Source organism: Salvelinus fontinalis, chromosome 15, assembly GCF_029448725.1.
Source record: "Salvelinus fontinalis isolate EN_2023a chromosome 15, ASM2944872v1, whole genome shotgun sequence".
Classification (NCBI taxonomy): domain Eukaryota; kingdom Metazoa; phylum Chordata; class Actinopteri; order Salmoniformes; family Salmonidae; genus Salvelinus; species Salvelinus fontinalis.
The window spans coordinates 30,489,502-30,740,592 of NC_074679.1; the positions used below are offsets into that span (position 1 = coordinate 30,489,502).

The window sequence follows — 251,091 nt, forward strand, 5'->3', positions numbered from 1 at the left end:
TTCTAAGGATAATTTAGTTGCTAACGGCTGCCTTCAACTTGAGTTACTCAATGAGAGGGGGCAGCACTGAGTTGGCCTGCAACTTCACTTCCTGGAGTAGCTCAAACTGCGCATGTGACGCCATCTGAACCGACTTGATTTGGCTTCAATATGCTGTTGAGGCTTAAAAAACAACAACAACAACAAAAACAGGAATGTATGGTGTCCCATTATTGATGGCTTTGTCCATTCATATATACAGTCATTGGCAGAAACACCAGTCCCTCCTACTTCTTCCCTGGAAGTGCTCGAAGATTATATATCAAACATCTTGTTTATTTTACTTTTATATGACCAGGTTAGTCATTGAGAACACACCATCTATCACGATAATGACCTGGGTGGTCAAGAGGTGAACGATTGAAAGAAGTGAGTAAACTTCCACTGTAGCATAACCCCACCTATTACACCACTCTGGGCGAGAACGTTGCCATTCCCAGGAGAAATTAACATCAGCAGAGATAGTGTATCTGTATACTTAATCTCTGTGCTGCTCACTGCCTCTCCCTCTACCATAATGTCTGGAGTTTTCCAGCACACACAGATACGCAAACTCGCACGCATGGACATACACACGCACACAACGCCTATGAACTGTTCTGACAAGTCATGGCGACTCACAGGGGCAGGAGAGAGGGTCACATGCCATGATGCAAATGGTATGATTGACTCGATGCAAAGCTGTGCCTCAGTTAACCTTCACTTCTTAATCAAACCACAATCCTTAGAGGCTCTTTAATGTAGCCTATCCTCTTCATCTTCAGCATAGTTCACTCTTCAAAGTTAAACAAGAAATCCTGTTGTTGGCTTTTACTGTAAGCCTCCAGTCTAAAGATCCACAAGCACATCCTCTGATGTTATAATCATCCTATTCAATCTACTGGGTCTGATAGAAAACAAGGGTTCATAAATTCTGTTTGACCTTTGACCTTCCTACCTGGGTTGTGTTGCTGACTAATCAGACATAGTCAGCTGATCTGTACAGTATGACAGATGTAGGCAGCTTGATTAACAGCTCAGACCACAGAGAGTACATTACTTTATTTGACTATTTCAGGAACAGACACTGACATATCATTTCCCACAGCATTGCATCATTTGCTAATGCACTTAATAGGCATACCTAATCTGCCATGGTAGGGGAAAACCCACCATATACTTACAGTGCCTTCAGAAAGTATTCACACCCCTTGACTTCTCCCACATTTTGTTGTTACAGCCTGAATTTCAAAAGATTTTTTACCATTATTTAACTAGGCAAGTCAGTTAAGAACAAATGCTTATTTTCAATGACGGCCTAGGAACAGTAGGTTAACTGCCTTGTTCAGAATGATAGCTTTTTACCTAGTCAGCTCAGGGATTTGATCATGCAACCTATCAGTTACTAGACCAGCACTCTAACCACTAGGCTGCCTGCCTAGTGGAGTTCTTTGTCACTGGCCTAAACACAATACCCCATAATTATAAAATGGAATTACGTTTTCAGATATTTTTACAAATTAATTAAAAATTAAAAGCTGAAGTGTCTTCAGTCAATAAGTAAAACTTTGCTTATCAAGTCACATAATAAGTTGCATGGACTCTGTGACTGTGCAATAATAGTGTTTAACATGACTTTTTAATGACTACCTCAACTCTGTCCCCATACATACAATTAACTGTAAGGTTTCTCAGTCAAGCAGTGAATTTTTAACACAGATTCCAATGCCTTGCAAAGAAGGGCACCTACTGTTAGATGGATAAAAAAAGCAGACATTGAATATCTCTTTGAGCATGGTGAAGTTATTAATTACATTTTTGGAAGGTGCAGCAATACACCCAGTCTCTACAATGATAGAGGATGGATCAACAACATTATAGATACTCCACAATGCTAACCTAATTGATAGGACACCTGTACAGAATAAAAATATTCCAAAATATGCATCATGTTTGCAACAAGCCACTAAAGATATACTGCAAATAAAATTCTACCTGGAACCAAAAAGGGTTATCCTATGGGGACACCTGAAAACCCCTTTTGGAACCCTTTTTTCTAAGAGTGTAGGGACGGGGGATTTTTCAGGATTAAATAGAAACCTGGTTCAGTCTGCTTTGAATTCCCCTTTTAGCAGGACAATAACCTAAAACACAAAGTCAAATCTACACTGGAATTGCATACCAAGAAGACAGTGGATGTTCCTGAGTGGCCGAGTTACAGTTTTGACTTAAATCTGCTTGAGAATCTATGTCAAGACTTGACAATGGTTGTCCAGCAATAATCAACAACCAACTTGAAAGAGCTTGAAGAATTTTGAAAACAATAATGGGAAAATATTGTGCAATCCAGATGTGCAAAGCTCTTAGAGACTTACCAAGAAAGACTTACAGCTGTAATTGCTGCCAATGGTGATTCTAACATGTACTGACTCAGTGGTGTGAATACTTATATAAAATAGATATTTCACGTTTTCACTTCGTCGTTATGGGGTTCTGTATGAAAATGGTGAGAGAAAAAAAATATTTAATACATTTTGAATTCAGGCTGTAACACAACAAAATGTGGAATAAGTCAAGGGGTGTGAATACTTTCTGAAGGCATTGTGTATCATGATATAGGCTGCATTGCCCTATGTATTGTTCAGGACAACTGCTTGTTGACATAACGTGTGTTGTTAAGATCTCTTGTTATAGACTACACTACGCTGCATGAGTGATAGGCCTATGTTAAGCTGTAGGCGTTTTGCCTTTTGTGTCCAAGACAGACACTTTTTCTGGTTTGTATTTTTGACATTTTGTCCTTTCTCCATTTTTTGTGATCTAAACCCCTTGTAAAAAGGTGCACCGTTATCACCGGGCTGCATTGTACATTAAAAATGTATTGCACCATATTTTCTTTCTCTGGTAGAGTCTGTGTTCTCAGACCTTCCTAACTAGACTGCTGGATCCCGTTATATTTTAACACCCTCCTCATCACAACAAACACCCGTTCTCAAACCTTCCTAACCAAGAAATGTCCAGGACTAACTCAGTGCAGATCTGAGGCAGTGCATGGCATGGTGGAGCAGGGCAGGGTTTGGGGGTTATGAGGTTTGGGGGGTTAATGTGGTAGGGAAGCCCAGCAGCTAACAGCAGCTCAATTTAGCCTGAGCACTGTGTATTTTTTGAGGCATGGTCTTGTCATTATCAAGCAGGTTTCCATTGCCTATATGTTGGGGTTGCCTCTCCAGAGGGAAGCTTTCATGGTTAAGTAACAGTCCCTCCCTCCCGCTCAGTCGGCATGTTGAGGCAGGCCTCACTCTGGATAAGAAATTAAAGCCAATGGTTTTTACTGTTTTTATAAGGTGAGTGGTTGTTTTTCATCTAGAGAGGATTACATGTTGTCACCAAACTGGCAACATAAGTCTTTCAGTAGCTCTTTGAAAATATCCTGCTGGTACAGTATTTATTCAGTTTACTTTGAGCTTCAACCACATCATACATCCCAATAACAGCTAATATTGGCTTCTTTTTTAAACTTTATAAAATGTTTGTTATTGTTGTTTCTCTGTAATATTACTAGCCACCTAGCAATTTTATGAATGTGACTTTAGCTAGCCAAGAGAAGTTCCCAATCTCCTAACCTCATAACTAGCTACTAAGAAGCCATTTCAGGATATCAAGTTAGAGTAGCTAGCTTGTCTAACCTTCTTAGCTGGCATACCTCCTAGCAAAGTTGGTAGACTTTAGAAAAACAAGCAATAACTAAATGTACTAAATAAGACTCAAATTCCTTTCAATCATTTCCCCAGATTTTAGCAGAGTGCAGAGGATCATATTTCGTTTCTTAAAAAAAGAACCAGCAGTCAGACACAGAAAGCTCATGAGGTATGCTTAGATATGCAGAGAAATATATATATATACATATGTTTTTACATATAATTAAGCATAATGCAGGAAAAAGCTGTTTCAGGTGTTTGAAAAATGCTAAATTCTCCAACTTACAATTTGGGGAGCCCCACAGCTATCCTCACATACTTTGTGCACCCTCAGATTTTTGGGGTGCATGATGCCCATGCCTGCACCCCTCGCCTCCTCCCCCTGGCGTGAGTGAGTGTGGCCGTGTGTGTGTTACCGTGAATCTCATCGGGGCCATAGAGACATAGTGGAGATTTACCATCTGAGACAAGGGAGTGGGTGGAAGAGAGGGCAGACGGGTACCAGGTCTCTGTGTGCTGTTACTGGCCATCCATGTCACCCCCCCCCCCCCCCCCCCCCCCGCACACACACACACACAAGCTCCTCTCCAAACAGTTGCAGGCCGGGACACACATCTCAAACACACAGGCCAAAAACAGGAAAGGACAGGATCCTTCTCTGTTACGTTCAAATATAGACTACATTCACCACAATATACAGTGCATTCGTAAAGTATTCAGACCCCTTGACTTTTTCCACATTTTGTTACGTTACAGACTTATTCTAAAATGTATTAAATAGCTTTTTTCCTCATCAATCTACACGCAATACCCCATAATGAAAAAGCAAAAACAGGTTTTTAGACATTTTTGCAAATGTATTCAAAAAAAAAGAAGAAACTCCAAGCTTAGCCTAATACAGTGACAACTAAAAGATACCAAAGACGATTTAGTCCAATCAACGTAAGCTAAATATGATGTGGATGTACATGGTACTGATTTCTGTGTGTGTGTGTGTATGTGTGTCTGCAAGTAGAAAAAACATGTTGACTCACCCTACTCGTAGAGAAATGCCAATGCCATCCTCCTCTTTTATGTTGCCTAAACGGTCTATTACTCTCACTGTTCACTGTTATAATCACTGGCCAGTACGGAACATTAAGTAGAACCACAATTCCAAATCCCTATCTTCATCCATGGCTAATTTAAGAAAGGGACAATTTTAGCTCGCCGGAAGACAAAAACATAACAAATGCAATAGTTAAAAAATGTTTTTGTAAACAACGTTTGGCTTTTGGGGTGATGTGATTGGTGTGAAGCCAGATCCAAGCTGGCTTCCCTTGACACTTTTGTCTGGTGCGCCAGGACAACTCTCAGTTGAGCTGACTCAGACTGGCTATTCCCTTGTATTCAGTGTCACTGGAGGCAACAATATCATATTATTTTTGACCAGACAGCATTAGATAGATGGGCTTCACATACAGAGACAAAGGGGCACTGTTTCCCTCGCTTGGATGCTTTCTTTGGTGAGATACATTCAGCCTCTTGCGAATTGAAGGAAAATGATGAAGCACAGAGACAAAATTATCATGACATGTTTTTTTATTCTTTGTCTCTTTTTTGTACATTTTTTGGGAAACCTGGCTTCCCTTGGCATCCATGAATACATGCCACTGATGTTGTGTAAAGAATGTGGTATGATGTGTAGAGGCTATAGTAGAGTATGTTTATGAATGATGGATCACTACATGGTAGAGAGACGTATTCACAGGGACTTGTTCATACATGTTGAGTATTCATCTGTCTTTTGAAGCAGGACCTCTCTAGTCACATCAGACAAGAAGGTTAGGGTTAGGGTGAAGGTCAAAGGAAAACTGACTCATGTTAAAAGGACCCCTCCCTCCCTTCTTCTTCCTCAGTGGCTGTGTGACAGATCCCATCTGCATGGTATCCAGACAGTGACTAATGACATCCTCTTCCACCCATCACTCACGACAGGACCATGCTTCATCTCTGGCCTACGATCGGCTGATTCAGTATATGTGAGGCAAGATTCTTGCATTGTGATTGGCATATTCAGAGTAGTGATTAAGTTGATTGACTGGAATACCGGATGTTCATATTAAAAAGATTTGTGTGAAAAGCTTTAGGGGATCTGTTTGAGAAGACTGTTAAATTAATGGGGAGTAGATTCATATTGGTACGGTTTGGGGGATACTAATTTGTCTAATGCAACACAAAAATGTAGATCTATTAAGAATTAATTAGATAAATGAGGTTCAGAGAGATATGTCAAATCATGGGGGAAATAAGCTCAATAAAGTCATTATTAGTTTTCTTGGTTTAGCTTTGTCTGTGTGTGTGACAGATTGAAGTCCAGGTGATTCTGCTGCACACTTTCCCACAAAGTACCTGTTTTCCTCTGAAAATTCAATTTGCCGCTTCCTCAGTAGACCATGATGTTCTCAAATGTTCCTTCTGTTCCGTTTGTGACAAAGCTGGGCCGTTTCCGTGGTTCCCATGGCAAGACTGAGGCCCAGGGTTTAATGCAGGCTCAGCGAAACACACAGAGAGAGATAAAGAGGACGAGAAACTAATGATGAGGGAGAGGAGACGGAGGATTCAATTAGACTTAGAGGCGGCTTTCCTCTAGAGGCAGGAGTGAATCATGCTGCCAGACCGCTGGCCTCCGTCGGTCAGCTCAGTCTCACACAGCAAGGATCTATTTGTTTGGGGATTATATGGTTATAAACCAGTTGACCTTAATTCATCAAATCACACTTGGTCAAGTCAACTCTGACACAAAAGTAAACTTCTCCAGCAGGACCATGACTCCAAACTGCCCATCGTGCATGGACCACTTTGAGCATAGAACTTGCAACATACAGTAGGCCCATGTTATATTGAGCAGAACTGTAATCATCTAACTGTTTACGTAAAAATAACAATAAAAACAGATGGGAAAAAACATTTGCATTATCATAATTATGATTATGATTATTCAAAGTGTAAATAGTGTGACTGAGACAGATGACTCTCTAATCTCTACCACTCAATTACCCTCTTACTCCTAAATGGGGATTTTATACACTCCAACCACTTCTATTATCCCCTCTTAGTATTAGCACATAGAGAGACATATAGAGAGAGAGAGAGAGAAAGAACAGGAGAGAGAGAGAGAGAGAGAGAGAACAGGAGGTCTGTTTTAATGTGTGCCATTAAACCAAATGAGTCCTGTGACCAGAAAACAAACAGGATGCTCTAGAGTGATGCCAACATAACAGGAAATTACCATTATCATGATTATCAGCATCATGTTTATCTGACCTCTCTATCTCTCACTTATTGCCTCATTATGAGATTGCACATTTCTTTGTCATATTGCCATTGGGGAATTCATTTGAACAGGCCTATTTTAGATTGAGGGCAAAAATATATTAAGGGTCCGGACTCCCGAGTGGCGCAGTGGTCTAAGGCATTGCAGTGCTGTGCCACTAAAGATTCTGGGTTTGAGTCCAGGCTCTGCAGCAGCTGACCGGGAGACCCATGGGACGGTGCACAATTGACCCAGCGTCGTCTGGGTTAGGGGAGGGTTTGGCTCTCGACCTTTGCCTCTCCTGAGTCCATATGGGAGTTGTAGCGATGAGACGAGACTGTAACTGTCAATTGGATACCACGAAATTCAGGTGAATAAAAAAAATAAAAAAAATGATATGAATATATTAAGGGATAAAGATCTTTGCCCGGAAATTGGATAATTCAGTTTTGAATTGAAATGTCATCAAGGATAACTAACTCATTAAGGAAAGTCAACGATCTCAAGAGTCTCCATTGTACCCCAGGAACAGCTGCAGGTGCACACACACACAGTTGCTATGGATACCTTATGTGGACGTGTGTTATAGATCCGTTCTCAAAGCTTATCCGTTGGAGGGATACCCCCCCCCTATTCCCTCTGTGTGAAAGATGGATCTACTTTTCCATTTTGCTCTTGTTGACAAACTAGGTTCTTTACCCACCGACACTTACGGAGTAGCAGCATTGTCCCTTAAAAAATACAAACATTTAGATGGTTAAATATAGATGATGTATGGGCAGGCTGGAATACATTGTGCTGTCAGTTTGTTCGGTCTTAATGACTTAATTAACCTTTCTCAAAAGGCCAATTAGAACACTTCTGGGACCCACCTCAGCCACCCCCTCCACTCCTTTCCTCTCCACTCTCCTCGTTTTCAAGGGTGGTCTATGCAGTTTAATTGCTGGTAATCACTCACAGTCTGTTTCTACATGACTAATAGGCCCATTACTGGTGGAGAGCAGGCGCACGGTACCAGAGCAGACGCAGTCATGGTTTCCAATGTTTGCTCTATGGGTATGTCTGAGCCGAGGAGGGAACACGGGTGGCAAAAGGGAGGGAGCTGTCTGGCACCCCCTTTTCATGTCTAGCATCTTTCCATTTCACTAACAGATTGTAATTGCTGTCCTACTCAAAGAAGTGTTAGTCGCTACCCAGAAATGTGTGTTTGTGCGCATGTGTGTGATAACAAGCTGCCTCTCCTCAGTCTCAGAGTGGGCTAGGCTTAGGAGCATGGCTGTCTAAACACTCCCCCATGCATCACATCACTGACTACACAAACAGGTTGCATAACATCCACTCTAGGGAATAACCCGCTCCCCACCTTTCTCCCCACGCTGACCCAAGTGCATGGCAGCAAGCAGGCTGACAACAGGCTCTGCTACAGGGGTTAAGTTATCTGCCCAGCTACCTGCTAGGGGAGAAACCTCTGCTTAGAGGCTAACCCCAGATCAGCTATCACTGTCAGTACTGTTCACAGCTAAGGTGGGGTGGGAGGGGAAGCGGGAGAGAGGATACAGCCCTTAAAACAGAGGAGAAAGAGAGGGAAAAAGAGAGAAGCGCACTCATATTTATGTCTGCTGCAGTGCACAGAGGGATAGAGACAGAGAGCAGGCGGGGAGGGAATGGAGAGCTCAATGAGGCCAAGCTTCACCAATATTTTACATTTGTTACATCCCATTTGTGGCGATGCTGTCAGTAGAGGGCTGCAGTCTTCTCCAAACCATGACTGTAGTCTAAAGAGGAGGTGGCAGAGTTTGTTCCCCAGTACAGTGTCCCAAATAAACACAGCAAATAAAACTCTTAATTTTCTGAATAATTTATTCCGCCTTTAAAAAGCAGCCAAGTATCAACGAGAACCCTAGATAATGAGGATGGGCTGGAAGGAGGTGGAACAGAGCAGATGGGAGGACTTCAACATGATAACCGTGTGTGATGCAAACTTACAACTCACTAATGATCTGGGGGCATGAAATGTTACCTGCAGCGATGTTGTCTGTCTGTCTGTCTGTCTGTCTGTCTGTCTGTGTGTCTGTGTGTGTGTGTGTGTGTGTGTGTGTGTGTGTGTGTGTGTGTGTGTGTGTGTGTGTGTGTGTGTGTGTGAGAGACATTAGGACATTTGACAGAGTGTGGACTTGGACCAGAACAATACAGAATGCTGATACAGTCCAATTCTTCCATCTCAACCCCCAACACAGCACCTCTCCCCATCCTCTCTCAACCCAAACACAGACAACAACATGACAGAGACCCAGCCTCTGGGTGCAAAATTCTAATTCCAGATAAAAGCCCAGAGAGATATCTTTTATGTTGAATTCAAATTAGATTTTTGGCTAATTAATAAGCCATCTTATTGAGGGCCAAACCCTAGGCAAGAGAGGAGGTAAGAGGAGAAGAAAGGAGAAGAAGAGTGGCCCAGAGGAGGAAAGAGGAGGGTTAACAGGGGGGGGGGTAGATAGGGTGGCTCTGTAGATAACAACAGTCTGGTCATTACTGAAGGTCTGTCAGATATTTCCCTCTGTGGATCTGCTCATTAATTTTCAAATGACCTTCATGGGAGGAGTCACTGTGGGGCTGAGTGAAGAGGAGGATGGGAGGAGTCACTGTGGGGCTGAGTGAAGAGGAGGATGGGAGGAGTCACTGTGGGGCTGAGTGAAGGGAGGATGGGAGGAGTCACTGTGGTGCTGAGTGAAGAGGAGGATGGGAGGAGTCACTGTGGGGCTGAGTGAAGGGAGGATGGGAGGAGTCACTGTGGGGATGAGTGAAGAGGAGGATGGGAGGAGTCACTGTGGGGCTGAGTGAAGAGGAGGATGGGAGGAGTCACTGTGGGGCTGAGTGAAGAGGAGGATGGGAGGAGTCACTGTGGGGCTGAGTGAAGGGGAGGATGGGAGGAGTCACTGTGGGGCAGAGTGAAGAGGAGGATGGGAGGAGTCACTGTGGGGCTGAGTGAAAAGGAGGATGGGAGGAGTCACTGTGGGGCTGAGTGAAGAGGAGGATAGGAGGAGTCACTGTGGGGCTGAGTGAAGAGGAGGATAGGAGGAGTCACTGTGGGGCTGGGCAAAGTGATGGGGAGGATGGGCACAGTCACTCTGGGGCTGAGTGATGGGGAGGATGGGAGGAGTCACTGTGGGGCTGGGCTGAGTGAAGTGGAGGATTTGCTGTTAGGCTGGACTGCGTGAAGAGGAGGATAGGAGGATTTACTGTGGGGCTGAGTGAAAAAGAGGATGGGAGGATTCACTGTGGGTCTGGGCTGAGTGAAAGGGAGGATGGGAGGAGTCACTGTGGGGCTGAGTGAAGAGGAGGATGGGAGGAGTCACTGTGGGGCTGAGTGAAGAGGAGGATGGGAGGAGTCATTATGGGGCTGAGTGAAGAGGAGGACGGGAGGAGTCACTGTGGGGCTGAGTGAAGAGGAGGATGGGAGGAGTCACTGTGGGGTTGAGTGAAGAGGATGATGGGAGGAGTCATTGTGGGGCTGAGTGAAGAGGAGGATGGGAGGAGTCACTGTGGGGCTGAGTGAAGAGGAGGATGGGAGGAGTCACTGTGGGGCTGAGTGATGGGGAGGATGGGATGAGTCACTGTGGGGCTGGGCTGAGTGATGGGGAGGATGGGAGGATTCACTGTGGGTCTGGGCTGAGTGAAATGGAGGATTTACTGTGAGGCTGAGTGAAGAAGAGGATGGGAGGATTCACTGTGGGTCTGGGCTGAGTGAAGGGGAGGATGGGAGGAGTCACTGTGAGGCTGGACTGAGTGAAGAGGAGGATGGGAGGAGTCACTGTGGGGTTGAGTGAAGAGGATGGGAGGAGTCATTATGGGGCTGAGTGAAGAGGAGGATGGGAGGAGTCACTGTGGGGCTGAGTGAAGAGGAGGATGGGAGGAGTCACTGTGGGGTTGAGTGAAGAGGATGATGGGAGGAGTCATTGTGGGGCTGAGTGAAGAGGAGGATGGGAGGAGTCACTGTGGGGCTGAGTGAAGAGGAGGATGGGAGGAGTCACTGTGGGGCTGAGTGAAGAGGAGGATGGGAGGAGTCACTGTGGGGTTGAGTGAAGAGGATGATGGGAGGAGTCATTGTGGGGTTGAGTGAAGAGGAGGATAGGAGGAGTCACTGTGGGATTGAGATGAGTGAAGATTAGGATAGGAGGAGTCACTGTGGGACTGAGTGAAGGGGAGGATGGGAGGAGCAACTGTGGGGCTCGGCTGATTGAAGAGGAGGATGGGAGGAGTCACTGTGGGATTGAGATGAGTGAAGATTAGGATAGGAGGAGTCACTGTGGGACTGAGTGAAGGGGAGGATGGGAGGAGCAACTGTGAGGCTGGGCTGAGTGAAGGGCAGGATGGGAGGAGTCACTGTGGAGCTGGACTGAGTGAAGGGGAGGATGGGAGGAGTCACTGTGGGACTGAGTGAAGGAGAGGATGGGAGGAGCCACTGCGGGGCTGGGCAAGGTGAAGGGGAGGATGGGAGGAGTCACTGTGGGACTGAGTGAAGGAGAGGATGGGAGGAGCCACTGCGGGGCTGGGCAAGGTGAAGGGGAGGATGGGAGAGAAAGAGAAATAAAGAGGTGCAATCTCAGGATGTGCTGATGAGTGTTTTTGTGAACAGTTTTGACCGATGAGGGCGTTGTATGGAGATGAAATGTCCTCCCTGTCAACGTTGATGGGAGACAGCTGTTTCATAGCGCTGCAGCTCTCTAGACAGAAGAGAAGTGGCTGACAGCTGAGTAAACAAAGTTACACAAAACAAAAATAAAACCCTCTCTTGTACTGTAGGTATCCAAGGTTAAAAGGAATTTAGCATTTCATGAAGCCTCTCAGTGTGTTCCGTGGCCATGTTCAAAACACAAATAGTCTCTGGCGAAGCACAAAAGAGAATAGATTGAAGATTCAATTTTCTTTAACCAATTGATGGGATTCCAAAACGCCTACATAGTAAAGCAGATGAGTTGGTCATTCAGTGTCTTTTTTCCCAATTGTAAAGCCCTGTCTTGGGGTCTTTAGGATGGGGGGGGGTTGGAATTGGTATGGGGGCTGTCGGAAGAAGGGAGAAATGTTATGATTGGGGCGTGGGTGTGGGCAAGGAAGGGCGAAAAGTCCTCTAATCTTCTGACTTAAACTGAGTGGGATGTTCCACTGTCAAAATTATATTTGACCATTTTAAATAAATAAACTGTGATAAACACACACTAGTCCAAACACTCACTCACTTAGTCATCTGATTAGAGATGATTGTCTCAACCAACATCATAATAACATTCTTACATGCATATTTACAATGCTCAACACATACTACTTTAACATGTCTGATCATCCAACCCTTGGCCCACCAGTTCTACGCTGTGTCCTTAAACGTAGGATTCTTATGGGTGGGCTGTACACAGACTGTCTGTCAGTGGCGGCTCCTCAGAGGAGGAAGCGAAGGACCATCCTCCTCAGTGAATTTCATAAAAATAAAAATTGTTATAATTTTTAGATAAAACTAAACTTAATATATTCATGTCACCAAATAATTGATTAAAACACACTGTTTTGTAATAAAGGTCTACAGTAGCCTCAAGCACTTCGTAGGGTAGCACCATGGTGTAGCCGGAGGACAGCTAGTTTCCGTTCTCCTCTGGGTACATTGACTTCAATACAAATTGCTATCCGGAATATCTGCATTGACCCTTTTTGCACTAACTTTTTGGACTCATCACATATGCTGCTACTACTGTTTATTAACTGTCACTTTATTCCTAGTTATATGTACATATCTACCTAAATTACCTCATAGCCCTGCACATCGACTCAGTACTGGTACCTCTTGTATAGAACAGGGTGGCAGGTAGCCTAGTGGTTAGAGTGTTGGACTAGTAACCGGAAAGTTGCCAGATCGAATCCCGAGCTGACAAGGTAAAAATCTGTAATTTTGCCCCTGAACAAGGCAGTTAACCCACTGTTCCTAGGCTGTCATTGAAAATAAGAATTTGTTCTTAACTGACTTGCCTGGTTAAATAACCAAGTTATCATTACTCATTGTGTATCTATTTTTACTTTTGTTATTACATGTTCCATTATTTCTCTATTTTCTTTCTCTCTACATTGTTGGGAAGGGCCCGTCAGTAAGCACTTCACTGTAAGTCTACACCTGTTGTTTACAAAACATGTGACGAATACAATTTTCTTTTATTTGGTTTGATTTAGGTTAAAAGTTGGGGGGGGAAAGATGAAATGCCCTTACATTGATAACTTTTTGCAAATCCAATTAATTGTCCATGTTGATTCAACTTCATTACATAGATCTTTTGGGTTGAAATGAGGTGGAAACAGCGTTGATTCAACCAGTTTTTGCCCGTGGGTAGCTACTATGACAGCGTTGATTCAACCAGTTTTTGCTCGTGGGTAGCTACTATGACAGCGTTGATTCAACCAGTTTTTGCCCGTGGGTAGCTACTATGACAGCGACAGTGGCTTGCAAAAATATTCACCCCTTTGACATTTTTCCTATTTTGTTGCCTTACAACCTGGAATTAAAATAGATTTTTGGGGGGTTTGTATCATTTGATTTACACAACATGCCTACCACTTCGAAAATGCAACATATTTTTTCTTGTGAAACAAACAAGAAATAAGTTAAAAAAAACTGAAAACTTGAGCGTACATAACTATTCACCCCCCAAAGTCAATACTTTGTAGAGCCACCTTTTGCAGCAATTACAGCTGCAAGTCTCTTGGGGTATGTCTCTATCAGCTTGGCACATTTAGCCACTGGGATTTTTGCGCTTTGTTCAAGTCAAAACTGCTCCAGCTCCTTCAAGTTGGATGGGTTCCGCAGGTGTACAGCAATCTTTAAGTCATACCGCAGATTCTCAATTGGATTGAGGTCTGGGCTTTGACAAGGCCATTCAAGACATTTAAATGTTTCCCCTTAAACCACTCGAGTGTTGCTTTTGCAGTATGCTTAGGGTCATTGTCCTGCTGGAAGGTGAACCTCTGTCCCAGTCTCATATCTCTTGAAGACTGAAAAAGGTTTCCCTCAAGAATTTCCCTGTATTTCGCGCCATCCATCATTCCTTCAATTCTGACCAGTTTCCCAGTCCCCCACAGCATGATGCTGCCACCACCATGCTTCAATGTGGGGATGATGTTCTCAGGGTGATGAGAGGAGTTGGGTTTGCGCCAGACATAGCGGTTTCCTTGATGGACAAAAAGCTCCATTTTAGTCTCATCTGACCAGAGTACCTTTTTCCATATGTTTGTGGAGTCTCCCATATGCCTTTTGGCGAACACCAAATATGTTTTCTTAGTTTTTTTCTTTAAGCAATGGCTTTTTTCTGGCCACTCTTCCGTAAAGTCCAGCTCTGTGGAGTGTACAGGTTCAAGTGGTCCTATGGACAGATACTCCAATCTCCGCTGTGGAGCTTTGCAGCTCCTTCAGGGTTATCTTTGGTCTCTTTGTTGCCTCTTTGATTAATGCCCTCCTTGCCTGGTCCATATGTTTTGGTGGGAGGCCTTCTCTTGGCAGGTTTGTTGTGGTGTCATATTCTTTTCATTTTTTAATAATGGATTTAATTGTGCTACATGAGATGTTTGAAGTTTTGTATGTTTTTTTAACCCAACCCTGATCTGTACTTTTCCACAAATTTGTCCCTGACATGTTTGGAGAGCTCCTTGGTCTTCATGGTGTCGCTTGCTTGGTGGTGCCCCTTGCTTAGTGGTGTCCCTTGCTTAGTGGTGTTGCAGACTCTGGACTTTTCAGAATAGGTGTATATATACTGAGATCATGTCAGATCATGTGACACTTAGATTGCACACAGGTGGACTTTATTTAACTAATTATGTGACTTCTGAAGGTAATTGGTTGCACCATATCTTATTTAGGGCTTCATAGCAAAGGGGGTGAATACATATGCACGCACCACTTTTCTGTTTTTTATTTATTTTTTGGAACAAGTAATTTTTTTCATTTCACTTCACCAATTTGGACTATTTTGTGTATGTCCATTACATGAAAGCCAAATAAAAATCAATATAAATTACAGGTTGTATTGCAACAAAATACAAAAAACACCAAGGGGGATGAATACTTTTGCAAGGCACTGTACGGGACAGAAACAGGATGTGTTATGAATGAGAAATCAATTTAACACAAAAGCTGCGTCCCAGGTGGCTGTGACCTCTGATGACCTTTAGGCCCCCTGTATTCATCATGGTTCTCCAGGAAACTTCCTCACTTCCTGTCACTGGGCTGAGGAGGAAACCAGCAGGAAGGAGAAAACATCAACACAGCGTTGGCACAACATCAGATAGTCCCAATGTGCCATCCCCTGGGGGAGCCAGACAATGCAGACATCTGTGCAGAAGCTCTACCTGGTGTGTCTCCAGAGACATGTCAGTGTGTAGAATAGATCATCAACACTTCCTCTCACAGAGACACTGAGCACACAGGAAGCCACTCAATGTGTTTTTCAGCGTGGTTGTTGTTGTTTGTGTGAGTCATGACATCCACAGGAAGTATTGGACACAACTTCCTGTGGTCACCCAGCATGAGGGCGCATCCAATTTAGGAGAAAGGGAAAAATGCGGAAAGGGAAAGAGGCAAGGGGGAGAAGAAGAAAGGAGATAGGAAAGGGAGCATCCACCATCCTTAATTATTCACACATTCTAGGTGTGAACTTTTCAGATCGTTGTGCACTGTCTGCAGACATGCTGCAGCTGCATTGTTCACACATAGAGACTGGGTTCTTACAACCTCAGGGCACTACTGCACACAGGGAATGGGGAAAACTGAGAAGTTGTCCCCTTCAGGGGTATCAGAGTTAGCGTGCCAAGAAAAATGAACATGTCAAAAACATCATCCTGAAGCTCTGTCTGCAGCACAATGCAGGTGTTTGCTACATTGCAACATGAGTCCACCATAACAGACAGGAAAAAGACAAGATGGCTATAGAATCCCATCAAGGTATTCATGAAGACTGCACACAAGGGAGTGTCTAAATCGGCTCGGTTTGGCAAAATTCAGCAGTAACCTTTACTGAATATATTTGTCTTATGTGAACCAGGAGGGGAGTTGATGCGTTTTGTTTTGCCGTATTGGGGGATATTCAAAAGCTTTCTCTGCACACATTTACATCCAAATAAGCCTGAAATTAATATTTCATAGCAACAACTGGGGGATGGAGAGCTTTAGAGTTAAGCAATCTGATTTGGGTGGTTAAATTATATTTTTGCCAGTGATCTTTCCAAACATACAATTTTCTCACTCTCCTGCTGTGGGATATCCATTTCCTAAACACCTGCATAAAATAAAAACCTCACGTAACACTCCACTGAATTCACCTATTGTCACTCATTATAGAGGTAATGGGCATTAGAGGTGGGTGGTTTTAACATGTCCTCTTGTGTTCATGGGAAAGCATGTAAGCCTACGCATGCAGCCCCAGGCTGGTATGGCATGCCAACACTGCTAGTGCTACTGGAGGGTGAGAGGAGGAAGGGGTGACTGTGATACAGTGCTTTTGAGAGTGCCATTTAGCAGCTGACAACACTGACAGCCTGCCCACATGCTACAGTTAATACCGAGCCATTATTTCCCCACACATCCACACAGGATGACGCATTGATCCGCCTGTTGAGAAGGTAACAAGCTTCATTTAGCAGCGCTGTAACTGGCAATTTGGCCACCAGAGAATCCCTCCACATGCTATCAACATGGAAACTAATGGCAAGCTAGGTGGCGGAGTGGCATTGCTCTCACCTCAGCCTGGCTGTGTGTATCCACAGTCAACCTGCTCCTGTCTGCTCTGATATCAGCTCAAACTACAGAGCTGGACCACTGTAGAAATCATGGCTAATTAGCACCAAGGCAAATCCCCCACAGAAACAGCTCAAATCAATTAGGCCATACTGTGGAAGGGGAGCTCAATTTACGCCGCTTTTCTCACGATCCTTGGGAGCTCTGGGAAGCCAGGCTGATCGTTGTGGAGAGCAGCCCCACTCCCAGAGGTCTCCCTGAGGCTGGATCCCTTCGCACACACACAGCCCCCTCTCTCCACTCCACCCCTCACATCCTTCTCTCCACTCCCCCGCCTCACATACCTCTCTCCAGACTGTACTAGACATAGACTGGCCATCACATCACTGCTACAGAGACACCCTCCATCATTCTCCCTGCCTGTACCAACCATTCATCCACCCAAACATACTGAAGAGAATACCCCCTATCCTACCTGCCTACCTACATTATACAGATACATGCGACAGGGCAGGAACCAATGCTCCTATCAGTGATACATTTTCTGTTCAATTTGAATAAACACTGATATAGTGAAATAAAAACACCTTATAAACATATTTCTTGACGGAACTCTCGATTTTGAACACATATAAACACAGAAGTGAATCACGCAGCTGGCCAAATTACGCCAGATTTTACATCTGGGTTAACAGAGATTTAGTGCACAGAAACGACGCCACATAGTGTATAGACCTTCACATACAAAAGCTCTCACCTGAAGAGAATTGAGGGTAACACTGATCAAAACATTGGTTCATACCCTGTCACATTAACATAATTGAAGAGAATACATCCAACCTGCTCACTAACTGTATAATACATCTAGATCACGACCAGTAAGATACTTACAGTAGAAGCAATGTTATGAAAATACCTTCCAGCTGAATTTCATCTACAATCCACATTAAAGAAACACATTTCCAGCCGTTGTGCTTTCAAACATTTGGTTATTCCCCTCCAGTCCAGGTGACCCAGAACTCCCTGCCAACAGACAGATAGATGTGGGAGAGCTGAGTGGGCGTGGGGTCTTGTCTGTGGGTCCTGTCTGTAGGGAGAGCAGAGAGAAGCCTGGCCCAAACAGCCTCTGGCACATGCTATATACAGAAACATGATGAACCCCTTCCCCTATACCCACCCACCTGCAAATAGAACAAAACAACAATCTCTTTCCAAGACAGTAAAGCAGAGATATCACATTTGGCGAGGAGCTAAGGACATTCTTTCATGTGCTTACATACTTCTTTTTATTTGCTTTCTTCTACCCGCTCTAGCGCTTGAACGGTTTAAAGGGAGACCTGCAGACTTCCTGTCATTGCGCTGACGCTGGTTAGCACTGGCTCAGTAAACTACCTCTAACTTCCTTCATACTTGCACGCAGAGACATAAAAATGGTATCCACGAGTTCATCTGACTCTGGGAAAGTAGAAAAATTGAACATCACAGTATTCCTTTAAGCTATGCCAAAAAAAACAACTTAAGCATTTAGCTTGAAAAAATATTTTTGACACGATTTATACTTTTTGTACTAAAGCCATGTTTGCATAAACCCTAATGCATTTCGACGGCCGTAGACTTTAATGGTGAAAAATCGAAACAATTCTAGACGCTACTCGTCTTGAAGTGTTTAAGTTATCAATACCAAACCAACGTTGAAATGTGGCGACTGACCCAACTTAGATTAGTATTCAGATGTTATACTATTTATATTTTTTGAAGTATAAGCATTTTACATTTGAAAAAATTCACATGAGTTTGAATGAGTACCATAGGTATACAGAGCTACAAGATCAAGTTTAAAATTAAGCTACAAGATCAAGTTGAAAACGTTCAAGCTATCCTAACTTCAAATTCTTTAAAACCTTTATAAACTATAACAATTTTAATATGCATAAATTAGCATAAAAAGTCATGGATTTAATGCCAACCATAAGAACACAGTGGAAGACATTTCAAATGCTACTGCTCTTTAACCATTTCAGCTACAAACAAAAGCACAACTTTAACATTTGCATGAAATAACCCAGCAACAGTAATAGTAACTGTTCAAGCTCAAGACACCACTTTCACATGTTCAGGTTATCAATCAATCAATCTTTCCATCTACCTACTTTTTCAACTATAACCTGTCACTCCCATTACTACTGTAGTCACCACCACTACTATAAATAAATACTTTAAGACAAGCTTGCAAGCACAAACATTTTATTTAGGAAATGTAGTTTTCTACTATGAAATAGATAACAGTTGTTTGTGGTGTTGGGTTGACTGTTCCGGAACATGTGAGGCTGACAGAGACCTGACCGAGCCGACAGATTCTGAAATCAGACGTTTCATCTCAGAGGAATAACGTGATGTGCAGACCCCCTCCCTCCTGGTCCCAGCAGCTGTGCACACATAATACCATTTACTCAGCCAAATCCAGCCTGTTCTAATTAATTACTGCCTCTTGCAATGAAGAGAAAAAAAGAGTACCTGAGTATTTACAAGAGGATACCGTTAGAGCAGCTGTTTGTGCCATGCCCCTCCAATGGTAAAGCTGCTATAGCCTGGATCAACAGAGGAGAACTAAAGCTGCAGCTGGGGCTGGGACTACTCCTCAGACTCCCTCTTTGGAGTCTCGTAGATCGATGCATTGCTCTGTTTTTGTTTATGGAGCTATTTTACAAAATCTCCTGCTGAACCTAACACCATTAATAGCCTTAAGACATATGAGTTACCATACCCAGTCTCAGGGATGGCTAACTCTGGAAATTCCTTCGGTCTCTTCAGAGTTAGGTAAATCAGCTTTTAGTTTTGTCATGCAATAAAATGCAAATTAATTACTTAAAAATCATACAATGTGATTTTCTGGCCCACTCCTCCATACAGACCTTCTCCAGATCCTTCAGGTTTCAGGGCTGTCGCTGGGCAATACGGACTTTCAGCTCCCTCCAAAGATTTTCTATTGGGTTCAGGTCTGGAGACTGGCTAGGCCACTCCAGGACCTTGAGATGCTTCTTACGGAGCCACTCCTTAGTTGCCCTGGCTGTGTGTTTCGGGTCGTTGTCATGCTGGAAGACCCAGCCACGACCCATCTTCAATGCTCTTACTGAGGGAAGGAGGTTGTTGGCCAAGATGTCACGATACATGGCCCCATCCATCCTCCCCTCAATACGGTGCAGTCGTCCTGTCCCCTTTGCAGAAAAGCATCCCCAAAGAATGATGTTTCCACCTCCATGCTTCACGGTTGGGGTGGTGTTCTACTCATCCTTCTTCTTCCTCCAAACACGGCGAGTGGAGTTTAGACCAAAAAGCTCTATTTTTGTCTCATCAGACCACATGACCTTCTCCCATTCCTCCTCTGGATCATCCAGATGGTCATTGGCAAACTTCAGACGGGCCTGGACATGCGCTGGCTTGAGCAGGGGTACCTTGCGTGCGCTGCAGGATTTTAATCCATGACGGCGTAGTGTGTTACTAATGGTTTTCTTTGAGACTGTGGTCCCAGCTCTCTTCAGGTCATTGATCAGGTCCTGCCGTGTAGTTCTGGGCTGATCCCTCACCTTCCTCATGATCATTGATGCCCCACGAGGTGAGATATTGCATGGAGCCCCAGACCGAGGGTGATTGACCGTCATCTTGAACTTCTTCCATTTTCTAATAATTGCGCCAACAGTTGTTGCCTTCTCACCAAGCTGCTTGCCTATTGTCCTGTAGCCCATCCCAGCCTTGTGCAGGTCTACAATTTTATCCCTGATGTCCTTACACAGCTCTCTGGTCTTGACCATTGTGGAGAGGTTGGAGTCTGTTTGATTGAGTGTGTGGACAGGTGTCTTTTATACAGGTAACTAGTTCAAACAGGTGCAGTTAATACAGGTAATGAGTGGAGAACAGGAGTGCTTCTTAAAGAAAAACTAACAAGTCTGTGAGAGCCGGAATTCTTACTGGTTGGTAGGTGATCAAATACTTATGTCATACAATAAAATGCAAATGAATTACTTAAAAATCATACAATGTGATTTTCTGGATTTTTGTTTTAGATTCCGTCTCTCACAGTTGAAGTGTACCTATGATAAAAATTACAGACCTCTACATGCTTTGTAAGTAGGAAAACCTGCAAAATCGGCAGTGTATCAAATACTTGTTCTCCCCACTGTACGTGAGCATGCTGTTCATTGATTACAGCTCAGCATTGAACACCATAGTGACCTCCAAGCTCATCACAAAGCTAAGTTCCCTACCTCTGCAACTGGATCCTGGCCTTCGTGACAGCCGCCCTAGGAGGTGAGGGTAGGCAACAACACATCTGCCATATTGACCCTCAACACGGGGACCCCTCAGGGGTGCATGCTTAGTCCCCTCCTGTACTCCCTGTTCACCCACAACTGTGTGGCCGTGCACAACTCCAATACCATCATTAAGTTTACCGATGAAACAACGGTGGTAGGCCTGATGAGACGATGAGACAGCCTACAGGGAGGAGGTAAGAGACCTGGCAGTGTGGTGCAAGGACAACAACCTCTTCCACAACGTAAGCAAGACAAAGGAGCTGATTGTGGACTACAGGAAACTGAGGGCTGAGCACGCCCCCATCCAAGTTCCTCGGTGTCCACATCACTTAGAAATGCTGCTAAATAGTCCGGGTAGCTATTGGTTAACTGTTTAACCATCCGCATTCACCCTTTTTGCACTAACTATTTTGGCTCATCACATACGCTGCTGTTACTGTTTATTATATATCCTGTTGCCTAGTCATTGTATCCCTAGCTATATGTACATATCTACCTCAATTACCTCGTACTCTTGCACATCGACTCGGTACTGGTACCCTGTGTATATAGCTACGTTATCGTTACTCATTGTGTATTTATTCTTCATATTATAATTGTTCTATTTCTTTTCTCATTATTTCTCTCTGCATTGTTGGGAAGGGCCAGTTAGTGAGAATTTCCCTGTTAGTTTATACCAGTTGTTTAAGAAACATGTGACAAATACAATTTGATTTGACAACACATTGGGAATTCAACAAACTTCTGTGGGTGAATAAAGGTTGAAATTTCATTGATCAACAATAATACCAAATATTACCCACATTTCCACATTAAAATGACGTGGTGTGCCCAGTGGGTTTGCACCCTACTTGTGGAATAATATCCAAAAATGTGATGAATTTGGTGCCTCTAGGGCATTTCAGGTGGCTGATTGTGGACCTTATGAAGAATGAGTTTGTTTTCTATGACTGTGTTTGTATCTCTGTTTGTCTTTTCATATTGTATTGCTGTGTATATTTTGTAATTACAGGGCTCATCTGCAAAAGAGACCTTGATCTCAGCATGACTCCCTTTTTTAAAATAAAGGTTAAATAAAAAATTCTGTCAAATTTTGGGGTGGCAGGAAGCCTAGTGGTTAGAGCGTTGAGCCAGAAAGGTTGCTAGATCGAATCCCCGAGCTGACAATGTAAAAATCTGTTATTCTAACCCACTGTTCCTAGGCCGTCATTGTAAATAAGAATTTGTTCTTAACTAACTAGCCTAGATAAATAAAGGTAAAAAAATAATATATATATACAGTGGAGAGAACAAGTATTTGATACACTGCCGATTTTGCAGGTTTTCCTACTTACAAAGCATGTAGAGGTCTGTAATTTTTTATCATAGGTACACTTCAACTGTGAGAGATGGAATCTAAAACAAAAATCCAGAAAATCACATTGTATGATTTTAAAGTAATTAATTTGCATTTTATTGCATGACAAGTAGGAAAACCTGCAAAATCGTCAGTGAATCAAATACTTGTTCTCCCCACTGTATATACAGTGCTGTGAAAAAGTATTTGCCCTTTCCTGATTTCTTATTTTTTTGCACATTTGTCACACTTAAATGTTTCAGATCATCAAAGAAATGTAAATATTACACAAAGATAACCCAAGTAAACACAGAATGCAGTTTTTAAGTGATGATTTTATTTCTTGAGGGGAAAAAGCTATCCAAACCTTCATGGCCCTATGTGAAAAAGTAATTGCCCCCTAAACCTAATAACTGGTTGTGCCACCCTCAGCAGCAACAACTGCAATCAAGCGTTGGCAATAACTGGCAATGAGTCTTTCACATCGCTGTGGAGGAATTATGGCCCACTCTTCTTTGCAGAATTGTTTTAATTTAGCCACATTGGAGGGTTTTCGAGCATGAACCACCTTTTTAAGGTCACGCCACAGCTTCTCAATCGGATTCAAGTCCGGACTTTGACTAGGCCACTCCAAAACTTTCATTTAGTTTTTTTTTAAGCCATTCAGAGGTGGACTTGCTGGTGTGTTGTCGATCATTGTCCTGCTGCAGAACCCAAGTGCGCTTCAGCTTGAGGTCACGAACTGATGGCCGGAAAATACTCCTTCAGGATTTTTTGGTAGAGAGCAGAATTCATGGTTCCATCAATCACAGCAAGTCGTCCAGGTCCTGAAGCAGCAAAGCAGCCCCAGAACATCACACTACCACCACCATATTTGACTGTTGGTATGAGGTTCTTTTTCTGAAATGCTGCTCTTACTTTAACGCCAGATGTAACGGTACGCACACCTTCCAAAAAGTTCAATCTTCGTCTCATCAGTCCACAGAATATTTTCCCAAAAGTTTTGGGGATCATCAAGATGTTTTTTGCCACAAGTGAGACTAGCCTTTATGTTCTTTTTGGTCAGCAGTGGTTTTCGCCTTGGAACTCTGACATGGATGCCATTTTTGCCCAGCCTCTTTCTTAGGGTTGAGTCATGAACACTGACCTTAACTTAGGCAAGTGAGGCCTGCAGTTCTTTAGATGTTGTTGTGGGTTCTTTTGTGACCTCTTGGATGAGTCGTCGCAGCGCTCTTGGGGTAATTTTGGTAGGCCGGCCACTCCTGGGAAGGTTCACCACTGTTCCAAATTTTCTCAATTTGTGGATAATGTCTCTCACCGTGGTTCTCTGGAGTCCCAAAGCTTTAGAAATGGCTTTGTAACCCTTTCCAGACTGATAGATGTCAATTACTTTGTTTCTCATCTGTTCCTGAATTTCTTTGGATCGCGGCATGATGTCTTGCTTTTTGAGATCTTTTGGCCTACTTCACTTTGTCAGACAGGTTCTATTTAAGTGATTTCTTGATTCAACAGGTCTGGCAGTAATCAGGCCTGGGTGTAGCTAGTGAAATTGAACTCACCTTTCCAAAAAATGTGATTAACCACAGTAAATTCATGATTTAACAAGGGGGGGCAATTACTTTGTCACATAGGGCCAAGAAGGTCCGGCTAGATTTTTTCCCTTAATAAATTAAATTATCACTTAAAAACTGCATTTTGTGTTTACTTGGGTTTCTTTGTGTAATATTAAAATGTGTTTGATTATCTGAAACATTTAAGTGTGACAAATGTGCAAAAAAATAAGAAATCAGGAAGGGGGCAAAAACTTTTTCACAGCCCTGTGTATATATATATCATATATATACACTCACATGCCAGCGCATGTCTAGACAAAACAAAATAATCAAAGATCCAAACAAGTATGCAGGCAGATCGACAGACAGACAAGCAGACAATCATATGGAGACTGATATAAACAGACAACTGCTAGGCAATATACAGCCCTGGCAGATAGTGTGTTGGACAGGCTCTGTGTGTCTCTTGCAGTTCCCATTATTCTCTCCTGTCTCAGTCTTTCCCCTTTTTTCTATCTATCCCTCTGCTTTCTGTCTTCCTCTTTCTCTCTCTGCAATGTTATGTATGCCAGTTCTCATCCAGATCTGAGCTTGGACAGATGGTCACGAGCAAATGTGTTTACTTCCACTCTGTTCCCAACAAAACGAGCAGATGCCTGCATGACTGTCTCCACATTAACGGTGCTAATAATGAAACAGAGCTGAGCTGATGGGGGAACAGCAAAACGTGGATGGGACTGAAGTTAGGACAGTCAACCCTCACCAAGTACCTCACTGCAGAAACGGAATGTACTAGACTAGGACTGCAGTATCTGACAGTTTCTCATTCCCACAGGCATACACACACACCATACACACCCCTGCTATAAGCATACATCAACATACCCACACATTGATGATTAAAAATGTCAAACCCATTTGATTGGCACCTACAGTAGCAATTGATTTATGGTATGAAATGCAATTAGCTGTACACTGTGTATACAGTACGCAAACAAATAGAGTGTGGGATATAATCCCCAATTAGTCTAATTTAAATATTACCATAATTCTGCCAGTGTGTGGGACCAATGTGGGCTACCTGCTAATTAGCTGTTAAAAATAGAAATCATGATTTATTATGGCTGATATGGATTATTGTTGTGTTGAGCTAAGTGTGGGTTTATATCATGAGCACGTCCTTGAGGAAAAGCCCATCCAACAAGAAATTGAAAAGTCTTACTGTAGCCAATCAAATAAACAATATCCACCAAGGAGAGCACATAGACTCCAATAGTGGGATGATTGGTTTATCTTTATCAGATCTCTGCTACAGTATTTCCAGGCTGTCAATATTGAGATATTGAGAATCTGGATGACTGACTAAATCTATATAGTCAACTTCACAACCATCAAGTAAACTGGATGATTGGGAATATGAGTAGAACGGAGTAGCATAGTTAAATAAAGGTAAAATATATATTTTATTTAAAAATGATATTAATCCTTCAGAAGCTGCACATCTTGATTTGGCCTATATTCAGACAGATATTCGGTCTCCCTAAGAGACACTCCATGGTTCTCTCATTCCCTTGACTTCTTTAAATTGCAAAGCAGATACCAAACAGAATATAAATTAGCAGCCATAAAAATCTGAATATTTATGACATTAGGGAGAACATGGAGGATTTAGAAGATTGTCTTACACGCTACATTCCTCAGAAGGAGGCTTCTATTGTTCTATTGGCTGCTGTGGTTAGTTTCTCTTGTTGTGAGTGTATAGATGATTGTGTGAGTAGGCAATAGCTGTGCAGGGAATGGGAATGCACTTAGAGTGACTTACACTGGTGTGTTATTTCACTGAAAGGAGCCATGATCAACTAAAGGAACATAAAGTGCTTACGGCAGGTCAGTAGGTGGGAGATATAAAAACACCAGTGAAATGTTATTGTTCTCCATGGCCAATCAGCATGCTCCCTGGGTAGATATCATTATCATGTCAACTGGAGCATCTCATCTTCTCTGATTGCCACTCAGTTTATTTTTTTTTGGGGGGGGGGGGGGGGGGGGGGGGGGGGGTTATGTGGAAGGCTAATCGTTACTCTCTCTGACTCCTCTCTCCCCACATGAAAAAATCCTAGTTTACTATAGAATACAACAGTACTTACTCTAGAATTATGTTAGAGACTGTAGTATACTGTAGAATACTATACTACACAATGTAGCATACTGTATACCTAGATTATGTGTAGTACTTACTATATAATGTTGTAGTATACTGTAGAATACTTTAGTAAATACTACAGTATAGTACTTACCACAAAAACACTACAGTAATTAATATAGTATATAGTAGAGTAGTTAATTTGCCTGTCCATTCCCCTCCCCCATATCTCAATTTGTGCCATCTATAACTGAGAAACGTGCATGCTAAATATAGAGAATATATTGTGTTCCCTACAGATAAAAAAAAAAAAAAAGAGAAGCTCTGAGCTGTCCACTCAGACCTCAGTCTTACCTACCTACCGATGGAAAATTTGCTCTTAGAGTATTTTTTCCAGTGGGTTACCTCAAGGAGAAAGGCCCCACTTCTATGTCCAAGATAATAAAACAAAACACTGTAATAAATACTACAGTAATATCTGCATAAACACTACAGTATATACTACAGTCCACAAAAACACCAAGTCATTACTATAGTATATACTACAGTTTATACTGGCCAGCAGCATACCACCCTGCATCCCACTGCTGGCTTGCTTCTGAAGCTATGCAGGGTTGGTCCTGGTTCAGAAAAGGGAGGCACCGTTTCCTCTGGTCTAAAAAAATATCCCAATGCCCAGGGCAGTGATTGGGAACATTGCCCTGTGTAGGATGCCGTCTTTTGGATGAGACGTTAAACGAGTGTCCTGACTCTATGCGGTCACTAAAGATCCCATGGCACTTATCATAAGAGTAGGGATGTTAACCCCGGTGTCCTGGCTAAATTACCAATTATCCCCATCTGATTGGGGATGATTACAATTGGCTCATTCCTCTCCCATGTAACTATTCCCCAGGTCGTTGCTGTAAATGAGAATGTGTTCTCAGTCAACTTACCTGGTAAAATAAAGGTTAAATATAAATAAAAACTATAGTAAATTGTAAATACTACAGTACACAACACTCATGTCCGCTAAACTACAGTATTCACTTTAGTCCACAAAAACACTACTGTGAATACTACAGTGAAGTCCGCAAAAACACTACAGTGAATACTATAGTACTTTTAGTGTGGATCTGTACTGGCTGTTACAGCATGAGCCCATCCCAGTGCCTGCCTGTCTGTAGAATAACACTTATTATACCCACACAGGCAATTAGAGTAAAGACCACAGGCACAAACATCCTCCTACTATGAGGACCTACTGCTCTCCTCCTTAGTTACTCCTCCTCCCTCCTGTCAGTCTCAGGGACATGCCGTGACAAGGCAGAGGCTTATGGAACAGAATAATGTAGCAAAACAATCAATCAAATGTATTTATAAAGCCCTTCTTACATCAGCTGATGTCACAAAGTGCTGTACAGAAACCCAGCCTAAAACCCCAAACAGCAGGCAATGCAGATGTAGAAGCACGGTGTCTAGGAAAAACTCCCTCGAAAAAAACTACCTGAGGGCTACACTAAACACACTACTATAAGATACATAACATACAATAAACACACAGATACATAACATACAGTAAACCCACAATGAGAAAGATTTAGAACAGAGAAGATGAAATGCTGTGTGTGTCCCCCACAGAGAGCCTGCTGAAAGAGAGATGGCGCTCCAGAGTTGGAGCCTTGGACTCCACACGGTTCTCACAGTCATGCCTCAGCTTGGCTCATTGGAGCAGGTTAGCAGTGTGCTCGGCACGGCTCTGCTCTTTTGCTCCGTTAGTCAGTCAGTGTGGCTGTCAGAGATCCTGTAGCAGCCAGCCTGTTCATTATCTCTACTTCAGCCCCCATGCTGGAACAGCCAGAGGCTGTAGAGCGGAGCTCGCCAATCCTGTTCCTGGAGAGCTACCCTCCTGTAGGTTTTCGCTCCAGCCCCAGCTGTAACTATCCTAATTCAGCTTATCAACCAGGAAATTATTAGAATCAAGGGTGCTAGATTAAGGTCAGAGTGAAAACCTACAGAAAGGTAACTCTCCAGATACTAAGTTGGAGAGCCCAGTTGTAGAGCCATCACCATGCAACTCCAGGATGGAGCACAGTGGTGGGTGACCCAGAGAGATGACCGGGGACTGGTGGGAGAGGTGGATAGATGGTGGATGGAGATGAGGCTGGTCAGACACAGGGACAGGATACTGGGAAGGCTTGGGGGTACACTGGCCAGAGTGACCAACCAAGGCAGAGCAGAGCTGGCAGAGAAAAAAGACCACATCTGGTTGGCTGCTGTCCACTTTCTCACTCGGTGCCTGTAGGCACCACGCCAGAGGACAGATCCCAGTACTTCAGGTACATAACAGGTGGCTCAGATGACAAGAAATTATCTAGGGAACTGAGATCATCAGTGGATGTCAAAGTAACTGAACAACATGGAGATATGAAGTGACATGTTATCCTTGTAGCCATCCAGACTGGAAAAACTAAATGCCGCACCAAAGACAGGGAAAAGAAGCTTGTAAGGATCCATTCATAGACAAAGTCAGTGAATGCTTTTTGTATTAGAATGTTCTGTGTGTGCAGTCATACAAACGTGAGATTGTTGTGGTTCACCGCCTGGTCTGGGATAAATGATTTATCTGCTGTGGGTGTCTGGGGGACGGGCGGCGTGTGTCCAAAGGAGTCTGGATGCAGCTGTGATGAAGAGGATGAGGAGGAGAACCTGTTGTATGGGACCTGGGAGAGAACGGGGCTCTCAGCTCATCTCCCAGGCCTCAGGGCCTGCCTGTCTGGGTGGCTCTCAGCCCAGATCCGCCAAACAGTGTGTGTGTATGTGTGTGTGTATTAGAGCTTGTGGACACACAGCTGCATGAGGCTGGAGGTTTCCAGGCTTGGTTCCCAAGGGCACCCTGATGAAGCCTCGCCTGCTTGGAGGGAGGAGGGGAGACGGAAGGAGAGGAGAGGGGGAAGGAGTCTGGCAGCTGTACGGAGGTCGGCCTATCTCTAGCCCTCACACTGCAGTCTCATGAGCCAAACCCTTCTGAATGATCCACAGTCAACACCTGCCCATGTACCAGTGTCTGGGACTCTCTAAGATAACACTGCACACAGTATATAATTGGGGATGCTACAAGATAGCCTTTAGCTCATAGACAAGAGGTAACACGACATCTGGAGATGGTTGTATAGACACCCTCCGACCCTTCTACCCCCTACGAGCGCCAGATAGATGAAGCCCTTATAGAAAGAACAGAGCCCACATGGTCTGTTTAATCAGAATCATCCCTGTCCCCCTCTGTTCCAACCCTCTAATCAAGAGCCATGTGTTCAACCTGTGCTCCAGTCAATTCCCTCGCCCCTTCTTTGTCTACCCCTCTTTCAATCTGTCTCAGCCTCTTTCTCTCTCCTCCTATCCCTCTACTCTCACAGGTGGGTTTGTGCAGGGCTCTAACCCTGTAATTAAACAGTGTCTTCCACCTGCGCTACATAATTAAATCTGGCTGGAGAGCCTTATAAAGCTACTAGGCTAGCTGGAACACAACACAACACTGGAGCTCTGGATGTTGATAAGGCTCAGGGCACCAGGCTCTGACCCCACACTGAGACCCATTTGTGTGGGTGCACTCAGGGGGATGTGGGGAGGGCAGAGGAAGCATTAGTGGGCTCACAGATCAGATGAGGGGGCGGTAGGTTGGTACAGACAGGTACACATTCACATACGCACGTACACACAAAGCTGGGGGTCTGGTAGATCTAATTTCTCTCAATAGCTGCAGTAAATGTGAGTGTGGGGGTATCTGACGGACGAGTTTGGTGTGTGTGTGTGTGTGTGTTAGCAAGGGGCTGCCATTGGAGTAGTCGCCACAGATGAGGTTCAGTAATCCCTTGATGAATTCAATTAGAGATAGGACCATACATCAAAACTGAGCCCACAGCTGAAGGCAAACTCATCTGTAGCCGCAGAGAAACTATTTAGCCCTCCTCCTCCACATGCTGTTTACAGAGACGAGCATGAGGCCAAAAGTTGGAGGATTTATGTTTGTGAATTAGAGGACTACAGAAGCTCTCGCTGTTGCTTGGACTCTATGCTATCCTTCCCAGAGCCAAGCTCGGACGAGTGCCTAGCAGTATTTCTCTCTACACTATTATCACAGAAGTGAATCAAGACCTGTTATACATAAATAAAACATAACTTCGGATGTTAAACTCATTATTGTATAATGTAAGGCTACTCTTAACACTTCCATGTCCTTCACAGATCACTCTCATCCAATATGTCACAGTCATACCTGTATGAAGATGACAGCATCAGTCTATGAAAATCTCCATCATCTCCGACGACAATGCCTATAATGGCTATTCAGAGGAACAGAATACACCCACATTCCACACCGGACAGAATAGCCTACAGCAGGGAAGTTGGTGGAGAATGAGATTACAAAGAGAGGGTGAAGGAATCCCTTTAAGCTAAGGTCCTAGGAAATAATTGGGGTGAGGGAGCCAGGAGGGGGAATCAAAAGTGCTGATGCAGGAAAAGGCAGAATGTAGTGGAGGGAGTTTAAGGCAGGTGGGATTATTAGGGAAATGATTCTGGCAAAGCAGCAGCAGAGTCCGAGCAGCCAGGGCCGGGCCCAGCAAGGTGCCTTTGAGCTGGCTGCCCTGAGGTGGAGTTAGCGCCGCTGCTAAACTGCAGCTGTCAGAGAGGGGAGGAGAGGGGGTCATGCTGCGGCTGCTGCTGCCTTCATGTGTGTTCATCTGCCTGGGGTATGAGTGGGGAGAGCTGGAAACAGAGAGGGGGAGGAATGGGCCTTCTCTCTTCACCTCTCTTGAATCTACCTCACAGGACTGCCAGAGGCCCTCTCCAAAAGTCTCATCGGCATTCGAAAAATTGCATTTTAGTAAACTAGCATAAAAACATGCTGAAAAATGAATCTACAGGGCCTCTACGCCTCTGGTAGCACTGTGAAATAGCAGTAAGGTCGCAGTACACCACAAAACTGCATAACCAACAAGTGTTTCCTTCAACAGACAGTAAAAGGTGACTGGAGTTTCCAAACTGAAATGATAATACATGTAGAAATTCTCTACCTGTAAATACCATTGTCAAAGTTTTGTGTAAAAGGTGAAGATTTAGATGACAAAAAGAGGGGAGTGACATTAACCCCAATAAAGACTTTACAGGGTGGCCATTTTAAAGAGCATTATAAAACCATAAAAATAGCACACTAGATGACATGATAAAATTCAACTGCAAGCAGCGGAGAAATAGCCTACACTACAGGCTTTGAAGGAGTAGAATTTGATCTCTTTACACAATGGTGCTGCATATCCCCATCTGAGTGAGAGGTTGGGTTCCCCTGGTAATGAAGCGAGAAGAGGATGATGTGACTGAGGTGAGGTGTGGTAATGTTCCAACATGGCTGCCCAGATACAGACCCTCTCAGTGTCCGGTTCCCCCTGTGCGGGGGAGAGGCGACACAGACCTCTCCATAGTTAAATCCACACACACACTTTCGCCAAGTGATATCTGATAGCCTTGATAACCTATACCACCATAAAAGCACATAGAAAAAAGTATATAAAAGACACAAGTGGGTCATTCCAGCTTAATGCTTCTCCACATTACCTTTTCTAAACCTTGCTTTATCCAATTGGAGATGCTCAGTTGTTGGCTTTTAGCCAGCAGCTAGGTTACTCTAATACTTACCTCAGTTTATGTGATTGTTTTCCTATAATAAAAGTCTTGAATGACTAAACCAAACTGTGACTAAAGGCTGTTCTGACACATGTCAACCCAAGATCAAAGATAATACTGGCCAAGATGTCAGAAAGAAAAAGAGAACAAGAACATAGTAAATCTCCTACCAACAGGAAACCTGAGGCAACACTTTCACAGACACGTACAGTAGCAGCAAAAAGGAGAGAGGGCTGGGACAATTAGCAATTTCCTCACCTCCTTAAATACAGTTGTGCATCAACAACATATTGAACTAATCACCAGTAGTCCTCCCAATCAACATTTAAAAATATATAACCATAAAAGCTAATTTACAAAATAAACCCAGAACACCCGGAATGCATAACATTGCTTTGTTCATCAACAATAATTCAGATTTGCCAGTTCTACGTACAAATGATTAACACTTCCTGATCCCTTCAAAACATTTCGCAGAATATTTCTCCATAAAAAATGTCATGAGAAATCATACCACATAATGCAAGAAATAACAGCGTTGAAAAAGAAATAAAAATACTACCAGTTCAACTGAAAAACATACGCATATGGTTTTGCATATTCAAGGCAACATTAATGCAATATTTTGTTTTCGAGAAGTAAACTCCCATACAGATTTTTATTATTTGTCCTTGAGTAGCTGTGATTGTAATACTGATTGGACTAATACCCGTTCTCATATTAGCTGGGAGAGACAATTGTTCCCAACACATCTCACCATTAGGTAATGTACTTTCATGTGAAGAATACAGAGACAGAATTGGCCATGATAGAGGGGGGGGGCACAAGTCGCTCTGGATAAGAGCGTCTGCTAAATGACTTAAATGTAAATGTAATACTTGAGTAACATGCGAAATGTAGGATAGAAGAGACATTTTGGTTAGTCTCTTTGTTAGATCCTGCAAAATACTAACCACAACCTCTTTTTTAGTTAAAGGAGATATCCTGAGGAGAAATTGGGACCCTCATCATCACCTCCAACCTCCCCACCATCCTGAGAGCATACAAGTCATGTGTTGACCCCACCATCCTGAGAGCATACAAGTCATGTGTTGACCCCACCATCCTGAGAGCATACAAGTCGTGTGTTGACCCCACCATCCTGAGAGCATACAAGTCATGTGTTGACCCCACCATCCTGAGAGCATACAAGTCATGTGTTGACCCCACCATCCTGAGAGCATACAAGTCATGTGTTGACCCCACCATCCTGAGAGCATACAAGTCATGTGTTGACCCCACCATCCTGAGAGCATACAAGTCATGTGTTGACCCCACCATCCTGAGAGCATACAAGTCGTGTGTTGACCCCACCATCCTGAGAGCATACAAGTCATGTGTTGACCCCACCATCCTGAGAGCATACAAGTCATGTGTTGACCCCACCATCCTGAGAGCATACAAGTCATGTGTTGACCCCACCATCCTGAGAGCATACAAGTCATGTGTTGACCCCACCATCCTGAGAGCATACAAGTCATGTGTTGACCCCACCATCCTGAGAGCATACAAGTCGTGTGTTGCCCCCACCATCCTGAGAGCATACAAGTCATGTGTTGCCCCCACCATCCTGAGAGCATACAAGTCATGTGTTGACCCCACCATCTCCAGCAGTAAGTCTGTGGACAGGGGTTGGAGGCTGATACAGTAGCACAACAGTCCAGGGAAACAGGCCAGACGCAGTAGTGCTAGAATCCATCATCGTCATCACATCCATACTCTGGAGTAAAAGAAGATAAAATGATTGCTCAACTGCTCTCAAAATACATGGTTGTCAAACATTTGTAGACAGCCTGGTAGCCAGACAACATGGGATGACAACTAATGCTAGAGGAGCCTGGCTACCAGGCCAGTTTGAAGTTTCTTACTGACCGTTGCCTCCCAACAGCTGCATGGCGCTGACGCAGGGCTCTTCCTTATCCTCCTCTTCCTCATCTCCCACATCATCATAGACCACAGGCCCACTCTCTACCAGCACAGAGTGGGGCGCCGCCTAAGAGTCAGTTCCGACTTGGTAACCTGATTCTGCACACTATCTGCAACCTGGGCCTCAATACAGAGGTTATGGCTAGCCTGATCCCCCATCCCAGCCCTACTGCAGGTGGCTATGGGTGAGGCAGGTGGGGGAATCCACAGTGTGATGAAGAGACATTTAGGCTCACCCTGCAGCAGCATGTCTGAGCTCCTGCTGAGCTTTTTCTACCCTGCTGAGCCCAGCCTCCCAGTGATGAAAATGTATTTATATAATAGGAGCTGGAAGACTCGTTAATTATGAAAATGAGGGAAAAATAAATAAATACATAAATGATTCTGAAGACTAATTAATGGGTGGCTGGCCACTGTATGGGAGGAAAGGTCTGTGACTGTTGGGGAGGAGCTTTGGGAGAGGCAGGAAGTGTTGAAATCTCCTTGGGAGATAACGAGAAGACAAACTGATGAAACTATTTTGGCTCCATACAGGTTTTAAAGGTGAGAGAACTGGGTGGCCTTGGTGGAATCAGGTCAGTCATAACAGTGGAGTCAGTGGTTCTCTACCATAGCTTACACTGGGGGAAGGGCTGGATTGGTCTCTCAGCTTTAAAAGCCTGGAACAGTGAAATGAGGCTAGTCTCTATTCTATTGCCAAGAGAGGTTTCTCACAGGAGCCTGCCAGCATCTCTGAGCTTGACGTTTAAACAGGCATTTATTGCCAAGACTGTCAGGCGAAAGCAGTGCCGGGTAACTCAACGCGCAGTTTACTCCTAGGACATTTGTTTAGGTAATACAAAGAGAGAAACAGAAAAACTGCCAGGCAACAGCAAAGCACACATCTCCTTTCTCTCTCTCCCGTGCTCCTTGCAGGCATGAAAGACAACATTACATAACATGAATTCCAAGCAAACCCGGCTCCAACCAATCAGAGAAGCCATTTGATACCAGTTCCCAGGGGGTGGTGAGGGGTTGCTTAGTAACAAGCCTTGTTGACCCGGCCGCTCGTGGCAATGTTTCTTCCTGGTTGCTGTAGCCTGCACTGGGAGATTCCATTAATGGCTGCCAAAACCACATGAGAGAAAGATAGAAAGGGAACAGAGCGGGACACAGCAGCAGAGGGATGAAGGGTGGGTGAGAGAGAGGCTCCCTCCTGTATGTTCCAGCCCACACCGCCTGAGTGCATGTGAACAACCCAGCAGGACACGGCCATATTCCTCTCCCATTAGTGAGACTGCTGCTGAAGAATCACTCTCCCCCATCTGGTTCATGGGAGACTAGAGGCTTGGTTATGTCAGTGATGTTGTCCACAGCAATCAGTCAGAAAACCATGGGTAGTGACAGAAAGGTATAGTCTGTTTTGTGTGTTGTGAGTGTAGGGTGTAAGAGACAGAGGCAGGTGTATCATCTTACCTGGTCCAGAGCCAGCTTCTTATGGGGCTGTGCTGATATGAAGGGCCGTAACCTGAGACAAGAATACCTTTGTGAAGACTAGACCAAGTGACATAACTGCAATGAATGGCAGAGATGATAGAACAAGACACAAATGATGGAGATACATATCATAATGTACAAAGACAGAGACAGACAGAGGTGCTAACAGCAGCAGTAAGATCTCCAGTGGATGAAATTAGCATCTCTCCTGGAGGCTCCCCCCTCCCCCCTGCCTGCCCACCCTGACGAGAGGCTCCCCCCTCCCCCCTGCCTGCCCACCCTGACAAGAGAGGCTCCCCTGGGGGCTTACTGTAAGTGCCTTACTCACACTGATAAGAGTGGAGAGAGAGCGCTTTTAATTAATCTGCTTTACAAGGAGGAGGGAGGAGGAGAAAGGGTGTGTGTTCACTGTTTAGCAAGCAGGGCCTCTTCACTCCCTTTGTCAGAGCTCATTAGAAAAGTATCCAGCAGCACCAGCCTATCCTGGGTTTAGTGAGGTGGGTCCACAGAACTTGAACTAGGCAGGACTAGGCTAGAGGGGTTCCCAAATGTGTCCCTCTCACTTTAGTCTCCGATCACAAACATGATCTTGGAGGCACCAGCAATTATACACATACAGTAATCTATCCACTGTTGTGAGACGAAAAATGCTAATGGGATTTTAATGATATTAGTTGGATGAGGAAGCTACGGTATTAATAAATAATGATGATGATAATAATCAGGTCTTCAAACTACATTTTCCAGGCTGGGCATCAAGTCTCCCCTCAATCAAACCATGCATAAACATTAACCACATACACAAAACTGTGGTGCCCACTTCCTCTTTCCCAGTACACACACACACTCTCCCAGTCTCTCATTTGGCAGGCCTGGGTGAGAGCGGCCTATTCACCCTGCGGTGCATTCTGGGACAGACAGAGCAGAGCTTGGCAGCATGAGACTGATGCGGCCAAAAGGAGCGATTGTTCCCTCTCTCCCCCTTTAGTCTATCCTGCACCACATGGCACTGACACCATTCATTCTCTAGTATCGCATCTCACACAAAAACACTTCTCAAACACACGCTTGAGTAAGTACACACACTCACAGTGTACAAGCGTCCAATGTTTATGATGGCTTAGGCCAGGGGAACAGCCTTGTTTGTTACAAAACATGGATGACATTTGAGGATGAGGACATTTTAGGGCTCTGTGGAGGGGCAGAGATGTTAATGCTGCTGTCCCTGGGGAATTCTGACCTCTAAAGAGGATTTTGTCATCTGTGGCCTGAGATTTGCCCTGCATTCCTATGGGCTCCTAGCAGCCTCTGGGTCTGGGCTAGACAGACATTCAGTCACATATCAGAGTGTTGGGGTGGTGTGGGGCGGCCGGGCAACATGTCGTCTGTCAGGGATCAGGCTGGGGGTGTCAGCTGGAAGAGTGACAGCGTCTGTCTGACACCATGCCCACCAGGGGAGGATCACAGAGCAGGCTCACCACACAGACAGACAGGGAAGATCAGACGACTACTACTGTACTACCATCATACTATTACTACCCTGCCTGGGAGTACCACAGGCTCAGTATCATCACACAGACAGAGTGGGAGGATCACACACTACTACCACCCTGACAAGGAGGATCACACACTACTACCACCCTGACAAGGAGGATCACACACTACAACCACCCTGACAAGGAGGATCACACACTACAACCACCCTGACAAGGAGGATCACACACTACAACCACCCTGACAAGGAGGATCACACACTACAACCACCCTGACAAGGAGGATCACACACTACAACCACCCTGACAAGGAGGATCACACACTACAACCACCCTGACAGGGAGGATCATACACTACTACCACCCTGACAAGGAGGATCACACACTACAACCACCCTGACAAGGAGGATCACACACTACAACCACCCTGACAAGGAGGATCATACAGTGCGGTCAAAAAGGCAGGCAGTCAGAGACCCTTTGGTATTTTCCGACAAACAGTCCAAGTACTTATTATTGCGACACCACTTCAGCAAGAACAGTAGACGTGTTCCAAAAGCCAACTTCTCCCTCACAGAAGAAAACATGTCTGACACTTCTCTCTAATAAGGTCAGGTGTGGTGTAGCTGTGACAGGAGTGACAGAGATGCCAGCCCAGTCCCCCTCCATCCTCCTTCCCCCTGCCTGTTCCCTCTCCCACCATGAGCCCATTCCTTGGTATGGTACAGGCATGAACACAGCTCAACCTGGAGAGCGACACAGTAACACAGCTCAACCTGGAGAGCGACACAGTAACACAGCTCAACCTGGAGAGCGACACAGTAACACAGCTCAACCTGGAGAGCGACACAGTAACACAGCACAACCTAGAGAGCGACACAGTAACACAGCTCAACCTGGAGAGCGACACAGTAACACAGCTCAACCTGGAGAGCGACACAGTAACACAGCTCAACTTGGAGAGCGACACAGTAACACAGCTCAACCTGGAGAGCGACACAGTAACACAGCACAACCTGGAGAGCGACACAGTAACACAGCTCAACCTGGAGAGCGACACAGTAACACAGCTCAACCTGGAGAGCGACACAGTAACACAGCTCAACCTGGAGAGCGACACAGTAACACAGCTCAACTTGGAGAGCGACACAGTAACACAGCTCAACCTGGAGAGCGACACAGTAACACAGCTCATCCTGGAGAGCGACACAGTAACACAGCTCAACCTGGAGAGCGACACAGTAACACAGCTCAACCTGGAGAGCGACACAGTAACACAGCACAACCTGGAGAGCGACACAGTAACACAGCTCAACCTGGAGAGCGACACAGTAACACAGCTCAACCTGGAGAGCGACACAGTAACACAGCTCAACCTGGAGAGCGACACAGTAACACAGCTCAACCTGGAGAGCGACACAGTAACACAGCTCAACTTGGAGAGCGACATAGTAACACAGCTCAACCTGGAGAGTGACACAGTAACACAGCTCAACCTGGAGAGCGACACAGTAACACAGCTCAACCTGGAGAGCGACACAGTAACACAGCTCAACTTGGAGAGCGACATAGTAACACAGCTCAACCTGGAGAGCGACACAGTAACACAGCTCAACCTAGAGAGCGACACAGTAACACAGCTCAACCTGGAGAGTGACACAGTAACACAGCTCAACCTGGAGAGCGACACAGTAACACAGCTCAACCTGGAGAGTGACACAGTAACACAGCTCAACCTGGAGAGTGACACAGTAACACAGCTCAACCTGGAGAGCGACACAGTAACACAGCTCAACCTGGAGAGTGACACAGTAACACAGTTTAACCTGGAGAGCGACACAGTAACACAGCTCAACTTGGAGAGCGACACAGTAACACAGCTCAACCTGGAGAGTGACACAGTAACACAGCTCAACCTGGAGAGTGACACAGTAACACAGCTCAACCTGGAGAGTGACACAGTAACACAGCTCAACCTGGAGAGTGACACAGTAACACAGCTCAACCTGGAGAGTGACACAGTAACACAGCTCAACCTGGAGAGTGACACAGTAACACAGCTCAACCTGGAGAGTGACACAGTAACACAGCTCAACCTGGAGAGTGACACAGTAACACAGCTCAACCTGGAGAGTGACACAGTAACACAGCTCAACTTGGAGAGTGACACAGTAACACAGCTCAACCTGGAGAGTGACACAGTAACACAGCTCAACCTGGAGAGTGACACAGTAACAGCTCAACCTGGAGAGTGACACAGTAACACAGCTCAACCTGGAGAGTGACACAGTAACACAGCTCAACTTGGAGAGTGACACAGTAACACAGCTCAACCTGGAGAGTGACACAGTAACACAGCTCAACCTGGAGAGTGACACAGTAACACAGCTCAACCTGGAGAGTGACACAGTAACACAGCTCAACTTGGAGAGTGACACAGTAACACAGCTCAACTTGGAGAGTGACACAGTAACACAGCTCAACCTGGAGAGTGACACAGTAACACAGCTCAACCTGGAGAGCGACACAGTAACACAGCTCAACTTGGAGAGTGACACAGTAACACAGCTCAACCTGGAGAGCGACACAGTAACACAGCTCAACTTGGAGAGTGACACAGTAACACAGCTCAACTTGGAGAGTGACACAGTAACACAGCTCAACCTGGAGAGTGACACAGTAACACAGCTCAACCTGGAGAGCGACACAGTAACACAGCTCAACCTGGAGAGCGACACAGTAACACAGCTCAACCTGGAGAGCGACACAGTAACACAGCTCAACCTGGAGAGCGACACAGTAACACAGCTCAACTTGGAGAGCGACACAGTAACACAGCTCAACTGGAGAGCGACACAGTAACACAGCTCAACCTGGAGAGCGACACAGTAACACAGCTCAACCTGGAGAGTGACACAGTAACACAGCTCAACCTGGAGAGCGACACAGTAACACAGCTCAACCTGGAGAGCGACACAGTAACACAGCTCAACTTGGAGAGCGACACAGTAACACAGCTCAACCTGGAGAGTGACACAGTAACACAGCTCAACCTGGAGAGCGACACAGTAACACAGCTCAACCTGGAGAGCGACACAGTAACACAGCTCAACCTGGAGAGCGACACAGTAACACAGCTCAACCTGGAGAGCGACACAGTAACACAGCTCAACCTGGAGAGCGACACAGTAACACAGCTCAACCTGGAGAGCGACACAGTAACACAGCTCAACCTGGAGAGCGACACAGTAACACAGCTCAACCTGGAGAGCGACACAGTAACACAGCTCAACCTGGAGAGCGACACAGTAACACAGCTCAACCTGGAGAGCGACACAGTAACACAGCTCAACCTGGAGAGCGACACAGTAACAGCTCCCTAATGGAACAGTAATAACACAACCACACTGTCAGATGTCACAGAGCCAAAACGATACATTGCTTGAGAAAGCCCTGAAGACATCAAAAGTAGTTATTGCTTCTAAACTTCCCAGAAAAAGCTCAAATCTAAGGCTACAGATATTCCATTAAAACGTACATCCAAACTACTGGGGACTACTCGTTAGTCCCTAGTGTGTCAATATCGCCATAGTAATAGTCTGTAGTTTTATATCCAAAGTAATGCTGCTTGATACTGATTAAGCATTGATCACTTTTAAATCATCACTAACTCTGATTCAGAGGAGTTGGGTTAAATGTGGAAGAAACATTTTGATTGAATGTATTCAAGTTGTGCAACTGACTGGGTATCCCCCTTTCCCTTCCCCCAAATATCCTTGTGCTATCCACTCCTAGCGCCTCCTTGTACCTGCAAGGGACACATCTTGCCTTAAAGTTCAGAGGTAGATCTGCTGTTCAAAGTTGAGCCTGCAGCCCACTTTCCCCTGGACATTGTTAGCAGCAGCGGGGAGCGCCTCTTTTGACAGAGGAGTCATGTGACATGTATGAATCGCCTCTCCCAGTACAACGGGACAAATGAAGCACTCCATTGTAGTGACGACCCCTCCGCATGCTGACTGCCTCCACCTCTCTAAAAAGGTCAGACAGGAGACACTCCATCACTCTTCTCTTTCTCCGACTGCCATTCCCTCTTTCCCTCTCCGTCTGCCACTCCTCTCAGACTCTCCCTCTCTGTTAGACTATTACTCTATGCTGGGCTTACCGACATGTTTCTAATCAGCTTACTGCCAATGAGACTAAGCCTGAGCTGAAAAGGCGATTGACGGAGAGTGTTTAGCCAGTGGCTAGTGACTGCTTAGAGCTGGGGGATGGCAACTATGAAATTAGAAGAAAATCATTCAAGCTAAGAACGAGGAGTGAGACAGACAGTATGACGGTGAAAAGGAGGTGGAAGTCTTGAGGATAATATTACATCAAATCAGTAATATAACAAAAGAAACGGAGACGATTAAAGAGAATGAGAAACAAAGAGAAGGCAATTGACCCTTCGCTAAACCTCACCCCCTTGATTATTGTTATTTATATTTATTATTATTATCATCTGACAACATTTTCCTGAGAAGCCCAATTCCCCATTCAACCACTAGCAAAATCCCCTCACAATGGTCCAAACTGTGTTTCTAATACACAATGAAATTAAACACAAACTACCCCTTGCTAATCAGGAAACCCTTAGTTATGTTGTGGTGTGCTGTCATTACAATTGCTTCACAGGAACCTCGTAAAATTAGCGTATCCTGATGTCGACAGCAGATGGGAGTTGTATTCAGAACATTGCTAACTTAGCTAGCTAACATACATTTTGAGAAAACATGTTCTATTAATTGTTTAGCTACATTTGGTGGTCAATGAGGCGGAGCTAGCTAACCAGCTGTGCAAGCAAACATGCCACTAGGGGTCTTTTCACTGTCCAACAAATCCAGAACAAATTCAGGAAAGCGTACAGTATTATGTAACTCTGTTCCATCTCATATTGCTCAAGTGAACAGCAAACCTGGTTTAAAAGAACAGATCAAGCAACACCTCACGGCACAACGCCTCTCCCCTATTTGACCTCATATGTATTCTACATACAAACTATTTTTTTAACAAAAAAGTAGTTTTGTCCTTGAGCTGTTGTCTATTAATGTTCTGTATTACATCATGTTTTATGTTTTGTGTGGACCCCAGGAAGAGTAGCTGCTGCTTTTGCAACAGCTAATGGGGATCCTAATAAAATATAACAAAAAAATAAACATTTCAGGAAAACAAATTGCTCCATCAGGCTCTGCATTTCAAGAATCACAGAAGCATGTCCTCCTGATACACTGTTAAATTATTTAGCTATTTATTTATTTATTTTAAAGAAAACTATATTTTTATAGCCCTCACTGGCTCTCAATCAATGTAAACGTGAGCTTGTCTGAGGTGTCGGATTCAACAACAGTTATCCATTGGAACGCTGTGATTTTTTGGCCAACATTTTGAAGCAGGGCTTAGACAAGGGTCAATTAACTCTTCATATAAAAGCATAAATCAGAGATTTTCACAAAAGCAAGTCTGTCACTAGGTGATGAGCACTTCACACTGGAACAGGGTGAGAAAGCAGCAGTAGTGAGAAAAGGAGTTGGCTGGTGCTAACAGTCGGTCCTTGTCCTTTGGGATCTCCAGACAGACCACTCTGGTTCAGACACTTCCACTGTTTAGTAGGTCCCTGTGCTTACAGTACTGACAGATTGATCGTCTGAGTGTTGTAATTCCTTGATGGCTGCCTTTGTCACCAAGGCAGGTGCTATACATAAGTGGTGACTATAAAACAATGTACAGTGAGAAAGGCACCGTGTACTGTAAGTGCAGTCGTCAGTCCCTTTCTTATTTACTCAAGAGAGACTATTTGACTGGTTCAGGGCAGGCTGCGGAGCCATGAACTATGACTGCAATATCAACTCTGTCTCAACAGTTCCCGTGGTGCTTCCTGGGCGGTGGATGGATATACACTGGGATGGAGTCCAAACGGCTCACTTTGGAGCTCGTCTGAAAAATTCCACTCTTCATTGTACCATTAGTTACAGTGGGAAATCGTAAGAAGAACAAAGGCTTGGCCGTTAATGGCAGTTTCAAAACCAGGGGGAGAGGAGGCTGCTGCTAATGGAGCAGGATATCCACAGAGAAGGAAATGTCGTTTCCCAGCAGTCTAGGCCAATGTATGCCACCTCAAGTGGGGTGGATTGCCTTCGAGTCTGTAGCATTGTAACAAATGGAGCCTCAACCAGGCAGTGGTACCCAGAGAGTTCTCTGTTGGTTCTTGTGAGAAGCAAACAGAGGCATCCTATGGAAATGCTTAGTGGTCAGTCAGTCAGGGGGTGCAGTGCAGTGGGGGAGGTCAGAGAGAGGCTGGAAACCAGAAGGAGACTATACTCTCCCGTGTGGCTCAGTTGGTAGAGCATGGCGTGGGTTCGATTCCAACGGGGGACAAATTTGGAAAAAGTATGAAAAATGTATGCACTCACTACTGTAAGTCCTCACTCCCACCTATCTGAGATATCTACTGCAGCCCTCATCCTCCACATACAACACCCCAAAGCACACATCTCTGGGTTGCTCGACTTTTCAGTTCGCTGCAGCTAGCGACTGGAATGAGCTGCAACAAACACTCAAACTGGACAGTTTTATCTCAATCTCTTCATTCAAAGACTCAATCATGGACACACTTACTGATAGTTGTGGCTGTTTTGTGTGATGTATTGTCATCTCTACCTTCTTGCCCTTTGTGCTGTTGTCTGTGCCCAATAATGTTTGTACTACGTTTTGTTCTGCTACCATGTTGTTCTGATGCCATGTTGTGTTGCTACCATGTTGTTGTCATGTTGTGTTGCTACCATGTTGTTGTCATGTTGTGCTGCTACCATGTTGTTCTGATGCCATGTTGTGTTGCTTCCATGTTGTTGTCATGTTGTGTTGCCACCTTGCTATGTTGTTGTCTTAGGTCTCTATGTAGGAGTCCTTTTATGTAGGCGGCCTTTTGACTTGTAAATAAGAATTTGTTCTTAACTGACTTGCCTAGTTAAATAAAATGTTAAATAAAAAATAAGTCATTCTGGATAAGAGTGTCTGCTAAAATGTAAAACAGCTGCTATCTTACAAAAAATATATATATTTTGAATGGACTGGAAATAAAAAGTGTGAAGCGTAGTGGTCCATGTGGGGGTGATGGGATGTCTACTCTGCTGATGACACCGGCTCAGAGCCTGAATAGGAATGCAGAGAAAGTGATTTCTACACAGGCAGCAGGGAGAAAATCGATAGTCAGAAACTCACCACAGCCCACTCCCTTAGTGGAAGCTCTGATCCAGAATCTGGTCTAAAACTTTAGGGTCAGATTTACACTTCTGAAACAGACTGAACCCCCCCCCCCCACACAAAATATGCAGTCAAGAATTCTCCCCCAAAAAGTGTGGAATGGGCAAAGGGCTTTAAAAGTGAGAAGAAAGAAAATCAGCTTTGAATGGAAAAAAGGAACAGATGGAGGAGGGAAGAAAAAAAGCACTTGAGGGCAATTATCTGGGCTATTTATGGAAGAGTGCTTTTCCATCCTCCAGTAGGAATGGAGGGAACAGGGAGGCCCTGTTTGGCAGCTGGCTGGAAAGGCATGGAGTGGTATGGCAGGAGAGAGGGAGAGGGATGGAGGGACTGGCAGGTGGGAGCGAGGGTCCTGTAAAGTACAAGCCTGTGACCGGGTGAAGGGCTGGGGGAAAGGGAGAGCTCAGAGGCCTTCCCTGGAGGCCAGGCTGGCCGTGACTGAGGGGAGACACTGTACAAAGCAGGCCTGAGACAGGACCAGGGGCTGGTTCCTACAGTGGAGAGCCCTTAAGTGAAGTGGAGTGTGGGGAGCAGAGCCGTGGTTGGAGGAAGGGGAGTAGGAGCACAACGCCTCAGTGTAGCAGTCAGTAAGGCCCGGAAGCAGGCAGCACAATGGAATTACTGTCAGCCACCGCTCTCCTCCACTTCCCTAGGTCTCCCTGACACCATGTCTCCCCTTTTAAATAACCACACAAACAACCTTTTTAGAGTTCCAGTAACAGTCAGCTCCTCAACCAACCAGTGAAAGATCTCTTTCTACTGTCAACAGTCAGTCATGTTCTCATTTAAATTGTCAAAATTGACAAAAAGGTACAATGTGCGCAAAGATACCAAATTATCAACATATTATACATGGATTTGTTGAATCCTTGTTTCTGATTGGCTTGAAGGGCATTCTAGAGTGTGCATTATTTCCCTAACGCACGGTATATTTGCGAGGTAGAATTCATTCTTACATGTTCGAGCTGCTTTTGAAAGCAAAAGTCGAATTGAAAACATTATTGGCATTGTTGAATTTGATTTGATGTCAAGTTAGGACTGATGGTTTGGTTAGCTAAACTACCAAGTCTGTGTATGGCAACTAATGTAGCTATCTAATAAACTTGCTAGCTTACTTCAGTGGATGTTGAACACATTGCTACCGGCAAATTAACCCATTTCTAGTGTCAATATGTGTTAAATTAGAACCATGGTATAAAATTATAATCCACTTGGGGCTCGATGCGTTGTCTGGAAAATAACGCAACTCCATGGAAGGTCAGTTCCACTCCACTAGCGAGTCATGGAACACACCTAGCACATGGTGTGATCACCGTCCTGTGGTTTAAAAAAAACTTGTTGAGCAAGCAACACTAAAGTGCAAAGCTCAGCTTTTTCTCAGCAAGTGGATGTGAGTCTTAAAAGCTACCTGCTAGTAAAAGCACAGTCACATTCAGCAAAAACAAGTGAAAGTGTACAATGAATGATTCAAAAACCATGTACATGAAATATTTATTGAGGTGACATTAATGCATTTTAAAAATGTAACAAGCGGACAGCTAGAGGGAAAGGGCCATTCTTAAAGAAAGGTGGAAAAGATTTGTCAATGACAGCCTCTTCAATAACGGAAAGTATTCTTAACTGGATATGTCTTCAACATGTAGGCCTACAGTCAATGTAAACTTTTCTAGGCCACTGACTGGAGCCACTAGTAGTGGACTGGTGCTGTTAAAAAAACATTACCCTCCACTCCAGCCCTCGCTGGGTTATTTCTAAAGCCGGTGAGATCAGAGTATACACAGGTTTGAGGGTTGGGCTGGTTGGAGGGAGGGACTGCAACCAGATGACTCCAGTAATACTGACCACACCAGGAAGGCGGAGGAGCCTCACCTGGTTCCACCACTAAAAGGTCTAGGCTGTGATGGGTCTAAGACTCGTACACCTGCAAGACGGTTTCACCAAAATTAGATTTAGTGTAAGAGGTTTAAAAGCGGGATAGTTGGGAAACCAATTTCAGTAATACCAAGCAAACAGAAAACGTCAAATGACTTTTCTCAAAGCTGAAGAAACAGATTAATTACAGCAGAAAGTCTCAGTGGATCATAGCGTACTGAATGTGTGCGTGTTGAGAAAGAGGGAGAGGAAAAGAGAGAGAGAGCAAATGAGAGCTCAAGCAAATCCTGGGAAAGAGAGAAGGTAATTCTCAGGGAAGTAGAGTCCCACGGGAGTGAGTGGCAGGCTGAGAGTCCACAGCCTTCCAGGGGAAAAAGGGAAATGGAATCATCTGTCTGCCTGTCGCTGGTGATCATTCTAGGCTAGGGGAAAAGTGCAGCCTCATCATTATTAAGAACAGCAGCAACATTGCTTCAACAGGCCGGGAAGTGGGCATGTTGCCCCCAGTGACAGACCGGAGCCTTGGAGAAGGACAAAGTCCTGTTGCATCATTCTGAACACTGTAATCCTGATAGCCTCATACTCACATTTCTAGTCATCTGCCCTTTATTCTACACTGCTGCCGTAATTCAGTCTTGAAGCTTATTCAGCCGATACTGAATATATTGAATAATATATGACAGTGAACAGCAGCGGGATTATTAAATATACTGAGTCGCACTGTGGTTCTGCTCCACCTACCTCTTTCCCAATGTGCTGAGTGGTGTGCCCAGGCTCAGAGGAACGTTGGTAGGTTTGCAGTATTGTCCAGTCAGCCTCTGGGCTCCAGGGGTGGCTCCTTTTGGGGACTCTGCTATCTGGCGGGCTGGACTGGTGCTGGGCTTAACGTTCAGCTTCTTTAGGATGTCGTAGTTGATCTTAGAGGAATTTTTCTTCTGTTCCAGCATCTTCTCTATAGCCTCATCGGCCGTGCTGGCATGGATCAGAACCTTCTTCTTGGAGGCCGAACTCTTGGGCTGCAGGGCACACAATGGGGTTTCAAATCACCCAGTACCTTGTCAATTGCAATTACTTAGGACACATTGGTTATTCAGCTCATTGTACAGTTTTAACTGTACTTTGCACAATGAAGGGATGCTCTAGCTATGCTAGAGTATATGGGACGGGGCTGATTGTGACATTGGACTGCATGGCATACGGTTGTTGGATCAGTGCTTTCAAAGCATCCACACCTCATTAGCTATATGTTGCGCTGCAGTTAATCTAGCTAGTTAAAACCAGAGAGCAGATGTTGGACCTAACAAAGGGCCTGGGCCTTGCCAAACCCTGACGAGAAATTAGAGAGAAACCCATTGGAGTGGAAAATATGCACACACACATTGACACACGAGAGCTTAGTGTCTGTCTGCTCGGCAGCGAGAGTGCTCAGAGGGCTTTAGCAAACCCAGGCCATCCCAAGCTCATTGCTTCTTTAGACTGGCAGGATGTTGTTGATTTACCTTCTCCTTGTAAATCCCCAGCTCCTTCTCTTTCGCTATCCTCTCTTCCTTTCCTGAAAGTATAAATGGGGATTGGGGATTAAATTGGGAATGTAATTATCAGTAAGGAGAGTCAAGACAAAACAGTATATTACAATATGTACATAGTGTGGTGTGGCTGAACCTTTCAAGTCGTCTTCGTTCTGTTTCATCCAAAGCTCAGTCTTGATTTTCACCTCTTTGTCATTCAGGAGATACTGCAGTGAAGGGAAGTACATAAATTACCTTAGTAATGCATTTCCCCTTTTTATTCGTTGGCAATCCTGTCATTTCAGAATGAGTAGATGTTTCAATAGAAGGTGCCCTCTAAATGTCAAAATGCAGTACATACCAGCTCAATCTCATCAATACCACTTAGGTCGAGCTCTCTATTTTCAGTGTCACCATCTGAAAAATAAATTAGACATCATCATCATTATTATTGTTGTAGGTTCTCAGGTACGTCAACTCACTCTGGGAGAAAGAGAGAAATTCCCCAACAGATAACACTTTACAAACACTCATCAATTGTGTTTCAAAGAAAATTGTACCTGGATTTTAATCAGTAAATAATAAGCACAGCAACTTCTGATAACAATAACTGATAGGCTTAACTCTGCTTTAAGTTGATCTGCCTGTACAGAGTTTCTTTTCAATTACGATGTGCTTTCAAGATTGCAGTAGGCTTTATTTTGTTGCTGAAACAACAATTTGCATTTTGATGCGAGACAATGGATGCCTGAGCTGCATTTCCATTTTTACCCTCCTTCCTCTGATGATTACTCAGGTTGTCAGAGAAGAAACAGCCACCTTCATGCCGAGACAAGACAGGAGATCGTTCAAATCCCAGCGCACTCAACACTTCAACGATGGAAGGGGGGGAAAAAAACTAGTTCCACAAAGGAAAAGTTTTGATTACCTTTGATAATGGAGACAAAAAGGATGGAGGGTTTGACTTCGGAAAGAATGAAAAAATAAATACAACAGCTTTCACACAGACTCTTCTCCTTGATTAGCCATTTTCCAATAAAGTAGGACTCCGTCACCTGCCTAAAGACATCAGACACAGTCCCAGTCAAAGGAAGAGGAGAATCGCATCTTAAGAGGCAATATGTTGCAGGTTTATGGGAGTCGTTTAACTTCTGTCAGCTCCCAGTCTTTTGACGTGTTCAGAGAGCCCTCCTTCCCCGGGTTCACACTTCAAAGCCGTGCCAAAAGCATCCACAGGCAGCCTTCCCAGTTAATTAAGGAGAGACAGGTGCACAGGACATACACACACACAACCTACCTTCAAGGTTGGGTATAGTGAATTGCAATAATACTACAGAAGCAATCCAGCCAGTCGAGTTCAGTTGAGTAGCAGCTAGCCTCTCAAAAGAGCTAGACAGATAGGTCCCAAACTGTCTAGGGATGTGCATCTTTCCCGTTCAAGACGATTCGATATGTATCCAGATACAGCGCATTCAGACCCCTTGACTTTATCCACATTTTGTTACGTTACAGCCTTATCCTAAAATGGATTAAAATCGTTTTTTCCCCATAAATCTACACACAATAGGCCCATATTGACAAAGCCAAAAAAAGGTTTAGACATTGTTGCTAATTTATAAAAAATAAACTGAAATACATTTACATAAGTATTCAGACCCTTTACTCAGTACTTTGTTGAAGAACCTTTGGCAGTGATTACAGCCTTGAGTCTTCTTGGGTATGAAGCTACAAGCTTGGCACAACTGTATATGGGAAGTTTCTCCCATTCTCTGCAGATCCTCTCAAGCTGTCAGGTTGGATGGGGAGCATCGCTGCACAGCTATTTTTAGGTCTCTCCAGAGATGTTCGATTGGGTTCAAGTCCAGGCTCTGGCTAGGCCACTCAAGGACATTCAGAGACTTGTCCTGAAACCACTCCTGCGTTGTCTTGGCTGTGTGCTTAGGGTCGTTGTTCTGGTGGAAGGTGAACCTTTGCCCCAGTCTGAGGTCCAAAGTGCTCTGTAGCAGGTTTTCATAAAGGATCTGTGTACTTTGCGCTGTTCATCTTTCCCTCGATCCTGACTAGTCTCCCAGTCCCTGCCGCTGAAAAACATCCCTACAACATGATGCTGCCACTACCATGCTTCACCGTAGGGATGGTGCCAGGTTTCTTCCAGACGTGACGCTTGGCATTCAGGTCAATCTTGGTTTCATCAGACCAGATAATCTTTTTTCTTTCTCATGGTCTGAGACTTTAGGTGCCTTTTGGCAAACTCCAAGCGCGATGGAATGTGCCTTTTACTGTGGAGTGGCTTCTGTCTGGCAACTCTACCATAAAAGCCTGATTGGTGGAGTGCGGCAGACATGGTTGTCCTTCTGGAAGGTTCTCCCATCTCCACAGAGGAACGCTGTCAGTGACCATCAGGTTCTTTGTCACCTCCCTGACCAAGGCCCTTTTCCTCCGATTGCTCAGTTTGGACGGGCGGCCAGCTCTAGGAAGGGTCTTGGTAGTTCCAAACTTCTTCAATTTAAGAATGATGGAGGCCACTGTGTTCTTGGGGACCTTCAATGCTGCAGAAATGTTTTGGTACCCTTCCCCAGATCTGTGCCTCAACACAATCCTGTCTTGGAGCGCTACGGACAATTCCTTTGACCTAATGGCTTGGTTTTTGCTCTGACATGCACTGTCAACTGTGGGACCTTATATAGACAGGTGTGTGCTTTTCCAAATCATGTCCAATCAATTGAATTTACCACAGGTGTACTCCAATCAAGTTGTAGAAACATCAAGGATTATCTATGGAAACAGGATGCACCTGAGCTCATTGCAAAAGGTCTGAATACTTATGTAAATGTCTTTTTAATTTGTAATACATTTGCAAAAAAAAAATCTAAAAACCTGTTTTCACTTTGTCATTATGGAGTATTGCGTGTAGATTGATTAGGAAAATATGTTATATTTAAATCAATGAGAAAAAGTCTAATATACCAAATGTGAAAAAAAGTAAAAGGGGTATACAGGAACAATATGTTTTAGTTTAAAACGATTCGGTTTGATTAGAGAAACGAATCAATGAAATTCAGTGTACTAACATTTGTTGCATAAACACATTAATTTTCCATTTTAAATTAAAATATGCTGCTGGTGGAGCTGTCTGAGCTGTGTGTGCTGTATGTAGGGATCTCATAAGGAGTCATAAGGGAAACTGGGCATCCCCCCCCCCCAAAATAAATATTTGCAATTTTTGCATATTAAATAGTATTAGAGCTAGTAATGTATCAATATTTATCTTTAAAAAATTGCTATGATTTCACCCCCGTCTCATAATCGAATGATTTAAAGCTCAGACACACCGGTAGGATTGTCAAACATTTGCCTGCCGACAGTACTTTGCCAGAGCCCCACCTGTTTTTTGTTGTCTGTTTTGCATGTTATTTTGACATTACGTGTCACATATCAGTTTGCAAATAATGTTGAAAAAAAAAGAGTTAATAAAGCCACATAGAAGCATGGTCTCATTTTTGCTTTCTTGAGTAAGGCAGCTCCAAAATACAGGCGTTTCAGGCTAGCTCAGTACTTTGTGGTGGTGGTGGGACAGCCAGTGGAAAATATGGAGCGTAGGGGTTGGTAATGTTCTCTAGTTGCGCCGTGATTGGTTCAGTGTTCTGTCACTCATGGCGACACTACGTCACAGCAAAATCTACAGGAAGCGCTTGAAAATTCAAGCCCATTGGGTGCTGCCATAGGGTTACATTAAAAGTGCACTTCCAAGAAGGCTCAAGGTCATTGGCCACAGATAAAATAACTTCAAATCACAAAGCTACCGTATCTTTGATTGGACTGACCATGTCAACATCATACTTTCAAAATCTTAGCTAGCAAGCCAAACAAGCAGTCATCATGTATCAAGTCGACAATCTACTGGCAAATCCTTTTCAACCCTTGTCATATGAAGAGAAATTATAGATAAAACGTATTGGTGCTCATCGGCCATAAACATTACACAAGTTGGAAATCGCAAATTCAACAATGAGTGGTTTGGAGGGAATCAGTGGCTAACTGCAAGCGTTGAGAAGTAATCACTAGCCTGCTATTTAGTGGAGTGGGTATGTGGTCCATGTCTGGGTTTAAGGGTCTCTTTTCCAAGCTTAAAAGGATAAACATTCACATACAATATCATGCAGAAGAAAAAAGTTGAATAAATTGGCCATGCTGTCAATCCAGCATGACTTCTGCCACATTCAAAACAACTGGGAAATCTCAGACTTCAGTGACTTCAAGACAACTGGAAATTCAGTGGGGGGAAACGATCTCCGACTGGGAAAATACGTTTTGAACGGTCATCAAACTCACCATTCCAAGTCGGGAACTCTGGCCTCTTACAAGAGCTCTGACCTGAAGATTACTGATGTCATGATTCAACCTTGTTTTTCACCCCAAATTCCCAGTTGTGTTGAAAGCACCATAAATCCAGAGAATGCCAGACTTTGATGATCAAATTTGCCCACAAGCACCGCCGCACCACCTTCCTGTTCAAGTGAGGACAACACAAGGTGAGTCCGAAAATGTATTGTATGCTGCTGCATAATGATGTAATACGCCAGGGAGATATGTATACTGTAGCTAAGAAAGTAATACTAAGTGTATGTTGTGTAGTAAGCTGTTAGCGGTCCATGTACCTCACCGTAATAAATTTGGTCCCTTTTCCACTCCTATTTTCGCCTACTGTTCTGACTTGGTGGTGCACATGTAGCCTGTAGCCTGTTTTAGAGATATGTAATCATTTAATATTGTAAGAGCTTTCATTAACGTATCGTTTTGTGTTGTGTAATGGCCTTGCATCTTTAAAAAATTGGGGAGTGTACATGCTAGAATCGTACTTAGCAGCTCTGGACAGTGTCGGCAGTCAAGCTCTTTTGTGTTCATACAGAAAAATGTGGAAGTCGTCAGCCACTCAGCCTTGTTAAAATACTCCAAAACAGAAAGTGGCAGTAGCATTGTTTGGCAAAGCATATCCGTGCATATTACTTAGGGTCTAGATTCCAAGGTATTTGCACTAAATGTTGCTATTTTGTAGAAAGCCCTTGATGATACTAGCCAGAATGCCAAAGCTAGATAACTAATGTAAACTCACCCCATTCCGTACAAATGTGCACATCCGCGACATTCAAACGAGGCTACAAAGAAAACTAATGGGACTGTAGTGACTGTGTTGACTTCAAAATCTGGGGTGTGAACTACGTTTCTATTTAAGCATTGATCGACATGGTAATGGCTCTATAGTATTGGAGAAAAGTTGAGAAAACTGACCCTCCGTTACATCGTGACGTGTCATGCCGTAACGTACAGCACGCATAAAGCAACTATTTCTGTCTTACAATCTCTCTCCACCAGGTGTAGCACTTCTCTCGTTTAAAAACAAGAAATGGACAGTGACGGGGTAAGCGGGGGATACCTAGGCATTTTTTGCTTCGACACTGCAAGCATCATGACTTTCAAAGCCGCTGTTGACTTCTGAAGATCACTTTAGCACCGCCCTAAATACCCAATTCAAATTCGACACAAACCTTCAAATAGGTATGTAATGACACATTATATAAACTCTTTAGTGTTTTATTTACATTTTAGAGGCGGTAAGGTGATAAGTTGGACAGATAGAGTGAAAAAAAGTAGTTCTCACACATCTCCTCTCTTTCTCACTATCATGCATTTGTTTCGCTTCCCCTACTGCCATTTTTAAAAAGACCCGAAGGAGCTCATTGCCTTCTTGAATTATGCAGAAACGGGCCGCGTGAAGGTCTCGGCATGAATTCTGTTGGAAAGGGGAGAAATTGTGCTTTACAATGGTATTGAAATTACTGTTGATCTGGAAGTATTACGTTTTTGGGGGCGCTAAAATAAGGTAAATTGTACGGACCAAGGCGATGTACAAAAGTGAGTGAGTTTTCGTTACCTAGAAAGATGACTTAGAAACAATTGAATTCACTCTCCATAATACCATACTGCCAGCCCATAGCCAAATGTTTAGCTAGCTAGCTAACGTTAGCATATTCGCTAGCTAGCACAACAGTTACACTGCACTAACTTGTCAGCTGTTTCATGGAAACTTGCTAATCCATTGTAATTTAATTATAATGTCAATACTAGCTACAGTGGTTTGTTAGCTTGGAGGAAGTATATTGTGTCATATGCATTGCGTCTGTGCACTTTGCTAGCTACCATCCCATAGCCTACATTGCATATGAAGTGTGACTGGCTCAGTTGTGAATGTACGTAGAAAATTGCCAATTTATAAAACATTTATTGGCTGCCCCACGTGGGGGTTCGTGATCTCTGTCTCAAAGTCAAGTTGTTGGCCATTGACAAGAATTGCGATTCTAGAAGTAGAAAATCGGTAGGTTTGTCGCTACCGGGTCGGCATGCAGCAGGTACCGCTTTTGCTGTAGCAAGAGAAGGAACGGCCTCCCACTGTGATAAGTACCTATCAGCAGTGAGATTTTCAGTGTGTTTCATGATTTAGAGTGTTTGGAAGTTGAGGACGACTTCTCCCGCGTCGACCATGCAGTCAGTGCGGGTAGCAAAAGTGATTGCTGTCCTCTTTATGAAATGATCAACTTTATACTGTATATCTAAAAATGACTATATATATACAGATTTTTTTCAAGCAAAACTATTGCAGATGGTGAACCTGAAAAATGGAAATAAAATATAATGTAAACCGTGATCAGTACTTAGGCTATAGTCAGATGAGTTGTTTCTCCATTGTTAGCTTAGGCTACTTTTTTTCCGGTAAAACATTATTCAGGGTCCTCCCGAGTGGCACACAGCAGAGGCGTCACTACAGATCCAGGTTCGATCCCGGGCTGTGTCGGAGCTGAACGTGACCAGGAGACCCATGAGGCAGCGCACAATTGGACAAGCGTCGTCTGGGTTAGAGGAGGGTTTGGCTGGGATGTCCTTGTCCCATCGTGCTCTAGCGACTCTTTGTGGCGGCCAGGCAAATACACGCTGACTTCGGTCGCCAGCTGTATGGTATTTCCTCCAACGCAGCTGGCTTCCGGGTTAAGTGAGCAGTATGTCAAGAAGCAGTGCGGCTTGGCGGGGTCGTGTTTCAGAGGACGCATGGCTCTTTACCTTCGCCTCTCCTGAGTCCGTACAGGAGTTGCAGCGATGGGACAAGACTAACTACCAATTGGATATTACAAAATTGGAGAAAAAGGGATAAAATATATATTTTACCACTGTTTTAATTCAACAGTGCATTTGATTAAAATAACGTAGCTAATTACATTGGTTGTCACTCAACAAATAAAGCCTGATATTGCTTAAGCCATTTCTACAAACATTTGAATGCTGAAGGTGACACACATCTGTGCCAGATTAGGAATAAGCCTACCGCTCGTTGGTCAGCATGCGAAACTGAGGTTGTCAGGCATGCAAAATGACTTATAGATTAATGAGTGTCAACACAATTACATGCTTACTTTGACACTGGAGGACGCAGTTGTTACAAAAGAGCTATTTTCAGAAGGTAGAAAGAAAGTAATTTGAGCAACAACAAAAAAGAAAAAGTGAACCGGTGATTCATAACGTTTGAATCAATATTCTGACCAATGAATCGGTTTGGGGTCCCGCAGACCATATCTTATACATTTGAACAGGGACCGATGTATTTCGGTGAATCGTTCCATCTCTACAATTTACACATTCTACTCTCCTTTGATAAAACCCTACTAAAAATGATATCATAGTGGGAGATTGTTTTGAGAAAAAAAACGGTTTCTACAGTCTCGCTCTGCCCCTCCCCAGCACCTAGGCCTGGGCTGGCTGACGGGAGCCTGAAGAGTTTTGGCAGAACCTCAAGTACCCCCAGATCCCAGTACAAGGCACAGTACACCCTGCATATCGATGCCATGAGCCCCAGGATTTCTTGGGCCTTTCCTTTTCCAGGGAACATTTATTTTCCAGCAGATTCCCCTCCCCCTGGAGCACTCTGGAATGCACTCTCAATCCGCCACAGAGGGGAGAGGGAGGCAAGGAGGAGGAAGTGGAGGAATAGACCACTGTCAGATCATCAATTGTGTGGGCAAGTTAAAAACACCCCATTCTGTCCAGATCCTCAGATTTGGGTAACCTGACTCGTGCTCACCCCCACCCCAATCCCCTGCACGGCTCGGTCTCAGGCGGCCTAACTGATGGCTCACCCCATCCCCATTCCCCGCACTGCTCGGTCTCAGGCGGCCTGCCTGTGATGTGGTCAGAGATTAGACGCTACACCGCAAAGCTTCACTGATATAAATAAAGAAAAGAAACATGCCCTCAGGAACAAACCCTAGCAGGTGGAGAGAGCCTTTTGAAGATGGAGAGAAAGAGAAAGAAGAAGAGCATCGCTGAAGTTCATTGATCTCCTTGAGCCCATATTTCATTTCAGTCTTCAGAGGAGCGAAAAAAAAGTGTGGTTCAGCAAATGACAGGGACCATCGGTGCTTGTGTCTGCCGTTCCTTCTCACCTGCATCCTCCTCTCCTCTCCGCTCTCTTCCCAGAAAACAAAAGACTCTCCAGAGTTTGTGTGATCCTCAGGATGAATCAGCTAGTGACATGGTGCTGCTCACGGTGGATCACCATTACCCAGACTTCAAGACTACCTTGATGTTCCCAACAACACTGCTCCAAGCATATCAAACACAGCCTTTCCCTTAACCTGAGAACATGACAAGCCTCATCATTCTCAAAAGTTTCCATTCAGAACCAGCAATCGTATCAAATAGACTACATGGCAGCTCTGCCCTGAAGACAACCAAACAAGGAGAGCAGAGGAAATAAAATAAAAAAAGTGTAATACTCTCCATGACTGACAGGGGCAGGCCAGGCTGAGGCGAGGAGAAGAGCACCCATTAAAATGTGACCTCCCTAACCTTGACAGAGCCCAGACAGACCCTACTCCCACACAGCCACCTGCTCCTCATGCCTGGGCCCCTGCACTGAGCCAGAGAGGGAAGGAGTGCAAGAGAGATCGAGACGGAGGGAGATCGAAAGGGAGCTAGTGAGAGATATAGTGCTGCTGGGGGCAGGGCATTGTGCTGGTTCATCATATTGAGCGCATCTCTAGTACTCAACCTTGGGAGACAGGGATCCACCAGGCATTACAGCCCACTTCATTATCCTTCCCAACCCTTTAACATATCTGAATTCTGTGTGGTTATCTTTTTCTGATAAGAATCAATTTTATGAAAAGACAGTTTCAAAGGCTTCCTTGCAGACAGTCCATGCGTAGCCATTGTGATTTAAAGGATACTTATTTTTTTTATCCGGATATTTTCTATCTGCAGGCTGCAATGTATTTATTTGTTGGCTTTATGTCAGATATTTTCACATAATGGCAATAGAAGTCAATTTTAGATCTGTACCATTTTCATTTAGATATCATTTTGATTAACCACATGACATTGACTTCGAGATGAAGACTTTATTCTACATTAAACTGTTCCACAAAAATGTGCTTATGAAAATCATAACTAGCACACAGATCAATAGAAATGATACAATAACTTGGCACTCCAAATGGAAAAGGTTGCCAACCACTGGTGTAGCCGGTTACAGGCAAATTCAGGAGCTTATTAACGGCAAACAGCTGGAAGAGGAGGGTCAGGGGGACGGTCGGGTACAGGTTTTTTCCCCTTCTGGTTAGGCTATACTGATATCTGGCTACCTCTTTAGTAACATGTGCATCTTCATTTTTAATTGCAGTGCTTAAAGCATCAGACAAGCTCAGTATAGTAGTTTTATTCAGTATAGTAGTCTTTATATATGGAAAAACACACGTTTAAAAATGTTGACCAATTGACTGGTTGAAAGAACAGTCGACTCTCGGTCAACTAAGATTTGTTTTTGTTGGGGACAGTTCTACTTCTGACCCTATACTGCATCAAGGTCATTCTGTGGTGAATGTCCTGGAAACCACCAATCTGGTTTCTTGTGTGTGTGGCATGTGTGATATAACAGCCTGAGGCATATGCTTTCCTGCTACTGCATGGTAAACGGCTGCCGTCATCTCCACTCAGGTTGGGAGCTGCAGACACACCGTTTCCCTTCCCTCCCCAGGCCAGGGAGACAGAGTCCTGACTGGACATGATCCATCAGATGACATGTCAGAGACTATGATGCAGCATCTCACTAAGCCTAGGAAACACTACTGCAGCTCTTCAGAAAACACACATATTTCAGCCTGTTCACATTCAGAAAAGGGCTTTGTGAGACTTGCTGAAAAAGTGTAGTAGGTCTGTAGAGACAGAGGCTTAAAATAAATACTAGAATCTTTTTATTTCTTCCACATTTTAGCATCTCTCTGTGTTGTCATCAGTCATCACCCCACCACACCATTCTCAGAGTGGCTGGCCATCCAGCCATCTGTCAAGCTGGCCCCACTTCTACTGTACCGCCCCCAAGCATTGTAAACACCCCACATCTCGCCTTCTCACTGTGGAATTGAGGCATCCATAGCTGTCAGAGACAGAGTGTAATGACTAAGCGGAGGATGGGTGTGTGTATGTGTGGGTGGAGGTTAGCTCCATCTGACCTCTCTATGATTGCCTTTTTGTTAAATGGGAAGGAGGATAGAAAAGCTGTGCTGTTTACAATGGACTAAATTTTTTTTAAGGCTAGCTCTGGTAGGTCGGTCACATGGGTGGTGCTGCTGATGCGGTAAACATTTGATTCTATTCCACCTTTAATAGCTTCTAAATATATATTTTAACAGCCTAAATGAAGAAATGGCGTTCCCGTCACTGCTCAGTTAGATCTGCTGTAAGACATTCTCACACACAGGTTGTTATAAATTGGTAGGTTTAGCTATAAGTGTCCAGAGTAGTAGTTGTAGTCTTAGAATTGGAGAGGCAGGATTTCTGCTTGGGTGAGTCTATTTACAAATGGCTTTAAGCACTGGCAGCAATGCACAACTTCAGTCCTTGGGTGACTAATGATTATCAACACCTGACAGATGTGGGGAAAACGAGGCGTGAGTTTGTTTTCTGGGCAATCAACTACTGAAATGAAAGTGCTGAGATTAGAATTACAAAACTACCGGTAATTTACCAAAGTTACCAGAATGTTCAGAGAATAGAGGTGAAACATTAAAGAGAAAAAGGAAAGGAAGGCAGGCTAACGTTTTATATCTGTGTCCATATTGTCCATGAGTTTGCAGTGGATAGGTCATATGGTTCAAGAGGAAATAGCCTAATTAATGAAAAAAGCATCCAAATCAACAACAGTATTTGTCATAAACGTACTTTTCCAACTACTTAATCTTTTCACAACTGCCACTAGTTGTGCCAAAACACAGACATGGGACACTTTTAATAAGAGTTAGAAGAAAAAAAATCATGCTGAAACCCTCATATTAAAACACCAATGGTATTCACTAAGTTGATGATACTAAATATATAAAGGCCACACAGAGGGCCAGAGATAATTACAGACACCTGTGTTAATCTGAAGTACCCAAAATGTAATGTGATAAAATAAAAAAAACGTTCAAGTTACAAAAGTTCTGATAGTTAACTGGTAAAACATACAAAGTCACCAGTAATACTGTATACCCTTCCCTTTGCAACCCTAGATAAGATTCACCTACATTCAGAAGCCAACACTTTTAAAACGGCCCTTGCGGAGCGCTGACATTCCCAGCCCATAAAAGCAGAGCCGTTTAAAAAGTGCCAGAGGTTGACTTTGCTCAGTGAGGCAGTTAAGGTCAGCCAAAAGTCATTGATTGGATTAAGTGCCTGGATGAAAGCACTTCAATCAATGCCTGCTCTAAATGGTACAGGACAGTGCTCCCTTAAGACAAAACTGTGTAGACCAGGGTCGCCGGCAAACGTGTGGCGAGCAGGCATTTGCCACAACACTTTTCAGTCAAAATTATATATTTTTTAATGATTCAACCTTTTTTTTTAACTAGGCAAGTCAGTGAAGAACAAATTCTTATTTACAATGACGGCCTAGGAACAGTGGGTTAACTGCCTTGTCCAGGGGCAGAACAACAGATTTTTACCATGTCAGCTTGCGGATTAGATCTAGCAACTTTTTAAACTCAGCAAAAATGAAACTTCCTCTCACTGTCAACTGCATTTATTTTCAGCAAACTTAACATGTAAATATTTGTATGAACATACGATTCAATAACTGAGACAAACTGAACACGTTCCACAGACATGTGACTAAAAGAAATGGAATAATGTGTCCCTGAACAAAAAGGGGGGGGGGTCAAAATCAAAAGTAAGTATCAGTATCTGGTGTGGCCACCAGCTGCATTAAGTACTGCAGTGCATCTCCTTCTCATGGACTGCACCAGATTTGCCAGTTCTTGCTGTGAGATGTTACCCCACTCTTCCAACAAGGCACCTGCAAGTTCCTCTGCCCTGACCCTCCAATCCAACAGTTCCCAGACGTGCCCAATGGGATTGAGATCCGGGCTCTTTGCTGGCCATGGCAGAACACTGACATTCCGGTCTTGCAGGAAATCACGCACACAACGAGCAGTATGGCTGGTGGCATTGTCATGCTGGAGGGTCATGTCAGGATGAGCCTGCAGGAAGGGTACCACATGAGGGAAGAGGATGTCTTCCCTGTAATGCACAGCGTTGAGATGGCCTGCAATGACAACAAGCTCAGTCCGATGATGCTGTGACACACCGCCCCAGACCATGACGGACCCTCCACCTCCAAATCGATCCCGCTCCAGAGTACAGGCCTCGGTGTAACACTCATTCATTCAACGATAAACGTGAATACGACCATCACCCCTGGTGAGACAAAACCGCGACTCGTCAGTGAAGAGCACTTTTTGCCAGTCCTGTCTGGTCCAGCGACGCTAGGTTTGTGCACATAGGCGACGTTGTTGCCGTTGTCTGGTGAGGACCTGCCTTACAAACAGGCCTACAAGCCCTCAGACCAGGCTCTCTCAGCCTATTGCGGACAGTCTGAGCACTGATGGAGGGATTGTGCGTTCCTGGTGTAACTCGTGCAGTTGCCATCTTGTACCTGTCCCACAGGTGTGATGTTCGAATGTACCAATCCTGTGCAGGTGTTGTTACACGTGGTCTGCCACTGGGAATATATGCAAATTAATATTACTACCATTTAAATGTAGATTTTTTTGCATTGGATATACAGTTGAAGTCAGAAGTTTACATACACTTAGGTTGGAGTCATTAAACTTGTTTTTCAACCAATCCACAAATTTCTTGTTAAACTATAGTTTGGCAAGTCCGTTAGGACATCTACTTTGTGCATGACAAGTCCTTTTTCCAACAATTGTTTACAGACAGATTGTTTCACTTATAATTCACTGTATTACAATTCCAGCGGGTCAGAAGTTTACATTCACTAAGTTGACTGTGCCTTTAAACAGCTTGGAAAATTCCAGAAACTGATGTCATGGCTTTAGAAGCTTCTGATAGACTAATTGACATCATTTGAGTCAAATTGGAGGTGTACCTGTGGATGTATTTCAAGGCCTACCTTCAAACTCAGTGCCTCTTTGCTTGACATCATGGGTAAATCAAAAGAAATCAGCCAAGATCTCAGAAAAAAAATTGTAGACCTCCACAAGTCTGGTTCATCCTTGGGAGCAATTTCCAAATGCCTGAAGGTACCACATTCATCTGTACAAACAATAGTACGCAAGTATAAACACCATGGGACCACACAGCCATCATACTGCTCAGGAAGGAGACACGTTCTGTCTCCTAGAGATGAACGTACTTTGGTGCAAATAAATCCCAGAACAGCAGCAAAGGACCTTATGAAGATGCTGGAGGAAACAGGTACAAAAGTATCTATATCCACAGTAAAACGAGTCCTATATCGACATAACCCGAAAGGCCGCTCAGCAAGGACAAAGCCACTGCTCCAAAACCGCCATAAAAAAGCCAGACTATGGTTTGCAACTGCACATGGGGACAACGATGGTACTTTTTGGAGAAATGTCCTCTGGTCTGATGAAACAAAAATAGAACTGTTTGGCCATAATGACCATCGTTATGTTTGGAGGAAAAAGGAGGAGGCTTGCAAGCCGAAGAACACCATCCCAACCGTGAAGCACGGGGGTGGCAGCAAATGGGTCTTCTAAATGGACAATGACCCCAAGCATGCTTCCAAAGTTGTTGCAAAATGGCTTAAGGACAACAAAGTCAAGGTATTGGAGTGGCCATCACAAAGCCCTAACCTCAATCCTATAGAAAATGTGTGGGCAGAACATAAAAAGTGTGTGCAAGCTAGGAGGCCTACAAACCGGACTGTTATACCAGCTCTGTCAGGAGGAACGGGCCAAAATTCACCCAACTTATTGTGGAAAGCTTGTGGAAGGCTACCCAAAATGTTTGACCCAATTTAAAGACAATGCTACCAAATACTAATTGAGTGTATGTAAACTTCTGACCCAATGGGAATGTGATGAAAGAAATAAAAGCTGAAATAAATCACTCTACTTTTACTCTGACATTTCAAATTCTTAAAATAAAGTGGTGATACTAACTGACCTAAGACAAGGAATTTTTACTAGGATTAAATGTCTGGAATTGTGAAAAACTGAGTTTAAATGTATTTGGCTAAGGTGTATGTACACTTCAACTGTATTTACCACATCATATGAGGACAGAAAGATAAATCTTTTACTTTATCATAAGTAGACAATTGCAAATGATTAAATCCTTCCAATAGAAATAAAACAATTTAGTTATGAATTGAACTTGAAATGAGTTGACTCTTCACATGGGGTGATTTCACTGAACAACAAAAGGGAATATTGAATCCCCAATGAGCCATCACATCTCCCAAAAACGTTTTCAACATACATCTGTAAAATGATAGTCTAGAATCTAAAGCTTTGGTTGTCTTCCTCTCAGGCTTCCATGTCTTCTCCCTGGACCTCCTCAATGTCCACCTCTTGAACATCAGACTGAGGTGGCCCAAGGTCATTGATGACTGCCTTCAGCTCATCTGCAATGTAGAGACCGGTGTGTCTGTTGTCCCTTGTCTGTGCTCTTGTAGAATATTGGTTGAGGAGTGGAGATAGTTAATTATTCCTTGCCCACGAACATTTGACCACCCATCAAAGATGATTGCAATACAGTCTGCTTTCTCTATGATTTGCTTGACCTTCACTTGAACTCTGTTGAACTCTGCATCCAGCAAATGAGTAGATAAAGCATGTCTGATTGGAGGGGTGTATGCTGGGCAAAGAACATTCAGAAATCTTTTCCAATACACATTGCCTGTGAGCAGAGGTGAACCAGTTGTATACACAGCTCGTGCAAGACAATCAGCCTTTCTGACTACGCTCCTCCGTTGAGTCTAAAAAATGTCTGATTCCAGGAGGACCATGAGCTGTTGCGATCGATGAAGTGTCCGATTCATAATTTTCACTTCAAATAGAAGTAGAGGATTTTTTCAGTCTGCTGAACTGTAGCCTACCTACAGTATGTGTACTGTCCCATCTGGCCAGTGGAAATTAAGCGGTAATGTTATGCATTTCTAACCTAAGCCAATTTATTTGTGTTGAGAAAATGTGAACGTGATCAAATTTGGTTAATATTCAAACTTAGGTTTGCTAGGCTACCTAGGTTTTTTCAATCCAATAGGCTAGACTTAACTTTTTAATTACAGATGCATAGGCCAACATGATGCAGCCCTGCATAAAGCCAGCTCAGCCATGATAAATATAATTTCAAGTCACAGTTGGGTCATTCCACCAAATTGGGTGCTTTTTGATTAACATTTTGTTTCACCCAATTTTAACATGGTCATAAAAAGCTAAAATGTTCATCTTAATAAAACATGTTGATTTCCCATCTCAAGATGGGGTTGACGTGTTATGCCCAACCCACTCAGTTTTCCAAAACAAAACACCAGAAAATGGCAAAAGAAGAAAGAAAAAAAGTAGAACAAGCTCACCTGCCTTTTACACTAGGGTTTGACTACAAGATGTTCAATGTTTCTTTTGAAAAAATAAAATTAAAATAAGGAATAGTTTCACCATATTAAAACGAGAGTTCAGTTCATGTAACAGCGTTGACCTTAAAATGATATTTGTTCTCCATCAAATAAATAAATTGCCAGAAATGACTGTGATGGTGTAAACTTGGAGAAATGTTGGGGTTACGCAGGTTAAAATCTTCCTAGAGGGTGCAGAGGGACATGTCGAAACAGTCTTTATTCATTAAAAGAAAAAATGATTTACTGCACTTTCCATGTGGTCTATATTAAAAGTGCACTTCATTTAATATATCGGCTTTTCAATAGTTGTGCACAATCTCTACTTACAATATCAAAGGGACGCAACAGGCACTCATTTGTGGAACAACCTAGTTGTCTCTGTAACGGAAACCCCTCCGTTAGTCTAGTTTTAAATAGAATTCATATGAAGAAGTACAAGGCTGCTGCAGTTTGACAGGGGTTTCATCCTCCCTTGGGCCAGGATTTAACTATGTGACCTGGTTAGAAACACTCTGATCCCATCATCATAGCCCATATTAAAACCATTTTACAACTAATTCAGAGTTCGTACAGACATGGGCAAGTTGGCATTTAAATTATCATTACATTCTAAAATGTCAGAATAATGTGGACATTTCATGAGTAAATAGATTGGATTCATGATTGGTGATTTTCCTACCTGTAGATGTGGCCGACGCAAGCACACAAAGCATATACAGTGCATTCGGAAAGTATTCAGACCGCTTCACTTTTTCCACATTTTGTTATGTTACAGCCTAATTCTAAAATGGATAAAATTATTTTTCCCCCCTCAAACTACACACAATACCCTATAATGACAAAGCGAAAACAGGTTTTAAAATAACAGAAATATCTTATTTACAAACGTATAAAAAAAAAGATTTTAATTTTGTCAAGGCTTTGTACAGAAAGCCAAGTTGAAACCAACATTCAATGTTGTCGTCCTCATAATAGCTGCACTTGGTTTTCACGCAAAAAACGCAACAGAGTAGCCTAACACCTGTCAACTGAAACAGCGGGAAACAAATGAAAGCGGCAACATCTCTCACAAAAACTGATCACAAATTAAAATCACAGATAATTATAATTGGAGCAGAAGAACTCGGATACAATAATTGCAATAAGTTTTCAACCACCAAATTGAGGAAATTATTTTCAGGGGCTCCAAATAAGTACTTCAAGCACTTCTAGCACCTTGAACGAACCCTGTGATTAATCACTGTCATACCCTACACAGGGATTGACATTTAGGTCTGAAAAGCACTTGACCATCAGGCAAGTCAGCAGTATTTTTTGGCTCCCCAAAATGATGGTTACTTGCCCAAAAATGTGATAAGTTGTTTACATGCAGAAATGCCATAACTTAGTCACTTAATTACACAACAGGGAGGAATTACGCTTTGGTTCTATTTTCAATATTGAATCACAGCTCAAGCCCGAGCGCAATAGGATAGTGGCTTGCAATCTGCTCGTCCTGAGCAAACTTAGGCTTTCGGTGTAGTAGGTAAAAGACATACAGCTTTAGCGACACCCCAGGGTAGGACTTTATTAAGACTCGCACACATAGCACCAAATGTCACATCTGACCACCAACATTTTTCACATGGTTCTACATGCAAATTACATTCAGAGGTGCTAAGTAATCTCGGCCACCAAACGCTATTGGTGCGTCTGAGCACTTAGGTCACTGGAACTCTTTGCAGTTTTATTGTTTTCAGGTCAATTTTTTTTTAAATCACCTGCCTAATGGGGTAACCACAGAGCAGGGTCAACTTGCCCAGCTGTCAAATTGTCCGCCTTTCACTTTAAAAATGGGAATAATGGTAAACAGAAAATAAAATCACCAGGGGAAACTTTAGAGCGGGCTCAAGTTGCCCGACTGCTCAGTTCAGTTTGCCCAGGCAATAGGGCAACCCTCAATGTCTCTTCTACAACTAGGTTCCAGAATTTTAACTGGTTACCATCAGGATAAAAAAAAATCTCCCCACCACTCTGAGAACTGTGGTGCTACCTCTGATATAGACATCAGGCTGCCGAGTCACAAATCTATGCCAAGACTGGCTACTCTCCTGACTCAAGTGTAAATGAGTCTAGAGACTAAGGAATCTAGACTAGAGGAACACTAAAAATTGTACAAATCTTTCTAGCCATGCCTCTGGTTTCCACCTTTCAATACAGGCTTGATGGATGGATGACAGATTGAGTGGACTAAAACAATCTTTAGTGTCTTAAACGCACGAACAGGCTCTCATAGGACCCCCTCCCCCCCTTTCCTCTTAAGTAGTGCCCAAACCAACAGTGCACGAAAACATAACAGAACACACACACACATACACAGGGGATGAAAGACACCACACTAATGACAAGGTACTACTCTGTCCACTTAATGCTTTAAAGATTGAGCTGGGGAGCCCTTGAACCTCTGCCCCTCCCAATCGCACCACAATTAGCCAGGCCTGGGAGACCTCTGGCAGCCTGCATCAACAATCTTCAGCGATACAGCTCCAAATGAAAACAAAAAAGAGGCACACACACACACACTAACACTGGTTTCCTTTAATCATCCTCTCTCACTACGAAATCAGCCACATGTTAAAAGAGCAGCATATTAAAAGCATATAAAAACGTGTCAAAATGTAGTCTAGTACTGATTTTTCCCATTCCGGACATGGAGGATGAGATCCACATAAATGTACAACGACAATATCAGTCAATGAAACCTTTTGATCTGTTCTTTTTAAAGAATATGTTTCAAGACGATTTTGATCACGGAATAGTGCGTCTTTTAAAACCAACCCCATCTTAAAATCCATTCTTCTGACAATAGAAGGTCAAGATGACATTTCTGTCTTAGTGGCCGCACACTAACCCAGCCCCTCCTTCGACTAACACTTCACCTTTCACCTTCTCTCTACACTCCCCAGATGCCCACTCCCATGAAAATCAATCCCATTCACCACATCAGAGAGAGTCAACATACTCTTCATCTCTCACACCGATGAAAACCCCCACATCTTGACATTTCTAGAAATGGAAGACAGGGTGACATGAGTGACAGTGGAATATCAAAATGAGAAAGTAGCAGTAAAGAATATCTCCTACGCAACAAACAGCATACATTAAAAAAAAAGCATCTACAGTAAAGGTATCCGCATGCTTCCCAGCCGAAACAGTTCGGAAGAGTTTGTGCATATATTATGATGCGAGCACAGTTGTTCGGTTCACCTAGCCGACTTCGGCTAGCCGCCAGCCGAACTGAAGCATGTGGACGCCTTAAGCGACAGGTTTGCTCACCGTTTTCCTTCTCCTCTTCGGTGCACTTGCTGATGGACTCTGGGAGGCCCAGGCTGGCTGCGGTGGGCAAAGGCCCTAAGAGGGAGACCAGCGATGGGCCTCTGCGTGGAGGTCTTTCCTCGGGCCTCTCTCCATACCCTTCCTCCTCCTCTCCAGGGAGAACCTGGTCACACAGGTCCTTGTTGAGGTGCTGGGACACAGCTTTCAGCTCCTCTTCCTCCGTCTCCTGCCAGCCAGGAAGAGATATTTCATCATCATCATCATCATCCTCTTTTTCCAGGGGATCTAGGAGAGGGGGAGAAAAAGAACAAGACATGTACTTCCGTTTCGTCATGAAACAGACAGCAAAATTATCTGACATGATGCAGAAAATGATTTCCTCAATAATCCTATGGTACCATTAAGCTGTCAAAGTATCATCAGGATGACAGCCCTCTTAGTGTTGATAAAAGCCCAGTGTGTGTGTTATAATTTGGACTCTCAGCCCAGGCAGAGGAGCAACAGGCCTGCCAGTCAGACAGCCAGCAGCCTCCCCTGCTAAAGGCCATGCAGTGGACAGAAATGCAACACAACCAGCTAGAGGGGTGCAGATGGTTAGAGAGTTTAGCCCATTACAGTTAGACAGCAAAGGTGCGTCATAACATTCTCATTTGCACTTTGAGTGAACATCATCAAATTTGGTCACCAAAAAAAAACATTTGTGTATTTAGAGAAGTTTCAGGCTCTAGCGACAATAGACTGGCAGAATACGGAGATATTCCCTCCTCCACAGGGGGTTCTAGCTGGAGGACTGGCATGGCTGGCGAGAGCAGCAGGACCCATCCGTGCCGTACCGGTTTTTGCATAGGACCCATACATCCCCTCTCAACTTGGGCCGGCTCTGCTCCAGCTCCATCACAATCTCATCCTGGTACTCATGGATGTCGCCTGTTGAGATAAAACCCAAACAACTCTGCTGACTCCACTCTAACTTTATACTCTTTGGAACTTTATGAAGAGTTTAGTTAAAACTTGACTAGACACTGATCATTACGGTACCTTGAACATCGCCAATCTTCTTCTCTAATTCTTCCTCAAGCTAGAAGAAAAAAAGACAAAAAAAGAGCAACATGTAAATGAAAAAAAGACAACCGTACCACATTGGGACAAAACAAAGGTTAAAACACGGGACAAGATAAATAAACAAGGCCGGTACAGTTGTATCCTCTCGGCAGTTCCTCCTCACCAGCTTCATTCTTTTATTCCTCTGGCCAGCGATGAAAGAGGGCGGGTCACATTCCCGGTCGAGATCCACTTTGATGAACTCCTCAATGGTCAGCTGACTGGTGGGCGCGTCCTCAAACTCATTCAACCTGAACCATGAGAAAGAATAGTGTTAGTGTACTCCTCATAGAGATTAGTGAGAACGCGCAAGGCTAATCAGATTTCCTTTGAAGGATGCTGTAATGTGCTTCTCAAGCAGCTCTCACCTCTTTCTTAGTGTGGCCTCACACACCTTCACTACACTGATGGTACGGTGGAATTCGTGCATGCAAGCAGCGACCAACAGGGCTGAGAATACAAACAAACTCACAGGTGAAACACACTATCCATCCCACACACCTTGCCAACACTTATATTTACAAATGTACTCACCAAATGTTGTGTAATATTCATGTAATAACGTCATAATACCCTATTAATGATCATCTAAGTCATTAGATAAATCATCAATTCAGTTGTACAATAACCCATGCTACTGTGCATGGAGTCAGTTACAAAACGCAATGTCAGTTTAAAGACGGTGGTACGGTTCCGTTTTTACACAAGCAGTTTGAATCATCTGACGTTCTAGTAGCCGGCTTTTAGCAATCCCACAGTCTCGCTCACACATTCACTTCCTATTGAGTAAGAAGCTCATCTAAACTTTTCCATCCTTCATGTAAGCGAATCCTCTCAATGATTAATGATGAGCAATTAATTATTCAGATATTGCAGCTGCAGAGGAGAGAAAGGGAGAAAAGTGAAAATAGGAGCGTAAATGTCCACATGCCCAGGGAAGTTGGCTCTTCAGTTTCAAGATGTCTTGCCCAGCAATACATCTGAGCAGGGTTCTGTTCAGGTCCAGTAAGTAGGGAACAGACTGCAGTACACTGTCGCTGATTGGAGCCTGTGGTTACTTATGAGCGTTACCTGTGATTAGTGGTAACCTACGAACAAAGATCACCTGTGATTGTAGCCAAATCTGACCTAGGATTACAGTTCCTTGTAGTTTGGATTACCAGTGGACATGGTTCCCCTGTGGTTTCTGTTATTTATGATGAGGGTTAGCCTACCTGTGATTGTGGTGCTAACGTGTGGTGGGATTTAACTGTTGCTCATGGTTACCTGCGCCACACAGTCCTAATGGCCTCCGTCCAGTGTGCATCCAGTTCCTCTTCATCCTCTGCAGCAGTCGCAGTGCTGTCGTGGACACCTCATGGTTCTTCTCCCCAAACTCCAGCATGTGAGCAAAGCGAGGGATGTACAGGCAGGCGTCTAGAATGAGAATGATACACTCTTCAAGATCCAACCAAGACAAGCAATAGTAATATGCTAATATATGCATTGCAGATGTCTCAATGATATACGGGGTTTACAACTGTGTGTAGACTACATTGATCAGAAAGTGGTATGTCTTTAATGAAAATATAAGAAGTATTGGATATCTTCATACCATTCCCAGTGGATCACATTGTGACCAATAAGGACAAATAGTTACACTTAGTTATGTTGGATCAAATGATCTCTTAGTGTACAGTTGGGATAGAGAAAGCACGGTGTCAAAATTGCAGCTGGGGATCCGAAGTGCCCTGTGAGAGAAAGACTGCCAGAGTTCGAGTGGGGCAGAAAGTTTCCTATGCTCAGGCAGTGAAGAGAGTAGAGGATAGCCCAAAGGTGAGTGATTTGACTGGGAGATAAATAGCAGATAAATACTTGGTGTGAGTGATTTTAGTACAGAAGATACATTTACATTTTACATTTTAGTCATTTAGCAGACGCTCTTATCCAGAGCGACTTACAGTAGAGTGCATACATTTTATTACATTTTTACATACTGAGACAAGGATATCCCTACCAGCCAAACCCTCCCTAACCCGGGCGACGCTATGCCAATTGTGCGTCGCCCCACGGACCTCCCGGTTGCGGCCGGCTGCGACAGAGCCTGGGTGCGAACCCAGCCCAGCCTGGGCGCGAACCCAGAGACTTTGGTGGCGCAGCTAGCACTGCGATGCAGTGCCCTAGACCACTGCGCCACCCGGGAGGCCCAGGAAGTTGAGAGAAGTGGTTCCATCCTCCCAGGCAGATGGACGGGATCATTTAGGGCCAAAGTACTGGGATGGTGTGGTGGGTGTTTGTGGATAGTGTTTAGGTATAGGGTTAGATGACTGTGCAATTTTCCCCATTCCCCTTTTGTTTGTGACTAAAATGTGCAGTCCACACCCCGACCTGCAAAAGGCAGCAATATGCAACACAGCGTCTAGTCTGATAAAAATGTACATCAAGACGACAAATTATCCCTTTGGCAGCAGCAGAGCCCTCTGACTGGTAATAGGATATGGCCAGACCCCAACCCCTGTCCCTAACCAACCTCTTCTAATCTAACATGGCTGCTGGGCTGGCTCTATTCAAGTTAACGAAGTAAACTTCATGGACCATCCCCTCTATGATCTAACGCGCCCACATTCACCGAAAGGTAAACACCAGTGCGGTCTCGTGCTCTCAGATTTTGCGCGTGCCATGCATCCAATAAAAAATAAAATAAAATTGGTGCGGCTGATGTTAACTCAGCAATACAAAAAAGGAAATAAAGGTTAAAGCTCAACAAATTTTGCGACATCCCAAACTTTGCCTAATTTCTGACGAGTGGAGCTATTACACAACTAAACCAATAGGATATGACATGGACAGTTTAAAGCCAAATTACAGTGATTACGCATAAACTATAATAAGTTATTTAAAATAAATGTAGGCTATTATTACATCAGAAACAATGACCGGGTTATTTTCACTGTAACAGTTTATATCAGTCGGACGCTGCAGTGAATTTTAGAGTGGGAGCTGGTGAGTTACTTTATTTTTTTAGCTGGTGAGTGGCTTGGGGGAGGCTCTTCTGGGCTTCTGACGCTGACGGTATGCGTAAATCTGATTTGTTGGCAGCGAGCTGGGCGTCCGAGAGGATTACACCAAAAATAAAAAAAATAGACAGCAACTAAAACTCTCGACCCGACAAATGACCATTCACATCGTATCCAGACTGCAGCTAAGGAGTAACCCACGCATTGTCCTAGTTGATAAGTAAGTAGCTTTTGGAGAAAAACATCTGCCAGTATTTGCTCAGGAAAACAGCGGACTCTAAGCGAGCAACGATTATATGGATTTACCATCTGCTCGAAAAGCGAAAACATAATACGTTTTGGGGAGACAATTCAGCGGCAACAAGAGGATGAAATGAGAAAGAGAAAAAAAGTGTTCAGCTTGAAGTTGGAATACAACCCAATTGGACGGATATTGTTTATGTTGCTCTTACAATTGATTCGGGGTTAGTAGACTTCATAATCGCTGAATTTATGCAGCATAGTTCTATAAATGACACGATTTGTGTATCAATTGTCAACACAGAATAATAGCTACTACAGTATATCAAAGAGTTCGTGGTTTATTTATAGGAAAGGGATCAACGCTTTGTGTGCCGATGCCAACAGCAGATTGCAGGTTGCTCCATCATGGTCGGATCATGAAGTGTTTGACTTTTTTACTCTTACTTCCAGAAACACTGAAAAAGTCTAAAAAGACTGGGAAACACACAAGCAGGTTACCAGTATGCTATGAGATTCTAACCCTGTCCCTGAAGAAGAAGATGGCTGCAGAACTGTACCCTGCGACCACCAATCTAACCAACAACGTTACTACGGTGACCGCCAGTGACAAGAAAAGCGATGTGCAGGTCACCCAGTCAACAACCACTGCAACAACACCGACCACCCAGCAAAACATAAACAACAACAACGTCGATCCTCCCAGCTGGCAGTCCTCTCACCCCACGCTACGGGAGAGGTAGTCAACTATTTACTTATAATTCATTATTTCTATTTAGTAAAAGTTTGACTTGGTTTACATTAGCTTATTATGTCGTTTATGTCCATAATTAGAATGACATCGCATTGTGCATGCTATAATATATGTATGACTGGCAAAAAAAAACAAGCCCTATATGGAATAGCCCAAGTTGTCATTATACCTAATTGATAATCTTCTCCCTTCTAGGAATGCCTTGATGTTCAACAATGAACTCATGGCCGATATACATTTCATTGTTGGTCCCCCTGGTGAATCTCAGAAAGTACCAGTGCACAAGGTAAGCTCCATCTCCAGTTGGAAAAATAAGTTTACTTTTCAGAACCGTCACAAATATGATGAGTGACTAATGTGTCCGTTTGTCTTTCCCTCCAGTATGTGTTGGCAGTGGGTAGCTCCGTCTTCTGTGCCATGTTTTACGGGGATCTTGCAGAAGAGGAGTCCGAAATCCATATCCCAGACGTGGAACCTGCTGCTTTTCTAATTCTGCTGAAGTAAGCCACTCGCTCCTCATACATGACAAGCACAATGTCACTTCAAAATAAATGATTACTCAGCCAAAGCAAGACGGGTTAAGTGCCAAAATGCTAGAGCACCAAAGGGCATGGGCAGTAGTGTAGAGCACTAATTCCAGGTCTCTTTGCTCTTTGTTCATCTTGAAGAAAAAAATATTCAAAGCCGAAGAGAACATAATGGCTCTTTTTGTTGTAGATTCTATAACAATGTCATCTGAAACCAATGCAATGAGACATTGCTTCTTTTTTATCCCCTTGAGAAAATAGGGCAAGCTGTGCCAAGTCCTCTACCTCTTTTCTTCAAAAGAATATCTATCATGAATTCTCCACATGCTGGACTGCCTTCTTTACTAAACTAGAATCTCATTCTCCTCCTCCATTTTGTTCCCTTCAGTTACATGTACAGTGATGCGATAGACCTGGAGGCGGACACCGTGCTGGCTACCCTGTACGCTGCCAAGAAGTATATTGTACCAGCCCTGGCCAAGGCCTGCGTCACCTTCCTGGAGACCAGCCTGGAGGCCAAGAACTCCTGTGTGCTGCTGTCCCAGAGCCGTCTGTTTGAGGAGCCTGAGCTGACACAGCGCTGCTGGGAGGTGATTGACGCCCAGGCCGAGCTGGCCCTGGGCGCAGAGGGCTTCTGTGAGATCGACTTGCAGACCCTGAAGATCATCCTGCAGAGAGAGACCCTCAACACCAAGGAGGTGGTGGTCTTTGATGCCGTGATGAGCTGGGCCACAGCTGAGTGTAAGAGGCAAGGACTGAGGGCAACCACCCACAACAAGAGATCTGTCCTGGGCAAGGCACTCTACCTGGTGCGCATCCCCACCATGACCCTGGAGGAGTTTGCTGATGGGGCAGCCCAGTCAGACATCTTGACACTGGAGGAGACACATGACATTTTCCTGTGGTACACAGCGGCCACCAAGCCCAAACTGGACTTCCCACTGGCACAGAGGCAGGGCCTGGCGCCCCAGAAGTGCCACCGCTTCCAGTCGTCAGCCTACCGGAGCAACCAGTGGCGCTACAGGGGCCGCTGTGACAGCATCCAGTTTGCAGTGGACAAGCGGATCTTTATCGCTGGACTGGGTCTGTACGGGTCAAGTGGAGGAAAGGCCGAGTACAGTGTCAAGATTGAACTGAAGCGGCAAGGGGTGACCCTAGCACAGAACCTGACCAAGTTTGTGTCGGACGGATCAAGCAGTACATTTTCTGTGTGGTTTGAACACCCAGTTCAAGTGGAGCAGGATGCCTTTTATACGGTGAGTGTCGTGCTGGACGGGAATGAGCTGAGCTATTTTGGCCAGGAGGGCATGACGGAGGTGCAGTGTGGAAAAGTGACTTTTCAGTTCCAGTGCTCCTCGGACAGTACCAACGGGACTGGGGTGCAGGGGGGACAGATCCCTGAGCTGGTGTTCTATGCATAAACTGGATTGGTCATAAAAGGAGAGGTAGAGAACATATAGACTATACTGTACATCCATATGTTCCAGCCTTATAAATAATGTAGCATTAAGACACTAGTGTCAGACTAAACAAAATACTATTTTTAAGTCAAGGAACGTTTTATCTTATTTATAAAAAAAATTAAAATGTTATTTGTATTATTTTAATTAACGCTGCAAAAAGCAGTCCCTTGTAAAAAGTCATATTGCACTTGTGGACAGTCTCTGCAATGTTGTTTTGTACATAGAACACAGTTAAATGGTTTGCAGCTTGATGCTGATCAACCATGATGTTCCTGTTTGAGAGCTTACGAACCTGCAGAAAATCATAAAAATGTTGTGAGATAAGCCACAGATGTTGCTGCTCATTATTATACAACTCACCTGCATGTGTGAAATCTGTTGTTTTGGTGGGATTATTACTCAAGGGATTATTCAGTGTCTCGGTACACTGAGGAGTTCTTCAACCAAGCTGGTAAAAGTGATGTGGTCAAGACGCCATCATGACACCTTTGCTTCCAAATATTTGTTGTAGCGAAGTGACCAATTTTAGCTCAGACGTTTAATGAAGGGTAAATACTGTAGGTGTCCTTCTCAGCAAAAAAAGACAACACTTCAACCAACAGCATTTGTCCGAAAACACTCATTCAACTGTATAGTTCTTTGTTTACAATAAGAACACAGGGAGTATGGGAGGCAGATGATAGGTACCTATGGCGGGGGCGTTGATGCAGAGCTCTCTGGCCAGCACCAGAAAGGTTCTACCCAGGACATAAACATTTACCTGTGGGTGAAAGACAGGGAAAGGATTAAGACCAGAAATACATGAAGGTAGTGCAACTGTCACTGAAACCCACCCTGTCATGTCCAGAATGTCCTCGTAAGGATACATGATCCAGAGTTACATAACATGAGTAGCGTGTGATCAAATCTGGTATAGTAAGTGTAACTTAATGCTTAGCTGGCATACTATCTAGAAAGCCCAGTGATTTTCCAGACCAGGGGATGACTAAAGGTCTAGTTTCTAGCCCAGCTCCGTCTCATTCCTCCAGGCTAACGCTCCAGCCATTAGGGCACAGGTGTCAAACTCATTCCACGGGGGGCCGAGTGTCTGCGGGTTTTCGCTCCTCCCTTATACTTGATTGATGAATTAACATCACTAATTAGTTAGGAACTCCCCACACCTGGTTGTCTAGGGCTTTATTGAAAAGATAAACCAAAAACCTGCAGACACTAGGCCCTCCGTGGAATGAGTTTGACACCCCTGCATTAGGGGGTTTGGGTCTACCAGACACAGACAAGCTTTCACTCTTGGGTCTATAGCAGCCACAGTCTGATCTATTTTAGGAGACGGGTCCTGATTAAACATTTGTACACACAACAAATACATTGTTAGCCAAGCACCATAGCAACCAACAGTGGAGGTGGCACATGTCAATCCAGACAGAGCCTGGAGCAGCCTCCACCTGGACCCTGTCCATGTTAGTGTCCCCAGGGATTAGAGAGCACACGCCTCAGATGATGGGGAGGTAGATCCACCATGCATTCCCATTGGAGGGGGGGGGGGGGGTGACTACTGCACTGGCCTGGGTGAGGCTCCACAAATGGGGGATTAGTGGAATATCTACACATAGCACACTGACCCTAGACTGGACAGGCACCCCCATTCCACTCCTACCCTTCAAATACCAGAGGGGGAGGTGGGGCAGCTCTTCAAGGACAGCTGGGAGCATAAAAATAAAACTGACCAGCAGTGTCTCTGAGAAATGTCCCTCCACCCTAACTTTATATGCATAAAAATTGACCTATATTTATACAGTCCCTGGCTTTAATTACAAAGCACAACATACTGCACGGGCCAACATCCAATATGGGCATGGGATCATGTATAATTTTACAACAAAAATGAGGAAACAACTTTGATGTATGCGACTGTTTAATCATATTCAGAAACGCTTTCATTTCTATAAATTATGGATAAATGTCAATGTCAAAGCGCAAAAACTCGATCACAGGGTTGAAAAAAAATATAGAAAATTAGTGTAGGCCTACTCATTGGATACTCACCTGCAGGAGGTCGCTGAGGTGTAGCAGCATGTCTGAATGGGGTGGCTTATAAGTCAATAAAACCACAAGATAGTAAAAAGTGTCACCTCAGGCCAGCAGCATTTGTAAATACATTTAGCGACAGCTTCTGGGGGAATCAACCACCCCGTGACCTCTGAACTCCCCCCAGCACTCACCCCCATTAGCTTCTAGAGACACCCGTCTCCTGCGACCAACACACCCCCTGCATCAGTTTCCGTGGCGACAGGTGCACCCATCCAACGGCAGCCAAAGTAGGTTTGCGACAACCCTTTTTAAAAAGCCTCACAATGGGGTTATGGTCACCACTGAAATGGAAAAAAATAATCCCACACAGTCTGGAGATGAGATTACGGACGACTCCCTCAATCGGTCATCATAATAACAAATTCCTCAGAGATAATAACAGTCGCTTAAAGCAATGCCATTTCAGTAGTATGGGGAATGAGGGAGGGAGCTTACTTCCGAGCCCTGCCTGTGAAACGTGACGGTTTCATTATGATGTGAAAACTTGGCTGTCATTCATCAAGATCATGGATGTGACCATAGCCTAAACCTTTAACAACAGCACCTGTGGGAACGATCCCACTAAATGTATTAATTGATGGTCCCCTGAGCCTCCATCACAAATATCAAGACGTCCCTCCGCTGAGCTACATGCCATTTCAGCTGTTAGACACACTGAACAAGGTTTGCCTCGTGTCCTCACTCAACTTATCATGTCAGTCCTCTGTGACAGTACTACAGACTGTTCCCCAGCTGTGGAAAAGGAAGTAAAGTAGAGCTATTTTTACTTTATCAAACACTCCATCTCCAACAAACACTGAAACACACACAGGTAAACAATGTAAATGGGAAAGGCTTTGCTCTGCTCCCTCTTGTTCTATCAGATAAAAACGATGTGTCCTGCCCTTCCTGTGAAACCACTGGCTGGTACATAACCACATCATACTCAGAGGCAATGACAGGGAACAATAAACCAAAAAATGACAGCAAAATTATGGGATTTGAAAAGTTGATCTGCTTAACATTAGGACAGTACAGAAACGGTATTTAGTAGGGATGCACCGATATTACATTTTTGGCCAATACCGATATCCAATATTTTCCTTGCCAAAAAACCCGATACTGATAACCGATATTTTAAATTTCAGCGGCCTTTTAAGCATTCTAATACAGTTAAAATGTTCACAGCGGTCTAAGGCACTGCATCTCAGTACAAGAGGCGTCACTACAGTCCCTGGTTCGAATACAGGCTGTATCACATCTGGCCGGGATTGGGAGTCCCATAGAGCGGCGCACAATTGGCAAAGCGTCGTCCGGGTTTGGCCAAGGTAGGCCGTCATTGTAAATAAGAATTTGTTCTTAACTGACTTGCCTAGTTAAATAAAAAGGTTACACACACAAAAAAGTTTTTTTGTTGGCATTTACGTATGTCCCCATTACCAGTGAAACAATCAAAACCTATTTCTTTCACTTACTTGCTGTTTCGTTGTTTCATTCTCAACCAGGATTTCATCATACATGTCAAGCAGTGAAGCTTCAGCTCTGTCTGTCCGTGGCCTCTCTTCTTCGGTGCGCACTGTCACTGTGTCCATTTCCATCTTGTCCAGCTGTGTGTGTAACATTTCACGTAAAACCTGTTTCTTGTCTGCATCGAAGTAGCGACCATTGTACCTAGCATCGAGCATGGTGGCAACACAGTATAGAGGCTCAGAGAGAATGCCACCGAATCGCTTGTTCAGTCTCGAGTACTTTTGTAAGTTTTAACCCTACGGTCTGTGTCGGCAGTTTTGTTGAGCAGGCCTTTCAATGCCATGACAGAGAGTATCACGTCTGCTGACGCAGTTGATTAGCTTATTTCTTGAGTCAGTTGTTTGAATGGCCCTAGGAGTGGGTTCATGTTTCAAACATGTTCTCAAATGCCATTGAAATGGCAGCAGCGGTATGAGGACCAGCACATTCTTGAACATGCAATACGGCTTTCCTCTGTACAAAATCCTCGTCGACCCACTGTGCTGTCAGACTCAGCATGCTCATGGGGCTGACATCGCTGGTCCAAATGTCAGTCGTGAAGCTAATAGCAGTGACGCTCATGGATGTGAGTTTCAACAATACTGTGTAACTCCGGTAGGGCAACATCTGAAAAATAGTGTGTACCGGGGCTCGACCAGTCGGCGAAAGCCAACATCATCCACGACAGAGAATGGTTGATTGTCAAGGGCAATGAATTCCATTATCTTGGCGTTAATGGATTTTGCCTTTGAGTTGTCTCGCTGAAATTTTCTTACTCTTATATATGACTGCTTGACTTGAACTTATTAAGTTGTTGGAAGTGTGCCCTTAGTATTTTTCTGCTTTTGTTCTCTGTTGCTCTATTTTTCGTGGCATCATTACGTCATCTACACACTTTATATAGGTAATACCTATTAGGTATGCACGTCAGCTTTGACATCGGTTTTGCACATCGCCGTTAAACTAGACATCGGGCCGATGTTGGCATTTTTAGCTAATATTGGCCGAGTCTGATATGCTCACCGATATATTGTGCATCCCTAGTATTGAGCACAACACAACCAGTGCATTAACACAATTCATGCCCAAAACTACTACAACTGCTGGAGATTGATGCTACAGCTAACGTTACAAATATAAAAAGTGTTTGTTGTAGTATAAACATTTTGCATTCCCCTTTCACCTCACTCATCTCCTTCCTTCCTGTTACTCCCCCCTCTGCAGTGTGAAAGGATACGAGGTGTCCCCTCTGTCCTGCAGACAAGGTAGAGGCATGCAGCCACCACGTGGGCCACCCGTCAGCCCCTTGTCAGGTGTTTACACACGGCCATCTTGTAGAAGTTAAAGGCCGTGTCCAGGCAGTGCTGGTTCAGCTGCAGCTGGTGGCCCAGTGTGTTGATCTGACGTCTCCCTGGAGACACACAAACACAGGCATGTCATTACACAGCCCACACATGCATGTCGTATTCGTACACACCTACACTCGGACGCACCCTCAGGTGCACAATAAACAGAGTAGACAGACAAATATACACACAACTGACAGGGCATGTAATTACTGTAACAGAGGTTCAGGTGTTTCCAGATCCATGTGTCCTCTGTTCGCCTGATGAATTTTGCATGCAAACACTCAGACATTATACACAAGCAGATGTCCCAGTCAATACACACAAGTACTTGAGAGATGTGTGTGGGAAACTACTGCTGCTGTTGAGGTAATGCAAAATCTTACTGCACTACAATATTCCCCCTGCTTTGCTGAACAAATGTCTTGAGATTACAGGGCATCCGCACACCACCAGCATTACTCATACCACTCCCTCCACATTCCCCTCATGTCATCAAGTTGTCTGAAAAACTAAAGACCCTGATTTCTATACAGGCCTTGTCTAAACTTCTTCCGAACCACAACCAGCATTACCATCTGGTACATTTACTGTGACAGCTGGATAAAATCTAACCACCCTGTCAGGGAGAAGTTGGAAAGCTCCCACACTGGAGATATATTGAGGCCATATGGGTCAACCGCAGGACATATGGGATGTTCTCCAGTAATAGGAAAAGCAACCTGTTAGTCATTGTGAAGCGACGTGATGAGTTGCGGCGGGGGGCGGGGAGCCGTGCCGGTGGGGAGGGATGATTCCAGTCATTAATCAGAGTGTTGGTGGGTGAGAAAGAACAGAGACACTGGATGTTTAAGGAGGAGAGTGTTCCATCACAGCACCACTCTTGTTCTCTCACAGACAATCCACACAGCATGACATACCTTTCACACAGCTGTATCCACGTCTCGCTCTCTCTCATCATCAGCACTTAACAGCATTGATCATCAGTATTGATCAACAGCAGGAGGCGCCTCAGATGACTACAGGTGACTGGGAGATAACTGAGTACAATACTTTTACTCAGCCAAAAAAATGTAACTTCCAAATAGACATGACTAAACAAACAGGACAGGAAATCATCAAACCAGGGAGCACAGACTGATTGAATGTACCTTACCAGACAAAGGAAATTACATCATCATCCCTTTCCTGAGGCATTCCAACATGCAATGGATGTTTGCCTTTGCCAACCAAGATTTACTGTAGACACGCCCTGTTTACCTCCTATTGGACATAAAGGAAATGGGTTGTCCCTACCAAGTTTGTTGGTGAAGGCAAAACCACTTTATAAGTACTTTTGAAATAAAGTGCTGATAAGGAAACCACTTAAATAGGGGCAGAGGCCCATGTAAAGCAGATGGTATCAGTTTAGTGTGTCTAGCATGAGGCAAAATGCTTTTCTTCCCAAGACATTGAAAGACAGCATTAAAACAAAGGTTCATCTCCTAGCACCTACATTTACTTGTTATTAGGCCTGTTTTAAGTGCAATTAGTCCTCATGATGCATGCACACCCATGCTTTAGGAATAAAAGTGCTGACCCTTACTGTTGACTCACCATTCTGCAGGGACTGGGCCCGGGACTCCCTTCCAACACCTGTATAGAACCCTTCTCAAAAATGTGGGTTCCTTCCAGAGGCTATAGATACAGGAGAATGAGAGACATGACACCCCAAGAGTGCAATCTTAACATTTACAAAACAACAGGCATTCATCAACATCCGCTATAGTTTAAATTACAAAAATGGTAATATACATTTTAATACAGCATTATTATATTATTGGACACAAAATAAATCAATTTGAGTGTGGTCAACAAACTTTTTTAAGTGTGACAACACCGCATGACAACAAATTGGTCAAAGACAGTGATCTCATCTCAAACTAAAGTTAATACAACACTGCACTCTAGTGGGGATTCAGGAGAACTTCAAACAGATGTGCCAGGAAAATCCAACCCCACCAGAAAGCCAGTCTACAGCTGACTGTCCCCTCTGAACAATCAGCTGGGAAGCTAGCCAGGGGCTGTGGGCAAGGCCACATCACTGGGTTAGGTTTGGGACTGCAGATTACAGGGTCTGGGAGAGGGTGGGGAATGTCATGCACCCTGCTAAAATGTCATTTTGCAATCCAATTGACTAACTTCATTATGTCATGAGAAACTGCATGAAAAATGGGATATGAGTTTCTTATAACCAACCTCTCAGAATATTATGATTCATTTTATTATGGCATGTCATTATTTAATGTCTTGACAGTCCAGTTGCACCCACCGTCTCCAGCTACGAACTGTCACACAGCCGAGGAGCCTCCCCCTCCTGTCTCCATGAACTGGACCTCAGACACAATGACGTTGTCCTCCAGGACAGAGCCACAGCCCATGCACACGGCATCACCTCTGGCCTGGTCCACATCGATGTCCGTGCCCTCACAGTTCTTACACACTCTGGAACTCATGGTGAGATCTGGTCACACAGCACAGTCTAGAGAAAAGAGAAGAGACAAGTCACATTTTGGTGTATGAGAAATGCTGTAGACATATGAAATGTTGCATTTATTGGATACATAAAAATGTGTTGTACTCTTCCAGCCAAAAGGTCGTGGTCAAGCAGGCATAAACTACTACCACAACAGTGTCCTACACTTAAACTGCATGAGATGATGTCTATGAATGAGTTTGGAAGTAATAACAATTGACTATTACAATAAAAAGATGCCGGAGAAGTGAACACTTTCTTACATCCTCTGTAACCTGACCCTGGATCAGGGCTTGGGGGATAATTCCACCACTACAACCCTGCTACGTGGCAAAGCCTGGTGTGGTAATCTAGCTAGCTACTTGTACATTTAGACATTTCTGTAGGATGCACTGGTAGTGGTGCAACATCAATGATCTTGGCATTGCCGTCAATGATTGTTCAGCATGTTTAATGTGGCAGCTAGCTGTCAGCTAGCTCTTCCTCTGCAGTGAGGGTTGGAACCTGTCTGGCAGCAAGGTTGCTAGACTCTATTAACTAAGTTAACTTGCCTGTGTAAGCTAATGGGTAACCACGGTTTCCATAGTGTGGTGATGAATTGTTGAGAAAATACTGGATAATGAATACGCACCAGCCAAATCCAACAGCAATACAGAGGCGATACTGACCGCGATGTGACCTAGTAGGAGGTGGCTAGCAAGTTTCCCGAGCAGAATTCCAGAATTCCTGAGCGTCAGCTTCTTATGAGTATTCCCAAGCCTTCTATATATATTTAAATGTTTTGTAGTGTCTTGACAAATGTATCTCATCTCGGTTCTAAACCGCACATTATTTACTGTCATGCCATAACTAGCCAGTGAAATACCATGCAAGCAGGGGCGAAAATCTGATATCAACTTTGGAGGGGACAATTACATTAAATTTTCTCAAGAGCAATTCCTGAGGGGGACACCAAAAGTAGTGCTGTAACACATAGCCTACGTTGTAATATGTTAAATGTATATTGAGGAACCATAATCACTACTACTGGATAATTAATAGGTACAGTAGTTAACTGAAGGGTTGTCCCAACTTGTTCAAATGTTTAAATCATTATAATACTACTAATAATAATAGTTATAGCAGTGTTCCTTATAAGTCCAGTATGTATGCAGGTATTTGTACTTACAACCAGCAATACCAAGAAAGGCCAGTAGGTGGCAATGGTACTGTACACTGTATGGGTGCAGTTTTCGTAAATACAATGAACATGGTGTGATCTCGTCTAAAATAATCTCCATAGAGAACCATCACAAAGTTGGTCTCCGTTCTAAAAGCAAAATAACTACTTCAATGAATAACCCAAATAAATCAACCAAAATATCCTTCAGTCAGTGTCTCAACTCTTCAAACAGCAGCTATGGACAAGTATGTCACACAAAGTATGCAATTTTAAATAAAATAACATTAAATAAATAATTAGTAAGTGTACTGTCATGTACTGAAAACTACTAAACAAAAGAACAAATATCATACTATACACCAGGGGTTGTCAAACAGGGGTCCATGGTGTAATTGCAAGGGGTCCGTGAAATAAAAAAGTGTAATGAACGTATTCAGTACCACAAGGTTTCCAGTAACTTTACATATAATATAGAGGGGGTGGAGATCCCTGAGGACCGCTCAAAACCTTGCCTGCCTTGCCTCAAAATATACAGGGGTTCCAGTACCCAAAAAATGGTTGAGAACCACTGCTATACACACTACTGAACAAAAGAACCAAACATATGTTTGTGGGTTTCAATGGATCCAACAAATTGCTGGCAGACATTTTCCCTCTTGAGACTGTCCAGCCTGTCTCTATGTACATTACAGACAACTATGCCGTTCAGTCTCTCTTGGCCCATGCTAGCCAGTAGCCAAGTCTTTAACCTGCAGAGTGCACTGAAACTCCTCTCAGCCTCACATGAAGACACTGGCACCACAAACAAAATTCTGATCAGCACCTCAACTTGGTCAAACAACCCCCGCACCTCCACTGGAAGCCTCCTGAGGACCTCTGCTGCCTCTCCACTGCTGCTACAGGGGTATTTGTTGTGAAAAAGAGGGATCTGCACTGAAAGAGAATCTATGTTCACCTCAGGGTACTGATCTAGAGACTCATCCAACTCCCCTGTGAGAAGCACACTTTCCAACTTTTGCAGGACGTGTAGTCAAAACGGTCGCCAAACTGAACCTCCACACCATCCAACACTTAAAAAAATTCTGCCCTATACTGATCCACTGCTTTGCCAGCAAATCGTCTTGAATGCGTCTCAATGGATTCAATAGAGTCAATCAATGTTGTTGCTTTCTCATACAGTCAAAGGTAGCTTTCGTCATTTCTCTTGCCCCTAAGAGATGACCGCACACACTCGACTGCAGCCTGCATACCAGAGACAGTCTGAGTTTTCTTCTGCAGTGAAATGTTTAGACATTCAAGCTCTCCAAGAACAGCAGAGGCAAGTGTGAGGCCCAACACAGTCTTGCCTTTGCTGAAGTGCTCAAATATGCCACTGGCAGTTGAAGCTGTCTTAAATGCAGTTTTTGCCATCTCCTCTAGGCTGCTGAGTACCCGCTCATACTGCCCTTGCACAGCTCTAATAGCAGTATTCCACACAGTCCACCTTGTTGGACATAGGGGTTTCAGGGTGGTCAAATTTGTATCTTTGGACGTGGCAATTGATTCAAAAATGCTCTTAAACTTTCCTGACTGGCCATAGAGGACACCTAACTGATGGACCCAAGAAAGGGAGTCCCGGATCAGTGGGGAGGCTGAGCAGCCAGCCTGTGTAATCAGATTTACACAGTGTGCTCCACAATGTACATAGAGGGCTAATGGCTGCTGCCTCCTCATAATTGCCTGTGCACCTGTGTATTTTCCTGCCATGTTTGAGGCACCATCGTAACTCTGCCCACGTAAGCCAGACATGGGCAAATTGAGCCTCAACAACACATGTTGCCACTTTCGCAATGCCCTCGCCTGTTGTCTCCGACACCCTGTATAGCCCAATAAACTCCTCGTGAGGGACAATGCCATGGTCAACATAACGCAGACAGACACTCTCCTGTTCAGAACCAGAGACATCTTGAGTACCATCAACAATTACTGAAAATTGTACAATCGGAAGAGACCTAATCTCAGCTGCAATGCCTCGAATGACTGTATTGGCCATGATGTTCAGAATTTCATTCCGTGCTTTGGGGCCTTTGTACATTGTGGTACGCTCTGTCAAACACTTCCGTAAAATGGGATCATCCTCTTCTGCCCTAAGTTTCAAAAGCTGGTATAAATTCCCACTGTCATCCGTGTGGCCTCTAAAGGCTTGTCCCTGTCTTACTACATGCCGCACCGAACTAACAATTTTCATCAAGCAATGCCTTGCATCCTCCTGCTGTTTACCCCACGCGCTGGACATAACTGGACACTGATTGGATTTAGCTGGTGTGCTGTTACAGTTACAAAGTGGCGGTGGGTTTGGCAATTTTGATGTGCTGTGAATTTTTCAATGGCTTTTCTCCAGGTCCTAAATCCTGCACTAATGAAGGCAGCATCTGCTCTTTGGCCAAAAGATGGCTGGCTTGAAAACCCTTGGCTACAGTGAAAACACAACACTCCTTTTATTGATGGATTATAATGTAGCCAGGGGAAATCGCAAAACCATCTCTCTTGAAACGTCAACACTCTGTTGGCAAGAGTTTGCGGTTCTATAAATTGTGGGTGTGGCTGATATGGTTTTGTGCCATCACTGAGGTAACTGGACAATGCTGTGCCACTGTCCCCTATACTGGTCCTGCTGGCAACAAGGGTGACACCTGGTCCTGCCGTGGCTGTGACACTGTCCTCTGAAGTCTCTCTCCCTAGCTCTTTCCCCACCCTCACTGACTCAGTCTGTCTCCTAGAAAATAAATAAGGTGTTTGCAGTACTCGTAACTACCGGTACCCAAAACTACACAATCACAACAGCAATACCATTGCCTTAAACAAATCTTAGTTCAGTCACCAGTTTAAGTTGAGAGTGGGGGTATCCATGGCCTTTTCCAATTATGTCCCTATTTTACAAAATAAAAAAATTGAGAACTTTTCATAATGTAGCCAAATAAAGACTCAACAAACTTACCTGAGACTCCCTGTCTCTGCCAGTCTGTCCCTGTATATCTGTCCCCAACTCTGCTGTCTGTGTGCCATCTGTTGCCTGCTCTGCCTAATGACATCATTGTGAAACATTTCCATTAGCATTTCACTTCTTTCTTATGAACATTTTATCAAATAGTCTTTGAGATATTAGGCTACTAGGGTTCTTACTTTGCGTTTTGGTGTACTGAAAAATACTCTGATATCCGTCTTTATTATGCCATTTTTCTACCTGGCTGGCTGGCTGGCTGGTTACACACACACTCAGTGTGTAGGTTATTTACAGTAGATGGGCTTCTATCATCTTATCTTCTATCATTCTATATGTGCTTTGATCTAAAAGGTAGCTAGCAAATGTGAAACGGATTGCAGTGACAAGAGTTGACAGCTGTAGGAGTTCTCCATTTACACAACATATGCTGCAACCTTTCGTAATTTTAATATAGTTTGTTTCATATTGGCTGGCTTCCAACAATAGCTGAATTTGCAAAGCTAGCGAGCACCAATTCCGTTTCTGTGGTGTTTGCTATAATCTTTGCTACCTGGTTAAATAAAGGTGAAATAATTTTTTTATAAAAAAGTTCACTAGCGACAATTTAGCTTTTGCAACGAGACCATTATATATAGTTGGTATGGTAGAAGAGAGTGTAGTTCTGTTCTGTTCAGTTTGGACTTCAGTTTATCGCTAACCTTATCTCAGGGACTTTGAAGCACTCCAGCTGCATGCTGATCTTGGAATAAACTGACGATAGCAAAGATTCCATCTTTGACGACGCCACATAAATGGAATAGGTACTAGCTAGCTTGATAGTTAATGTTTGCTTTAGTTTGCGTGCTAGCTCTGCAAATTCAGCTAGTGTGTGAACCCTGCCAACATAAAAAAAAACATTGCTATGGCCGATTGACTTGATAAACCTAACGTCAGCTACGTGCATTGAGTGCCTTTTATACAGTAGATACGAACCCTTTTTTACCTTGCCAGCTAAGGAACTGGCAGTGGATCAAACCATTGTGAGGAAAAGGGCGGGGGTCGCAATCTTTTGAAACTTACAAATGCGCTATTAAGTGTCTATAATCAGCATAAGTGCTTTCGTTGCGTATTAATAATATTATTGAAATTACATAGATATGTTTACAGTGCTATATTGTGGGGGATAAATCATATTGTTCCCAGGATGGGGGGGATCGTGTCACCCCCGTCCCACCTGGGATTTCCGCCTATGCATGCAAGTATTGATCAATCCACATCGCTAACATGTGCGTTTTCATACTTGAGAAATGGATTGGTCCAAGCTAACTTTTGAGGGTGATATGCCCCAGCGTTGATAATTCTCTATCCCTTTATTAGAGAAATGTCATGAGATAATTTAGTTCCTACCTTATACGTGATATTCAATTATATTTGTTGACCCAGTATATATTTTGAAAAAACACTCATTATGCTCAAATGTAAAATCTATATCAGACTTTGCTACTACAAACGCCCCGTTTAGCTACACATGATAGTGACCCGTGTCCAAGGTACAAACTACGTCACTGAATACAACATTCTGACATTTTAAAGAGACAGAACCCTACATCATTGTCTTGTAACAGGCAGGGCCATAATTAGGTCTGCCAGAGTTAAGCAGTAAACTTTTGGTAATTTTAGAGCACTCATTTTTTATCGTGATTAATCGCATTGCCTGAACGCGTTAAAAAAACACTGAAAATATCTAAAATAGATCATCTATACACTTGAAGCTGCAATGTGTAACTTTTTGGGTAACAGACCAAATTCAACATAGACATTTGAGTTATAGAGCTGCCATTCTCATTGAAAGCAAATCTAAGAAGCGGTAGGTCTGTTCTATGTACACTATTTCTATGCTTCCAGTTCTTGTAAGTATCTTGAAGAGAGGGAAAAATTGAAGTGTAGGGTCATTGAGGTTGGTAGGGATTTTGAGAATGGGGAAGGGTCTATTAGAAGGGCTCTTTTTTATTTTCTCAGAAGTACTGAGTTAGGTAGGAGGATTTAGAAATATGGAGCTAATGATGTCAGCAGTGATTGACCACACACACTCCAGCACAGTAGGTGGCAGCATGCACCTTTAACGTTAGTTTGCGGAATACCATTATATCATAGGAGGAGGAATTGGTACCAATCGTTTTTCCACAGGGGATTTTAGAAACACTTTTATGTAGGCTTACACTGGCATGACGTTTTTGATAACCGGGTAAATCGCTAGGACAAGGTAACGTATCAATATATTCCCCTACAAAATGGAATGCTAATTAGCTACGTTTTGTATTTATATTTAACTAGGCAAGTCAGTTAAGAACAAATTCTTATGTACAATGGCGGCCTACACCAGCCAAACCCGGATGACACTAGGCCAATTGTGCGCCGCCCTATAGGACTCGGTTGTGGCTATCATGAACAAGTACAAATGCCACGATAATTGTAATGTGATATTGTACCCCCTAGCTCGATTGCCCAATATATATCATCTATATATACTTGTGTTCCCTTATGTACTTTCTGTTTTGTGTTAATAAAATCAAATAAAAAAATGCCACGATGGTCTGGACGAGATTGCCGAATCGAAGCAAAGGTAAGAATCTCTGGATGAACTAATGTTACCTAAATTTAGTAATGAATAAATTGGCAGAATTCTGTGAACTGTCCTGTGCAAGTTTTAAATTGACACAATACCTGTTAGCAAAGGCGTCAGCTAGAAATGACGTGCGGAAGCTTGCAGGGATTTTTAGTCTTGCATGTCTACTTTGATGCTAATTAGCACTTTCGAATCTGAGTAAATAGAACTGAATATATTGATAAGTCACCTTGTCCGAGAGAAATTTACATGGTTATCAAAACGTCACGCCAGGGTAAGCCTACATGAAACGCAGCCCATATTTAAAGTATCTAAAATCCCTTATGGGAAAAGTGAATGGTGGAAAAACGATTTGATCCATTTCCCTGTTTGACCGCTAGGTTTTATGGATATTATGACACCACTGTGGGGCTCTGTCAAAGCAAGTTAACATTAAGGTTTAAGAAAGTGTGCTTTAACAATTTACTAGATTTTGCTTACCACTACATTGGACAAAAATCAAGACGTCAATATTCTTGGAACGCTTTTTGTATAAAATAATCTAAAACTATATCTAAATTTGAGCAAATGATTAAATCACAGCAAAACCTGCGATTAAAAAATATTTTTTTTAAATGGACAGCCCAAATCTAAATACATGGCTCTGGTGACATGTTGCTTTTCAGTGTCATAATAATCTCATTCTAAACAGAATATTTGTCACATTCTAAACAGAATATATTTGTCCAAAAGGTTGTTTACATGTCTAATGTATTCCTCTGACCTTATAACCTGAAATGTAGGACTATCAGGGCTAGATGAGTACACTTGCTGTCCCATGTGTACTGTTCCACCTTACCCATGGGCCAATCAAATTGGTGTTTCAAAATTAATTACTGACCTTTTATTTAATAATGCACTTTACATTGGCATGGGTTCTGTGATTTGTAAATACAAATGTTATGAGAAGATACCATTACAAACACTTTCATTTATTGAGTTAACAATAAAAAGAGGACATTGACACATACAATTAGAAACGGTAATAGAATTACTATTAGGTCAGTGATTGTAAAAAGGGAGACCATAAAGTGCAGTGGTACTTCATAACTGCTGAATGTATCAATTTGACAATGCCATTTAGTGCAAAATTTCAACTTGAATGAACACAATGTAGATAAAGAATTGAGTCTAACCATCTCAAATACTGCTGCATGATGCAGCAACAGATTCAATGTCCAGCATCAGGGAATTCAAATAGGCATGTAGATCACTTCAGAACCATAGGGCAAGGATGTATAAAAGATTACACGATTTCAAATAATAAATGCATCCTAGATAACATCCTTGTCAACTAAGCAAGGACTACCAAAGGTCCTTTAAGTGAATTACCATATTAATGCCATTTCATTACACACAATGCCTCAAGCACATCCAGGAAAAAACATTTCAACATGCCTTTTACCAAATTAATACAATTGATTAAGGAGTGTAGCCTACATGTGAGCAGTACTCAGGACAAAAATTTGACATTTTATTCAAAAAGGTAAAACCATAGAATATCAGTAACTTTCTAGATTTGGTCAAAAATGAAACCTCTTAAGTATTTTGTTTGGTATTTGAAGCATTATAAGTTGGATATAAGCAAACAAAACTGAAGAGAAAGTGTTGCTTCACACTTCAGTTTACCCTTATATTAAAGGGCTAGTTTGTTGGGGTTGTGCAATTCATTTATAAGCAAGGCAAGCCAACATGAGAACAAAATGTTTAAGTCATCTTGTAAGAAAAAAATTAAAGTATACAAGTGCTACAAAAACTATAAATACTTTAGCAGTAAAAAGTACATACACAGCATGTTGTGTTAAAATAGGAATATTTAACAAAATAGTTAATACAAAAATCCAATGGATGGGATTACATTTAAAGCATTTCATAAACTGTGTATACATACAGTATACATACATGTACACTACCAGTCAAGTTTTAGAACACCTACTCATTCAAAGGTTTTTCTTTATTTTGACTATATTCTACATTGTAGAATAATAGTTAAGACATCAACTATGAAATAACACATATGGAATAATACAATAACCCAAAAAGTGTTAAATAAATAAAAACATTTTATATTTGAAATTCTTCAGATAGCCACCCTTTGCCTTGATGACAGCTTTGCAAACTCTTGGCATTCTCTCAACCAGCTTCATGAGGTAGTCACCTGGAATGCATTTAAATTAACAAGTGTGCCTTGTTAAAAGTTAATTTGTGGAATTTCTTTCCTTAATGCATTTGAGCCAATCAGTTGTGTTTTGACAAGGTGGTGGGCCATACAGAAGATAGCCCTATTTGGTTAAAGACCAAGTTCATATTATGGCAAGAACAGCTGAAATAAGCATAGAGAAATAACAGTCCATCATTACTTTAAGACATGTCAGTCAATCCGCAAAAATTCAAGAACTTTGAAAGTTTCTTCAAGTGCAGTCACAAAAACCATCAAGCGCTATGATGAAACTGGCTTGCATGAGGACCGCCACAGGAATGGAAGACCCAATGTTACCTCTGCTGCAGAGGATAAGTTCATTAGTTACCAGCTTCAGAAATTGCAGCCCAAATAAATGCTTCAGAGTTCAAGTAACAGACACATCTCAACATCAACTCTTCAGAGGAGACTGTGAAACAGGCCTTCATGGTCAAATTGCTGCCAAGAAACCACTACCAATAAGAAGAAGAGACTTGCTTGAGCCAAGAAACGAGCAATGGACATTAGACCAGTGGAAATGTGTATTTTGGTCTGGAGTCCAAATTGGAGATTTGTGGTTCAAACCATCATGTCTTTGAGATGCGATGTGGGTAAACGGATGATCTCCGCATGTGTATTTCCCACTGTAAAACATGGAGGTGGTGTTATGGTGTGGGGGTGCTTTGCTGGTGACACCGTCTGATTTATTTAGAGTTCAAGGTACACTTAACCAGCATGGCTACCACAGCATTCTGCAGCGATACGCCATCCCATCTGGTTTGGGCTTAGTGGGACTATCATTTGTTTTTCAACAGGACAATGACCCAACACACCTCCAGGCTGTGTAAGGGATATTTTATCAAGGAAAGTGATTGAGTGCTGCATCAGATGACCTGGCCTCCACAATTCCCCGATCTCAACCAAATTGAGATGGTTTGGGATGAATCGAACTGCAGAGAAGGAAAAGCAGCCAACAAGTGCTCAGCATATGTAGGAACTCCTTCAAGACTGTTGGAAAAGCATTCCAGGTGAAGCTGGTTAAGAGAATGCCAAGAGTGTGCAAAGCCGTCAAGGCAAAGGGGTGGCTATTTGAAGAATCTCATAAAATACATGTTGATTTGTTTAACACTTTTTTGGTTACTACATGATTCCATAGGTGTTACTTCATAGTTTGTCTTCACTATTATTCTACAATGTAGAAAATAGTCAAATAAAGATTAACACTTGAATGAGTAGGTGTTCTAAAACTTTTGACCGGTAGTGTACATTTCACTAGAATCAGTGAATAATCTGTCTGCACTGAAAGCAGAGCATAGACAGAATATATAAAGAAATTTCACTTGAACTATGTGTCACAGACCCTCCATAATGCTTTTAAGGTAATTTGTCACATTAATGGTGGTGAAGGGAAAGGGTTATGCCAAGTGTCTTATGTCTATTATAGCATTACATAGATAGCAGTATTAGGATGGGTTATTGGCCAAATAGTTCAAGTGACGTGTGGCTAAAATGCGCTGTCGGCATTTAGAGAATGAGAGACTTAAGGGTAGGAAGGAAAACACTTGGTCTTTGCCATCTCACTCTCTAGTCATCTTTGCAATGAAAGGGAAAAGGGGGATACCTAGTCAGTTGTACAACTGAATACATTCAACTGAAATGTGTCTTCCGCATTTAACCCAGTCACTGGTCCCGAGCTTCATACAGCAGTTTGGCACCCTGTTAGGGAACAGATGTAGTACAGGCAGAGCTATACAAAATAACTATACAGCCATATACACACACACAGTACGCAATGGCGGGTCTGAAGCTTGGATATCACAACATACATTTTAAGTCAAATATAACATTCCTATTAAAACACAAGCCAGACTGTTATTGTGGTGTACCTTGTGCATGGCAGCAAGCCAGGAAGAGGCGGTTTTCTTGTCCTCTGCTGCCTCCATGCGTAGCTGCTTGGGGTCCTGAGAGCCCATTGGTTTGTAGTGGAGCAACATGCCACTGGCCCTGCAGTTTCCACCTGGATACAAAACACAAAGTTAGGCAAGGTTCAGTAACACACTCACTATACTTGTATAGACTCAAGGCTTTAGCTCAGATTGAAACCAAAACAGCTACCGGATGTTCAAACTAATGAACTTTGCGAGAAACGTACATAATAACAAACAAAATGATAAAGAAACCTAGCAATAGACTTAAAATGAGAACTTACAGCAAGTGTACAAAACATTAGATACACCTGCTCTTTCCATGACAGACTGATCAGGTGAAAGCTATGATCCCTTATTGATGTCGCTTGTTAAAATCTACATTCCAATCAATTTATGAAGGGGAGGAAACGGCTTAAAAAGTCGTGCTTTATTAACCTTCGAGACATGGATTGTGTATGTGTGCCATTCAGAGGGTGAATGGGCAAGATAAAATATTTAAGTGCCTATGAACGGGGAATGGTATTAGGTGCCAGGCACACTGGTTTGAGTCTCAAGAGCTGCAACGCTGCTGGGTTTTTCGCGCTAAACAGTTTCCCGTGTGTATCAAGACTGGTCCAGCCAACTTAACACGTGGGAGGCATTGGAATGCTTTCAACACCTTGTAGAGTCCATCATCTGATGATTTGAGATTGATGAGGGCAAAAGGCAGTGCAACTCAATATTATAAAGGTGTTCCTAATGCTTTGTACACTCAATGTACATTTGCTATGGTGTGCCCTAATGAACATGACCCTGGTCACAGGCAGAGGGGCAATGGGATTCACTCTGGGTGTATAATCACACACATAATACCCCCCCCCCATGGAAGCATGCATACGACAAGGATTTTAAGGATGTTGCCTTTGTTCTACCACTGATATCAAATGCATGTACAATGATGGCAAAGGCATCCTTATCAAAAGCAGGGCCACAAACGCTGCAGGCAGATGAAGATAAGATGGGGATGAATAAGGGAGAGTGGGGGGCAAGGGAATACAACAGCGCTAACCTTCAGAGATATACTGACTGTCCAGCAGACTGGTGTAAGTGTGTATGTCATTCTCTAAGGCCAAAAGCAGAAGGGCCAGGCCGCCCAGAGGCAGGGTGAGAGAGGGAGAGAGTGTTAATAATATACCAGAGAGGAAACAGTCAGGTACCAACACCAACTTACTGTACTTACCATGCTGTTGGATCAGTTATGGGGTTTCAAATCAATACAATGAAGAGACAAAGTAATCAGAATTTTACTGTGGATTTATGATTACACTTCTGGTCATAAAGAGGAGAGAGCTGGTTCCTCCACCCACAGGAAGCCATAATGTCACTTGATCAATAAGCTTTCAACAAGCTGCACTGTATCACTGCTGTACTCTCGTACTGAGGGAGATAAAGCCAGGCTGTTAACCACAGGACATCTGATCCAGAGCCTTACCTTCGGGGGTGGACTCCTCTGTCAACACCTGCATACTGGAGATCCGAGACAGCTCCACCTCAAAATGGCTCTCCCCATCTAAGAAGAGATACCTGAGGAGAGGGAGAAATAAAAGAGCAAGAAAGGAGTTGAGACAAAGTGATGTACTGAAAGTCTTTCAGGTGAACAATTTGTATTTTTCTAGTGGTTCTATCAAAGCATGTACTTTCAGCATTAACCTAAATAACACCATTCTAGATACGTTTCCTGTGTGCCTGTGTGAAATATAAAACACTCACGATACCTGTGGTTGTTGGAGAGACGACACATCATGGTCTCAGACTTCTCGGAGGTGCCCAAAGTGACAATAAATGTACCACCTGAGTTTGACAAAGTAGTAATGTTACCAATGAGTCAAATTAAACAAGCATGCCAATCAAAAATCCCTAAGAATCCATCAAACTGTAGATACCTCCCAGTCCACTGGTGTTGTTATTCTAAGAATACAGCATTGATTGACCATGCTAACATGACCCCATTAGTCCAACATGCTACAAGCCTTTGTCTCCAGTTCCCCCTCCCCACAGTATGTCCCTGCCACTGCAACCAGCCCTTGCCCTGGATCTCATCATGCTGCTAATGGGTTTTTCATTACAGGCCTGGCTGAGTGATGCAGTGTGGAGGAGTCTATTTAGAACCACACTGGCTAGCCCTGCTCACTACAGTCCCTATACACACAGCTGTTAACATAGACAGGTCTGTGTGTTTGGGTGTCCTCCCGACACGATTGATTCTTCCCTTTAAACTCACCTCCCATAAGCACTTTAAGCTGTTTGTCATAGAACTCCATTTCCTTCTGGGAGACCCGGCTGCACTCTCCACACTGCCGGACCGGGTCAACGAAGCACATCCGGGGAAGAGTCACCTTCTTACTGCAGCACTTATCACAAAAACACCGGCCACACCGCCGGCAGTGGTGCTGAACACCAACAGAACAGGAGAAGGAATGCAGAGGGCGTGATGAGGGTAAAGGAATGCACAGTCCCATACATTCCAGAGATCTTAACTGTGCAAAAGCATTTAAGGGCTACAAAAACAGTTTGGGTCCACAGTCAGGTAAAGCCTAGGCCTATAACTTGTAATTTATCTGATATATTATGGGATCATAGTAAAGTAAGTCAAACCTTTCTTGTAAGGAAGTCAAATTTTTTGGTGCACTGCATACAGCTTGGGCACTGTAAGAGGAACAGGACATTAGCCAACAGTTAGTTGGTTCACTCAAGTTCAAACATGGACACAACAACCTCTATCACAGTTTAAATGGATTACCAAAATACCTCTCCCTTTCAATAACACAATCATCACAAACCTCATAGTAGCATAATCCCAGACTGTAAAGTAACACTGACTGTTTTAAAGTAACTGTCCAATGAAAATATCACTTTAAAAAAAAGTGAATATTCTGTTAACTCATACCCAAATAATGTTGTTGACTCATCCTATACTCATATGTGGCCAAATCAGAAATTGGAGAGAGAAACCCCAACTCAAACACGTATCTCAAACAGATGTTTTTAAAAACGCTTGCCATTTCCTCAGGACGAGCTGGCCAATCATCAGTCTACTTGCATGAATATTTTTCATGACATGTGTATGCCCACACTATTCCAACTCAGAAAAGCTGCTTTTTAACATTAGGGCTGGGAATTGCCAGGGACCTCCCGAAGTATCGCGATACTTAGGTGCCGATACGATATGTATTGCGATTCGATATAGAGATGCACAATACATCGGTGAGCATATCGGAATTGGACGATATGAGCTAAAAATGCCAACATCGGCCCGATGTCTAGTTTAACGCCGATGTGAAAAACCGATGTCAAAGCTGACGTGCATACCTAATAGGTATTACCTATATAAAGTGTGTAGATGACGTAATGATGCCACGAAAAATAGAGCAACAGAGAACAAAAGCAGAAAAATACTAAGGTCACACTTCCAACAACTTAACAAGTTCAAGTCAAGCAGTCATATATAAGAGTAAGAAAATTTCAGCGAGACAACTCAAAGGCAAAATCCATTAACGCCAAGATAATGGAATTCATTGCCCTTGACAATCAACCGATCTGTCGTTGATGATGTTGGCTTTCGCCGACTGGTCGAGCACCGGTACACACTACCAAGTAGGCACTATTTTTCAGATGTTGCCCTACCGGAGTTACACAGTATTGTTATAATGCACATCTATGAGCTACTTGTTATGGGTGTCACTGGTATTAGCTTCACGACTGACATTTGGAGCAGCGATGTCAGCCCCATGAGCATGCTGAGTCTGACAGCACAGTGGGTCGACGAGGATTTAGTTCTGAGGAAAGCCGTATTGCATGTTCAAGAATGTGCTGGTTCTCATACCGCTGCTGCCATTTCAATGGCATTTGAGAACATGTTTGAAACATGAACACACTCCTAGCACCATTTGAACAACTGACTCGAGAAATAAGCTCAACTGTGTCTGCAGCAGACGTGATACCCTCTGTCATGGCATTGAAAGGCCTGCTCAACAAAACTGCCGACAAACTGTGGGGTTAAAACTTACAAAAGTACTCGAGGCTATGAACAAGCAATTCGGTGCCATTCTCGCCAAGCCTCTTTACAGTGTTGCCACCATGCTCGATGCTAGGTACAATGACCGCTACTTCGATGCAGACAAGAAACAGGTTTTACGTGAAATGTTACATACACAGCTGGACAAGATGGAAACGGACCGAAGAAAAACGCACAGAAGAAGAGGCAACGGACAGAGCTGAAGCTTCACTGCTTGACATGTATGATGAAATCCTGGTTGAGACTGAACAACTTAACAATGAAACAGCACAGCAAGTAAGTGAAAGAAATAGGTTTTGATGATGATTTACTGGTAATGGGGACATGTGGAAATGCCAACAAAATAACTTTTGTGTGTAACCTTCATTTAACTAGGTAAGTCAGTTAAGAACAAATTCTTATTTACAATGACGGCCTACCCCAGCCAAGCACAGACAACGCTGGGCCAATTGTGCGCCGCTCTATGGGATTCCCAATCAAAGCTGGATGTGATACAGCCTGGATTCAAACCAGGGACTGTAGTGACACCTCTTGTACTGAGAAGCAGTGCCTTAGACTGCTGTGTGTGTTAACTATTTAACTGTACTAGAATGTTTAAAAAGGCTGCTGAAATTGTAAATATCGGTATCGTTTTTTTTGTCAAGGAAAATACCAGAATCGGCCAAAAATGTCATATTGGTACATCCCTAATTTGATACGGATTTTATTGCAATGCAATGTTCCTAACATATTGCTCACCATATTTCATGAGAAAACAAGTTTTGATGTCATGGAAATAAGTGCTGAAAACTAATTGTCTCCCTATTTAAAAAGATGGAGAACATGCTATGAAGGAAGAATACTGGAGTTTTGGTGCAGGTACAGCTAACTAACACAAAAATAATTGTTATTGACAATACATCAAATCATTTTGACTAAAACAATCCCGATTTGTAACTGTTTTGATTCCCCCCCCCCCCCCCATTACTATTCAACATAGTTAATTACCATTATCGGGAAGGGAGAAAATTAACTATAATTCAATTTATCGATCATATTTCATAGAAATGTGGAAACACTCGATAGTTACTTTAATACCACCACATCTTAAAGCTGTGACCATTCAAACACACATAGGTGGAGAGGCAGTGAGGTGTGAAGCTGCTGGGAAGGATTACTGTATTCCATCACACAGCCATGTCCCATGCCCATCCCCCACATTCATTCACTCACACCCTCCATTGTTCCCTTTCTTTGACATTCTCTTGCAGTCCAGGGCAGCATCACTGACAACAAAACAGTGCTTTCAAATGTAGACCCAAGATCATGGACCACTGGCATGTGTACATCTCGCAGAGAAGGCGAGAAATAAGGTTTTAAGCTAACTTGCCGTCATATGAACAGCAATTACTTGCCGAGGCAGGTGGCAGCTTTTGTTCTGTATTTTGGTAGACCCTGTTGGAGTTGCAAAATACTGTAGCTAGCTAACGTTAGCTACTGTAACGTTAGTGATGGCTCCATGTTGCACACTTTAGAACGTTAACAACTGTGGCTAGCTACCGGTAGCGCTTGGCATTTACAGTTAACAAACTGCAGAGCACTGTTAAAACGAAACCCTGCTATTTCTACAATTATCTTCTTCAAATTAGATTTTAACCTAACCCTAACCACACTGCTAACGTTATCCTTACCCCCTAAAAAAAAAAATATATATATATATATTTTTTTTTACAATAGACAATTGTGACTGTGGTAACTAGCTAGTGACAACCCTACCAGATAGAACAATGAGTCTGGTCTACTAACTTTGGTTAGTTAGTTATACAAATATTTGACCCTATTGCACTGACAGTGGCCAGCAGCAGCAAGTATGCAACGCCCAGTTCAGGGGGCCAAGTCCGTTTGTCTAAGCGGCGTTGCCCTCTTGTTATTTCAGCCCCAATAGTCACTTACCTCTTTGTCCGGGACCCACTGAGGTTCATCTAACGAAAAAGGGCTGTTAAACGCTCCATTCTCCGGGACCATTCGAAGTCCACTTGGGCTTCGAACCAATTTCTTGCCATCAGGCACTGAAGACATTTTTCCACAACCAGCAATTATAAAAATAAAAAAAATCCGCCCATACCCCAAAGACACGCCTATTTAATTGATTGACATATCCGTTATCCAATATAAATACTTGGAGTAAAATTACTGATGTCATGTGATGAACTGTATTGCGTTTTATATCAAAATGTGGGTTGGACTTCGCTGTCCGTGAGACGAGAAAAACATGCTCTCGTGTTTGTCAATAAAGCACTTCTGAATAAGCTACCTTCTTATTTATCATCACTCAGAAATATTAGAATTAAAATTCATAAAACCAGGTCTCAAGCATGGATTACACTTGAGGCCCATGCGATTTCCACAGAGTTGGGTATGGCTACCTTTTCCTGTTACGCTCCTTGCCTATGGAATAGCCTGCAGACTAAACTTAAACTTGACTCTTGTCCCCCTTGCCCATTTTAAATATTTATTGGAGGATTTTTATTTTTGTATTGCTTGTAACTGTTTCGGGTAATGCTATTGTGCTGTTAGGGAAATCACCTATGTGTAAATGTAATCTGTTGCTGTATTTTTTTGTGTTATCTGTGATCGTTTTGTTTGTCTTGTTTAGTTTCTTAATCATTGTACCTAAACTGTATGTGTAAACATGTATACGCAGGGCCCAGCTGTAAAAGAGACCTTGGTCTCAGTCTGTGTTCCTTTTTGAAATAAAGGTATAACAAAAAAAACTGGAGCAAACGCAAAGTTATGTTGTTTTGGTTTTATGACGCCACCCATTGGCTGTGCCAGTCAAAAAAGTCATGTTTTTGCTCATGAAACAATTTCTTTGCAATATAAAATCCTACATGCTTTTTTGATTATAAGAAATACATACAACCAATAAATAAAAAGCAATTTACGGTTTCTATGCCGGTAGTTTTCCATGTGGGCCAATCAGTGAATTCTGAAAACTATGCAAGGATTGTTCCATGGGGTGTGGTTTTTGGGCATTCTTTTAGAATCCGTTTCTTTTCTTCCATTTGTTATAGTGTTCTAACGATTAATATGTTATTGTTCTTAGCTCCATCCGTTGACAACAGACATGTGAAACGATTCTGGGGATAAGCATGGGCATGGGTGGCGAGTTGATATGTAAAACTTGACTATTCAGATTTACATTTGGCCATATAGTCTGTTAAAAATAAAATAAATATAAAAACTTTGGGAGCCATGCCATTCTAAAGATATTTATTCTATCAGTAAGATTCATGGGAAGATTGTTCCATTTAATTAGATCTGCTTTCATGTTGTTGATTAATGGGATAAAGATATCTTTATATATACAGTGGGGAGAACAAGTATTTGATACACTGCCGATTTTGCAGGTTTTCCTACTTACAAAGCATGTAGAGGTCTGTAATTTTTTATCATAGGTACACTTCAAATGTGAGACACGGAATCTAAAACAAAAATCCAGAAAATCACATTGTATGATTTTTAAGTAATTAATTTGCATTTTATTGCAAACAGTTTTGCGGACAGTCTGAGCACTGATGGAGGGATTGTGCGTTCCTGGTGTAACTCGGGCAGTTGTTGCCATCCTGTACCTGTCCCGCAGGTGTGATGTTCGGATGTACCGATCCTGTGCAGGTGTTGTTACTTGTGGTCTGTCACTGCGAGGAAGATCACCTGTCCGCCCTGTCTCCCTGTAGCGCTGTCTTAGGCGTCTCACAGTACGCACATTGCAATTTATTGCCCTGGCCACATCTGCAGTCCTCATGCCTCCTTGCAGCATGCCCAAGGCACATTCACGCAGATGAGCAGGGACTCTGGGCATCTTTCTTTTGGTGTTTTTCAGAGTCAGTAGAAAGGCCTCTTTAGTGTCCTAAGTTTTCATAACTGTGACCTTAATTGCCTACCGTCTGTAAGCTATTAGTGTCTTAATGACCGTTCCACAGGTGCATGTTCATTAATTGCTTATGGTTCATTGAACACGCATGGGAAACAATGTTTAAAGCCTTTACAATGAAGATCTGTGAAGTTATTTGGATTTTTACAAATTATCTTTGAAAGACAGGGTCCTGAAAAAGGGACATTTCTTTTTTTGCTGAGTTTACATTGGATACTGCCACTTAAATACTGTTGTCAGTGTGTAATACCTTGTTAATTAAATGTAAGTATAGTGGCTGGTGGGGCTCTACTTGGGGAGACCGAAGTGAGATGAGTGGAGGCACCACACATACTTCAGGGAAGTGTCTGATGCACTCCCAGCCACCTCAAACCCTCCACCTGCATTCTAATATTGTATATTTTTTCAATTTGTTCAAGACTCATTCAAGATTTTAGATTGCCTAAAACATGATCACTTTTGAAGTGTTTGTATGATGATTACAGATAGGGTATTTAATAGGGTATTTAATAGTCGTTGGATTTAATGAACATCCAGTAGGGGGCGCTGAGAGAACGATAATTCTCCTGTGTGTATCTCCTCTCTCCACTGCCATGCTCTGCTCTGTGATCATGCTCATTTATCAGACCAAAGAATGATAGAGAGACTAATAAAAACATTTGTATAGTTTTATTCAAACAATTTATACCATATAATATATTTTTTCAGAACAAACACTTCACCACAGTTCAGGCTAAATGGATCCAGCCAGCACAGCAGTCATCCTAAGGGAAAGGGGCTGGAAGTTTGGGTAGTTACCAATTGTGTTCCTATTGCCAGTCTAGCCCAGGACATCCCCAAATATACACACACTCAAGCCCAACCCCAAACAAAAAAAAGTTAACTTGGACAGTCTGGTGCATTGACTGTGTCACAAATAATAGGGTGATGTCATCATTAAGATTTCCCAGCAGTGTTTCACTAGTTCAGGGCATGTTGTCCTTCTCCATAAGATTCTGTGCACCACCTCAAGTGACTCAGAAGCTGTGTTTACACTGCCAGCCTAATTCTGCTATTTGTTTTATTTACTGGTCTTTTGACCAATCGGATCAGCGCTGAAAAAGATCTCATGTGATTGGCCAAAATGCCAATTTGTGGAAAAAAGGTCAGAATCGGGCTGCCTGTGTAAACGCAGCCATTGTACCACTGCTCATAGGATTACTTGCAAATTACTCACTACTCCATGGTTCACTCTGCTCATGACAACTTGCTTGTTTATCATAAAAATATGTCCTGTTCCTTGGATAGTGTAACCGGTCTTGTCAATTTAACCCTAATTAGTAATGTTTCACCCCTCTTTAAGTCATCCTGGTGAGGGACTGGGGAAGTTCCTGGGCCTATGATGTCTGAAGTCAAATGTAACAGTCACCTTCCTTACATAAGAGAACGCTATCACACATCCCCATCAACAGACCACATTAACAGTCCACCCAACAAGCAACCCAAACCCATGTCAGTAGGATCATGTCTGTGGACCTAAAAAAGGCACACTTCGGAAACGAGCAAACGTTAACTTGAAAGTTTTGAGAACAAAGTAAAACAATGTAAATGTGGGGGTGACAGCAAGTCCTATAATGGATAAATAAAAACATTTGTTGAATTTTTTGGTTGGATATTTAATCTAATGAAGTCCAAGTACTTCAGCTTAATTTCACTCTTTATACATAGTCTTACTCTTGATTCATCATTCAACATACTGAAACAGATTGGTACAAATTAGTAAACAATGTCTTTACTCCAGATTGTAACAGTATTTGTATGCTATTACTGGAAAATGCATTTGATTGTAACAGGTTCTTGTGTTAAATATCTAGTGCAGTCAGTGTATATCAAAACTAGCTTCGCTAGCCATCTTCTGTTCTGTGACAATCCTGAGAAATCGACCAGATCTACTTAATGTGCCAACAGAACGATCCTGCCTCATAAATTCACATACATTTTGAGCAGTCTCTTGACATTGCAGTAACATCATGAAACTAGAAGCAGAGCTATCAGTTTCAAGACCTCTGATACAAAGAAATAAGATTCCCCAGATCAGCATAGGAAATAAAATAAACCATCATTTACACAACCCAAATGTAAAACATAAAACTTAATACAACAAGCTCATCTAGCACTTCAATAAGAACACACAGGACATAAATTTGGATGAAAGGGGGTGAGACAGCAGAGTTAAGTACTCTATTGGGACCTCCTGAACTGCTCACATATTCCATTCAAGTGATAACCAAATGATTTAAGTTACGATTTAGATCTGTGGAGGTAAGGTAGGACAAAGCAACCACACACACAGAAAATACAAAAATGAACATTCTCTCATTTGAGCACTTAACTATAAAATATAGGTGCATACATACATCCACACACACACACATTTACACTTGACTTAGCGTTATACATTTGTCATTCATTATAACTAATCTCATATTGCTCGATATATATTGATAGAAAAAAAGAGAAAATATTTCAATAAAAACACCTAAGCAAACCAGTGATGAGATCAAAGTGCAATGAGATTGTGAAACCTACGTACTGTAGCCAGCTGTATACCTACAACGGGGAGGGGGTTGTTCAGGAGACTGACCCCATGACCTCTGTCACCTCTCCACTGGAACATTCTGAGTTCTGACCTTCAATGCGCCAGGTCAGTGTGGCTGGCACTCAGGTCACGACTCTTTCTCAGATGATTATTTCGCTCCTAGAGTAGGCAGCAGAGAGGGCATAGGGTTCAGAATAGGTTGAAGAACTAAAGAGAAACAGTTAATGTACACGGTCCACATCACAGACAAAACATCCTTCACATTTCCATGGCGAAAAGGTCTGTTTTGCTTGAATATGGAATACAGACATGAAGGGTTCATGATTGATTACTGTTGAAGTATTTGGGGGAATGTAGTATACAATATAAATGAGATGCCAATATGCTGAAATCTGGTGCACTACTGTATTCTGCAGTCACACTCTTATCGTATGGTAGGTTGGCAGAACCAATATCCCATCATGTAGAATGGTACCATAGTCCAGTGATGCATATTCTCAAATAAATCCAGTCATATTTATCGTGGTGAACAATTGATAGCAGTCAGTTTATAAAAGGATTAACATTGGAGTCAATTAATGTAGAACGTTGCAAGTAGAATTTTGAATGGTTGCTGTTGATCATCTGATTACAGACTACTATACCTGGTTCACCTTAAGTCTAATTTCCTCATTAAAGCCACATAAATCAACTTTCAAAAGGTATCATTTCCTACATCTACCGTGCACATCATTTATTACTGTGAGTTGTGACTAAGGGGTTATAGATTAGTGTACACACAATGAGAAACATGTTAGTCATTACATTAGTGACCAGTTTTTGAGATGACTGCACAGGTGGACAGGGGCAAGGGCCAGCTTGACCACAGATCACAACCAAGAGGACCATTGGGGAATTGTTGTTTCATAAAGTCTCAGAGTAGTGTGTAATAAAGAGGGAGGAAAATTAACACAGGGGATGGTGAGGGAGAAGAGACCCGGGGAAAAAATGGGGAAAGATTGAGTGATGTGAAAGATGGAGTGAGAGAGACAGGCTCCTTACTTGGTAGAGGTCTCCGGTAGCCTTGTCCACCACGTTTAGAACACCCAGTGAGCTGGCTCGCTTCATGCTGCACCCAGAACAGTGGCATGCAAGGAGATGTCAGTGAGAGCCGGGTTGAGGGGTCAAGAGTCAGGGGTGAGGAGAGGGACATGTGGCCCATGGAGATGGTATGTGGGTTAATAACAAAAATGAGACTCACTCACGGGTTAGTTTCCCCAGACAATGCCCCGACACAAATACATAAAGCCATCTCTATGAGCTAAATCATAACATATTTGTTAAAGGACACACTTAACAAAAGTTGAAGAGAGTGTGACAACAAATTGATTAAAGGGAGTAAGTAGTATTCTGTGCCAAGTTCATTGAATTCTGTTGATACAGCGCTCTACTGTCTCCTGGATTAGAGAGGTCATCATAATGGGGTTAAATCGTCATTGATAAAGAGTTAGGAACGTTAAAATGGTCTGTGACAGAAAGAGCAGAAGAGAGGAAAATGATGAGGCATGCAGTAGCCATTCACTTGGAAAAGTTTATTATTCATAAATAAAAACACAGCATAGATAGATGTATTAGAATATTAAAATAAAACAAAATGCCCATGCAGACAAAAATAAATTCACAAAAAAAAAGCACCTTCTTTTGAAAATGTGGTGAAAAAAGGAAAACAAATAAAATATGGTTTTCATATGCAGGCATTTCAAAGCAGGCAATTAGTAGTAGTTTGGTCATCTAGAGCTCTTAACCATTCTCTATTTAGTCCTGTCTCTAGGCCAGATTGTCCCTCACAGCTGATTGAGAGTACTCTGTGTACACATGGCCGCGGGAGGTTGTTTTGCGTTGTGCGTATGTGAGTATTTTTCTCCGCTCATACAGGAGTAATAATGGCCTAGTTCACTATTTTTGTGGAAAAAACATTATTATTTTTTAAAGCAGATGTTAATTTTTATACAAGTTATAAGGACATAAAATAGAGAAGCTCACTGCTGACTGAGGCACTAGGGGTCGGAGTCCTCTGTAGTTTCAGAATCAGTCCGACTTGCTCTACCTATCAGCTCAAAGCACTTGTAGGCAATGTAGTCTGGAATAGTACCCTGTTTCTAGAGCGTGACATTGAGCCAGTAAAAGTCTGTACCAGTCACAGTATGTGGCATTCATAGTGTATGCAAGTGAAATTGCACAAGAAACAGGCTCTTGAATGTGTTAGTTAGTGCAACCCCCAGTGGATCATTAGCTGTGCCAAACAGGACTCAGAGTTACACCAGAGTTAACCCACAGCAGAGTAGAGATCCCTCCAGGAGCAGGGTGGCTTAGTCTTTTCTGGGGCTCCCGAGTGGCGCAGCAATCTAAGGCACTGCATCTCAGTGCTAGAGCAATCACTACAGACCCTGGTACGATTCCAGGCTGTATCACAACCGCCGGGATTGGGAGTCCCATAGGGTGGCGCACAATTGGCCCAGCATCGTCCGGGTTAGGGTTTAGCTGGGGTAGGCCATCATTGTAAATAAGAATTTGTTCTTAACTGACTTGCCTAGTTAAATAAAGGTTAAATACAAAAAGATACAAAAAATACTTTTTTTGAAAAATAATATTTATTTAACCTTTATTTAACTAACTGTGCATGAAGGGGTCAAAGGTGAGGAGAATAGTTACCCAGAGTTTTTGGGGTCCCACTCCCGTGAGCTGCCACCCTTCAGCTTGCGGACCAGTTTCTCACTGCTGCGGCGAATAGAGGCACGGAGTTTACTGAAGGAGCCGCTCCGCTTCAGAGAGCCAGAACCGTCCTGATGAGAGAGGTCAGAGGGTTACTTTCACACTCACGTCTTACATTCACACAGGTAGATACAAACATGCATGCAGAGTTGCACCCCCCCCCCCCCCCCCCCCCCCCCCCCCCACACACACACACGCACGCATACTCAGTACAGATATGCATGCACGCACAATCAAAATACAGAGAAATGGTTCAGGAACTTCTTCTGTCTGCATATGTGATGGACTGTGCATGTGCTTGTTTTTGCATGTGCATCCGATTAGACTCTCTGTTGAGACAAAACATGTCGGCCTCATCCGTGTGCTATTCAGAAATGATGCTATAAAGAAATTAGAGAAGCCCTCCAAAAACATTGTATAAGGTTATGCTCACAATAGTTCTCTTGGGTCAACAGAGCAGAGCAATGTAAATTCCTTCTAAAGCTTTTCCTGCTTTATTCATCTACAACAAGGTAGCAATATCCATCCTGATCAGATCTTGGAGTAACAGCTTTTCATGCTCTGTGGTTATTCACATAGCTCTGACCCCTAACCTCTGACCTATCCACTAGGACACCACCATAGAGAAGAGAAGGAAAAGAAGGAGGGGTCACTTTACCATGGTCCCGGAGTTGATCTCTACCATCAAGATTTAGACACACACACACACACACACAGCAGAGAGAAAGAGAGAGCACACAAAGAGGCTACAGGCAAAGATGTGGGTGAGCAAAGAGTTACGTTTTATTAGTATTTAAGAGATACATACTATAAGAAGCACAGACAGGACAGAGTAGATTAGTAGGAGCCATGAAGAGAAGTGTCCAGATTCCACTCTGCAGAGTGAGGTATGTCCCACCCCTCTGTCCTATACCACCCTCTACACTCCCCATCCCCTCCCACCATCTGGCTCTGTATAGACAGGAGTACACAGGAGCTGCATTGTCTTGACACCCCCTCCTGATCAGGACATGACACACTGTTAAGTTTGACATCAATAGGACCATGTGGAGCACAGGATCAAACACTACTAAAGAAACTGGACAGCAGCCTAGAGCCACCACGGTACTCTGAGGGAGCATACAGTATGATGATCATGCCACCAACTCATAGAATTCACAGTATGTTAGTTAAATCACTACGAGCAAAAGCAGACCGGTATGCATCATTACTTCTAGTAAATGCTGGAAACGCAACACCACACACACCCTACTGAGAGATAGAACAGATAGAGTGAGGAGACAGAGTATTTAAGTACAGCAAAGAGCAAGATAAGGTAATGGCAGGAGGCAGGAGTGGCTTGGTTTGGTTCTGAGACATAGAGCCCAGCCCCCCTGTCCCCTGGTCCCATTGACAGTGGATAGGAGGATAGAACTAGCGACAGCTTGGCCCAGTAGAGTCACCAGACAGACAGCCCAGAGGAGGAGAGAAGAGCCTGAAGAGAAGACACAACTGCAAAGCTGGAGGGGTGGCAGGCGAGCTGGCGTCCGTCATGCAGAAGACAAGTACTTAGAACCACAACAAGGCATCTGGGATTATGCCTGCCGGTCAGACAGGGTGCAGAGAGAGAGGAAGAAAGAAAGAGAGACAAATTAAAGGAATACCAAGAGAGGCAGAAGAGGGTATTGAAAAACAGAGATGAAGATGAGGTAGAGTAAAGTGAGAAAATGAGGAAGAGAAGGAAAGCAGAGCAAGTCAGACAGACAGACAGCAGTCAGCTAGTGTTTCCCCTACAGAGACAGTATTTCTCCAGGTAGGGCTGTGGCGGTGCTTTACAACTGCAGAAGGCATCAGCACTCAAAACTAGCAACAGCTAAAGAGATTTATAGGGCAAAGGAAACTAAGCAACCACACAAATCCAAGGGACCAATGGTAAAAATAGTAGCCTAAAAACTAATTGAGGAGTGAATTTGATCAGTCCTTATGGCACTTGAATCCCTTATCAAGTGCATGCAACTGAAGCAAAGGCAGCATGGATTTGGAATTGCTCATATGACCGCAGAGCCTAAATGGTCAGTTAAAGTATCTCTCAATACACTGAGGTCCTAGCCAGTATGAGCTAAACAGTATCCTGGTCATGATGGTACATTTGGTACTTGTGTCATTTGGAAAGTGAATGAATAGAACTATAGTTAATGAATATAACAGGCTCAATTCAGCCGATCTAAAAAACTGTGAAGTTAATCCACAAAACAACCAAAAATGTGACTATAACCCCAAACTAAACTAAAACAATTGCCTGTGTGTTCTAACCCAGTTAGGTTTCTATAATAAACATTAGTTAATTACATGTACAAAGCCATCAGCTATTTTCCATTGCCAAGTTCAGAGGACATGAGGCTCATCCATGGGAAAATCAAATCAAAGCTCCGTAAAAAAACAAAAAGACGACAAACAAATGGAAAATTGGACTAAAGTGGGTGACAGAACACCAAACAAAGCAGAAGTGAAGGGGGTATTCTTGGAGAGATACTGTGTCTGGGGAACAGTCTGTTTTCTAGCACACTTAAATCATAGTTACACACACAGTAGTACAGGTTTTACTCAGAGAGGAAACAACAAGTTAGCCCACCACAGCACTGCATGCACAGACAAAGGGATACAGACAGTAAATAGACACTCAGAATCAGCTAGAATAATGGGACAGGTTGTACAGGTTGAATGCTGTCCCACCACTCTGGCTGGTAATAACCTGCCACTGGATGCAGAGAAAAAGACAGCAGGGGTACTGTATCACAATCATCATACATGTTTAAGTCTGTCCATCCATCCTTACCAGTATGTACTGTGTGTGTCTGACAGAGGTTTCAGCTCTACAGGTCACACAAACACAAACACACACACACACACACACACACACACACACACACACACACACACACACACACACACACCTAAGCAGCGACCAATGGGCAGGAGAGGCACATACAGTAAACACAAACACACATGATGAAAGTGTCAGAGGGACATTGAAGATGTACAGTACAGAGCCCACATGCATCAGTAGTGATGAGAACATGAATGAGTCACCATGGCGACAGAGGTGTTGTTTAACACACAGGTTAGTGTCTGACAGACAGTCCGATAGGTGAGCAGTACAGTAGAGAACACAGGTTACGAATGTGCCTGAGCCCAGTCTCCCCGGAGCCTTGAGCTGAGGGCAGACCAGGCAGGCAGGGGACTCCAAGGAGGAGATGCTGATTGGTTGTCTTGGGCACTACGGCTACTGTTGCTATGGGAGCAGGGCAGTTCTGAATAGCAGACTACAGCAGAGAGTGTGGTGTGCTTTGCAAACATGTGCTGTGACCAAGAGGACTTTACTGCAGTAATCGGATAGAGCCCGTGGGAATAGCATACCTTTCCAGGCTAATGCATGGAAAGGACGAGTTCGTTGTGTGCAATATACTGTTTGCTGAAAACAAAATAGAACCATACAAAACATATGGCTTCTATACTAGACACAGTAACTTGCTGGCACAATGGTTTGAGAAGTAACTTTATGTAAGCAGCTGGAGTGTTCACTCAGTTGAGGACTATAAGCATGAGTGTAGACTATAAGCATTAGTATAGAACAGAGGAGGTGATTATAACTACAAACTAGCCAGACAGTCAATCAGCATTATAACTTTAGCTATCACACAAATAGTATGGAGTCATATAGAATCTAGGACATTTACCACCAAGGTTACCACTGGCAACTCAGTCCTCATCAAATAATTGACAAGTTGTAGAGGATATGCACTTTAAGAGTAGGTAAGAAATAACTTTAAATGTTCAGTAATATATCCTCCTTGACAGAAGCCACTGTTCACTGCTCATTAGTAGCTTAAATAAATCATCAATTGTAATGTATAATCTTAACATTGATCATTTCTAGAGACGTTTTCAAAGCAAATAGAGAAATCAGATGAGATATTAATCACAAAGCCAATCATATCAAATATTTTCCATCCCAATTGGGCTTTTCTCTAGGAGGATCTAAGGGGTGTGTCTGTACCCCTCCCTACTCCCTGTGTGTGGCCTGGGCTGTGTACTGTACTTACCCCGTTCCACTCCACGCTCATACTCACTTCCTCGCCCCCGTCCGGGCCACTCTCGTACTTGACTGTGGCGTCGGAGGTCAGGCTCTCGCGGCTCCACTGCTTCTCCCGCGCCTCTGGCTCACTCAGAACATCCGCCACACGCTGTTTGTGCACCGTGTCCAGACCCTGGCCATGTGGACAGGAAACACACACACACACACACATTATGAACCAAATAAACACGTACAAACACAGAAAAAAAACATTCTCAGTGATCAACATCGCATCATGTGTTGGATTTTGTTATGGATTGGTTTACAACAGATGAAAACCAAGACCTGCTAATATTTCAGTTTAGACAGCTGGACCAACGATACTCCTCCAGTCTGTTCACATCCGGTTTCACATTACCCTGGGCTATTATTACCCTGGGCTATTAAATCTATTATTCAGGCAGGTAAGTGGCAGAAGAGGACAGTGGTCACACCTGTTTTCTTGAACGCATAGCGGCCTCTTCTAGGGTCTCTGCCGCCTCAAATTTACCCTGCCGCCTGTAGAGGGCGCCCAGGTTCTTCAGGGTGGTGGTCACTGTGGGGCTGGGGGCAGACATTATAAACACATCATGAACTAATGTAATCACATACAGGTCCATAGGCATTCCACTATAGTTTCCATACTTAATACTGACCTGTCTACTTTACAGGCTTTGTACCAGCCTCCATACTCTCCGAACGGGGAGCCGTCCTGCTGCTTTCCCTAGAGATGAACCACCACATCCATCAGTTGTCAGGATTTAAGGACTTCAAACGCTAATGACAGAAATCTACCACCATAGTAAAATGGTTGGTCATTAATTAACAGCCGAAATATTCCAGCTAATACTTGACAAATGACACTGAACCGTGAAAGGAGATTTGGATTATATCAGATATGAAAAGATGAAATTAGCCGATTTGAGAGATCGGTAATGCGGCCCCAAAATACATGAGTGTTTAGAGTGTTTAGTGGTGGTAAATTGAGAGATTACGGTCGGTCACGATTTCTTCTTCAGCCGTCTAAATCGATAAACCTTTCACACCGTGACGGAAACACTTTCCCCTGTCAGTTGTGAAAGTTAATCCACAGCATCAGCAGTGACTAATACCATGGCCCTTAGTGAAAGTGGACTCTCCATCATCCACACACACACACACACACACACACACACACACACACACACACACACACACACACACACACACACACACACACACACACACACACACACACACACACACACACACACCCACACACACACACACACACACACACACACACACACACACACACACACACACAGTCTCTCACCTTGCTCTGTTCCTCTCTCTCCTCCGCATGCATCCAAATGGGTTTGTTCTCATCTGCAGTCAGAGACAAACAACAACCAACCATCAGACACACACAGGTCAAAAAAAATATTGACTGACATTCAGGCAGACAGCAGGGTATGGTCTGGCTCAAACCATTAGAGCATTCTTCTGAAAGGTCATTGTTGTTTTCAGAAGCTTTTCAACTAAAATGATGACAGCAGCGCGAAAACATTCACCTTTACATCAAACGACAGACGATACTTGATTACTGTGTGTGTCTTACCGTCTACAGAGCCAAACTCCCTCTCATGTGCACGGGTAAGGATCTCTTTGTACAGAGTTTCAGCCTGCTTGAACTTCTCCTGCTTCAGGTAACAGGACGCCTGTGAGAGGAAGAGAGACCGAATGTAAGAATATGACCTTCAAAACGTAAGAAACTCTTCTTCTCATAACTCATTCTAAAATGTGCAGTCATCACTCAAAGTCAGTGATCTTTTAACCCTTATGTGACCCTCTCACCAGGTTGTTCTTGGTCTTGGCAACGTTGGGGTCATCAGGGCCCAGTTTGGTCTGGTAGATCTCCAGGGCCCGCTGGTAGTAGTACTCCACCTCCTCGTACTTGCCCTGGTTCTGACACAGCAGGGCCAGGTTGTTCAGCTGCTTGGCCACATCCGGGTGGTCCTTACCCAGAACCTGGGCAGGAGAAGATGGGGGGAGGCCATGTTAATATAACACAACAGTGAGTAATAAAGCAATAATGGTTCACGCTAATCAAACCATCTCAAAGTGAAAGGATGAAAAGGGAATATTTATAACAACAGAAAAGAGACCCCATCACCATTACTTTGGACAGAATAATAGTCTCAGTTCTGTCCTTTATGTGATCTGGCTGGACCATTAGATAGGCGGGTGAAGTCAGAGCAGAGCTGGAGGAGATGTGTCATTAAGGGGTTGGGTGAGGAAGGAGGACAGAGATGAGGGCTAACTCTGTCTCTCTGACTGACTCACTGAGAGAAAGACACACAGAGACTGGGAGTTAGGAGTGAGAGGCTCACTGCTCATTAGCAGGGAAATGATGATCTTCCTTCCCTCTATACAGTGAGTGACAGAGGCCTGGGTTGGAGAGGCTTGCTGGTTAAATCAAATCAAATGTTATTTGTCACATGCGCCGAATACAACAGGTGTAGACCTTACAGTGAAATGCTTACTTACAAGTCCTTAATCAACAATGCAGATTTAAGAAAATACAAACAAAAAAAAGCAAGACATAAGAATAACAAATAATTAAAGAGCAGCAGTAAATAACAATAGCGGGGCTATATACAGGGGGTACCGGTACAGAGTCAAAGTGTGGGGGCACCGGTGTCGAGGTAATATGTACATGTAGGTACATGCTCGGTCTCCTTTTCCTGTAGTCCTCAATCAACCCCTTTGTCTTGCTCACATTCAGGGAGAGGTTGTTGTCCTGGCACCACACAGCCAGGTCTCTGACCTCCTCCCTATAGGCCATCTCATCATTGTCTGTGATCAGGCCTACCACTGTGGTGTCATCAGGAAATGTAATGATGGTGTTGGGAGTCGTGCAGTCATGAGTGAACAGGGAGTACAGGAGGGGACTGAGCAAGCACCCCTGCACACACCCCCGTGTTGAGAATCAACGTGGCGGATGTGTTGTTACCTACCCTCACCACCTAGGGGCGGCTCATCAGGAAGTCCAGGATCCAGTTGCAGAGGGAGGTGTTTAGTCCCAGGGTCCTTAGCTTAGTAATGAGCTTTGAGGGCACTATGGTGTTGAACGCTGAGCTGTAGTCAATAAATAGCATTCTCACGTAGGTGTTCCTTTTGTCCAGGTGTGAAAGGGCAGTGTGGAGTACAATAGAGATGGCATCATCTGTGGATCTGTTGGTGCGGTATGCAAATTGGAGTGGGTCTAGTGTTTCTGGGATAATGGTTTTGATGTGAGCCATGACCAGCATTTCAAAGCATTTCATGGCTACAGACGTGAGTGCTATGGGTCGGTAGTCATTACGAGGTAGTCTCTCTGAATTAGACCTGAGATGATAAACCAAAAATGATTGATACCGACCATAATGAACAATTACCTCAGGCATTTTGCTGATATCGTTCATTACGATAAGTAGACTATACTAGAGAAGTTTTAAAAGAAAAACGTTTACTAATACGGGTGATTCTTAATGGGACAATTGATGGCTACAACCAAACTAGTAGCAGTAGTTTAAAGGATCATTTAAAAAAAACTGTGGTGCACATTAATGTTATACATTTTTCGTTCTGTTTATCGTTACCGCATCAATTCAGGCACTTTATTGCAATTTTTGTCCATGTCGTCCAGCTCTACTCTGATTGACGGTTTCTCTCTGAATTATCAATAGCAACCTGTGCTCCTGGATGTGTACGAGTCTCACTGCTCTCCTGTGAAGCTTCTACGTGGATTTGAAGGGTTTACTGTTAACATCATTAGAAGTATAGGATTTCAAAAAGGAAACAACTGCTAGGTCTGGGTGATATATTGAAACAGTTTTATTGAGGAGTGCTTCTTTTGAACTCCAGACCAGGCTAGTGCATGTTACTGGGGAACTTTTCAGAGAGACCCTCCCTCCTCCTCCCCCTTCTAATCTTCATCCCTAGGGATAAACCAAGGACTGAGGCTGCTCACACAGTGGGAAAAGCGCTTGCTATTAAAAGAGAGAACTGCAGGAAAATTCCTCCTGCATCAGCAAAGCCTTCTTCCTTCCTCTGTTGCCGAAAGCTGGGTGGCAAATCTCTAAGCTCAAGAGAGAGCTTTATCATCAGTTTAAGAAGTGGAAAATATAAATAAAATGTCTCCGCTGTCCTTAAGCTCTTGCACAGACGACATCACAGAGGGAGTAGACATGTCATTGTTAGCACAGAGGGAGAATGAGAGGAAAAGGCACAAAGGGAGAGAGCGAGAGAGTGAAACAGAAAGGGAGATAGATAAATAGAGAGACTGCACTTTGCATCTCCAGGACTGCTGAGCTTCTCCTTTATAAGCATCCCATTTTGTGCAGCCAAAAATAATGAACCCTCCCAGGACTTAACTCTCTCCAAAGTCACAGTTCCTCTTTGAACAACACAAAGCTATAGGGAGGCTTGGGAGGAGGGAGTGAATGCAGGGGAGAACATATAGACAGAAAATAAGTTTAAAAAGTTGTGTTTAACTAAGGGGAAAACTTTCGAAAGAACAGCAAAGTTCTTTGAAACTTGAGCAAGATATATTTGGAGAGGAGCAGGAATCAGGATCGTTCTGCAGTGTTAGCACTCCATTCCCACAATGCCTTGCAGTGACCAGCACCCTCTGACCCACCTTCTCCCGGATCTCCAGAGCCCGCTTGCAAAGTGGCTCCGCCTCTTTGTACTTCCCCCGTTTCCCGTAGAGTACGGCCAGGTTGTTGAGTGTAGCAGCCACCTGACACACACACACACAGAAATAGCAAGAAAACACTCTTAGGACAGCCTTAAACCATCTGTGCATGTATAATTGAGTGTCCACAAGGCTCAACCACGGCAGCAGAGTGCAACTGATCTGGTGAATTTAACCAATTAGAGGCGTAACCAACGGATGAGAGGAAGACAAAGAGGGGAAACATGAAGTGATTACTGCTATGTAATTATATCCCAATCAGCTGGATGATTCTCCACCATGTGAATATCACTCAGACAACCAGACCACTGAGACCCCAGAGGGACCCACAGTGACCTTTGATTTAGATTAGGGTGGTCTGGGGCCCACATGTGACAGACACGAGGGGGTGATAGAGAGCCTAACCTCTGCTACTCTGAGTCTGCACTGAGGGAACTGGAGGTCCAGGGAGAGTCAGAGACACAAGCCTGTTGAGGTCGACACAGTTAGTGGACCTTCCTGGCTGGCTGGTTACAGAAATACTGCTGAGACACAGAGATTGATGAGAAACCACACTCACCGCTGGATGGTCCCTGCCCAGAGTTTTCTCCCTGATCGCCAGAGCGTCATTCAGCAGGTTGGCTGCCTCTTTGTATTTGTTCTGGTCCCTGGTAGAGGAGAGAGAAAAAGAGAGAGGACTCATGGGGCATGTTACCATGGTTTCTTTGACAACGAGGTCTATTACCACAGGGCAGTGTTGCAGTACTTGAGTCCAGGACTCTGACTTCACTCGGACTAAAGTCGTGATTTTCATATTGTTGGAAAGCTACCGTTAGCACTACCAAGGGACTCAAGTATAAATGATTCGGACACCACGGACTCGACCTCGAGGTTTAGTGACTTGACTACATCACTGCCACGGGGTCTCAAGTACAAGTTTGACAACATTGGGGATCATAACCAAGTCTCTCCCCACATAAATAACAATTTTGTCCAACACAACCCTTTGTTATGGACGAATGTTTTGTCTTGGATAGACCCATATTAAGTATTGTCAGGTTTAAAAACATGCAATGCAATCAATGATTCTTCCCATTTCCCAGAACTAGCAGCTGACAATTCTTACTATACAAGCTGACATCTTGTCCAATCAGGATCAAACATACAGTGGTGAATCCAGGTGAAAGCTATGATCCCTTATTGATGTCACCTGTTAAATCCACTTCAATCAGTGTAGATGAAGGGGAGGAGACAGGTTAAAGAAGGACTTTTGAGCATTGAGACAATTGAGACATGGATTGTATGTGTGCCATTCAGATGGTGAATGGGCAAGACAAAAGATTGAAGTACCTTTGAACGGGGTATGGGAGTAGGTGCCAGGCGCACCGGTTTGAGTGTGTCAAGAACTGCAACACTGCTGGGTTTTTCACATTCAACAGTTTCCCATGTGTATCAAGAATGGTCCACCACCCAATGGACATCCAGCCAACTTGACACAACTATGGGAAATATTGGAGTCAACAAGGGCCAGCATCCCTGTGGAACGCTTTCGACATCTTGTAGAGTCCATGCCCCGATGAATTGAGGCTGTTCTGAGGGCAAAAGGGGGTGCAACTCAATATTAGGAAGGTGTTCCTAATGTTTTGTACACTCAGTGTATATTGACTATAACTGATCCACAGCCAATACCAACCACCACGACCCACCTCCCCACCCCAGAGCCCCTTCCCCAGGCTGACCTGTAGACCAGGGCCAGGATGTTGAGCATGGTGGCCACGTCAGGGTGGTCGTGTCCGGAGGTTTTCTCCAGGTCCTCCAGGGCTTGTTTGCAGAGGGGCACGGCCACCTCATAACGGCCCTGGGAGGCGTACTGGATCACCAGGTTGTGAAGGGTCCTGAGGCGAGCCGGGATCTCATAGCCACCCTGCTGGGCGGCGGCTGCTGCTGCACTACCGTGGGGCTGCTGGACTGGAGACACACAGAGGAGGAGGAGGAGGAGGAGGAGGAGGAGGAGGAGGAGGAGGAGGAGGAGGGGGGCGGGCGAGGGGTTAACATAACATAAACTATATTCACATGGACTACACATGCACGCGCACACACAAAATTACTGCTGGAGTGGAGAAACTGAGACACTGTACAGGCACATATGAAGTATGTTGGGTCGGGAAACCATCCAAATGTCTCATATCACTGCATGAGAGATTGTGTGAAAATATGTACGGTTGAGGTGTGTGTGTGCGTGTGTTATAAGCGAGAGGTCTGGAAACCACCTGATTGGGTTTCTCATTAGACGCCCACAGCTCTGTACTGACTCTGAAGGAGGGCCAATGGGCTGAAGAAGCAGTGGTCCTCTGCAGTAATAACCCTCCCCACCACACCCAAAGTACCAAAAATGTCTCTCCTGATCCCAGGTGTTCCATAGAGCTAAGACTGTTTGCGAGTTCGCGACAAGAATGACAAATTCTATCGACATGCATGGAAAAGCTAGGGCTGGCACAATTACTGTGTAATCGATGGTTACGGAAAAAGACCGTCATGAAAATAAAATAACCGTCAAAATAAATATATACACACAGGGTCATTCAGAAAGTATTCACACCCCTTGACTTCTTCCACATTTTGTTGTGTTAAAATTGATTAAATTAAGATTGTGTGTGTCTCTGGCCTACACACAATACCTCACAATTTTTAGAGATGTTTACAAATGGATTAAAAATGAAAAACTGAAATGTCTTGAGTCAATAAGTATTCAGCCCCTTTGTTATGGCAAGACTAAATAAGTTCAGGAGTTAAACATTTGATAACAAGTCACATAATAAGTTGCATGGACTGTGTGCAATAGTAGTGCTTAAGATGATTTTTGAATGACTACCTCATCTCTGCACCCCACACATACAATTACAGTATTTGTAAGGTCCCTCAGTTGAGCAGTGAATTTCCCATGCCTCGCAAAAATGGGCACCTATTGGTAGATGGTAAAAAAACAGACATTGAATACCCCTTTGAGCATGGTGCAGTTAATAATTACACTTTAGATGGTGTATCAATACACCCAGTCACTACAAAGAAACAGTCCTTCCTAACTCAGTTGCGTGACAGGAAGGAAACCGCTCAGGAATTTCACCATGAGGCCAAATGGTGAGTTTAAAACAGTTACAGAGTTTAATGGCTGTGATAGGAGAAAACTTAGGATGGATCAACAACATTGTAGTTACTCCACATTACTGAACTAATTGACAGATTGAAATGAAGGAAGTCGGTACAGAATCAAAATATTCCAAAACATGCATCCTGTTTGCAACAAGGCAGTAAAGTAATACTGCAAAAACTGTGGCAAATCAATTCACTTTTTGTCCTGAATACAGAGTGTTATGTTTGGGGCAAATCCAATAAAACACATTACTGAGTAATACTCTCCATAGTTTCAAGCAAAGTGGTTACTACATCATATTATGGGTATGCTTGTAATCGTTAAGGACTTGGGAGTTTTTCAGGATAAAAAAGAAACGGAATGGAGCTAAGCACAGGCAAATTCTGCCTGGTCCGATGAATCCCGGTTCCTGTTGTGTCATGCTGATGGCAGAGTCAGGATTTGGCGTAAGCAACAAAAGTCCATGGCCACATCCTGCCTGGTGTCAATGGTACAGCGGTGGTCTAATGGTGTGGGGAATATTGTCCTGGCACACGTTAAGTCCCTTGATACCAATTGAGTGGCCCAGCCAGAGCCCGGACTTGAACCCGATCGAACATCTCTGGAGAGACTTGAAAATAGCTGTGCAGCAAATGTACAACCTGACAGAGCTTGAGAGGATCTGCAGAGAAGAATGGGAGAAACTCCGCAAATACAGGTGTGCCAAGGTCGTAGCATCATACCCAAGAAGACTGGAGACTGTAATCGCTGCCAAAGGTGCTTCAACAAAGTATTGAGTAAAGGGTCTAAATACCTAAATCTAATACGTTTTTTTAAATTTGATAAATTAGCAAACATTAAAAAAAATAAGTTTTTGCTTTGTCATTATGGGGTATTGTGTGTAGACTGATGAGGGGAAAAAAACAATTGAATACATTTTAGAATAAGGCTGTAACCTAAAAAGTGGAAAAAGTCAAAGGGTCTGAATACTTTCCGAAGGCACTATATATTTATATTATTTTTGTGAGGAACGAGCAGCTAACTGAAGACGGGACTGCCGGGCATTCGTGCGGTTGAGCCTGTTCTGGTTGTCACTAGTTACCCTAGCCACAAAGTCATGATTATGGCTAAACCCCAACTATTTCTACAAAGGAACTTCTTAAAATCTTAATTTAACCTTAACCACAATGCTAACCTTATGCCTAACCTTAAATTAAGACCAAAAAGCAAGATTTTTTACAATATACACAAAAGTTTGAGAACACCTACTCATTCAAAGGATTTTCTTTATTTTACTTTTTTCTACATTGTAGAATAATAGTGAAGACATCAATACTATGAAATAACACATATGGAATCATGTAGTAACCAAAAAGTGTTAAACAAATCAAAATATATTTTAAATTTGAGATTCTTCAAATAGCCACCCTTTGCCTTAATGACAGCTTTGCACACTCTTGGCATTGTCTCAACCAGCTTCACCTGGAATGCTTTTCCAACAGTCTTGAAGGAGTTCCCACATATGCTGAGCACTTGTTGGCTGGCAGTCGGTGTTCCAATTCATCCCAGAGGTGTTCGATGGGGTTGAGGTCAGGGCTCTGTTCAGGCCAGACAAGTTATTCCACACCAATCTCTGCAAACCATTTCTGTATGAACCTCGCTTTGTGCACGGGGCATTGTCATACTGAAACATGAAAGAAAGGGCCTTCCCCAAATTGTTGCCACAAAGTTGGAAGCACAGAACCGTCTAGAATGTCATTGTATGCTGTAGCATTAAGATTTCCCTTCACTGGAACTAAGGGGCCCAGCCCAAACCATGAAAAACAGCCCCAGAACATTATTCCTCCTCCACCAAACTTTACAGTTGGCACTATGCATTTGGGTAGGTAGCGTTGTCCTGGCATCCGCCAAACCCAGATTAGACTGCCAGATGGTGAAGCGTGATTCATCACTCCAGAGAACATGTTTCCACTGTTCCAGAGTCCAATGGCGGCGAGCTTTACACCACTCCTGCCAACGCTTGGCATTGAACATGGTGATCTTAGGCTTGTGTTCGGTTGCTCAGCCATGGAAACCCATTTCATGAAGCTCCCAATGAACAGTTATTGTGCTGACGTTGCTTCCATAGGTAGATTGGAACTCAGTAGGGAGGGTTGCAACCGATGACAGACAATTGTTATGCGCTACAAACTTCAAATTAAGACCCTTTTTTTATTTTTTTATTTTTTTATTTTTTTTACAATGGTCAGCGGCCCCGTTCTGTGAGCTTGTGTGGCCTACCACTGAACCGTTGTTGCTCCTATACGGTTCCACTTCACAGTAACAGCACTTACAGTTGACCGGGGCAGCTCTAACAGGGCAGAAATTTGACAAACTGACTTGACGGTAAAGGTGGCATCCTATGACGGTGCCATATTGAAAGTCACTGAGCTCTTCAGTAAGGCTATTCTACTGCCAATGTTTGTCTATGGCGATTGCATGGCTTTGTGCTCGATTTTATACACCTGTCAGCAATAAGTGTGGCTGAAATAGCCAAATCCACTAATTTGAAGGGGTGTCCAGATACTTTTGTAAACCTAGTGTAGCTGGGGACAAGCAATTAAACAATCTCCACCACTGCAGTGAGAGGGACCTAAGACATAAGAGTATTTCAGGGAGGTACCAGTCAGGACAGGAGAGGAGTCTAATCCACTTCACACTACACAGACAGACACAGAGCCCTGTCTCAGTCAGCTCTGCTTCATGTGGCGGCAGGATTAATGTGAGCGCACTCAGGAGCATTTGAAGCTTGCCTCCCCCACATTCTGGAGAGCTTCCTGGCACTACCCACTCTTTCCTTTGATCCTCTTTCATTCCCTCTCGCTCTTTAGATTGTGCTCATTAAGTAGGCAGAAACTTGGAATAAAATAAAGTATTAACAGCCCAATACAAACACAACAAAGGACTAGAGAGATCCTGCTCCTCTCCCTCCCTCCTCTCCCTCCCTCCCTCCCTCCCTCCATCTTATTAGCTCTCTATGTGGTTGGGCAATTACTGGAGACGTACCCGTTAAATCCCTGCAATATGTTACTAATGCAGATTACTGATGTTTTTTCCCCATTTGCTGGAAGTGGTTCTGTGTAGGATCATTATACGATATTGTACGTAGGACCCCTTTGTTTAATTTTGTCAATAAATGCCCAGCTTAGTGGGGAGTGAGTGTTGTCCCTCTGCCTCAGATCCTCTCCTGTACATGCTGGTTGCTGGAGTGAACCCAACCTGGTGACTGTGTGATCTGGCTCCCTGGGTCCATTTCCATTAGGCCTGCCTCCACACTCAACCACCTCTGACTAATAGCACTTTAAAGCTCACAGTGATAAGGACTTTCAGGCCAACAGGAGGAGAAATGGACTAGTTAATGTATTGGAGGGAGTGGGGAGGGAATGTGGGAAGTAGGAACAAGGAGAGGAAACGTGAAGTGAGGAACAGAGAGAGACATGGGTACAAGAAGAAGACTCACTGCCTGGAGGTTGGTCATCCTGGTCGTCTGGGAACAGATCATCCAGATTCTCTTTACTGGAGTCAGAGTCCTTCTCCTCCTAACAGAGGAAAACAGGGAGGACAGACGATTGTTAGTGTCATTCAGTGTAAACCAGGCAAATGAAAAGCGGTGGTGTGCGTCAGTCTGGGTGTGTGTGTGTGTGTGTGTGGGTTATCTCACCGATGGCAACAGGTCCTTATCGTACTTCTTCAGCTGGTTCATGAACTCCAGGTGTTTCTTCTCCTCCTCCAGCTGAGCCACGCTCTGCTCGCTCTTCTGCAGCTTCTGCTGGGTGCCCGCCAGCTCGTCCCTCAGCCACTGGTTCTCCTGGCACAGCCGGCGCACCTGTGCCCGCAGCTTCTGCTTCTCCGACTCCACCGAGCTCAGGTGGCCCGACAGCGCCATCATCACCTGGGCCAAACACAGCGAGGGGGTTAGGGGTGAGGCAACTGGGCAAGAGGTCCAAAGGGTGAGGAAGAACACTGAAAAGACTAGTAGTAAATAATTCATGGATAATCCTTGGTTGTAGTCTGATTTACTGACACAGGTCATTTAGGTGGTAGGTGCCTGTGGGTTCTCCATCTAGCTGTCTAATTTGAAAGTACATTAGATTAGATCCCAGAGGGCTCTAGCTCTCCCCCAGCCTGAGGTATGTAGCCTAGACCTGTACAGTGTACTAACCTGTGCCTCGCTCAGGCCCAGCTCCAGCATCTCCAGGGACTTGCGGATCATGAGGGACTTCTCCTCCACCAGGACTCCCTGGTCATCCTGCTTCAGGCAGTGCAGCGTGCCCAGAAGGCCCTCCAGGATGGAGTTGTGCTCCTGCTTTAGAGCCTCCAGGCCCTGGATCACCTGCTTGGTCCTGGAGATGATCTCATCCTGGGACAGCTTCTCCCCAGGGTCCTCCTCCTCCTCCTTCACACACACCATGGCAGACATGTTCTCACGCATCCTGTACCAATCACACAGAGGAGGAATGGATTTAGTTAAAATTGTTTACGTAGAAGTATGAATGCATATGCATATCAGTTTACTCCTGGCTGGATCCCAATGTGTTAGAGACTAATAAACTTCTGCTTGATCTTAACTTCCGTCCTCACAGTTGTGCGGCATATTACATTTTATCATCAGACAGCCTTTCCAGCATCGAGCCTACTCTTATCTATTGAGCGTTTCTTAATCAATAGTGTACGTGTACGTGTGTCGGCGTGGTAAAATCACTAGGTTTGTTGCACAAAGTGTGCTTATCAACCAATGACACACATGCAGGCAGGGCTTTTGAGAAAAGAAAGAGGAGTGCCTGTGCGATGTATTGGAAGACCTTCTGCTCTGACTGCTGCCTGTCTGTCAGTGTAAACAGAGCCCAGCTGAGGTGTTGACAATGTAGATATGCCTGGACAGATCAAGCGCTTGGGTCTAGAAGGTTCTATCTGCATTTTTGTCAATATGTAGTTATTGACATAACCTTGTTCTGTTCAATGATCTCTACCTATACTGAACAAAAATATAAAACTCAACATGCAACAATTTCAAAGATTTTACTGAGTGACAGTTCATAGAAGGCAATCAGTCAGACATAAATTCATTAGGCCCTAATCTATGGATTTCACATGACTGGGTAGGGGTGCAGCCATGGGTGGGTGGGCCTGGGAGGACATTAGCCTACCCACTTGGCAGCCAGGCCAAACCACTGGGGAGCCAGGCCCAGCCAACCAGAATGAGTTTTAACCCACAAAAATGGCTTTATTACAGACAGAAATACTCCTCAGCAACCACTCCCCACCCCTCAGACGATCCCAAAGGTGAAGAAGCTGGATGTGGAGGCCCTGGGCTGGTGTGGCTACATGTGGTCTGCGGTTGTGATGCAGGTTGGACTTACTGCCAAATTCTTGAAAAGCAACGATAGATAAATCAACATTCAATTCTCTGGCAACAGCTCTGGTGGACATTCCTGCAGTCAGCATGCTAATCGCACGCAGCGCTCTCTCAAAACTTGAGACATCTGTAGCATTGTGTTGTGTGATAAAACTGCACATTTTAAAGTCTCCTTTTGTCCCCAGCACAAGGTGCACCTGTGTAATGATCATGCTGTTTAAATCATCTTCTTGATATACCACATCTGTCAGCTGGATTACCTCGGCAAAGGAGAAATGCACAAAATTTGAGAGAAATAAGCTTTTGGTGCATCTTGAAAATTACTTTCAGATCTTTTATTTCAGAGCACGAAACCAACACTTTACATGTTGCGTTTATATTTTTGTTTAGTGTATTTTCATCATGAGCAAAAGCTATTGCTTTCCTACTGAAAGTTGCAAAGGTTTTTGACCATTTTATTCTTCATGTCTTACTCATTGTTAGGTTAGAATTGTGGTCCAATTCATATTTCGTACTATATGTATTTAAGATTATATGAATTCTGTAAATTAAAATGGCCAATTTGGGTGCAATTAATTAGCTTAATTTCTCAGATATCGAATTATATTTCAACAAAAAAGTTTCAGGAACGCTGATCTTATCCGTTTCTTACTACATAAACGATTTCACAACAATCTGAGATTGTGCGTGTCAAAATCCTCGTGTTTTTTCAGGTGGAATGACTCATGTTAGTCATGGTCCTCCTCACCACCAAAGGGATCGACCTGGTGTCCTCTTCATTTTAACCAATCACTAGGGTACTAAAATTAATAAGAAACACTATGGCACGTGTATATAAGGCGCTAATCACTGATATAAACTGCCAACAACCATGGTAAATTAAAACAACATACACCCCTGGAGTCGTAAAACACACATGAAACTGACAAACACCATATCTCTGTATCAAACTTCAAAGTAGAAATCACTGCGCAGTCTGGATTTTTCATGCTGCGGGCGGAAGCGGGCAGTCAGACACACAACTTTGGGATGAAAAACGTTTAATTTGGAAACGGTCGTCTTTCTGCGTTAGCCTTCCTATTGTATTAAACACACCACTGTCACTTTATTCACACACTCAGCATTCGCCGCTTCAAGTTTAATAGCCTACCTCTTCTACAGTATGTGGTCTCAATGAAACTGGGAGCATAGAAATAGCGCACATAGAACACATCTAGCGCTTCTTAGACTTGCTTTCAATGACAACGACAGATTTATAACTCATATTGCTATAGGTATTTGGTTAGATCGCTCAAAATGTTACATATTGCAGCTTTACATTTTACACTATAGTTTACTATAGTGTCTGTAAATAAATATTGATAATGGAAAGCAGCGGAGGGTGCTCAACCAACATAAATCGAGGTGCAATCAAAAATATATGATTGAAAAGGCGCAACACACACATACCATGTTGAGCGAGCGTTGCCCTTTTCAATAAATGTTGATTACCCATTTACTTCTCTCTCCCTGAAAATCATCGAACTCCTAAAAAAGTAGGCTATATCCTATCTCTCCTCTCCTAGTTGGGTGTGCGAGATCAGGTGCGCAAGTGTTCTCAATTAAATAGAGTAGGCCAATGCACGGGGCAGTTATCTTTCCAAGGAAATTAACTTCCTAAATTAGAGCCTAATTGATATGGGATTTCTGGGACAGATACTGGTTTTAGGGATCAGGCAAAAGTAATGATTACCGATATAACATTTCGCTACACTTGCAATAACATCTGCTAAATATGTGTATGTGACCAATACAATTTAATTTAAATCTGCCAATATATTGTTTTTTAATAGGTGGAATGAAAAATCCCTGCATTTTTTTTTTTACAAATTGTGCTCCAAAGGATTAACAGAATATAAAAATGCACACTACTGGTCAAAAGTTTTGGAACACCTACTCATTCAAGGGTTTTTTCTTTATTTTTAGTATTTTCTACATTGTACAATAATAGTGAAGACATCAAAACTATTAAATAACACATATGGAATCATGTAGTAACAAAAAATAAAGTGTTCAACAAATCAAAATATATTTTATATTTGAGATTCTTCAGATAGCCACCCTTTGCACACTCTTGGCATTCTCTCAACCAGCTTCATAAGGTAGTCACCTGGAATGCATTTCAATTAACAGGTGTGCCTAGTTAAAAAGTTCATTTGTGGAATTTCTCTCCTTCTTAATGCGTTTGAACCAATCAGTTGTGTTGTGACAAGGAAGGGGGTTTACACAGAAGATAGCCCTATTTGGTAAAAGACCAAGTTCATATTATAGCAAGACAAGCTCAAATAAGCAAAGAGAAACGACAGTCCACTATTACTTTAAAGACATGAAGTTCAGTCAATACGGAACATTTCAAGAACTTTGAAAGTTTCTTCAAGTGCAGTCGCAAAAGCCATCAAGCGCTATGAGGAAACTGGCTCTCATGCGGACCGGCTTCATGGTCGAATTGCTGCAAATAAACCACTACTAAAAGGACACCAATAAGAAGAAGAGACTTGCTTGGGCCAAGAAACATGAGCAATGGACATTAGACCAGTGGAAATTTGTCCTTTGGTCTGGAGTCCAAATTGGAGATTTTTGGTTCCAACCGCTGTGTCTTTGTGAGACGCGGTGTGGGTGAAAGGATGATCTCTGCATGTGTGGTTTCCCACCGTAAAGCATGGAGGAATAGGTGTTATGGTGTGGGGGTGCTTTGCTGGTAACACTGTCTGTGATTTATTTAGAATTCAAGGCACACTTAACCAGCATGGCTACCACAGCATTCTGCAGCGATACGCCATCCCATCTGGTTTGGGCTTAATGGGACTATCCTTTGTTTTTCAACAGGACAATGACCCAACACACCTCCAGGCTGTGTAAGGGCTATTTTACCAAGAAGGGGAGTGATGGAATGCTGCATCAGAAGACCTGGCCTCCATAATCCCCCGATCTCAACCAAATTGAGATGGTTTGGGATGAGTCGGACCGCAGACTGAAGGAAAAGCAGCCAACAAGTGCTCAGCATATGTGGGAACTCCTTCAAGGTTGTCGGAAAAGCATTCCTCGTGAAGCTGGTTGAGTGAAAGCCAAGGGTGTGCAAAGCTGTCATCAAGGCAAAGGGTGGCTATTTGAAGAATCTCAAATATATTTTGATTTGTTTAACACTTTAGTTACTACATGATTCCAAATGTGTTATTTCATAGTTTTGATGTCTTCACTATTATTCTACAAAGTAGAAAATTGTAAAAATAAAGAAAAATCATTGAATGAGTAGGTGTTCTACAACGTTTGACCGGTACTGTACATTAAGAACATTTTATTTGTGGTTTACAGGATATCCATCAAAAAGCAACTACACCACATGACCAACAGTATGTGGACACCTACTTGTCAAACATCTCATTCCAAAATCATGGGCATTAATATGGAGTTGGTTCCCCCTTTGCTGCTATAACAGCCTCCACTCTTCTGGGAAGGCGTTCCACTAGATGTTGGAACATTGCTGCATTCCACTTGCTTCCATTCAGCCACAAGAGCATTAATGAGGTTGGGCACTGATATTGGGCGATTAGTCCTGTCTGGCAGTCGGTGTTCCAAATAATCCCAAAAGTGTTTGATGGTGTGGGGGTCACGGCTCTGTGCAGGCCAGTCAAGTTCTTCCACACCAATCTCGACAAACCATATCTGTATGGACCTCACTTTGTGCACGGGGGCATTGTCATGCTGAAACAGGGAAGGGCCTTCCCCAAACTGTTGCCACAAAGTTAGAAGCACAGAATCAACTAGAATGTCATTGTATGCTGAAGCGTTAAGATTTCCCTTCACTGGAACATAGGGGCCTAGCCCGAACCATGAAAAACAGCCCCAGACCATTATTCTTCCTTCACCTAACTTTACAGTTGGCTTCATGCATTCGGGCAGGTAGCGTTCTGCTGACATCCTCCAAACCCAGATACATCTAGATGGTGAAGCACTCCTGAGAACGCGTTTCCACTGCTCCAGAGTCCAATGGCGGCGAGCTTTACACCACTCCAGCCAACGCTTGGCATTGCGCATGATGATCTTAGGCTTGTGTGCGGCTGCTTGGCCATGGAAACCCTTTTCATGAAGCTCCAGATAGACAATTATTGTGATGACGTTGCTTCCAGTGGCAGTGTGGAACTCGGTGAGGGTTGCAACTGAGGACAGAGCATTTTTACGCGCTACATGCTGCAGCACTCGGCGGTCCCGTTCTGTGAGCTTGTGTGGCCTATCACTTTGCGGCTGAGCCGTTGTTGCTCCTAGTGTCACGTTCCTGACCTGTTTTCTCTTGTTTTTGTATGTGTTTAGTTGGTCAGGGCGTGAGTTGGGGTGGGCATTCTATGTATTGTGTTTCTATGTTGGGTTTAATGTGTTGCCTGATATGGTTCTCAATTAGAGGCAGGTGTTTGACGTTTCCTCTGATTGAGAACCATATTAAGGTAGGCTGTTCTCACTGTTTGTTGGTGGGTGATTTGTCTTCCGTGTCTGTGTATGTTGAACCACACGGGACTGTTTCGTTTTGTCGTTCGTGTATGTAGTCTGTTCCTGTTTGTGCGTTCTTCGTCATTTGTAAGTTCTCAAGTCCAGGTCTGTCTACATCGTTTATTTGTTTTGTAGTTTGTTCAAGTGTTCTTCGTGTTTCGTCTTCAGTTAATAAATCATTATGTATTCATCACCCGCTGCGCCTTGGTCCGCTCATTCACCACAAGACGACCGTTACACCTAGACATTTCCACTTCACAATAACAGCATTTACAGTTGACCGGGGCAGCTCTAGCAGGGCAGAAATGTGATGACCTGACTTGTTGGAAAGGTGGCATCCTATGATGGTCCCATGTTGAATGTCACTGAGCTCTTCAATAAGGCCATTCTACAGTCAATGTTTGTCTATAGAGATCGCATGGCTGTGCATAAGATTTTATACACCAGTCAGCAATGGGTGTGGCTGAAATAGCCGAATCCACTAATTTGATGGGGTGTCAACATACTTTTATATATATATAGTGTACAGTGGCAAGAAAAAGTATGTGAACCCTTTGGAAATACCTGGAGTTCTGCATAAATTGGTCATACAATTTGATCTGATCTGATCTTATCTCCAATTGCCAAAATTATTATTGCCTAATTAGCATACTCCTGTCTATACATAAATAAATTAAATAATTCACAATAGGCTACTAAAGCATGATTTGGCCACAGCGGATCATTAGCTTCCTCTAAGGTGTGGATTGTTTTTAATTGCATCGCCTACAGTCGGATGGAAAGGCAGCATGCACAATTTGGGAAGCGTGCATGGCAAATACCAAATAGATGACTGTAGAGTAGCGACTTTCAGTGAAAAGTAGGCATATCACATTATTTAAAAATTCAACCACTGGAAAATATAGTTTGGAAAGCAAATGGCTATTGCTGTAAAGAGAAGTCAATGAAAATGCTAATCTGTATTTTAGTTATCAAAATTCTTAACTTAATTGAGCTTAAAACAGTAGGCCTATAGCCTAACTTATTGGCACCAACAGAGAGCATCGGCCATATCCCGGTGAGTGCGCACTGCGCATATTCACTCTTTAGGCTATCATTGATGGGTCAGTGCCACTTAAAAGTTTGTTTTTGGATAATAATTTCCTCCTCCAGTTTAGATGGACGTCATATTATATTTGTGTCTCCCCTTCTCGTAGTCCTATTATGGTTAACATCGTTTTTATTGATCTGTTTGTCAGTGTCAGCGGAGCAGGCTACTCTGTAATTTGTGTCATATTAAAAAAGATTATGACTGGAGACATGAGCAGAAAGTGTAGTAGAATTGCATTAAATGTGTTTCTCCCATGCAAAAAAAACGTATCTTATATAGCCTATAGCTCAACCATGCATTGAACAGTATTTTTTGCGAAACAGTGATTGAATTATATTATTAGTCTAAGTTATGACTATACAATCTACTCATCACATTACGAATATTATCTTATATGAGTCTACAAATGCAATGATGCATGGAATTCTTTATTATTAAGGTGAACTTATGGTGAAAATGTGCTTCGCCAAACTTGAGACGGACGCGCCGCCTATGCATACTATCCGTTACTCGTCTTGTTGGCTGAGGAAAAGTTATACTAACATCTTCAAAGTGCGCGGTAAGGACACAGGTCATTACATTCTCGATGTACATGTTCTGTTAAGATTACAGGCAAATCCTTGCAGCACTGGTTTTAGTCACACATTTGAATTTAGCTAGCTAGGTAACGTTAACTACTTATGTCATCATTAATGCAAGCACATGGCCTGAATGATCGAGCTGTGACAACTTTCTTGCTTTTTGCAGATTGCATATTTTAGAAAACTAAATAATCCCACTACCTAACATAATAGACTCAGACAGTAAGTGTTATTTCTGTATCACTTTGGCGCCAGTCCACTGTCAGCACATAAGTAGCACATACTGCTTGCTTGCTAACTAACATTAAGTAAGTGAGAATGTCATGAGGTCAGAGATGCTTGCTTGGTGAAGTGTACTTTTGATTATTTACTTATTTGAATAGGCTGGCTGTGGAAAGATAGTCACAGTCAAACCACCATGACCACTTTCTCTCACGTAATAATGATGTTCAATGAACAGCTCGTAGAGCGCACTCTTCAGGCAACCATTGAACATTTTAAAAAATGGCTGCAAATGAGCAGACGGATTTGTTTATTTTATGTATATAATACCGATACAAATATTTATGTGAAAGTCTAATAGCGACCGATAATATCGGTCAACCGATTTATAGGCTAGGCTCTATCCTAAATATGATTAGGCTATAGTTTACTACATTGCCTAGAAATAAATATTGATCACCCATATTTGTCTCCATGTAACGGTTGTCGTTGGTGGAAGGAGAAGAGGACCAAAGTGCAGCCTGGTAGGTATTCATAATAATTTAATAAAGAATGAATACTGACCAAAAAACCGACTAACGAAAAGTTCTGTAAGGTGCAAACAAAAACACTAAACAGAAAATAACTACCCACAACCCATAGTGGGAAAACAGGCTACCTAAGTATGATTCTCAATCAGAGACAACGATCGACACCTGCCTCTGATTGAGAACCATACTAGGGCAAACACATAGAAATATAACGACTAGAACAAAACATAGAAAAACAACATAGAATGCCCACCCCAACTCACGCCCTGACCAAACTAAAATAAAGACATAAAAAAGGAACTAAGGTCAGAACGTGACACTCCATCTGAAAATCGGCCAGCTCCTAAGAAGTAGGTTATATGCAAAATGTGTCTCATTTTGCTCTGCTCTCTTCAAACTATGTCTAGCCTATTGGCAGATATAAACTCAGTAATACTGATAGCTTAATATAAATGGGCCATGATAATCCCTAGTAATTTAATCTGGTTATTGTTGCGCATTTTGACATTGCCTATAGGGTGCAAAATTGCTTGGACCATGGCTGGCAGGTGAGCTGCGTCACATAGCCTACACCTAGACTGTGGTTGGGTTTGGGACCAGTTCTTGAAGGAGCAGGAGGGAGTGGGCTGGTGCGGTATGAAATGCTGCTGGTGCGGGCGGGAGCTGGATTAAGAAATCAGTCCCATGCAGATCTCTATTTACATGCTCTAGTTTTTGTTACTTTCTTCTTATGAAACCCAGAACAAAAAGCACCGTAGGGAAGGAGAGGGAAGTATTTTGATGTTATCGTTTGAAATGTAAATATCTGGCTTGAAGCGTAGCCCGGGGAGACTCAGTGCTCTCAAAGGGATGTTAAACTCGTTCAAGCACTTCCCTGGAGTCAGGTTTGTGCTGTTATGGAGATTCAGAGAGGCGGTGGGATCCTCAACCAATTCCCTGCCCAAAACTGCAGAACAAGCTGTTGAATGGATTTAAGGAATGAATGCATACAGTAGGCTATGTTTAGAATGCAAATAGACCACAGGTGACCAACAGAAATGTTCTTCACACTAATTGGGTATCAAAGCTGCTGCTGTATGAGCATAAGTGAGAGAGCTGCCCGGAAGGCACCTCCAGACCTCTCTGCATGAAATCACCGACAGTTACCATCACCATCATCTCAGAGTTTCTCAGTCTTGAGGTTATAAATGTAAAAAGATTTTTTGCTTTAGGATGTCAACATTTTCCTTGCAGCAAGTTAGGTGACAGTTAAGATTATGCACACACACCCTTACTCATTACCCAATAGGCACAGAAAGAAAAAAAATCAGCAGAAAAGAGGAACTAACCAGTGCTTGTACAGACATTCCTGCATGAAGATGTAGATATTGTGTAAGACTACTCAGAGGGTTAGTCAGCGATGTGAAAGCTGATAATCATCAACTATGACTCAGGAGCGAGGTTGCTGGGAGAAACTTCCCCACCCAACCAGACACCACACAGAGACAGAGAGTCACATCTCACGCACAACACAGCATCCACATTTTAACGTTATAGACAGCAGCTTCCTCTGGGTCTGCATCATTTGTGTGTGTACGCCCACCAGCCAGAAACATATTCACCTCAAACCAGAAATAACCACAGAGTGAAGTCTGAACCACCAACAAGAGGAAAGGGAGCAGAGACCTGACTGTTGGCATGCCTCCCCTACTGAAGAGCAGCCTAGTATAATTAAAATTCACTACCACATTTCAGTAGGGCCCGACTTTCAAACCCCCAGCTGTCAGCCCAAATACACTGGTCTCAGTATCCCTGGCCAACACAGCGTCTGCATCCTCCTTTCTGATTAACTTCACCAAGGAGTGGAGCCGAGACCAGGCTTTGTTGATTCTAGCTCCGACTACATCGATTCACCTAAGGTCAATAGTTTTAAAATAAATAATAACAATAATAATATACAAGGACACGCCCACCTTGTACCTATGCTTGTCCTCTGTAGTTGTGTGAAACTTCCTTTACAATGAAGTGGAGTTTAGTACGATACCCCCTCATCAACATAGGCACGCTTTCAGAGGGCACAAGAGTCCTCCTAGCGACAGAACATTGGGATGGCAGGTAGCCTAGTTTAAAAGGTTGCTAGATTGAATCCCCGAGCTGACCAAGTAAAAATCTGTCGTTCTGCAGCCTGAATAAGGCAGTTAACCCACTGTTCCTAGGCCGTCATTGTAAATAAGAACTTGTTCTTAACTGACTTGCATGGTTAAATAAATTGTGAATTTCAATGAAAACCATCAACACTAGGCTAGGCAGGCAGTCATCGAAATAAAAGTAGCTCTGGGTGAGAACACAAACATGTATGGATATTTGGCCAACTGAACTGGTGTTTTCAGTAAGGTCCCCTTCTCAGTTTTCTAGTTAACAATTATATAAATGGATGAACCTGTAGAACCAGTTCAGTGTCCTTAAACTTACCTAGCCACAGTTCAGCCTAGTGCGTGGTTATTACTGGTTAATAACGTTATAGCAGCTAACGTTAGCTAGCTAGCATAACAAGCTTCCTCAATCCTAGCAACCTAATGTAATGAGAAGTCAATAACAAGTGTAAACAAGAAAACATGTGTCAAGTGAATTACAAAAACTGACTTTTGTGAATTGAACAGAACGAGATTGCGTCTAAAACGATCTCGGCATCAGTCGGTAGCTAGCTATCGTTAATTAGCTGCCAGTGACAGACACACAGTCCCAGGTAGTCAAATCTTACCGTTCTGTTGGACATCCGTTGCCCAACACAGTACAAGTGAGGAGTTAGTCCGACTTCAATGCAGTTTCTGATTGAAAACACTGAAATGTTGTATATATTCTGAAAGAACAAGTTAATTGTTTTGTTAGATGAACTTTGCGAGAACAGAAACTAAGCTCACTCTGTCTTGTCTCTTGCGCTGTTCTTCCTGACTGACCGCAGATGCATTTTAAACCAATGCGGTAGCTGTCACGGCTTTATTGCTTATCGCTGCATCATCGGTGACTAGCTAGCTACATGTACGGGAAGTGATATCTGAACCAAAAAAGTATTACATGATCTTTCATGTTAAATAGACAACGTTTCATTTAACTAGGTCTTACATCTCTAGAAACACATTTATTGGCTACTGAACTGCTGGGCGAAAATGGCGTTACCATAGTTTCTAAACTCAGAGGAGAAACATCGCGAGACTTTGGGAACGCTTGTGAAACAGACCAAACAGCCCAGGCCGGGGTTGAGAAGTCAATACGAGAAGTGAAAAAATCTTCCTCAATTGTTAATTTTCTAAAAATATAAAAGTCACCACCTAAATTCGAGCCAATGTATTACGTAGTTAAACATTATATTACTCCAACTTCGTGAAAGTGATCAACTGACACGTTCTCATTTTCGTCAAAAACAGCTTTATATTGAAGGAGTGCCTTTGATTTAACGGCCAACACATGCGCAGTTCGACGCTAGACGACAGACCCGGTGACGTGTCTCTACGCATGAGCTTAGCTAGCCAACGTCGCCTACAAACGTGTCTCTACGCATGAGCTTAGCTAGCCTACAAGCGTGATCGGGGATTTCTTTTGGAGAAGCAGTTTTAGCCTATCTTCACACTGTACTGTCTTTGGCGTCACAGTCCTCGCGCCTCAACTCCCCTTCCTTGATCATGATGTCATCCAGTTCAGATTAAAGGGGAAGTGACACTGACAGTCCGACACTGATATTTATTGTGATAGCAAGCGCAGAGATTTTAGAGGGTTTCTATACCGTCTCTGGCTAGTATCATCGATTGTATCACGTTTAGTCCAGGTTTATTTAGAGTAATACAGTATTGTGATCAATTTGAATGAATGATTGTATGCACAAAAGTGCTGTCATTCAATCAATCAAAACCACAATATAAAATTGGGTGGCAGGAAGCATAGTGGTTGCTAGTTTGAATCCCTGAGCTGACTAGGTGAAAAATCTGAGGATATGCCCTTGTGCATGGCACTTAACCCTAATTGTGCCACTGTCACCATCAATAATGGCTGAGCCCTGGGTGTAATGCCACTCTCTGAGGGTGTCTCAGGGGGAGAGGGATATGCAAAAAATAAAAACTTTTACATTTCACACCACACACTAGTACAAGTTACACAATTTCACATATGTGAAACAGGACAAATATAAGCACCCCCCTATTTATTAGATTTCTAACACTCTTCTTTTCATTCCCGATCCTAGAACAAGTGACTGGGTTAGTAAAAGTATTATCATGACAGGTGGGGGGAGTGTTGTGGGAGTTCCTCACTCAACTGTTGCACCAAATCAAATAAAAGACAAACACTAAAGTGAGAGAATAGAAGATAACGTATTTAATGGAGTATCATGTGGTAGGGCCGCCTTTCTTCCAGCCTCTTCTCTCAGCAAGCGTTCTCCAGATGCTGTGGAAAGCCACTCTGCCCATAAGCAATGTGATTGTGAAGTTACGTCTGTACCAATCCCTGTCAATGAGATGAAGGGAGGGAAAAGAGACAACAATACCATAATAAATAGGAGAGAACTCATTATATTCACACTGGCTTGCTTATGCACATACTAGTTTTACATGTACAGCAATACCTAGTTAATGCCTGGTTAAATAAAGGGTCAATAAATAAAACAATGTTGACCCTGAGTATGAGTTATATCACATTAATTAATAATGATATTTCCAGACCTGCTATTGATGACCTGCTATCTCACCCCTCATTAAACAGTAGGAAGATACAGGGCATCATTTTGCACCTGTTTGATAAACTGTAAGCAATAGTTCCCAAACTTACTTATTGTAATTGGCATGTCTTATGCAGTTTTCATCCAGGAAATGTTTGTAAAAGACTGCCATTTCTTCACTGTTTAAAGCCATTTTCCTTCCTGAGAAAATATAAGGAACAACAAACATTAAGACACATTCCATCCACCCCCGTCATCCACCAGTTTGATATCCTTCATAATTTCAAATCACAATATCAGCTAACCTTTCTCATCTCTCTCAGTCAAGCCTTTCTCCTTCAGATGTGAGAGGACGAAGGCATCCTTCTCCTAAATGAGAAAACAGAAATAGCCTATGAACCCAAACAAAGTAAATACATGTTGTTGTTTTTTTAAATGACACACTACTACAGTACTGGAAGTACTATATATATATTTACCTCAATATTTGAGATCAGTGCAGTGCTGCCCTCTGGTGGACAAAATGTGTTGTCTAAATTTAAGCAATAAGACCTATGAACAGCCCTTAGCTGTGCTATATTGGCCATATACCACAAACCCCCGAGGTGCCTTATTGCTATTATAAACTGGTTACCAATGTAATTACAACAGTACAAAGTCATTTTTGCCATACCCATTGTATACGGTCTGATATACAACAGCCTTCAGCCAATCAGCATTGAGGGCTTGAACCACCCAGTTTATAATCTATTATAGCTAACTCAATACACATTTACTGATGGGTTTTTGCTTAGCTTGGCAGTTACAACTTTGATTACATTTAATTTTGGGTCCAATGAGGCTTATGCTAGCCAGAGACTACTGAAATTAAGTAAAATCAACAAGAAAATCACAGAAAAAGTGTATCAACAACAGCTGAGCTAAGTAGTAAATAATTTGTGATTGCATTACTGCTTTAGGTGTCTCTGAGATGAGTCAACAGATAATTAAGGATACTGTTGAGTAAATTGATAATTAAGGAAGCAAACCTTGTTGAAAGTGATATTCTGATTGGTCCAGAATGCATGGTTCCAATCCTCCGTCTCTTGCCTCAAGGTTCTAAGCTGCTTCTCCAATTCAGTCTCATTCTCAGGGATGTGGTATATGATTGGTCGCAGGTTTGACAGCCTGTGAGGGGGACCAACCCAGTCATGCTTAGATTCAGCAGCTGGGAAGAACTGGGATCTCTGTTTAAAAGATAAATAAAACATCCTAATCATGTTACTTCTATAAACAGACTGTACTCAGCAAAGGAGATGACACAGAGGATGTATTTTAACCATATCAATTCAATATTTAAAGCCAGGCAATGTTCTTATTGAGAGGGTTTGGTTATTAGGTGACAGTATAGCCTGGTAGCGCCTTGCATCATTTGAGCTTTGTTTTATGACATCATTATACAGTGCCAGTAAAAGGCTTGGATACACCTACACTGTAGAATAACAGTGAAGACAAAACTATGAAATAACACAAATGGAATCATGTAGTAACCAAAAAAGTGTTAAACAAATCAAAATACATTTTAGATTCTTCAAAGTACCAAGCCTTTATCGCAGTGCTAGCTGTGCCACTAGAGATTCTGGGTTGAAGTCCAGGCTCTGTCGCAGCCGGCCACGACCGGGAGACCAATGGGGCGGTGCACAATTGACCCAGCGTCATCCGGGTTAGGGGAGGGTTTGGCCGGCAGGGATGTGTGCGATGGGACAACGACTAGCGACTCCTGTGGCGGGCCGGGCGCAGTGCACGCTGAAACGGTCGCCAGGTGCACAGTGTTTCCTCCGACACATTGGTGCGGCTGGCTTCCGGGTTAAGTGGGTATTGTGTCAAGAAGCAGTGCGGCTTGGTTGGGTTGTGTTTCGGAGGACGCACGGCTCTCGACCGTCGCCTCTCCCGAGTCCGTACGGTAGTTGCGGCGATGAGACAAGGCTAACTACCAATTGGATACCACGAAATTGAGAAGAAAACGGTGTAAAAAAATGTTTTCAAAAAGGAGCCCCCTCCCTTTGCCTTGATGACAACTTTGCACACCCTTGGCTTTCACTCAACCAGCTTCACGAGGAATGCTTTTCCGACAACCTTGAAGGAGTTCCCACATATGCTGAGCACTTGTTGGCTGCTTTTCCTTCACTCTGCGGTTCAACTCATCCCAAACCATCTCAATTGGGTTGAGGTCGGGTGATTGTGGAGGCCAGGTCATCTGATGGAGCACTCCATCACTCTCCTTCTTGGTCAAATAGCCCTTACACAGCCTGGAGGTGTGTTGGGTCATTGTCCTGTTGAAAAACACATGATAGTCCCACTAAACCAGATGGGATGGCGTATTGCTGCAGAATGCTGTGGTAGCCATGCTGGTTAAGTGTGCCTTGAATTCTAAATAAATCAGTGTCACCAGCTAAGCACACACACACCATAATACCTCCTCCTCCATGCTTCACGGTGGGAAACGCACATGCGTAGATCATCCTTTCACCTACTCTGCGTCTCGTAAAGACGACACGGCGGTTGGAACCAAAAATCTCAAATTTGGACTCATCAGAACAAAGGACATATTTCCACCGGCCTAATGTCCATTGCTCGTGTTTCTTGGACCAAGCAAGTCTCTTCTTATTATTGATGTCCTTTAGTAGTGGTTTCTTTGCAGCAATTTGACCATGAAGGCCTGGTTCACAGTCTCCTCTGAACAGTTGATCTTGAGATGTGTCTGTTACTTGAACACTGTGAAGCATTTATTTGGGCTGCAATTGCTGAGGCTGGTAACTAATGAACTTATCCTCTGCAGCAGAAGTAACTCTAGGTCTTTCATTCCTGTGGCAGTCCTCATGAGTGCTTGATGATTTTTGCGACTGCACTTGAAGAAACTGTAAAAATTCTTGACATTTTCCAGATTGAAAGACCTTCATGTCTGATGAATTGTAGTTTCTCTTTGCTTATTTGATCTGTTCTTGCCATAATATGAACTTGGTCTTTTACCAAATAGGGCTATCTTCTGTATACCACCCCTTGTTACAACACAACTGATTGGCTGAAACGCATTAAGGAAAAAAATTCCACAAATGAACTTGTAACAAGGCACACCTTTCAATTGAAATGCATTCCAGCTGACTACCTCATGAAGCTGGTTGAGGGAATGCCAAGAGTGTGCAAAGCTTTCATCAAGGCAAAGGATGGCTACTTTGAAGAATCTGAAATAAAATATTTTGATTTGTTTAACACTTTTTTGGTTACTACATTATTCCATATGTGTTAGTTCATAGTTTTGATAATTTCACTATTATTCTACAATGTAGAAAATAGTAAAAAAATTATTATAATAATGAGAACCCTTGAATGAGTAGGTGTGTTCAAACTTTTGACTGGTACTGTATATAGCAGAGTGACATCCTGCATACAGAAATTAACAATTCAATTCTACCAACCCTTATTGGCCTTACCAATTTGCACCCTCTCTTTTAGGCATGTTCACGTGCTTCTCCATGTTCACATAAAGAAAATTAGAATTAAAAACAGGTTCAGCCCCTGGTTCGACCGTGATCTGGCAGTTACTCCTCTTCAAGAATTCCATTTGGATAAAGGCTCGGCACACGCTAGGGCTGGGCGATATACCGGTATTGATGCAGGGACCGGTTTGGGTTTTTACTTTACCTTCTATACTGGTATTTGAATGTTTGGTTTGTTAAATGTGATACGCCATGTGTAATGTCAATTTGTATAGTTTACTTCGCTACTTAAGTCATCTCTCTTCGCTCTCTCTCTCTGTGCTACTTTCCACATAGTTAGCCACGCATTTGTTATTCCTCAACGAGACACTTGCGTGCAGTCTGCATGGTCAATGCAGCACATGCAACAATGTTGATGACAATGCTGTTTTCACTTTGCTTCTTAATATTAATCAACTATCGTTCTATAATGACACCATTCGTTTATGTTTCTTACATCAGCAAACAGCTAGTTTGTATTTTCTTAGCTAGTTGCCCTAAATCTTGTGAGACACTAATTGCTAGCCGCTAATACTAATAGCTAGCTAATACATGTACTGAGTTAAAGCAAACGTAGCTAGCTAATACAACCTGATAATACCAGTGATGGTGTAGACCTAAACCAGCATGTTTGTGCAACAGTATCTCCTAATTCAAAGAGGAATATGTTAGCTATATGAAGTAGCTATAAGAAAACATGCAAGGTAGCCAAAGCTTATAGGGTCCCCTAGGAAACACGTACCAACAATTTATTTTGTTTCCCTGTCACAATAACTCCTCCCTGGTATTTTAATTCGTTGACATCTCAAACACTGTATTCAAATTTCCCACCATTTTATTCTAACTATAGAATTACAACAGTAGTTATATTTCCATGATTCCAACAGTTTTGCTCTAATTTGCAACATTTGGTTAAAAATAAGTCCTAGATTATTTGCCCATATCGTGCAGCCCTATGTGGCAGTGTGGAAATTCTCAATTGAGCAGTGGTGTAAAGTACTTAAGTAAAAATACTTTCAAGTACTACTTAAGTCGATTTTTGATATCTATACATTACTATTTTTTATTTTTGACAACTTTTACTTCACTACATTCCGAAAGAAAATACTGTACTTTTTACTCCATACATTTTCCCTGACACCTAAAAGTTTGTTACATTTTGAATGCTTAGCAGGACAGGAAAATGGTCCAATTCACGCTCATGTCAAGAGAACATCCCTGGTCATCTACTGCCTCTGATCTGGAGGACTCACTAAACACCAATGTTTGGTTAGTAAATTATGTCTGAGTGTTGGAGTGTGCCCCTGGATATCTGTTAATAAATTTGAAACAAAAAAGAAAATGGTGCCACCTGGTTAAGGAATTTGAAATAATTTTTACTTTTGCTTTTGATACTTAAGTACATTTTATCAATTACATGTCATACTTATGTATATTTAAAACCAAATACTTTTAGACTTACTCAAGTAATATTTTACTGGTTGACTTTCACTTTTACTCAAGTATGAGTACATTTTTAATTTTCTATTAACGTATCTTTACTTTTACTCAAGTATGACAATTGGGTATGCAATTAAGTGCAGGAAATGCAGAAATGATAAGTGCTGAAATTATTTTGGGTTGAAGTTGAACAGTATAAAACAATCAGAAAGGAGAAAGACTCATTGAAATCACTTAGAATGTATGTGTTGCCATCCTAGGATCACTCACTAATCATAAAGCATATGTAAAACTTGTATTATTCAAAAACTAAAAATACCATCATACCGTCAAAAAAAAAAAATTATACCTTGGTATAATATTTATTTATCATCCATTTATATGCAGATGATACAGTCTTATACTCAGCTGGCCCCTCCCCGGATTTTGTGTTAAACGCTCTACAACAAAGCTTTCTTAGTATCCAACAAGCATTCTCTGCCCTTAACCTTGTTCTTAACATCTACAAAACAAAGGTCATGTGGTTTGGTAAGATTAACGCCCTTCTCCCCACTGGTGTGATTAGTACCTCTGAGGGTTTAGAGCTTGAGGTAGTCACCTCATACAAATACTTGGGAGTATGGCTAGACTCTCAACACATATCAAAGCTGCAGGCTAAATTAAATCTAGACCTGGTTTCCTCTATCGTAATCGCTCCTCTTTCGCCCAAGCTGCCAAACTAACCCTGATTCAGATGACCATCCTACCCATGCTAGATGACGGAGACGTAATTTATAGATCGGCCGGAAAGGGTGCTCTCAAGCGGCTAGATGTTCTTTACCATCGGCCATCAGATTTGCCACCAATGTTCCTTATACGACACATCACTGCACTATATACTCCTGTGTAAACTGGTCATCTCTGTATACTCGTCACAAGACCCACTGGTTATTGCTTATTTATAAAACCTTCTTAGACCTCACTCCCCCCTATCTGAGATATCTACTGCCTCCCTCATCCTCCACCCGTTCTGCCAGTCATATTCTGTGAAATGTCCCCAAAGCACACACATCCCTGGGTGTCTCCTCTTTTCAGTTCGCTGCTGCTAGCGACTAGAACGAGCTGCAAAAGAACTCTCAAACTGGACACTTTTATCTCCATCTCTTCATTCGAAGACTCAGTCTTACTGACAGTTGTGCTGTGTTGTCATGAGTTGCTGCCATGCGGTTGTCGTCTTAGGTCTCTCTTTATGTACTGTTGTGGTGTCTCTCGTCGTGATGTTTTGTCCTATATTTTTAATCCCAGCCCCCGTCCCATCAGGAGGCCTTTTGCTAGGCAGTCATTGTAAATTATTTGATCTTAACTGACTTGCCTGGTTAAATAAAATAAATACAAATTCTCAACCAACATAAGCAAACAATGCTTCTGGAGGTAGGTCTCTGAAACTCAGACCAGAGACGTGCAATAAAGAAGCACATTAAATCAACTCATTGATGAAAAACTAGCTAGTGAGTGGCCCACGCACCTTCACTGAGTTCCCTTGCTTGGTTGGTTCACTCGAACTGCACCGACGACTGTCGTTCACTGATATGCGCCGTATATGCAATGGACCTAAAAGATTACAAGGCCATAGTGACCTCCGCAGAAAATATCCTATCGTTTTGCCACTCATTTCAGGGCCTCTTCTACAATGTATTTTACAGCATCGTCGACCTTCTGGACGTAAGTAACATGAAAATAGCCACTGTTTACTTCGTCTGTGACCAATTTGCAACGCTACCACGTGACAGAGGACGTTCCATGTACTTCCTGTATTTAAATTAGGTTGGACGACCAAGGTATATCACAACGTCTTGCTGTTTACTAAGTCATATTATTTAACATAACCATTTGTCTGCGGAAGCGCGAGTGTAATTTATTAGCATTGTCCACATGTGTATTTAATGTAACGCCCAACACGGCTTTCATATATCTCTTTGGCCAGCCTGTCATTCATTGTATTTCCACGGTATCGACTAGATGGGATACAGTTTGTCAGAATTGTCCAGAATGTACTTTTCGTAGCAGGTTATGAGAATTAACGTAGCAGTTTAGGGGAATTAGGTTAAGGTTAGGAAAAGGATTTGGGTTAACTAAAATGCATTTTTTTTCAACTTTATATATCAGTTTGACATAAACCGTATACCATCTAGCCGTGATCTCATTTGTCCTGAAAAAAAAGCTAGTAGTAGCCAGCTAGCTAGTAGCTAAATCTCAGATTGTGGTTGTGCTTGGTAATGTTTAGCATTATATCGATCTTTTCCCTATTATGGCTGTACGTTGGTTATGCAGGTAAGCATGAGGACATGTAGCTTATCATATATTCCTGACAGATTATAATAGTAGCTATCTCTATTATTTCAAATTAATTAATTTAGCTAACACCGTTCAGATATCTACAACGTAGATAGCTAGCCTACATGCTAGCCTACATTTAGCTTGTACCTAAAAGACAACAAACAAATTACGCCACAGTAATGTTTTCATTCATATGTGTGGATTTATTGCACTTTGACTGACATTATGTTCTCAGAGAGCAAAATTGCTGTCAAGGGACAGGTGAGGTGACTGGGAGTCCAATGTTGACCAGCGGTGCACTTGTTCCAAAGAGGACCATTGTCCTCTCCAACATTTGGAGCCCCGTTAAAATTCTACAAAAAGTAGCTAGCTACAGCTTTCCTTCCCCCTTCCATCACTGATTAGAACTTCAAAATAACTGGACAGGTAAAAGTAATCTGGTGGAGCCGGTGCGTTCACATGTCCAATCATGTGTCATCAGTCAGTGATTACTGAGGAAGGAAAAGTGCACTTTAAAGGGATTCTAATGGGGCCTTTGGACTTTTGAAGGTAGAGTTAGCAGTATGACATCATACAAAGCGGGCGACTTTCTGCTCAGAATTACATGAACATGTCCAATACGAAAACAGATTTGGCAATGTTGTGCACTACTGAACACAACCCATGAGTGGGAAAAAGACTCCCAAGGTCATGGAGGTCTAATAGGCCTGTAGATGATGCTCATTTGAGATGGGAGCTAGAAGGTAACATTCTAGGAACATACAGAGAAGGAACTGTCAGATGAGTCAAAATACCCCTGGAACAAGCCACACTGGGAGCCACATTTGAAATACAATACATTGTATACATGGAGCAGGGTGGGAAAAATGCATAAAAAACAATTTAAATGTATTTTTGGAAGAACTGTGGTCACCATTCATGTAATACATTAAATATATAGTCTGCATAAGACTGAATTGGGGAGTTTTTTCACAGGTAGGCCTACATTATTTTCCCATTTCAATCTTTTAGCAACCATATTCTTGGAGTGACTGTTATGGGCAGAGCAGACCATCCCATATGCATTTAAATATTTTGATATGCAACGTGGAATTAAATTTAATAGCACCAGTGCTTCAATAGTGAAACAGCTCTCACATTGGTGCCATTTGCAAGCGATGTTGTTAGGCTACATGGTATTGTTGTTTCTTCAGAGTGCACTGGCAATAACAATTTCATTTCACAGAGACAACACGGGTTCTTCAACTTTAGCACTAGCCAATATCCACACATTTTTGAATGATCTGAATGAAGATGATGGTGAAGGGGGTGATTGAATTTACAATATACAATTGGGGTTGGCCTCTAGGCAATTTGTTCCTGAGCTTGTAGCTACTCGGCGGGCCAGAACATATAGCCTACTATCTGCCCAATTCATATCCCCACTACACATTTAACATGTGGTTAGTGGGATAATCAATTAAATGACAATGTGATCATTTCAATCTGATTACAGTGGTTAATTCACCAATGTCTCTATTAATAGGCCTTTACCTACTCTATTAAAATATATTAATCTTAAATGTATTTCTCCAATGCCAAACCAGTGTGTCTTGTTTGCAACGAAACTGTTGCTGGTTGCAAAGAATTTAATCTGAGATGTCATTATGAATCTAAGCATGGTACTTTCAGAAGTTGATTTTCCACCCCAGACATGAGGCCAAAGTCTGATGCAGAAAGCAGATAGGCCTATTTAAGGAGTACATGGTGACAGTATTGGAGGAAATAGCTATAGTGACAAATATATGGATAACATAATTGCGTCTGTCAAACAGGTGTGGTGGAAAATTCTAACCAAGTTAGAGATACTTTATTTCTTCAAACAATCAATCTTTATAATAAGAATTGCAATAATGAAGCTGGTCAGTTATGCACTCTGAGGTGTACGTCCAAGAGTTCGATGACACGAGTGAAGCCTTATATAGATAAACTATCTTATGCAAGCATATACAAAACACGTTATCTTGGTACGTGTGTGGAGAATAAGACGAAACTAGGGTAAACGGTACAGATGTGAATTGGTTGTCTCGTTCTGTGGCAACAGCTAGGTATTCTAGTCTAGTGAGTCAAAACAACAGGAAATCACTCTAGACAGTTTCTCTGAAGTAGATCAACGGTTCCCCATTTTGAAATGCAAGAAGCTATACAGCCTTAAAAAGATCATTCATTATACAAGCATCAAAGAGGTTTGACTAAAATTCCCCTTCCACAGGTAAGCCTACCTCTTATTTTTAAAATAGTGGTCCAACAAAGCCCTCTTGTTAGTACATTTGCCTACTCAACTTTCAGCACCGGGTGCTGCCCATATTGATTTAAGAAACCATGATGCACATGGCTGCATCTCAACAAATATTTTTTCTAATTCATCAAATTGTATTCTATTCTCTGGTTTTTACCATGGACCTATTCCCCTAATATTATAATTAAGCTTTCACGTGTGTTTTACACTTTTTATCAAGCTGTTGGTGCTTGCTTCTATTTATGCCAAATCAGTTGACCTCTGTAGGTTGAACTTCTTGTTTCCTAACATTATTCCTTTACAATTTTTTGTAGCGAATAGAGAAGACCCTATACCCATCATATCCTACATATGTTAATCAAATCAGTGGTTGAGTGGCTTGTCTGTCCTGGAGATCATGTTGCGGGCTTTGCGCTGTGTAGTGTGTATTTTCAATCAGTTTAGATGTCGTGAAAAAATGAAATAGTAAGCCTATAGGCTACTGTAGTGACATGTAATATAGCCTATTCACTTTATTTTTATGCAAACCTCCAGAACATACATTGCGAAACTTGAAAGAACTCGTGGTTCTCACGGTCAAGCGAAATAATACAATGTATCACTTGTATTCTCTGAAGAGGAAAGAATAATATGATTTGACTTATTTTATATATATATATATATATATATATATATATAACCACACATGTTGATCCAATACATTTAAAAATCATTCAAGATAACACAACAAAATTATTAAAAGTATTTCCATTGTGGTCCTCTTAATACAATACAATGTAGCCTAACAACATCGCTTGCAAATGGCACAGATGTGAGTTTCTTTTTACTATAGAAGCACTGGGCCTCTTAGATTTGAATTCCAAGTTGCATACCAAAGTATTTAGGCTCATATGACGGTCTGCTCTGCCATTCCTCTCTTTCACACCAGGGCTGCCAACAATATAGGGTTGCTATAAGACGTAAATGGGAAAATAATGGACCTGTGAAAAAAACTATAAAATAGCTCCACTACCATAAGATGTATTAAAGCTGCAATATGTAACTTTTTGGGGGACTGACCAAATTCACATAGAAATGTGAGTTTTAGATGTGTCATTCTCATTGAAAGCATGTATAGGGAGTGTTAGATCTGTTATGTGTCCCCTATTTCTATGCTTCCCATTCTTAAGTTTAGTTTTTGCTTCTTTTACTTTTGTACACCAACTTTAAAAAGCTTTAAATACAATATTTTGGGTTATTGAAAATATATTTCACAGCGGTTTAGACGGTACAATGATTCTCTACACTATACATTGCTTGTTTTGTCACAAACTGAAATTAGGCTAACTATTAGAATTTTTGCAACCAGGAAATGGCAGAGAAATTTCTGCATATTGCACCTTTAATTGAATAGTGACCACAGCCCTTCCGAAAATATACTGAACAAAAATATAAACGCAACAATTTCAAAAATAAATAAATTAGGCCCTAATCTATGGATTTCACATGACTGGGAATACAGATGTGCATCTGTTGGTCACAGATATCTTTAAACAAAAAAAAGCAGGGGTGTGGATCAGAAAACCAGTCAGTATCTGGTGTAACCATCATTTGCCTCATGCAGAGCGACACATCTCCTTCGCATAGAGTTGATCAGGCTGTTGATTGTGGCCTGTGGAATGTTGGCCCACTCCTCTTCAATGGCTGTTCAAAGTTGCTGGATATTGGTGGGAACTGGAACACTCTGTCGTACACATCGATCCAGAGCATCCCAAACATGCTCAATGGGTGACATGTCTGGTGAGTTACTGTATGCAGGCCATGGAAGAACTGGGACATTTTCAGCTTCCAGGAATTGTGTACAGATCCTTGCGACATGGGGCCGTGCATTATAATGCTGAAACACGGGCCTCAGGATCTCGTCACGATATCTCTGTGCATTCAAATTGCCATCAATTAAAATGCAATTCTGTTCATTGTCTGTAGCTTATGCCTGTCCATATCATAACCCCACTGTCACCATGGAGCACTCTGTTCACAACAATGACATCAGGAAACCGCTCGCCCTCACACGACGGCATACACATGGTCTGCGGTTGTGAGTCTGGTTGGACGTACTGACACATTCTCTAAAATGAAGTTGGAGGCGGCTTATGGTAGAGAAATTAACATTCAATTATCTGGCAACAGCTCTGGTGGACAGTCAACATGCCATTTGCACGCTCCCTCAACTTGAGACATCTGTGGCATTGTGTTGTGTGACAACTGCACAATTAGGTGGCCTTTTATTGTCCTCTGCACAAGGTGCACCTGTCCAATGATTATGTTGTTTAATCAGCTTCTTGATATGCCAAACCTGTCACGTAGATGGATCATCTTGGCAAAGGAGAAATGCTTATTAACAGGGATGTAAACAAATTTGCGCACAAAATTTGAGAGAAATACGCTTTAAGTGCGCATGGAAAATTTTGAGGATCTTTTATTTCAGCTCATGAAACATGGGACCAACACTTTACATGTTGCATTTATATTTTTATTCAGTGTACATTTAAATTGTTTTTTAATGCAATTTTGTCCCACCCTGCTCCATTTCAAATTTGGCTCCCAGTGTGTCTTTACTTCCGGGCTATTTTGATGCAACTTGCAATTCCTTCTCTGTATGCTCCTAGGTCACAGTTAGCTATGCAATGGTAAAACAATGGATGGATTAACGCTGATTGTTGTGCATTTACCCTCCACTAAACCACTGGTCATAGTGTTTACAAATATGGCCATAAGCCAAAGTTTTATTCAGGGTCAGACTATCTCATATTCAGTAGGCAGCAAACAGAGAAGATACCTGGGACCTATTCAGGTTCAAATGTTGCAGATACAGGCTAAATATGAACTGACACAATTACCTGTCATATTCTGCATTACACACCATATGTAGGGGGCCCAAGACCGACCATCGGTCATTCAGTGGTCAACCATCCTCCACAGTCCCCATGATGTGTTCTACACTGTTGCCAGTAGGTGGTTATGAATCATGGTCAAATTTTCCGATTCTATGTCTTGGCCGACCAGCGCTCAATTCTTGTAGTCTGTTCTAGGCTATACACTTCTGTCTGAATGTCCTGCAATATTATATTCTCCTGAGTTTAAGCCCCTGGGTCGTAACTAATCCATTTTGTGTACAGGCAGTCTTACCTCTTAAATCCGGTATGGATATGGAAGTTGCCATAATATTTGCAAAAATGTAATCTATGTCATTGTGGTATTCCATCAGCACCTTAGTTGGTCTCACGTTTTTGATGATGCCAAGTGCTTGATATCCCATGTAAATACAATACATTTCAAATAGTTTTTAATAGGAATTATAACATCAAACTCCTGCGCAACTCTATATACGATCATTTTGTACAGTCCACTGAAGACTAGTTTATGACGCGCGTGAACAAACCCTCTGAATTGGTGCGTGGGAGGGGCAACACCGCAGTGCATAGTGCTGTTGGACTGTACCGAGGAGAATCAGCCATTGAAAACAAATTATCGTTACATACCTACATAAAGAGAAAGGATACGTATTTGGATGACACAACATCGATTATGATCATTGTTGGCTAGCTGATGGAAACGGACATCTTTAGAAATGTGCGCGAATGTCTTTGGCGCTTTGAAAAGGTGAGACATTTCATGCGCAGCTGGGAAGGTGGTGAGACATTGCTGGCGTCTGTTACATTGAAACCGCAACCTAGGAACTGACAGTTTTGAAAATACGTTTTGTCTGAGAGATAGGCCAGAGGCAGCACTGCATGCCTATGTGGCGGTATGCGAGTTGGTGCATGCATTCTTTGCGGTGACACACACTGTTGTTGTGTTCACTGTTATATCTATCTCCATTCGGTCGGTAAGTAAAATATTAGATCGGTTGCTTACGATTACATAATGCTTTAAGCCCTCTGTAGTAGGCATGTAGTAACGTTACTGTAGATAGGCATACATGCAATGCAAAGTATTTGCTCACTGATTTGCTGCGTTTGAAGAGGGACTGTTCTAGAACTCGTATTGGAGAATGGGTCTCTCAGACAATAAGCCTCACGGAGCATCACCTTACACCGGAGTTCCCCAACTGGTGATTTTATTTGTCCCCCCCAAGTTTTCTGAGCCAAATTCTTTTCATTTTGTTTCATTGTTGGACATAAAATAGTAAAAACACCAGCAAATCAGCTCAAAGTGATTTACATTTAGGAAAGTTTTCCCACGCATAATAGAGAAATGGATGTGATCGTATACAAACGTAAGCAAGGTTTGAAACGATTGTTTTAGTCAAATGTTATATCTGTTTGGGCTTCTTGCGGTCAATTTGCAGTCTACAAATTATTTGTAATTATGTTCCGGCCCCCTGACCATCCGCTCCCCCAAAAATAGTCCCGCAGCTGAATTTAGTTGATGATCCCTGCCTTACACAGCTCAATTGTAGACTACAGGTATCAATGTAGTGACCTGGGTCTAAGATATGTAAAGATATTAGCCATGTTGGCAGCCCACAGAAGACATCAAGTTTGATCTGTTTGCTCTTATCGGGTTCTGTGTCGGGCAATTTTTGACTTGTAAACTGTTGGCCTTACAGGTAGCCTAAACCGTGCCTAATTGTGGCCAGAAAAGGGGCATTTGCCGGTGGCATCCTGGTTTGGAGACCTTTCCGGAGATTCAGAATGTGGTCATAACAATGTATGTCCCTTCCTGATAGGCTACCACTCTCTGACATACAGAGTGAGGTTACATATCTGGGAGGTTTGACTAACCTTTCGGGTTTTATTTATTACTCATCCTAAAATGACAGCAAAATGAAATGTATGCTGTTTTATTCAATGTACCTCATGTAGATAGGATTTTGTTTGCGAAGATCTAGTTGTCGATTTGTGTGGTCGTCACCATGCGTTTAGGTAGGAGTACAATAGCAGCACAGTATTATTTGAGATGGTCTTTCATACTACTGTGTCTGGTTATATTAATTCAAAAGACAACAAGTAGCCTAGTGTCTGTCTAACAAGTAGCCTAGTGTCTGTCTGTCTCCTGAGGCCTGTTCTGGAAAAATTTAATAATTTTCTCTTTCATTTCTCGTTTAACCCTCAGAAATACCTCTTGTCCTTCCTGTGTCAATCCATCTCAATTCAGCAAGCCATGACACCCGCCATCTCACATTATTCTCAAATCGTTTCTGTAGTTACAAACAGATAAGATTCCTACAACATTATTTTGTTGAAATGTCATTTGATCTCTGATATAAAATAAGCTATAATTGCACCCAAATTGACCATTTTAATTTATAGGATTCATATACTATTCAGTAAATATAGTACGTAACATCTTATTTTGACAACTTTTTTTTCTAACAATGTGTAAGAAAAAATAAATGTTCAAAAGCTGATCCCCCACACCCCACTCCAATCCTATCACAACAGCGAGTATACTGTATCAGTTCTCTATGTTTAGTAGTATGGAGCTGCGGCTCTGAATATTGTTTCTTCATCCTACATAATGTATTCTCAGTGAATTCGATAATGGTTTTCTTCCCTTGTTCAGGGAAATTTGTCATTGAAGTTAAGTTTGTCCCATCCTACATCCTGATATTGCCAGGTTTGACCACTAGATGGCGTTGCTCCTGCTAATAGGTGAAAAGGGTTGGAAGATTCCCCCCTCAATGTTAAAGGGATAGTTCACCCAAATTACAAAATAACATTGGTTTCCTTACCCTGTAAGCAGTCTATTCATAGGGTGCACCTCCGTCACTCAGTCGCGTTATGAACGTTCTCAAAACGCCCTCTATCGGTGGCGCTACAGTGGTGCCCTAAAGTGGTGATCAGCACAGTTATTCTGGATGGAGGCTAACGGTTTAATCTAAATTACACTATAGTGCCTGGAAATACAATGGCATTGCAAAAGTAGTCATATTTAGTAGGAAACAACTTTATCAGCATTATCGCGTCATTAAATTTACTTTAGACAGATGGTAATGTTGTCATTAGCTATTAAAGTTTGTCAAACATAGCTAACAATGCTAACTTTAGCCAGCTAAAATCCAGTGGCCTCCCCTCAATCTTAGCTAGCTAATGTTCTACTGCATCTAAAGTCAATATGTTGTCCTCAAAATGATGACAAAAGGTTTTCCTACTAATTATTTGCCTTTTGAATTTCATTGTATTTCCAAGCCACAGTAATGCACTTTTGATTAAATCTTCATCAGCACTCATTGACGATGCATTGCGTAGAATGCTCAGTCGGGTATCAGTCCAAAACGAACGTTCAAAGCAATATTTTGTCAAAACATCCAACCAACAAATTGATAAGGTATGACATCAACCCATGCTTTGGTTTTGTTGGCCACGGTTTCAAATGCTAACTTTTAAGCATTTGTAGCACAAATCCAATTCAAGTCAATGGTACCTATATTAGCATTTTCACGCGTCATGTTTGCCACAAATGCAAAAAAGTTAGCATTTGAAACTGGCCAGGTAAACAAAATAATGGGTTGCTGTCATACATTGTCCATAGATATGCTTACATGGTAAGGAAACCAATATGTAATTTGGGTGAACTATCCCTTATACATTTAGGGGTCCTTAAAAAAAATCACTTAAAAGCTGGAACAGCACCATTTAGTGGTCAGAACCTGGTGTTATCAGGATGTGGGATGGGACATGAACCTAACAATGTCAATGACTAATTGAATAGGGAAAAACAAACAAAAACATATTCACTGAGAATACATTACATAGGATGAAGAAACAATACTCCCAAGCTGCAGCTCCATACTACTTGTCAAACATAGAGAACTGATACTGTATAGGCCTTGTTGGGTTGGGATTGGTGTGGGGGGTCCGTGGGAGGCTTTTGACAATTTCTTTGGATTCCTCATGTCTTACTCATTGTTAAAAAAAAAAAAGTTTGGTCCAAATCAAATGTTAGTTCCTATATTTATTGAATATTACAAATCCTATCAATTAAAATGGCCAATTTGAATGCTAATCTTATCCATTACTAGCAACAAAATAGGTTTCAGAACAGTCGTGTGGCATGTAGGAGAATACTATAAGCCCTAGGTCTATATTGTCTCAACTGACTGTTTCCAATGGCTCTCCTTAGACAATACTACATATAGGCTATAGTCAAAACCTATGTCACACCGACATTATTTGAGACTTTTCATTTGGGTTTATTATCTGAGTGGTATTGCAATGTAACCAATAGACTTTTTGTCCTCGGGACTGTTAAATGGACCCTAGTAATCCCATAATGACTGCCAAATCGGCACTCTCTCTCACCATAATCCCCTTTTGGAAAAATCCCTCATATGGTGAACAACAGTGACACACTGTCTCTTTAAGAATGAGAAAAATGACCTGTCTATTGTGACATTACAGACACATCACTGTGGAATAGCAGCAGAGGAACCGCCTGCAAATACAATATTTTGAGAGCCTCTCAATCTGCAGTGTCTGGATGCCGATGGTGCAGAAGTTAGGCTACTGGTGTGTTCTTCTGAGCCAGCTTGATCTTACCTGAGCCAGCTTGATCTTATTCATTGAGTTTTCCCTCTGGAGTTTTTGTAAGTAGTGTTGACTATTTTATACAATTAAGGAAACAGTCATCTTTGAGTGAGAGGAATTAGTTCTGTTGGGTGTCATTTTCAGTCCGCTCAGACGTTCTTTGAAGAATGTAACTCAATTATGGTTATTTCGGACCTGGGGTGTAAAACGGCATTGTTGTCGCTGCAGTAATCAGACTTAGTTCAGTGGTGTTCATTAGACAGCCTTGGACATAAGCTGAAATAGTAGCCAGCACTGTGTCTAGAGCTGTAGCCTACTTTCAGTAAGGAGTTTAATGATTGTCATGCTAGTGTTATCATTAAATGTTTTAATTAATTTATTGCCTGTTTTTAGGACATGCATGCATAATTCTTGTTGGTTAAACTGTCACAATAACAAATTGGTATTGTACTTTGATCAAGTGCATCAAGTTAATTTAAACCTACAGTAACTATTTGTTCTTTGAGGTAATAACAGTGTACAAAAGCGTCTTGTTCACGCTTGATTTATTTTGGGTGGAGCTTGGAAAACCGCAGGCAGCTTAGGTCAACATTACATAATGGAAACAAGAACACCTGGCCTAACATACTGAATTGGACAAGCCTCATACTGATAAGCTTATTTTTTTCTTCCCATTTTCCTATTTTAAAGTTGAACAACTGATTGAAAAAATATTACATTTTAGAGAGTGTAGATTTTTCCTATGAATGTGTTTAAGTTATGAACTTTTGTTTTTGCATTTGTGCTGTGCCTGTTTTGCAGCTTGTTTGGAAAGCCCTTTGATGGTGGAAAGAGGATGGACCATGGCAGCCAGCAGCAGCAGCACCCAGCCATGATACGGCTCTATGAGGTCCAGCGGGAGGTCCAGTCTCTGGGCCCTCAGGTGTGCACTTTCAGCGGGTTGAAGAACGAGCGGGAGTATCGGCGGCTGGAGCGCGAGCTGACCCGGCTGCTCCTGGAGGTGGACCAGGTGGACACGGAGGGCAGGGCAGACCTACAGGGGGCACGCAAGAGAGCAGCCCAGGAGGTGGAGGGGCTGCTGCGCTACCTTGAGGAGAACGCCACCCACCCGTCTCGCCTGGCCATCGAGGAGCTGAGCCGGGAGGCCCAGAGGCTGGTGGAGCAGGGGGTGGTGGAACCGCAGCGGGCCGGGGGCACAGCAGAGATCAGTGATGAGCTGGTGGATGCCGTGCAGGAGCTGATACTGAGGCTCACCCAGGTGAAGACAGGAGGGAGGGTGCCCCTTCGCAAGGCTCGCTATCGGGCCCTGACACGACTGTGTGCCGTGCAGGACGTGATCGAGGGCCGCACGCGCCAGCAGACCCTCCCCCTGTCAGAAGACACGCACGTGGCCGTGCAGAGGATCAACCAGGTGATGGTGCAGGTGAGTGGGGCGCGCAGCCAGCTGGTGGCACTGCTGATGGGGCTGAGTGGGAGGGATAGCTGTGCCCACCTGTCCCGCGTGCTCACTGAGCTTCTGGTGGAGCTGGATGCCCTGGACGTGTCGGGGAATGCAGCGGTCCGGAACTACCGCAAACAGGTGGTGGAGGAGATCAACGGCCTGCTCAAACACCTGGACCTGGAGGGAGAGGGAGACGACACGCGCAGGTACACAGCTTTACTACCATTACAAATAATAGTACAGAAAGGAAATACAGTATGCATGTGTGTATACATGCTTTCAGGTACATATTGGCTCAGAAATGTGATGTTGTATACATCTTTCTTTTTTCAGGTATGACTTGGCGCAGAATGACTCAATCCGTCAGATTGAGGCGGTGCGGGGTCGGGTGGGCCAGCTGCGCGGGGAGGTTCTGCGACACTGTGGGGTGGGCGACCTCTTCAGGCCCAAGCCTGAGCTCCAGAGTCTCCTCACACATCTGGACCAGGTGGATACGGCCCGTAACCCCTGTATCCGTGAGGCCCGCCGACGCGCTGTGCTGGAGGTCCAGGCTGTCATCACCTTCCTGGACCTCCGTGAGGCCCTGATCTGCCGCCAGCCCGGCTCCAACGAGCCCCCACAACACAGGGCTGTGTGGATGGTCCTGGGCAGCCTGTCAGACCTCCAGGCCCAGGTACTCTGCTTCAACGGCAAGCGGGCCGACAAGAGCTACATATTGCTTGAGGAGCTTCTAACTAAACAGCTGCTGGCCCTGGATGCAGTTGACCCACAGGGTGATGAGATGACCAAAGTGGCCCGCAAGCAGGCAGTCAAGTTTGCCCAGAACATCCTCAGCTATCTGGACATGAAGACAGACGAGTGGGAATACTGATCCACTGGAAAAGACTATACATAGCTGAAGTATGGGTACGCCAACCTATTAAATTGTATATATACACTGGTGTATCATCACTCTAAGAGTTGGGGTCTGTACATTTTGACTAAATCCCAGAATGCACTGCAGCAGCGCTTTTGGTCTCTTTGTTGTCATTGTCGCTGGCCTGTGGGTAAAAAAAAACAACCCAACAACATTTTTGTGAAATAGAATTTGGAGAAAAGTGTTATGACGTGCTTTTGAAAGTTTATTGAGCATCTTTTTGAAATCTACTGTATGTATATGAGTTTTGATCAGTGTTGTTGTGTGGTTGTAAAGCCTGCGGCCAAAAGCACTGAAGCCTGTTATGGTGGTGGTCAGAGTAGTTAAGATCCAGTCACGTCGTCTGTTTTTCAAAAGCAGGAGTGGGACTAGAGTAATTACATCTCAATGGTATCCATGTTTTGCTTGACTACTTTGGAGGTCAGTTGTAAATTAACTCAGCCAAACGATGTCTGTGATGTCTCAAAATACTTCTTTACCGAGATGAACAGAGAGTGTACATCAGCACTGTGAGACAAGATCTTCACCTGTTCATTTTGCTTATCCTCTGCTCTCTTTCTTCCTTTATTATTCAACACTTCTGAGGCAAACTCCCCTAACCATGGCTGGACACACCAGTCTCTGGCAACTGTTCAGATGACAAATGAAAAGGAGAGCTTCTTCATGGCTTTCCCCACTGTCCTACAATAATGAGGATGGGCATGGAACTCGGTGAAGTTAAACGGCCTGTGAGATCCTTTGTCAACTTAGAGGGTTAGTTAAAGGCCTAGTTCTAAAGAATGAATATTTGTAGACACGATAAATGACTGTTTGTCTGTAATTTGTAGCTAAATGTTGATTGTGACTTGTGTGTTTGTGAGGCTATATCCTGTCTGCATTGAATTTAGTGAAGGGGAAAAACAGAGTGGAGGTGGGTTTGTTTTTGTCTGTGACTTTTCTATTGTCAGAGGAGTGTGTATGGGAGCCCTGGTGAGGGTCACTGATTTTACCTTACTATTATTATAGCTGTTTACAGTGAACACAGTGTGCAGGGCAGTCTAAAACCGCTTCAGCAGAGGTAGGAAGCTATTAGTAAAAAAAATCTGTCTTTCCTTTCACAACCCCCCCCCCCCCCCCCCTCCCGGTGTTTTTATCCCAAACAAAGCAACCCCCACCATACTCCACACACAAGCTAGGGAGGGACTGGCTGCTACCTTTTACAAAATAATCCTGAATGCACAAAGAAAAGAAAAATCACTAAATGGGTGACTGAGGAGCACCTAGGCTATTGTCACCGTGAGAAATTTGCACTTTTTACAAATTTTCAGCATTATACCTCAGCTGTTTGTAAATGGACCCCTGCATGCCTGGTAGATAGCCCTAAGTACTAACAGAGCATAAACAGTCTTCAGTTAACTCCCACAGAACTCCCAGACTCTCAACATGACAGGGGTTATTCAACCCTTCCCCTGCTGCTGTTGAAAAACATATGGCACAAAAACAGTGAAATCCAGCTACACGGTCATGGGATGTCTGACTCATAAGTGAGATAATGATTCGATTAGACAGTGTTCAGTGTGGCCTTCATGTAATGGGTTTTTGTTCACACAGCAAACCTAATGCTGTCTCAAACCAACCAACCCTGCCAGATCAGAGGCTAACACTAGCTACTGTTATAATTCTCCTCTTGATCTGCTCACGTACCAGTAGGTGTGATTATCAACGCACAGTTGCACACAACCTTGCAAAAATAGAACATACCTCTTATCTGAAAGCAATGCAAGGTGTTCTATCTGAACTATGTATGCTATGCATCAGTTGCATCCAGTGTTTGAAAATGCATTGAACATTTTAGGGGTAGAATGTATCATTTTGTCAGTGAAGAATGTTATAAGTTTGTTTTATTTTTCCAAGTACCAAAGCTGATTTATTTCAAGGACACTTTTTATGTTCCTTACTCTGTGGTGGACCTTTTGGTTTGCTTACTTTGCAAATGGCAGGAATGTGTCTGTGGGGTACAGTATTAAATGTTTTAATTTGACGATCTGTTTCTCCAGTCGCCTTTGACTAAGTGGATTGTGACAGGCTTTGCTGTGTTTCTCATACAAGATGCACGTGTACAAACGCACACTGAGGTTTAAATGATGTGTGAATGCTTCAATAATAGGTTTGTTTGACTTTTTATTCCCACTCCAAAATAAAAAGGTGTGTCCCGGATCTAGTTGTGTAAAGACTTTTTTATTCCTGGTTTTGCCATTCCCATGACAACACTCATGAGTAGACAGATTACAAAACTCCATGTATAAAAACAACTACAATTTGTTAACCTTCAAAATATAAATAATATATTTAGAAGAGTTTCCATTGGGAGTAGTATATCTAGCTAGATTTGTACTGCCAATGTACTTTTTATCTGCTTTTATTCTGCTACAGATTTGAAAGGCCACCCAAATGAAGCCCAATGTATCACCCATTTATGTATGCACATACACTACTGTTCCAAAGTTTGGGGTCACTTAGAAATGTGACCCCAATTTTTTTTTATTTTTTTTATATAACATCAAATTGATCCGAAATACAGTGTAGACATTGTTAATGTTGTAAATGACTATTGTAGCTGGAAACGGCTGATGGAATATCTACATAGGCGTACAGAGGCCCATTATCAGAAACCATCACTCCTGTGTTCCAATGGCACATTGTGTTAGCTAATCCAAGTTTATCATTTTAAAAGTCTAATTGATCATTAGAAAACCATTTTGCAATTATATTAGCACAACTGAAAACTGTTGTCCTGATTAAAGAAGCAATAAAACTGGCCTTCTTTAGACTAGTTGAGTATCTGGAACATCAGCATTTGTGGGTTTGATTACAGGCTCAAAATGGCCAGAAACAAAGGAACTGTCTTTTGAAACTCGTCAGTCTATTCTTGTTCTGAGAAATGAAGGCTATTCCATGCAAGAAATTGCCAAGAAACTGAAGATCTCATACAAGGCTGTGTACTACTCCCTTCACAAAACAGCGCAAACGGTCTCTAACCAGAATAGAAAGAGGAGTGGGAGGCCCCGGTGCACAACTGAGCAAGAGGACAAGTACATTAGAGTGTCTAGTTTGAGAAACGGACGCCTCACAAGTCCTCAACTGGCAGCTTCATTAAATAGTACCCGCAAAACACCAGTCTCAGCGTCAACAGTGAAGAGGTGATTCCGGGATGCTGTTCTTCTAGGGAGAGTTCCTCGGTCCAGTGTCTGTGTTCTTTTGCCCATCTTAATCTTTTATTTTTATTGGCCAATCTGAGATATGGCTTTTTCTTTGCAACTCTGCCTAGAAGGCCAGCATCCCGGAGTTGCCTCTTCACTGTTGAACTTTTAACTGTTGAACCCCAAACTTTTGAAAGGTAGTGTATATGGTCACATTCCATCAGGTTAAGTGGTATGAGTTTTGGGGCACTAAAGTGCCTGTTGCCCAGCCTTGACCTCTACCTGAAACCAAAGTATCCAATCAACCATAGTCCGAGATTCCTCCCAATGCCCACACTTCATAAAGACGTCAGTGACCTTGGCCTCAACACACACACATACACAGAGGCTGACTGATGGATTTCAGAAAAGCCCCCAGCGGTCTACATTAAAAGTCCATCATATAAAGGCTTTTCAGACCATTAGCTCAGAAGCAGAACTGTGGGAGCGACAGGGCGACTGGCCGCACGGAACATGTCCAAACGTAAACCCCATGTGTGGGGTCATGACCTTTCACACGACAGGGTGTCTCAGCACGGGCTCACTTCCGCTCCATCACCTGCAACTCTGTACAGTATCACTATAGCATTACTACAGTATCAGTTGAGAGTGCCTGCCAACTTAAACACTGGGTAATTTCATAGGTACTGTGCCAAGTTATTTTTTGTCTCTGTTTTCTTTCTCCCATAGGGCACAACTGTTCCTACTTATGGCCACTAGAGAGAGCCAGATAACAGGCCACGCACACACCCAGTGACCCTGTCAACGTCCAGAGAGAGGGTGTGTGTGCTGTTAATCAGGGCGAGGCCCACTCACACATATGGACTGCACCTTGCAGCGTGTTTAAACTTGGGGTCGCTATGAAAACTGCATTAGTGTGTCGCACTAACGTGAAAACATGCCAAGCATTTCAGTTCCTCACAACATGGTTCAGTGCTGCTACACGGTAACGCTATGTGCAACAACCTGTCAATGATGAGGCTACTGACTCCACGGTCCAGGTCACACGGTCCAGGCCAGCTAGCTGCTTAGTCAAATCAATCCCCCTGCCTGCCTCCCTCCACCCATCCCCCCCACCCCCAGATCAGTGCTTCTGTAGTGGTGGGTTCTTTGTATGCAAGTTATGTAATGTTCTTCCCTTCTGCATCTGCACCATTACTCTGGCTAAAATAGAAACCCTACTGGATGACATAACCATCCACACATAAACACATTGTCCTCCCCCCTTCATCACTGTTTATGTTTCAGCTCTTCTTCTCCCCATCTTTTTCTATTCAAGTTTCAAGTGTTAATGTCACATACACAAGTACAGTGAAATGCCTTTCTTGCAAACTCAAAACCCAACAATGCAATAATCAATAACAATGTAATACTAGAAAAAAACTAGAAATATGAAGAAAACAATAACTAAGTAAGTAAGCATACTATATACAGGGTCAGTTCCAATACCATATTTACAATGTGCAGGGATACTGCAGTGATGGAGGTACTGTAGATATATATAGGGGTAAGGTGACTAGGCAACAGGGTATAAGATAAACAGTAGCAGCAGCTTGTATGTGAGTGGGTGTGCGTAGAGTCAGTATAAATGTATGCGTATATTATGTGTGAGTGAGCTGGTCATGGAGTGAGTGTGTTTGTGAGTGTGTAGGGCCCTGTGAGTGCTCATAGAGACAGTGCCAAAATAAAAGGTTAACTCAGATACTCCGTGTAGCTATTTTGTGAGCTATTTATCAGATATTTTTGCTTGGGGATAGAAGCTTTTCTGGAGTCTGTTGGTGCCAGACTTGCACCGGTACCGGGAATGCTTGCTTTGCAGAAGCAGAAAGAATAGTCTGTGGCTTGGGTGGTGGGGGTCTTTAACGATTTTCCTTCCTACCACACCGCCTGATATAGATCTTGGAGAGCTTGGCCCCACTTGAATGAATAGTGTAGTGTGTGGGTGCTCTTGTTTGCTATGTGTGTTTATGAACAGTTTGGAGCATTCTATACTGTATTTTGTCATGTCATGTCATGTAATGTGTCGCTAGAGTAGTTACATACATGAAATGTATTATAATTCTATATAGAAAGACAGGGTAACGTGAGGTCCCATGATCGTCCAGTGGATTCTCTTCATTGGCCCTGGTCCGAGCCCCATCTGTCTGTAAGTAGGTTATGATGAATTGAGTTTGCGCCGAACCTCGGCAAATAAACACGTAACTCAAGGACGACAGCTGTGGAATTAATCCCCCCCCCCACATCGTCCCTGTGAGAAATTCTGTGGGTTTCCAGAAATGATTACACCGCCAGCGGTGAGGTCACAGAGAACAGACTGGAGGAGAGTGGGGGAGCTGGAGGGAGACAGTTGGAGGAGAGTCAGCCAGTCAGAGGGAAGATATTGTGCTCTAATGTACATAACTTATCCAGCTGCAGGGCAGCCAGAAACTATCTAGAGCAACAAGGACTGCTGACGTCTGTTATATCCTGGTTCAATTCACTGATAGGGAAAATCTCAGGACAGAGCTGGGAGGCCCATAAATGATGGAGTAGAGTAGCAGTTGGCTGGTTGCCACAGCAACGTGAATGACTCACTCCTCCACGGAAACTGCCCCTTGTTTGCACTGTGGATGGTGTTTTGTTTTTCCACTCCCACAAATGTACTGCTGCCCATCCCTCACCCCAACCTCAGGAACTCAGAGTACACACATGCAGACATACAAAGATCCTAAGAGGCATCTCCACATATTTACTGTTGTCATTAAATCACCCTCAAAACAGAGCAAAGCATTATTCCACTGGACAAGAGAGCTCAGCTCTACAACAACATAACTGTCTTCTGAGTGGACTCTTCAGTGGCTCTACACAGCCTGTCTTGTTTCTACTGCATATTTTGCTGTGTTTACACTATCTGGTGAGCATCAATCTATGTTTGAAACCTTTGTAAACAGATCCCTTCTGCGGCAAGCTCAAAACCAAGTCCTACATTCTCAGTTCCCTTAAAAGCCATGCTTAAGGCTGAGAACACATATACAAGACATGCCACATCTATTTACACTGTATCTGGTGGGTAGTGTCTAATCTTAGAGGTTGGCACATCTTCATTCATGCTCCAGGGGGCACTCGATCATTGTGGCATCCCTACCACGGCCAGGCCAGGGCAAACATTTCACCTTGGACAGTGGGCTTTGGAATGGAGAAAGCAACACAGTGTCTTGATGTGTTAGCTACTGTATTTCAGGGGCCATTGTTCCCCCAACCTGAAGTGTTCTCATTCGTCTCAAAGGATCTGTCCAGGTTTCAGATTCTCCTTCTCTCTGCAGTGTTCACCTGCCCTTCAGCACGTTCTGTTGGACACTGGCACAGCCTACTGTCTGTCTAGGAATTCCTTAGAGGAATGTGACACACCTTGGTCTCTGTTCAAATGGAGAAATACTAAAATGGAGTAGAAAATATAACCCCACACCCCAACTCTCACCACTACCCGTGCTAAACAAATAGTGGTTATATTCTTAGCAGGGGGTTAGCTGTCTCAGTGTGGAATTTGTCGGACAAACCTACCAAGTTGGAACTTAGAGTATCCAGCGACTATGCTGTTCTCAGAATAAAGGAAACAGAGACAAACAATGACTCAGTGGCTGCATTCATGTCTACATAGCTGTCTGTCTCTGATGAGATGTGGAAGGCTGGATGGACCACACTGGCTACTTCACTAACTGGAGGAAGCAGTATTTAGAACAGTTACGTGCAGTTTGACAGGTGCCCTTCAGACTTCACCAGTGGTAGACTTCCTCATAAACGCAGTGGCAAGGGAGGAACTGCCTGGAACAAATAGCATATTAAAACAGCAGGCAAAAGTCCACCAACCACTGCCTTACCATATACACAGATCTTGTGACAGCCTGGAGTTGTGGGTATGGGGACAAGACAATAAACATATACATTTTTCTGCTCCAAGGTCAAGAAAATGGGGACAAGACAATAAACATATACATTTTTCTGCTCCAAGGTCCCTGGGCAAAAAAAGCTACTTTTGTACCCAGTAAACAAGTAAACAACATTCATCAGGGGGGCTGCCACAGCCACTGGGTGGCTGTAGGAAGTATAGAACAGTACAAATGTCCTTACACAAGCATCATAATAGATTAAGATTTTGGGAAGATTTGGTTTTAGGTACAATTTCATCTCATGGATACGTCTGCTCTATTCTAATACTACGGCTAGCGTACACACCAACTCTCAACATTCAAAATACTTCCCCCTCTCCAGAGGGAACCGTCAAGGGTGCCCTATGTCCCCGCTCCTTTTTGCACTTGCGATAGAACCGCTTTCCTTGGCCTTAAAATTATCATTATCATTCACTGGAATCCACTGAGCTGGTGAAGAACACAAAGTGTCACTGTATGCAGATGATCTTATAACGAGTGCGCTGAGAGTCGGGAAGCAAGTACAGGGAGTGAGTGCTTCAATAAATAAATAAACAAAACAATAAAAACAAAATACAAACAATGCACCGACATGAAACAGTCAATAACACCTGAGGAAAGAACCAAGGGGAGTGACAGATATAGGGAAGATAATCAAGGAGGTGATGTAGTCCAGGTGAGTGTCATGAGGTGCTGGTGTGCTTGACGATGGTGATAGGTGTGCTGGATAATCAGCAGCCTGATGACCTAGAGGCCGGAGGGGGAGTATACGTGACAGTACCCCCTCCCTGACGCGAAGCTCCAGCCGCAGGACGCCGACTAAGGGGGCGACCCGGGGATCAGGAGCGGACCGGTCACCCCTGCTGAAGCGCGGGAACCTGTCACGCCGGCTGAGGCACGGGAACCTATCGAGCCGGCTGGGGCGCGGAACCTGACAGACCGGCTGAGGCAGGGGAGCCAGGCGATCTGGCTCAGGCATGAGAGCCTGACGAGCGAGTGGAAGCAGGGGAGCCTGGCAATCCGGCGGAGGCATGAGAGCCTGATGAGCCGGCGGAGGCAGGGGAGCCTGACGATCTGGCTGAGGCATGAGAGCCTGTAGCGGCTCCTGGACCCGACGTCATTTACACTGACACAAAAAACAAAAAACACTAACTGATGCTTCCCTTAGGTGAGGTGTTATTCTGTAACGAGTGCGCTGAGAGTCGGGAAGCAAGTACAGGGAGTGAGTGTTTTAATAAATAAACAAAACAATAAACATGAAACACAAACAACGCACCGACATAAAACAGAGTCAATAACACCTGAGGAAAGAACCAAGGGGAGTGACAGATATAGGGAAGATAATCAAGGAGGTGATGGAGTCCAGGTGAGTGTCATGAGGTGCTGGTGCGCTTGACGATGGTGACAGGTGTGCGGGATAATCAGCAGCCTGATGACACTAGAGGCCGGAGAGGGAGTACACGTGACAGATCTAATATTATATATCACTAACCCTGTGAACTCTGTCAATAACATACTGCATATTTTAAATACATTTGGATCATTCACGGGTTACAAATTGAACATTCAGAAAAGTTAACGTTTTCCGATCAACCCCGCTGCCAAGCAAATTCCCCCCGGAGCCCTGCATTTCCATCTGTCTCCCTCTGGTTTGTCCTATTTAGGTGTGAATATAACACATTCTCAGGCTACCCTCCATAAAACTAATTTTGCAAGTCTAGTCATACGAGATGAAGCAGACTTACAATGCTGGGATAGTTTGCCTCTCTCCTTAGCTGACAGAATCCAATCTGTTAAAATCGAAATTTTACCTAGGTTTCTATACCTTTTTCCAATGTCTTACGATCTTTATGCTGAAATCATTTTTTACCAAGTTGGATAGGCTCATCAGTCATTTTATCTGGGCAGGCAAATCACCTAGGTTACGTAGAGCAATAGTTCAAAGAAGGAGACAAGATAGAGGATTGGCACTTCCAAATGTACTGCTTTACTAATGTGCAGCCAATATTCAGAAGACTATGGTCTGGTGTAATGCTCCAAGTACCAACTGGTGCTCAATAGAAGCACACTCCTGCCAATCATACTCCCTTTCTGCTCTTACTTATGCCCCACTGTCCTTGAGTCCTTCAAAGTATACTGGAAACCCCATTGTGCTCTCTGCTTTGAAGATCTGGAGACAATTTCGTCAACATGTTAGACTTTCTGCCCTTTCTCTTCTAAGCCCTATCTGTAACAATCACCTATTTTTACCCTCCAAACTCCACCAGGCTTTTGTTTTGTGGCGAGAGAGAGGTTTGGTATGTTTCAAAGATGTATTTTGAGATGGGAAGTTTGACCGTTTTATTGATCTCGTAGCTAAATGTAATCTGGCTCATTCTAATCTTTTCTGCTATTTTCTTTGTTCGCTCTCATTTTCCCACCTTTCCTCAACTACCTCCCAAGACGTTGCTAGAAGAGATTTAACCTGATTTCTAGATTATTTTACATTATACTTTCCTCTGAACCCTCTCCAATAAACAAAATTAAGACAGACTGGGGTCGTGAACTTGACCTTACAGATGACTGGTGGGAGAAGGCCCTTCTTAGGATTAACTCCACACCCTCATGTGCTCGATTAAGTTTAATTCAGTTCAAGGACTTGCACAGAATTCCCTACACCAAAGAAAACGTAGTAAATTCCTCCCAGACACAAATGACACGTGATAGATGTTCAATCACTCCAGCTGTCCGAGTATTGGTCATCCTTTTTTAATACTCTCTCTAACATTCTCAATATTGACCTGCAGCCTTGTCCTTTGCTAGCTATATTTGGAGTTCCATCTTTGTTTCCTAGTCTCACTAAAAGTAAAACAGATGTTGTAGCGTTTGCTTCCCTCATAGCTTGCCGGCAGATCTTGCTTAATTGAAAATCCTCCAAACCTCCCACTGTATCAGCCTGATTGAAAGATCTAATGTCTTTGGCCAACAGGCAAAATGAGAGAGTGTGGGAGGGAAGGGATAGTATGTTGTGATATTTTTGTATGTATGTATGTATGTATGTATGTATGTATGTATGTATGTATGAAAAAAGTTTCAAATTCTGTTGGTTGCTAACACCTAACATACATATATATATATGCATATATATGTATATTTATACATTATTATTTCCAATTGTATGTTTTAATAGATTACATTTTTGTGTATATGCTGCTTTTGTTTTTAAGGGGGAGGTATTTAATTAAGTATAAGGGGATAAAAGGATGTGTCTGTTCAATTTGTAATTTGTATTTCTTTATATGTCCAATAAAAATATATATGAAAAATATATTTACAAAAAGAATCATCATAGACCATACACATGTAATGAGTCTCATAGCCGCAGACCTAAAAAGGTGAGCCCATCACATGTAATGAGGGCAAACTGAAATGCCCTTTTATAAGGGCCAGTGGCGAGCACAGTGGTGTTGTCACAAGGTTGGTCACATTCACACAAGTCATTTAAGACCTAGTGATTAGGCTGATAGCATGTGTGACACAAGGTTCATGTTTGATATAAACTTTATGGCTTTTCCTCCTGAAAAGTACAATGTTCAACCATAATTCCTATTACATTGCAGCAAAGTTGCCAGACATAATGACTTTATAACAATGCATCTTCCCTTTTTATGTGTAATAGTGAAACCTGTCTTGTAAAACACTGACCTAGGAACCAAAGGAAAAATACACTGGTAATGTCTTATCTGTACAAACTGCATGACTGGGTAGCCTGTACGTCCAGGCAGCCAGTGTACATATAACAACAGATATGGTTGTCCAACACAGGGCACCATAATCTTTATAGGTCTACTCAATGAATTGTCTTGCTATTTTTATCAGCACTCATTGAGATTATGAATGCCCACAAGTCCTCGGTAGAAGAGCTCCTCTGTGTGACCTGTTTATACTTCAAATCTATCACGTTAGTTCCAAAATGGTTGTGGTAGACAAATGTTTCATATGACCCATGGCGAAAATAAGTCATACAGCGTTCTATTTTAGTGGTAGGGAACAGGCAGTGTGTGGGCATTTTGTGGAGTGTTCTTGGACAACCTAAGTAAAATGGTGGGCCTTGGTCAGCTGTTTTCAGTTATTACAGTAATGTAGGGATAGTTTAAATAAAAAGGAAAAGTTTGGTGCTATTCAGATCCACAGTAAACGTGTCCTCTATATTGCACTGGGCACAGTTGGGCAACGTTCCAGTTGTGGAGAATAAATGTGAAATTTTCAGAGTAGATAACAGTCTCAGCACCCTCCTGCTCAGCTACCAGACTAGCCATGACGTCTGTGCCAGAGAGAACAAAACATCGACGTTGACCCCGAAAGAAGTGACTACTGATAAAACATACAGACATCTCTGTCTCCATTCATTACTAAACACATGGCAATTTCCCCTCTCAAATCTGTGTGTGCATGTGGTGCTTCAAAAGTGAAGGGTAGGGAGTGGCAAGGGGGTGCTCCTGATGCCTCAGAGAACTGGTAGCCTTCACTGTCACTAGAACACAGGGATCACCTGGGACAGGAGTCATGGATCACACCCCGACCTCACCCCTCTTCCCTCCTGCTGCAGAGCCAGGATCTTAAGACAGCTCGCCCAGCAGGTGCCCATCCCTGGTCACTGAGCCAATGTAATGCAGCCCTGCGTATTAACCCAGCACATTAACCCTGTGCAACCCTGCTTGGAAATGTGCCCTAGAGGCCTCAGAACCATCAGCTGGAAGACTGCCTTTAATTTAAGCTCTTAGAGGACTATCAGCATTCAGCTGCATGATCAAAGTATAATAATAAAGTAATTTGGGTAAAGTATCTTGTATCTTGCCATGGCGTCTCTCTCGCTTTCTTTATCTCAGCAGGTCACCAGCTGACTAAGCTATGCTGACAACAGCAGCATCCGACCCTGATGCCCTGTTGTGTGTAGCAGTGCTTGACATGCATGGAGGAGCTGAGATGTTTAATGGGCGTGTGATGATTTTACTGAACTGATGCTGTGTTAGGGAATCGGTACAGGAAACTTGTAGTAGCTGCAAAAATCTATTTGCTATTACAGCTCTTATGTAGGCAGCCAGAACTCAACATGGTGACATTGTGTCAATAAAGATGGAACTTGGGTCTGGGAAAGCAGTAGTGCACTTTGTTTACACTTACTGGTAAGATTAAAACTAAGATAATAGGGATGGAAAGAGAAATAGCAACGAGGTGGGCTGAAAGGTATAAAAGGAGAGGGTATGAAAGCATGATGTTTTACAACAGAGATACAGGAATAGTTTCTACTGTACCTGTTTGGCTCTCATCCTTGGTTTAGAATAATCTCATCACAGCCTGTGTGAAGTGTGCCCTAGCCTTTGGGCAGGGGTAAACAGTCATGGGCTTTTCATCACAAAACCAATCAATTTGGAAATCAATCTCTTTCCAAAACCAAAATGACCTCACATACAAAATATGGATGTACAGAGGACAAATGTTTGCCTGTTGGGAGAACCAATCAGCAGAAAGAATAATGCAGCACTGTAGAATAAACAGACTTGTCTAATCCAGTGACCAGGAGTATTGACCTCAACCTGACAGACCACACACTAATCACCTCTGATTGGTAGTGCGGTTCAACGTAAGCATGCAGTTCAAAATATGTGTTTGTGTGGGAGGGAGATTTACAATTTAAATCATATTTTACATTTAGAAATAATGTTGCTCATGATCTATGGATTTGACAGGCACCCACTGTAAGTAAGTAGTAGTAAGAGTAGGACACTTACTAATTGCCTTGTGAGATGAGACAGTGACCAAGCAGTTCCTACTTTTTTATTTTGTTTGGAACGTCTATGACCAATGACCCTGATGTCTGTGGACCATTATCTATGGGAAAAGGCTGCTCCACAATCATGTTCCATTTCCCCTCTGGCAGTACCTACAAAAATAGACCCTAAAGCAACCCCCTATCTCTCCCGCACCAAAGGGCTCAGAACTCAATAATTATGTTGTCATTGTGTGCAGAATTGTAATGCAAAACATTCAACTTTTTCTGTAGAGGTGTCCACCGTCTTAATTTGCTTAACTAATTTTCAGATATGTTTATCAGACTCAGTATTATGACCATAGAACTATGCTGAACAAAAATATTACCATAACATGCAACAATTTCAAAGATTTTACCTAGTTACAGTTCATAAATAAATTCATTAGGCCCTAATCTATGGATTTCACATGACTGGGCAGGGGCCCACCCACATGGGAGCCAGGCCCAGACAATCAGAATGAGTTTTTCCCCACAAAAGGGCTTTATTAAAGACAGAAATACTCCCCCCCCCCCACCCCCCACCCCCACATCTCTCCTTTAACAGTCCCGCAGGTGAAGAAGCCCGGATGTGGAGGTCCTGCGGTCGTGAGGCCGGTTGGATGTACTGCCAAATTCTCTAAAACGACGTTGGAGGCAGCTTATGGTAGCGAAATGAACATTCAATTCTCATGCAACAGCTCTGTTGGACATTCCTGCAGTCAGCATACCAATTGCACGCTCCCTCAAAACTTGAGACATCTGTGGCATTGTGTTGTGTGACAAAACTGCACATTTTAGAGTTGCCTTTTGTCCCCAACACAAGGTGCACCTGTGTAATGATCATGCTGTTTAATCAGCTTCTTGATATGCCACACCTGCATATGGAACATTTCTGGGATATTTTATTTCAGCTCATGAAAGCTGGGACCAACACTTAACATGTTGCGTTCATATTTTGGTCCAGTATAATTTGCAGCTCAGTTTACAGGGGATAGCTAGCTATGTGTGACACATAGAAACATGACTGGTCTCTACTGACATTGCTTGAGTTGAAGAAGCAAACCCTGTGACAGAGGTAGGGGCACTTAGTGTCGCTGATATGGGATGGCTGTCCTAACCCAGAGCAGGTTCCGTAAGAGGGTTAATAGCCACAATACCGACAAGAAGACACAGCTTTACCCTGAGTCGATTTTCCTCTATAATCTCATCAATGCTACATAATTGTATTTTGTTTTTTAAAGCACCAGACCATGGGGTTTAAACTCCCAGTGCGCAGAGGGGACAGAGGAGAAACAAGAGATACAGAGATGTGGCGCAAGAGAGAGATGGGATCTGTTTACAGTCAACAGTCATCAGTTCAAAGTGGTTGGATCAATTGTAGTCTTTGTCCGGACAGCTGGATGGACTCAGAAAAACATTTGGGATGTCCTTGAAGATCAGAGCATAAATATAAATCATAGATCCTATCACATACACATTCCAACACTAGCTCAACATCAAAGAAAAGAACAGTGGCCAAAACACTATTTTCTGTGCTTGGACCCCACAAACACTCATCCCTGGTCTTCACAGTGGGTCAACACTCTTTTTAACCATTAGTGGACGCTGGACGCACCCTCTCTTCCATCCGAGGTCCGACCTAGGTTCCATCCTAATGACTGCTTTCGCAAGCCTGTCTGTCAGTGCTCTGTGATTTGTGCCTGTGCCATATCTCAGCTCAGGAGGGCAGATGACAAGCTGATTAGGAGTGGAATTTCCAGGGGCTCAGAGTTGCTATTCCCAGCCTGCATCCTCTAGATTAGACCCTTTCTAGCTGGGGACAAGCTGATGACACCCGGGCTACAGGTGAGACCGTTATATCTCATAACAACAGGGTCAGCTTCAACACAATCTGACCACACAGGGCTGTTTATAACCCACATAAACCCACATAAATGCCAGGATCATTAACTCCCCACCCCATATATACACAAATACACTTTCTAAACATGGTTGGGGGCTTTATTCTAAACATGGTAGGGTATTTAAAGACCATAAAACTTCCAAGTAAAAAAAAAGTGTTGATAGGGGACAGAATGCAGTCGGACGATCAAATAATCGGCATATACAGTGCATTCGGAAAGTATTCGGACCCCTTGACTTTTTCCATATTTTGTTATATTACAGCCTTATTCTAAAATGTATTAAATTGTTTTGTTTTTCCTCATCAAATCTACACACAATACCCCATAATAGAAAATCTTAAAAATGTATTACAAATGAAAAAACAGAACAATTACATTTACATCAGTATTCAGACCCTTTATTCAGTAAAGACAATACTGTGCAGCCGTATTCATCGACCTGGCCAAGGCTTTCGACTCTGTCAATCACTACATTCTTATCGGCAGACTCAAAAGCCTTGGTTTCTCAAATGACCAGGCGAGGCAATCATTAGAGAAGCCAAGGCTGTCGAGTCTGCCGATGAGGATGTGGTGATTGACAGAGTCAAAAGCCTTGGCCAGGTCACTGAATATGGCTGCACAGTACTGTTTCCTATCGATAGCGGTTAAGATATCGTTTATGACCTTGAGCGTGGCTGAGGTGCACCCATGACCAGCTCTGAAGCCAGATTGCATAGCGGAGAAGGTATGGTGGGATTCGAGATGGTCGGTAATCTGTTTGTTGACTTGGCTTTCGAAGACCTTAGAAAGGCAGGGTAGGATAGATATAGGTCTGTAGCTGTTTGGGTCAAGAGTGTCCCCCCCTTTGAAGAGGGGGATAACCGCAGCTGCTTTCCAATCTTTGGGAATCTCAGACGACACGAAAGAGAGGTTGAAAAGGCTGGTAATAGGGGTGGCAACCATTTCAGCAGATAGTTTTAGAAAGAAAGGGTCCAGATTATCTAGCCCGGCTGATTTGTAAGGGTCCAGATTTTGCAGCTCTTTCAGAACATCAGCTGACTGTATTTGGGAGAAAGAGAAATGGGGAAGGCGTGGGCGAGTAGCAGAGGGGAGGCCAGTGCTGTTGACCGGGGTAGGGGTAGCCAGGTGGAAAGCATGGCCAGCCGTAGAAAAATGCTTGTTGAAATTCTCAATTATAGTGGATTTGTCAGTGGTGACAGTGTTTCCTATCTTCAGTGCAGTTGGAAGCTGGGTGGAGGTGTTCTTATTCTCCATGGACTTTACAGTGTCCCAGAACTTTTTTGAGTTTGTGTTGCAGGAAACAAATTTCTGCTTGAAAAAGCTAGCCTTGGCTTTTCTAACTGCCTGTTTATACTGGTTTCTAGCTTCCCTGAAAAGTTGCATATCACGGGGGCTGTTCGATGCTAATGCAGAACGCCATAGGATGTTTTTCTGTTGGTTAAGGGCAGTCAGGTCAGGAGAGAACCAAGGGCTATATCTGTTCCTGGTTCTAAATTTCTTGAATGGGGCATGCTTATTCAAGATGGTGAGGAAGGCATTTAAAAAAAATATCCAGGCATCCTCTACTGACGGGATGAGATCAATATCCTTCCAGGATACCTCGGCCAGGTCGATTAGAAAGGCCTGCTCGCTGAAGTGTTTCAGGGAGCGTTTGACAGTGATGAGTGGAGGTCGTTTGATCGCTGACCCATTACGGATACAGGCAATGAGGCAGTGATCGCTGAGATCTTGGTTGAAAACAGCAGAGGTGTATTTGGAGGGCAAATTGGTTAGGATGATGTCTATGAGGGTACCCGTGTTTACGGAATTGGGGTGATACCTGGTAGGTTCATTGATAATTTGTGTGAGATTGAGGGCATCAAGCTTGGATTGTAGGATGGCTGGGGTGTTAAGCATGTTCCAATTTAGGTCGCCTAGCAGCACAAGCTCTGAAGATAGATGGGGGATAATCAGTTCACATATGGTGTCCAGAGCACAGCTGGGGGCAGAGGGTGGTCTATAGCAGGCGGCAACGGTGAGAGACTTGTTTTTAGAGAGGTGGATTTTTAAAAGTAGAAGTTCAAATTGTTTCGGAACAGACCTGGATAGTAGAACAGAACTCTGCAGGCAATCCTTGCAGTAGATTGCAACACCGCCCCCTTTGGCCGTTCTATCTTGTCTGAAAATCTTGTAGTTAGGGATGAAAATGTCAGAATATTTGGTGGTCTTCCTAAGCCAGGATTCAGACACGGCTAAAACATCTGGGTTGGCAGAGTGTGCTAAAGCAGTGAACTCAATAAAGGCTACAAATATTATGGTTAAACTCAAATATACTAATTGATAAAAAAAATATATATAACATAAGGTAGGAAAAAAAACTATAATCTTCAAAAATTATATCATAAATACGACTGGAAATATCTGCTCTATCCAAAACTACAACCAATTAATTGGAGCATTACCGGAAAAATGGAAGAGGCAAGTGGAAGGGGGAGAAAGTAAGGCACTTGTCTGTCAGCCCTGCATTAAAGACCTAAATTGGTTCAAGAGAATTGTGATAAATAAAAAAGTATACCAGTTTCATTTAAGGACCAAAACATATACAGCTGTGCCATACAGCTTGCAGAATAGTTGTGAAGAGATTTGATGTACCGATTCCATGGCACATGGTTTATGAACTGATACACACTGACACTGGATTCAAAACCGTCCCAGCTCTGCAGATGTTGCTGCAAAGAGACAGAATCATTCGATCATCTGTTTTGGTACTGTCCATATGTAGGTTGTTTTTAGTTACAGGTTCTGGAATGGCTGAAGAATTGAAACATTTACCTAGAGCTAACTCTGCAAATAGCACTGCTGGGTGATTTGAAAAGTACTAGTCAGTCAATCGATCCATCTGTAGAAACTATGAGAACAGAAAGGTTCAGAAGTTGTGAAACATCACAGCACAGTTGAAACATATGGCAAATACAAATCAAAACTGGATGGTCTTCAGAGATAGATGGGAGGGGTTGAGGGTAGCTGAAGGATGGGACTAAAAACAAAAGATAACTAATGTAAAATATACTGTGTCTGTAAAATGTATATAGTATGTATAAGCTGGAAATAGAAACCTAAGTGTTGTTGTCCATTAGTTTACTCCAATTAGGATAGGGGTGATAGGATTAGGGGAAAATAATAAATAAAAAGTGCTCAACCCTAGGTTCTCCCATTGATATATATATTTTTAATTAGCAGACCTGTACACAAACTCATTGGTCATGTGTGATGAGTACAGACAATGTTGAAAATCATTGGGCAGAGGTTGTGTTCCTTTGTGTAATGGTCTGTTTCTTCTACAGTAAAATGTTTACAGTCCCTCACACAGAGGAAGAGGGGGCAGTAGAGCACATCTGCGCCTCCTCCTCCCAGCATGAACGGCTGCCATTCTTCTGCCTTTTTTGGTCTGGAGCCACAGCTCTGTCCAGCAATGAAGATAATAGAACACCTTAAGTTAAAGGAAACATATCACAGTACAAGCAAGGCAGTAGGAAGGATAGTAAGGTGTTTATTTTGCAGAGGGTGATGCTGTAACGAGGCTGAGACAAAACACCATCTCCCAAACACAAAACAAATATAAAAATATGTTTAGAAACAAACTGAAGAGAGAAACTGGGTAGTAATGGGAGATTATAACCATCAATTGGAAATAAGGTAGTATTATTTCAATCCTGAATGATGCAAGAAGATATCGGTGGCATGATAAGAGTGATTGTACATGATAGACTAAGAGCAAATCTCTCAGACAGCTCTCCACAGCCCTGTGTAGAGACCCTCAGCAATCAGCTGCCTATTAATAAAATCCTATTTAGCTTTCTCTTCCCTCCCTCTGTGACAATGTTTGAGTATGTGTGGGTACGTGTGTATGCACGCATTCATCAAAGTCCACGGAAGACTAAAACAGCAGCACTTTCTCAATCACGTCTCTCCCGAAGAGGATGTCGACTGAAATGTAGAGTTTTAGCTGAGCAGGGGAGAGGAAGGGAAATACAGTAAATCAGTCTGTGAGCAGAGGTTAGGACCCAAGTCACCAGCACTGCATTTAGATCTTGGAGTTCCCCTGACATAGCCTCCTAGACCAACAGTATCTACAACCTCCAGCAGTCAGTCCTCTACACCCGGGGTTTGGTGGCAAAGGTGAGGTAGCCTGTGTGCCCTGCCATCTCCCTGGGGGGGCATAGTTGTCTTAGAGAACAGAGGTGTTGCTAGAGACTGGGGTGTCGGTGGGGATCTCCAGGGGCCGGTCAGTACCAAAGTCTGGTAGGGGGAGCATGATGGTGCGCACGTCATGCACCTTCAGCAGAACCACCTGAGTGCTGATTGCCTCGAAACCATCATCAGCCAGCGCCTCACACGTACGTCTTCTGCACCTGCTCAATACATGGGGAGGAGCACACATGTCCCCCTGCAGAGGGAGAGAGAAAATGAGACAGGGGGATTACAGGATGGAGACAAATGGTAAAAAAGGGTAAAAAAACAAAAACAAGATGGAGTCAATTATTCTGTCTGAATCTCACACACTTTGCTTCTAGGCGATTTCTATGTAAACGTCCTAGGTTTGGTATATTCATCCCTAATGGAGAATCCTCTAGCTATGTTTAAGAGATTCAGAAAACAGGTTTAGAGAGCAGAAACACTCGGCTCCTGACTTGGATTCCAATGTTGGAATCAAAAACGTATATTTACAAAGTGATTTATATATATATATATATATTCTTTTTTACATCCATCCACAACAATGTAATCTCAGTTAAGTCTTGCATAATTGGTCAGCTGTTCGATTAAGTTCTGGGTCCACATTTATTAAGAGAAGACAAAGATGCTAGAACGAGGAGCTCCACCCTCGCTCTTTGCAAGTTATGGGCCAGCCTATGGGCCGAATGTCCCCTCCCAAAATTCTAAAGACGTGATACACCTACGAAAAACAGGGCCTTGTCCAAATAACCAGTGACGAAATACCCAAGCACCGGAACTATTGCTGCTTGTTATCCATCGGTGCCCATAGTATAACTTCTTATGGCTGCAGGGGAAATATTGAGTAGCTTGGATGAAAGGTGCACAGAGTAAACGGCCTGCTCCTATGTCATAGTTGCTAATATATGCATATTATTATTAGTATTGAAAACACTCTGAAGTTTCTAAAACTGTTTGAATTATGTCTGTGAGTATAACATAACTCATATGGCAGGCAAAAACCTGAGAAGTTCCACTTCCTGTTTGGATATTTTCTGGGGGTGCCAGATTTTCAACCAAGCTCTCATTGAAAATACAGAGAGATATGGATGGGTTTTCACTTCCTACGGCTTCCATTAGATGTCAACAGTCAATAGAACTTTGTCTGATGACTCTAATGTGAAGGGGGGGGGGGGGGGGGGGGGGCGAAGGAGACAGGAATGAGTAATCACTTCCATGAGGTGCCCACGCATTGAACTGGCGCGTTCATGTGAGAGGGAGCTCAGTTCCATCGGTCAATTGAAGTCAATGTAATTCTCCGGTTGGAACGTTATTCAAGATGTATGTTAACAACATTCTAAATATTGATTCAGTACATCGTTTGACATGTTTCTACTGACTGTAACAGAACTTTTGGACATTTTGTGACGTTATAGTGGACGCGCTTTGAGACTTTGGTTAGGGCGTTTGGTAAACAATTTGAAAGTAGCTAATTGGACATAAATAACGGACATTATCGAACAAATCAAGCATTTATTGTGGACCTGGGATTCCTAGGACTGCATTCTGATGAAGTTCATCAAAGGTAAGGAAACATTTATCATGTATTTTCTGGTTTCTGTTGAGTCCAACATGGCGGCTAATTTGGCTATTGTTCTGAGCTTCGTCTCAGATTATTGCATGGTTCATTTTTCCGTAAAGTTTTTTGAATTTTTTGAATTTTTTTTTAAATCTGACACAGCGGTTGCATTAAGGAGAGGTATATCTATAATTCCATGTGTATAACTTGTATTATCATCTACATTTATGATGAGTATTTATGTTGAAACGATGTGGCTATGCAAAATCACTTGATGTTTTTGGAACTAGTGAATGTAACGTGCCAATGTAAACTCAGAGTTTTTGTTATAAATATGAACTTCATCAAACAAAACATGTATGTATTGTGTAACATGAAGTCCTATGAGTGTCATCGGATGAAGATAATCAAAGGTTAGTGATTCATTTTCTCTCTATTTCTGGTTTTCGTGAAAGCTATCTTCGCTGGAAAAATGGCTGTGCTTATTGTGGTTTTGTGGTGACCTAACATAATCGTTTGTAGTGCTTTCGCTGAAAAGCATATTTGAAATCGGACACTTTGGTGGGATTAACAACAAGATTACCTTTAAAATGATAAGACACATGAATGTCTGAGGAATTTTGAGATTTCTGTTGTTTGAATTTCACGCCCTGCACTATCACTGGCTGTTGTCATATCAATCCCGGTAGCGAAATTGCAGCCATAAGAAGTTAAACCCAACATTTCTCCAAGTCTCTCCATCATTGTAAAGCCCTAGTTATTTTGTTGCTTTGAGAGTCATTTCTGAAGATTTTTTATTTCATGTGATTAGTGACTTATTTACATCTTTCCCTCAGCTCTGTTACGTCAACTGAACTCATTTTAATATGGTGAAACTTGTTTTTCCCCCCAGAAGAAACATTGAACATCTAATAGTCAAATAGAGTAAAAGCAGGTGAAAACGGTTCTACTCTTTTTGTCCATTTTCGAGTGTTTTGTGGTAGAAAACTGAGCAGGTCGAGTATAACACAGTTTGGCCTGGAAGGCAGAGTAGGTTCAGTGGAGGGGGTATCGAGAATACAGCCAAGGAGTAACAACCCTGTTACTTTGTCACTTAAAACAGACGCCTCACAAGTCCTCAACTGGCAGCTTCATTAAATAGTACCCGCAAAACACCAGTCTCAGCGTCAACAGTGAAGAGGCGATTCCGGGATGCTGTTCCTTTGTTTCTAGCCCTTTTGAGCCTGTAATCAAACCCACAAATGCTGATGCTCCAGATACTCAACTAGTCTAAAGGCCAGTTTTATTGCTTCTTGAGATCAGCACAACCGTTTTCAGCTGTGCTAACATAATTGCAAAGGGTTTTCTAATGATCAAATTAGCCTTTTAAAATGATAAATTTGTAGTAGCTAACACAATGTGCCACTGGAACATAGGCATGATGGTTGCTGATAATGGGCCTCTGAACGCCTATGTAGATATTCCATTTTTTAAAAACAGCCGTTTCCAGCTACAATAGTCATTTACAACGTTAACAATGTCTACACTGTATTTCTGATCAATTTTATGTTAATTTAAAATGTACAATATCTTTTGGGCTTTTCTTTCAAAAACAAGGTCATTTCTAAGTAACCCCAAACTTTTGAACGGTAGTGTGTGTATGATTCTCATTGAAAGCAGGTCTAAGACGTGGTAGATCTGTTGTATGTGGATTATATCTATGCTTCCCGTGCTTTTTTTTTCCAAACAGCTGAAAATACAAACATTTTGATTATGGAAAATATTTCACAGCAGTTTAGACGGTACAATGATTCTCTACACTATACTTGCTTGTTGTCACATACTCAAATCAAGTGAACTATTAGAATTTTAGCAACCAGGAAATGGCGGCGCGATTTCTGAAAAGTGCATCTTTAATAGGCACTTAATATTTATTTTTAATTTAACCTCGAGATGGGAAAGCATGTTTATGGAATTGAACATGTGCTCTTATGAAATAATGTTAAAATTAGGTGAAATAAAGTAATATTTTTAAGGCACCAAATTGATGGAACGACCCATTTGTTTACATAGTCTGCGCACACAAGAGTTTAACAAGATATTGACCCAATCATAAACATTTCATTGTTCTTGTGTGTTATGTTGAACACAAAAGCAAGTCAATCATTTTAAAATGCTATACATATAACATCAGTGTTTAGTAACAGAAGAACACATGGCAATTTTTCACTGGTTGCTCAAGAAGCATTGTAATTGCTATGATGATGACCCTTATTGACCAGTGGTTGATTGAGAGAAGCAGAAGAGGTGGAGCTAGTGGTGATCAGGCAGTCAACAACACTGATCCAGGGAGTGTGTGAAAGCTATTGTTCAAGATATTTGACAACTAACTAGTCAAAATATATCTGCGGCCAGGCAGCCGTGAAACTGACAAAGGCAGAGAGGTCAGTAACAAACACGGTTGGCCCAAATATCTCATCTTCAAGTAGGGACATTGTGTGTGTTGTGTGGCCAGGTCTAAATCAGGTTAAGAGGGTTGTGTAGGGACAGATGGAGTAAAAGGGGTTGGAGCAGAACAAGTGCAGTGAGAGAGAGGGACAGGTCTGCCACTCATGAGCAATGGTCTACAAGGCTATGCTAGGTAAAGTGCCGCCTTATCTCAGTTCACTGGTCACGATGGCTACACCCACCCGTAGCACGCGCTCCAGCAGGTGTATCTCACTGATCATCCCTAAAGCCAAAACCTCATTTGGACGCCTTTCCTTCCAGTTCTCTGCTGCCTGCGACTGGAACGAATTGCAAAAATCTCTGAAGTTGGAGACTTTTATCTCCCTCAACAACTTTAAAAATCTGCTATCCGAGCAGCTAACCGATCGCTGCAGCTGTACATAGTCCATCTGTAAACTACCCACCCAATTTACCTACCTCACCCCCATACTGCTTTTATTTATTTACTTTTCTGCTCTTTTGCACACCAGTATCTCTTCTTGCACATGATCATCTGATGATTTATCACTCGTGTTAATCTGCTAAATTGTAATTATTCGATTTATTGCCTACCTCATGCCTTTTGCACACATTGAATATAGATTATATTTTTCCTACCATGTTATTGACTTGTTTATTGTTTACTCCATGTGTAACTCTGTGTTGTTGTCTGTTCACACTGCTATGCTTTATCTTGGCCAGGTCGCAGTTGCAAATGAGAACTTGTTCTCAACTAGCCTACCTGGTTAAATAAAGGTGAAATAAATAAAATAAAAAAAGTAAAAAAATATATATTTTGGGGGGGGGGAGAATCTGTACTTTACAACTTATTTTTGACTACTTTTACTTCAAGACATTCCTTAACAAAATATTGTACTTTTTACTCTACATTTTCATTGACCCCGAAAAGCACTCGTTACAATTTGAATGCTTAGCAGGACAGGTAAAAAAAAAGTCAAATTCACACACCTGGTCATCCCCCTCCTGCCTCTGATCTGGCAGACTCACTAAACCGACATGCTTTGTTTGTAAAGGATGTCTCATTGTGAACCTATCTTTCAGTAAATGTAAAAAACACTACCACCTGGTTTGCTTAATAAGGAATTTGACATGATTTATACTTAAGTACATTTTAGCAACTCTATTTACTTTTGATATTAAGTATATTTTAAACCAAATACTTTTATTCAAGTAGAATTTTACTGGGTGACTTTTACTTGAGTAATTTTCTGTTAAGGTATCTTTACTTTTACTCAAGTATGACAAGTAGGTACTTTTTCCACCACTGCTCATGAGTTTAGTTTACTAGGATCACAGCAGATCCACTTAGCCCAGGATCACCTCCTCCTCTGGCCAAAACCTGGACGTGCAACACTCAGGCTCCAGGGAGAAGAATGTGTGTGTGTGTGTGTTTGTGTTTCTATGGTGACAAGGAATCAGTGACAGGACCAGTGTTGAACTTCACAGAACTGAAAGAGCCGAGGCAGAACGTGTGTACGAATACATGAGTAGAATCAAACGCACAAGACTATGCATGCGTTTCCACTGAGATAATGCATCCAGAGAAAGCCTACACACATCATTAACTAACATCCAAGAATGTGCGCAAACTGCAAAGGATTTCCCTCTAAATACAAGCCCCACGGCAGGGGATGAGAGCAGCTTTCCAAGATATCTTCATTAACCTGGAGAGACTGAGTAAAGCATGCAGCCTAAATCACACACCTATTACAGAACCCCAGGTCTCACTGTGAGAAGACTTGATTGTAGATTTAACAGTGTAGGAACAGTGAAGTGGCTTTTTAGCCTTACAAGTCCAACAAGCAACACAAGCAGACATTTACTAGTACCAAACACACACACAAAAGTAGAAGAAAAGTAAGATTTTAGACAAGCACTCACAAAAAAACAATCTTTCTAATCTTGGAAATGTGGGATCTTAGATAGCGGATGTTCCATTGACAAATAAGAGCAGCATTTCCCCTGCTAGACAGCTCTAAAGACTCCCCCATTGGCCCCACGTCTCCTGGAAGGAGCGGGGGGTTTGGTCTGTGCCAGGATACAGGGTCTTCGGAGCACAGCTTCTCTAAATAAAAGGGGCAGGTCTCTGGCCAATTTTTTTAAAGAATTAGTGGGGGAAAAAATAAGAAATTCTCCACATTCTGCCCCTTACCCTGGTTCTCAGATAGCATGACCAAATTTAAAGCAGGGAAAGGAAAACACACGTTTATTATTAGTGGTTATACATGCTCTGTGCAGGAGCATGTGAAGGTCACAGGGGCAGTATAATTGACTGGTCAACTGCTGGATACCCTCGGCTGAAGCACAGAGACACAGCTCCATAGTGTTCAGTCCTCTAGAGGGAATGAGATGGGGAAAGGGGGATACTTAGTCAGTTATACAACTGAATGCATTCAACTGAAATGTGTCTTCCGCATTTAACCCAACCCTTTAATCGATATCAATGGCACCCGGGGAACATCGGCAGAACGACATTTTTACCTTGTCAGCTCGGGGATTCGATCTAGCAACCTTTCGGTTACAGGCCCAACGCTCCTACCTGTCAGGCTACTGGCGGGACTCAAGTCTCTAAGACTGGAACAGAGGGAAATAAATTGTGCCATGCCTAAAGGAGACTCATGCAACCTCTCCCTACAGCACATAACCCTGTATGGTCATGGGACTGATTCTATATCCAGATATCTGGCTGTGTGCGCGCGTGTGTGTGTGTGTGTAACGGGGAGTCGGATAGCTAAAGAGGAATATGCAGAAGTGAAACCATAAAAGGGAGGAGTGAAACATCGACTGCAGGAGAAAATGTAGGAAAGGGTGCTGGAGTCTTTGCATTGTTGCTAGTCCATGTGACACATTCCATTTCTTATGGAGGCTTCCATTTAATAAGATTATCAGTTTATGGGCCTCGGGATTATAAAAATCAACTCAATCTTTTACAAAGCAGTTTAAAAAAACAGTGATCCAAAGTAAGTAGCTCTACTAGGCTAGGGTTATGTGAATAATAGCCCTGATATATTCTACCCATGTCCCACCTTCAGCCCACGAACACACACGCTCACACAGAGACTGACCACCCAACTAAGCCACCAACTTGTCCAGGCTTGCCCCCACTGCACCATGGGCCCTGGTCTCCACAGAGAACACTGCATGCTCTTTAATCAGGTCACTTTATTCTGCATCCGTGTGACAAGGAAGAAACAAACAGGGAGGAACACATGCAAGCCAAGGACACATTTAATAAGCGCTCTGCTGACCCAGATCAATACGGAAGAGTGCACTGCCAGGAACAAAGGCTTGCTGGGATTTCAGAGTGGACAGCCCAAAGTCATGTTATTGGGACCAAGTTTTGGCTTTCTCCACACACACCCTCGTGTCTTACCCTGCCTCTTCATGGCAATCTTGGCATGTTGGACAGCCTCCCATGGTGAGGGGATGTCACCCTCCATGCAGATGTCCTGGTTACGGACGGTAGCCTACGCGGTGCTCCCTGAACTCCTCCGCCACCGTCGCAGCATGCTGCTGGTGGAACTCGTGTGCAGGTGGCCCGTGGGCGCAGGATGGCGTGGGACAGAGACCTGCTGCCCGTACCTACAACCACAAAACAAACAGGGAATGGGTTAAGAGAGGGTATGCGACTAGTGGCAGTGTCATAGATGGCTGACGTTTTCACAACGGGAAATACGTCAAAAACAGATCAATACCATTTTCATGTCATATTACATCAACGTGTCTGATATACAGTACATGTTAGAGAGTTTGTGTAGTTGTGCAAACATCAAAATAGTAATCAAATATTGGACTGTACATCATACTATATGACCACAATACTTTCTGTTGTCTGATTGCGTCTGAAGCGATCTTGTGACATGTGGTTAGTGCAGGGGGACATGGTGATGGGCTACAGTGACCCTTTCTCCTCCCCCTCCTCACATTGCATCACTGCTGCTTTTGTTCTCATTGCAACAATGGGTGCAATGTTTACCCCACAGCGGCACATTGACTTGCTGAACGCCACGTCGTTTGACCGACCGGATGACTGACGTCAGAGCGAGGGGCACAGACAAGTGCCTGGTAACTACTTACTGCATGTAATCTGATGCTGTGTGTGGGTAGTATTACTGCATGGTAAGCCATTTCCCAGGCTTTGTAGTTTACTCCCCAATTTCATTCACAACTCTGCTCCAACCCTGCCCTGCTCCAGTGTGTGTGATGTTCTACTATGACAATCCTTAAGCACTAATGGGGATAGCTTCAAATCTCAAGCATCTAAAACATCCAGTCACCTTCCTTGGTAAAATCAAGCAGGAACATTCCCTCAGGGTACACGTGAAGGCCTAAGCATGGAGTGCACTGAGGACACATTACTTACATATTCAAATGTAAAAAAAATAAAAAAAATAAAGTATCATATATCACACACATACTACCGGTCAAAAGTTTTAGGACACCTAATCATTCAAGAGTTACTTTCTTTTTATATCTCAGGACAAATTAGTTAGCTAGCCAAATTGCCATGAATGTTTAATGCTTTTCGACAGCGCTCCCAGTCTAGTCAGCATGTAATCCTGGCAGCAGGATGGAGCCTGGTCAGCGGGCAGCAAAGAGGGAAGAAATTAAAAATGAGAAGCAGCAGAACATAACAGGAGACCTTGTGCTTGCGCTAGCCTGCTGAACTTCAGTGCAATCTAGCCGCAAGGTGACTCCTCTAGTGACTGAATTCTCCCTACAACACACTCAGAACAGCCAACTGATAATCACCTATCACTGCCTATTTACATTGCTCATTCACAAAGTCACTCAAGACAAAATAAGTCACCCCTGATATTAGTAAGTGCTTATCAGCAGATAGGCTCATTGCAACACTGCAGGACATGTTGCAGCTCCCCATTATGCCAGGGAGGGCGAGTGGGGGCTGACCAAACAGTTTGTTCATCGATACGCTATCTTGAGTCGGCACACACGTTTACCGATGTTCCATCAATAACCCGCCCGACTGGGAAGGAACAGAACAGCAGTTAAGCATGATGAAGCACTGCAGCAAGAGCAGCCGTCTGCCTCCAGATACTCCTAGCCAGGCACGTACACACGGCCAAGGCTGCAGCAGCCATCCATTAACCACCCACACACAATCACTTTACTTCTGAAATTAATTCAACCGGTGGACACTCCTTACTGGGGGAGATTTCTAGATGGTACTACTGTGGTGTTCCATCTCACGTCTAGTTCAGATCATTCTCATAACTGACCGCTTTACTGAATTTGTCAAGAGAGAAAGTTGGAAGTAGAATTTGACACCTGTGGGCACTAAGTCTAAGAAATGGGATGTAAAACTCCACACGGTGTGTCCCAGTGAAAACAGAGATCAACGGCTTTCTTCAAAGGTAGATAATCATTACAACTTGACATGTGTCATCAAAAGCCAAGTGTGATGTTGTCCCCTCCACTTAGCTCGAGAGCTTTCACTAACTGGCCCCTCTGTTACAAGAATCATTAGTATCACATTTAGCCTTTTGGTGTTGAGTGCGTGGTTTCCCACTAGTCTATGACACATTCCTCCTCCAGGTCTTCTCTCTGTGACCCTCTCCTACAGGGACATGAAACATGCAATCCATACTGTATGCGTATGTCATATGCTAAGCAGTTATTCTATGAAAACGGCGACGTTTGGGAAAGTTTCAAATGATTCATGCCCTCAGATAAAGTAGCTTACACAAAGTTGGAAATCAGCGGGTTTTGTCCCTCTCACCGGATTCACAGACAGAGCCAGGCTTGAGCTCCAGTATCATGGTAATGTTGGCAATGTCTGTTGTGTAGAGTATCTTGGTGCAGTGGGGCAGGTTGAGGGTCCACAGCTCAGGGGTGGGGTGCAGCACAGTACATAGACCAGGTGACCATTGTGCCAAAGCGCTGGCCTATCAGGTCCTTGGAGTGGCAAATGACTCCATAGCGTGTCTGTATTTGGGAACCCTGCTGCACCCTGACTGGCATCACTGAGTCATAACCCAAGATGGCAACATCACCCTCCTGGATAAACTCTGAATATTCTACGAAACTCATGTCTTCTATCACAGGGGTCTACAAGGGGGAACCAAGGTAAAGAGGTCCAGATGTTATCACCACAAAGACCATCAAAAAGAAACTAGTGAACATTTCCCCCATGATAAACATTACACTTTTCACAAATGCATAAAAAGACAAGTTTGCGGAATGTATTGGGCGACATAGCTGTGTTGAGATAAAAATCAGTTCTGCCTCCTGTAGTTAGGTGGTCTGGACATCAAAATCCCGCCAATGGATTTGTTTATTTTCATACTCATTAGAATACTTGCACGTGCGAGTTGTATATTTTGTTTTAAAAACAAGTATCATTTAAATCTAAACGGCCGCTGTTTAATTTCGAATTAGAACAGTGGAGAAACTTTACTTCAGTTATTTGACTGCCTCCACCTAAAAACAGCCACAACCATGGAGAAAATGTAAGTGAAAAACAGTATGTAACAAATGTAATATTGCTTTTCCAAGTACACGATTCGGCAACTTCACTGTGCAAAACTTCTCAATGTTATGGGGGGAGCAATCTGACGCCATTCATTAGTTAGCTAGCTAGATAGCATTAGCTAAAGTTAGGCAACGAACGTGTTAGCAAACTTTGACCCGCCATAAACGTAGCTACTTGGAACTAACTCTAGTAACATTACTGTATAAAAGCGAAGTAAATATCATATTCGAAGTGATTTATATGTCGAAAGGTTAATGATTCAGCCTTGTTAGCTAACTTACTTGCTGTTCACATGCTCTTGCAGATCTCACATATGGATTTGTTAGATACCACTGAGACTGACCAGACGAGACTCAGGTTCATTCGTAGTAATCCACTGAATCGTGCAATGAATGAGGCAGTTCAGATGGTATATAAATCTGCGAAAAGGCGCAAACGCGGTGCATTTTAAATGCTCTTCAACAGCTGAGCTGTGCAGGCTAAAGTTGATGACGTATAGTATTTCATAAAAAGGCAGAACAAGCAATTAAGTGAATCATAATTTACTTTCAGCATTTTTCACATGACAGTCCTATATTTGTTAATGAATCCCTAGGAACAGTTTGAGCAAATAACAGTTAGTTAGGTCTATTTACATGGGCCAAAGAAGGTCAGTTCATAGCTTTTGGGACAACATCTGTGTATTGAGTGGACTGGCACCACTCAGGGAGTCCAACCAATACACTGACTCTCGATGTTGTGTCCCAAAGCTAGTCCGTTCATATAATTTTACATTGGGTAAAAACAGAATCATTGAGGCCACTAGGGGAAAAAAGTCAATTTTAGCAGGGGCAGCGCCAGGGCCAGATTAAGAAAGCATTAAATGGATATATTACATTTACATAAGTATTCAGACCCTTTACTCAGTACTTTGTTGAAGCACCTTTGGCAGCGATTACAGCATCGAGTCTTCATGGGTATGAGGCTACAAGCTTGGCACACCTGTATTTGGGGAGTTTCTCCCATTCTTCTCTGCAGATCCTCAAGCTCTGTCAGGTTGGATGGGGAGCGTCGCTGCACAGCTATTTTCAGGTCTCTCTAGAGATGTTCAATCAGGTTCAAGTCCGGGCTCTGACTGGGCCACTCAAGGACATTCAGAGACTTGTCCCGAAGCCACTCCTGCGTTGTCTTGGCAGTGTGCTTAGGGTCGTTGTCCTGTTGGAAGGTGAACCTTCGCCCCAGTCTGAGGTCCTGAGCCCTCTGGAGCAGGTTTTCATCAAGGATCTCTGTACTTTGCTCCGTTCATCTTTTCCTCAAACCTGACTAGTCTCCCAGTCCCTGCATCTGAAAAACATCCCCACAGCATGATGCTGCTACCATCATGCTTCACCATAGGGATGGTGCCAGGTTTCCTCCAGACGTGACGCTTGGCATTCAGGCCAAAGAGTTCAATCTTGGTTTCATCAGACCAGAGAATCTTGTTTCTCATGGTCTGAGAGTCTTTAGGTACCTTTTGGAAAACTCCAAGCAGGCTGTCATGTGCCTTTTACTGTGGAGTGGCTTCTGTCTGGCCACTCTACCATAAAAGCCTGATTGGTGGAGTGCTGCAGAGATGGTTGTCCTTCTGGAAGATTCTCGAAGGTCAGAGTGACCATCAGGTTCTTGATCACCTCCCTGACCAAGGCCTTTCTCCCCTGATTGCTCAGTTTGGCCGGGCAACTAGCACAAGAAAGTGTCTTGGTGGTTCCAAACTTCTTCCATTTAAGAATGATGGAGGCCACTGTGTTCTTGGGGACCTTCAATGCTGCAGAAATGTTTTGGTACCCTTACCTAGATCTGTGCCTCAACACAATCCGGTCTTGGCCCTCTACAGACAATTCCTTCAACCTCCTCATGGCTTGGTTTTTGCTCTGACATGTACTGTCAACTGTGGGACATTATATAGACAGGTGTGTGCCTTGCCAAATCATGTCAAATCAATTGAATTTACCACAGGTGGACTCCAATCAAGTTGTAGAAACATCTCAAGGATGATCAATGGAAACAGGATGCACCTGAGCTCAATTTCAAGTCTCATAACAAAGGGTCTGAATACTTATGTAAATAAGGTATCTGTTTTTTTGTTTCAATACATTTAAAAAAAATCTAAAAGCTTGTTTTCGCTGTGTCATTATGGGGTATTGTGTGTAGATTGCTGAGTATTGAAACATTTAAAATCTATTTTAGATTAAGACTGTAACGTAACAAAATGTGGGAAAAGTCAAGGGTTCTAAATACTTTCCGAATGCACTGTATATTATTATGCAGTAAAAAATATATTTTTTAAATAATCAGTTACCCAATCAAGGCAGGGCCAGTTACCCAATCATGGCAGGCCTCCTCCCCCTCATCTGAAGATTAGCAGAGCGGCAGCAGCAGGCTATCTAAACATTGTGAGCGGGCTCCTGAATCTTCCTGTGGTTGGCGGTTGCTATAAAAATATATATATATATTACATATAATATATACTGAATATATATACACATATATATATATATATACACATATATACACATATATGTACACACATATATACACACACATATATATATATTACATATAATATATATATATTACATGTAATATATACTGTATATATAATATATATATACACATATATATACACACACACATATTATATATTACATATAATATATACTGTATATATAATAGATATACATATATATACACATATATATATTTATATTACATATAATATATATATATTACATATAATATTATATTACATATAATATATATACATACACATATATACACATATATATGTACACACACACATATATATATTACATATAATATATACTGTATATATCAAATATATATACACATACATATATACACATATATATATATATATACATACACATATATATATATTACATATAATATATACTGTATATATAATATATATATATACACACACACATATATATATATGTGTATATATAATATATATATATATATATATATATGTGTATATATAATATATATATATATATATATATATATGTGTGTATATATATATATTATATATACAGTATATATTATATGTAATATATATATATATGTGTATGTATATATATATATGTGTATATACAGTATATATTATATGTAATGGGTGGGGATTCATATGGGTTGTAACCTCAATGGCACTGCCCATGCTGTCACAGACACTATAATGGCATAGATATAAAGATAAGCCCTCTATTTTTTTAAATCACATTTTTAACATTGTTATATTATATGTATAACCGTTAAAGGTCCAATGCAGCCATTTTTATCTCAATATTAAATCATTTCTGGATAACAATTAAGTATTTTACTGTGATTGTTTTCAACTAAAATGGTCTAAAAGAAGAAGAAAAAATTGCTTCTTAGCAAAGAGCAATTTCTCAAGCAAGAATTTCACTAGGACTGTCTGGGAGTGGTCTAAGTGGGGAGGGGCTAGCTATTGGCAGAGAGGTTTGGAACTCTCTTTCTTATTGGCCTGGTGATGTCATCTCACCAAAAACAGGCTGAAATTTCAGGTGGTCTTTTCAAACAGCTCTTACACTAAAAGGGCATTATCATCATTTTCACACTTTCACATTATCCCAACCTCATAGTATGGAAATATATATTTAAACAGGAAATCACACTTTTGACTGCACTGGGCCTTTAAACCTCTTAGATGTAAAGTCCCCTGTTTTGGGGACCTGCGTGGTCCTGGTACCGGTTCCGACTGACATTTTCCGCTTATAAATCATTATGTGGACACCATAGATTGAGCAGTAGCCCTGATTCCCATGGACACATGTCTCTTCTGCCTGTATGAAGCAAGATGTGAAATCTGACACCACTTGAAGCTGGGATGTCCCTCCTACAATTTAATTCACTCTTCCGACTGTCCATCAACTCCTGGCTGAACCCTAGGTCACAGCCACTAACAATGCATATGTCTGGAATCCTTACACCGTAAAGAGATGTTCACAGCGATGGGGGCAGACGTTTTGATCAAAAGAGACCTTCAGAAGATATGCACATTTTCTCTAACAGTAAATAGACAAATGTATTTTACAGTTATAAGGAAGGTTAAATCTTATAGTTAGTCATTTTAGAAATTGATTATACTATATTTAGACAAAATATAATTCATTTAAATTATTATTCATACAGTTTTGTTGAATAGTAAATACATCATATAAAATATTTCATATTTTTATCATATTTGTACTTTGTACCTGAGTTTGTGTCCTCAAAAGTGACTACACCTCAGCAATGTATATATATATTTTTTTTAACCTTTCTTGGAGTATGCAAATTACTTTTTGGGATTAAGTAGATTACATTTTCGATTACATGTAGTTACATATAGAAGGTTTCAACAGAAAAGTGTGAAGGCGAAGGTAAGGGAACATCTAAAAACTGCAATCCGGTATAGTACCAGTAGGTATTAGATGGAGCTTCCTGGCCCCACCCACCTGTGGGTAAAACAATCTGTGGTTACTTGGCTCACAGCAAAACTTTCAAATGCAGTTTTCTTTTTGTTTGCTTGTTTTAATCAATTACAAACTACATTCAAGAAAAGTACATGTCTAAATATGACTTTTCAACATTGCTTGCTCCCTAGAATTCTCACTACTTAGAAAAACGTTATATTGTAGGGCTTCTCTCATGCCCTTTTCTTGACAATGCTAGCAGCCATGTGAGTAAGTGCTAGCTAGTTACCAACCTGACTATAAAGCTACAAGTAGTGAGGAGTTACAAACGGACTAAACTAAACAAGTTAAATGTCTTACCTGTGATTCAACGTTTTCAACATGCATAGCTAGCTATGTGTAGCCTACTTGGACACCTGATCCCAACATTTCCCAGTCCTCCACACAGAATAGCCTGTACATTGAATAACACAGCAGCATTTCGGAATGTTTTGTTATTTATGTATAACTGTAAATAGACTAAGAAATTGCCTATTTTAAATTGGGGGTCAATTGGAAAGAACGTTTGTTTTGTTGGCGCAGTCGAGGGGAATTCCTTATTTTTACTTCAACGTCAACTCGGAGTATAGCCTAGTGTTCGACCAATAGAATGAATGGAATACAAACACTGACCAATGAGAGCCGAGTTAGCCTACTATAAAGCACCATCTCCAAGACCATTTTCTTCTACTAGAGAACCAAATAACGTTGGTGATTGCGTGTCACGGTCTGAAAAATAGGGATCTTTGTGTCTTCCCATAGTAGTAGTAGTGACCAGCCTCGGCAGCAGGTAGGACCCCTATTTCTACTCACTCGAGGATGATCAGAATGGCATCAGTCGTTTTAACCCCAAATTAGCACATTAGTGACTCATTAGGAAATACTTTTAAACATTTTTAGCAGAGGCTAGATTTAAAAGGATATCCATTCATATATTTTACATATTTCGGGGAAATATCGATAATAGACAACGCAAAAAAGTTATATGTAGCCGTGATCGAGCAGGAGACCTCGTTATGTTGATTATCTTGCTCTAGTCTAGTGTGCCGCACCTGTTACTATCTCACATAGCCTACCCTACTTTATTGTTCTGCGCGACTTGGATTTAACAAGCAAAATACCACTCTAGACTAGAACTCTATGAAATAGTTACTTGGATTGGAATGACACTGCTGCGCAATCTTTAGCATTTGACTTGCATTCCATTACTCCGCCTCTAGAGTAAAGGGATCTTTTTTATTTTATCAACTTTCTGTCGACATTTTCCTCTAGCCTATATAATCGTCTGACTGTCGTTCAGTGCATTCGCTTACTGCACAATGCGCATATTGATCCATGCAGTCACATAATAAAAACCAAGTATTTGACAGTTATGTTGTACTATTTTCAAGCTCACATTCACCAGTTTTTCCTCCACTCCGTGTTGCGTCCAGGGATCAGCCATGCCTTTCGGAAACACCCACAACGTGCTAAAGCTGAAGTACGCTTCTAGTGAGGAGTACCCAGATCTCAGCCAGCACAATAATCATATGGCCAAGATCTTGACTCCTGCCATCTACGAGCGTCTAAGGAGCAAACAAACGCCCAGTGGATTTACATTGGATGATGTCATTCAAACCGGGATTGATAACCCAGGTAAAGACCCATGCAGCGTTCAACCATTAAGCCATGTGTTCTGCCTCTTAAAAGTGCGTTTAGTGAGGGCGCCCAGTACAGAGATGTTCAGAAGGTTTTGAGGTAGAGGTCAAGTCCCTTTTGGCAATGGCTTTCTGCCTGCTGTGGGTTAGGTCTATAAACCCTGTAAATGATTTGAAGTAAATTATTTCCTACATACATTTTTGTGAACAATTTCATACATTTAAACTTAGTTGCCAAACACTGTCATAATTATATAATTTACAGCATATTATTTAAATGACATGATTTCACATACTATGATACACGCTAGTTCACTTTTGCTTGTTTTAACAAGCTTTACTTAAGCTTAACGTTTGCTTGTTCCTATCGTTTATCTATCAACATAGCAATATCATACACAATGTCCGCTCAATCAAAAGGACAAAGTGCAAATATGAGTACTATCCTCCCATTGAAATATATATGTCCTTGTCTGCATATTTTTTTGCGGAACGCAGACGTTCTAGGACACTTGTCAGCCCTCTGTATCAAACTACTTTCTGTTACAATGCCGCCTGTTCCATGTTATCTGACAGAATGCACAACAAACTTATCCCAGGACTGACTTGCATTGTTCACGAGTCGCTCATCTAGAGGTCAAGTCTCGAGTCAATTGATCATGAGTCTAAGTCAAGTCGCAAGTCATTTTCTTTGCAACTCTAGTCTGACTCAGACTCGAGTTTCCATCTCTGATCCAGTATCACATTTAGGGAGTCGCTCATACCCTTTTGTTCTGCACAGTGACCTTGTTGATGGATTATATAACTCTATACGAGTCTGTAATCAATAGGGAGAAGGATGCATGTATTCCATTGGCCTGCATCCATACCAAATGCCCAAAGCACAATGGTTCAATGATTAGTTTCAGATAGCCTTTCAAATTCTGCTGGGAATAATGCTTGTTGGTCTAGCATACCATAAGAACATATCAATACGGAAACCATCATAGATTGTCACTGCAATAAGTGACAATCTGGTGACTCCATATGAACTGAAATGGTATAGCCCAACCCTCTTTGAGGGGAGCTGAGGCGCTGAGTAGATAGTCCAAATGCATTTAAGCATAGCAGGTGGCTTACCCTGTAGAATGTGTTTGTTATTGTTCAGCAATGATAAAATGGCTAAACTGACCATCAAGAGGCTGTCACCTGAGGAGGAGTTCCCTGACCTAAGCCAGCACAACAACCACATGGCCAAGGTCTTAACCCAGGACATGTACACCAAACTCCGAGACCGTGCCACCCCCAACGGCTTCACCATAGATGGTGTCATTCAGACGGGGATTGATAATCCTGGTAAAACGAACCCATCCTGAGTCTGTCGACTCCACCTTTGGAGTCTGATGAAATGCTAACTATTATTTGAGGTTAATGTTTGTCATGCTCTACAATTTGTCTCCTAATTGACTCTCCTATTTGTTTGTTTTTACGCCAGGCCATCCCTTCATCATGACTGTGGGATGTGTGGCTGGAGATGAGGAGACATACGAGGTCTTCAAGGAGCTGCTGGATCCCATCATTGAGGACAGACATGGAGGATACAAGCCTACAGACAAGCACAAGACTGACCTCAACCCAGACAACCTGAAGGTACTGCCCTCTAAATGGGTACCTGGTTGACTGTGGTCTAAGGCAAATGTTCAACTGTGTACCCTGCAGGAAAGTAGACCAGTGTTGTCAAGTTACAGGTAACTCTAGGGTAATTTTGTTTTTATTTTTTTATTTACAGGGTGGAGATGACCTGGACCCCAACTATGTCATTAGCTCCCGTGTCCGAACAGGCAGGAGCATCCGTGGGTTCTGCCTGCCCCCACACTGCAGCCGTGGAGAGCGAAGGGGTGTTGAGAAAATGTCAGTCGAAGGTACTTAACCCACCCTAAAAAATGTATCAAGATGGACTGAACATATTTTCTAAATGTTTTTACCCAATAAATTGCAAAGATGGGAAGTGTAGAAATGTCTTGAGGGGTTGGGATGGTGTGTTTAATGCATGGTAGAATTGTAGACAGATGAACTAGAATGGTGTTTGAACTGTGGGGTGGAGCGGTGCAGAGATTTGCAATCCAGTACTGCAGTAGGGTCTGGGGCTCTGAGTGGATGCCAGCCTAGAATGATGCCAGTTCCCTCTTGCAACATTACTGTGTGGAGGGTCCCCTCTAGTGGTGAACTGTGAATTTATTTGTCTGTTACTGACAAAGGACCAAGGGTATTCATAGACCAGGAGTATTTATTTAAAAAAAACATATTTGTACACTTATCTATTTTTCCCCGGAGGTAGTGTAGGGGATCTGTGAATAAAAAAATACATTTAAATATTTTTAAGTGGGAAAATGTTTTCAATGTTTTTATGAATTTTACTAGCAACAAGACTAGACATTTTGAATTACATAACTACAATGGAAAAGAGGTGAATAATCATCTTTCTAATGCCAACTTTATTTCTCAACTCCTAATATTGTGCAAATTGCATTCAATGGAGTATCTGACATAGGCTTTGACTGGTAATCACAGGTGCTTTTTTTTCATGGCAAGTGATACTGGCTGCTGGTAAGCTTTCTTGACTTGGACATACATTTTTGCACATGGCAAACCTTTGTTTAAACAGTTGCTAATAGTGACTGTTTGATGTAGAGCTGGCACAATTATTGTATAGTCTTAATATATACATTTTAGGAGAAGGGGGGGGGGGGGGTCAACTTTATATTGAAGTGTGGATATATAGTTTAACTAATTCATTTCCAAAAGTTCTAATTTGTCAAACATTTTGTTTTTGAGAAAGGAGTGTCACCAAAGCTGTGTTGTATGAATTGGGTAGGCCTATGTTGTATTTGAAAGGGGGATACCTAGGCAGTTGTACAACTGAATTGTGTCTTCTGCATTTAGGTATGGCTAAATGATGCATACAAGCTCAAAACACTTCAACAATTATTACAATATCTAAGGTCATTTGCACGACAATTAATCGTTACCCAAAATGTCAGAGTTGTCACAGCCCTAGTTGGAGTGATGTTAGTAATGCTAATGTTAGTTGACACTACTTCCAATTATAATGTGGGGATGTCACAATAATGAAACACTATCTACCAAACCTATTCATTTTAAAATGTTGATTATACTTGTCCTTTCCATTATTATTCACCGGATGACAAGGTGTGGGGGGGAACACATTTTGCTAACATTATCTGGGTCCCTGGGCAAGGAAATGTTGAAGACCCCTGCTTTAGACTGGAGATCACTGTCTGGACATATTTATATACATTGAATTGATCCTTTCTTGAGGTAATTTCTGGTTGTAACACAACCACATTGAAAGCCATGTAATGAAGACTGCACATTCAGTCATCCAGTAAGCTCGTACAGAGCCAATGTATCTGACATCTGATTTTGTTCCTCTGCAGCTCTGGACTCCCTGTCCGGTGACCTGAAGGGGAAGTACTATGCCCTGAAGAACATGACAGATGCTGAGCAGCAGCAGCTAATTGATGACCACTTCCTGTTTGACAAGCCTGTGTCTCCTCTGCTGCTGGCCTCTGGCATGGCCCGGGACTGGCCTGATGGCAGGGGTATCTGGTGAGAGGACAGGGTTTTTCATTCCCGCACTTCTAGGTTTCCTCAAAGGTATTAGAATTTGGTTTTGTTCTAACTCACCAGTCATTCTTACTTTCTCACTTCTCAACCTTACTTTATTCAAGTAAATGACTGCGGGAAGGGATAGGAAATTCTCAGATACCCTCTAACTAGATGTACTTTAATCTCTGCTAAGTCAGAGGGTAAATGTTCATAATAGTTTATACGCTGGTGGTGGCATAAGCCATTGTCATTGACCTTGTAAGAGGACCATATAACATCTATTTATTCTAATCTGTCAAGGCACAATGATACCAAGACCTTTCTGGTCTGGGTCAATGAGGAGGACCACCTGCGTGTCATCTCCATGCAGAAGGGTGGCAACATGAAGGAAGTGTTCAACCGTTTCTGCACTGGCCTCACAAAGGTGAGAGAATATCTGAAGAATACATTCAAAGAATTTAAATAAGGATAATTTGCTGTTGCCTTATTAAAAATGCTCAGTGTAAAAACATGTGGGCAATGATCAATCGATAGTGTTTGTATTCCTTTCCTTGTTAAAATTTGACACAATCTCTTTTCCTCAGATTGAAACCCTGTTCAAAGATAAGGGCACTTCATTCATGTGGAATGAGCACTTGGGCTACGTTCTCACCTGCCCATCCAACCTGGGCACAGGGCTACGTGCTGGAGTCCACGTCAAGATCCCCAACATGAGCAAGCATGCCAAATTTGAGGAAGTGCTCAAGAGGCTAAGGCTCCAGAAACGTGGAACCGGTAAAACATTTATCCGTCACAGAACCAGATATCTACTTTTGTTTGCTCGCTATTGCTCAGGGTAACTTACAAGCACATTAATGCGGTAGAATGACTAACACTGGCAATAGTTCTAGCATTAAAGCTGGAATTTCTCTGAAAGGAGTATTGTAGCTGTTAAGTCCATCTTCTGACGTTGTCTATATTCCAGGTGGGGTGGACACCGCAGCTGTGGGTGGCACCTTCGACATCTCCAACGCAGACCGCCTGGGCTTCTCTGAGGTGGAGCTGGTGCAAATGGTTGTGGACGGTGTCAAGCTGCTGGTTGAAATGGAGAAGAAGCTGGAGAAGGGCCAGTCTATTGATGACCTCATGCCTGCCCAGAAGTGAAACTCTTGATTGTCTCCCCCTTGTCATATGAATGAATGTGACGTTATCCTGGAATGCACTCTGTAATAAACAGCACTTACTCACTCATACAAGACACTCACATTGAAAGAGGACATCTGAAAATAAAAACTGTTTCTTCCATGTTTGATTCTAATTCTTTCCCCATTTGTGATGTTGCACATCCTCATTTAGAACTAAAATATACGGAGTCAAGTTGACATTTTTATTGACACTGGTGTTCTTACCTAATGAGCATTTACATAAATTCCACCTAAATTCAAACAATATATAAAACAAACTGAGTATAACAATGTGTTGCTGTCTTGAAAGTAAGATACAATATTTACACTGAAAACAAGGTTAACTTTAATGAAATAAATAAAGACAGCTTTGTCCATTTTCACAGCATGACCAACTATATTCAATTTGTTATGATGGTCTAACATGACCAGATTATATACTGTAGCTATTAGTAATTCAGTGATTATTGTATAGGAATGCTTTTGGCATTTTATCATTCAATACATACTGTATTTTGTGGAGAAAAAAAATGGAAACTGCTACTTTAATGATTGTACAGCTTAAATACTTTCTAGACATAGTTCTGCCCTTTTTGTTCATAGCTTTAACTCGTCGGCGACTTTGGATGCAATGTTTTTAAAAGTGATGGATGAGCCTGATATCCTCTTGAATCTCACGCCATTGAGGGAGAGGCGGGGCAGCTTGCACACCTCCATCTCCCATTGGACAAGGTTCTCAGCATGTCCATCACCATGGACACAGAGCAGCAGGAAACACTCTTGCTGTTCAAAATCGCAGTTGTTGGCGTTGAGCACCTTGCGTATCTCTTCCATGATGTCGCAAGGCTCCATGGAGCTGGTGGTCCTCATACTCCAAGTGAATCTAAGGGAGCGGGGTTTACTGTCTTTATTTTCCCCTTTCTGATCCCCAGGTACATTGCGACTGATAAGAGGGAGATAAAGAGAAGTTTAATTAACTAAAGCTCTGCGTTTAGTCATTTTCATATGTTTATGGCTCGGTATCATGAATAGACAAAATAATGTAAGGTATTGATCAAAGGGGCAATTAGCAAAGCATACAGTAAACAGATGGTCATGCAGCACACTAGGAGGAGCACAACATTGAACTAAAATAACCACACCATCACATACAGAGACCACTTCCATGGGGAAAAGGTGAGGGAGAAGGACCCTATGGATAGACAGATGGGACTACTGGTTGACTGACAGAATGGAGAACAGAGCTGGGAGTGAAGTGATATCAAGCCTGTCGTCACAGGAATATCAGGTTGCGAGAGCAACATACACCTCACCTTGAGCCCTCAAATCTCCCGTTTCTCTCAAACTCGGTTGAGACTCTGACAGTTGTAGAGGGAGCAGAGCAAGATTGGGAAAAAGAGAAAAAACACAAATGTGGACTTCCAAAGAGAGTATTTTGTCATTTCAAGGATGACAGAACACTGTACTGTGAATATATATTGAGAGATATATAACATACAGTGAGCTCCAAAAGTATTGGGACAGTGACATTGTTTTGGCTCTGTACTCCAGCACTTTGGATTTGAACTGACACAATGACTACTTTAATTTGAAGGTATTTTCATCCATATCAGGTGACCTGTTTAGAAATTACAGCACGTTTTGTACATAGTCCTCCCCACCCCATTATAGGGGACTAAAAGTATTGGAACAAATTCACTTATATGTATATTAAAGTAGTAAATAGTTAAGTAATTGTTCCCAAATTCATAACACACAAAGCTTGACTATAAATTTGTTGGATGCATTTGCTGTTTGTTTTGGTTGTGTTTCAGATGATTTTGTACCCAATAGAAATGAATTGTAAATAATGTATTGTGTGTCATTTTGGAGTCACTTTTATTGTAAATAAGAATATATGTTTTTAAACACTTCTACATTCATGTGGATGCTACCATGAATACAGATAATCCTGCATGAATAATGAGTTAGAAAGTTATAGACTCAAAAAATAATCATACTCCCAAGCATTTTTTGGGGGGGGGGTGATATTTGTGCGTCTAACTTTCGACTCTCATTATTATTCACAATTAATTTAGGATTATCCGTAATCATGGTAGCATCCACATTAATGTAGAAGTGTTTAGAAACAAGAAAGCCACCACCAAATAACTAGAACCTCAATATGGAAGTGTTGACATGAAACCTGTGCAGAATCAATGGAAAAAGAGACTTTGAACTAGTCACACTGATCAGTCTCGCTGGTGTTCAAACTAACAAAAAGTGCTTCAACAGACCACATAGAGCAAGGGGATACAGGAATGGAAATGTGTTGAGTGACGTATGACAGCTTGGATACGTTTGTTGACATGAAGAAATTCACCCAAACAAGACAAAAACAAAACCATACAATGGAACACACACCCACATGTCTAATACACACATTGTGTATTAGGGTCAGTGCATGCAGACTGGGGCTGTTGTGGGAGCTCTCATGCAGTCTATTCTCGAGGTTGACAGACAGCAGGACAGGGGTCCTCTAGACATCCTCTAACATGTCCCATGTTTCTTCCCTCTATGTGACACTGGTTATGTTAAGAGGAGAGGGGGTTGGCTTGAAAGACAATTAGGCAAGCAGTTACAGGGCCATTGTAGGACTGCATACCATGTCCACAGACCCTAATGAGTTTTGTGCTGCAGACATGCAGACTAGCTTTGAAATGAGTCTACAGGAGGGTAGAGAAAGTTTAATTCCTGGAGGGTTTAGTTAGTGGGCAAGATAGAAGCCTCTAGCCAGGGGGATGAGGGACAAGAGAAGTACTGAGACTGGATCTGGGGCTGGGAGTGTCACATACACATTCTAGAGAGAAGGGAATGTGACCATGTAACCATGTTGTATACGAGTTTGTATGTCAGAGTTGTGTGTGGAGAGAACAGAGTTGAGCCTAACTCTTATGGGGACATAAGGGTTGAAATGATCCCTTACTTTAGGTCTCCATCTGCGACTTCCTATAACTTTCTAAATCTTACGCTCTTGAAAGCGTGTATTTTTTTACGGATACATGAAAAGAGAGTAAGAAAAAATGACATGATCACAGGCCGATAATGCCAGGATGAAAAGGAGGAAGAGGAAGGTGGAGAAGAGGAGAGATGAGTGGACAGAAGACTTACTAAGAGTCTTTGCTCCCTGGGAAGAAGGGATGGCAGGCCCTGATTTGGCCGTCTGCCGTTTGGCCGGGTCAATACTGACCCTGAGGGGAGGAAGAGCAGTGAAAGGTCCAAGGTTAAAGGGCACAGAAAGGTCAGGGAGACATTGGCACACAGCAATACAAAAGTGAGGAGGAGAAGTGTGAAGGGAGGGCAAAGCGCATTGCCTACTACTGAGACAAGAGACTCCCTGCTAAGACTTCCTTCCTTATACTTCAACCAATCGTTTCTAAGATGCTGTTACTCTGTGCAGAAATCAGAATCACTCGACAGAGAAATGAAATGAGTGACAAGGACATGGTGAAGGAAGAAGGATGGAAGGGTTGCAAATGTGATGGAACTTCCTGAGATGTAGAACTCCTGGTCGCCACTAGATCTCAGTGTGCCACTAAAGGCCTTTTCACTGCATTGTTCTTAGCCCCGGGCTATCTTAGCCCCAGACTAAGACTGGCCCTGGGCTATCTTATCCTGTGATCACACAAGCATTTGTTCACTCAGGGCTATTGGGCTAAGCTTCAACCCTGGGCTAAGGATTCACACTTGTATTCCAAAGCCCTGGGCTAAAGGGGTCTACACAGAATATGCTAACGAAGCCGACGGAGCGTAGCGCAGTGTTGAAATGTTGTTTGGCATCACAAAAGGGTTCGTAGTTGTGTGCTCGGATATTCGATGTACTCCTGTGCCACATGAAAATTGTAACACGCTGTATCATTCCTTCCGTAGCCGTGGGTGCAGTGCTGTGTGAAGTGCTTGACTTCGAATGAAATAGGTGCCGGTACTCATTTTGGGTACCAGTACGGTTTATATTTAGGTGCAGGAGCTCCACAATACTTTTGAGCTAATATTTTATAAGAGGAACAGGAGCTCAAGCAGTAGAACATTTTAGGTGCCGGTACTCAGCTCCAGTGAGCTCCTGCACAAGTCAAGCACTGGTTGTGTAGGTAATGAAGCTTGCTTGGTTCCTTGATCTATAGCCTTTAGGTCCCTCAAACTAAATTCGACCTCGAAGCCAGTTCCATTGCATTTTTTCATTGTTCCCCTCTAACCAGGGACTGATTTAGACCTGTTACACCAGATGTGTGCAATTAATTATCAGGTAGAACAGAAAACCAGCAAGCTCCGCACCTCGTAGGGTAGGAGTTGAGTACTCTTGCTATAGGCTATGCATCAAAGTAGCCTATATTACATTGATAAGATAATAATAATAATAATAATAATAATAATAATAATAATAATAATAATAATAATCTCAGTGACTGTAAAAAAAAAAACATTGTAGCCTTTTTAGAATCCCCCCCAAAATAAATGTTGTTTAGATGTAATAACTAGGGACTCCAGACTACTGGTAAAAAAACAGGGGTGTAAAGTACTTAAGTAAAAATACTTTCAAATACTACTTAAGTAGTATTTTGGGGTATGTGTACTTTAATATTTATATGTTTGACTACTTTTACTTCACTACATTCCTAAAGAAAATGTACTTTTTACTCCATATATTTTCCCTGACACCCAAAAGTACTTACATTTTGAATGCTTAGCAGGACAGGAAATGTGTCCAACTCACACATGCTTCGTTTGTAAATTATATCTGAGTGTTGGAGTGTGCCCCTGGCTATCCGTAAATTAAAAAAAACAAGAAAATGGTGCTGTCTGGTTTGCTTAATATAAGGAATTTGATATGATTTAGACTTTTATTTTTGATACTTAAGTATATTTTAGCAATTACATTTACTTTTGATAGTTAAGTATATTTAAAACCAAATAGTTTTAGACTTTTACTCAAGTAGTATTTTACTGGGTGACTTTCACTTGAGTCATTTTTTATTAAGGTATCTTAACTTTTACTCAAGTATTACAATTGGGTACTTTTTCCAACACTTGGAAAAACAGCTGTGAGATATATGCTTTTTCTCCACAACCAAAACATGACATTCTATTTGAGCTGATATGGGAGTGAAGACATTCAAGCAGCATATCAAACTGAGATAATGTTCTAGGTCACATGGGCAACTATAAGAATATTTAACTATAAATCTGATTATAAGGGAAGCTAAAAAAAACTAGCTTGCTTGCTATGTTTTTAGCTGCCAGCTTGCTACTACTAGCAAGGGAAGGAGACTCTTCCTTGTTTTCACTAAATAAAAAAATGAAAAAGATAATACATTGTTATCGCCCCCTTGTGAATATGAGTGGGACCGGCGAGGATATTGTGTTACCAAAAGGTGTCCGCTACTCCAAAATCCCACTCAACTCACACTCAACTCACAAGGTAGATCAACTGAGTGGAGCTTGTGGTAACCTTAACAGACAAACACAACATGCGAACAACAATCTCTCTGCTAAGTAAGACATTTATTAACACATGTCTTCTTGCTTCCAGCCTAGCATTTGATTTCCAACAGTGGTGGTTTGTAAACCTTGCTGTCTGCCTGTCTGACCTCAAAAACAATGTTTCAATCATACAGATCCTATTAAATTACTAGAGGGGCTATATCATAAACCCTCAAAGTTCCATAATGACACAAAAATGGCAGCCATCTTGGTCAGGGAGAAATCCCAAACCACTTTAATTTACTTGAGCAGGAAAATAAAAGTAAGGCATGTGATGCGTCAGAAATGAATGTAATGGAATAATTATAGTCAATTGAAAATATTGTCATATAATTATAATCTGAGACATTTCCTGTATAAACAGCCTCTAAAACATATGTAAACAGACCATAAATGTCTCAGATTCTATTTTCTTGGAAAGCTGTGAGTGCTATTATATGACAAAATATCAGTACTTGTCCTATCATCAACTGTTTGCGCCAGTGTATGGCTGTGGATTGAATGCATTGTTTGAATGGAATGTTTGCATATTGGCAGTTAATTAGAAACATTTATGGACTAATTATTCTAAAACTGTCTGCCTAGCTAGCTAACACACATAGGTTGCAGATAAATTCTTCACATTCATTGTTTTACACAATATCTTATCACAGCACTGGCAAACCATGGTTGACCAACTCCCTGACTAACATGGCTGACCTTTGGACCATCATAAGAAGGTTAATTCTAGTATTCCAAATACAAATTCTATGGTTTCACTGTTGAAATGTGATCTTGCCCTGTACAGAGAATGCTGTGCATAGACGAGACAAATTTTTCTGATCCAGGCAAAAATAATGCAACAATATTATTATCATTGAGCTAATTACATGTCAATAGAAAAGCTATGAAAACAGTCAAAAGTTTGGACACACCTACTCATTCAAGGGTTTTTCTTTATTTTTACTATTTTCTGCATCAAATATAAAATATATTTTGATTTGTTTAACACTTGTTTAGTTATAACATAATTCCTTATGTGTTGTTCCATAGTTTTAATGTCTTCACTATTAGTCTACAATGTAGAAAATAGTAAAAATAAAGAAAAACCCTGGAACGAGTAGGTGTGTCCAAACCTTCGACTGGTACTGCATATATACAGTATATGATGGGATGGATTGACATTATGGACAGTATGTGAATAGAATATTTAGTATATCTGTAGAATACGTAGGATAGAATGGTATATACTGTATTCAGCAATGGTTGAATAAGATGCAATTGACTAGAATACAGTATATACAGCGGCTTGCGAAAGTATTCACCCCTTTGGCATTTTTCCTATTTTGTTGCCTTACAACCTGGAATTAAAATAGATTTTTGGGGGGGTTTGTATCATTTGATTTACACAACATGCCTACCACTTTGAAGATGCAAAATATTTTTCATTGGGAAAACAAACAAGAAATAAGACAGAAAAGAGGAAAACTTGAGCGTGCATAACTATTCACCTCCCCAAAGTCAATACTTTGTAGTAGAGGTCGACCGATTAATCGGAATGGCCGATTAATTAGGGCTGATTTCAAGTTTTCATAACAATCGTAAATGTGTAATTTTTGACGCCGATTTTGTCGATTTTTTTACACCTTTATTTAACTAGGCAAGTCAGTTAAGAACACATTCTTATTTTCAATGACGGCCTAGGAACGGTGGGTTAACTGCCTTGTTCAGGGGCAGAATGACGTCAGCTCAGGGATTCAATCTTGCAACCTTACAGTTAACTAGTCCAACGCTCTAACCACCTGCCTCACGAGGAGCCCGCCTGTTACGCGAATGCAGTAAGAAGCCCCGGTAAGTTGCTAGCTAGCATTAAACTTATCTTATAAAAAACAATCAATCAATCATAATCACTAGTTATAACTACACATGGTTGATGATATTACTAGTTTATCTAGCGTGTCCTGCGTTGCATTTAATCGATGCAGTGCTGTTGTTGCTCCAACGTGTACCTTACCATAAACATCAATGCCTTTCTTAAAATCAATACACAGAAGTATATATTTTTAAATCTGCATATTTAGCTAAAAGAAATCCAGGTTAGCATGCAATATTAACCAGGTGAAATTGTGTCACTTCTCTTGCGTTCATTGCACGCAGAGTCAGAGTATATGCAACAATTTGGGCCGCCTGGCTCATTGCGAACTAATTTGCCAGAATTTTACATAATTATGACATAACATTGAAGGTTGTGCAATGTAACAGGAATATTTAGACTTATGGATGCCACCCGTTAGATAAAATACGGAACGGTTCCGTATTTCACTGAAAGAATAAACGTTTTGTTTTTGAGATGATAGTTTCCGAATTTGACCATATTAATGACCTAAGGCTCGTATTTCTGTGTGTTATTATGTTATAATTAAGTCTATGATTTGATAGAGCAGTCTAACTGAGCGATGGTAGGCACCAGCATGCTCGTAAGCATTCATTCAAACAGCACTTTTGTGCGTTTTGCCAGCAGCTCTTCGCAATGCTTTAAGCATTGCGCTGTTTATGACTTCAAGCCTATCAACTCCGGAGATTAGGTTGGTGTAACCGATGTGAAATGGCTAGCTAGTTAGCGGGGTGCGCGCTAATAGCGTTTCAAACGTCACTCGCTCTGAGACTTGGTGTAGTTGTTCCCCTTGCTCTGCATGGGTAACGCTGCTTCGAGGGTGGCTGTTGTCGATGTGTTCCTGGTTCGAGCCCAGGTAGCGGCGAGGAGAGGGATGGAAGCTATACTGTTACACTGGTAGTACTAAAGTGCCTATAAGAACATCCAATAGTCAAAGGTATATGAAATATAAATGGTATAGAGAGAAATAGTCCTATAATTCCTATAATAACTACAACCTAAAACTTCTTACCTGGGAATATTGAAGACTCATGTTAAAAGGAACCACCAGCTTTCATATGTTCTCATGTTCTGAGCAAGGAACTTAAACGTTAGCTTTCTTACATGGCACATATTGCACTTTTACTTTCTTCTCCAACACTTTGTTTTTACATTATTTAAACCAAATTGAACATGTTTCATTATTTATTTAAGGCTAAATTGATTTTATTGATGTGTTATATTAAGTTAAAATAAGTGTTCATTCAGTATTGTTGTAATTGTCATTATTACAAATACACATATATATATGAATTTATTTTTTTATTTTTATTTATTTTTTAAATCGGCCGATTAATCGGCATCAGCTTTTTTTGGGGGTCCTCCAATAAATTGGTATCGGTATCGGCGTTGAAAAATCATAATTGGTCGACCTCTACTTTGTAGAAGCACCTTTTGTTGCAAGTCCCTTGGGGTATGTCTCTATAAGCTTGGTACATCTAGCCACTGGGATTTTTGCCCATTCTTCAAGGCAAAACTGCTCCAGCTCCTTCAAGTTCGATGGGTTCCGCTGGTGTACAGCAATCTTTAAGTCATACCATAGATTCTCAATTGGATTGACTAGGCCAATCCAAGACATTTAAAAGTTTCCCCTTAAACCACTCGAGTATTGCTTTAGCAGTATGCTTAGGGTATGCATTATCCTTCTGGAAGGTGAATCTCCGTCCCAGTTTCAAATCTCTGGAAGACTGAAACAGGTTTCCCTCAAGAATGTCCCTGTATTTAGCGGCATCCATCATTCCTTCAATTCTGACCAGTTTCCCAGTCCCTGACGATGAAAAAGATCCCCACAGCATGATGCTGCCACCACCATGCTTCAATGTGGGGATGGTATTTTCAGGGTGATGAGGTGTTGGGTTTGCGCCAGACATAGCATTTTCCTTGATGGCCAAAAAGCTAAATTTTAGTCTCATCTGACCAAGGTACCTTCTTCCATTTGTTTGGGGAGTCTTCCACATGCCTTTTGACGAACACCAAACGTGTTTGCCTTTTTCTTTCTTTAACTTCTCTAGGATAGGGGGCAGCATTTTCACGTTTGGATGAAAAGCGTGCCCAGAGTAAACTGCCTCCTACTCAGTCCCAGATGCTAAGATATGCATATTATTATTAGTATTCGATAGAAAACACTCTATGTTTCTAAAACTGTTTGAATCATGTCTGTGACTATAACAGAACTTATTTGGCAGGCAAAACCCCTATTCACTGCAGTTCCTAGTTCCTATTGCTTCCACTGGATGTCAACAGTCTTTAGAAATTGGTTGAGGTTTTTCCTTTGAGAATGAAGAAGTAGCCATGTTCAGAATGAGGCTCCAGTGAAGTGTACTGTTTGTTAGAGGCGCGTGACCAGAAAGCATGCTACACATTGTTTTCCTCCGGTATTGAACACAGATCATCCCGTCTTCATTTTTATTGATTATTTACGTTAAAAAATACCTAAAGTTGTATTACAAAAGTAGTTTGAAATGTTTGGACAAAGCTTACAGGTAACTTTTGAGATATTTTGTAGTCACGTTGTGCAAGTTGGAACCAGTCTTTTTCTGGATCAAACGCGCCAAATAAATGGACATTTTGGATATATATCGACGGAATTAATCGAACAAAAGGACCTATTGGAGTGCCAACAGAAGAATCTCGTCAAAGGTAAGGCATGAATTATATCTTTATTTCTGAGTTTTGTGTCGTGCCGGGAGGGTTGAAATATGATGGTCTGTGATTGTTAGCTGGGGTGCTATCCTCAGATAATAGCATTGTTTGCTTTCGCCGTAAAGCATTTTTAAAAATCTGACGCGTTGGCTGGATTCACAACAAGTGTAGCTTTAATTTGGTATATTGAATGTGTGATTTCATGAAAGTATAATTTTTATAGTAATTTATTTGAATTTGGCACTCTGCATTTTCACTGGATGTTGGCCAGGTGGGATGCTACCGTCCCACATATCCCAGAGAGGTTAAGCAATGGCTTTTTTCTGACCACTCTTCCGTAAAGCCCAGCTCTGTGGAGTGTACGGCTTAAAGTGGTCCTATGGACAGATACTCCAATCTCCGCTGTGGAGCTTTGTAGCTCCTTCAGGGTTTTCTTTGGTCTCTTTGTTGCTTCTCTGATTAATGCCATCCTTGCCTGGTCCGTGAATTTTGGTGGGTGGCCCTCTCTTGGCAGGTTTGTTGTGGTGCCATATTCTTTCATTTTTTTAAATAATGGATTTAATGGTGGATGTTCAAAGTTTCGGATATTTGTTTTATAACCCAACTCTGATCTGTACTTCTCCACAACTTTGTCCCTGACCTGTTTGGAGAGCTCCTTGGTCTTTCATGGTGCCGCTTGTTTGGTGGTGCCCCTTTCTTATTGGTGTTGCAGACTCTGGGGCCTTTCAGAACAGGTGTATATGTAACGGATGTGAAATGGCTAGCTAGTTAGCGGGTACGCGCTAGTAGCATTTCAATCAGTTACGTCACTTGCTCTGAGACTTAAGTAGTGTTGCCCCTTGCTCTGCAAGAGCCGCGGCTTTTGTGGAGCGATGGGTAACGATGCTTCGTGGGCGACTGTTGTTGATGTGTGCAGAGGGTCCCTGGTTCGCGCCCGTGTCGGGGCGAGGGGACGGTATAAAGTTACAACTGTTACATATATATACTGAGATCATGTGACAATTCGATTGCACACAGGTGGACTTATTTAACTAATTATGTGACTTCTGAAGGTAATTGGTTGCACCAGATCTTATTTAGGGGCTTCATAGCAAAGGGGGAGAATACATATGCACGCACCACTTTTTATTTATTTATTTTTGAATTTATTTAAACAAAGAATTTTTTAAATTTCACTTCACCAATTTGGACTATTTTGTGTATGTCCATTACATGAAATCCAAATAAAAATCTATTTAAATTACAGGTTGTAATGCAACAAAATAGGAAAAACACTAATGGGGTGAATACTTTTGCAAGGCACTGTACGTATGAAATGATAACACAGTATGTAAACATTATTAAAGTGACCAGTGTTCCATTATTAAAGTGACCAGTGATTCCATGTCTATGTACATAGGGCAGCAGCTACTAAAGTGCAAGGTTGAGTAACCGGGTGGTAGCCGGCTAGTGACAGTGACTAAGTTCAGGGCAAGGTACTGGGTGGACAGTCTGATGAACTTGAGATAGAAGCAGTTTTTCTGTCTCTCTGTCCCAGCTTTAACGCACCTGTACTTACCTCACCTTCTGGATGATAGTGGGGTAAACAGGCCATGGCTCGGGGGGTTGATGGCCTTGATGATTATTTCGTACTTCCTGTGACAGTGGGTGCTGTAGGTGTCCTGGAAGGCAAGCAGTGTGCCCCCAGTGATGCGTTGGGCAGACCGCACCACCCCCTGGAGAGCCCTGCGGTTGCGGATGGTGCAGTTGCCGCACCAAGCGGTAATACAGCCTTACAGGATGCTCTCAATGGTGCATGTGTAAAAGTTTGTGAGGGTTTTAGGGGCCAAACCGAATTTCTTCAGCCTGAGGTTGAAGAGGCGCTCTTCACCACACTGTCTGTGTGGGTGGACCATTTCAGACTGTTAGTGATGTGTACGTCGACGAACTTGCGGCCCCATCGATGTGGATGTGGGCGTGCTCCTTCTGCTGTCTCCTGAAGCTCCTTCATTTTGTTGACATCATTTCTGGCACCACTCTGCCAGGGCCCTCACCTCCTCCCTGTAGGCTGTCTTGTCATTGTTGGTAATCAGGCCTACTACTGTTGTGTCGTCTGCAAAGTTGATGATCGAGGTGGAGGTGTGCATGGCCACGCAGTCATGGGTGAACAGGGAGTACAGGAGGGGGTTGAGCACGCAACCTTGTGGGGCCCCTGTGTTGAGGTTCAGCGTAGTGGAAGTGTTGTTTTCTACCTTCACCACCTGGGGGCGGCCTGTCAGGAAGTCCAGGAACCAGTTGCACAGGGTGGGGTTCAGACCCAGGGCCCTGAGCTTAATGCCTCAATCACAGCAATAGCGTCATTGCATAAAATGGTACGCAGCATCATCTGGATACGTGTGCAACAAAAGTTCAACATTCACCTTCTGCTACCATTTCTGTCAAGCCGTCTACGGTAAATCCAACATACGCACCACACAGAACGCACTGCAACTGCCTCTGCAACGCAATGCTGCAAGGCAAGTGCAGCGTTCCATTGGAAATTAATGTACTTCTGGTGTACCAAAATGCAATGACTGTTTCACACTGGCTATTTTGGCACCGTGTTTCTGGGGCTAGCCCCGAAAAGTCATTTCTAACCTGCTCCGGAGCAGGGCCAGCTAGCCCTGGGCTAAGGTTGGTGCTAGTCCACTTTAGAATGTGCAAGTATGAACACTCGCTTGCCCCCGGGCTTAAAATCTCCCTTAGCCCAGGGCTAAGCAGGCTCTTAGCCCTGGGCTAAGGAGCAGTGTAAACACGCCTTGAATCAGACTGAGGAACAGAAGGTTTTCTCTGAAGAGGAGGTATGGTGGGAGAGCTTTGTCTTTACTTTTGTTTTTAACTGCTCCTGAGCTGCCAGACCATCCGCTTGTAAATGTTCAGAAATTGATGTCTCAAGACATAATTCCCTTTGAATTTGTGAATTGCATCTGATCTTGCTATCAGTACACCTTGTTCACAAAAAGCAACCCAATAATTTATTTCAGAACCCTCTTGGTTCCCTAACAGTGTACATATGACTCCACTAACCAATATTCCACAAACTTAAGTTCCCAAAGCATTATAAACAATAATTATTATCAGAATAATCTATATCAGGGTATTCAACTCTTAGTTGGAGATCCGGAGCCTGCAGGTTCTGTTCTACCTGATAATTAAATTGCACCCACCTGGTGTCCCAGATCTAAAAATCAGTACCTGATTAGAGGGGAAGAATGAAAAAAAGCAGTGGAACTGGCTTCGAAGTACAGAGTTGAATTTGAGGGATCTATATCATGCCTCACCACATCACAAAGTCGATCACATTGCGACAAGCCAGCCAAGTTATCACAGGAACCGTCGATCATAACCCAAAAACGTACAACAAAATCCAATACTGGACAGAGAATCTGTCTACCTTTCAAACACATATCAGTCTACATAAAACACAAACTTACCTGGAACAACAGTTCAATACTAACCAATCATTGCTTTGTGAAAAACAAACCAGTCAATAGCGACTACGTAAGCAGCCCCGTCCCCACCGCATGCATTGTAGATTGATTAGTGGCAAGCTTTCTGTTGGCTGTTGATGGATTTTTTTACTGACCGATCAAGAGGGCAACACTGCCCTTATAATATACCCCATCTTTAACTCTAGAAGCCTGAGACCAATCAAAAAGGTTCTAAGCAGTGTGTTAGTTTGTCAGTTCCAGCTTATTATTGGTTAAAGAGAGTTTTAGTTGATTAATTGCACACACTGAAGGGAATAAGGGTCCTACCTTTTGGTAAACCTGAATGACATGTTTCTACAACAGAATCAGGAAACACAAAGAAACATGAACATGAGGAAGGACAACTGAAGGAATATGACTGATTGGTTGAAATTAGTGAAGAAAATCACACTCGGCTGTCCCCATAGCAGAACCCTTTGAAGAACCCTTTTAAGTTCCAGGTAGAACCCTTTTGAGTTCAATGTAGAACCCTTTACACAGAGGATTCTATATGGAACCCAATAGAATTCTACCTGGAACCAAAAACGGTTTTCTTATTCGGACAGCCGAAGAACCCTTTTGGAACCCTTTTTTCTAAGAGTGCAGGGTGGTTGGAATCATCAATGGTGAGAAGGAGAAGGTTCAAAAGACAGAAGTTGATTTCTATTCCTAATGTCAGGTTAGTCTTGGGACATCCTTAAATTGTTGTCAGTAGCCTGGCTGCCCGCCTGAGATGTGTTAGTCAGTCTGGACAAAAACTCAAATTGGGTTTTCCCTGCTGGTTTACACTTGAGGTAAATTTAATTATTGGAACAATCTATTGTTAGTAGGACTGTGAACGTTCCACACAATGTGATTCAGGATGCTAAAAGGGACCGTGTTCAAAGGCCACTCAGAAGGATTAAAAACAAACCATATAAGTAAGAATTTCACTGTTAGTCCACACCTGTTGTTTTGATTTGATATACAGTAGCTCGATATAGTCAGAGTATATTTTAGGGACTTGGACTCAGTTGAATTGAGTGGCATGGAGCTGTAGTCTCTGACACCTACCTGCGTGTGAGTTTGGAGGTGAGTTTGGAGAAGAGGTTGCTGGAGCCGCGGCTGCGAGTCTGGGTAAGGCGCGCGTCGTCGTCGGACAGTGTGGGTGAGGCTGGGGGCCCATTGTAGGTGGCCGTGCGGTGCTCCCTCAGCTGGCCGCCGTGGAAGGTGCTGCGGCTCGCTGTGCCTCGTGGGAAACGTAGTCTGTCGGGCGTGGTGGCGCTGGTGATGCTGTGGGTGGACACCACAGGGTTCCGCTGGCCAGGAGAAACGGCCACACTACAGGGAGGACGGAGGGAAGAGATGATACAGAGAAGACAGACAAACACCTGGCAGTACATACCAGTTCTATACATAGTATCACCATTATCAGAACCTTACCTTCAAGTCCATAACTCTAAAATTAAATCTAATCTGTGTTAATCATGTTAATTTAGAATAATCCTAGTAGTTCCCTAAAGTGTTCTATTATTAAAGTGAGTTAAAGTCCTAATATCCAGTTAGAACTAAATAAAGAGAGGTAACATGAACACCTTGGGGAAACTGGCTAGTGGGGAAACATGGAGTGACCGTCACAGTTTTGGATAGTCGAGGTAGAGGTGGGTGGTGGAGCCGCCAGTGCCAGACAGGGCCCGGTTTCCTGATAGCGATGGAATTTAGGCTTACGAGTGTTTTAACGATGCATCTTTCCTACAACGGCCGAAGATGTAACATGCGTTTCCCAAAACACCATGCAGAATGAACGGTCGCTAAGTGCATCGTTGGAGCAGGTGTCGATACTGATAGGATCGAAAGAAAGGGAGCGCTGCTCTCGGGTCAGCTTTCTCCATTCAAATCTTACCTTAACATTAGAATTATTTCACAATACTGACGACGGATATGCTACTAAAGAGATATTACCACCTACGGTTGCAAATATTGAGGCGATGTCACATTGTATAAATGATGGGAGACAGGCGCAGGAATTCGTAATAGGGAGGTTTAATACTCCACTCAAAATATACAACATGCCATGAAAAGGCATGGGGACGAAGCCCAAAACAAACACGTACAAAAACACAGGGATGTAACCCAAACAAAAGAGCAAGGTTAAACCTCTAATAAATACACGGGATGAGACCCGTAATAACAAATGCACAACAATACACGAGACGAGACCCGTAATAACAAGTGCACAATACACGCAAGCCGAAATAGCAAAGCACAGGTACTCACAGACCAACGGACATCGGAACAATAACCGACAAAACAATGGTGAACAGAGGGCACATATATACAATTACTAATCAGGGGGAATGGGAACCAGGTGTGCGTAATGAAACAGTTCAGTGATGCTGAAGGCCATTGTGATGCTGAAGGCCATTGTGACGTAGTCTCCAGAGCTGGTGCACGGAATGAGCAGCAGTACCAGGGGAATCCGTGACAGGCGGCTTATTCTAATGCTAACCCGAAAAAAATGCACTTATTTCACTGATTTGGCACATCATTGCACACATGTTAGGTTACATACCATGAAATACATTATATTGAGACAAATTAAAGACAGTAGCAAAATAAACCACCATTTATTGAACATTAAATGTATTTCAATATGATTGAAATAGCTCGTTAAGCTACTGTAGAGGTCGATCGAATAATCGGAATTGCCGATTAATTAGGGCCGATTTCAAGTTTTCATAACAATCGGAAATCGTTTTTTTTTGTTTTTTTACACCTTTATTTAATCTTTATTTAACTAGGCAAGTTAACGGTGGGTTAACTGCCTCGTTCAGGGGCAGAACGACAGATTTTTACCTTGTCAGCTCAGGGGATTCAATTTTGCAAACTTACAGTTAACTAGTCCAACGCTCTAACCACCTGATTACATTGCACTCCACGAGGAGCCTGCCTGTTACGTGAATGCAGTAGAAGCCAAGGTAAGTTGCTAGCTAGCATTAAACTTATCTTATAAAAAACAATCAATCAATCATAATCACTAGTTAACTACACATGGTTGATGATATTACTAGTTTATCTAGCGTGTCCTGCGTTGCATATAATCGATGCGGGGCGTATCGTTGCTCCAATGTGTACCTAACCATAAACATCAATGCCTTTCTTAAAATCAATACACAGAAGTATATATTTTTAAACCTGCATATTTAACTAAAAGAAATCCAGGTTAGCAGGCAATATTAACCAGGTGAAATTGTGTCACTTCTCTTGCGTTCATTGCACGCAGAGTCAGTGTATATGCAACAGTTTGGGCCGCATAATTTGCCAGAATTTTACGTAATTATGACATAACATTGAAGGTTGTGCAATGTAACAGGAATATTTAGACTTATGGATGCCACCCGTTAGATAAAATACGGATGTCACGTTCTGACCCTAGTTCTTGTGTTATTTCTTTGTTTTAGTTGGTCAGGACGTGAGTTGTGTGGGTTATCTATGTTTTGTGTTTCTATGTTGGGTTTCTCGTTTGGCCTGATATGGTTCTCAATCAGAGGCAGGTGTTAGTCATTGTCTCTGATTGGAAACCATATTTAGGTAGCCTGTTTTCTGTTGTGTTTTGTGGGTGGTTGTCTTCCGTGTCTGTATGTTCCACACAGAACTGTTTCGGTTTTCGTTCGTTACTTTATTGTTTTGTATTTCAGTGTTCAGTTTTGTTATATTAAAACTCATCATGAACACTTACCACGCTGCGCATTGGTTCTCCGATCCTTGTTACTCTTCATCCTCGGAAGGTTCCGTATTTCACTGAAAGAATAAACGTCTTGTTTTCGAGATGATAGTTTCCGGATTCGACCATGTTAATGACCTAAGGCTCGTATTTCTGTGTGTTATTATGTTATAACTAAGTCTATGATTTGATAGAGTAGTCTAACTGAGCGATGGTTGGCACCAGCAGGCTCGTAAGCATTCATTCAAACAGCACCTTCCTGCGTTTTGCCAGAAGCTCTTCGCTGTGCTTCAAGCCTATCAACTCCCGAGATTAGGCTGGTGTAACCGATGTGAAACGGCTAGCTAGTTAGCGGGGTGCGCGCTAATAGTGTTTCAAACGTCACTTGCTCTGAGACTTGGAGTAGTCGTTCCCCTTGCTCTGCATGGGTAACGCTGCTTCGAGGGTGGCTGTTGTCGATGTGTTCCTGGTTCGAGCCCAGGTAGCGGCGAGGAGAGGGATGGAAGCTATACTGTTACACTGGCAATACTAAAGTGCCTATAAGAACATCCAATAGTCAAAGGTTAATGAAATACAAATAGTATAGAGAGAAATAGTCCTATAATTCCTATAATAACTACAACCTAAAACTTCTTACCTGGGAATATTGAAGACTCATGTTAAAAGGAACCACCAGCTTTCATATGTTCTCATGTTCTGAGCAAGGAACTTAAACGTTAGCTTTCTTACATGGCACATATTGCACTTTTACTTTCTTCTCCAACACTTTGTTTTTGCATTATTTAAACCAAATTGAACATGTTTCATTATTTATTTGAGGCTAAATTGATTTTATTGATGTATTATATTAAGTTAAAATAAGTGTTCCTTCAGTATTGTTGTAATTGGCCGATTAATCGGTATCGGCTTTTTTTGGTCCCCCAATAATCGGTATCGGTGTTGAACAATCATAATCGGTCAACCTCTAACCTACTGTATTTATAATTTGATGCATTCATCTTGGTTTTCATTTGAAGCATCTTTTCATATATCGCTTGTTTGTATCAATTGCAAAGACATTGGCAACTTTTTTCTAAGTTATCTGTGGTCACAGCAAGAAAGATAAACCATGTGATTCTATGTTTAGCGGAGATCTTTTGTGTATAAAGTGACACGGGAGGGAAAAAAAACATCTAAAGACGCACTTAGCTGTCCTACAAGTGGTCATAGGCAGGCGTTACATTACAAGCGTTTTCAAGTGCAACGTTAATGAAGATGCTTTTGGGAAACCGGGCCATACCAGGGCAAGACCAGGGTCAGACCAAAGCTCCAAGGTCCAAGCAGAGGATGGAGAGATTAGGGAACAGAGTTGTGTGTATAATAAAGGGTGGGGTTGTCTCCTATAAGAGGTTACAGAGAGGGAGAGATGTCGTCATCACAACGGTTAGAGATAGCCCATAAAAGGGATGGATGTCGATGTGGGGCCGTTGCGTGGGTTAGAGCGGGCCTGAGACAGTGAAATAGGTGGTCGACACGTGGGAGGAGAGAAATCAAACAGACAGTTGGAGGCCCTGCCTGCCGTCTTACTTGGGCCTGTAGAAGTCCAGAGTGCAGTGGGAGTGGGGCAGCGTGGCCCAGTCTGAGTCTGAGGGGCAGGCAGAGAGAGGGCCAGAGGCCTGGTACCTCAGCTGGACCGAGGTGGACGAGCCAGCCAACACGTGGGCAAAGCCAGAGAACGGACAACTCGTCACACAGGCAGACATCTCAGTTATACTGGGACACAACCAGACCAAGAGGTAACCAGATAGATAGAAGAGAAGAAAAAGGGAACCAAGAAAGGCAAGTAAAAGAAGAGCAAGAAATTGATTATATTTCTCCCCTAAAGGCCTTGTTGTGTTTTTCTTTAATAACTTCTCTCAATAATAACAGTATTCCTACACATAGTTCCCTCCTCTGTGCCCTTGGGGGGATGGACAGTGAAGGTGCTGTGTTGAATGCTGATGCCATGTGGAGGGTTCCTGTGAAAGGGGCCACTAGGGGTTTAGTTCAGGCAGCCAGTGAACACAGCAACATTCCGGCCTGTTCCTTACCTTTTCTCCTTCCCATTGGGAATGACAGAGAGACGGTCCGTAGCGTTCTTGTCGCTGCACACGTACGTATTTCTCCTCGTCATCCCGCCAGAGCCAGTGTTATTCTGCAGGGTGGTACAGAAACGCTGATTCAGCACACATCATCAAATCAGAATGAGGGATTCGTCCACACTTCAAGTGTCATAATATGTTCTAGAATCGATAATTGAATGGAATAGCAGACACTCACGTTGGAGACGGGGTTAGCACCCTTCTTGCCATTGGGAATATCAGCCTTGTTGGGGTTGTTGGCGTTCCCCAGCAGGGGGCTGGAGGGGGGGACACTGCGCCCCCCGGGGGTATTGGGTTTGCGGAGCTGCACCCCTCCCTCCTCTTTGATGTTGTTTTCGACCGTGCTGGTCTGGCTCCTCTTGGGGTATCCGGACCCTTGGGGAACATTCTGACCCACTGGAGAAGAGAGAGAAAACGAGGAAGAAATAGTAAAAGGATATAGAAAGAAACATTACTGGCCTACATAGAACTGAATATCTTTAGTCTCACATTTAAGCTGAAAAGCATGAGTCAAAGATGAGAATTGCCTCTAAATGTTTGTGAGTGTCTCACCCTGGTCACTATAGCGTCTCTGTTTCTGGTTGGAGGAGATGCTCCTCTGGACTTTGAGGTGGGAGGGAGACTGGCCATTGAGCTCGCTGGTGGGCCGGGGCTTAGCCAGGGACAGGTTGCTACTGGAGGTTGACTCACTGGGCTCCAGCTAGGGGACAAAGGTCACAAGAACACACGTTAAAAAGACTGGACTCTGGATATACTGTGCACTAGAATGAAGATATCAACAACTATCTATGGTGTTGCTCTGACCTCAGAAGACTTCCTCCCCAGCAGCAGGTAGGTGGCAGTAATCTCATCATACTTCATCTTGGCCAGAGACTCCTGGATGTCCTCTGGAGAGAAGCCCATCCCCACCATTACATCTGGAACAGTACAGAGACATGGGTTCACATACACAGCCCTCACCTCTACAACCATTGTCAACAACTTTCTTATTTTCAGGGACTATTCATTTAATGAAATTGACCCCAATCCTGCAACCCAAAATGTTAACAAATGTAATACCAGAAAGATCTTTATTCACAAGTGTCAGCAACCAAAAACAGCCCACATCCTTAGTGTGTTCTACATAGTTAATACAAAATTCATAAGCAATTATGCACACTTTGTCCTCTGACTCATTTAAAGCAATGGTGTATTTATATCTTTCTATTCCACCATAACGACAAGAGCGAATCCACCACTTATTAAATGCAGCAGAAACCTCATCATGAGTGAGTCAGCATTGCATTCCAGCTCAGGTGTTATCACCCCTCCTCCCTCTCGCCCTATCCATCAGCAGAGGAGGAAAAGTGCTGGGGGGAGGGGAGGCGTGGGTAACACACAGGCCTCCCAACCAATCACTGCCACCCCCGCTGCCTTCCAACCAATCACTCCCCATCTTCCACTGCCTCCCGACCAATCACTTCCTCCCCCGCTGTGTTGCTCGCATCACGTTGAGAGGAGCATGCCAGGTGGGGAAGATCCTGTAGCTGTAGTTCCATCATACATCAGCTCCCATAATACATCAGTTCCCTCCATCTATCCACCCTTCTCTCCATCTATCCATCCTTCTCTCCATCTATCCATCCTTCTCTCCATCTATCCATCCTTCTCTCCATCTATCCATTCTTCTCTCCATCTATCCATCCTTCTCTCCATCTATCCATCCTTCTCTCCATCTATCCATCCTTCTCTCTATCTATCCATTCAATTTGTTTTGGAAGATAAGGCTTCACTAAGCCCACTGAGGAGTTTTTCGTTCGACTGGGTGAAAGAGATCGGAAGCCCCCTGAAACATGATCTCTCCCCACTAGAGTACAGAGCCCTCAGTGAAACATGTGATTTCTCTCCACTAGACTACAGAGCCCTCAGTGAAACATGTGATCTCTCTCCACTAGACTACAGAGCCCTCAGTGAAACATGTGATCTCTCTCCACTAGACTACAGAGCCCTCAGTGAAACATGTGATCTCTCTCCACTAGACTACAGAGCCCTCAGTGAAACATGTGATCTCTCTCCACTAGACTACAGAGCCCTCAGTGAAACATGTGATCTCTCTCCACTAGACTACAGAGCCCTCAGTGAAACATGTGATCTCTCTCCACTAGACTACAGAGCCCTCAGTGAAACATGTGATCTCCCTCCACTAGACTACAGAGCCCTCAGTGAAACATGTGATCTCTCTCCACTAGACTACAGAGCCCTCAGTGAAACATGTGATCTCTCTCCACTAGACTACAGAGCCCTCAGTGAAACATGTGATCTCTCTCCACTAGACTACAGAGCCCTCAGTGAAACATGTGATCTCTCTCCACTAGACTACAGAGCCCTCAGTGAAACATGTGATCTCTCTCCACTAGACTACAGAGCCCTCAGTGAAACATGTGATCTCTCTCCACTAGACTACAGAGCCCTCAGTGAAACATGTGATCTCCCTCCACTAGACTACAGAGCCCTCAGTGAAACATGTGCTCCATCCAATCTCCCCCCTCTCTTTCTCTCTGTGCGCTAGGTGACTGGCATCTCCCTCTAACACATGTGCTCTGACAGCGATCCCAGCTGCTATTATGCAATACCCCCACACTCCAGAGGACATCTTTCAGAGCATACGCCCTCTCTACCCCTCCCTCTCCCGCTGTAGTGCTTTTATCCAGGGCAGGATGTGGAGGCTCTCTCTCTGTCTCATGTGTCTCACCCTCTCTCAGGGGCTCTCGCAGAAACAGGGCTGCTTTTATGCTGCATCTCTTCTTTTTCTTTTCAAAGTGTTTAAATACTGAGAGTGGTTCTGTTGCAGTGTTGCTGCTGCCTACACACTTGAGTTTCTGAAGCGCAATAACAAGAGCAGTTTTTCTCCTGTTTAGTACCTATTCTCTTCTGATCCGTGATGTCCTGTTCTGGTTCTACAAAAGCCGTAAGCTCGTCCTCCTCCGATCCCACGTTGATCCAGCGGTCCTTCATGATTTGCTGAAAGAAAAAGGAAATAGTCCTTGTAATACAGGCCAGGGTCCTCTTAGTTCAGGGTTTTAACATCATGATCAGTCATACGTATACATGGATGCAGGGGGATGTGTGTAACAATAGGAACCCTCTTAAATTCACTTTCACATCATTGAACTCAAATCAAGTGAATTGGGGTTTCCTTGAAAAAGATTGGATAGAGATTTGGATTCGAAGAAACGCTCCACTGTTTGAAAGCAGAATCGCCATTTAAAGTCTGTATAATGTCATTTTCAAACAAACTCGCCAATCAATAGGACCGTCGTGTACGACGGGTTTACAAGATAATAGGAAACGTACAACCACGAGGCCGACACCTATTCTAAATGACATCTTTCAATGCAAGGTTATAGCTAATCTGAACATCTGGTGACAAGAGGGATGAGGATGGATTCTAGCACACACAATGTGAACACAGAAACTAAGACAATGTCTGTGTTGTTCTCAGAAACAAAAAGGATAAAAATAAGAGTGATCATAAATTATGTATTGTGCCAACAGCGGAGAGAGATAAAGAGAAGGGAGAATATGAAATCAGCACAAAAAGAGAGTGTCGAGCAGATGCCAGGCCGAGGAGTGGTGGATGGATGGAGAGATGGCGGGTGGAAAGAAATGCTCTGGAGTGCCATGGCGGAGTGAATAAAGAAGTGTAGAATATTTACATTTTCGCTGTCGTCCCTCACCTCGAAAGTCCCCCGCTTGGCCGGGTTGAGCACCAGGAAGCGCTTGAGAAGGTTCTCGCAGTCTGTGGACATGTAGAAGGGAATACGATATTTCCCCCTCAGAACCCGCTCCCGAAGCTCCTACAGAGAGACAGACAGAAAGAGTGAATGAGACAGGCAATGAGGACATCGCTGAAATTGTGAGTTCTTGTTCATCTAAAATTTTACCCATATGTTTCATTGACTATGAATCTCCCAATGACAAAGGAACTGAGGATGGAAGTATTTTTGCGATAGTATTTTTGCAGACCTTGAGGTTCTGCCCATCGAAGGGCAGCGAGCCGCTGACCAGTGTGTAAAGGATGACCCCTAGGCTCCAGACGTCCACCTCGGGCCCGTCGTACTTCTTCCCCTGGAACAGCTCTGGGGCGGCGTAGGGTGGGGAGCCACAGAACGTGTCCAGCTTGTTCCCCAGGGTGAACTCATTACTGAAACCAAAGTCTGCTATCTTAATGTTCATGTCTGCATCCAGCAGCAGGTTCTCTGCCTAGAGACACAGGAGGGAAGGGAGAGAAAATGGAAGTAAGGATGAGGTGAGAGATAGCAGTGAAATATAATAGATGTAGGTAACAGACCACCTGGGTCACAGGTAAAAGCAAATACTTGAATAACTCAAAGACTCATGATAACAGTAGAGTTCCAATAAGATATAGAGATGTCAGAGGCACAAAAAGATCAACTGATGCCTGAAGAGGGCCCTTTACAGAACACCCCCCCACAAAAACAAAGTGCTCTGCAAGTCAAAGTTAGTGTCGTGTTTAAAGTTTAACTGTGTTTCCTCCTCTCCCCAGTGACACAAACACACAGGGTGGAGATGGCTGCTCTCTGCTCTCACATCTCTGTCCTCATGGATCATTCATGAAGCTCTACAGAGGAAGCAGTGTGCGGACGCCAGAGGAGAGGAGATGGGAACTCTGAACAGAGTCACTCCCACCGAGGTCGACCCACTCACGCTAACCGAGATTAAAATACAGGAGCATCAATATTTATTCTACACGTGGCAGCATAACATAGGCTGGCTAAATGGAATGCTTGCTTTACGTGAGTATATTGTGCAGCGGAGAACATGTGAGCAGGTAAAAAGCCTGCCTCCAGCCACCTGACTTCATCCTCCTCTCCCCCACATACACCCCCTTCACCCCTCCCCCAGCCAGGCCCTCACTGGTTCCTTACCTTCAGGTCTCTATGGACAATGTGCTTCTGGTGGCAGTACTGCACAGCAGATACGATCTACATAGAAACAGACAGATAGACAGACAGTTACAGACTTCCACCTGACAATGTTTTCACACACCCCTCCCCCAGGGTGAAGGATGTGGTGAGGAGATGTGGTGTAGAGTGAGAAGATACAGCTAGAGACACAGAGTATCTCAGCCACAAGGTGTAGACATGACATCTCTAGCTGGGAGAAAACTGTGTCTCCTCTCTTCCTGTGTGAGCATCTGCTCTAGATGTATCAGTGTATCCGTGCCCCCAGTGAAACTCTGCAGTAAGATGAACCTGCAGTGAGACTAGGGAAGTAGGAAGCTATAGCCTAGACATTTCTGAGTGTGCCCGTCCTTCCACTGCAGAGCACTGTGTGTGTAGGCAGCACACCCCCAGTGTTTCACCGTCAGTGCCAGAGAGATAAGAGACGAGGGGAGCTCTGTGTCACTCCACAGTGACAGCAGTCTACCCTGGGTGGGTTAGGACACTGACTTGTGACGTATGGCCAGGCAGGCAGGGTGTGAATCCAGCACACTGCGGGAAAAGTCCTGTACTTACCTGTCTAAATTTAGCCCTGGCCTCTTTTTCTTTCATCCTTCCGTGTGCAACAAGGTAGTCAAAGACCTCTCCTGCAAGAGAAACACAAAAGTAAGGAGCTGAAATTAAAGGTTGAAATATGCAAAGGGAAAAAAAGTTTTAAAAAGTCAACATTCAGACAGTACATCAAATGAGGTAAATGTAAAAAAAAAAAAAAAAAAAAAAGTCAATAACTACTTTGAAAAACAGTATCTGGAGCATGTGAGCCCAACTGTTCCTCATGCCTACAGAGGGACACAGAACTCTAATTAATATACTGTAGTTCTGTCCTGAAGGCACAAGCTTCTGAGTATGGCTACAACATCAGAGGTTTTCCTCAGCCCACGCACCTGTGTGTTTATGTGGGGGGGGGGGGGACCAGCATCAACACAACTCCCCCCATAAAACCTCTAGTTCTGCATCCTCAAAACCCTCCCACACACACTCAGTGTTGACCGGAGGCAGGGAGTAAGTGTGTGTGTCCATGTCCGTGTGTGTGTGTGTCTCTTAGCTCTCCCACCCAGACCAAGCTCTTCTCTGTCCTGGCACCCCAATGGAAGAACCAGCTTCCCCCTGAAGCTAGCACAGCAGAGTCCCTGCCCATCTGAAACCCTACCTCTTCAAACATCTTAAATAAATAATCCTCCCCCTCACCTTGACCCCCCCCCACACACACACACACACAAATTATACAAATAAGTAACACTTCACCAGCACTTGATATGTATGACTCTTCACCAAGCCCTATACCATCACAGCAGTTTGGAGGGCTGAGAAGCCAAGGCGTAATACTGCTCACCTCCACTGGCATACTCCATCACCAGGTACAGTGTCCTCTCTGTCTCGATCACCTCAAACAACTTGACTGAGGAGGAAAGAGAAAGAAAACAATTTGTCTTTGGCCCACACGCAATAACAACTACTACATTGCATCTTTCTGGCTCAACTTTGTCAAACGCTTGTCCTGGATAGCGCACAGGGCATTCAAGATGGTTCTAGGGAGTGTCTGTTCCTCAGTATCAATAGCAAGCTGTCTTAAAGCAAGGAATCCAATAACTTACATTTTCTACTGCTGAAAGCCTTGAGGGGGCTGAGGAAATTGAAGACATTTCTAATTTCCTTTTGTGCATGCGTGCCTGTGTGTGGGACCCAGTCATAGACTAACGCTTACCATATCTCACTTGTGCATATACTGTAGGGCACTCACACATGCTTATTGGGTATATACTGTAAAGTCGTCTTCCCTGCAGTGTTTTCCGTGAGCTGATCTAACAGTCTCTGGATGAAGAGTGGCTGAGCTCCAGGGCTATATATAGCAGAGGTGGGATGTAGAAGCGGTTCTTTCTCTCTTTTAGATGGTTATCATTGTGCATGTCATTATAATCAGATTTGAGAAATCATGACATGCGTGGGGTACAAAATCAAACGAAATTAGCAGAGAATCCTGTCTCCTTCCCCAGCTGCAATTGTGTGTATGTGTGTGTTCTGCTTACCTATATTTGGGTGGTTTAAAAGCTTCATTATTCTTACTTCTCTGAAGAGCTGGAAGGAGAGAAATTAAATGAATTCATATTTCAATGTTGGACTGGATGTGTCAGAGAAACAGTAGGGAACCTTAGACTACCATTTTCAACTTAATTTGAGCAGGATGTGCACGCACACACTAGACAAATGCTCCATAACCATTACAGAGTTGTGTCAGAGCCATGTGCACTTTTTTTGATTGATCTCCCTTTAACTATAGCTAGCTGTGCTCCCATCCCCCTTCCATCCATAAAATAATAAAAGTCATCCATCTTTAATGGAACAGGACACATGCCTGATGTTGTGCCATACTACTGTGCGGCTGGCATTATCCAAGACATAATAGTGCTGCAGTAGACATAAACAATGCATTAGAGGAGATACAGTAAATCACATTGTCTGAAAGTTGCAGCTCAAAGACATATCCTAACTGTTCACCCAAAGGTCCATTATTTAACCACTCCTATACACATGGTAAACTATCAGATCCAGTCCACCTAAAAAACTGGAGGCCCCTTGCACGTCACTTCACTTCAAATCCTAGAAAAATGTACAGCGCTTAGAATTAAAAAGGTATTGTCAGATAATATTAATCCTAATCAAACTGTTTTTTTTACATGGGTGATACATTGTAGATAATATAAGACAAGTACTTGACACAATAGAAAACTAGAAAGAAATCTGGGAAACCAGGCCTGGCATTAATAGCTGATTTTGAAAAGGCCTTGGATAAAGTATGACTAGAATTTATATATAATTTGACTATTTTAGTGTTGTAAAATGGGTTAAAGTTATGTATAGTAACCCCCATGTGATAAAATAGTAAATAATGGCTACTTCTCAGAAAGTATTAAGAATGGGCAAGAGGAGTAAAACAAGGATGCCCATTATCGGCATATCTATTTATTATGGCCATAGAAATGTTAGCTATTAAAATCAGATCCAACAGTAATATCAAGGGGCTAGAAATCTAGGGCTTAAAAACAAGGGTGTCATTGATCTGGGTACCAAAAAATGTCTGCAGCATTGAAGGTAACCAAGAACACAGTAGCCTCCATCATTCTTAAATGGAAGAAGTTTGGAACCACCAAGACTCTTCCTTGAGCTGGCTGCCCGGCCAAACTGAGCAATCAGGGTTAGGGAGGCGTAAAAGGTCTGAATACTTATGTAATTGTATATTTCAGTTGTTGTTGTTTTCTTATTTGTGAAAATTTCTAAAAACCTGTTTTTGTTTTGTCAGTATGGGGTATATTGCGTAGATTGATGAAAAACACTAATGTAATGCATTTTAGAATAAGGCTGTAACGTAACAAAATGCGGATAAAGTCGAGGGGTCTGAATACTTTCCGAATGCACTGTATATGGGGGATAGGAAATTATGTAAACAATTACATAGATAGAACCCACAATTTATCTGCAATATTAAAGCTGATCTGCCTGTTAAAAACATACAAAAATAACAGACAGACACACATACAAAGGGCACACTCCGTACTGGCGAAGCCAGCCAGCCTGGAGGAGGATGAAGACCGAGTGGTTCAAATTTAAGCTCACTTTCCCCATTACATCTCTCTACCCATTATTACATCCAAAATGTTGTCATAGTTCTGCATAAATATAGAGAAAAAATCAAAGGCCATTATCCATGTCATGGAAAGGCAGGCAGGCGTATCATTGTTTCCAATGAAAAAACTATGGGGGACAGATAACACTATATTACAGCAGTTAATGACAGGCTTATGGGGTGACAAAGAGCGGAACTGGTCAGTTCTCACTCTCACACACACGCACGCATGCACAGACGCACGCACACACACTCACACACATACGTTAGACTTCAGTCAACATCAAGAAACATCCAGAGTGTGCATAGAGGTATAGACACAGACCACATGGGAACGATCAGGCCAGGGCATTTAAGAAGTCTGCAAAAACATCGAGACACAACACTTCTAGATGTTGTTGCAATCAATGCAGGTATACCAGAGCACTAATACATGGATCATTAATCTTTACTTGCGCAATGCTAATTGTCACAGCGGGTCACTTTCTAACAGGCAGTTCCACATTTACTGGTGAGCACTGCTTCTGCTCTCATTAGCCTATACTGAGACTAGTGCTGCTCTGTGGTGACTTGAGGAGAACAGAGTAGGAGAGCAGTAGAAGCAAACACCACACCAACATTTGAGAACAAACTGTTTACCTTTAATCAAGGGCTTCCATAACTGTTTCCCTCCAACCTAGGCAAAAACAGCCTGGTCTGGTCATGTGACCTCCAGTGAAGTAGGGGGGGGGGGGGGGGGCTAGGGATGGATAGAGGGAGGCGAAATAAAACCATAATAAGCTTGTGACAGATGTGAGCTGGGCCTCCTCCCTTCCAAACTAGGAGGAAAACAAAACTTCACATCCGACACCTCTAATCACATAACCCAAAGGTCAAGGGCCACTGAGAAGAGGAGACTACAAATGCGGGTGGCTTCGGTTATTGGGACATTAAATCAAAACATGGACCGTGTCAGAGAGAGGTAGAGTTTCTATTGTTCACAAATCAAAGTCTCTGATAGCATTGTCAGACAAGGGGATTTCAACTGGCAAAGGGGACATTTAAGCATGATATTTGTAGCTTTGCATTGCTATAAATGAGTTAAATCAAAATGACTACTCCTAGGGTTTATTTCTAAGGACCTACAAGGAGGCTGTCAACAGAAGAGTCATGCTTTGTGTGTTTCCAACAAGCCACCTCATGAAGTGCCCCTCACGGCTCTGATTGTTTCTGTTGGTTTAGCATAGTCTATGCCGAAGGGCCAGGCCTTAAATACAAAGCACAGAATCAATGGTGGAGAAACAGATGGAAACTGCAGCTAAGCAGTGAGTGAGAGAGATGCTTACCCTAAGTCTCCGAGTTGGGCAGGCAGAATACCAAACGGCCACACAAGCTTCCCGGGTATGCCCTGGTCATGCTCTGCTTTCTGTCTACCAAAACCCTGCCTGCTACAGCACATCAGTTAGATCAATAATACCCTCTGACTGGCAACAACCACAACCAGGGCCAAAACTACAAAGGTCAGGGGTTGCACAGCCACACTCAGAAATGATCAACTTTGTCACACCACCTCAATAAGTGTACTGTGAATCGCAGGAACACGGGGAGGATCCTTACCTTTTGAAGGCTGTTTGGGTTTAGTTGTGTCTTGTCGATGATCTTTATTGCCACCTGAGGAGAGAGCAAAAACAAGGTGTGTAGAAGATGAAATAACAGTATAAACAATTATCTTTTGAGGAAGCTTGACTGGGATCAACACAGCACATACAGTTAGTTGAAGTCAGAAGTTTACATACACTTAGATTGGAGTCATTAAAACTAGTTTTTCAACCACTCCACAAATGTCTTGTTAACAAACTATAGTTTTGGCAAGTCGGTTAGGACATCTACTTTGTGCATGACACAAGTATTTTTTCCAACAATTGTTTACAGACAGATTATTTCACTTATAATTCCCTGTATCACAATTCCAGTGGGTCATGAACGTACTTTGGTGCGAAAAGTGCAAATCAATCCCAGAACAACAGCAAAGGACCTTGTGAAGATGCTGGAGAAAACAGGTACAAAAGTATCTATATACACAGTAAAACGAATCCTATAGCAACATAACCTGAAAGGCCGCTCAGCAAGGAAGAAGCCACTGCTACAAAACCACCATAAAAAAGCCAGACTATGGTTTACAACTGCACATTGGTACAAAGATCGTACTTTTTGGACAAATGTCCTCTGGTCTGATGACACACAAATAGAACTGTTTGGCCATAATGACCATCGTTATATTTTGATGAAAAAGGGGGACGCTTGCAAGCTGAAGAACACCATCCCAACCGTGAAGCCCGGGGTGGCAGCATCATGTTGTGTGGGTGCTTTGCTGCAGGAGGGACTGGTGCACTTCACAAAATAGATGGCATCATGACGACGGAAAATTATGTGGATATATTGAAGCAACATCTCCAGACATCAGTCAGGAAGTTAAAGCTTGGTCGCAAATGGGTCTTCCAAATGGACAATGACCCCAAGCATACTTCCAAAGTTGTGACAAAATGGCTTAAGGACAACAAAGTTAAGGTATTGGAGTGGCCATCACAAATCCCTGACCTCAATCCTATAGAAAATATGTGGGCAGAACTGAAAAAACATGTGCGAGCAAGGAGGCCTACAAACCTGACTCAGTTACACCAGCTCTGTCAGGAGGAATGGGCCAAAATTCACCCAATTTATTGTGGGAAGCTTGTGGAAGGCTACCCGAAACGTTTGACCCAAGTTTAAATTGTTTAAGGCAATGCTACCAAATACTAATTAAGTGTATGTAAACTTCTAACCCACTGGGAATGTGATTAAAGAAATAAAAGCTGAAATAAATAATTCTCTCTACTATTATTCTAAAATGTCACATTCTTAAAATAAAGTGGTGATCCTAACAGACCTAAGACAGGACATTTTTCTTGGATTAAATGTCAGGAATTGTGAAAAACTGAGTTTAAATGTATTTGGCTAAGGTGTATGTAAACTTCCGACTTGAACTGTACATACACTCACCGGACAGTTTATTAGGTTCAAGTTGCCGTGGCTTGCTATATAAAGACAGGTATCGATGCATTAAGTTACTTTTCAATCGAACGTTAGAATGGGCAAAACGTGTGACCTAAGCAACTTTGAGCGTGGTATGATCGTCGGTGCCAGGCGCGCAGGTTCCAGTATCTCAGAAATAGCCGGCCTCCCGGGCTTTTCACGCATGACAGTGTCTAGGGTTTACCGGAAATGGTGCGACAAGCAAAAAACATCCAGCCGAAGTCCTGTGGGTGAAAGCAGCTCATCGTGCAAGCTAACAGGCGGGCCACAAACAGACAAATAAGAGCACAGTACAACAGTGGTATGCAGAACGGCATCTCGGAACGCACAACCTGTCAATCCTTGTCACGGATGGGCTATTGCAGCAGACATCCACTCATACCAGATAAAAACAAGAAGAAGTGGCTTCAATAGGCACATCATCACCAACACTGGACAACTGAGGAGTGGGAAAAAATTGCCTAGTCCAACAAATACCAGTTCCTGTTGCATCATGCTGATGGCAGAGTCAGGATTTGGCATAAGCAGCATGAGTCCATGCACCCATCCTGCCTGGTGTCAACAGTAAAGCGGTGGTGACAGTGGTGTACTGGTGTCGGGAATGTTTTCCTGGCACACATTAGGTCCCTTGATATAAACGAGCAACGATTGTGCGCTACAGCGTACCTCAACATTGTTGCTGACCAAACCCAATAGAGCATCTATGGGATGAGAGAGAACGGGATGAGAGAGAACGGGATGAGAGAGAACGTAATGAGATAGATGTGCGCAGCATGAATGTCCTGCCGTCCAATCTGCAGCAACTGTCAGCATGGACCAACATACCTGTGGAAAGTTTCCGACACCTTGCAGAATCCATGCCATAAAGATTTCAGGCTGTTCTAGAGGAAAGGGGGGGTCCGACCCAGTACTAGCTGGGTGTACCTAATAAACTAGCTGGTGAATTGCTTCTCTTTTTTCATGTCACCTACTGATAAAAAAGATACAATTCATATTTGCACAACAAGAACAACACTATTGAGAGGGGAAAGAAGAGTCTATTTTTTTAACCTTTATTTAACTAGGCAAGTCAGTTAAGAACAAATTCTTATTTTCAATGAGGCCTAGGAACAGTGGGTTAACTGCCTTGTTCAGGGGCAGAACGACAAATTTTTACCTTGTCAGTACAAGGATTCGATCTTGCAACCTTTCGGTTACTAGTCCAACGCTCTAACCACTAGGCTACCTGTCTGTGAAGCTAGGTAAACCAGAAAGGGACTACAGCAGCCTGTCCTGCTGCAGATCTCTCCTCTCACCTCTCTGCCAGTGAGGATATGGCGGGCCAGCTTGACCTTGGCGAAGTTACCCTTCCCAATGGTCTTCAGGAGCCGATAGTTCCCCACATGAGGCTGCTCGTCGGCACCAGAGTTTCGGGTGCGGACTCCCGAGCGGACGGAGCGCGTGGTGACCTCCTGGCGCCCATTGCTGTGAGACGTATGCTGTGGACAGACAGACGGACAGACATGAGTGAAACAGTGTGCTGTAGACAGACAGACTGACAAGCGGACGGACAGACAGGAGGTGAACATCTCTGCACTAGCAGTGGCTCATGCTGGGGCATTCTATCCCCTGTCAGGATCCAAAACAACTCTCATGTTTATTACAAATTTATTGAACAGATTATGATCAAGCAAACCAAGAGGGCAAAGAAAGGTTAGTGTAGGTTTGGGTTGCAAAAATTTGGGAACTTTCAATAAATTCCCTCGGAATGAAGAGGGAATAAGCAGGAAATCCAGAATCCTCCTACCAGGATTTCTGGAAAACCAGGGAATTTTGCAACCCTAGTGTAGGTGACTCCAGCGTATTGATCTTTCTGACCATGGTTAAAAGCCCACAACACCCCATCCCAAAATCAGATAGAGACTTTTCTATGGGTCAGTATCGACTCTCCACCCCCATTCAGCTCCCTCAACAGGGCCTGCTCTGTGCTCTCACTCCGCCCTAACAACCCCACCCCCAACCTGGGCATCAGTGGTTCCCTGGCCACACAGACAGTTTCAGTTGTGGGAAAAGATATACAGCGCTGAACTGGAAAAAAAGGGAAAGCATAGGCTAATAAGATTCAGATGTTTGCATTGATAAGGATGTTACCAGTAAGAATGCACTAGATTCAGCAGATGTCCAATAGCCTCGTAAACCAGACAGATCGCTGTGCTGGTCAGTCTGTTGGATCAGGCTAGACTTCCTGTAAAGCCAAACATAACACTGGGTTACAGTGCTGTTATCACTTGCAGGGATGCTATAATAAAATAAAAAAAAACGTAGCCCCTTTTTCTCCCCAATTTTGTGACATCCAATTGGTAGTTACAGTCTTGTCCCATCGCTGCAACATGTTTTAATTTCTGTTGTGATCCACTACCAGCCTAGACAACAACCTAAACACAACACCTCTGAATGTGAGAACAATTCAACTCTCTCATAAACCTTCTCTAAGTAGATCTCACTTAAAGTATTATTACCTGGCAATATACTGAGTATACCAAACATTTGGAATACCTTCCTAATATTGAGTTGCACCCCACCTTTTGCCCTCAGAACAGCCTCAATTCCTCGGGGCATGGACTCTAAAAGGTATCGAAAGCGTTCGACAGGGATGCTGGCCCATGTTGACTCCAATGCATCACAAAGTTGTGTAAAGTTGGCAGGATGTCCTTTGGGTGGTGGACCATTCTTGGTACATGTGAGAAACTGTTGACCATGAAAATCCAACCATTGTTGCAGTTCTTGACACAAAGTGGTGTGCCTGGCACCTACTACCATACCCTGTTAAAAGGCACTTAAATATTTTTTCTTGCTCATTCACACTCTGAATGGCACACATACACAATCCATGTCTCAGCTGTCTCACGGCTTAAAAATAATTATTTAACCTGTCTCCTCCCCTTCACCTACACACTGACTGAAGTGGATTTAACAAATGACATCAATAAGGGATCATAGCTCTCACCTGGATTCACCTGGACAGTCTGTCATGGAAAAAGTAATAAATAGTTTGTATACTCAGTGTATGTTCCTTCACTACAATGTCAATTCCAGATTAACCAGATAGAGAGGATGAAGGAAACTTCATACAACAGTATAAAATGATCAAATTCACTAACAGACATTCCAAGAGAGTTTCGTCCTCATTTAGCCAAATGAAAATTCCAGGTAGCCTAGAGTTGCAGAGATTTATCTTATTAATAAATCGTTACTTACTATGGTGATGGGGGGTCTCTTCATCAACGGAGACCCTGTCATTTTTGTGCTGGCAATTTGAATGCCATTTAACCAGATAACTCTCTCGTTTTTGTGGGGGTAACTCATAGATCCCCTCGCGCTTGCCCGATACTCTCAAAGAGAATGAAAATTGACAGACGATTGCCTTTGAACTGAAAGGGGTGGGAACTGTGTAAACCCATTGGTAGGCGAGCAATTGGCACCTCTATTGACCGACACTTTTAAAAACCAGTCCTCTAACAGGTAAGGTTTGGATGGAGATACAAATTAGTATCTATCACTGTCCACAGACCAAACACAGCATATGTCGTGTTTTCAGGCAACATAGGAGATTACAGCCAGGGCATGCACAGTAGAGGAACATATGGCAATCTCCCGTGTGACACAATGTATCGAACACTCAGATACAATGTAGCCAGTAGCCTAAGTAAAAGGGTATGATACAATGGAACAGGGAGAGTGGTTACTTTGTATTGTCAGACACACTACACCTCTAACTACTTAATAATACGTTAACTTACGCTTTCCGCCTCTTTCTCATTGACCGTAGGTAGTGGAGTTTTTGTTGACATTTTATTCTCGATGAATGTTGTCTCTATTTCCCGGATGATTCAATTCTGCACCTTCTTTGGCAATACAACGGTGGTGATTGTACTCTTGCTTCTGGACCAAAACCATGGATTCTGGATACTGTCTCAACATCGGTCCATCCAATCCAAATGTGTCTCAAGGTGTCCCGAGGACGTAGAAAACGTGTGATGATGACATCTATTTCCCTATAACGCTCACTCGGCCTATAGTCATTTATATTGAAAACGAAGGTTGATAAGCTATATTTTTATTCGAAAAATGCCATACATGGCCTCTTAAATTTAAGTAATTATCAGAGACTGGCTCCAATCTAGGCTAGAATAGCACTCGGACAGAGGGGGCGGCAGATGGTTGTTGTCACCGGTCCCAAAATCGCTCCTTTTTGTTACGCAATCCTTGTGTGCCTTGATGTCCTGTCCGTCTGTATTCCTGAGTTTCAATAGCGTTTATCTTTCTGACTCGCTGTCGGCTCAATTTCTTCCATCTCCGATTCCGAATGAGGCTAGTGTTTTAGGTGGGACCAAAATGGCTACTCACGGGTTGGATCGGGCCAAATCCTGTCAGAACAGCAGAGGAAGTGAGGAAACAGGCGTCCCTCGGCGCTCATTGGAGCGCAATACAGCCGGTGATAGCGCGGTCACCGCTCAGTGATTCACATTAATGACAGATAGGAAATAACAGGTCTTTCTCTTGTGTACAAGTTCATGCCTTACCTACAGAAACCATGACTCAGTGGTTGTGCTTCCAAACGTAGCTGGGTTATGGCAGGATGGCAGGTCCCTCCCATAAAGAAAATATACTGAACAAAAATAGAACGCAACATGCAACATTTTCATTGATTTTACCGAGTTACAGTTCATATGAGGAAATCAAGTCAATTCATTAGTCCCCAATCTATGAATGTAACATGCCTGGGAATACAGATAAGCAGCTGTTGGTCAGATACCTTAAATAAAGTGGGCCTCAGGATCCCGTCACGGTATTTTTGTGCATTCAGATTGTCATCGATAAAATGCAATTGTGTTCGTAGCTTATGCCTGCCTGCCCATACCATAACCCCACAATGGGGTACTCTTCCCAACACTGACGTCGGCAAACCGCTCCGCCACACAACGCCGTACACATTATCTGCGGTTTAGGCAGGTTGGATGTACTGCCAGATTCTCTAAAACTAAATTGGAGGCAGTTTATGGTAGAGAAATTAATATTACGTTCTCTGGCAACAGCTCTGGGGGACATTCCTGCATTCAGAATGCCAATTGCACGCTCCCTCAAAACATGAGACATCTGTGGCATTGTGTTGTGACAAAGCTGCACATTTTAGTGTGGCCTTTTAATGGTCCCCAGCACAAGGCACATCCGTATAATGACCATGCCGTTTAATCAGCTTCTTGATATGCCACCGGTCAGGTGGATGAATTATCTTGGAAAAGGAGTAATGCTCACTAACAGAGCTGTAAGCAAATGTGCACAAAATCAAAGAAATAAGCTTTCCGGGAGTATGAAAATGTAAGGGATATTTTATTTCAGCTCATGAAACCAACGCTTTACATGTTGCGTTTTTATTTTTGTTCAGTGTATATTTTCCTCATCCAAGTGAAGTAGGCCTATAATAATAGATACTGATGCAATATACTGAATACTAATCAGGGGGGGGGGGGGGGGGGGGGGGGTTGAGTCACCCTGATGAGCGTCATATATTTCAGTGTTGTTTTCTGTGCTCTCAATATTCCAAAAAGCTGTATCAATTCAAAAGTATGCTGCGATGGCACTGCTGACTTGTCAAGAGGGGGAATACCACAAGTGTGTGGAGTACTGAGTGACATCCATAGAGGTTGGGCACAGTTTACACATACCACAGATCTGACAATATCAAGAATACCATCTAATAATTCAATTGGAACAAAATACAGTTGTGGACAGTAAAACATTTAATGACAAAAAAAGGGAAGAAATTCATGCCAGTCAAGTAATTCCCCCAAAACCCACCCATAACTCAGATCGGATACATCTCAAAATTACAGAGGAAATGTGCATAGCGCCATGTTAATCATGCCAGGAAGCAGTGAGGTTGTGAGAAAAGGAAAGGAGGGCTGGTGATTTGACAAGATGAGAAAATGTGATTCAAAGCTACAACTTCTCAAAAATGGCATCCTTGTTTAAATTGCATCAATATCGAAGTCGTCCTCTTCCTCGTCAGGCTTGTTCAGTTTTACTGTCTCCACTTTCAGTTCCCGAGCAGAAGAATCATACACAACCTGAGTGAGTATGAGAAAATAAGAGTTGTTACATTACAGTAGGTCTTGCATTAGCTGCAATTTTGACTAAACAGATCCTAGTAGCCCAACTCAAACAGTATAAAACTGTGAAAGCTGTGAAATCAGGGGATAGTCTAACCAGTACCTCCACATTTTCATCATCCTCTTCCTCCTCTACCTCGCTGCCCGCACTCTCTTCCTCTGCCTCCTTCAGCCACCTGATGAAAGGAGACGCCCTCGCATGGATCTCTTTGGCAAGTTCCTTAGAGACATACTTCTTGGACACCTGAAAGAGACAGTCATGAGCAACGAGACTTAGAGAACCGAGCAAACAGAAAATTAAACGTCACTTATTTTACAAGAAGCTACAAATTAAGCTAAGTGGGACATTCAAATGTATTGAAGTGTGTGTGAGCAATGTACATGTTTAACCACACACCTTCTCTGCCCAGGACAGTATGACATCCTCCTCCACTAGATCAGCATCATACAGGTCTTTGAGCACGACAGGCACACGGGGCAGCAGTTTTGCTTGGTGCAGCTTCACCAAGCACTCAAAGCCTCCCAGGAGGTACTTCTGGGCCTTCTTGTTATTCACACAGAACTGAAGTCATAAGGAGCAGTAACAAAACCATGATCAATTTGAGAAGGTTTTAGTCAACTGTCCCCTCTTGAATGCCTTACCACTGAGTTATGAGGTTATGACAGAGGTCAAACGTAACAATACGAGTTTGAAGACTCACGCGAAGGAAATGGCGCTTGTATTTCTTGATCTGGTCACGGATGTTTTCGTCAAACAGTAGTTCGCTCAGAATCAGCGGTCCCATAGCCATCACATCCAGACGCTCTGCCTCCGCCAAGATCTCCTTATCTGCTGCATCAACAGCGCAGTCCTCCCTTTTTTGCTGGAGAAAGTAACCACAAGCAAGAACGCTTTTAACACCATGGTCTTCAACATAGACCCCAAGAAGCCTAGCAACACAAAGATTCTTTCATTGTTACCCTATAGGAGACCCTGATCCTGGAGTGCCGCAGGTTAGGGACATGACAAATGGACAATTTAGCTTAATGTTTAAACTGCCATTTCGCTTTGTTTTCCATTAAAAAAATTAAGAAAAAATCTAATCCACATCAATTTACAATGCAGAATAATGGTTCTATTACCCATGTATGACTGCTTGGACCGGGCAATGAAGTGATCTACCGCAAACCTTTACAGACATAGAACACAGCTACAGTAACATGTCGATAGCGACAATTGTGAACGTCGCAGACCAAGAAAATAAATAACTGACAGAATTCTGCTCTGACATAAAATGTTCTGTATTTTCTCCCCAACAATAAACATTGCTGACTGATGTGCTGTTTTTTTAATGGCATGGTAGCTAGAGGTTTTATTTCGACTAAATGTCTTGGTATGTCACGGTATTTAACTAACTTTAAAAGTACTTTTTTAGGAGAGATTGTCTGCCCGCAGGCTGCGCACAGCAACTCAAGATTTGATTGACAGTTCTGGTTGCCTAGTGATGGACATTTAGTTCTGCTTCAGAAGCCTCATTCCTTTACAGGCAAGTACAATGCCCATTCATATCTCCAGAAGTTTTGTGTCTGCATTTAAAAAGCCGTAGTGTACCCTACTCTAGCAGACAAACATGCCGTAGCTGCAGTGCGTTCAAGGGGCCACATTCAATTATGTCTGAAAAGGGTAAATCGATAACCGGCTCCCGGTAGCCTACTGTAATTTCAGATGAGGGAGAAACGAAGAATACGCTACCCTGTGGTCGCAAAACTGTCCCGAAGAGGCTGCTGTATCCCGGCAGAATCTGTTTTATTTATTTAACTAGGCAAGTCAGTTAAGAACACATTGCTATTTACAATGACAGCCTACCCCAGCCAAACCCTAACGACGCTGGGCCAATTATGCACCGCCCTATGGGACTCCCAATCACGGCCAGTTGTGATACAGCCCATGATTGAACCAGGGTCTGTAGTGACGCCTCTAGCCCTGAGATGCAGTGCCTTAGACCCCTGCGCCACTCGGGATGCCTGTACCATGAATAGGCAAAAATATGCTACACGCAATAGACAGAAGACTGACCACACATTTGCATCATTAGTGAAAAAGATTGCAGACAGGCCAGCGTGGGTGAGGGGCAGCAGAAACATGCTCATATGTTTTGGTAATGTGCATCTCACAATGTCTTGTCTTGCAAATTCACCAAAGTAGCCTAAAAAGTTCCTCTTCCTCTGGTTTTACACAACTTTCCCAGGCCTTTATAGCCTAACAGAAAATAACTGCACTGTGATTTCAATTAAGTGGGGGGGATACAAAAAACATTGTTTTTAAGTTAGGGATTTTTCTTAACGTTAAGGATCCCAACTTCGTTTAAACGTTCACACCCTTACCACAGGTACTGCAGGAGCTTGTCTCAACTACGCCCCATACCAGACCAACTGAGCTAATTGATTAGTTCAGTGACTGACTAAATGCAACAAACCTGGCCTGGTTAAATCAAAAACATGAAGTGCTTATGGCACTCTAGGACCAAAGTTGCCTACACCATATCCAAGAGAATTTCACAATCAATCACCAACTTTCATTATCCTTGTAATTAGTTTCAGGCACAACTTACTTTGACAAAATTATAGAATATGTTGACCCGCTCCTCCAGGGTCTTCTCCAGGTCCTCACTGAGGGTCAGGTTCTTTGCATGGGAGCTGATCTCCTCCATCCTTCGTCTCTGTGCCTCCTCCGTGGTCTCCTCTGCCCAATCCTCATCATCTTCACCATCCTGATACACAACATATTATCACTGGGTCAATGCTGCAGATGGCAGGCTTGAGATACTGACAAACTAGTCCCTCAGACCAATAATAGATTGGAGGCGGGTGATGGAGGTTTGTTCCCCCTATTCAACCGCTAACATTAAGACCTGGCATGGTTTGCGTACATTAATGAGGATACTCACTACGGCATCAGGGGCATCTATGTCGTTATGGTTCCCAGCCTCAACGCTGCCAGAGCCATTCTCCTTGTCCTTCTTACGGTTCTTCTTATCTTTCTTCTTCTCCACAGACCCAGGTTCATTTTCTGATGAAAAAGCCACCGGCGCTTTGACTCAATAGGCCACATATCTGACTTGACTTTTAGATTAGTAAGGAAACAAATCGATCATGGGCAAATTCTTATTGTGTGCTTACCTGGTGGGTTTTTGAGGATGAATGTGCAGAGCTTGTGTCGTGTGTCTAGCATGCCGCGGTACCCACAGGCCTTACAGGAGTTACCGATTGTTTGTTTCTTAGGATTGATATGCTGCAATGAAAAGGTCAAACAAATTAGCATATTCACTCTAATGACAGTGACTATCCAACCAATAAGACAAGTAATAATTTACCCAGCAGACCATAACTGTATTGCAAGACAAAAAGACAATTGATCACTCACTGCAGGGTATGTAGCATACAAAGTTAGATCCAAATGGCTGCGGCATGAACAAGCAGAACCCAAAATTACAGATATAGCACAAGGTTGGCAGGACATCAAATATATCTATATACAAAAACCTGACCAGGGCTGTGTCATATCTACAGGCCTCAGGAGGGACCTTGATACAACACTATGCGGAGTAAAAAAAACATGATTAAAAAAACATTACCGGGAAAACTGACCATCTGTGGCTTTGGTATAATGGTCAAATTACAATTGCAAAGTCCCACAGATCAATGCGCTCGACATTTCATTCCTGTCCCCCTCTACTACCCAAACGTACACCACAAATATGTTCCTTAAATAGTTACCAGATCAGTTTCAGGGTTATCACACTCAGGACACAGCACAAATTTCCGGATAAATACATCTAGCATGTCCTGCAACTTGTTTGCTTCATGGGATCCGTTTACGATGAAGCGGTCATTCTTTGCATCAAACTGAGTCTGAGCACCAAGCTCACAACCAAAAAACTTGGTCGGATCTGCAAGGATAAGAGTCAAAATCAACATCCCCTAAGCTAATGGATGGTAATGCACACTAACATTTAGCCACATCAAGGTATCAATGTATGGTGCGAGTCAATGTTAGCACTTCAGAAAACACTTGTGGTGGGGAGGTTAACTTACATGTTGGAGGCCTACTCAGTGCCTTTGCAACATCAGTCATGTTGACAATGACAGTCTTGATTCCATTTCCTTTGCCCTCAACCTGGACACAAATCCAACCACAAAAAAAACAAATAAATTAGTAGAATCATTTTGCAGATGATCACCATTGAGGCCTGCACATCTCACTGGAAAATAATTAGAACAAACACAGCCAAAGATAGTCATTCAACATTCTTGATATTTGTTAGTAATTTCTCTTACAGGATCATACTATACCAGATAGTCACCTTAGCAATCAGACGGGGCATCTTGTAGCGATAGAACTGGTCTGCCACACTGCGGTTGACATTAACAGACATTTTGGCTGGCTACTAGCACTTTCAGTAAGATAAAAAATATATTGAATGGAGATGTTTCGGGATCTTCTGTCTGGAAAACAGAGGATGACATAAACGACTGCAAGCGTCCCCCGTCTCTGACATGAAAAATATTTTGCCAAAGTGGCCGCAAGCCCCTTGCTTGTAGACTAGGTTTCCCCCACACAGGTTCCAACAGCTGCACAACAGCTCTGAAAGAAAGGGAGAAAGGCATGGACATCAGCTCTAGTGCCACAGATTCTGATAACTTCCTAGATGGCAATGGCTTTTATTGAATACCCAAGTAGCCTATATAATTCTATGACTTGACCTTTGAATAACAATCTGTATAGGTATATTGTTAGCTACCCAATGTGTCCATAGTGTGGCTCTTGTGAAATATCACCTTTGACAATTACAGACAAGACGAAAAGGCAGTCTGACATTTAGCTCATTGTCCTCCAATCCCGACCAGGCATTACCATATCGAGGTGGTCAAGTCACGAGTTGAAGACATCAAATTCGGCATCAAAAATTACTCTAACCTACGGAGCTAGCCATCTTCACGACTAGAGCAGTTAATCTCACATGTCATTGGGTTTGTTAACTAGCTACGCTAGCCAGCCAATTGATTTTGCTTTACCGTTAACTAGTTAATATATTTAACGACACATTCTTTCACTTCGATATACAAACGAAGTTGGGGTAGATTAGCACCCAGAAAGCCTGACTGATGAAGCTAGCGTATGCAGAATTCAAAACAACTGGGAACTCGGAAATCTCCGACTTCAGGCCGTCCAGAACAACTAGCAACTCAGAAAAACCGAGTTCCGACTGGTAAATATAATTTAGGGTCATCCAACTCGGAATCTCGGGCATCTTTCTAGAGTTCCGACTGAAGAGCATTGACGTCATGATCCGACCTCGTTTCCAAGTTCGCAGTTATCTTGAAAGCGTCATTCATGCCGCGATCGCAACAACTGGGAAATCGGGAGAACAAACGCGCGCTCCGACGGTGAAAGATCGATTTGAATTCAACCTCGGGCCTCTTTCTAGAGCCCGACGTCATGATTTCGTAAGTGTCCGAGTTCCCAGTTATTTTGAACGCGCCAAAACTACTAGTTGGCACTGCAGAGTGCGTCATCAGATGGCACGAGTGATGGGAGACGCCATTTTGATGTTCTTAGTTAAGACGCAAATAATTACATTTTTAAATATACATTTACGATAGCACCTTACTCGTTATGTCATAATGCACTCACCGATTTCGTAAGACATAAACACACCGCTGGTCGTCCAAGAGGCGCAGTGAATGGTTGCCAATCGCTGTGATGTGTTGCTAGGCTTGTGGTGGCAAAATAAGTGTTGTTAACGTCGGAGGTGACACGATCCAGCAGATTCTTGCCCCTATTGTGAAAATATTCTGGACGCCCTCAGAGTGGGGATACCTAAGGAAACTCGAAAGTCAGTCAGTAGAAACTTGTTAACTAGATAATGCGGATAGCTAGCACGTTGATACTCTCACGCTAACTTTAGCTGTTTTTTTTTGTTGCCTAACTAGCTTTAGCTAAATATAACATGTTGACAACACAACATTTGCTAGCTAGACAAGTCAGATGGTCGACATTAAAATTGCTTACCTCTCGAAGGTTATTTTTCAATGCTTCTGCTTCTTCTGTGGGGTTTTACTTACAAACTATTGCCGCGTTCAAGACAACTGGGAACATGGAACTCGGGAATCTCCGACATCAGATTTACCGTGCGTACAAGACAACTGGGAACGCGTTCCGACTGTGAAAAATAGTTTCAGTCATCCAACTCTAAATTCCAAGTCGTTAACTCAGGGATCATCCTAGAGCTTCGACTTCTCCGACCTAAAGATCAGTAATTTCATAATTTGGCCGAATTCCTATGGTGCTTTCAAGACAACTACATTTCGGAATTGGATGACCAAGTTAAAAACTATTCTTCCGTCGTTGCTCTTTTTTTTTTCAGAGTTCCCGGTGTTCTTGAACGCACTGAAGTCGGAGAAGTCCGAGTTCCCAGTTATTTTGAACGCAGCACCAGACATCCTATTATGGTGCATGGTCTTACACACATAATTAACGGTTGAAAGCCACATTTTTGGGGGTGACCCAACCAAATTCACATATAAATGTGTGTTATAGATTCTCATTGAAAGCAAGTTTAAGAAGCAACGCTGTGTATTGTTTCTATTTGCACTCTTTCCAATGGTGTAGACTAAAAATACTTTAAAGTACTACTTAAGTCGTTTTTTTGTGCATCTGTACTTTAATATTTATACTTTTGACAGCTTTTACTTTTACTCCACTACATTCCTAAAGAAAATGATGTACTTTCTACTCCATACATTTTCCCTGACACACAAAATTACTTTGTACATTTTGAATGCTTAGCAGGACAGGAAAATTGTCTAATTCATGCGCTTAAAGACAAAATCCCTGGTCATCCCTACTACCTCTGATCTGGTGGACTCACTAAACACACATGCTTTGTTTGTTAATAATGTTGGTGTGACCCTGGATATCTGTAAATTAAAGAAACAAGAAAACTTGTCTGGTTTGCTTAAAATAAATCATTTGAATATTGTATCTTTAATAGGATCTTTATGGTTTTATGCATATAAATAGGAACTAGTAATTTAATAGGATCGCTATGATTTTATTGTACGGGGCATGCCACGTTCACATGTAGTCGGAACTAAGAAATGTCCAGCTTGCTGATTCATTAATCGCAACACGTGTATAACTGCAACCAGTTAGCAAGACGGACATTTCAGAGTTTCCTAGTTCCGACTAGTATGTGAACGCAGCAACAATCCGCAGTTTTGGCCTCTGTCCCGTCTCCCGCAACCAAACACCACTAATGTAGAACAAAAAGGTTGATCTGTCCCGTATTTCAGTAAGACATTCCGACCTGTCTCTTGCAGTTACCTTGCGCTTATGAAAATATAGGCCTGTATCACAGGATATCGGTGGCACCTTAATTGGGGAGGACGGGCTTATGGTAAGGGCTGGAGCAGAATCGTATCAAATACATGGTTTCCATGTAGAAAGATTAAGGTGCTATCATACACACATTTGCGTATGTCTTAACTAAGAATATCAAAATGGCGTCTCCCATCACTCGTGCCATCTGATGACGCACTCTGCAGTGCCAACTAGTAGTTATTGTAAGAAAACTCCTCACCGCTAGGAAAACAGCAAGTAGCTCCAGGTAATTGATATGCAGTGCTCTTAGTTCTGTCGACCAAACCCCCCTTTCAGAGTAGCCCACACACCCCCTGTCTCCGGCAGCCCCGAGGCCACCTTAACACTGATTTAAAAAAGAGGCCCTTCTCCAGTAACCCCAATTCCCCTAAGAAGTCAGTGAACAACTAAGTCTGAACTCTTCCAGTGACACTGAGTGTGTTTCCACCCCAGGCAAACAGGACAGCACTTGTGAGTATCTTGCCCTAGGCTTACTCTTACCACTGGCCATCTTACTCAAGCAAGGAAGCACAAACTACACAAGCAGAGCAGAAGTGCTAGGCTTTTAGCAAACACAAATCCTACCCAAGCAAGGAAGCATTAGCTACACAAGCAGAAAGTAGTTTGCTTTTAGCAAACACAAAAACCAATAACAAGACCCCAAACTCGCAACATCTAGGTGGACGAATAATCTCTCCCCACTAACAGACACCTAAGACGCTTGTAAAGAGCGAAGAATTGAGGAAATGAATGTGAGCCATGGTGTTATAGCCAGGAAGGCGGGGCTTCCGAGAATGGACTCTGCCCTTTGGGCATGTTTTTAGTTTTCTTCAGGTGAATGTGATTCGTTTTTGACTCCCCATAGTGTGTTATACAGAGTGACCGACTGAAAGGGAACAGACTCCCACTTCTTCCATCCTTCAAAGTTCCATATCTCCTCACTCTGGGTTGTACAGCTCGTGACAGCTTTTCATGTCACTCCATCGCCGAGAAATCCTCCAATCCCAGAAACCGCATCCACAATGATGTCCATCTTTCGAGACTTTTTCTCCACTTCGGCAGTGCCGTTGATCACCATAGCCATAATTACAAAGTCCACCTTCCATAATTACAAAGTTAATTACAAAGTTAACCTGTAGAATATCTGTAGAATGTAGAATATCTGGGTCCTGATGATATCTGGGTCCTGATGATGAGAACCAACCCCTGCTGCCTGCAGTGAATGCCTATCCATCACCGTTGGCCCTTCAGGACCATTCGCCCCCTCAACCCTCTTGGCAGCTGCTGCATATGATATGTTCTGGTTGGCCCTGACTTTAGCCACCTCGTTTTCTTTCACCCTCGTCGGGCATTCCAAACATGAAACAACATGGTTCCCACCACAATTGAAATATTTCACACGATCAAAACTCAAACCACACTCAATGTGATTTCCACAACTTTCACACCTTTGCTTCTTTCATCTACAGACACTTTCCACATGTCCAAAGGCACTATAGTGATTACACTGCAACAATCTTAGGACAAACGCTCTTCACCTCGGTAGGTAGGGACTCCACTTCAAAAAACAAATGACAGATAGACTCTTCACTTTCTCTCCATTAACTACTTGATTCATCCAATGTGCATCAATCACTCCAGGGATATTTGTTATTTCTTCTTGACTTCCTATGAACGCCAGATATTACCCCCTTGAGGGGTGCACTGCACCGAAGAGCTACGCACGACACGGTAACCTTCTCGAATAAAGTACACGATATCAAAACAAGTACACTTATCGTAATCCTCACTGCATTAACCCATCACTCTTTCCACCAGCTTGGATATTTCAAATGGATTCCTCAGGTTTGGCAACTCAATCCTCCCCTCCTCAACAAACCGCACTCCTACAAGATAAGGGGCATTCGCAGAACTACCTGTTTTGTTTCCCAGCACTACTTTGGTCCGTTTTCTATTCTTTTGGACCATTGTCCAATCTTCCTTGCTTTTACCACCATAAGTTTGAAGTTCATCACCGTCCCCAGTTTCCGCCATCTTTCTGAGTTGCTTGTACCTCAACGCCATTGGTCCCACTCAGAGGGAGAATCTCAACTCCATACTCTTTCTCAATTGGATTTGCTAAACTCCTGCGTCCTCTCTCCTCCTTCCTCTCTCTCCTTTTGAAAAAGGTCAAAGGTAGGCCTAATCGAGGATAGGCGGCGAGTAGAAGGAACGTTGATGAAAATCCACTTGTATGAAATTACATTTACAGGGGTGAAATCCCCAAATAAATGTGTATATTGATAAAATAAATTTAGCTAGTGGTGCAAGACATTTTATAGATAAAAGGATAAATAGCATATTTCTCCCTCCAGAAAACAACTGCTTCAAAAGGGGTGTGGCAGATATCAAAACTCCCGCGAAGGACTCCGGTAGGATACACATGACCATCCTCGATGAAAGGTGGCTATCAAGGAGGGGAGGAGACTCTTCCGTTCGACAAAAAAAACATCTAACAATTTGACTCCTCCTCAACCACCGACCTCTTATTGGTTTCTAGGTCACTGAAAATAGAGGCTGGAAGACAAGCTTTTGCCCAAATGACAAAAGGCTCTTGCGTCCTTTCTCCTCGCCTCCTTCTCAAAACCCATTGGAAAAGGTCAGAGGAGATGGATTCTCCCAGATGGCTCATTTCCATACAGGATTTACCCCAGTGTTTTACCCAAAAGGCAGACTTTTCTGTTTCCATCTACGCGGGCCAGCACCCGTGTCTCACTGGGCCATGGCTCCGGTGGATCTATTTTCACCTGGGGCCAAAGCCAGGCCACTGGTACTTTTCAGCCCTCATTTACATGGCTCACTGTGAATTTTAACACCTTTACACAAAGCAACCATCTTGGTCTATGCCGCTCTGACATTGCTCGTCCAAATATTTATATATTCTTAATTCCATTAATTTACTTAGATTTGTGTGTAATGTGTGTATTGTTGTGAAATTGTTAGATATTACTTGTAAGATATCACTGCACTGTTGGAGCTAGAAGCACAAGCATTTTGCTACACCCGCAATAACATCTGCTAAACATGTGTATGTGACAAATAAAATGTGATTTGATTTTGATGATGCAGTGGTTGTTGATTCTGCTCTCCCCTAGTTTTTAGTTTCACACTCCTATTGGAAAAACAATTACACTTTAATTTACATTAATGTAAAACTGTTGACACACTGGTGTGGGGGTAAGTTTCCATGGAAATGTTGCAAATGCCTCCTCATTCTTCTCTTTCAATGCTAGACCTATGTTTGACGGGATAAATTCCCCTGTAGCCAAAATGTGAACTGTCTGCACAACTGGTTATCCCCGCCCTCCCCTTTCATCCATTGGACAAATCCTTTTTCATTGGGGTTGATGTAGTGGAGTGTGCGTCAGAGACAGGTGAGGAAGTAATTAATCCTCCCTGTCTAATCCTTCACTAGAGTTCTCTCTATTTACACACAATGACCATATCAAGCAAATAAAACACAACAGACATGTTAAACTATTCAATGGTATAGTACTGATGTTGAGAATACTGGAAATTAGTTTACACAAACAAAAACAACTTTCTCTATGCAGTTTCAATTAAAATGTATTTGGTGAAGGACCCTCCCTCATATCACTCCCCTGCAGTCCCCCAACCCCAAAATATAGTGCCTTCAGAAGGTATTCAAACCCCCTGAATTTTCCCACATTTTGTTATGTTACAAAGTGAGATTTAAATGGATTTAATTGTAATTTCTTGTCAAAGATCTACATAAAATACTCAATATCCAAGTGGAAGAAAAATTCTAACGTTTGTAAAAACAAATAATCATGAAAAATAACACTAATATATCTTGATTAGATAAGTATTCAACACCCTGAGTCAATACATGTTAGAATCACCTTTGGTAGCGACTACAGCTGTGAGTCTCTAAGAGTTTTCAACACCTGGATTGTGCAACATTTGCCCATTATTTGTTTTAAAAATTCTTCAAGGTCTGTCAAATTGGTTGTTGATTATTGCTAGACAAAAATGTTCAGGTCTTGCCATAGATTTTCAAACTGTAACTAGGCCATTCAGGAACATTCAATGTCATCTTGGTAAGCAATTCCAGTGTATATTTAGCCTTGTGTTTCAGGTTATTGTCTTGCTGAAAGGTGAATTTGTCTCCCAGTGTCTGTTAGAAAGCAGACTGAAGCAGGTTTTCCTCTAGGATTTTACCTGTCCTTAGCTCTATTACGTTTCTTTTTGTCCCAAGAAACTCCCTAGTCCTTGCCAATGACAAGCATACCCATAACATGATACAGCCACCACCATGCTTGAAAATACAAAGAGTGGTAGTCAGTGATGTGTTGTTGGAATTGCCCCAAACAAAGCTTTGTATTCAGGACATGAAGCTAATTTCTTTGTCATATTTGTTGCAGTTTTGTCACGCCCTGGCCTTAGTATTCTTTGTTTTCTTTATTATTTTAGTTAGGTCAGGGTGTGACATGGGGAATGTTTGTGTTTTGTTGGTTTTGGGTGTTTTTATGGTAATGGGGTTGTTGGGTATAGTATATGGGTTTGTGTGGAGTACATGTGTCTAGTGTTGTCTATGTATGTTTAGTTGTCTAGGAGAGTCTATGGTTACCTGAATGAGTTCCCAATTAGAGACAGCTGATTTCGGTTGTCTCTGATTGGGAGCCTTATTTAGGGTAGCCATAGGCTCTCATTGGTTGTGAGTAATTGTCTATGTAGAACGTTTGTAGCCTGTGTGTGTATGTGCACAACGTTATTTAGCTTCACGGTCGTTTGTTGTTTTTGTATAGTTTGTTAAAGTGTGTCGTGTTTATTTTCGTCATCTTTTAAAAATAAAAGAAGATGGCATATTTTCCTAAAGCTGCGTTTTGGTCCATCAATCCTCCACACGATCGTGACAAGTTTTCCTTTAGTGCCTGTTTATGTTCTGGAATACAGTTGAAGTCGGAAGTTTACATACACCTTAGCCAAATACATTTAAACTCAGTTTTTTTTACAATTCCTGACATTTAATCCGAGTAAAAATTCCCTGTTTTAGGTCAGTTAGGATCACCACTTTATTTTAAGAATGTGAAATGTCAGAATAAAAGTAGAGTGATTTATTTCAGCTTTTATTTCTTTCATCACATTCCCAGTGGGTCAGAAGGTTACATACACTGAATTAGTATTTGGTAGCATTGCCTTTAAATTGTTTAACTTGCGTCAAACGTTTCGGGTAGCCTTCCACAAGCTTTCCACAATAAGTTGGTTGAATTTTGGCCCATTCCTCCTGACAGAGCTGGTGTAACTGAGTCAGGTTTGTAGGCCTCCTTGCTCGCACACACTTTTTCAGTTCTGCCCACAAATTTTCTAAAGGATTGAGGTCAGGGCTTTGTGATGGCCACTCCAATACTTTGACTTTGTTGTCCTTAAGCCATTTTGCAACAACTTTGGAAGTATGCTTGGGGTCATTGTCCATTTGGAAGACCCTTTTGCAACCAAGCTTTAACTTCCTGACTGATGTCTTGAGATGTTGCTTCAATATATCCACATAATTTTCCGTCCTCATGATGCCATCTATTTTGTGAAATACACCAGTCCCTCCTGCAGCAAAGCACCCCCACAACATGATGCTGCCACCCCCGTGCTTCACGGTTGGGATGTTCTTCGGCTTGCAAGCATTCCCCTTTTTCCTCCAAACATAACGATGGTCATTATGGCCAAACAGTTCTATTTTTGTTTCATCAGACCAGAGGACATTTCTCCAAAAAGTACGATCTTTGTCCCCATGTGCAGTAGCAAACCGTAGTCTCTCTTTTTTATGGCGGTTTTGGAGCACTGGCTTCTTCCTTGCTGAGCGGCCTTTCAGGTTATGTCGATATAGTACTTGTTTTACTGTGGATATAGATACTTTTGTACCTGTTTCCTCCAGCATCTTCACAAGGTCCTTTGCTGTTGTTCTGGGATTGATTTGCACTTTTCACACCAAAGTACGTTCATCTCTAGGAGACAGAACGCGTCTCCTTCCTGGGCGCTATGAAGGCTGCATGTTCCAAAGGTGTTTATACTTGCGTACTATTGTTTGTACAGATGAACGTGGTACCTTCAGGCATTTGGAAATTGCTCCCAAGGATGAACCAGACTTCTAAAGCCATGACATAATTTTCTGGAATTTTCCAAGCTGTTTAAATGCACAGTCAACTTATTGTATGTAAACTTCTGACCCACTGGAATTGTGATACATTGAATTATAAGTGAAATACTCTGTCTGTAAACAATTGTTGGAAAAATGACATGACGTGTCATGCACAAAGTAGATGTCCTAACCGACTTGCCAAAACTATAGTTTAACAAGAAAATTGTGGAGAGGTTGAAAAACAAGTTTTAATGACTCCAACCTAAGTGTATGTAAACTTCTGACTTCAACTGTATATTTATTCTGTACAGGTTTCCTTCTTTTCACTCTGTCAATTGGGTTAGCACAATGTTGTTGATCCATCCTCAGTTTTCTCCTATCACAGCCATTAAACTCTGTAACTGTTTTAGTCATCATTGGCCTCATGGTGAAATCCCGGAGCGGTTTCCTTCCTCTTCGGCAACTGAGTTAGGAAGGACGCCTGTATCTTTGAAGTAACTGGGTGTATTGATACACCATCCAAAGTGTAATAAATAACTTCACCATGCTCAAAGGGATATTCAATGTCTGCTTTTTTTATTTTTACCCATCTACCAACAGGTGCCCTTTGTTGAGAGGCATTGAAAAACCTGCCTGGTCTTTTTAGTTGAATCTGTGCTTGGAATTCACTGCTCGACTGAGGGACCTTACAGATAATTGTATGTGTGGGGAACAGATATGAGGTAGTCATTCATAAAACATGTTAAACACTATTATTGCACACAGAGTAGTCCATGAAACTTATTATGTGACTTAATGAGCACATTCTTTTACTTATTTAGGCTTGCCATGACAAAGGGGTTGAATACTTATTGGCTCAAGACATTTAATTTCTTTGGTATTATTATTTATTATTAATCCACTTTGACATTATGGGGTATTGTGTGTAGGCCAGTTACACAAATCTCAATTGAATCCATTTTAAATTCAAGCTGTAACACAACAAAATGTGGAAAAAGTCAAGGGGTGTGATTACTTTCTGAAGTCACTGTACATGTATAGCTCAGTGCCCCCAACAGCATGTCCCCTTGTGATTAGTACTGACAAAGGTGGTCTATGGCTTTGCCTCTTCCTCTTTGGTACTGATAAAATGATTGTGTCATCATTATCTCAGCTTTGAATAAACATGATTGTCAGAGCAACAATAAGGGAAAGTTTAGCGTTCACCTGGGAAAACTCCCTTTATCCTGATACACAAGCATTACCATACCCACTGCCCCACCCACATCTCTGGTTACCTGTTGTAAAACAAACAGCCTTTGGTTTCATACTTCAATAAATTATATTTCTCAGTCAATCATAAATATGTCTACTGTGGCAGACACAAATAGGCCTACAGTACTTTTCATATTTTCTTTTCTATGAAACCAGACCAACAGCTTGTCAGGGCCTGTTATGAGTGGATTAGCAATCACGTTTATCCAGAGCCCCTTCCAGGAGGCATGGTTGAGGAATTTGATTATGTAAACGTTGAATGAAACAACCAGGTAGAGCAGTTATTAAGGAATATACCAATATTCCCCCACACTTTGAAAATGTTCCCGACCTGGGAAAGTTTTGGGGAATTCAAAACAGTTGATTCATACCATCACCCAGTTAGGCAAGTGCTGCATAATGCTAATTTGTTCAGACTATAACCTCCAGCATGTTTACCTTAAAATGTATTGTTTCCTGTCATCAGTTAGTCCATTTAACAGATCAGTTGGTCTATTAACAGGATTCTCATAAAAAAGTCTTCACAATGAGTGTATTGTTCAACATGTAATGGTATATAGATGTACAGGACAATACAATGCAGCCACAGAAACTGAAAGCAACACAGACTGTGGTGTCTCCAATCAGAAAATGGGAAATTCCCTGCTCCAGCACCACTCTATATAGTTTGGTAAACGGTCAATTGTATGGATATTGGTGGTTGGTTGACAAACTGTGACTTACAGTATTCCTCATTTGGACTACTGTACATGTACTTGCTACATCCCCTCAAGATATTCCATCATCATATCCACCTACTTGGATTCAGTTGAGTTCAGCAGTGGTCCCTTTTGTGGCAATCAGTGTGACAGGCAATCAACCCAGAGGAAAACCATGAAGAAATTCAACTTCATGAGCAGAAAGAGTAAGCCATTGGGGAGAGAGGATGTGAGTCCTCTGATTAAGAACAGTACACTGCCTACAGATGGTGAGGTCCAGATTGTTATTATGGTCTATCTATTGTTTGTCTGAGTTTTTGTCATTTGTCATGTTTGTTCCATAAGCAAGAAGATATGTCTACATTTGTTGGGATAAATGTATTTTAATGTAATAATAGCATGACCAAAACAAACAGTATTCAATTTATAATGAATAAACTAAGAATACATGAATGGTGTTATAATTGTCTTTTGCATATATTTTTTTGAGCACTGTATTCATTCAAATGCATTGCATTATTGGTATTATTCACAGAAGAGGACCAAACCGGGAATGTGGGGTATGGGAATCCCTACATGGAGAATGGCTTTAACAACCATCAGGAGTTGGACAATCAGGGGGGTCAGGAGAAGGGACAGTTGTTGCTCAGTGTACTTGCAGAAGCTTTGAGGGTCAACCATGTTGTCCCTCAAGAGAGACTTGAAGCTAATTTGGAGGGGCCACCAGAAGAGATTATGTGCCATGAGGCTCAGAAGAAGGACAATACACACCCAGAAGTCTTGCCCCAGAGGTACTTTCATCTTATTGAAGCGTCTGTGGACAAACACTTCCCCAAACTGCCAGCAGGGAACACTGTGAATCAGCTGGAGGGCTACCTGATAAAGGTGCAAATAACTGTGCAAGGGGAGCTTCTGAGGTTGGCACCCCTGCTCAAAGAGGCTCAGTTGCTGAAGCATTTGATTGCTTGCTATCATCAGCGTACGTTTGACTGTCTACAGCAGATCATTCAGCATGTCAACACAAAAAAAGAGGCCTTCACAGTTCTTGACTGGGTACTACACACATACTTGAGGTACTCTGTCCCACCTGCACACTCTCTCTCTCTCTCATTCACTCTCACTGGGATGGTGTAGTACTGATTCTGATACTAAAGCAGTAATGGCATACATTTTCTGGGTTGTTTTTCTAGTGAGGAGCTGCTAGGACACCCCAACATCTGGGATGAGGCTATACATGCAGTTGACCTTCTCCTTCTGACAGACTGGATCCCACAAGCAGAGAATAAACTCCTGGCCACTGTGCAGGTGAATCACCTATAGGTGATGTGAAGTCATCTCAAAACAAGCACACTTCTTGAGGGCTAGATTTCTATCATGTATTGATTTTTAAACATATTTTATTTGATAATAACCCATGAAGTTCCTGTGAAGATTTTACATATTTCAGTCTCTCTGTCTGACCCATTGTAGGAGGACACCTCCACATCACTGAGGAGGATCCTTCAGAACGAGGTGTCAGGTAGAGAGGTGTGTGTCTCTGGAGAGGAGGCCTTTATCAAACTGCATCTGGATGTCATCCAGGTACTTCAACCAGCAGTGATGTGTAAAGAGATAATAAAGTGTATCACTGTAAATCTATACTAAACCATTTCTCTCCCTGTGACTCTTCCTCCTCTACATAGTGCATCAATGCTGTTCTCCAGAAAGCAAAGATGATGAGCCAAACTCTGATGCGCAAGGTCCAAATAGTCTGTTGGCAAGAGCTACAGGACTTTGTGGAAAGGTAGTTGTCACCTTTTCTTAGTACCACACTACGGTTTCATTGTCTTGCTGTTTGTCTTGTAATGCACTGAGACCAGGCAAAATGTTGAATGAATGTGCTTATTGTGCTAAACTGTGCAGGTATGTTAATGTTGAAAAGAAGCACCTTCAGAAACAAGCAGGAATGGGAACATCAGGTACAATGCACTTCTTTAAGACTTTCAACACCTGCAATGAACTCAATAAGTTTTATATGTTCTTCTTATGCTATGAAATCAAATCTCATGTATTGTTGTTGAATCATGATAATCATTACGATTATGTATCTGTTGCAGGTTGTATATTTCAAGGATTGCCAAAGATGACACAAGCTTAGACTGTGTTAAAACCATATCAACACTTAAGGGGTTGGAAGCTCTTTCTTGGAAGCTTCTCCTGGAAAAACCAATTCAACTTGCACAGGTTAATCCCCCCCCCCCCCAGCTGAATAGAATACTATAGCAAGACAAGCCTATCTGTTCAAAATCCACAAGTTCCCACTTCCAATATGAACTTCATCCTAGAAACACATTCATTTTGTAATCTTCATTTGTATTAAATTATATTGAAACCATTAAGGGAAACTGGACAGTGTTACAATGTTTTGTGATCCCCAGATTTCCTTGAAGAAGTATTTCAAAAGAGAGGATGAACAAATGGAAAATCTAATGAAAGATATTACATTTATTTTCCAAGACCTTCCCAAAGACAAGGATACGCAAAAGGTGTGTTCACTGTTCACATCTGGTGTGAGAGCATTCCTATGACATTCTTCTTCTTTTTTTTTCTCTCCCCAATTTCGTGGTATCCAATTTGTAGTAGTTACAGTCTTGTCTCATCGCTGCAACTCCCGTACGAACTCGGGAGAGGCGAAGGTCGAGAGCCATGCGTCCTCCGAAACACAACCCAACCAAGCCGCACTGCTTCTTGACACAATGCCCATCCAACCAGGAAGCCAGTCGCACCAATGTGTCAGAGGAAACACCGTACACCTGGCGACCTGGTCAGCGTGCACTGCGCCCGGCCCGCCACAGGAGCGCGATGAGACAAGGATATCTCTGCCGGCCAAACCCTCCCTAACCCGGGCGACGCTGGGCCAATTGTGCGCCACCCCATGGGCCTCCCTGTCACGGCTGGCTGCGACAGAGCCTGGACTCGAACCCAGAGTCTCTGGTGGCACAGACCACTGCCCCACCCGGGAGGCCCCTCCTATTACGTTCTTATAACAAAACTGTAATGTGAAATACTCAACACCTCTCTCTTGTTCTTTCCAGTATATTATTTTATACATCTCTGTCCCTTCTCTCTGCAGACTGTGATTAACAAAGCCTATCAGTGCATCACCCTTCTGTACCTCCAACACCTGGTGCAGAGTAACCATGGGAAGCTGGTGAAGAGATGGGATTATGTGAACAAAAGAGTGATGCATGATGCCGAGCTCCTTCACTCCATCTTCTCAGGCCTGGTGAAAAAGCTAGTCCTGTTGTACACCAATTACTATAAATGCTATAAATTCTACCTGATAAGATGCAGCTGGTTCTTCTCAGAATGTGTAATTACTTTAAAAGGTCAACATTCTTCTACTGACATTACTTATTTTTTTATCAGAATCCTGATGTTAAACAGTGGAACATCATACTGATTAAAGTGAGAGAAGTGCTGGAGTGCAGCGACATTGAAAGTCTCAAGATAACAGTCAGTGAGATACTGAGGGACAATGCCAGTACAAGGTAAAACAGAGTATACCACAGGGTTTCAAAAGTCTGCATGGTCCACAGCACTGAATGTCATTTTATTACATAGGGATTAGCTTGGGAACAGGCTTGATATCTCCAATATTATGTATTGATAAATGTTTATCTCTGTTGTAGTGCTGCTGAGCACCTTCCAGCCCTGCTGCGCTGGAAGGGAGGCCTGTCATGGAGACTGACCCGGGAGGTTCTGGAGGCAAGCCAGGAAGTGTACCCCATTGACCTCTCCCAAACCAGGTCTGCACCCTGGTTTGGCTGGCTTTTTTGCTGCTGAGTGTGTGAACTGGGACGTCTCTGGCAAAGGGCAATAACGAGCCCACTCTAAACAACATGACCCTCAAGTTCTCACCCTACTGCACAATATTTGGAGCTCTGTTTACATGTCTTTGTCAACTTTTTAAAATGTACTATATGGCAAGTTATTATTTACGGTCTTAAAGAGAAATTGGAATTAAAACTGCCTAAAGTTTTTCATTTTCAGGTCAAGTGGTTTTAATCCTCATCAAAAATGCCTAATGGAAAGACTTAGAACCAATAGTGCCCTGTAGATGGAGACAACAGCGGTAAGGCTATCAGTGATTGTGCTTCCGCTGAGAAATCCCCTAACAGTCTTTTTGTC

General features: G+C 42.7%; 8 protein-coding genes and 2 pseudogenes across 38 annotated transcripts; 3 read left to right on the forward strand and 7 right to left on the reverse strand.

Moving 5' to 3' along the window:
• Positions 1 to 26,327: 26,327 nt before the first annotated feature.
• On the reverse strand, positions 26,328 to 86,764 carry LOC129811761 (transcription factor IIIB 90 kDa subunit-like; annotated as a pseudogene).
• LOC129811762 (BTB/POZ domain-containing protein 6-B-like) lies at positions 70,850 to 74,080 on the forward strand. Of its 2 annotated transcripts, none has more exons than XM_055863331.1 (5): positions 70,850 to 71,236; positions 71,466 to 71,751; positions 71,962 to 72,052; positions 72,148 to 72,266; positions 72,682 to 74,080. In XM_055863331.1, exons 1-5 carry the CDS (start codon positions 71,146 to 71,148, stop codon positions 73,712 to 73,714), a joined length of 1,620 nt encoding a protein of 539 aa, XP_055719306.1. In that variant the 5' UTR covers positions 70,850 to 71,145; the 3' UTR covers positions 73,715 to 74,080. The 2 variants fall into 2 exon arrangements, with proteins under 2 accessions (XP_055719306.1, XP_055719307.1); XM_055863332.1 differs by having other exon boundaries at positions 70,851 to 70,992.
• A 2,129-nt stretch (positions 86,765 to 88,893) lies between the features above and the next one.
• On the reverse strand, positions 88,894 to 98,263 carry LOC129811764 (zinc finger FYVE domain-containing protein 21-like). 2 transcript variants are annotated; one of them, XM_055863333.1, is made up of 8 exons: positions 98,076 to 98,263; positions 94,724 to 94,774; positions 94,350 to 94,518; positions 93,844 to 93,919; positions 93,561 to 93,652; positions 93,138 to 93,191; positions 92,048 to 92,178; positions 88,894 to 91,877 (listed from the first exon to the last, which is right to left on the reverse strand). In XM_055863333.1, the coding sequence occupies exons 1-8, from the start codon at positions 98,199 to 98,201 to the stop codon at positions 91,842 to 91,844; spliced, it is 735 nt and encodes a 244-aa protein (XP_055719308.1). In that variant the 5' UTR covers positions 98,202 to 98,263; the 3' UTR covers positions 88,894 to 91,841. The 2 variants fall into 2 exon arrangements, with proteins under 2 accessions (XP_055719308.1, XP_055719309.1); XM_055863334.1 differs by lacking the exon at positions 93,138 to 93,191 and having other exon boundaries at positions 98,076 to 98,262.
• A 2,447-nt stretch (positions 98,264 to 100,710) lies between these two features.
• Positions 100,711 to 132,826, reverse strand: LOC129811765 (kinesin light chain 1-like). 5 transcript variants are annotated; one of them, XM_055863337.1, is made up of 16 exons: positions 132,387 to 132,826; positions 121,509 to 121,779; positions 121,008 to 121,238; positions 120,807 to 120,885; positions 115,917 to 116,145; positions 114,758 to 114,845; positions 114,142 to 114,243; positions 111,315 to 111,488; positions 111,079 to 111,178; positions 110,794 to 110,846; positions 110,135 to 110,202; positions 109,934 to 110,042; positions 109,495 to 109,632; positions 105,326 to 105,456; positions 103,676 to 103,742; positions 100,711 to 102,793 (listed from the first exon to the last, which is right to left on the reverse strand). In XM_055863337.1, exons 2-16 carry the CDS (start codon positions 121,776 to 121,778, stop codon positions 102,728 to 102,730), a joined length of 1,905 nt encoding a protein of 634 aa, XP_055719312.1. In that variant the 5' UTR covers position 121,779; positions 132,387 to 132,826; the 3' UTR covers positions 100,711 to 102,727. The 5 variants fall into 5 exon arrangements, with proteins under 5 accessions (XP_055719312.1, XP_055719311.1, XP_055719313.1 ...); XM_055863336.1 differs by having other exon boundaries at positions 109,468 to 109,632; XM_055863338.1 differs by lacking the exon at positions 103,676 to 103,742 and having other exon boundaries at positions 109,468 to 109,632.
• Positions 132,827 to 133,970: 1,144 nt separating this feature from the next.
• Positions 133,971 to 141,078, reverse strand: LOC129811767 (cytochrome c oxidase assembly factor 8). Its single transcript, XM_055863345.1, has 5 exons — positions 140,793 to 141,078; positions 135,362 to 135,559; positions 134,639 to 134,702; positions 134,444 to 134,534; positions 133,971 to 134,122 (listed from the first exon to the last, which is right to left on the reverse strand). Exons 1-5 carry the CDS (start codon positions 140,937 to 140,939, stop codon positions 134,005 to 134,007), a joined length of 618 nt encoding a protein of 205 aa, XP_055719320.1. The 5' UTR covers positions 140,940 to 141,078; the 3' UTR covers positions 133,971 to 134,004.
• A 395-nt stretch (positions 141,079 to 141,473) lies between these two features.
• Positions 141,474 to 155,946, forward strand: bag5 (BCL2 associated athanogene 5). Of its 4 annotated transcripts, none has more exons than XM_055863342.1 (3): positions 141,474 to 141,598; positions 152,195 to 153,040; positions 153,168 to 155,946. In XM_055863342.1, the coding sequence occupies exons 1-3, from the start codon at positions 141,576 to 141,578 to the stop codon at positions 153,703 to 153,705; spliced, it is 1,407 nt and encodes a 468-aa protein (XP_055719317.1). In that variant the 5' UTR covers positions 141,474 to 141,575; the 3' UTR covers positions 153,706 to 155,946. The 4 variants fall into 4 exon arrangements, with proteins under 4 accessions (XP_055719317.1, XP_055719318.1, XP_055719316.1 ...); XM_055863343.1 differs by lacking the exon at positions 141,474 to 141,598 and adding an exon at positions 141,669 to 143,855; XM_055863341.1 differs by lacking the exon at positions 141,474 to 141,598 and adding an exon at positions 144,742 to 147,524.
• Positions 155,947 to 172,079: 16,133 nt separating this feature from the next.
• Positions 172,080 to 183,212, reverse strand: LOC129811772 (tRNA (adenine(58)-N(1))-methyltransferase catalytic subunit TRMT61A-like; annotated as a pseudogene).
• Positions 183,213 to 183,272: 60 nt separating this feature from the next.
• Positions 183,273 to 194,347, forward strand: ckba (creatine kinase, brain a). Of its 3 annotated transcripts, none has more exons than XM_055863365.1 (8): positions 183,273 to 183,298; positions 190,602 to 190,789; positions 190,929 to 191,083; positions 191,223 to 191,355; positions 192,892 to 193,063; positions 193,364 to 193,487; positions 193,648 to 193,837; positions 194,028 to 194,347. In XM_055863365.1, the coding sequence occupies exons 1-8, from the start codon at positions 183,288 to 183,290 to the stop codon at positions 194,204 to 194,206; spliced, it is 1,152 nt and encodes a 383-aa protein (XP_055719340.1). In that variant the 5' UTR covers positions 183,273 to 183,287; the 3' UTR covers positions 194,207 to 194,347. The 3 variants fall into 3 exon arrangements, with proteins under 3 accessions (XP_055719340.1, XP_055719338.1, XP_055719339.1); XM_055863363.1 differs by lacking the exons at positions 183,273 to 183,298; positions 190,602 to 190,789 and adding exons at positions 188,498 to 188,607; positions 189,251 to 189,452; XM_055863364.1 differs by lacking the exon at positions 183,273 to 183,298 and having other exon boundaries at positions 189,502 to 190,789.
• A 68-nt stretch (positions 194,348 to 194,415) lies between these two features.
• On the reverse strand, positions 194,416 to 229,983 carry mark3a (MAP/microtubule affinity-regulating kinase 3a). Of its 15 annotated transcripts, XM_055863356.1 has the most exons (19): positions 228,523 to 228,655; positions 226,581 to 226,763; positions 223,831 to 223,884; positions 220,640 to 220,688; positions 219,946 to 220,011; positions 219,129 to 219,199; positions 218,538 to 218,594; positions 217,615 to 217,851; positions 217,305 to 217,445; positions 216,510 to 216,609; positions 214,414 to 214,526; positions 214,162 to 214,309; positions 213,788 to 214,005; positions 213,559 to 213,662; positions 208,840 to 209,106; positions 208,075 to 208,101; positions 197,377 to 197,456; positions 195,540 to 195,584; positions 194,998 to 195,169 (listed from the first exon to the last, which is right to left on the reverse strand). In XM_055863356.1, exons 1-19 carry the CDS (start codon positions 228,628 to 228,630, stop codon positions 195,093 to 195,095), a joined length of 2,145 nt encoding a protein of 714 aa, XP_055719331.1. In that variant the 5' UTR covers positions 228,631 to 228,655; the 3' UTR covers positions 194,998 to 195,092. The 15 variants fall into 15 exon arrangements, with proteins under 15 accessions (XP_055719329.1, XP_055719327.1, XP_055719322.1 ...); XM_055863354.1 differs by lacking the exons at positions 197,377 to 197,456; positions 228,523 to 228,655 and adding an exon at positions 229,065 to 229,973 and having other exon boundaries at positions 194,416 to 195,169; positions 217,326 to 217,445; XM_055863352.1 differs by lacking the exons at positions 197,377 to 197,456; positions 228,523 to 228,655 and adding an exon at positions 229,065 to 229,967 and having other exon boundaries at positions 194,416 to 195,169.
• Positions 229,984 to 230,636: 653 nt separating this feature from the next.
• On the reverse strand, positions 230,637 to 237,814 carry LOC129811773 (eukaryotic translation initiation factor 5-like). Of its 6 annotated transcripts, none has more exons than XM_055863367.1 (12): positions 237,487 to 237,814; positions 237,109 to 237,294; positions 235,778 to 236,058; positions 235,509 to 235,590; positions 235,191 to 235,363; positions 234,594 to 234,705; positions 234,362 to 234,483; positions 234,026 to 234,184; positions 232,136 to 232,297; positions 231,832 to 231,996; positions 231,538 to 231,678; positions 230,637 to 231,392 (listed from the first exon to the last, which is right to left on the reverse strand). In XM_055863367.1, exons 3-12 carry the CDS (start codon positions 235,847 to 235,849, stop codon positions 231,294 to 231,296), a joined length of 1,287 nt encoding a protein of 428 aa, XP_055719342.1. In that variant the 5' UTR covers positions 235,850 to 236,058; positions 237,109 to 237,294; positions 237,487 to 237,814; the 3' UTR covers positions 230,637 to 231,293. The 6 variants fall into 6 exon arrangements, with proteins under 6 accessions (XP_055719342.1, XP_055719343.1, XP_055719345.1 ...); XM_055863368.1 differs by having other exon boundaries at positions 237,109 to 237,303; XM_055863370.1 differs by lacking the exon at positions 237,109 to 237,294.
• Between the last annotated feature and the right edge of the window lie 13,277 nt (positions 237,815 to 251,091).

Bases quoted from the DNA above. Each gene is read 5' to 3' on its own strand.
- LOC129811762 (XM_055863331.1), top strand. From the start codon at position 71,146: ATGAGAAAGAGAAAAAAAGTGTTCAGCTTGAAGTTGGAATACAACCCA. The intron at 71,752-71,961 runs GTAGTCAACTAT...TCTCCCTTCTAG, and splicing joins CACCCCACGCTACGGGAGAG to GAATGCCTTGATGTTCAACA. The intron at 72,267-72,681 runs GTAAGCCACTCG...TGTTCCCTTCAG, and splicing joins GCTTTTCTAATTCTGCTGAA to TTACATGTACAGTGATGCGA.
- LOC129811764 (XM_055863333.1), bottom strand. From the start codon at position 98,201: ATGTCTTCAGTGCCTGATGGCAAGAAATTGGTTCGAAGCCCAAGTGGA. The intron at 94,519-94,723 runs GTTTGACTTACT...GTTGGTGTTCAG, and splicing joins TTGACTTCCTTACAAGAAAG to CACCACTGCCGGCGGTGTGG. The intron at 93,192-93,560 runs GTAAGGCTCTGG...TTTTGGCCTTAG, and splicing joins AGAGGAGTCCACCCCCGAAG to AGAATGACATACACACTTAC.
- LOC129811765 (XM_055863336.1), bottom strand. From the start codon at position 121,778: ATGCGTGAGAACATGTCTGCCATGGTGTGTGTGAAGGAGGAGGAGGAG. The intron at 103,743-105,325 runs GTAACTATTCTC...TTCTGGGTGCAG, and splicing joins TGGGACCCCAAAAACTCTGG to CATGAAGCGAGCCAGCTCAC. The intron at 102,794-103,675 runs GTAAGGAGCCTG...TGCCTACTCTAG, and splicing joins CTACCGGAGACCTCTACCAA to GAGCGAAATAATCATCTGAG.
- LOC129811767 (XM_055863345.1), bottom strand. From the start codon at position 140,939: ATGAGTGGCAAAACGATAGGATATTTTCTGCGGAGGTCACTATGGCCT. The intron at 134,703-135,361 runs GTTTGCTTCCTT...TTTCTCATTTAG, and splicing joins AGAATATCACTTTCAACAAG to GAGAAGGATGCCTTCGTCCT. The intron at 134,123-134,443 runs GTAAGTTTGGGA...TCTCATTGACAG, and splicing joins AGACATGCCAATTACAATAA to GGATTGGTACAGACGTAACT.
- bag5 (XM_055863341.1), top strand. From the start codon at position 147,493: ATGTGCGCGAATGTCTTTGGCGCTTTGAAAAG. The intron at 147,525-152,194 runs GTGAGACATTTC...CCTGTTTTGCAG, and splicing joins GTCTTTGGCGCTTTGAAAAG to CTTGTTTGGAAAGCCCTTTG. The intron at 153,041-153,167 runs GTACACAGCTTT...TTCTTTTTTCAG, and splicing joins GAGGGAGACGACACGCGCAG to GTATGACTTGGCGCAGAATG.
- ckba (XM_055863364.1), top strand. From the start codon at position 190,546: ATGCATTTAAGCATAGCAGGTGGCTTACCCTGTAGAATGTGTTTGTTA. The intron at 190,790-190,928 runs GTAAAACGAACC...TTTTTACGCCAG, and splicing joins GACGGGGATTGATAATCCTG to GCCATCCCTTCATCATGACT. The intron at 193,838-194,027 runs GTAAAACATTTA...TCTATATTCCAG, and splicing joins GCTCCAGAAACGTGGAACCG to GTGGGGTGGACACCGCAGCT.
- mark3a (XM_055863346.1), bottom strand. From the start codon at position 228,630: ATGAGTTACCCCCACAAAAACGAGAGAGTTATCTGGTTAAATGGCATT. The intron at 220,012-220,639 runs GTAAGCAGAACA...TTTCCTCCTCAG, and splicing joins TTTAAACCACCCAAATATAG to TCAAGTTGTTTGAGGTGATC. The intron at 208,102-208,839 runs GTAGGTGTCAGA...ATTCTGTTGTAG, and splicing joins ACCTCCAAACTCACACGCAG to AAACATGTCATTCAGGTTTA.
- LOC129811773 (XM_055863370.1), bottom strand. From the start codon at position 235,849: ATGTCTGTTAATGTCAACCGCAGTGTGGCAGACCAGTTCTATCGCTAC. The intron at 235,364-235,508 runs GTAAGTTAACCT...TTATCCTTGCAG, and splicing joins ACTGAGTAGGCCTCCAACAT to ATCCGACCAAGTTTTTTGGT. The intron at 231,393-231,537 runs GTACTGGTTAGA...ATACTCACTCAG, and splicing joins AGGATGATGAAAATGTGGAG to GTTGTGTATGATTCTTCTGC.